The sequence below is a fragment of the Micromys minutus genome (genome assembly GCF_963924665.1).
Source record: "Micromys minutus genome assembly, chromosome: 10".
Classification (NCBI taxonomy): Eukaryota; Metazoa; Chordata; class Mammalia; order Rodentia; family Muridae; genus Micromys; species Micromys minutus.
In genome coordinates, this window is record NC_137979.1 from 12,677,022 (window position 1) to 12,924,333 (window position 247,312).

Sequence of the window (247,312 nt, forward strand, 5' to 3'; positions counted from 1 at the left end):
CCCAGGGAAGAGGTGCCGGCGTGAGGGTGGGAGCAGAGAACAGAAAACTCACTTCCTAGCCTTTTGCTCTTTAGAATCAGACAGACCTGGGTCCGAAATACAGCAGTTTACAGGCCTGGGGTGTGACCCCACCACTATGTGCCTCTGTTTTCCTCATCTGTAGAAAGGGTCCGACTATCTATGCGTCAGCTGAGAGGTTAGGGAAGGATGGCCTGTGAGATCCATCCACCCCTCAACATAGGAGTCTGGAAATGTGCCTCCGGAGAAGGAGAAGGGTTCCCAGGCAGAACCTGCAGGAAGAGGGGGTAGCTGGAACTTCTGACCCTTCAGTCCCACCATTGGTGCAGAGAGGACCTGAAGGGCCAGTGGACCCATACAACTCCTATAGAAAGACTGTGTCTCCAGAAAGACCTAGAAAAAGTGTGGATCCCAAGGCAAGTAGAAATTCTGTAACAGAGGATCTGAGCCCAGCTGCCTGGACCACGCATGACCCGGGGCCTGGCTAGATGCCTGAATGAGGACTGAAAAGGGACCCTGGAGTCTGTGACTTAGGGACAGGTAAAGCAGGGGACAGAGGATAGGTTCCTCTGGGGTAGATTAAAATAGACCATTCTGATCTATAAGTAATGCAGGAGTCAACCAGGGAGGGTCAGGACCCCAGGCCACTGGGAAGCTGCCTTGCTCAGACTGCAGGTGAACCGGCTGGGGACTGCTGTCTGCTCCCAACCAGTAGAATTAGTTATCTTTGGAGCAAGGAGGGGGTGTATGCCTGGGCGTCACCTGGACGAATTTTGTTCCTTTCTCAGAATAGCCGCTAGAAAATTACGTAGGCTAGGGTGCACACATGGAGCTCTTGCTTTGGGGCCACACTGCCATGTCCCACCACCAGAAGACACCCAGTTTCCTGAAAACTCAAACAGCCTGTCCCAGTCAGAGAAGGGTGAGGGTCTTCAGAGGTCAGCTGAACCAGCACCTCACCCACATGTGTAGCTGGGATCACTGGTTTCCCCAGGCAACTTACTAGAGCTGTCTCTGCGGAAAAGGGCAAGGTGTTTGGAGTCATCGTAACAGATCTGCCTCGTTCTGGAATGAAGTGAAGAATGCAGCTCCACAAAGACACATTTCATTGCTGCAGGCTACTGCCCTGCCTCGAAAAGCCAGAAATTAAAAAGGAAAAGCTCCCGTGGAGCAAAGCCCAAGGTGGGAGATCAGACCATCAATACGATTCTCCGCTCCACAGATTGGGTTTACTAGGGCAACAGACAAGGGGCAGCTTTTCCCCATGGGGAAAGCTTGGAAAACTTCAGAGGAAGTTGGTGATCTGTCTCAAAGACCCCAGACCTCCAACCAAAGCCTTGCTGGGATCTCTGGCGCTCAGCACACAAGCTGGTCTGGGGAGCCTGGGAAGGGCGGGGTCTCAGCCTGACCGACAGTTACCTGTGTCAGCAGGCTCAGCATTGTGCAGTCATGGAGCATTCTTGTGACCTGCGGAATACTTTTTAATTGTATTAACTCGTTCAATTCTCCCAGTAAGCCTTAGGAAGGTTTCTGTTCCCTTCCCATTCTACAGATGAGACAACTGAGGCCGGAGGCGAAGGGACCTGCCTAGGACTCCCGAGCGCTGCCTGAGGTCTTGCATTGGGGATATTGTGGCGACCCCGACTCCGGGTGCCAGAGGACAGGCCCTGTTCAGGACGCCTCAGCCAATGAGTGCGGGGCCCCGAGTGGGGTGACGCGGCGTCAGCGCGCGCTCTTGGGACGCGGGCTTTGGTCACGTGCCCAGCTTGCGTTCGACCCGGGGGCGGGGCGGCATGACCTGCGGAAACACAGTCTGCCTGGTGGGACTGTTGTACTGCAAGCGTGGCTTCTAAAGTGCAAATTTCTGTGTCAGCTCCGGCTTCGCTACCTGGGGGACCAGAATCAGTTGGTCCCCACCCTTTAATCACTGCAGACACTGTGAACCTTGAGCCGCAGGACCTCTCCGCTCAGCAGTGCCCTCAACGTTGGGAGTTGGGTGGTGCATGGAATGGCAGGCACTGGGCTGGAAGCTGCTGCCTGACTGCAGGAACTAAGTTTAGGCCTGCTTGGGCGAAGGGGGAGAGAGGAGCAGGACTACTAAGAGTCCAGAACCACCTGGGAGGGCTTAGTCTCCGGACCTCACTTTATACTGGGGGGTGGGGGTGCTGACTGGAGAATTCTGGCCCTAGATGAAGACTGGTCTCATTAGAGTCCACTTCTGGTGTGAGCCGTCCAGGAAGCATCTAGCCCCCTGAGGCTCTGTGTCCAATCCACTGTGATAGTTGCTCGGCATTATCGGTCTGTTGATGAGGGCTGGCTATGTCCAAAGCCTGCGCACAGTGAGGGGTTCAGCCCACAAATGGAGAGTGGAGAATGCTGGCTATTGGGGGATGGTGGGCAGTGACATACACTGAGTCCCAGAGGAGAGGAAAGTACATCAATTGATGGCATCCCCTGCCCCCGTCAAGTCCAGCCTAAGGAAGTTACTGTGGGAGTTCCAGGTCCAAACCCGGGAGCAGAGTCTGATAGGCAGGTGCAGGTTTATTCAAGACCCACCACGAAGAGGAAACAACAGATTCTCATTCTCCTAGGGTTTTTTGGAGGTGTAAAGAGCCCTTGTAGAAAAATAGTATAGGATGAACAGAGGAGGGAAGCCCATGTGCTTAGTGGGGTTTTTTCCAGGCCCCGTGTCTTCTGATACTCTGACCACTGCAACTCACTTTGACCTCAATGAATAGAGAAGGAACTAACCCTCCTACCACCAGATGTTCTGGCAGAGGGGCGGCACCACCCCTGTTGCTACACTGTCAGCAATAAGAAGAACCGAGCAGGAGGTCTGCTTGACACAGCCCGGCCAGCTCCCATATCTTAAGTTTCAACTGGGACTTCTCATCAGAATCTAGAGTGTTAGGTAAAAGGGAAGGGATTCCAGTATCTGCTGAGGGATTCAGAAAGGCCTCAAAAATGGTGGGGGGAGGGGAGGGCACACGAGACAAGCCAAACAATCTGTTGTAAGGACTGTGGCAGGCCAAAATACGGAATGTTTCACCTGAATGTTGGATTTCAGGCCATACCAGACCAACAACTAGCTGTCCTTTCAGACGGCGTGTGGGCTCCTTTTTCCATCCTCTCCTTCCCTGGGATCTTATCCCAACCCATTCCACTCGAAGACTGAGATGCAAAGTTCCCTTGTGTGTCGCCTGCAATCAATCCCATTTCAGCGATGAGGAAAAGGGGCAGAGGGCATGGTGAATTCTCTGGTGTCACTAGTGTGCTGGGACGGACGGGAGACAGCAACAGACAAGAGTCACTGGGCTTCCAGAATCATCTTTCCAGAGCTGCCAGCAGAGACCTGACCTATCAGGATGCTCAGGACATGGCCCTAGAGACCAGAGACCATGAAAGAACAAACTAGTAGCTTCCTTGGATATCACGGCACTTCTTGGGTTTCATGCCTAAGATCTCTGGTTCTGTTCCTGCCCAAGATCCAGAAGACATGTCTTTCTTGGAAAGTGAATAGATGGTAACGCTCCTTTCACACCAAGAGCTCCAGTGGAGACTGCTGTGCGGGGCCATCAATATGGGGTTCCAGAGATAGGAGGGGAGGCAGTGAGACCTAGCAGGAAAAAAGATGAGCCATATGTACCCAAGGTGTTCTCCTTCCTCTAACAGGGTTTTGAAGGTGAGTTCTTGGTATTTTGTGTAGACCATTAGAAAGAGTTATGGCCTGGAGCTGCTGGCAATCTCTAGTCTGTTATAACAGAGCCAACCCTGCGGAAGCAGAGCCAAGACACACAAAGAACAAACAAGCATCTGGCCTAATATATAGGTGTATAGCTGTTCCCGAAACCCGTTCCTCGTTCTGCCTCATTAACCAATTTCTGCCACAACCAACAAGGTAGTATGCACCCTTTAAGTGAGGCGTTTGGGCCACAAACTCCATCCTGATAAAGAGGCCCTGGTACCACTTTTCTCCAACATTTCTCGAATTTGTTTCCTCTCACAGAATCCCTACTCGACAGGAACATCTATTAGTCTATTGGGAAACCGAACGTTGGCAAGTGCCCACCAGGGGTTGCAAAGTCCCTCCTCGGAGAATTGTCAGCCAGATCATAGCCGCATGACCATCCTGCCCTCCCTCCTGGTCTGGCCGGCCTACCCTAACAGTGCCAGAGCCTCCCTCCCTGCAGGCCAGAGTTCTGGGAATTGAACAAGGCTTCAAGTTTCCCAAGGGCAGAGGTTGAGCACTAACCAGGCACAGGCATAAGGAACACTAAGAGGAAAAGGGCGCTTGGGCCTTGTGAGCCCAGAGTAGACTCGGCTGGCCTGCTCTTCAAAGGGTAGAGACCGGCTTCAGGATTCTTTAATGCCATAGTGCCGAGCAGAGAGCGAGGGCACACAACACAACACACTCGGTCTGTGTTGTGTGCTCAGCGGGATCTGAGTTGTGGGCCTCCTTTATTGTAAGGGTACACTCCTCTTTTTTTCCTGCTGAGGGCTTGCAACTCACTCCACCTGATCAGAGTCAGAGCCTCAGCCCCTGAATCCTGGGGTTACAGCGGGTCTTAGGGTGCTGAATGCAGATACCCTGGCCTGGGTTAGTGATTGTAGGGCCCCCATCAGCATGTGTCTCCCGGGCCTTTCATCTGCTGCACATCCAGGAGGCTGGACTCTGGGTCTAAGTGATAGTTACTTTAATCTCTGTGTCCAAAAGCAAGTCTGTGGCTTCTCCCAGTCCCAACTTTTCCAGGACAGTGACAAGCTGGCAGATGTTAGCCAGGGACATACAAGTATGATGCACTTACTACACTGAGTTCCATCTTCAGATCCAGGAGGTGAAGGGCCGGAAGGGCTTCAAGTCCTTAAGCTAAAGGAGACATAGGCACAGGCACCTGTATCCACCTACTCTTGTCTTCCCACTTGGTCCTTTTGCTCAGGGCTGACTAAGGCCAGTTCCTACAGGACAGTATATCAGAACAGTGCCTTAGGGCAGCCTCCTGGAACATCACAGGAGCCTCAAAGGAAGGTGAGGAGGTGGAGAGGGACAGAGAGCTAAGCTGCTTTGGGGGGAGAAGGAGGTTCTAAAATTGTGATGGTCACACAACCGACCCTCTAATTCTTGATTGAAACCATCCAAATGCACATTTAAAGTCTGTAAACTGTATCTGTGGTGTGGACCATAGATTTTAAAGAACAAAGCTGGAGAGAGAAAGGCCAACTCTCTGGGAGCAGAGACTTGCAGAATTGGTGCTTGGCATGGCTTTGTAGAAGATTCTGGTGCTTTTTTTGGCAGAAACCCAGGTGAAGGGGTTTGGGTGCCTCAGGCCTACTTGCTCTGAGCCAGAGTGAGTGGTCTTGCCATACCATGAGAGGAAAATCCATCGTGCCCAGTCCTATGGCTCTTAAGGTAACAAGAGTAGATGTACGCCTGCCCCTTTCCCCAAAGTCTGCTGCTCTGTAGGACTTTCCCTGGGGAAGTAAGGGGGGCAATCTGCAACTGCTCCCTCCATGAAGGTCTATTAAAGAATGCAATGTGATGTGCTGTTGGGCTTGTGGATCAGACCTGTAATCCCAGCACTTAGGAAGCAGAGGCTGGTGGATCTCTGGGTTAGAGGCCAGCCTGGGCTATCTGGTGTGTTACAGGATAGCCAGGACTACATAGTAGGACCCTATCTCAAAACATGAAATAAAATAAAAAAGCAGGTGGGAGCTAGAGAGATGTCTCGCTGGTTAAAGAACACACTGTTTTTGCAGAGAGCTGGAGTTAGGTTCTCAGGGCCCACACAGAGGCTTACAACCACCTTCCAACTTCGGGTCCAGGGAATCTAGTACCTTCTCTTAGTTTCTATAGGCACCTGAACTAGTAAGTGCACATATCCACCTCAGACAACACACATAAACACAGAATTTCAAAAATATAATTTAAAATAAAAAGAGTCAGGTGGGCCAACTTCCAGGCCCTTTGGATGGTCAGGCCAATCAGATATCACACAGAAGGGCTGGTTCAACTATTTATTGTGGAGTACTTTACATGCAAGAACACAACTTAGGGACAGTGTTTGGAAGCAGAGCCAGTGGGGTGGGGGGACACACTAGCTGTCACTCTGAGCCACCCTCCAGAAACAACTCTACCCACAGAAACATAGGACACGGACAAGAATCCGACTTGTGAGACAAAAGGATAACAAACTCAACACCATCTTTTCAGCAGCTCCAAAGATCCTCAGGTCCTCGAAAAGGAAGTGCAAACGTCAGGAAGAAATTCTACCCTAGCTCTCCCAGAGAGCCCGAGGGCGTGAGTGTGGCAGGAGCAGTCAGGACAGAGGATCCGACAGTTGTTCTTGGGAGCCAGGCGAAGCCTAGCTTAGACCCCAGGAACACGAAGGGGTGGGGATGGGCACTGACTGGCTTAAGCAGGTTCCAGAGGGCCACAAAGGGAGGATCTCCAAGTGGAGACATATTCCCCTTCTGGCCTCCTGTGTGGCTGAGCACACAGGGAGACCCCAGGCATCCCAACAGGAGAGCACAGGGAGGCTGCAAACTGGCGGGCAGGGCAAAGGCTTTTATTCTGCCCTCCTAGACACCTAGGGCTGACCTGGCCCCACAGGGCCCATGACCTGTTCTGCACCATCTGAGAAACCATCAGAGGACAGTGGACAGGGAAGCTTTGTGGAGAACAAAGAAGCTCACTGCTCCTGGGCCACGTGGGGCCGGGCCACTGCTTTCCTGGCTGAGCAGTGCAGTGGCAGACAGCATGGGCCAGGTGGGGAGGACAAGGGTAATGAGCCAAGTCACAGTCACTCAAACTGAGGGGCTGACAGAGTAAGTGGAAGCTAGCCCTGGCCACAGCTACCAAGAAGCCCTTTTGGCTCCAAACCCCCATGTCCCATGTCCAGATAAATGAGTTGGTGACTCTCGGCCCAACTCCAGCCTGCCTTCTTGGTACCTGGGCAGAGGTCACTCTAGGGCACCTGGTGACTTTCCTTCACTGCTGCCTGACAGCCAAGAAGGTAGGAAGAAGCAGTCTTCACACTTCAGCACACAATGAACAAGAAAAGGTTAAATACATCCTCAAGAAAATATTTTGACAAAATAAATATTTTAACCTATAATCAGGTGTAATTAGTGCTTATGAGGAGTCCCGGCGATAATTTAGTGTAATTAAGTACACACTCTATCTGTGATTTCTAACACTTGTAGAGGCTGCTGGCTTGAGAGGGCCCAGCTTCTAAGGACCTTGTCCACAGATGGTGGGGAACAGGTAGGAAAGAGTCCTCAGGACAGGGCAGTTCACAAGAGTTGAGCCCCCTTCAGGCCCCTCAGGCCCCCAGGCCCAATCTTGCTTCTGGCCTCAGGCACATGTCACTTCAGCCCACAGATAAGGCAGACTACTTCCAGACATAATGTGGAAAACACAAACCAAGCCACCAGCTGGGCTGTTGCTAGCCAGAAAGGTAGCCTCTTGACAGCTGGTGGAAGTCTTTGAGTACCTGCTGTCCCCACAGCAGCCCAGCCTCAGCAGCTGCAGTCAGGTCAGGGGACAGCTCTGGACACTGGTACTAGAAACAGCCTTGTTGGGGACCCTAAGGTGGGCCCCCACATCAGTCTTTCTCCATGATGGAAGCCTTTCTTTCTGTATCATCCATAAATGGGGCAGCCTCTTAATTCAGAGATTGCTACCGCCTACCCACACAACTCTTGTAGGCTGTGTACAGCTGACCCTCACAGACAACCCTTCTAGAACTGAGCCAAAGGCCAAGCTTCCAAGTATGCTGGGCTCCCCAGCCTCCTCTGGTGTGACAAGCCTTCAGAGGCCTTAGCAAACAGGTTAGCCTTTGAGGGCTCTGCCCTTGAGAAACACTGAGAGGAGCTCTGGTTGGCCAAGGGTCCTGAATGGAGGGTGGAGGTGAGACAGGTGCTCAGAGAGGGCTGGGCACTTAGCAGGTCAGCTGAGCTCCCTGCAGGAGGGGCTTCCTGGATACCTTTTGCAAACCAGAATGACATCCTCCACAGGTCCTGTCAGATGAGGTCTTACCAGACCTTCTGGAGACTGCTGAAGGAGAGGTGCTGGGTTGGGCCTGAGGAAGGCCATTTCTGTTTTCAGCCAGGGCTTCAGCCCCTTCCTCAGAGATGCACAGAACCTGCACACTGGTCTGATTGCCAAGTGCAGCCCCAAAGCACTGAACCCTCCTAACAGTGGGAAAGGCTGACCACACACAGGCGAGGAATGTGTGGTGACCTGCACAGTTTGTAGTAACATAGCTGCAGCAGCAATTTCCTTTTTCAACAGCAGCTAGACCAAGATCCAGGTAGCACTGAGTCATTTGCTCAGAACCAGGAAACAAACCAGCAAAGACAGGACGGGAGCAGGTATCACCAGCAGTCCTTTGCTCAGACCCACGCTGTTAGCAAGCTTCAGAATGAAATTGTTGGCTGGGGGATATGTGAGGTGGAGACAGCCATGAGGCCATATCAGGGAGAGAAATGGGCATGGCTCCCGGTCATCTGGAAACCCAGGCACAGTACACAGCTACCTTCTGCTGGGCCTAGAGATAGCTCGTGGAGGCTGCTGAAGGCAATATCTAGTCACGGGATGCTTAAGAGTAGTGTTGTTTTAGCAAATAATCCTCTGTGGACACCAGGGCCAGGTATGAATGTCATGCCTGGTTTAAGCTGTCTGCCATCTGCAGGACACATGCTACCCTCACAGCTACTGTCACACCAAGAGCTGCAGGTCCCTGTTTGGTCTCTGGCCTGGCAGCTGACTGATGGAGAAGGGGCCAGGGACATGAGGGACCTTCAAGGTCCTAACCCACAGAACCCACTCAAGTACAGACATACTAAGTGCACACAATCCAAGGAGGGAAACCAAGCCTGTAGTTACAAACGCTTGAGCCCTGCATTCCCAGAGTCCTCGATGAAAGAAGGGGGTCCAGTGGAGCACTGTCTCACCTGAAGGAAGCCATGGAGCTAGGCAGAAGCAGGAAGGGGAGATGAGAGGGTCAGTTGAGTAGTTCTGCCCAGAAAGTGTCAAGGGGCTACCCTGCCTGGTACGGTGCCACTGGTTCTTCCTGGGAGGACCGAAGGCCACAAGAGCCCTCGGGGAGAGGGAGGACAGGACCGCTGGTCAGTGCTGCAGTCACCACCCAGAGAGAAGGTGGCCAAGCTGTGACCAGGTGGCCTGGGCACAAACACAGTGGCGTTTCCATGGAGATACAGGTATGCAGGCTGGGGGAGTGGCCAGTGCCCAGTGTCCACTGGGAGAGTCAGCAGTGACCTGCCAGGGCGAGGCAGACCACAGGACATCTCACAGGGCAAAGAGCGCATCCTCGGACCGTTCTGGCTTCTTCCGGTTTGAAGTGTTTGAGGCTGGTGCAGGGGCCTCTGTTGGGGGTGAGGGAAGGTCTGGAACTGTTTCTGCAGCTTTGGCTCTTTCTTCCAGGAACTTATCAAACTCTGCAATACAAACCAAATTGAGGGCCAAGCTTGCTGGACGCCACTTAGCTGGAGCCCCACACCCTGGTCTCCAGTTCCAGCCAGTACAACACTGGCCTGGCTGCCCGCTGGCAGGAGGTATATGAGTACAGGGGAAGGGACGAGAGGGACGCTGGCAGGAGACTGGGCTCTCCCAGTCGGGGGACCAGCCTACGGGAACACACCTATTCCTGACTCTGCACATAGAAGAGGGAAAGCTGGACTAGGGTTAAGTGAGGGGAGGACCCTACATATTGTTGTAGGCCCCCAATGGTGAGGAGTGGGTCCACAGCCCTCAGTCCCTTCATAGAAAGGCCCTAAAAAATGTGTGTGTAGAGTATCCACCCTTCAAGAGCCCAGAGCTCTCTCTCTCAGATCGGCATAGGGTGGAGCTGAGAAAATGGAGCCGAACCCGCTTAGACATCAAAGGCCCACCCTCACTGACCCAGGCAGAGGCCGGAGCACAATGGCAGGTCAAGAACCCAGGGGAGGGGACGGATAGGATGAGGGTTAGAAGGCAAGATGGAAAAGAGGTAAGGTCAGATGGGAAGAGCCTTGGTAGAGAACTAGACCCATGTTCCCACTTAACCATCAACTGAGGCCCAGATGCCCAAGAGGCCCTGCACTGTGTGTCTGGGGGCAATTCAGTCCCCATGAAGGCCAGGGCTCCGGCCCATCGTCACGTGGCTCTAGCAGTTCAGGGTGTGGGGCCGGCCCCTGTGCAGTCCTGAGTCAGGAACCAGAGAGCAGAATGACTGTGAGACCACTGGCCGGGCTTACCTTCACTCGTCACACCCTCTTCTAGGTCGTCACCCTTCTGTGGAAGGAGCAGAGAATGGCATTAGGGCTCATCCCTGTCCTGCCCACCCCCCACCTCTACCCACCCATGGCTACCCAAGTGAAGGTTGACTTTTCCTGCTTCCAGATTTCTCTTCTTTCCTATTAGAGAGGTGGAAAGTAAGTAATCTTGAAAAAAAAAAAGGTTTTCTGTTTGGGTTTTTGTGTGTGTGTGTGTTTTTGGGTTTTGTTTTTGTTTTTAAGCAAAACAATAAAATGATTCTAGGTTTTGATCTCCTAGAAGGACAAGAAAGAAAATTCCAAAATTGGTGCAGGCTGGTCCCTACCTAGCCTGCATCCATCAACACCAGGTTCTGAGGAGAGATGTCATGGTTACTGAGGCTAAGGCACATCAGTGCTGCCAGCCTAGGGTTTCTGGAAAGATGTTATCCACACCAAAAACTAGAAGCTGCTCAGGGTCTGCATGACCTATGCCTGACTCCAGCAGTGAAAGCCAGAGAAGATGGCTATCTAGACACCTGCCCACAGCCTTCACGGAGCTGGGCCAGCCTTCCTCTGAACCCATGCTCCTATTCTTGCTGTCTGAAGAGGCCATGGAGGTACTGTGCACCTCTACACATTTAAGTGGATCACACTTGAACAGAGAGGGCTGAGCTACCTGGGCTTCTTCTGGTATATCACTGCCTCACTGACAGTCTTGATAGCAAATCCTTTCTGAATCTTGTCTCTTTAGGGTCTCCTGGTGACCAGGTTGGCCTTGAACTCACCGAGTAACAGTTCTGATCCTCCTGCCTTCACTGCCCAAATGCTGGTGTGTGACACTATGTCTCGTCTGGGAGAGGGCCCTGAGACTTTCTGTTCCTGCCTCAGTGAGAGACATATTTCTTTCTAGGCACTTCTGCATTTCACAGGAACTTTCAACCTTCTCTGACACCCAGGTGGCCACCTCCTGGGGCTGAATCTTTAGAAGGCCTGCTCTTAGAGAAGAGGCAGTGTTTGCCCCTGACTACAGCTTGCTGTTCTCTGCATGTGGGAGTTACCACAGGAAGCCTGCGGCCACCACTGAATCCCCTACACCCCAGCTGCTGTGAATGAAGAGTTCTGTAAGGAGCAGGGAACTGACTTGAGGCCATCTTCAGACACTTGGTCTTCTCTCCATCCCAGAAGATGGAGAAACATTCATGTGGGACAGAGATTGTAAACAGATATGAGAAGACGGTGGGAATGGGGATGGTGGTGAAATTAAAACCAAGCACATACCTCACTTGAGGGGGAAAAAGAAAGAAACAAAAAAACAAAAAACAAAACAAAACAAACAAACAAACAAACAAAAAAAAAGAGGGCTGGGATGCAGCACCCCTCACATGCACAACACCATGACTCCAATCCCAACTGAGGGGAAAAAAAAGAAAAGAAACAAAAACCAAAACACAAAAATATCCTCCTCCTTCAGAACAAAAAGCAGCACGAAACAAAAAAGAACCAAGCAGAGGAACCACTCAAACACACACCTCTGCCATTCAAGAGAAACTGGAGAGGATTCAGTGTGTGTTACAAGTGGTTAGAGCTGGGCTCTGCAGTGTCCACAAGTGTGAGACACTGAAGGGCCCTGCCCACATCCGTATGGAGCAGTGTGGCTGAGAGGCTGTGCCCAGAGCCAATCCCACCAGACTCCACGAGTTGGAAAGGAAGGTGAGCTTTGCTGAGCTGCCCTTGCCTCCCTCCTCCAACCTGCCATTGTGGAGGTGGTGCCCATGCCACAAGCCCCAAGGCCTGTCCTCAGAAGGACACCTGCCTTGTCACAACCCACACACCAAATGTAGAAGTCAAGTCTCACCAGGTCTGTCCTGAGCCACACCTCAATGTCGTCCATGACAGAGGGCTGCGCAACGGGAATCTATGAAGGCAGAGGTGACAAGCGGCGGGGTCAGGCAGCCCCCACACAGCCAGGCAAAAGAAGACAGAACACCAAAACAAAGTAAATCATCAAAAGTAACCCCCAAACAAAACCAAAATGTACACAGAGCAAATCAACTACACGCACAGGCAGCGCAGGCAGCTACGTGTGAAATGGCAGGTGAGGAGAGCAATGACGTGGTAAGTTGTAAGTGGGGCTGGCCAGCACGGCTGGTGACAACAAAGTACGTGTTCTTGATATGGATAACTTTTTGCTTATGCGAGTTTGCCTTTTCAGGCCAGGGCTGTGAACACCTTTTAATCTCAGAAAGGACTAGTTGTGTAGAAGCCATGAATCAGCTGCTCACAGGATTCACCCCAGGCCAAGGGGCTTTTGGACCTGAGGGGAACAGAGGGGAACCAGGGTAGCAACAAGCCTAGGCAGGGTACAGGGCTCCCTGGAGGGTGGGGCAGCGCATTCCTGGGGCCCTGTCTGCTCCTGAGGTGACTTTGTGAGGGGGAGAAGGAGCTGAGGCACACGTTCCCTTGGTCTGGGAGTGCCTGCTTCCATAAATCGGGCCCACTCTACCTTGAAGGGGGATGCAGCTAAAATGAGGGCTTTGATGACAAGAAAGGACAGAGCGCTTTAGTCTTCTTTCTCTCCTTTGAGGAAAAAATACCACTCAGTAGCCTCAAACGCCTCAGCTTGCTTTAGTCTCAGCCTTTTCTCCTATCTAAGCTTCAGTGGTTGAGAAAAATAGTCCACTGTGAGCTGTGAGCAGAACACCTAGGGTGCGGCAAAACTCCCCCTCAAGCCTGGTCTGGGAGAAGGGGTCATGCCTTGGCCTGAGCCACGGGCCCCAGAGCAGAGATTCTGGAATACGCGAGCAACTAAAGTCATTTAAGTTGCTGTCAGATTCGACAGGATAATAAGTGAAGGCCTTTAGACCTCTACAGCCACGCTAAAGAAGGTTGGCTTCCAGCCTAGACAATGAGGTGATGGCCTTTAGTCGGGGCAACCTGCCTCTTTACCTACCCCGGGACTGAGAGGTGCCTCACCTGGGAGCCGTGTTTATTATTAGCTCAGTATTTCTATAAGAAGAAAAAAGGAAAGGAAGACGGTGCTGTGTCCATAGCTGGCTTCATTCTAATGCCAAAAGCTAGGGTAGAAATAAACTTTAAATAGGCAATAAGAAGACTTAGTGTAAGTAATTCTTAAGGACAGTAAAAATAATACCAAACTCGAACCTGAAAAGGAAGAGAACAAAGAGCTCACATGGCCAGCTCCTGCTCTGCAGGTTGAAATCTGTGGCCAAAAGGCGTGGCCCCTGCACATGCTGAGCAGAGGCTTGCAGCCACCCCTCAGCAAGCTGGTGACCCCCCCTGCCCCCCCCCCCCCCCCCCCCCGCTCTGAGAACGTGCTCTGTGCCCAAGCTTCCCCCTGCTGTGGGCAAACACAAGCATTTTCAAAACAGCTCACTAATCACTAGACAGTGTCTCTCTGTGCTGCCATTTTAAGCCCACCCCCCCCACACACTTCAAACTGTTGAACTGGATATTTCAGGGAGTCCTGGTGACAAAGCAGATGATTACTTGGGGTGAGAACAAAAGGATGCTCAATAGCTGTACCTGCGGTGCCCAAGGCGAACGCTTGCCTTCCTCACCAGAGGACATCAGGACACAGTGGGTGTGGTCTGATATCTCATGATTGCAGGGGTAGGTGGGGTGACAGGGGGCTTTCTACCTTGACACACTCCTGGAACAGGATGTGCTGTTTTCATGATCTTGGTATCTGTAAACCACAATGTCTGACTTGCACAGGACATGCGCCAGGCCTAGTCTGCTGCTCAGTCAACAATTTCTCCAACAAGAAATGCCAGCCATGGCAGCTGCTAGAGTGCACATGGGCCCTTTTTGCCTTACCCATCTCAGTCCACCTAAAAAAACCCGAGACACCGCATCTGCGAGCTTTCTTTGGTGTGGGGCAGAACATAGGATCTCCTGCAGGAGGGCTGGACACTTTCACTGTGTTGCTAGTTCTAAAGGGTCACAGGCCTAAAACCTTCAGGCTTTTCTTATAATTTTTTTTTGTTGTTGTTGTTAAAAAGTAGAGAGGTGGGGCTGGAGAGATGGCTCAGTGGTTAAGAGCACTGACTGCTCTTCCAGAGGTCATGAGTTCAATTCCCAGCAACCACATGATGACTCACAACCATCTGTAATGGGATCCGACACCCTCTTCTGGTGTGTCTGGAGACAGCTACAGTGTACTCACATACATTAAATAAATTAACAAATCTTAAAAAAAAAAAGTAGAGGGGCAAGACTGGGCCTGGTGGCTGGTGCTTACCTTTGATCTCAGAGCTTGGGAGGCAGAGACAGGCAGATCTCTGTGAGTTCAAGGCCAGTCTGGTCTACATAGTGAGTTCCAGGACAGCCAGCACTATGTAGAGACCCTGCCTCAAAAATATAAAAAGTAGAGGGCTGGGGAGTAATTCAGCAGGGAACTTGCCTACCATGCATGGGTTTAATTCGCATCATAAAAGCCACAAGGAGCTGAACACAGCCATGCAATGGCTGCACACTAGAGCTGCGTTCCACCTGGGCTATAGTGCTGGTCTGTAGGCTGGGAGCAAGTCGTTGCTCTTTTAGCCATTTCTTCAACACTTCTGTTTTAGAGGCCTCAGTTGTATGGATAGAGGTGGAGGAGTTGGCCGGGCCCTTCCACAGGGCTAAGCCTCCACTTCCTCCTCGATGAACCAGGTGACTGCAATGTGGCATTCTGAGTCTAACACTCCTAAGTCAGGATCCCTCACCTTCCAGGTTTGTGTTTGTGTTCTAATGTAGAAACTCAAGGGAGTCTCTCGGGCCTCAGGGCGTGTTCTGAGGAGGTGGGTGCTGTTTATCAGCTAGGATAACAGGAAGCAGAGGGCTGATACAGAACAGGGATATGAATCTGCTCTGGGAAGCAGGCAGGTGATGAGAGAGACCGACAGGAGGAAATGAAGAGAAATGACTCTACCAGAATACCCTCCCATAAGGCCAAGGCCAAATACTGGCCCAAGTGAACATGGCAGTCACCCTGGAAACAACACCCAGCCCATCTTATGGAGTCCAAAGAGATTCAAGCATCTCTGATGCCAGGGTGGCAGTTAGGTTCTGGGGTGGGCAGAAGTCGGGAGCTTCAGGCAGGGCCGCTCCACGTCAGGAACAGAGGAGAGGAGCTGCCACTGGATCCAGCCAGTTTTTGGCTTTCTGGTTTTGGGTTTTTGTTTGTTTCTCTAGTTTTGGTCTTTCTTTTGGTTTGCCATGTCTGGGTGTCTGCCAGGTTATAGAGTGGAGATAGCCAGCGTTAGCCTCTCACAGCAGTGGGTTCTCATTATCATTTTTGTTTTCAATTGTGTGTGCATGTGCACATTTCTGACTGTCTGTGTGGGGGTGTGCTCATGTGTAAGTATGTGCACATGCTTATGGAGGCCAGAAGAGGACATCAGGTTCTCTGAAGCTGTGGTTATAGGCCATTGTGAGTGGCCCAATGTGGATGCTGGGAACTGAACTTGGGTTCTCTGCAGAAGCCTTTAGCTGCGGAGCCACCTCTCCAACTACTTTTAAAACCCACTGTTGCTGTTCTTCCTTGCCCTGCCCCTTTGGTGTTAGGGAGTGACACAGGAGCATGAATGAGCTTGGGGGAGTAGTCTACTACTTCTGTTCTTGCTTTGACATTATTATTGTTGTTGTCAGGGCTACTTCTACTTGTGTGAGTGTGTATATGACAAGGTCCCATTATTTAGCTTAGACTGGTCTCTGTGTAGCCCAAGCTGGCTCACACCATGAGCCTCCTGTCTCACTCTGCCCAGTGCTGGGACCAGAGGCATGCTTTACCATACTACCTTTCATGCTCTGAATTTCCCTGCTTGTACCCTGGAAGTGGGAGATGATCCTAAGTGATCACTAGCTAGAAGTAGCAAAAAAGATCCAAGGGTTAAGAAGGGAGGAGAGGGAAGGCCACCAACCCTGGGCTCAAGTCAGATCTTGCCTATCTTCACCTGCCAACACACCTGTGCAAGCTGCACTCACACTTGAAGTTCCAGGAGAGGACAGAACTCTTCCACAGTTGTTCCCAGCTCCCAGCATAAAAGAACCCCTACCTCCCCAATGGTGCCAGTCTGTATTTGGAGTTATCTCTAGAGGAGTCATGAACCTTTGTGACACTCCACCCCAACCCAAAGGAAGGGACGTTCTAAAGCTCCTGGTCTCACTAAGCAGTACACAAAGTTTCCATATGAAGAATTTGTACTCGAGAGGTTTGCAAAGGTAGGATTTTTATATTACAGGAAATAAGACAGAGCAATTAACACACACTGTTTTAACAGGGGAAAACTGTAGGCAGGAAGGTAAGACACTAAGTTAGCTGTTAGTTGGGTTTGTTTCTGGGCAGTTGAAGGCTGGGGCTCTATACAGGTAGGGAAGGGTAGAGATGGCTCGTGTGGACAAAGACAGGCACCATCACCAGCTGCCCAGGTCACACCGGGTAGTTTGCAGGGCAGTATCCTTTTTTGCAGGGCTAACAGGCACAAGGGCACATAGTTAGATCTTCTCAATTTGGACAATTGAGATACAGTTTAAGAAGCCCGCTCTAAGGCTAGGGCCCAGCCTGACCACACTTGTAGGGATAGCCCTTCAATTGAAGACACAACTGCTTTCTTACTCAGGGTGAGTTTGTGCGGCCATGGGAGCGGGAGAGATCAGGTACCACCAGACTAGTCTGCAGACCCTGTTTGTGACTGTGACCTAATCCTTTCTTAAGCAGGTGGCTCCTGTGATGCAAGCAGCCTATCACTTAAAAGTCCTACATGGACACCCACCCACCTGGGTCCCTCCTGGCCCCACACCAAGGCCTAGATCTATATCTGACTTACCACATTTGTCTGGAGGACAGAGGTCCACATGCCTATTTCTGTCACCAGCTTATTTCTTTGTATCTTCACCTGCTCCAGCCCTAGCACATGTACATAGAGATTTGATTCTGTACTTGGAGATAAAGTGCTCAACCTGAGGCAAACAGCCTGGGACCCAGTTCAGGGCCATTTGCACAGATAAGGTGGGAATGACCCTCCCAAGCCTCTGTCACAAAAGCTCTATAAGAGAGTATACTGTGTAATAAAAGCTCTCCCGGCTTTATCTTTTTTTCTCTTTCTATCATCTATACATTTATGCAAGAGATCTCCAGTCTATATGTGAGATTCTATCATACTATAGAAGCCCACCAAACCTAGGCTTGCCGAATTTCCAGGCACAGGGCAAGAGGGAGCTTCTCTGACCACATGCGGAGCCCTCTTATAACAGCCCCTCCCATTGGGCACAAGCCTTGATTATTTGTGCTCATCCTGGAAAAACGAATACTGCCAAGGATTCCAGCTCTGCTGGAGAGGGAAAGGCCTCCCTCACACCTGCAAACCTAGCCCACGAAGACCCAGGGGCATAGGCTCAGCAAAATGCCAGGGAAGGTGTTTCTGGAGCTGGAAGTCTGGGGCCTTATGGAGATTCCACATAGACACAGGGAGATTTGGCACCCAGAACAAGTGAGCGTTCTGTGTCCTGTCTGGTCACAAGGACTGGGCAGGTGGCAAGAGGAAGGTGCCGACTTGCATGGTGAGAGGCTGGGTTGGGCAGCGAGCTCACTCTGCTCTGGCTCCTCACCATTCCTTGGGTCATGAGCCAGCTGTCTATGGGCTGCAGGTCACAGTCCCCACCTCTCCCTCTCTGTTGGGCCAAGGACAGAAAAGCCCCCAAAAGAAAAGTCATACCACATATTGTAAAATAGAAAAGTCATTGTTCATATTTGATCATCTGTCACACACAGAAATGTGATCTGATGCTTTCCACCCCTGCCCTAGCACGCACCCTGCCTACACTCCTGGAAAAGAGAAAGAAAAGTCAATCACCGTACCCCCTAGGCTGGATAGCAAAATGTTAACGCTGACTATTCTCCAACTCCTGGAGGCTTCCAAACAGCCTGGGAGGTTGGCTTGCCAGGCCTGATTCTCTTGATAGAAATCCTCTTTATCTTTTCTTTTTTTCTTTTTTCTTTTTTCGTACCCTAGGCTGACCTGGCTTTCCCAAACCCTCTGTCTCAGTCCTCTGGAAGTATGGTTGTTGCTATTATGCTTGGCTGAAGGTGTTGACTTTCGGAGAACTAGCCTTTTCTAATTCACTCTTCTTTGTTCTTTTCTTTTCTCCATCTTAGTTGCCCAAATATTTTTTTTCTTAAATTCTTGACTTGAATGCTGAGTTCAGCCTTCCTTGCTTTCTTATGTTTATGTGTTTGTTTATTTGTGGTGCTGCTGCTGATCCCAGAGCATTGTACACACTAGATAAGTGAGCTATACCCACAGACCTCCTGATTCAAAAAACAAAACAAAAAACTATTCATGAGCTGGAGAGATGGTTCAGCAGTTAGGAGCACTGACTGCTGTTCCAGAGGTTCCTGAGTTCAATTCCCAGCAACCACATGGTGGCTCACAACCATCTGTAATGAGATCTGATGCTCTCTTCTGGTGTGTCTGAAGACTACTACAGTGTTCTTACATATATAAAGCAAATAAATAATGCTTAGAAAAACTATTCATTTTATATGTGCTCATGAACATGCATGTCTGTGCATGTATGCCACTCTGCGGGTGGAGGTCAGCGGGTACCTTGTAGGAGTCAGTTGCCTGTTCCCTTGTGGTTCTGAGGATGTAAGTCAAGGATAAGGCTGGCAATAACTGTCTTTACCTGCTGAGTCATCTCGCCAGCCCTCCCTGCTTCTTTATAAACGATGTAACCAGAGGTGGGATCTTACTTGCAGAGGTGTGGCTACACAACCTTCTCTTCTCTGCTTTGTTCTTGTTCATCCCTCCAGCATGGCCTAGGAAGGGTCAAGGCAGCCTGCAGATATGTTTACACACGGATACACACATGACTATCCCATGTCCTGCTAGTCTTTCTTGCTGAGGCCAGTTCTTGCCCCAGTAACAGCAATCTGCCTTCTATCATTGGTAAATCTGCTGAAATCAGCAAGACCTTTGCAAACAGGGAGCCAGGCCAAGCCACGCATTCAAAGGGTGATGGGTGAGAAAAACAGACACGTCTTCTGGACTTGGACCCAGGCCTGGGCACTGATAATGGCCTGGGTCGGAGCAGGACATGCGCTAACATGGTGGGGTGGAGAGCAAAGAGCCTGCTGGGGGACAGGCTGCTCCAGAGTGAGGTGAGCCAGGAGGAGGGTCATCCTCATCTTCACTAGGCAGGCCCCTGGCCTGGCTCTCTAATTCTCTTGCTAGGTTCAGTGCAGAGATGGTCTGAGTAATGGGAGGAAGAGCCAAGACTACTGTGTAACCTGGTCAGTGTTACAGTAGGCCACCACTGTGCCACGGCAGGATTCTGAGATCAAAGCAGTGGGTGGGCTCTTCTGCACCTCCTGGCAGCCACTATAGAGTTACACATGCCAGTTCAAAAGGGGGTCCTCACCCTCAAGACCAAGCCTCTCCATTATGCCAGGTCCCTTTACACAGGGACCACAGGAGCCTGAGGGCCCTGCCTTGCCCAGTGAATGGGTGGGCACATTCCCCTTTCACTCCAGCCCATGGGGTCCTGGGAACCCTCTTCTTTCTTGCCAGGCAGAAAGGCATGCATTTCTGTACATTTCATGGGTGGACTCAACAGAGAAATAACTACAAAATATCAACTGCACAAGGCCTTGTCCCCTGGGAGCCTTCTCTCCTGGGATCTGACTGCTCACACAAACTGGCTGTGGTTTGGGGCTAGCACAAATTTCATCCTTTATTTCAAAACCTTCTGACTCTTGGCTTGACTCTTTCCAGGCCCAGAGTGTGACAGGCCACTGTGTAAGCCACCTCACAGACAAGTGCTGACCCTCAACTGCCTTCTCCGGGAATCGGCTCTACTTTGATAGGCTATAGTGAGGTGGTAGCTCAGATCAGCATTCACTTTCCTTGTGAGGATTAATATTGTACCAGTGCACTTCCCCCACCCAGAGGTGCTCTGTGGTGTCTTCCCTAAGCTGTCTCTGCCATCTTCTGCTTGATTATCCAGCCAACTTTCCCAAACTGCCTGTCTATCGCCAGAAGACTGTGGGAAAACACACGCTTGAAGACCTACCATTTCTGAGCTCTGTTTCCGATTGTCTAGTGCAGAAGCGAGTCCTCCAACAGTCTGGGGATCCTCATAGGTGACCCTGAAGAAAAGCAGTGAAATGAATTCTCTCCCAGTGGGTGCAGAGGTGTGCTGTGACCTGTGATCTTTTCCTATTTCATGGTGCTTGTCTCAAGTGTGATCTTGGCATGGGGCAGAGGCTAAGGACCCCTGTTGTCTGCCTCTTAGCAGATGAGGTGTAGAGCTAAGTTTTGGCACCAGCTCATGCCTAGAGTCAGTCCTCTAAGACCTGGGACACCATACTTTTCAAACATCCCTGTCTTGAGTAACAAACAATACTGAAGCTCAAGAGAAAGATGTCAAAAGTGTTCTGAAGTCCTCAAAGGAAGAGGCTTCAGAAGGCAAAGTAATTCTGTCACAAGCACCAGCCCCCATTGGGCTGAGTGGATTGTGTGCTACTTCCGGATGCAGGGGGCTGTCCACCATGGAATCAGTGTCCTGTTTGTGTATGGTGCGCCTTGCCTAAACTGCCTGGAGAAGCCTCTGCCCTGAACTCTTGTTTTTTTGTTTTTCCTTCAAATGTTTGTCTTCTGGGAGTGGGCCTGGTTGCCTGCTTTGGGGAAAGGCACTGAATGAGGCAGCATAATAGGGAAGTAGGATTTCTCCTCAGCCCTGGGAGGGCGATAGAGGAGAAAACAACCTGACTACCCCATAGAAAAGGGGAGATGGGGCTGGCACTCACTCAGTCTGAGTAGTTAACCAAGTCATCACTGTGATATTTTTAAGTTTTAGCAGTCTTAAGTCTGCTTTAAGGAGAAAGGGCTGCTTCTCCTTTTAATGTGACGAGCCTGGGACAACACCCCTCACCCTAGTATCTGCAGAAAGTCACTAGAAAGAGCCCCACATACGTCTTTCGCTGTTCAGCCAAGGAGTTTCCTCTGGTCTGGGCAAACATGTCAAAACCATCTTGTGGCTTGCACTGCTGAAGTGAACTGAGGGTGCCACTGACACTTTCTGTCCCCAAGTCTGTGACAACAAAACAAGAAGCAGATGACAACAAATGCAAGTTGTATGAAAAGCTGGTTTAAAATGTCTTATTATTGTATCATTATCACTGTCTCTGTCCGTCTCTGAGTGTCTGTGTCTACATGCATGCAACCCAGGTATGAGACTTGCGTGCCAAGTATCTTTATCCACTGAGCCATCACCTTGTTGGCCCCAAAATACAAGTTTTTGATGGAGTGCCCCAAAAGTCAGGATGATAGTCTAGAAGTTATGACACTGTGGGTGAGAAGGTGTCCTCAGTGCTCCCAATACAACACACACAAGAACCAGGGTAGGCGAGGTGGGAAACAGGCTTTTTCCTGAATCTGAAACTGCTCAAGGAGGGAAAGATGCATCCTGGACAGAGAAGAGACTGCTGGTGGTGAGAAGATGGAGGCAGGGTGAGCACGCCTGCAGTTTCCTCAGGCACTCCCACCAGTCCACTCACACACAAAGTCTAAGAGTCTGGGCCACTCATTTAACTTGGAAGCTACACCCTAGGCACTCAGAGCACTAATACAGCAGGTGAAACCAACATGGTCCTTGGCCTCAGGAGCTCATGTATAACTGAGCAGTTAGGAGGATCAAACTGCAGTGTTTGGCTTCAGATGTTAGGAGAGGCTCAGGGGGGTCCTTCAAGATTCGTGGAGGCATGCTGCAGGACAAGGGGAAAAAGATGGACAGACAACAGGGCTTGGACAGCCAGGCATGGAAAGTGTTAGCCCTTGAGAGAGATGTATGAAAGGCATGACTAAAGAGAGCGATAAGAGCTGACCACTAAGGTAAAGCAGGTATTAAATGTGGTGGCTTACACTTGAGCCCCGGCCCTTGAGAGGCCGAGACAGGAGGCTTGCTGTGTACTCAATACCAGCCTGGGTAAATATTGAGTTCCAGGCAGGCTATTCAAAAGGCCAAGCCAAATAGGGCCAGTGAGATGGCTCAGCAAATAAAGGGGCTTGTCACCAAGGTAGATGTTCTGCATTTAATCCTTAAAACCTACATGGTAGAAAGGAAGAAAAAACCAATTCCCATAAGGTGTCCTTTCCCGCTCCCCCCACTAAATAAATAAATCATTATAATTTAAACTTAAAGCTACATATATGTATATGTGACACACATAAATATATGTCAGCTACATAGACTGATGGGACGGACATCCATTCTACCTTAGATAAATGGCTACCGAGAAAACTGAAACACCAGAATTGTAACAACTGACAAGCAATGAAATGAATATAGAATTATTAGAAAAAAGAAGACATAAAATCAAAGTAGAGGAAAGAATTTTGAAGGTCATGGCTGTTTCACCAATATTAGAATGTAATTTTATATAACTTGGTATAAATGAAACATACTGAGGCATTCACACACTTTCATTGTGGAAAATTGAGGAGTTTCTCCTAAATTTCATACAATAGAACACTTTAGGTTGATGGTATAGTTTGAGGTAGGCCAAACAAAACAAAACAAAACAAAACAAAAAAACAAAACAAAAAAACCCAAAACCTTTCTGTTTCCTAGCCCTGTGCAGACATTGCCAATCCATCTCAGATTCATCTTTTAGGAATTGGTGTATAATAGTTACCTTTAATGGTCAACTTCATAGAATCTAAAATCACCTGAGAACAGAATCTCACTGAGGGGCTCTCTAAATCAAGTTGGGATGTGGGCACATTTTGGGGGGGGGTTGCTTTGATTGCATTAACGGAAGTGGGAGGATCCATTCATTGTGAACAGTAAGATTCCCTGGGTTTGGCCTCTGGACTGTAAAATGTAGAGGTGGGGACTAAGCACAAACAAGCGTGTATGCTGTGACTAGCTGCTTTGAGTCCCTGCCTTGACCTTCCTACAATAGACTGCACCTTGGAATTGTAAACCATATAAATGTCCCCTAGGTTGCTTTTTTTTCTTTGGCCGGGGTAATCATTACAGTTACAGAAATGAAACTAGAACAATGTGACTGTAGTTGCCCTTCAAACCTATGTTCTGAGCAGCCAGTAAGATAAGATACTCGCCACCTTTAGCCTAGTTAACAGTAAAAAAGCAAATCATTTCAAGCACAAAGAATACTCCAGATAAAACACAGCAGGCTATATTTGAAAGAAGAGGTCTTTTGAAAAGAAAACAATTTCTACATCATCAGAATTTCCTCCACCTCTACTTTCCAACAAAGACTTAAACTTCAAGTTTCAGGAAGCAAGTTATAAAATGCAGCTGGTACTGTCTAGGACTCAGGAGCACCTCCACGTGGACCATTCCAAAGGCCCGGTATGACCTCCCAACAGTGAAAGATATCTAGGGAAGGAGGGAGGGAAGAATGAGGCACTCACCCAAGCCTGCGAGCTGGGAAGAGAGAGAAGATGGGGGTGCTGTGCTCCCCACCATGGGGCTCACCACAGCAGGAGAGCCCGGGCCCAGGTCTATTAAGTTGTCTTCAGTAACTTCACTTAGTACCTAAAAGGACATGAGATTGACAGTGAGGTCAGCCCTTGGGTTAAGCTCCAGCAACCCCATACAGATCTGCATGCACTCACGAGGAAGGGCACCAAAGCTGTCCAGCTAATGGAGGATAGGTCTCCTTACCTACCTGAAGGGTACACGGTGGACTCAGGTTAGCAGTGAGCCCCATGCCCTGCCTCTTTTCCCTTTTCACAGAAGGTATACTGAGTCACTAGAATGCTGCCTCACTAATGCTGTGGATTGTCTTCCTTCTGCCTTTCCCATCAGGAGTCCTGCTAGCTCTCTAGCTTCCTTTCAGACAGAGCTTGCTCTGTGGTTACCCAAGTATTTGTATTTGGTCTCAGTTAGAAAACCAGAAATGAGGCAGAGTAGGCCAAGCTTTACTAGCTCTATGTGTATGGGTAGGTGCCGACCTCAGAAGACAAGGAAGCTTCAGAGAACACTTACTCCATTGCTGGCATTCTGAGCGGATCGGCCGGACCTGTACCTCTCGAACCTAACAGGAAGGAGAGCAGACATAAGGAGGATGTGAGTGAGGCCCAAAGGGCTGTGCTCATAGTCCTAAGAACACTGGGACCCAGCAGAGGCAGGAGACTGGCCAATACTGTTAGTGGAGGAGACCTCACACGTTCAATGTGTCATGCTTTCCTTGACACAGGACTCCTGTCTTACAGGTTCAGCTCTTCTGTCTCCTGTAAGCACCCTGAGCTGGCATCAGGAACAGGGTATTTATTAGCTGATTCTAGAAGACCACCAGAAGCATCCCTAGCCATCTCCTCGCACATCTGGCCCCAATGCTCCTCCACTCTCTGAAGGTGTGACTGAGTCACCAGTTCTCCACCCAGTCATTTGTGAAGGTAAGTGCAGAGCTCCCTCTACTCCACAGAAGTCTGTTTGGGGGTCATCAGCTTGTGGCTAAAAATACCCCCAGCCCAACCTCAGGAAGAGAAGGGGGAACCTGGAGAATGGCCTTGCCAGAAACCATAAGATGTTTTGTGCCACCTACCTAAGGGCTGCCAGGAAGGCAAGATGGAGCAGGCCCTGCCAAGGACACTCCCTTCACAGCCTGGCACCAAATGGCTACAAAGGGAGTGTAGCTGAGAGCAACTGAAGGAAAACAGCCCCTCTGCCAGAAGCCATCCTTACACCTGGTAGAAGCTGTGAGGTGTCCATACAGGCCAACAGATGCTGCTCTGCGTATGCATTGTGTTTAAAAGCCACACACAAATGACACCGGCAAAGGGGAAGCCAACCACCTCACTCCAGCCATGCCCTGGAAACTAGAGACCAGAGAGGCACTGCTCTATGCTGACAGCCCTAGTAGGTGTGATTAGCATCTGGGAAGAGAGACCAGAAGAAACAGTGTGACTAGGTGTACACTGTGGAGCTCATTTGGTTTGAGTTTTAGAGGGTTGTGGTGGTTTGCATTTGCTTGGCCCAGGGAGTGGCACTATTAGAAGGTGTGGCCTTGTTGGAGGAAGTGTGTCACTCTGAAGGTGGGCTTGGAGACACTCCTTCTAGCTGCCTGAGGTTGCTTAGTCTGTTCCTGGGTTCCTTTGGATGAAGATGGAGAACTCTCAGCTCCTCCTGCACCATGCCTGCCTGGATGCTGCCATGTTCCCACCTTGATGATAATGGACTGAACCTCTGAACCTGTAAGCCAGCCCCAATTAAATGTTGTCTTTATAAGACTTGCCTTGGTCATGGTGTCTGTTCACAGCAATAAAACCCTAACTAAAGCAATGGTTTACTGTAGATGCACAGGTGGGGCTTAAGAGAGCAAAGAGTTGTGTGGCAAAGAGGGGTGCTTTAGATAAGAGTGGAAAACACCAGTATACCAGAGAAAGCATGCTTAGACTCTGGCCAGCATCTGAAAGAAAAAGACAGGAAAGAAGAAAGGCTTGACTCAGAAAGGTAGGCAGGCCTAAGTGAACCAGTACAGCTCAGACTCTGTGCCCTTATTTATTTGTTTATTTGTTTGTTTGTTTTTATAGGCCAGGAAAGGTAGCCCAAGCCTTTGATTCCAGCAGGCATAGGCAGCAGATCTCTGTGAGTTCAAGTCCAGCCTGTTTTACAAAGTTAGTGCCAGGACAGGCAGGACTACATAGAGAAACCCTGTCTCAAAAACAAAAATAAAAAAAACTAAACAAACAAACAAACAACAAAATTTGTAGCAGCCAGAGAAGTCAAGAATCAAATTCCATAGAATAAACTAGACAGGACTCATAGGGCACAGGGAGTGAAACGGCAATCATGGAGCCTGTAAAAGTCTGTGCTGGGTCCTCTGCGTGGGTCTGTGCTGGGTCCTCTGTGTGGGTCTGTGCTAGCTCCTCTGTGTGGGTCTGTGCTGGGTCCTCTGTGTGGGTCTGTGCTGGGTCCTCTGCGTGGGTCTGTGCTGGGTCCTCTGTGTGGGTCTGTGCTGGGTCCTCTGTGTGGGTCTGTGCTAGCTCCTCTACGTGGGTCTGTGCTGGGTCCTCTGTGTGGGTCTGTGCTAGCTCCTCTGTGTGGGTCTGTGCTGGGTCCTCTGCGTGGGTCTGTGCTGGGTCCTCTACGTGGTTCTGTGCTAGCTCCTCTACGTGGGTCTGTGCTGGGTCCTCTGTGTGGGTCTGTGCTGAGTCCTCTGCGTGGGTCTGTGCTGGGTCCTCTGTGTGGGTCTGTGCTAGCTCCTCTGTGTGGGTCTGTGCTGGGTCCTCTATGTGGTTCTGTGCTGGTTCCTCTGTGTGGGTCTGTGCTGGGTCCTCTGCGTGGGTCTGTGCTAGCTCCTCTGTGTGGGTCTGTGCTGGGTCCTCTGTGTGGGTCTGTGCTGGGTCCTCTGCGTGGGTCTGTGCTGGGTCCTCTGTGTGGGTCTGTGCTGGGTCCTCTGCGTGGGTCTGTGCTGGGTCCTCTGTGTGGGTCTGTGCTGGGTCCTCTGTGTGGGTCTGTGCTGGGTCCTCTGTGTGGGTCTGTGCTAGCTCCTCTACGTGGGTCTGTGCTGGATCTTCTACGTGGGTCTGTGCTAGCTCCTCTGTGTGGGTCTGTGCTGGGTCCTCTGTGTGGGTCTGTGCTGGGTCCTCTGTGTGGGTCTGTGCTGGGTCCTCTGCATGTATGTTACGGCTGTTAACTTGGTGTTTTAGCTGGACTCCTAACAGTGGGAGTGGGGGCGTCTCTAACTCTTTGGCCTGCTCTTGGAACACTTTTTCTCCTATTTGCCTTAGTATGAAGGTTTGTGTCTAGTCTTATTGTACCTTGTTATGCCAAACTCAGTTGATATCCCTGCTCTCCTCTAAAGGGAAACAGAGGAGGAAGGAATGGGACTGAGGGAGAAGAGGTAAGGACTGGGAGGAGTGAAAGGAGGGGTATATTGAAAACAAAAAATAAAATAAAAACAAAAAGTACGATAACTAGAAAGGCCACATGGGCATGGTGGTGGGTAACTGTAATCTGAGCATTTGGGGAGAGACTGGGGCAGAAAGGTCAAGAGTTCAAATATAAATATGTATGTGTGAGTGTGTGCACATGTGTGTATAGAGAGAGATAGAAAGACAGAGAGACACATAGAGAGATATCCTGTTCTCTATACCCCTCAAAAAACCAAAAATCTCATTAAAATAAATTAAATAATAAACCAAGAAAGCAGAAAGATGTGTGGTTCTTCAACAGCTGTCTCTAACACTGCAGAGGTGCTTCTGAGGTCTCTGTAAGTGCACACCAATCACATATCAGCTCCTGCTGTACAGGAAAGGGGTAAATAGACCTACCGGGCTGTGAGAGCTTCCAGAGCACAGAAACAGTGTCCGTGTTCTGTTCTTACTTATTTCAGACCATTGTTCCCTCACAGACATACAGAAAGCTGCCAGTCAGCAGAGTGAGTAGCCACAAGCCTCCAAGGGGCTCACGCGGTTGTCAGGCTCTTTTAATGGAGAAGGCTGGCCTAGCGTCAAGGCAAGCCACAACCCTGGGCCAATTGGGAAGGGCCCAAATCTGTACAGATGGAAGCTGTTCTCGACACTACCCACTTAAAGCTGGGTCCAGAAGAGACTTAAACCAACAACAAAAACTCTGTCCTGTGGGAGGCTCTGGAAAGAAAAAGGAGGGTTCAAGTTTGTCACTTTAAGTGGTTTGGCTGCAGGAAGAACTGAAGAAAAGTGTGTTTCCCCAGAGAAACAGTGCTCACACCCAGCCTACTTCACTCAATACCCCAGAAGTACTGACATTTACAAAGGGAATGGTCTTTTTTTCAAGACTAGAAATAGAGGAAATCCTGTTCTTTAGTGAAGGTTCCCCTCCTCCAATCCTTTTCAAATTCAAAGGATCATCAAAGGAGCAGGTGCAAACCCGCCTCAGCCCTCCCTGGGACTCACAGGGAGCAGAGGTTGGATCCTGCAGTCAGCTGCCTGCTGCTCTGTTCTCTGGAGAACAAGAAGCACTTTTTCTGTCATGCAAGAGCAAATGAGCATTTCTGCTGACTACTCCCCACCTCTAACACCTCCCAGGCTCTCCCAGCCTCCATCCCCCTGCTTTGTTTATGAATGAAATTTCTCTAATATACCAATCATCTTTTCAAGGAAAAAGACCCCCAGGACTCTGCCCCACCTCTCATAGCGCAGGAAGACGTTGTTGAGGTCATCGTTGACGTGCAGCAGCTCCTCGGTGACCTCCTCATTGGACACTCTGGAGATGAGCTCCACGATGCGGTGCTGCATGGCTCGGCAGGTCCTGTTCAACTCCTAGGAAACACAGGCACTTCTGGCAGAGCCTGCTGGGAATGCTTTTCTCACGTTCTACTGCCTTTGAAAGGATCTGCACTGTTTCTTGAAAGTCACGGAAGGAGTACATGCTTGTTCATAAAACCAGACGTGTGCAGAATGTGAAGTGACAGCTCCCTCCTCTCCTGCCTCAGAGGAAGGGAGTACTTCTGTAGGGTTGTGAGCATGTGCAAACACACACACACACACACACACAATGATGCACACACATACACATACAATGATATGCACACACATGTGCAAAGATACACAGACACACAGAAATCTACAAACAAGTGTGAGCACACACACACGCACACATATACACACCACTGTATGTTCACAAGTATATGCCAGTACAAGTCATTTTTAAAAAGAATATTTAATGCAAATAAATTTGAAAATCAATATGGACTTTCTATAAACATACAATTTAATAAAGTTATTTAAGCAGATATATGACTATAATTCCACTAAAACAAAACAAGTAATCAAACCATCACACACAGGAAAAGGCTTCGGTGCAGTTTTCTGAGGATGGTCACTACCTGAACCGTATCTGGAGTGCTGAGATAATGCCGTGACAATCATTCTGCTTTGTCTTTGTCACTGTTTGACCTTGTTCTAAAGTTAAACCAGCACTCTCCAGTGCTAAGGCTGTACCAAGGATGAATCCAGGCATCTCAAGTGTGCAGCCAGTCTGCTACTTTGTGGGTTCTTTATCCCTCCAGTTACACCCCCATCACTAGACAGGATGGGGTGACGAGAGAGAGAGAGAGAGAGAGAGAGAGAGAGATCCCTGAATCTAATTTCTTTCTTCTTGGTTTTCTTGAGGACAACTATTAGCAAACTGCAGCCAATCCTCCTGAATGACCAACACTCACCAACGACATCTCAGGGCCCTCTCATTTATAAACCCTCTGAAAAGTTACCACAGATCCAAACATCACACAGTCACAGAAACCATCTGCAGCTAGTAAAACTGCCTCTGCTAGCACACAAGGCAAATCATAGTCAGCTGCTATGGTCACTTTGGAACAGCCTCATATCCCACACCTGGGATTGAAACGAAAATACTCACTTATAATATTTCTGTTTTTAAAGAAACCAAAATTCCAGAACTGTCACTACAAAGGTGTTACATGACTTCAACAACCAGCTACAAATCATTTTAAAAGTGTTTGTTTTATGGGTGTGTGCCTGAGAGTACGCTTGTGCACCACCGGACTGCAGGTGCTGGTGGAAGCTAGAATGCTGTGTCAGATGCCTGGGAACTGGAGTCACAGGCGGTTGTAAACTGCACAGTGTGAATGCTGGCAATCAAACCTGAGTCGTCTGTAAGGGCAGCCGGTGCTCCTAACTGCTCAGCCATCTCTCAGGCCCAGGCACAAATTATTTTTAAGACAGAAAAACATGATTCTTTGTACTTGCTTCTCTTAGGCACAGCCTGTCTCACTTCTCCACATGTATGTCACACGTTACGGAGCTCACTATCCTGCTACTGTTGGGTATGTGGCTTGGGGTAATCTTTTTCTTTGGCCAATCCAAACAATGTAGCAGTTAATACGCATGCCAATTCTTACATATCTGGGCAAACACTTGCATAGCCTGAGTTCCTCAGAAATAGAATCTCTCCAGTGAAAGTATTACATTTAGAACACAGACTGGTGGTCAGAGTAAAAGGCCCTCCCTCCACGAATGGGGCCAGTTTACTTGCATTGCCAGCAAAGGCATGACTGTATGTTAAGACAGCATCATGTAATTTACAGTGGCATGTCTGTTAAGTTGCTGGGATCTCAGAAACACCAGTTCTCATAGAGTTCTGCTGGCCAAAGAAGCACCTGCAACCCTCAGCCATCACAGAAGCTCTTTCAGCCTTTCAGAGCAGCATCCCCTTAAGACAGACCCTGAACCTCACGGGCTGGTTTATAGGAGAGGAGCCCCCTTGCCCCAGAGCAAGCTCCTAGCTAGGCTCTTGTTTGTAGAGAGCCTTAAGCACCTGCTAGGGCCCTGCCCTCTTGTATGTCAAACTGAAGGCTAGTCAGGCATCAGCCTTCCTGTGGGCCATCAGGGTCAAGGCAGAAGTGAAATTCTGTTTCTGGACACTGGGGGGAGCTAAAAATTCAGTTAGATGTGGGAACAGACACTAAAGCCGGCCAAACCTTCTCATAGCTCCACCTCAGTCTAAAGATGAGTCTTACAGGCTACCAGATCTAGTCACAGCAAGAACAGGCAATTTAGCCTCTTTTTCTCTCATCATTCTCCTCCCACTTCCCCACCACGAAGGATGACACAGCAGTACTTTCCGGTGTCCCCAAGAGAGTGAATAGACAAGGCAGGTGGCCCTCTACCCACCTAGTGCTTCAGCTCTCAATGCTGAGGCCTGACTGTGCTCTCTCCTCCCACAGTGCTCAGCCTCAGGGTTCCATAGCGCCTACTAGGGACCAAAGCCTGGCCCCAGTGAATCATCCTGGAAGCACTCAAACACAGCTGTACTTATCAGAGGAGATCTGCACTTAGCTGAGAGTCTGCTGTTTACTCGAACCAAGAGATTCTTTGGGACTCCCTCCACCCTGGATCTGACCACCTTCCGAGGCCCATCATCCTCTCTGTCCAGCCAGAGCAGCACTATCTTCTCAAGGAAGAAACTGGACCTTCCAGATGTTTCTCTTAACAGACCAGACCCCTCCTCTTGGCTCTCCAAAGATTCCTACCCTAGGTTTGGAGAAGGACGTATGATCTTTGGAAGAGGATCTCCAACAAAGGCAGACTCCACCACAGAGGCCCAAGGCAGGAAAGCAAGATCCTGTCTAGTGCTTATGGCTAAGCAGCAATCCTTGGGGCCTTGGTTGGGGAAAGAGAAGGAAAAAGTCAGTCAGTTCTCATTCCAACTGTAGGCCAATGGCAAGGTGAAGGACCTGCAGGTCAGAGGGCACATGGCATGCTACTGCAAACAGTTCCAAGGCTCTCTGGAGCATTGGGCATCACCTTCTAGAGCCCACAGGTCATCTCCAAACATGTCTTAGACTTTCAAGATGAGAGGTGGCCTTATGAGCTCATCACACTGCCCAGGGAAAGTGCGGTGCTGGCCTTCTGCCAACAACGTCCTTTCCTAGGGATCCTTCCTGACCTCAGGATGTTTCTCCACCCAAGTATGTTATCATATAAATTGTCAAAAATAGAGCAAAGTGCCAGGCAGGGCACATACCTTTACGTCACTCTGGAGGCAAAGGTGGGCAGATCTCTCTGAGTTTGAGGCCAGCAAGCTTTCTATTTAGCATGCTCCAGGACAGCTAGGGATAGAGACCCTATCTCACAAACAACAAACAAACAATGCAGGTGCTGGAGAGGGGAATCAGCAGTTAAGAGCACTTGCTGTTCTTGTAGAGGACCCAAGTTCAGTTCTCAAGATCCTTAGTCATCCATATGGTATACATAAATACACACAGACAAAATACCCTTATACCTAAATTAAAATAGATATATTTAAAATATATATACATATGTGTGTGAATATATATAATAAAAGTACAACCACTTATATTTTTATAGTGTCAGCTTTGCCATGTAACTCCCACATATTCACCTCCCTGGCTACTCAGAATGTTTCTAGAGATTCTGGCAGGTCTTCCCTGAGCAGGGCTCACACAGCGATGCAGGACTCGACTGTGACTGCTGCCCCACATTGCCAGTACAGCTCTTAGAGCAGAGCCTCCAAGTAACAATTAGCTTGCTCCGCTGCAAAGAGTGGACATCAGATTCAGACCCGGGATTCACAGGAGAGTCATGCAGCACACTGCAGGAGTGTCTTAGACACTGCAAAGTTAGGCATGGTGGCACATACTTACAATCTCAGGAGGCTGAGGCAGGTGGGTTGCAAGTGAGAGGCCATACAGGACAACATAATTCAATACTGTCCCTCAGCAAAACCAAAATCAAGCAACTAACCAAAACTCATGGCTGCAGCTCTCAAAGCACCAGGGTCCTACAAAGGAGGAGAGCAAGGTGCCTTCACCACAGAGCCCTCCGCAGAATGGATGCTGGGGACTCAGCTGCAGGAGCAAGCAGGTATGGCTAGATTATTCCCCACACTCATGGCTCTGATCCCAGACTTCTGCAGAGTTCCATTGAGGCATCTCGGTGACATCTAAGGACTGGCTACACTGCCAGACTACAGAATTCAGTTTGGAGAATGATTTGCATTAATTTCAAAGCCCATTAGGAAAGTGCTAGAGGACTTCTGACCAATAGACAGACATAGACAAGTGAGCTCAGACTTGCTGAACCTCTCCACTCCTCCTGCCAGGGTGACAGGAAGAAAAACACTCTCTTTTCAGTCTCACAGGCCACATTGTGGAAGATGCCTCGAGGGCTGTCACAAGGACTCTGCCCAGAGACAGGCTCACACATCCCAGCCTTCTGACTCAAAGTCTCTGCACAACTCCTGACTTCAAACCAGTGTCTCAAAAAAGGGTGGGAGGAAAAAGGATGAAATCTCAAATATGCAAAATGAAATTATTACAAAGGATATATCAGCAATCTAAAATCCATGTGCCATGGATCAGTGGTGGATCTTCCTAATTCTAAAGTACAGCACACATTTACTTATGGCTCCCAATTGCCTGTAACCCCAGTTCCAGGGGATGTGACACCCTCTCCTGACCTCTGCTGGCATCAGGCACACACATGAGACACAAACAGACATGCAGGCAAAACACTTATCCACATAACGTAAAATAATACATCTTTAGAGATGGGAGGATTAGGAAGATGTCTCAGTGGTTAATATGTGCACTGCTAATACAGGGGTCCCGAGTTCCGTTCCTGAGACACAAAGGGTGGCTCACAACTACATGACTCCCAACTCCAGAAGATATGACATCCTCTCCTGGTCTTCACAGGTCCCTGTACTCACATGCACATATCTTCACATAGGCACATAATTAAAAGTTTTTAAAAATCATGCTTAAAAAGAAAAAAAAGAGATGGTGCAGAACCTTGGGATTTGTGCTGCCCTGTGCCAGCCAACTATCCTGTAGTCTCTCTGATGGCATCTATACCAACACAGTAGGCTCAGTTGAAGATACCTCACTCCCCCTCTATTCCTAATCATGAGGAGAATGACTGATTCTCGTCTGGGCCAGAGGCCAGCAGCTTGTGCAGGTCTCCCTTTCCACCACGCAGACTCTGGGCCAGGAATTCCTTCAGTGCCAAGGACTTCCGCTTTGGCATCCTCCTATCTCTGGTTCTCAGCAGCCAGTCACTTCTGCAAATGCCTGCCGTCAGTCAGAACACTGGATCAAATACCCTCTTTGCTGCCTAGTTAACCCTGATGCTGTTATCTTCCCTTCAGGAGACAGTTTCATCCCTACCTCACAAAATAATCTTTTTATCCTCTAAACCCTTTTCAAGGCAAAGGAATGGAGAATTCAGTCCTGAAGACTCATCCTGTTGCAGCGGCAAAGGGGATGGGGAGGAGGGAAGGGTCATTGACGAGAAGGGAGCGCACGAGGCGTGGGATACATTAGATTTTTCCTGAGAAGGGCATCTTGGCCACTCTGTTGAAACGAGATGCACAAAGCAGGCAGGGATGGCCACAAGCTACTTAAAAAAATAGCAAAAAGGGGGGGGGGTCTTTTTTCATCTAATAGAGACCTATACAATATCCACTACTGCATAGGTTATTATTAATTGAAGACAACTTCAAAGGGTCAGTTAGATCCCAGTAAAGCATAGTTAGTTTCGGCCGAGGCATATACTTTAGGGGAAAAAAAAAAGACAGTTTTGCACCTCAGGGCTCAACCATGTGTATGTGGGATGAAGGAGGCACAGCATGCCAGGCGTGGGGCCCACCTTAATACTAAGACTCGGGAGGCAGAGTCAGGCATGTCTCTGAATTTGAGGCCCGCCTATTCAACATAGAATACATACCTTCCAGGGCAGCCATGATTGTACGGTAAGGCTGACTCAAAAGTAAACTAAACTAAAGGTGCAAGGTGACAGACTGGGTTTGACAATACCTGCCTCCTGTGGTGGGCTGCCTGCTCCTGTACAAGAGAAATGTCAGCAGCATGGGCGCTGGCCAATAGGTAGGTCTTACAGCAGCCCTTGTATACCCAAGGCTCTACCCACGTGGGTAACGGATTTTCTTTTTGCTTCTGTCTAGCACAGACCACGTTAAAGCTACAGGGTACAGGCTTGAGTTCAGGCACAGAAAGGATTTTCAACAATGGTTAAGAAGCTAAGATTCACAGAGGACATGAGCTGTGACAGTCATGTTCACAGAGAAAACAATCATTCCAGGCACCAAGGAAGAAGATATAGGCTCAGGAAGGGCCATGTCTTACCCTTCCAGATATGCATCTGGCCTTTTGTAAGCTGTCTGCCCTGCTGTGCTCAGAGGCTAACCAAGAAGCCTGCTGGAAACAAATAGTGCTTTTATGACAGCCAGAACAGCCTGTCACTGGGATGTGAGAAAAAAAAAAAAAAAAAAAAAAACTGATCCAAGACTCTGGAGTGGAAATCTGGGGACAGGTGTTGAGTTGGAATAGCTGTCTGGAAGATATCACTCAACTCTGAGTAGAGAATCTGACACCCACCCTAGGAGGTGCTAAGAGTCCCCTCCCACCATCTTACCTCCTTAGGGCCTCCAGCAAAGCCAACAGCACTAGGTGTTACTGGTCCTGGACTTTCCTCAAAGACAAGTCACTTTTGAAATCCCCAAACAAGTAGCTCACAAGTTTCCCTGTTATTCTCAAGGCTGCGGGAACACACCTGGAAGAGCTTTGCCATAAGCAGGAAGCAACTGGGATGCCAACTGCCCATGAGTACAACTAGTCACAGGTACATCCTAAGGTTGGCACCTCCAATCACCTCTCCTCCAAGTCTCTGCACCTTCTAGTCATCAACTTACACTTGTGTCAAGAGCAGCTTGGGTCTGTTGGTGGGGACATTTGGGCTGGTGACAAATATGCTCGCTTCCAGGGCCCTGGCCAGCATTCTGAGCTCTGAACTGCTTCTGCCCTGAGTAGTCTGGCTGTCTTCCATATTGCCCAAGGAATGCTAGGGGCAGATTTTGACCCCACCATGCTCCAAGAGGACAGTGGCATTTTCCCATATGGAAGGCTCACTATTCTGTGAGAGCCACTGCCTGCTGGTTGCTGACTGCTGGGGCAGAAGAAGGGTGACATAAGGCAGTGGCCTCCAGCCAGGAAAAGTGAGTCTGTTCACACAGCTCTCCGTTTCTGCCTCTTCTACACTGAAATGACAGCCTCCTGCAGGCTTCCAGACACGGTCTTTTTCTGTTTGATTTATATGACAGCAGTGGGGGCCAGTAGGCTCCGAGTTGGAACAAAGCAGAGTGAGGGAAAATGTCACTGGAAGCAACCTGTTTTTGAAAACTGAGCTGATGCCAGGAGACTAGGTTCTGTTATTCTTGGCTGATGAGCTTGTTTAAACAAACAAACAAAATGCCCTACAACCACATGTGTGTACAACACGAAAGTGCACTCTAGCACACATGTAAGTATGCACATGCACACACACATGTGTGCATACACATGCATGCATGCACATAGGCAATGTGCACATACAAAGATCATCTCTGCTGTCTGGTCTGGAGGTCTGGAACCATCTTGTTGTTGTTCAACCCACCTTCTACTGTTCTGCCCAGAGCAACAGTCCCCACCCCATAAAAGGAATTCCAACACTGATACAACACAGCGTCACTATATCATACTGGACTGGCCTCAGATGCTTATGCAGCATGGGATGCCTAGCCAAGCCCTCCTGCAGGCTAGGTTAGGGGCCAGTGACGGTATATTAGAGGTAGGTAGGTCCACAGAGTATGGCACAGTCACCACCTGAGAACCAGGGTCCTGGTTTGATGCAGGTATCAGGAGTGAAGTCTGGGAACCAGAGAGGGGATGCTCAGTGCTCCACACTGACCTACGTCAAGGGTACTCATCTCAATTTCAAAAGTGGTCTGATGTCCAGGTCCTTTGAAGGTTAGCAGTTTCCTTGTCTGTCTCCTGTACTTAGATGGGAGCTCCCTAGAGCAGGAGGAGGCTCTACCAAGCCTTGCCCCATAGGAACTAAGGGCTTGGAGTGGGGAGAGGAAACTCCGAGTAGCAGAAGTACTGGGCATGTATATTACCAAAGTGCAGGACCATCATAGCCAAGTTTCCACAGTGACCAGTGTGTGTATACAGCAAAGTGGGAGATGCAGTACTCGGGTGTGTAAGACTGCCAGACAGAAATAGCAACAGCAGGAACAGAGATATTGTGAGGCACTCAGACCAGGTCATCAAGCCAGCATGATTCTTGATCTGCCCACTCACATACCTTACCTACTGGACAAGGGATCGGATACGTGAAGTTCACAGCATCCTCTTTCTACTTTCCCAGGTCACTGCCACTTTCTGTACAGGAGTGGCTGCATGCTAATACAATAGAGCTCTCTGCCTCTGCCTCTGGGCCTCACGGGCTCTCAACTAATTGAAGAGTGAAGCTGCAGCCTGGCTTCCTTCTGTCTCCATTTCCTATACCATGTTCAAGATCTGAAGGGCGGGCTCAGGGTATGGTTCAACTGTGGAGTAACTTGCCTAGTGAGCAGCGCCCTGTGTCCCAACTCCAGCATCACCATCTATACTGTTCAGAGGCAGAGGCGGGGCAGCAGCTTCTGAGGAACCACAGTGCTCAGCCCAAGCCTGAGTGTCCCGCAGTGAGGACGAGAAGAAGGGCTTTGAATTTACCTCAGAGTCTCCTGCCTAGGTGAGAGACTAGCAGGGCTTCTCCAGTCACCACGGCCCAAGAACTCTTATTCCAGAGCATTTATGACGCAGCAACAAGGGGGCAAAGCCACAGACAAGACTGTACACACAGCATGATTCCAACCCAATGTAAAGTGCACGGACATGACAGAGTCTAACTGAAAATACGTCAAAATATAAACTCTACTTACTGCAGGTTGCTGAAAACTAAGGAAAATACTTTTCATTTTGCTAGGTGCATATTCTACAACTGGTACTTAGAGTTGGGAAAAAGTTATTAAATAAAAAATGTAAAGCACGGAGAGTAACATTGGCTTCTGCCCATCTCCAAGTAGCAAGGCTGAATGTCCACCGACATGGACGTGGACCCTCGCCACCATGGTACCACCAGACTTGTCAACATGATTGTGTGTCCAGGTAGGATCCTGCCACAGTACGCAGCACTGCCCCTAAGGGCCCAGCCAGGCACTCAGCCCACACCTCCTAAGCTAAGGCTATTATCCTCACCTGTAGTAGTTCCAGATCAGAAGAATCCTCCTGCCCAGGGACCATTTCTGTTAACATCTCAGACATGACTTTTGTGTTTCCCCGAACAATATCCAGCTCACTGCGCAGCCTGGCGATCTGTGGGCCAAGGAGAAGGTAGGAAGAAGGTCAGTGAGCCACAGGACCAGAACCAGCCAGCCCTCGGCCTGAGACGATCCTGCCACTGTGAGATTACCCAATCGGAACCATGGGAGTGGCCTTTACCCATCTTGTTCTGCCTACCAAGAGCTGGGGTATGGCAAGAACCACATGGAGGAGGCAGGGACCCCTGGCACTAAGTCTTTTGTTTTTACCTTGCTGTAAGCAACACAGAGCAGAAGGGAGCTGAGCACTCGCAGCCCCCCCCCTCCCCCGCCCCAGGACTCTGCAGAGGCCTTTAGCTGACTAGGCTTCTGTTTCTTCTCTCTAAAATCAGTGGGTGATAGTGCAGTTGCTCTGAGATCCCTTTAGCGTGGAGTCCCTATTCTATGTGACCCTCATGCACATAGACTCTGTCCCTTCTAGTGTCATACTCTAACAGAGGCTGGCCAGAGCTCATAGTGTTCTTCTGATAAGAAAACAATAGGCGAGGAGTGGGAGTAGACTTAAAAGCAGCCCACCCTGCCCAGCCATCAGCATTCCCAAACCCTGAGCCTTCTCTCCTGAAGTCGGCATACTGTATATTGTCTCCCTTTGTCTTCCAGTCCTGAGCTTTGGGTTACCTCCTGGATCTCTAATCCTTTCAACACACCAGTGGAAGCCACAAGTACATTCTCTGTACACAGTGAGACTCACAAAAGTTATACAGGAAGGCCATCATCTTATAGGAGACCAATGCACACCAGACAGAGCTACATCTGCTTTGAGATATGCATAGAGCCCTAGAAGACTTGGTGAGTAGAGGATGCTACAGCACCAGTGTCCACAGACGGACCAGCCTCTTCCAATCCTGTCTGCTCACCTCTGGGAAAGGAGTGATAACCCCATACCTCACAGGTTGCTGTGGGCCTGCCTTGTGTGTGGTATACCTAGTACAATGCACACTGCCAATCATAGGCTTGCCTGTTCCTATAGTGTCCCAGAGCTGGATGGAGCGAGTACTTTTCCTGCAAGAGACCTGTTCCAGACCCACACCTGTCTCTCCGAGCAAGGCGTTTCCATTTCACCTGGCTAGCCTAAGTACAAGCATCTTCTACCAGCCTCCCTCAGCCTCTCTCACGCTATGGGAGTCTCTTGGCAAACTCTTAACTCTTCAGGGAAGAGACAGAAAAGAAACCTGCCTCAACAGTCACATGAAAGATGGACTGGGCTCTAAAAGGCCAGCGTCTTCCTTACTTCAGGGGTAGCCCCAGAGCTTCCTTCCCATCTTGGGCAAGGAGATCCTACCACTGATGGGTTCTGAAGCAGCCCAGGCCAGACAATGGCCTGTATGCTTCAGTTTCCACTTTCCCTTGGGGTAGGAGCCACAGTTGTTAGGTTCCTACACTTAGCACTCAGGTCCCCTCCTCTTGAATGCACCACTGCTGATGGCCCTTAGCACCCACTACACTGCAGTGAGCCAATGCAAGGGCTCCACTGCCGTCCACCTTGAAATCCATTCTGCTTCCTCTCAGGGCAAGCCTGGAGCTCTGCCCAAGGAATCGGGGCACAGCTCCCCTACAAAGGCTCTGGCTCTGCAAGTGAAGAGGAGGCATTCAGTGACCCAGGCCCGACTAAGAGCATTCACTTCACATTTCGGCAGTGGGATTAGACCAAGCATCAGTATTTAGTATCGACATGGGAACATCTTCCTTCTGTGGAGGATCAGGGCCTGGCTTCCTGCTCAGGCTGCAGTTAGCTAGTCTACTGAAGCCTTACATGGAGCAAAAGAATGTGGCTCACACCCAGGCTGTGCGCCTCCTTGCTTGCATTCTGGTTTCTCCACATGTTCTCCTTTGGCATTGGCAGAAGGACAGAGCTCTAACACAACAGTACTGTTACCTATAAACAATTTCCTTAAACCCCATTTTACCAACATTCCATAGTAACGGCCCTATAACAAATGGGAACTGCAAACACCAAGTAAGTTTTTCCCCAAGTCTCACCCATTCTAAAATCTCAACTAATAGAAATTCTATAGTTCAACTAAAAATAGTCTCCATAAAGTCTCTAAAAATACAATTTGGTAAAATCATCAGTATATCAGGAAGTAACCTTCAGACAGAGGTGGAAGAGGTTTCTGGAAGCCTCCACCATCTTAGCTGTTGCCTCCAGGGTACCTCATTGATTAAATATGAGCTGTGATGGCTGGCGCCTCTCGTGGGATCCATGCTCTCCCCAAAGGTAAGTGCCCACTCACAGCTCAGCTATGCGCCTTTGCTTTAGACCTTGCTTTCTGTCACTTAGCTTCCCACTCAGCCTATATGTTAACCCACTCTGCAGATAGACTGGATGTTCCCTGCTATGCTACTATTCTGTGCTGTGACTACTGTCTGCATAGGCCTCAGCTGACAAAGCCCCAGGCCCACTCCAGAGCCCTCAGTGCCATAGCTTCTAGCTGCCTTCCACGCCCTGCTCAGCCCTGGCTCATAGAATCTTCAGCTCTGCTTCCTACCACAGCAGACCACATATTACTGCAATGATCTGCAATCTGTCTCCTCCAGACACCAGGCTCTTCTATCTTTGTGTCCCTACACCTGCATAGCACCTGAATGTCCAGGGAGACTTCTGTCCCCTGGAGAGGAACAAGAGAGCAGTTAGCTTGTTTGCTTATGGACTAGAAGCACATGAATACCTGTTCTGAATTGGCTGTGATGGGACCCGTCACACTCAAAGCCGGGGCCTGCAGAGTAGAGTAGGAAGCTGGAGGAGGTGAGGAATAGGTGCCGGCAGTTGTCCTGGGCTGGACCTGGGACCTGGGAATGGTGGCAGCTGGATCCATTTCTGGGACACTCTGGCATGACAACAGTATTTTGATTCACTTGGGTGCCTAAATGCCTTAGCATGGCACTCCCCCAACATAGATGGCGCTTTCAGTTACAATCCAAAGAACCCAGGTAAGTGTCTTCATCAGGGCAGCAGAGCCACCATTGTTTCGTCCCTCCCTCTCTCCCTCCCTCCCTCCCTCACTCCCTCCCTCTCTCCCTCCCTCACTCCCTCACTCCCTCCCAAACAATGTGCTACAGACAAGCAATGCAACCCAAAAGTCATTTACTAATCATGAATCCTTACTTGGTACCACAAGATGACATTTGGCCTTTACAAGACTAATATAAATAGCAATCAGGCAATTTACTGATTGTTCTTTGTAATTATTAGAACAGCAACACTGTTCCTTCTGTGTGATTAACAGCAGAATAAAACAGGTTATGTTTATACAACAAAGCATAGGTAACTGGTTTAGAGGGATCATAATAAGAATAATGCTTTGGAAAGTGTGATTCTTTGTGCCCTCTGCCCACTTAGGTATCTTAGGTATCTTCGCCAACATCAGTACACATGTTCACACAAGTGTGTAAGGCATACTGCCGTTCTTGAGCTCCCCATGTGAGAGACAGGCAGATGGAGACCAGTAGGGCCATGTGAGCCATTGCTGGTGCCTCTTCAAACTGGGCTGTCCTGGCTCTGCCCCGGGACTGGGAGCTGCTTCACTGCCAGTACAGAGGAACTACCGGAGGAGCCATGATTGGTACTGCCAGCATCCATTTAATTCTGAAACCCATGGCAACTCTGGTCACTGTCAGCACTGAGAAAGGTTCTTCAAGATGCTTTAAAACATGCCTTTTCTGGGTTCCAAGTCCCACAGCTAACAGAACTCAAAAATGCCTGAACTGATGTTGAATGACCATACTCAAAATACATTTTAGATTCACTGATTGGGCTGGAATGTGGCTAAGTAATGGAATGTGTTCTTAGCATGCATGAGGCCCTGGGTCCTATCTCCAGCACCCATTAAAAGTAAAGAAGTTATTCATGTGATATACACCCTGTATTGTATGCTAAGAGCTGCTCCTTGTCTCTGATGAGCAATTGCGCCCCTTGGTACCACAGGAAATAAGGACAGATTCCCTCACATCCTCTGTAGTGTTCTGTAAAGGAGGTGCTAGTGACCCTCACAGGAAGGCTCAGACAAAGCAGCCATTCCCATGAAGAAGGCTGGACTGAACTGAACTTGCACTGTAGTCCTCCACTGTCTGTGAAACTGGGAGAGGCACTGCTGCTACTTAATCACCAGTCACTCAGCTGTCTCCCTCTCCATACCCCTTGTTAGTAAAAAGAAATGCCCTGGAGCTTTAAGAACACATGACAAGCTGAATAATGCAAAGGCATCAGCAAAAGGCTGGTACAACGCTTGGCTGTTCTACAGACAGTCTTTCTAGAAAATACTAGCTGGAAGCTTACCCGCTGGGGCGTGTGGATAGGAGACAGAGCGTCCAAGTCTGCCATGGGGAACTCAATCCCCTTCCTCTTCAGTTCTTCATATATGTGTACAACACCAGTGAGGTCAGGACTGCTCCTAAAGGCGTCCGCCCATGCCTGGGAGGGGAGAGGAAGGCCTGTCAGGAGGTACAAGTGGCAAGGGGCTGGAAAGTCAGCTCAGCTCTCCCTGAGGCCACGGCTTCCACACATGCCCTCACAAGGCACACTGGCAAATCCTGTTCTGCTCCTCTCCTGCAGTCAGTGCCGAGGCCCAGCTGCTGAAGCCCTGGATTTCAATGATGCTATTGAATGTGAACAAACTCATAAAACTTAATTCAGCATGTATTTCCTTAGGGAAGCGGCAGAGGAACAGCACTAAGTCCCTTGCACACACTATGATGCAGGCACTTGCCGCATCTCAAGGAACTCAGATACCAGAGCTGTTGAAGGAAGTGAAGACTTGTCACCCCCCCCCCCACACCCGTGGAGGCAAGAGAAGAAAAAATTGATGCATGTTGAAAAGCCAAGGCTGACTCTAGTTTTTCTCAGCAGATCAGTCAGTGCTAAAACTTGCCCAGCCTGGTCGGTCACTGACAGGTGACATGATTTCAGCCCAGGGGCACAAGAGTCCATTGGGAGCCAGACCACCCACAGCCAGTGGCTGGGGCCCACTCCACCTCCCTGGAGTCCTGTATGAACCTGGTGTTTTTCTATTACACTGTGCAGCTGACAGTTTCAGCATACATCTGCCCAAATACAGAAATGAAACGGAAAGTTCCAACAGCAGATTTTTCTCGTATGAAGAAAGAACAAAAAGGAGCAAGAAAATAGTGAGCAGATTACCATTTCTGGTGATGTGCAAACTTCTTAACAATTAAAAAACAATCCTGTTCTTTGGGAGTCGCAGAGGAATCAAATCCAGAAATGATTCAGCAGGCTCTTCAGAAACAGTCCTCTGTGCCACTCCTTTATTACAATATGCATCCAACGGAGGAGATGCGACGTTTTAGAGATGTCACCATCACAGCATTTAATGGCCTACACCCATGGGCTCTAGTCAATCCAGAGGCAGCTACAGAAATTCTATCTCTAACCACCAGAGCCACTAGAAGTTAAAAGGCCATTTCCCCAAAAGCTTCCTTAATTATATCCAATGTATCTAAAAAACTACAAACAACACTGTCAGCCTGGCTTCCTCTCCTTGATGCATTTATTTAATATGCATACTCGGGGATTTCGCGTCACCACGGCACCAGGACAGCCTATCTCTGCCAATCCTTTCTTCTGCATCTGAAGGTACCTACAGAAGCCGCTGGCAAAACCCCAGGTGGAGACCCATGCAGCCTCACAACCTTAGCCTTGCCTATTCTTCCAGCATCCTGAAGTCTGTTCCTACTCAAAATCCAGCCCAGTCTTGCAATTCTAGGCTTTCAGTTTAAGGAGCAAACTTGAGAGCCTGTGGGCTAGTGGCACAGCATTTGCCTGGCATGCATCAGCCCCAGGTTCTACGCCTAGTCCTATAAAAAGAAATAATAAAGATGAACTTATGGAGTCTAAATGCGTTCCCATCAGGAAAGGTTGGGGAAAGCATGGTAGTCTTTCCTGGTGCCACTTCCTGCCTCTGTTTTCTTGGAGAAACAAATGGCTCTGGGGACCTTCTTACTGTTTTCTTGCTTCATGCTCTCCTCTCTAGGTACACAGTGCCTAGGACTCCTCCTCATATTCAAATACTTAGGTGCTGTACCTGCCCTAGGGAACTGAGACATGCCCCAAGGTGGGATTAGCCTCCTGCCAAGAGCTCAGCCCTGGACATTACAGAGAACTGGACCCTTCTCTTCAAAGACAATCGTCCTCTGAACGCCTAAGCCTGACAAGTGGCTCAGCACCGGAGATGGCTTTATTCTAGAGAACAGTTGCTCTGCTGAGTGCTGTGCAGAGAGAAGACCTGAAGGTCTCCTGACCCCTTTTGTCACTTCCCAGGTCCAATCATACTCTGGCTAGGGTGACTAGGGGTTCTGGAAGGTCCTGTTTTGTCAAGACAAACTCTCCTCTTTAGCTAGGCAAGCAGAGTTGGCTTTAATTTCTAGACAAGAAGTCTTAGTTAATATACCCTAAACCCCACTTGCCATGGTGCCAGCTCCTGTCTAGGACCCCTGGGCAGCCTGGGCCAGACTGCTGAAAACAAAACATATGCTCACAACAGTAATCTCCCCTGAATAAGCATCTGATGCCAACAGAGGGACAAACAGTGGGAGGAGGGAGGAGGGGGAGGGAGGAGAGACTCATTTTAAAGGAACAGTATATGCGAGGACATGGAGGTGGGATAAATTATAGCTGTCACGTGTTCTAGCACCTTCTAGGGACATGCCTAGGTAGCTTCTCTTGTCTCCCCAACCAGGTCAGGCATCTTTGAAGGTGCACTCAGGTCTCTTGCTGTTGTACTGGGAAGGCAGTCAGTCAATAACTGTCAGACTAAATTTAATTACGTTCTCACAGTTACTAAGCATCTTTATTTTCCTACTTCAGAGAATAGAGGAGATGGCCATGGAGGCTGTCAGCAACTCATATGAGCATGATGAAGTAGGCACCTGCTGCAGGCCGTGCCAGAGAAGAATCCTCTTTAGGGTAGCTGAGTCTAGTTCTGGGAGGTCCTGGTCATCCTGAGCCCTGAGCTGAGGCCTAGCATCAGTAGAGAGGGAAGTGGCAGGATGCTTCCCAAGTAACCACCTTATCGGGATGCAGGCTCCAGGTAGTGCAGTGCCGACATGTTTGGCAAATGACATGGTGGCCATCTCACTAGACGCCAAGATCTTTATGTAATTCCTACTTTTCCTATTTGTGGTTTCAGTATTTGGAGACTGAAGGACCCAGGGGCAGGACTAATGGGAGGACAATGGTCAATTAGTGCTTTAGCTTTGTGTGCCAAACTGTAGACACAGCTTAACTATACTTTGTCCATTTCTATAGTCCTCAAGGCTTTGAGTAGCACCTTTCGGAACAAGAGCTAAGTGCTCATTTGAATTATGAGGGTCTTAGGATACCTCTGGGTGAAAGGAGGCTCTGACCTCTTCTGCTCATGCTCCAGTATAGGCTTTCTTCCTCTAGAGGGCAAAGCACCCAGAAATTGCCAGAGGCTTCCACCTGAAGCAGTGTAGTCAGCATGCTTCTCAGGGATGAGGCTCAGGTGCCACCAGACATCTGACACTATCAAAGAATACAATCTCTCAGGCCTTTCCAGCCTCCCTCTCTATCCCAACCCTCATCCAATGGGGACAAGCATACATCCTGACATATTTCCTATCTACATGCCATCAAGCACATCCTGTGCAGTTGGGACAACCAAACTTGTTTACAGAAGTGAAAACGCATGCTTGTTATCTTACATGAGCAACAGCCCCGGGTGTTCCAGAAAGTTATCTGTTCTTGGGCAAGTAGTGCTCACAGGTTAGAGGCATTTTGTTATATTAATTTTTTTCTCCCTCAGGCACTGGGACCAGCAATCACCAGCTGCTGAAGTACCAAAAAAATTATGCTTCCAAAGTCTCTTGATTGTTTTATAGATCTCTTAAGCCCAATAATGTAAACATAAAACATAACATTAGCTTTCACATTAGAAGGCACAGAAAGCCTCACTGAGGGTCAGAATGGAGAACAGGAGGAAGGCATCAGAGTGTGCTTGAGTATGTGTGTGTCTTGCTAGAGATGGAACCGAGGATCTTCCACATGCCTAGCAAGTGCTCTGCACTAAGCTATACCCAGTGGTAGATTCTGTTCACAGTTGGCTCAGGGGGCTGCTGATAGTAAACGTGTGCTACAGAAAATGCCACTCCTATGGCCAATTCTAAGCCAGCCATACCTGTGACTCCAACTGAATGAGGGTTGGGAAATGATGGGTTGGAGCAGGCAGACACAAGAGAACACGTTCTCTCACCTACTCCACCACAGGAACAAGAGACTTCAGAAAATCTGTCCCATCCCCCTGTACAGCAGTAACTGTGCTTCCATCTTTGAGGTCAAGTAAGAGGCAGTTGGCTCAGGCTGGCAGCTGGGACTGTTCCCTCTTCACCCCAATCCCACCCCAAAAGCCTGAAGCATGTTTCATGGGTAGGAATCTAGTGGGGCTTGTCTGTGTAGCTTCTTACTTCCAGCTTCTCAAGTACTTATACATTCCGCCGGCTTCTCTGAAATGGGAAACTTAGGGCAAGGCTCACCCCAGCACTCCCAATGGTCAAGGGCTAGCCCCAATCTTTCAATCTAGTTGACTGCAAACCCCAGTCTCTCTTCTTAACTTGCTGTCTTCCTGAGGGCAGGGCAGGACTAACCTGCAGGATTTTCCTTAAAGGCTACTACCTACTCACAGCTGTAAAGAAAAGCAATAATCGCTACCACGCTAATTTATTCTATTCTCTTTTTTTGAGGCAGGGTCTCATATAGCTCAGGCTAGCCTCAAACTTACAATGTAGCCAAGGTTAGCCTTGACCTTGAATGCCTCCTCCCAATTGCCTTCTCCCAATTGGGATTGACGGGGTATACCACCACACCTGGCTTGCTGGTTCAGTTTTAAAAGGACAGTTGTCCCTAGTATCCACAAGGGGACTGGTTCCAGAATCTGTTAGGATACCAAAGTCTGTGGTTAATCTGGCCCTTGTATTTGCTGGCTCAGTGTTGTCTCGATTTTTAGTTTAGGGATTTATTCAGACTACCAGTGAATGTCAGTGTTACATAAATAGCTAGAGGAGTGATAACAAGGGAGGACCCGTACATGCTCAGTACAGATGCTATCTTTTCTTCCATAGTTTCCAGCTAAGGCTGGTTGAGATCACAGCTGCGGAACCCATGAACACTGACAATCGCTTATATAGTCAATAAAGTGGTTAAATACAATGTGGTAAAGCGCCGCCCCCAAGTGCATCGCTCAGGCTGCAATGACAGAAAGTGGCATGTTGGTGAGGGTCCTGGTACCTCCTGGCACTGAAGTGAAGCTGCCCACTTCATATACTCAATACCTGCCTAGTAAAAAAGAAAAAGAAAAATGGATGTGCTCCCCACGAACATACACTGGAGGCTGTGCAGCAACTCCAAACAAAAAGCACCCATGTCCACTAGGAAGGCTAATAAACTATAGCTCACTCACACCATCAGACTAAGGCTAGTGTACACTGCTGCTACTCAGCCAGTGGGAGGAGAGCTGAGGAGACAGATGTAGGTAGATGCTACATGGTCAAGGGTGTAAGGGCAAAAACCCAGCCTTAATTTTAAAGAGAAGGGAGATGCCCAGAAGTTACAGCATCAGTCAAGGTTAGAAGTGTTGTGGGAGGACCTGGGAGGAGCTAGACTTAGAGAAGTAGAGACCAGATGAGAAAGTTGTAAGGTCAGAGCAGGCAAGAAACAGGCACCTCTGGGGCAGAGCACTGTGGGACCCAGCCAGTGAAGGGGCCTTGTCTTCTCTCGGCAGATCACACCATTAAGTTAGCTGTGTTTACCCAGGAGCCTGGGGAGGCCTCAGGCGAGAAGCCCTCAAGGAATGTCTCTTTCCAGTTCTGTCGATAGTGTGGACCTTGTAGAGACCTGGCCCCGAATAGAGTTTAAGCTCGATGTCCCACCTTTTGTGAGAGAAAGCTACTATTCATCTCCCTGGAAGTAATCTCAGGAGAGGCTATGGGAGTATGTGGAACTGGGAAAGTACACTCCAGGATTGAGGGAGGGGTTCAAAATGACAGCAGGGCATGAGAGAGGGCTCTGTCACCCCTGCCCTTCCTCTCAGCCTCAATGAGCTACATTCATCCACTAATCTAAAAAATACTATTTAATACTGACAACCAACTACTTGAGACCCTAGGGACATAGCACTCCAGGGCGCTCAGGGAACCAATTGAGTTGAACAGAAAAGACAGCAAAGCTGCACTTGAAGATCACGAAAAGGGGGGGGTGATTAAGAAAGCCAGACGTGTGCTTCAGGGTGGGAGTTCTCTGAAGCAAGCACATCTGAACAACCAGAAGTGCTCCAGGAGCTGGGATAACGCTAGACAGAGCTGCAGGCTCCTCCCCACTCTCACATACAATGACCCTCTCACATACAATAATTCTCTGTGCCTGTCACTCTTTTTAAGCCAGGCCACCAGACACTGTCCCTGCTGGCGTTACGCTCACATTCTGACTTGGTCTCCCTCTCATCTTGGCTCTTGCACGGGCATTACTCATCCATACTGGGTGTGCTTATGGATTCAGATGCCAGTCAGTCAGGAGCTCTGTCAAAATCTGTGTACAACCCAGATCAGAAATGTTTAATGGTTCCTCCATTACCTCTACAGGTCCAAGACCAAGGCCCTCAACACACACACCCATAAGCCTTACTCATCTTTGGCCTCCCCTCCTACCCACCGTGCTCCCCACCCCAAGCACAGTCCTGGCTTCTATACTCTGCTCTCCAAAGACAGTTTTCAAAGCATGCTCACATAGTCACCACATCTCTTAATTCCAAACTCTTGAAACTTAACCTGGCAACTCCTGTCTAACAAACAGAACGACAGAAAAGGTGTGACTTCCTCGATGTCTGTGTGCTGAGAAACACAGGTCTCTTGTCACATTATCAAGGAAATGAAGCTTCCCCACCAGTCATGTTGGGGCACCATCTTGGTAATGGAATATTGAGGTAGTGCCTAATTTCCCAATCATACTGCACCCCAGTGTCTGCTCTACAGAAACCAGGAAAAAGGTAACATTGTTGCTGTAAGGAACTAGACTTGGGGTTACTTGTTATTATTGAATAACAGGTATAGCTCAAGTATGGATAACTGTTCTCTGGTGCTTCTGGGCGTTTGCACAGGCACCTTCTTCCTGAGATACCTCTTATATTTGGCCCTTATGCTAAACTCGTCACCACTTTTCAGCGTCCAACAGAAATGTCACCTCTTTAATGAAACATCCCATATCATTTGCACTCTAGAGCTGGCCCTTGCTCTGTGACCGCACCCGCCTGGTACAGGATGCTCATATGGTGTTTTCTACTCACTGACCTCCACTATACTCTGCTGTCTCACTGGCCGGCTGGAGCCCCTTCTGTTGCCCACTTGTCTGGGCAGCAGAAGGCTAGACACTCAAAACCTTCCTGGAGGTTCTGCCAACCAGCAAGAGGCCACCACTTAGGAGTTCTAGTGAGGTAAGTATGAAAAAATAAGTATTTTGTAACAAATATTTAATCCCCCTCCTATATCTTTTTCTCCTAAATAATGGGAAAGCATGAGTTTGTATTACAGTGACCATCTTACATACCTGAAGGAAGCCAGCTCACCTGAATTAGAGCAAGCACTTTGTCCTGGACAATGGTGGGAGGGTTATTCTTGGGAGAGATAATTTTGACCAGAACGCTGTCGATGAAGTCTCGGTTGGCCACAAGCAGGTGAAAGCGATGGCCACAGTTCTTCACACAAGTCTCCAGCACCTGAAGTTGTGGGGGAGGGGAGGGTTGGGGGAAGGTCATCACACTGGAAACAGGAGAGGAGGGTAGCTGAGTTCCTCAGCTGTTCAGTCATGCTTCCAGATCATCCTCCTGTTACATCTCCCCCCTCCCAAAGCCAACCCTCACACATCCCACACTAATACAGTCATCCCTCTTCCTTGGGAATGTCAATCCTATGTTGACTGGAGGTCTTGGCCCTGCACAGTAACCAGGCAATTAGGTTGGTAATTGAGACATAGGTTTTTCATCATCTTGTAACAGTGTCAAAATGACTGAGAGGCTCCTGGAAATTAACATTTTAATTCTTTTCTCTAGGTCTGGATGTGAGATCTTAGCCAATGGGACCCAGGCTCTGTCACAAGAGGAGGCTACTGGGTGAATTACTGACCCTTGTGTGTGAGAAAGCAAATACAGAGCCCCAGCATACTCCTGCTCTGCAAATAAAATCAGCAACAACAATATACTGCAACCTTTGACCAATGGTGTATGGGCCCCAGCTGCCAGTTAGTCTTAGGTTCCACTCTCTTCTTTAGAAAGACCTTGCTCACTCCTGTCCTATCTGGGGAGGTCCTAGGCCTCAGTAGCTTTGAAAGGCTGGCTGACAGGTTCTGATCAGGTGGCAGTGGGAGACAGACTCAGCTTTGCTAATCCCTCCCTGATGGCTCAGGACAAGTTTCATTCATCCTCTGTGTCTTCATCTGGAAAGTGGGAACAAGAAGCTCTCCCTTGCAGGGAGAATTAGAGAGGACACAGGAACTATTTCTGCAGGCTGTACAGGGTAGACAACCATTAGGACTGCTTCAGAAGGCTGCTGCATCCATGGCTTCTCACATTTTCCCAGGTAAGGTACTGGGAGGACTGGGAGGGCCTCTCCAGCTTCAAACACAGTTTTCTGACTCTGTTCCTCCTTATAGCCCACAGGATCACCCAACCCTTCCCAAGCCACCTCTTTGAGAGCTTTCTAATGAATGCCCATAACAAGAATAGTGCCAGCAGCAGAGGACACTTAAAACCACCTCATTGTCCTGTGTGACCAAGAATTAGCTTATAGTTACTCCCTAAGTGGTTCCTGCCACAGGCTTTTGCCTTGACAATGTGTAGAGAAAAAAAGGTCCACAATTATGAATGTCAGCTACATACCAGGGACAGTGAGACCCCTCCATATTACATCTAATTTCATTCTACTTTCATAGCTACTATGGTCTCTTCAAGTATACCTTGGCACCTTATTTTTCAAAGCTAAGAGGCTTAGAAAGGAAAAACTGACCCAAAGAAGGATGGAGACCCTTTTTTCCTTCTCTCTGAAGAGCTAGGGATTGACCCCATACTTTGTACATGGTAGGCAAGCACTCTACCATTAAGTTCCTTCCCCAACCAGGGTCACGGACTCTGACTGACATTCTCAAGCGCCCTGACCTCCTGACCTACCTGAGGACCAAGTCATCCCTCTTTGAGCTTTCCTCCAAGCAGCCACATCAGCTGTGAGGCCTCAGAAACAGCAACTGTGTCATGGATTATTTGTCCTTCTCTTGTTCTTTGAGCTAGCTCTGAAGGCATTAAACTGTTTCAGATGTTAAAGCTGATGCTCAACAGTGTTATGGAACTTTCCCTAGGAGACCCAGCAGCCCTGCAGTTCCCCAAGCCACCCTTTTCTTCTTCCTCTTGCTGTACTTCTGGAGGCTCTGCACATTACTTGGTGTACCCAGGAAGCGCTGTAAACTCGTTATCTTTGGGGATTCTGCACAACTGCAATTTATTTTGAAAAAGATTTATTTATTTTTATTTCATGTGTATGAGTGTTTTGCTTGCACGTGTGTCTGTGCACCAAGTATGTACAGTGCTTGTGAAGGGCAGAAGAAGGCACTGGATTCTCTGCAATTGGTTGTGAGCCGTTATGTAGGTGCTGGGAACCAAATCCAGGTTCCCCCCAAGAGCAGCCAGTGCTCTTAACTGCTGAGCCATCTCTCCAGGCCCATAACCACAAATTTTATTCAGCTAAGGGGAATTTCCCTTTTTAAATCTTTGTATCTGATTCCGAGTGACCCTAAGTTCTCTGAATAAAAGTTCTCACTCTCAGGGAACCATGGGGCTGCCGAGAGGAAGCAGAGAGGTCCTTTCTGTTCTCAAGCTGCAGGCCCCTTATCTTCTAGGATTCCTTGTTCATTCTCTAGTCTCTGACAATTGCTGCTGAGCCCTTCTTTCCTGAGGGGCAGGAGAGGATCAGCAGAGTAGAAGGATCAGGAAGTTGGCCTGAGTGAAAATAACTAAAAACAGGAGTAGGGTGGGGTCAACCCCCCCCCCCCCCCCCGCTCTGCTTCTATTTCTAGGGCAACCACGGGCAGGATGCTATTCTTTCCTTCGGTTTTCCTATACAGCAGACTTTAAGGTCAGCATGGCCTGTCACATATGGGCCTGGAAAATACCCTGTGTACATGTGCTTGCAGCTGCTCAAAGCCTCTGTATGTAGGAGGCACAGGAAGTCTTCTCTATCAAAGCCACTTTAGTCCACCCTGGGCAAACCTGACTTTGTGGGTTTTAGGGAACACAATACAGTGGCAACTTTCTGAAATACAGCCAAAACCCATGGAATAAACAAAGGGGGCCTCTAGGCAATGAGAAGCAGATGTTAGAAACACACATGTGAAGGCTCAGGCAGAGAAGTCCTCAGGATCTCTAGCTCCACTGGATAAATACTAACTGCCTAGGCAGGGACAGATGTGCAGCAGGGAAGGGCCACCAGGAAGGACAGAGCTGACAGAGACTAACAAGTGAAGCCATCATGGCAGACATAGACCATGCCAACTGTGCCAGGCAGGGAGCTAGCTGCAATGACAACAGGTCTGCATGTCTACAAGCCTCCCAAGGTTTGCAGAAAAGCCTTGGCCATAAGGAAGATCAAATGAGGGCTGCCAAGGGAAGCTGTAGGGAGGCAAGGAAATGCAGTCAATTTAGAAAACTTCCCACATACAGTGGTTACCATGAAACTGGCGTGAAGAGGAATAAATGTCAGAGCCGGCTCCCCAGTGACGCATGTCACTAAACAAGACAATTTGCACTTCATCCTGGGCTCTACCAATGTTGAGGCTAAAAAAATTAAAGCCTTTACCTATTTCTCAACTGAATTTTCTCCTCTGCCGTGTAAATCCCAAGGCCCTGGCTGAGGTAGCTCTCCTATTAAGTTTTGGATTCCATTCTGGGGGTGGGGGGAAGGGAGCTCACAACAGCTCCTCTGCTTTACAAGAAAATATGTTGTGGCATTTAGAGATAAATAACCCACTTTTCCCCACCTACAGAAGTTGACATGGTGACTTGTTACAGTTTCTATTAAAAAGCCACTGTGGCCCAGATTTTACAACATCTGAAAAACTGTTAGCTTTTAAGTCAGAAATAGCACCTGAAAGACCCTTTTTAGTTCTCTATGTCTTAAGGAAGGGCACAATTCTTATCTATTTGCCCTAAAAGGAGTCATTTGGCCGACTTTTTCAAGAACCTTTGTATTATTTTCATTTTTATCTCAAACAAAAGAGCATTCTACGGTGGCATACCACAGCTTGGTACTTCCCTGGCTGTGACCATAAAGCTCCAAGGCTTCTCAGAGCCCAAAAGAAGAGCAATCAACCCACTTTAGGGTGGCTGTAAACATCTCATCAACATCTGAAATTCTCCATCCTGGGAAGACACCGGGACACATAAAAGCGAACACCTGTATAAACAGGAAACTGACTCCCAGCATCTCAAAGGGCTGGAAGCAGGAGGAGATCTGTCCTGGCCTCTGGATCTTCAATCCTGAGTGTCAGCCCACTGCTACAGGGTTCAACACTGGCATCCACGTTTTATGTTCTCCCGGTATACAGCAACTCAGTTAAGCTCACCTTCTGCATCAGAGGTGGGCAGGGGATCCTAAGTGTCCCCTAGAAGCTGCTGCTGAACCATGACAACATAGGCTACATGTCGGAGGCCCATTTGAGTGGGCAGAGGGTTCCTTGTGTGTAGCTGTCCTAGGCTTTCCCTCCCAGGAAACAGTACTCACTGTCAGGGCCAACATCACTTCTCTGTAGTTCCGGTTCCCGCTGAGCCGCTTCTTTAGAGCTCGAATGGCGTCCTTTGGCCTGGCAAAAGGACAGATAAACTATGATCCTCACAAGCCTCATGGGGCACTAGCCCAATGCTAACTAGTGTAGGATCAAGGCTGTTCACTTCAGCAAATGTAAATGTAAACCACTTGGGGGAGGGATGTCTACAAGAGGAAACAGGGATAATTACATCATGGCCTTTATGCAGCTGCAAAAAGAGAACAAAACTCTTTGTACATTTTTATAAACCAAACTCAAAAGACATATGCATAAGAATAAATAGAATCAAGTATAAAAATCACATGATTATCTCAATAGATGGAAAAAAGGGGGGCTGTGACAGAATTCAACATCTTTTCATGAAAACATCCTGAATAAACAAGAAATAGAGAGATCAAAGGTTGTATGTGTGATAAGTCTCTACACAATACCATACTGAACCAGAAAGCATTTCCTCTAAAATCAGTATTGAATCAGGATGCCTACCATCTGGAGTCATTCAGTATAGCACTTGGATTCTCAGACATCTACCTGCCTCTGCTTCCCAAGTGCTGAGACTAAAGGTGTGCCTGGCAAGGCTCAAGGGTTCTACAGATGAGCAATTTCTAACAGGAATGCAGATTTTGTAAATACAGCATTTTGGCAGCTATATGCTTGGATGGTATGGGCTAAAGAAAATAGGCAACTTAATGGCTAGAGAAGACTGATTTCCTGTCTGCAGGCTCGGCTTACCACAGTCACCCCAGACTGACAGGCTGCACCATCCCTCTATGACCTCTCTTTCATCTCCTCTTGAATTTCCGTGATGAGAAAAACAGGCACCACCCTGGACGACTGTGTCTTTCTGGCTGACACTATGTCAGCATGCCCAGATTGTGGGTGGAACCATCAGATAGCAGGCAGACTCTGGTTATGTTTAAGCTGAAAATCCTTTCCCAAGTGCTAGGCTTCAGGAAGTGCTACCTGAGAGTGAAAAGAAAAGCAATTCCTTCTGCTGATCTGAGGGGGAAGTGTCAGTCAGAGCAGAGCATCACAGTCGGGCTGGAAGAACCATAATATTTAAAACAATACCGAAGGCTGAAGGAACGTAATATTAAAGGCTGAAGGAACAACTGCTGAGTAAAGCCACCATTGGGCAGGCAGGCAGGATCAAAGGAGATATGGACTGTGTGAGAAGGCCAAGCCTAGGAGCTCTCAGTAGAGCTCTCTGGGTGGGGGCCCCACAGGGCAGCCCTTCAGGGCCTCAAGACCAGTCTCTGGCCACCCGCACCCTTCTCAGAATCCTGCAAGCCCTCCTGTCCGGCAGTGGGAAGCTCTTCACTGGCTCACAAACAATTGCAAGCAATGTCTCCAGTCACAGGTTTTCTCTTGAGCCCCCATCCCCACCCAGCAACCATCCTCTCTACTGCGTTTACTGGGTCTCCCATGTTACTGTAGGATAAAGGCTGTAAAATAAAGTCTCAGTTAGGAAGAGTCAAATAAAAATAGTCATAAAATTATCTAGATCATTGGCTCCTTGTCAGAGCCTCCTTAGTATCTGATTGTTCTACACTACACCCAGGGTGTGTGTGTGTGTGTGTGTGTGTGTGTGTGTGTGTGTGTGTGTGTATGTAGGTGTGTGTGTGTGTGTGTGTGTGTGTGTGTACACACGTGTGTTTATTCCTCTAATTTTTACTATAACTAACTCTGTGACATGGGCACTATTGGTAAGTCACTTATCTGTGATGAAACTGAGGCACAGGGAGATGGGTTGCAGAAGGTGAGTGGTGACACAGCTTCTAGCCCAGTTAGATGGCTCCAGGCTCCACATCCCTTAATCCACTCTACCATGCTTCTGTGCACCTGATGTACACACTGCTTTCCAGCCTGGAGGTTCCACCTCTCTCCCTGTCACCCACCTGTCTTGTCCTGCTAATATCCTGGTACCCTATAAGAGTCTACTGAAGTGTCATCTCCTTCAAAAGGGCTTTGCTGCTGACAGCGCCCAGGCTGAGAGTGACAGCACGTGCCTGTTTCTGTAGCTATATGCTGCTTTTCTTGCTGTTTCTTTGTCTCTGTCTCAACTCCTGTCATGCTGTGATAGGATTGTATTTACATGCTTGCATTTCTCATCAGACTGCCTTAGGGACTTCATTCATTCTTTACACACTTTAAAATATTTATTAAGAGCTGATTTTGGAGCTGAGATGCGGCTCCGTGGAGTGCCCTGGGTTTGATCCCTGGCACTGAATAAACCAGGTGTGATGGCGCACACCTGTAATCCCGGTGGTTAGCAGATAATGCAGGAGGCTCAGAAATTCAAGGTCATCCTTCTCTATATAGCAAGTTTGAGGTCAGCCTCTGATATATGAAACCTGCTCCCACAACACATACACAGAGAGACACAAGCTGATGATGTGTCAGCCGCACTGTGGCAGAGATAAAATGCTGAGTGTAACAGAGGGGATTCTTGCTCTCATGACAGAATGGTAGCTGTGGGACAGGACAGATACTAAGAGACATCACAAAGATGTGAAGCTCAAGTACAGCACCACATAGTACGGCAAGAGGGAAGGGGCCAGAGGAGTGAGATTTATGTTGAGATCTGGTAGCTGATGGGAACTACTTAGTGACAGGGAGACAGGCTCGGAGAAACACGAAGAAGAACATTCAGAAGACCTCAGCCAGGAGCAGGAGAGAAAGAGTTTTGTTTTCTTGTTCCCCGTGTGGGAGGGATTTCAGCAGACACATTACACAGAGGCAAACACAGCAACTCTTTAAGAATCACCACGCAGTCATCCCAACACACGTGAACAGGAGGTTAAGGCAGTAGAAAAACACAAGCAACCCTTTTTAGAGCAGTGACTGAGAAAGCAGGTCAGGTTACCCACGCTTTGAAAGGGACTTAAGTCGTTTAGATGGAAGAAGATCCCAGGGTTCTTGGATTTCTGCCCTCAATGCTTAAGATATCTGACTGGAGACAAAAAAATGTGGAGAATTCAAGGTGCTAAAAAAAAAAAAAAAAAAAAAAAAAGAGTGAGGCTAAAGAGCCTGAAGAAGGGCTGCAGAGGTGTGTGATCAAAGGTTTCATGGTAAGAACTTAATGCTCTGGAAGGCGTGCTAGTGACCAAGTCACTGGCTGGAACCAGCATCAGGAACTGATGGGAGCTGGGGGAAGAAGCAAGTGTGTTCTTCAGGGAAAGGGGCAGATGAGAGGCTGATCTCAGCCACACTTCCAGCCTGCTTCCTGATACTCCCTTGCCAAGTGACCCCAGACCACCTGTACCCACTTCTTATATTACCTTGAGGACAAGTCACACCATCCCAGAAGCCAAGCTCAAAGCCCTTCTAGAAGGCATCTCCGTGCTTCTCCTGTGGAGACAGCCATCATGGGCACAGGCTGAACCACGGGCCCCCAGCACCCCTAGGCAAGCCCCAGTGGGTGGGCCACACATTGACCTTAATCAGATCTAGATCTGTTCTCTGCCTGTTCCACCTCAGCACTAGCAGCTCCATCCTGTTGTTTGTAGGTCCAAACTTTGGTGTTATCCTTGGCATTTTCCTCGTATTCCACACCAGCAAATTCCATTAGCTTTAATTTCTGAATCTCACCAGAATCTAATGATACTTTTTGCATCCTTACTACCATTCTGGTCCAGATTACTGCCATCAGTTCACAACGGGGTGAGTGCAATAAACCCCTACTTGTTTACCTGCTCTGTCTTTGTCCTGCCCTGGCGAACCCATTCTGAACATGAGATGACCAAAATTAAAGCCAGACCATACCAGTTCATCTGCCCAGATCCCTCCAAGAGCTCCCTATAGGGCTCAGCCCACTTGACCAGCTTATGTGGTTTGTCTTGTTCACAGTTTACCTCCCTGCTCAAATCTGGCAGCTCTCCAAGAGGTAGAAAAGTGTCCTTCTCACTGCTGTGCCCTTCATGTTTACAACAACAGTGTCTGCAAACAGCAGGCGCTTTGTTAAGTCTCTGTCGAATGAACGCAGGACTGGCTTGAGGAGACTAGTAAGTAGATAAAGCCACCAGTCTACGAGCCAGGATGCCCGAGTCCCAACTGCTCCCCTTGACACTCTGGAGTTGAAAGGAACACAGGAAAAGTAAAGGGGGTGTTTATGGATAAACCTGCTAATCAGACTCGTCATATGTATAGACAGTGAAGATACAGAGGAGAGGACAGAGAGCTCAGTAACACCAAGAACTGACTAAAGCAATGCAGAAAGGCTAGAGGGCGCGGTGTACACTCAGTCTACCCACGCCAACCATGTTCAGATGCTCTGAGCCATGGTGCCCCTCCACCACTCCTTTATCTGACTGTGCTCTGGGCCTACTTCCAGGGTACCCTAGAAAGCAACCCACAGCACAGACAGCCCCTTTGTCTGCAACATGGAAGCAGGGTCTGAGGAGGGATGGGAAGAGGGAAACAATTAGTACAGGAAGTCAAGCAGCTCCATTTCTGCCCATGGTTCACAGCAGAGGATGGAGGGGCATCGCTTCTCTAACTGAGGCACTGCCATGGGGGTGTGAGGAGGATGGGGTGGTGAAAGACAGATTATTAATGCCAAAGCAAACAGACCGAGAACAGTAATAATTTGAAAAACAAACAAGCGCCAGAGTTGAACCCACGACACCGACAGGCTGTGCATGTACCCAAGCCGAGACGAGGCACTTCCCAGGAAACATACCCTTCTTCTGTCTCGTTGATGATGTCGCAGATCTCCATGTTCAGTGTCCAGTCCTCGCTCTGCAGGGAACCATCCGTTGCCTTCTCTGTGAAATCACAAAGAAACTGTTTTATATTTTTCCTGGAATATGGGGCTTTGGAAGGAAATAGAAAGAGGCCAGAACTACGGCTGGGGCTACTACCGTCACAAGAGAACATCAAGGAATGGTCAGCCTAAGGGACAAGGTTGACTCGTCTCCATATCTAAGAGGCCTGCAGATTTCAAAGCCAAGCGGCCAAGCTAGAGAGATGGAGAGATGGTGGTTAAGAGCACTGGCTGCTCTTCCAGAGAACCATCACCCACATGCTGGATCCCAATCATCTGTTACTCTAGTTCCAGAGAATCATGTCTGGGCATGAGGCATGAACATGGTACACAGACATATATGCAGGCAAAGCATAATGAAGTAATTGTTTTAAAAATAACTTTTCATATGCAAAAAAGATAATTGGTCCACCACTTACAAGTTAGTACTATAGCATACATCTCATCAGAAAAGCTAAATGGCTTAATCGGTGTAATTCCCTAGGAAGCAGGCTGGCACACAGATATCTGCTATCATAATCATGGCAAAGCATCTGCAGTGGTTAAAACCGCGCCCCAGAAGAGAAGAAGGGAAAACTCAGTGAACTGCAGGAGGTATGACATCATAGTTTAGATCTTATTCCCACCCTGCCTGACAAACATCTAAGGCTAAGAGCTTATTTGACCATCTCTGGTGTCACTGAGAGGTGGTGGAGCCTCCTAGAGAGGATTTGGGGAACTCTTTGCTTCCTAGATAATGGAGGGAGCTGTATGGCTCACCCACATATTTCCCACCAGCAGAGCCAACTGACCTTGAACTGACACCATTTCCTAATGACGTAAAGCTCACTAAATGAATCATATGGTGCTAAATCCCTGGCATATGACAACCTGCTGAGCATTTAATGGAGAAGAAAGGACAGTCCTGGCATAGGGGGGAAAAAAAGGTTCCTGGGGCTGGAGAAATGGTGGTTAAGAGCACTGGCTGCTCTTCCAGAGAACCATCACCCACATGCTGGATCCCAATCATCTGTTACTCCAGTTCCAGAGAATCATGTCTGGGCATGAGGCATGAACATGGTACACAGACATATATGCAGGCAAAGCATAATGAAGTAATTGTTTTAAAAATAACTTTTCATATGCAAAAAAGATAATTGTATGCTTTTCTTACACTATATTAACTCAATTTGTTAAAGATGTGAACACAGTGTTGAAAACTATAAAACTCTTAGAAGAAAGTAGGGAGAAAGTTCCATGACACATGATTTGACAATAATTTCACGAACCTAACACTAATGGCATAGGCAATCATTATGAGAAAATACAGACACTGGATAATCAAAATTAAAAGCCTTTGAGGCTCAGTGGCAGAGCTGAGTGGCAGGTAACTACCTTCCACAAGCCCTGGCTTTGCTCTCAGCACCACCAAACTCTGCCCACATCATACATTAAAGACACAAACAACAGAATAAAAAGGCAACCTATAGAATGGGAGAAAGCCTTTGAAAAATCATACATGTAACAAAATATAAATGTCCAGAATATAAAGGACCCTGAAACTCAACAACAAAACTATGTATCAAAATAAAATAATTGTTTTTAAAATGGCTTTCCCGGGCTGGAGGGGTAGCTCAGTGGTTAGAGCACTGGTTGCTCTTCCAGAGGTCCTGAGTTCAGTTCCCAGCAACCACATGGTGGCTCACAACCATCTGCAGTGGGATCCGATGCCCTCTTCTGGTGTGTCTGAAGAAAGCTACAGTGTACTAACATGCATATATATATAAATAAATCTTCAAAAAATGGCTTTTCATCGACAAAAAGTTTTCAACACTTGTGTTCACACCTTTAATAGATTTAGAGTTAATATAGTGTAAGAGCCCCATGATATACACATGAATGAGAGAGAAAGGGCACCAGACATGACGGTATTTGCCTATAACCCTAAGGAGGCTGAGGGGAGAGGATGACGAGTGTGAAGCCAGCTTGAGCTATAGAATCTCAAACAAAGAACAATAACAAAAGTGGAATAAAGACTCCTGGTTGGCACTTCTACCAAAAAGAAATATAAATTTATATTATTATATAGTATTACATAAATGATCATATAAGAGATATGTGATCAAAAGTATTTCCTTTAGGGAAATACAAATAAGAACTTCAATAAGCTAGCTATGATAAATACTGACAAAGACAAGACAAAAAGTATATGAATTAGAGGCTATCCTGGGCTGTATATATAGCTATCTTCGGATAGAGGTGTAGTTCAGTGGTAAAATGCTTGCTAACATCTGTGAAGCTCTGAGTGTAGTTCCTAGCATTATAATAATAACACCCCTCACAGTATGTATGCATCTGTACACATACACATTTAATTTTATTTTTTGTTTCTGAGTGCTTTGCCTGCATGTATGTATGTGTACCATATCTATGCAATGCCCGTGGAGGCCAGAAGAAGGCATCAGATCCCCTGAAACTACAGTTACAGATATTTGTTAGATGCTATGTGGGTGCTGGAAACTGAACTCTGATCCTTTGGAAGGGCATCCAGTGCTCTTAATAACCTCTGGGTCATCTCTCTATTAGCTATTATCCTAAAAACATAAGATAATAAGTGTTGGAAAAGACTGGAAAAACTGGAACCCTTCTCTATTGAGAATGTGAAACAGTACAGATGTTATAGAAACAGTATTGTGGATCCTCAAACAACTAAGCATAGAACCCACAACTTACGTTTGGGTATTTCCTGTCATAGAGGCATGTGTGTATTCATGCTCACAGCAGAACTGCCCGCAATGTTCTAAGGGTGAAAGGTGACTGCCCACCATAAGTTAATGGATACATACACAATGGACTCGTCAGCCTCACAAAGGAAGGGAATTCTGGTGCCTGCTGTATCAGTGAACCCTGAAGACAGTGTTCTGGGTGGACAAATGCTGTACAGCCCCACTTCTGTGAGGAATCTAGAGTAGTCACAGGAGTCACAAAGTAGGATTGCTAGGGACTGAGGAAGAATGGAAGCTGTGCTCAGGAAATACAGAGTTGTTTCGGGGATGGATGGTGGTGATAGTTGCACAACAATGGGAATATACTTAATGCTACAGTACTATATGCTCAAAAGTGGCTAGAGTAGGCTGAACAGTGATATCAGGAGCCTTTAATTCCAGCACTCAGGAGCCAGAAGCAGGCGGAGCTCTGTGAGTTCAAGACCAGCCTGATCTATATAGAGAGTTACAGGACAGCCAGGTCTACATGGAGAAACCCTGTCTTGAAAAACAAAACAAAGCAAAAAATCAAAATACAATAAAAATGGCTAGAATGATAATTTTTATTACGCACACAGAGAACAACTTTAAAAGAATCATCTACGTGGAGCAGTGGTGGCACACACCTTTAGCTCCAGCGCTCTGAAGGCAGAGGCAAGTGGATTTCTGAGTCTGAGGCCAGTCTGGTTTACAGAGCAAGTTCCAGGACAGCCAGTGTTATGCAGAGAAACCCTGTCTCAAAAACAGCAAAGCAAAGCAAAGCAAAACAAACAAACAAACAAACAAAAAGCATCAAGGGCTGGAGAAAGGGTTCAGAGCATATGGTACTTTGAACTAGGATGATCCCCATAGCGCATATATTTGAACGCTTAGTCACTGGGGTGGCACTATTTGAGAAGAATCAGGATTAGGATGTATGATCTTGTTGGAGAAGTGTGTCACTGGGAGTGGGCTTTTAGGTTTCAAAAGCCCATGCCAGCCAGGATCTCTCTCTTGGCCTGTGGATCAGAATGAAGATCTTTGCCATGGCCCCAGCAATATGTGAACCACCAAGCTGTACACCACTGGTAACAGACTAAACCTCCAGGGCTGTAAGCAAGCCCCTAGTTAAATGCTTTCTTTAGTAAGAGTTGACTTGGTCATGGCATTGCTACACAGCAACAGAACAGTAATGAAGACAGAACATTTGCTGTTCTTCCAGAGACCCAAGTTTGATCCCCAATACCCAGGTCAGGCAGCTCACAACTCCTACGTCGGATCCAACACCACCTTTTTCTGTCCTCCATGGGCATTTACACTCATACACACATTGATTCTCTCTCTCTCTCTCTCTCTCTCTCTCTCTCTCTCTCTCTCTCACACACACACACACACACACTTTAAATTGCCTAGAAAGGAAGAAAAAGTACAACTAGATCAATGAACTGGCTGGAAAGTGGGGGCTGACAAAAGGCTAAGCCATCCTTTTATTATTTACTGCAACAGGAAAGGACAGAGAAGTGAAGGCCACCGGGGTCTGTTGACAGGGAACATAACACTCAGAGAAGAAATGGGCTCAGAATCAGAACTAGACCCTGGGTCACTTGATGCCTCTTCTTTCTGGGCTGTGAGCCCCACAATGGCAAGGACTACATCTCTTACACCTTTTCCTAATGAAAGACCGGGAGTTAAACGGACTCCTTAGTAGGCAGACAGATGGGGAGGTGGGCCATGCCAAGGTAATAAAGATGGTGAATTTCCAAGATGGCCAGCTTCTCACCCTCCTGACTTGACATAAAAACCTGAGCTTTTATGTCTCACTAGCAGAACCCCTGTTGATAGACTGGCTCAACAAGTTCAAGGCCATATCAGGATATGTCACACAATTCGGGGCCCCATCAGGCCATGTCGCTCAACAATTGCAGACCAATCAACCATCCTATTTGTCTTCAAACTGACCAACCCTAAAGTAGGGGAGGAAAACTCTTCAGAAGCTTAAAAAAACAAAACAAAACCCAAAAAACCACACCAAGCCTCAAGAAGAGATTGGCCTTTGGCTCTCTGAGTCTCTCCTCTGTTGCAGAGGTCTTTTCTCTGCACTGCATGTCTGTTTCCTCACTGACAATAATTGCTGATTCTGCTTGCGGTGCTTGAGATTTCTCTGCTGCTATCTGTTGCATTTCAGGTCTTTCCTGCTTCTTAATTTTCTGGCAGAGAAAACAAACCCAAAGAAGATGCCTGGACTGTACCAATTCAAGACCCCCAGAGCCTGTAACATCACCGCATCACTTGGGAGTCATGCAACACATTTATGTCTGACGAAGGCCTAGGTTCAAGCTAGTAGTCCTCAGCATTGTTTACACACATGGCCTTTCTGAGGAATACTTACAATATGCATACCTAGAGATTCTGATCTGATTAAAGGAGGTACTAAGCCACCACTCTGGGAAGCCTCATGGTAATGCAGATGTGTGGCCAAAATTAAGGACTGCACCTTGTATGGTAGACTGCACCTTCTGCTCATGCTCTATAGACATGCAGTAAGAGGCAGACAGGGCGCTTTGAGTTTAGTCTTACTGCCCTGTATGTAGTCTGTCAATGTGGTAAGGAACATACACACCCTCCTGCAAAGCTCCTTAGGACTAGGGCACAGGTATCAACCCACCCAGTGTGTGGCATCTTCTGTTAGCACCCAGGCTGAACTATCAATGTGGGTGTCTTCATCATCTCTTTCTCCTTCCAAAATGGTGTGCAGCACATCTCAGGCTTTCGTCAAACTTGGCATTTGGACCACGTGGCTTAACTTTGCTTTCAAGTTGCGGACAGAACTGCACTGAAGTCTGCAGCCTGGTCAGAGGGTACTTTGTGAACCTTCTTCTGCCTCTGTTACCTTCCTTTTAAGGGAAGGGCATAGACGGGTTGTACAAGAGGATAGCCCATAAAGCAGGGCTAAGAAAGTAAAGTTTGTCTTCTTGGCTCTTCAATGGACATGGAACTTGTGCTGTGAACATTCACGAAGGATGTCAGGAAGATGAAGCATAGACAACAATGGTTGTGAGGAACACCTGCTGCATAGGGGCTACTGCTGCCTCACTGATAGTAACAATAATCCAAAAACTTCATCGCAGATTATTGACCCATTACCCAATGAGCTTTCTCCCCATCAAAACCCCATTTTCTTCTTTCTCCAGCTTGGCCTGTGGTACCCTGAATGTGATTTCTTTGTTCTGATAACTCTGGGCTACTGCCCACACTTGCTGACTGGGGAGATAATTTGGCTGTTTTCTTCTCTAGACTCACCAAAAGAATGTCACTGAACGCAAAATGCTAAACCAGTGCTCTTTTGCCTTTTAGTGCTGGCGCCTCTCAAGTCTGTATATTTAGCATCCAAGTGTAGACATGGCAGCCAAGAAACCAACCCACTGAAGCTCCTCTCGGCAGGCTGCCTGAGGACTGAGGCATTGGGAGGCTTGGGTAGGCAAGAAAACCATGCTCCAGAGAGTAGGGACACTTCTGTCAGGGTCAAGGCTTGAGGTGTTTCTGGCCCAACACCAGGCTGGAGGTAGTCTTTTCTGAGTGAAGCAAACGCTATGGCAGCAATGTTAGGATGATACGGTGGGATGTATATCTGATGGCTTTATTCTGCTTACTCTAGCTCCTGGCCATTAGCATAGCCTCAGGAAGTTCGACATTTCGCAACCAGGGTCACTGTTGTATAGTCTTTATCCATCCCAGCTCATGGCTGGCAGGAAGGATTTGCTACTGCTCCCTGGAGCACTGGCTTCTACCATTATACCAGGTTTTATTTTGGGATTTGACAATTTACGTGTCAAAAGAAATGAACTTTGCTCTCCTTTAGCCTGGAGACCAGGCTAAACAAGGGAGGCCTCAATCCAGAATCAATCAGATGCTCTGACAGCCCTGCTTCCCTCCTCTGGCTTCAGCAGGCGTGGCTCTCCAATGAGGCGAGAATAAGGTAGTACTCTTTTTGGGCTGGTTCCTTATAATCAAAGTGAGTATCATTTAGCTGGAAAACTCAAAACCCCAGTAATTGAAATAAACGTGCTGACCCCAAGAATAAGTTGCCATGCCTTTGAACCCCTTGCTGGCTCTATTAAAGGAAGGAAGGGCCGAGTATAAGGTTAATAGATTCTGTTGCTAAACCAAACTTAGAAATGACGTTTCATTGATTTAGTATCTATAAAGCCTCCCAAGTCTGTGTCCCTAGTGGCTTTACCAAAGGGCAGCCTTGGTGAGTATAGCCCAAGTTCTGTGAAGTACTGAAGTGCCCTGCCCAGGTGGCCTCTCTCCTGGCTGGGCTGCCTTGAAAGGTCAGAAGAACAGGCTCACAGTCAGGCCTCCTTGCTTCAAGATGAGCCTCCTGCTGAGACAGCTGCTGGAGCAAAGCCACAGAACCTCTTCTGTGTGTGACAGAGTGAGGTACTGAGATGCCTCTTCTGGGAAAGGACACCTTCAAGGAAGGGGTGTTCAGAGTCAGCCAGTGTGGCAGGAAGAGCAGGGACTAGTAGGTCAAATCATTTTGTGGTGAGGCTTTGTGAACTGATCTTATGTGCCTTTGCGGAGCCCTGGGCTGCAGACTACTCTGCTGTCCCAGAGCTACACCGGGGCAGAGACCTCTACCTCTTCAGAGCTTCGGGCCTCACTATCTTCTCTCCTAGCTCACATGATGGGGGCCTTGTACCATCCCTTCTGGTGCCATTTCTGTCTTTACCAGCTTGCTTCTTACCAGCTGCCCTCTTACAATGATCTGGTTTCCTTAATAGCCCCAAAGCTACTAGTTCCTGGACTTGAACTGTCTGTCTTTCTTACATACATGACATGGGAGGGGCAGGGTAGACAGGGCACCACAGGGGCCGATCTGGCTCTTAATCTTTCTGATGCTAAAGTTCTTCATCTACTCATCATCTTATATACAAGGATCCAACACTGCCTGCCTCTGTGCCAGCCACCCTGGTGCCCTCTGTGGACCCTGGTTAAGACCACCCCAAGCTCCTGTGTGGTTCTGCACTCATCAGAAGGGCAGAGTCCCACTATTGGTGAGTGACTCTGCTTTGTCTGGTGGGAAAGGGTCTATTGATACCACGTGTGATGTAAAAAAAAGATGAAAAGATGGAGATATTCTTTTGGGGGAAAAAAGTGATAACTAAAATAATTGCTCTTGGTAGCCCAGAGACTGTAGCTGTGCAAATGTATAGGAACTAGCTATATGTCCTTGAAGTATGCTTTCAATGCTTGTAAGCACAGGTTTCATTTGGATGTGTGAGTCCTAATGCTAGGTAAAACACAAGTGTCACTATGTAGGAAATAAGGATATGTCCCACTTATACAGAAGCCATTTGTCTATCATTTGTACGTGCCTTAGTTAGGTTTCTATTGCTGTGATAAAACAGTGTCCAAAGCACCTTGGGGAGGAAAGGGTTTATTTTAGCTTACACTTCCGGGCCACACGCCATCACTGAGGGAAGTCAGGACAGAAACTCAAGGCAGGAATTCGGAGGAAGGAACAGACACAGAAGCCATGAAAGAACACTGGTTATTAGCTTGCTCCCCTTGGCTTGCTCAGCCTGCTTTCTTATAGCCAGGGCCACCTGCCCGGGGGTGGAAGCATTCACAGTGACCTGGCAGGCCCTCATCAATCCTCAGTCAAGAAGATGCCTGATCCTATGGGTTCCCTCTCCTCAGATCACTCTAGTTTGTGTCAAGCACAGTATACGTATGGATTATTGAAACTTTTATGTAAAAGGTGGTCGATGGACCCTCTTTTATAAACGAAGGTAGAATGGTAGACTCTCAGATGAAGAACAGCACATTCAAACTTGGGTTTTGTTACCAGATGGGATAACATAGAGTAAATATCCAGGCCTTTGAAGCAGAACTGAGATCAATCATGTAATCCTGGCCTAGCAAATGTGAAGTAGAAGCTTGTGTTTAGATTTGCATTTCCCTGGTGACTGTGATCCTGAACATCTGTTCATGTAAACACACAGTTACCAGACATTTGTGCATCTTCTTTGGAGACCTGTCTATTAACATTCTTTGCCCATTTTTTAAATTGGGTAGTTTCGTTTTATTCTGTGGTTCAGTTTTGGAGTCTCTTTACATATTCTAAATATTAATTCATTATCTGACATAGTCCTTGAAAATATTTCCTCTAATTTTGTAGGTTAGCTCTTAATTCTCTTAAAAATATTCTCTAACACATAAAGGGGTTGTTTTCATCTTTTGAAAGAAGATCTCACTGTACAGCACAGGTTGGCGTAGAACTCAGGATCCCTACTCCTATTTGAACGCTAGGAGTATAAAACTGCACACACCACACTGTTACAGAACTGCACACACCACACTGTTATAGAACTGCACACACCACACTGTTATAGAACTTCACACACCACACTGTTACAGAACTGCACACACCACACTGTTATAGAACTGCACACACCACACTGTTATAGAACTGCACACACCACACTGTTATAGAACTGCACACACCACACTGTTACAGAACTGCACACACCACACTGTTATAGAACTGCACACACCACACTCAACTATAGAACTGCACACACCACACTGTTATAGAACTGCACACACCACACTCAGCTATAGAACTGCACACACCACACTCAGCTATAGAACTGCATACACCACACTGTTATAGAACTGCACACACCACACTCAACAGACACGTCATCTCCATAAGGTCACACTTATTTTTTTCTTTTGTTGTTTTTATTTTTTTGGTGTCACACCCAAGAAATTGTTAAATAAATATGATTTTTTTTCCTCCCCTTTTCTTCTAAGACTTACCGTTTAAGCATTTTTGCTTAGGAATTTGATCAATCTGGAGTTAATTTCCGTATATGGTATAAGATAAAGGCCCAACTTTATGATTATGGGTGTGTATTTATTTTTCCCAAAACCACTGGTAAAAATTATGATTCTTCCTCCACTAAAAGATTTTGGCACCTTGTTGAAAACATACTGAGCATATATGAGAGGCCTATTCCTGGGCTCCTTGCTTTACTCTGCTATTGGTCTATATCTCAGCCTTTAGGTCAGGACTATTCTGTTTTGATTATCTAGTTCACAGTAATTGTGAATCCAGGAAGTATGCATCTTCCAGCTTTGCTCTTCTCCGGGTTGTGTTGGCTATCTGCAGGTTCCCTCAGAGTTCATGGGATTTCTACATCAGATTTTTTTAAACTTTAAAATAAACTGTGAGTGGCATTTTGATAGACTTTCCCACATCTATAGATCATTTTAGGCAGCACTAATATATTTTTTAAATTTAATTTTTGTGGCATTGGTGTTTCATCTACATCATGTATGCTTGCGTCAGGGTGTCAGATACTCTGGAACTGGTTTTATAGACAGTTGTTAGCTGCCTGCCATGTGGTTGCTGGGAACTGAACCCAGGATCTCTGGTAGAGCAGCCAGTGCTCTTAAACACTGAGCCATCTCTCTAGACACCCCCCCAAGCATTAATATCTTAATACTGTCTTCTCTTCCATGTAATAAAAATTGTCTGTACACGTACTTGTCTTTAATTTCTTTCAGCAGTGGGTGTCTATGTTGATGTATATATTGCTGGTTGGTTTGTCTGGTATTCTAAGGCAGTCTTGATATCCAGGCAACTCCACAAAGAGCTCAGCAGGAAGAAGCCCCTAAACTTGGCTTGGTTCATCTTTAAGGTAAAGGAGCCCCAATGGCACATTTTTTTCTTATGAATCTAAATATTTAAACTCCTAAAGTGTTTAGAACCAGCTAAGGAAAGAGCTGCACCTCCTGCCCTTGGCAGGGGCAGGAGGAGGTGCAGTGTTGTTGCTGTTCCCACAGCAGCCCCTCGCTCTCAAAGCTACTGGTCTAAATCTTCAAGGATGTACATTCATCCTCTCAAACAGAAAAACAACTGAGGATGAAAATTACTGCTTACTAAGCACACAACTCCAGCTCCAGCAATCCTCCATAGCCTCTTGAGTATTTGTGCAAACAACCGTACCTGGCTTCTTGCAACAATATTCTGCAGTTCATAGTATACAACCCCCGAGGCCTCCACAAAGTATCATTGCAGGGCTAGCATTCCTGCAGCGGGACAAGGGTAGAGACAGAATTGCCTGAAGCTCAGAAACCTTAGACCAGCTAGTCTCCAGTATTCACCATGACAGAAATGAGAGAAACTAGGCCTCAGCAAGACGGCAGAAAAAAACCCAACTCCTGAGCTCTGTATGCACAGTGTGACATCTGCATGCCCATCTCTCCCTCTCCCTCTCCCTCCCTCTCTCTCTCTCTCTCTCTCTCTCTCTCTCTCTCTCTCTCTCTCTCTCTCACACACACACACACAAGCACACACACATGATTGTTTTATTCTTTATTGGTAAAAACACTAATGTTCAAATAAATCACACTTCAAAAACTCTATTTATAAGAAATAGCCCCTGAGAATACTGAAGCTGCTATTGGAGGGAGAAGAAATATTTAACACTGTACTTGTCTTAAGTATGTGTGACAGAGGGCTGGCAAGATGACTCACTGCTTGCTACCAAGCTTAAAGACCTAAATTTGATCCACAGGACCCAGATGCTAAGAAAAAACACACTCCTACAAGTTATCCTTTGCCCTGTCCCACAAATAAATAAATAAATGTGATAAAATACATTTTAAAAATATGTGACAGAATAAAAATCCAACTTATTAGCTATAACAATTCAAAACATTTTTCAGTATTTTCTTGAGATATAAACATTCTCTGCTGAGGTGTTTTCAATCAAGCAATACTTGGCTAAAAGTCCACGTGTAGAAAGAACCCCCACTGCTGGAAAAATTCCATTCTCTCCCAAGAAAAGAATTTGAAGGCGAGGCTGCAGCTCTTCACAATTCATATTCCTCCAATTGTCAACTTCCACAGTAATGTCCTGTCCCTGTCATCCTCGGGCTCTCTGATAGAGATGACAGCAACGGCCCCATCTCCCATGGATGCTCTGGGCCACTCTGAAGGACAGTCTCCTTGGAAACTCATTAATGCCTTGCTTACAAAAAGACCCTTTGAGAGGAGCAGATTTGGTCTTTTGTGCTTTGATGGCTGCCATGGCAGGGTTTCTTCAACATCTGTTAACCTAGCATTTACTGCTCCCTTTCCCACTGGACGTCTTCTGTTTCCTTCTCTTAACTGGCCTGGCTACCATTTCCAGTTCTCTGTTGAACAGAAGTAGCAAGAACGACCCTTTGCCTACACAGACCTGACAAGGCACAGCTACAGCATGAGCACAGGCACGTCAGAAGGCTCAGCTCAGCTCAGCTCTAGTCCACAGAATAGCAGAGTGTCTGCTGGAGGTGAAAGCAGAAACGAACTGAGGGCCCGGGGTCACCTGTGACCTTACTCCAGCCTAGCCACTATAGAGCCACCACCTCACCGGATGCCTTCTGATGGACCACAGGACCTCAAGGGACAGCCATGGAGCTTTCCAGGCAATTCTGTGTTCTGAGGAGTTCTATCTCTTTTAGTGGCTTCAGGGGGCTCATTTTGCCCCCTACCTAGACTTGAAGTTGAGTGTCTTTTAAGTGGCTGACCTTGCAGGACATGATGGCACATACCTATAATCCTTGCACTGGAGGGCTGAGGCAGGAGGATCACAAGTTCAAGATCAGCTTGGGCTACATAGAGAGCCTGTTTCAGATTCCCATCCCAGCCTCTGTCCTGCATAAAAAAGAAGCTGGCCTTGTACTGCCAGACAGGGCCTTGAAAGTGAAGTGTTGACTGAAATTTTTGCAGAGGCCCCAGGTGGCAGGCCCATGGGTACTAGACTTCAGCACATATGAAATGCACTTTATTTGTACATCCCAGTGGCAGCTTTGCATTGCAGTGAACTCAGACTTTCGCTGTCTTGGTCCTTCTGGTGATTGGGGTACCCCAGGGTACCAGACCTTTCCCACATTTGTAAGATACAGTAACGGCAGATTTCTTTTACACAGCTGCCTTACAGGATACTAAATACTATAGAGAAAACACCTGCTGGAGCCTCCCAAAGAACTACTCCTCCACAGCCATACTAGGAGCTGATACTTGTTACTATTGTTATGGGAGGGTTCTCCTTGCCGGCGCCATTCCCTCCAGACCAACTGGAGCACTCGCGTATCACCACTGCCACCTACAGGAAAACAGTTCACCAGATTCAAGCGCCCAGGCGCTCCCAGATGTCCTTTAACCCTCTCGTATTTCTGGGTTTCTGAGTCATGATGGAAGACATAAAGAGCTCCCTTAGCAGGAAGAAGCCTCAAAACTTGGCTTGGTTCATCTTTAGGGTGAAGGAGCAACAACAGCACATTTTAAACAAATGAGAATTAAACCTTAGGAGATTCAGAACCAGCTAGGAAAGAGGCCCTTGGCAGGGGCAGGAGGTGCAGTGCTGGTGCCCCCACAGCAGCCCCTCGCTCACAAAGCTGCTGGTCTAAATCTTCAAGGAACTCACTCATCCCTTCCATAGAAAAACAGCAGAGGATGAAAGCTGCTGCTTACCAAGCACAGTCTTCAGTCTGAGCCACGGGGGTGGAGCCTGGTACCTGGCGATGAGCAACCGTCTGACCACTGCGTGAACCCTCAGTCCTATCAGCTTCCCACCCTCCCTTTCCTTTCCAGTCAGGTTTGCAGTTTCTGACAAGTGAAGAAAGCCTAAGTCACCAGTCCCTTGATGCGGAGCAGGAGGTAGGAGCTTCCAGTAACCACGTGACCCTCGTCCTCCAGCTGGACCTGGTCTTGTAACCTAACCTGTTCCCAAACAAAGAGCAGCAGGGACAAAAGGAGCAGACTGCCTGGAGCAAAGAAGCCTAGGCAGCCTTCCAGCAGGTGAGGGCTCCCAGACAAGGGTTAGAGAGGCAGCAGGGCGGGTGGCTGACCTGGTCCTTTCTTCCTTCTTCATTAAGAACCTTTCTGTTTTGAGGTGATTTTACATTGACTAAGAAGTTGCACCAACAGTCCTGAATCCCCATCTCAGTTTCCTCCCACGTTAGCATGTTATATAACCAGTGTGCATCTGTCAAAACTTAAACATGGAACACAGTGTAGTACTATTAGCTAAACTCCAGACACTACTCACATTCCTTCAGCCTTTGCTCTGTATTTTTGTGCTGAGACCAGTTAGTTTTCACCCCCTTAACTCTGTTCTGTGTTCTTTAAAATCTGACAAACCCACAAACTCACCAACTTGCTTTCCTGCCTGGAGAGTTCCACCCTGCAGGCTTCTGTGTCTGAGCCAGGATTCCACAGGGCCTCATTAGGGCATCACATCCATCCCTACCCCAAACAAAGAAGCCCTTCAGGCCAGCCCAACAACAGAGAAAATAGGAGCTTGTTAGCCACACAGGCCCAAGGCTGCTGACCCAAGTTCTTTTTTAACTGGAATTCCCTTAAGGGGAATCCGCAGATTTAAAATGCATGTGGGATATGTTCTCCGGGTGCAGAGTCACTAGTCTGATGTGTTCCTTTCTTTGTACTCAATGGAATACAATATGTGTGGAGTAAATGAGTAAAGAAAGGAGCTAGGGAGGGCTGTGATGGAAACATACCGTGGTCACCATCACAGCCACCAGCTACCACCAGGAGAAGGGGCCCCTGAAGAAGCCAGCAGGCCGGAGAAGGTTGAAGGCTTGTCCTAGCCAAACAGGCTGCTCTCTCTTATTGACTGATAAAAATAAAAGTCTTCTGGGACTCAGTGCTCAGGTAGAGCTCTGGCTGAAGCCTAGCAGACACCGTAGTATGGGAGTGGGGAACATCCCACTGTGGGTCATATGTTAGGCTGTGATGGGAATAGCAAGACAGACCTACAAGCCGAGAGCTAGGATTCCAGGGACAAATGTTAGCATGGGGTATGCACTTAGGTTGACAGTCCAAAGATGATTAGCAATGATGACAGAAGGAAAGGAGGTATAAACAAGGTGGAACCGGGCGGGAGGAATAATGGAGAAGTAGGGGTGGGGTAGGAGGAACAGAGCTGTTATAGAGCAGAAGAGTGAAAGCCAACTTTTAAGAGTCCTCTTTCTGCAGTCTGGGGCTTTTCAGATAGGAGTGCCTATGAGCAATCACTCTGGGAACAAACAGCTTAGGGCTGTACTAAAATACCAGCTGTGAGCAGAAGTGTTGTTACTGGAGTTAAGGTCAGAGCTGGGCCTCAGTGGCTCTATCAAGCCCAGCTCCTCTAGGGACCCATTACAGAGATAAATACTAGGGGAAAACAGTGAAAGGAGATTTATTCTGTGTGGCCACACTGACAAGAGGAACCATAAGAAGTCCAGTGCTGCCCCTCCAGCCCATCCCACAGTCCTAACATGAGTTCAGGTACAATTAGAGAGCAGAAGGTATGCCTAGCTAAGCACTCCTTACCAAGGTGTGAGCTTGCCCATTGTGTCTTGGTTTATTTTCTGCAGAGTGGTCTGACAAGTTATCAGAGCTGTGTGAAATCTATTCCTGAGTGCCAAGTTCTTCTTCCAACTGACAAAGGAAGCCTTTTCTTTCTCCAGCTTGGCATTCCTGATTGTCAAAGGGGGAGGGATACAAATGCCTCTTGACAATACTTTTGTTCCTTTCAGGACAGGTATAGAAGCCAGGACAGGTCATCAGCACTGCTTAATGAAGTGAGGACCCAGGACAGCACACTGATCAAAGGCATGGTTTTTAATCTGATAGACATGGAAGCAGCTGAGCTCACTGTGATGCAGAGATCATTTCACACACTCACTACCTCAGTTTAATTGCTGAAAGGTGGGCATAACAGAAAAACCTCCTCAGACTACATTAACTCTAGTGATGCAAACATGACACAAGGAATATGGCAGAGTGTAATAATAATAATAAATAATAAATAGGGTAAGCCACATGTTCTCTCTCTCTCTCTCTCTCTCTCTCTCTGTGTGTGTGTGTGTGTGTGTGTGTGTGTGTGTGTGTGTGTGTGTCAGTGCTAAAGATTCACACAAGCCAGTCAAGCACACTACCATTGAGCCTTTACCCCAAATATTCCATCTTATGGAGATATATCAACTTTTGGGCTATTACAGATTTTTATGGATACAAGTTGATCTGGAGGGGGGAGGATTAAAGCCAAGGCACTGAGTGTTTTAGACAAGTGCCTGGCAACTAAGATCCTATGAACCACCACACGTTACGTGTATTTAGGGACTGGATTTGAGAAAAGATGAATTCAAGACAAAAAGGCCTTGATGTCTCTACAGCTCCCCGTATAGCCTCCAGTGGAAAAGCATGGTAGCTGCCCGGACTCCCACTGAGGGAGCAGGCAAAGAAGCCTTAACTGTGCTCTGTTGGTCAAGGACCAACCAACTCCATGAGGGAGCCAGGGACCACAGCATCACCATGAACGAAACTGAAAAGGAAGATTTACTTTCTGCCTCAAAGAACCACTATGAAATTCCAAGCCAGAAGAAGCCTTCCAGAAGTTACAGGTTCATGCCTGCTGTGCTCACTTGTGACAGACTGCTTCAACTAGCGCCCACAAAGGGCTGTTCTTCAGAACTGGGTGCAGAAAGCTCTCGCTACTACCACAGCATCTGCAGTACTAAAGGCTCCCATGACATCGTCAAAAGCCACCCACTGGGGTAGGACTCAGATAGTAGCTCAAACGTTATTCATTCACAGGCCTCATCTACAGGGTGAGATGTCAATAATAAAAGACATCCAAGTCAAAACACTGAAATTAAACATGTATCCTGAACAGAACACTGCCCAGTTTCAGAAAAGGCCGTAGTGAACCGTGTCATGTTTTGTAAAGGTAGCATGCATTTCATAACCCTGGAAAAACAGTCTGGGGAACAGGTATGAAAGGATATCCCAGAAAAGGAGGTGCGTTTTTTAAAAAAATTAATACATAAAAATATTTCTGAGGCCATAAAAGGCTCTTATTCTTTGACCTAATAATCTCTTTAAGACTCAAAACAGAAACAAATACACTAAAGGAAAAAGCAATGCACAATTCTGCAATCCTATTTGTAATAGTGTACCCAAGGGAAATGAAGGCATTTTCCATACATAAACTTGCTCATCGGTGATGAGGGTGGCTAATGTTATGTCATCTGAGAGAAGGAAACCCAACTGAGAGAATGCTTCCATCTGATCCTGCCTGAGAGCATTTTCTTAATTAGTGATTGATGGGGGAGGGCACAGCCCTTTGTGGGCGGGGGCCAGCCCCGGGCGGGTGGTCCTGGGTTCCATAAGAAAGCAGGCTGAGGAAGCCATGGGGAGCAAGCCAGTAAGCAGCACCCCTCCATGACTTACCTCAGCTGCTGCTTCTAGGTTTCTGCCCTGCTTGAATTCCTGCCCTGACATCCTTTGATAAACACTGATGTGGAACCATAAGTTCTAAATAAACTCTTTCTTTCCCCCATCTTGCTTTGGGTCATGGTATTTCATCACTGCAATAGTTAAGTCTAACAAAGACAGTTGCATTAGTCACAATTGCCAGAAAGTATAAACTCAGATGGTCATAACACGGGCAGAACAGAGACAAATATGGTATATCCATGCAGAAGAACCTCATTCAGCACTAAAAAGACATGGAAGCTAGGTGTGACGGTGCAGACCTGTAATCCTGGCACTCAGAGGCACGGGAAGACTAAGAGCTTCAGACCATCCTGCCCCCAAAAGGAATAGCATTCTGATTTGTGTTACAACATGTAGAACCTTGAGGATGACATAAAAAAACAAAGTTTTTAGGGGCTCTGAGACTTTTCAAAACACCCCATTCTTAGAATGTGAGACCATAAAGACACAGAGATTTTCCAGTCATCCCAAGGCTATCAGATCCTGCCTGTGCCTGACAAATAAAAACAATGGCCCAGAGTAATTCTCAGAAAGAAACACAGAATGCACTGACTGATAGCCACCTGGCCCTCTAAAAAGCCCTAGATAGGATCCTGACGCATGTCATAGTTAACTCATGCTCCAATCACCCAATTCTGAAAAACAAAACATAGACAAGGTCCTGAAAATATAAAAACAAAGTTTTAGTGGACAGGTCAAGCTATACTGACCAAGCTGAGTTAAGACAAAACAGAAATGACTGCTTTAGGAACAGCTCCCCTACCCCTCCCTGTACTGAATTTCAAGGAGAATGCAAATTGTCAACAACCTTACTGCCAGAGTTTCTCCCCCCTTTCCTCCCCCTTCCTCTCCTCTTTCTAAAAATTATACTACTGACCAATGGTAAAATAGTAGCTCACCCCACTCCCAAAAATGTGTAAAAGATGTGTGCTTTTTAAGTTCGGGGTTGACTCTCCCTGCGAGGCCGAGCAACCCCAAGTATGTGGAATAAAAACCTTGTTATTACAACAGTCTATCGTCTAATTGTGTTCTGTGGGTCGCACTCCTGAGCTAAGACTCCTCGGGGTCTTACAACAAGGACATTGTGCTAAGTGAAATAAACCAGTCACACAGAGACAAGTATTGTGTGAATGCATCTGTGAGGAGTAGGTAGGGTTGTCAGACACAGAGGAACAGGGAATGCTGGTCACTGGGACCCTGGAGAGGAAGGAGGAGACAGTAAATTAAGAAAGACGGAGGAGTTATAAAACTATGGTGGTAGTGGTTGCTCAAGAATATAAATTTCTTAATGCCACAAAAATGGCTAAAATGGGGCTCAGCGGTTCAGATCGTTTCTGTGCTGGCAGAGGACTTGGAGTCAGTTCCCAGTACCACGGCAGGAGGTTCACCACCACTTATAGCTCTAGTTCCAGGGTCTCTAGCTCCTCTTCTGGTCCCCACAAGCACTGTTATCCTCCTGAGTGCTAGGATTAAAGGCATGCGGCACCACACCCAGCTTCAGCTTAAATTCCATAATCACAGGAGGAGAGCAGTCACCTAGGACTGTGAGCTGGGCAGAGTGGGGAGCGGTGCTAACAGCTGTGGAATGATGAACCCGTTCTCACTGCCATAGTAATGACTGCACAACTCGGGTGACAGAGACTCACTGACTTGTATACTTTAAGTAAGCGAGTAAGAATTATATTTTAATATAAAGCTACTGAAAAGAAAACAAAAACTACCAGGGACATAATTAAAGGATTATTATTTAAAATTCTCAAAATTCCTTTGAGGACCTTGGTTTGATTCCCAGCACCCATATTGGGTGGCTTACAACCATGTGCAACTCCAGGTCCAGGGAATCCAATCCCCTCTTCTGGCCTCTGAGGGCACTGCACTCATGTAATTCACATAAATACACTCAAGTACACACACATACACATAAAATAATATCTATTATATATATTAATATATATGAAAACTGATGGTTACATAAATTATGTATGGGGGCTCAGTTGGATACTACACAGCCATTATAAGAGAGAAATATTATATAATAATGTAAAGAAACACAGTCTAAACTAACTTTTAAAGGATGTATATGAAAAATGTCTAGCTAGTACTATTGGGGGAATGAGGGGTGGACAATTTACATATTTGGTAGTGACCTAGGGCTTCATTTGAAAAACATTCATTTTTTTAAAAAAAAAGATTTATTTATTATATACACTGTAGCTGTCCTCAGACACACCAGAAGAGGGCATCAGATCTCATTACGGATGGTTGTGAGCCATCACGTGGTTGCTGAGATTTGAACTCATGACCTCTGGAAGAGCAGACTGTGCTCTTAGCCATTGCACCATCTCGCCAGCCCGAAAAACATTCATTTAATCTTTCTATCAGAAATAGCAAGGCAGATGAAGGAACGAAAACCTAATTTATACCGATGATTTAGAATGGTAGTAGCAGTACCTTCTTACATTCGTGATGTTCCTGGAAGTTGAACTGTTTTATTGATTCTTATGCATTGAAAGAATATAAAGTCCTTGAAGGAAGAAGAAGAAAGAAGAAAGAAACAGCAAGGTACAGGCTCTCCGCTGACCTGAGCACAAGCAGTTTTACTGGATGTATTGACTCTTCTTTAAGGAGAGCTGCCAACCTCAGTCTTTCAAAGGCACAGCATCCTGACCAGCCCTCCTGCTAACACTCCTAGTCCCAGAGGATGCCACCCAGGACCCTGGCTAATTACTGGTTAATCTAAGAGGCCCAAACTGAGAATCAGTCTGAGATGGCAAATACAACAGGGTTGTGAATTATTTAGAAAGCTGTTCCTATCCATCATCACAAACAAACAAACAAACAAACAAAACAAAAAAACCAAAACCAAAACCAAACCAAACCAGAAATATCAACATAGAATAAATAGGAGAGATTATAATGTGATCACCTTAAAATATTAAGACACCCCATGCACTTCCTTGTACAATATGCAGAGCTGGTAGACTTAACCCCACACAGGCTGTGTAACTTACAAGGCCAGCATGACTTTAAACAGTAGTTCTAACTGGGTCACCTTGAACAAGACAGAACAAAGCTTGCCAAGGGAAACATGCAAACAGAATGACCAAATACAGTAGGGAGTAGGCATTTTCCTAGCTTTCTGGAGTCTTTGCTGTAGAAAAAGAAATTTAATGCCATGTAGCTTTTCTAAGTGCCAGAAATGACAGCACGACACTGCTTGCTTTAACAGGGTGGGCTCAAGGGGAGAGCCTGGTACTGTGTCACCCCCACACACTGTCAGTTCAAGCTGGTATGTGAGAAGGGTGTTAGAGCCAAGTTTCCCACGAGAGTAAAGAACTGTACACATCTCCATCTCCCTACCCCCTCCCCCCTCTCCTCCTTCTCCTCCTCCATTCCTCCTCCTCTCTTCCACTCCTTTGGAGGCCAGGCCCCACAGGCAGACAGATCCTTTCTTGATAAAAACATTCCCAACTGCTAACTGACAGGTCAAGCAAAACTTCCCTGGGGAATACGCTGGAACAAGAAGCAATGTGGCCTCATGAGAGTGACCAAAGAAACACTGGGAAACTGTCAGCTTTCATTTGGATGACCAGGTATTCCCGCTTAGGAATCAGTTATAATAGACTGGAGATTCAGCTTAGTGGGGATGAGGACCCAGTTCCATTTTTAATACCATAAAAAAACGGAGAGTCACGACTAATTTATTTTTTGTGTGATAATAACCATGAACTGATTATTACTGAGGCTCAATGATTAATACATGGGAATCATTATAATCATCATTTCCCTTTTGTGTGTGTTTGGAATTTTCCATAATAAAAAAAATCAAGAACAAAGAAAGTATAAGGCCATTCATAACTGAAGCCCAGCCACAGATTTCTAAGAAAGGAAGGAAGGAAGTGGGGAAAGGAAGAGACAACTGCAAACATGCATCATTGAGGAAAAACTCTGCTTTTCCCAATAAATGAGAGGATGGCTACGCAACGAGGGTACATCAACAAGGCAAAATGCTATGTAGCTTCTAAAAATGATAAATACTTTGGCCTAGTTGCTAAGTGGAAATCAGCAGTGGAATGCTAAGCAGAAAGGCAGCAGCACGAAGTATTATGTGCATACTAATAACAAGGTAAAAATGCATGCTTCCATAATGGAAAGGCTCACAAGAGACTGCAGAAGCCACATCCTCCCTTTAACACTCAGCTCAGTGGCCTCCTATGAGTGAGGGAGGCCACCCCCGCATGTTCACTTGCTGAATTAATTGTGCCCCTCTGGGATCCCTATGATGGGCTTGCTTACTCTCTACAGCTTAAATAATGTCTTCCCATAGACCTGCCTTCCCTGACAGACAGTGAATTCTACCTACACACAGCAGGCAATCAGTGATGGCTGACCAAAAGAGTAGAACATAAATAGCTACTGTCTGAAATGTCTCTGACATGTCTCAGAGAATTCTTCCTTTGGAGCCACACACACCCACAGGAACCACTCAGGAAAAGCATTCCTTGGTGGTAATCAGAGAACAATGCTTCCAGTTCTGATTCACAAAGTCCTGCCGGCACTGTGGGCTTGGGAAGCCAGTAAGGCAACACAAAGCCAGGCAGACTTCCTGTCCAGACCCTCACTGGGCCAATGAAGAAAAAAAAAATCTCATTTGTTTTGCAAGCAAATGAGTCTCACTGCTATGGCCCCTAAAACTTGCTCCCCAAGTACAAGTGGAGAACAGGACTTTCCTCAGCTGACACCATGGTGAAAAGTTAGGGCAGGAGGGCAGCCAGAACTGTAGCCACTCTGAGCTCTGTGCAGGAGGGTGTCAGCACTGGAGCTTAAGGGGCTTCTGTGGGCAACAGCAGGGACAGTCCAGGGCCTTCCAGTGGTGTACCACCTAGTTCATAGCTATCCAAATGTCTCCCCATCCCTTCTGTTTACAGGTGCTTTGAGAGGACTGATAGATATTTTAGAATGCCAGAAGTAAATTCAGATAGTCACTGTTCAGAGCAGTAGTGTGTGGGGCAGTGGACCATGCCACCAGCAGAAAGCCTGGTAAGGTCGAGCGGATCCAGAAACCCCAGCAATTCTCATAATTGAGAACTTGTAGGCATTTAAATCTACTCCCGACAAGGTTCCTGTCCTGGAACATGTGACAATGACACTCCGTGGAGAAGACAGTGACAATCAGTCATGTAGGGACAACAACCTAAGTCCCTTCACATGCAGATGAGGCATCCTTAACATCTCAGACCAAGCCAATAGAAAGCATCTGCCTTTAGACTCCAACCCACCCCAGGCCTGTCTTATTGAGATGTAACTCCAGGGATGAGGATTCTCTCCCGAAACTTTCATCTGATATCTGCCTGACCCAACCACCTGAATTTTCAAGCCTACTGCAGCCACTTCCTGCTCTGTGGCCCCAGTCTTTGCCCCTAGCCACCCGCTGCATCCCGACGCCTGACTCCATCAACTCCAGGACAGGGGCAGCCATGGAAGAGGCTCAGCAGCCTGTCTTACTCTGGCTTCCCATTAGAGAGCTGCAACTCTTTGGCCACTCTGGCTGGGTCAGAGGTCCTTGGATCTCCAATGACAGTGTTCGGTATGCAGACCAGCAATTTGTTTAACTCTTCTTCTTAAATAAGATATTTGAGAATCTTACCAGATCTACCGAGTTTTCCAGAAAAGCTCTCTCGCACAATTCTACACATCTTCTCAAAAGGTTCTTCATCCAAACCAAACCACTGTAGCCACTAACATGAATGTTAAAAACAATATGGATGCTCACAAACAGCAAGATGGCAGCCAGGCATAAGGTAAAGGTTTTACCTTGATGTGAGCAGCTCTCTAGGGCAAGCTCAGTTCCATGCATTTGTGAAGGCCCTCAGCACAGACAGTTGCCCAGACTCCGTGCCTGTATGCTGGGAAGGCAGGAGGGTCTCACTTGGATGCTCTGATTTGAACCCATGCTCTGCTTGAGGTCCTAACAGACAAGGATGTCACACACTACCCATCAGGAAGTCATTCTGCTGAGCTACCTTCAGTGTACCAGACCTGTGAACACACAAGCTTTATTTAGCTCATTTTCCTAACAACTCCCACCCCAAATTGGTTGCTGTGGTGGTAGGGAACCACCAAATCAAAGACTTGCAAGAGTGATCAAAAGGGGAGTCCAAGCATACAGTATCACAACTTCAAACGTGGCAGAGGGAAGAAAACCACAGGAGCACCCCCTCCTGCCAACATATACCCACCATACCCTTCCGACAATACTCAAAGGCTTGTGGGGGGTCTGGGCCAACTGATTCTATCACTTGTCCAAGGAGCTCCTCAATGCGCCAGGGAAATGTTCTGAGGCAAGTGTTGCTCCCCCACTGCCCTGGTCCCACCCTTCCTGACTCTGCGATAGTACATAGATGTATCTTGCTGCCAAAAAAGGGACTTGTGGTGGTTTTTAATAATCATTTACTTCCAATGAAAATAAAGTAAAGATGACCATAAGCCTGGGATTACAGTTATTCTGCTTGGTTTGTGAGACAGAGTCTCACTATGTAGCCTTGGCTGACCTGGAACTCGCCACATAGACTAGGCTGGCCTCAAATGCATACAGATCTACCTAAACCTGATATGAACTGTGCTGTTCATTTATTAATCCGGGTGCTGTGGTTAAAGACACCTTTAACCCCAGCACTGGGGAGACAGAGGCAGGAGAAAGTTTGGTCTACAGAATGAGTTCCAGGATAGCTAGGACTACACAGAGAAACCAAATTTTAATTAATTAATTAGTTAATTAATTTAAAAATCTATTAATCCTCAGTGGCCAGTCTGGTGTAATGTGAGCACTGTGAGTACTAATTACTCACAGGAGGCAACTCCAGAACTCACCGGCTACATGCCTTCTACACTTGTAAGACTACAATTACCCTATCTACCTTACCTGGATGAGACTTATAGTCATTTCTAGGTCATTTCGAATCCAAGAAAGCCTATAGGGAAAATAAAATTTCAATACATTTTTGTCTCAAAAGTAGGAAAGGAAACCAAGAACTTCTGAGAACACGTAGCATCCATCCTCGGGTCAGCCACGGCAGTGACGTGGTCCTTGGACAGTGTGATCAGCCTACTGTACAGACACAGGACCTTCCGTTTTGAGAGGATCCCTTCAGAAACTGTTTGGCTATGCTGAGTACAAAGCCAGGCTTCCTTAGGTAAGAAAGTGAGGCAGTGTATATTTGGAACAGGATAGGTCCAGAGTCAAGCCTCACTTAAAATTACGGGGATAGCAGGCACGAGAAGTGTACCTCAGTAGTAGCAGGCATGCCTAGCATGCCCAAGACCCTAGGTTTTATCCTTAGCCTTCCCTCCAAACAGACATACGCATGTGCGTATTGACACGGATATAGACACGGAGCTTTTATTACCATGGTTCAATATCTCATCTATAAAATGGGATTCATACTATTAACAAGGAAGAAAGTTATTCTCCCATTTCCTTGTATACCAGAACTGCTTGTAGAGGTTGTTAAGAATGTAGATACGTGCATCCTGAGCCCAAAGATTCTATTTCAGTGCATCTGATGTGGGGCACAGAAATCTGTGGGGATTTAAATTATTTTTCATTTTTAATTACACAATATGTAAATATATTTCTCCCTTGTAAAATATTAAAACATTACCTTATCAGTTATGATTGCATTCAGCTGCAAGCAATTAAAAACCAACATTTGCTTAAGCAGATGGGGGTTTATTTTTCTCAGGGAACAAGAAGAACTCTTGAAGCAGGTAGCATGAAGGTACCATGACTTGAGAACTATGTGACTGCTGTCATCTACCTGAGGTTACAAGACTGTAGCTGCTACCTGAAGGCCCGTGAAACAGGCAGGGGGCGGGTACAAAGGATGGGGGATGTCTGTTTATGTCCATTTATATCCGTTTATGAAGGAGTGCTCCCCTAGGAGCCTTCAACTTACAGGCCAGAGCTTAAGGTGGCCACTCCTCACTACAAGGGAGCACACAGAAGGGAGCATCTTAGCTGGACAAAGCCGCTCCAAACAAAACAAAGGTTCTATCAGTGTACGGTTGGGCTCGGTTGGGCTGGGCACACACTACAGTCACCTGGGTCAAAGGAGCCTCAATTGAGGAGTTGTCTCCATAATGACTGACCTGTGGGCATTCTGTGGGACACATCTCTGGGACATTTTCTTGATTGCTAATCAATAGGAGAGGGCTCACCCACTGGGCAGTGCTATCTATCCCTGGGCAGATGGGCCTGGGCTACATATAAAAAGAATATCTGAGCAAGCCTTCCTCTGTGGTCTCTGCAGGGGAAAGGAAACTAGGGCGGCATGGAATAAATGAGGAACAGCAACTGGGTACCTGCTGAGAAAGGCTACATTCTCCATGGTGCACCCTCTCCATCAATACTGGCTTCATGCACGTTCCAAAGAAACTCCTCAGGAGATTCTGGTGCCCCCTTAAGTAGCTTTTTGAGAATTACTGCCGCACTCACACCAAGGTTTCTACATGACCTGAGCATTAAGCCTAGTGTAGCTGTGATTCGAAGTAACTCATGAATAGTTACACTCATCTTCTCTAGAAAACCTAACCCGTTGTTACACCTGCGCCTCACGTTGGACTGCAAATGGGAGACAACAACAGAATGTGGAAAATTATCGGATCGTTTTAGAAATCAAACCCCATCCTTCAAACGACGTTGACCCAGGACTTAAGAAATGTGACCTGGGCCCAAAGCGTGGCTATAGCATGAGGCTCGTGGAGACAACAGCATCACCCACAAGGTGACCCTGCCTAGAGTGCAGGGTCATCCTAGACAGGGGTGTGCTGAAGCCAGAGTAGGCAAGTGTGCATGAAGATGAAAAGACAGTTCCCAGAGTCTAACGTATGAAAGGCATACCTATGCAGAGGAAAAGCCCGGAAGGCAACCCACAACTGCTGAAATCTTAGTGGTATATGCAACTTATGCCTGGTTCTGCTTTATATTTTACTTAAAAAAAGAATTATTTTATTTTTATGTGCATGTTTATATACCTGCTGTGTGTATGTGTGCTATGAGTGTGCCTGGTGCCCATGGAGGCTAGAAAAGAGTATTGTCCCTGGAACTGGAGTTACAAATGGTTTGAGCTGCCATGTGAGTGCTGGGAACAGAACCCAGGTCCCCTAGAAGAGCAACGAGCACTCTGAATCCCGAACCATCTCTCTAGCCATCTGTTTTGGTTTTGGTTTGTGGGAAAGAGCAATTTCTAACAAAAAGACTATTTCTTCGATTGGCACACAGGCAATCTCACATCTGTAGGCTTAGCTATTTGGGGATATGAGGTAGGAAGATTATTTGAGCAAGGAACAGAAGACCACCTAGGAAATGTATTAAAATTTCATCTCAAAAGAGAAAAAAAAAACTTTCTTTTAAAGATATAGCCATATTTTTAACATTTATTATTTTATGTGTACAGATTTTTTCCCCCTATACAGATGTCTGTGTAGCATATGCAGGCCAGAAGAGGGTATTGAGTCCCCTGGAACTGGAGTTACAGATAGTTGTAAGCTGCTCTGTTGATTCTGGGAATCAGACACAGGACTTCTGGGACTCATCTTTCCAGCCCCCATATCTATTATATAGATATTTTAAAATTACCAATGCTATATAGTCATCAAGAATACTAGAATAGTTTTTAGAAGGCCTTTGGTTGGTCAATTCATCCAGCTCTATGCCATAGCTCACATCTGGCCTTTGTGTAAAGTTATATAGCAAAAAAGAGCTGCAGCCAAAGCAAGTGTGTGATTATGTATGTAGGACACCACGGCAAGGCTGCTGACTATGATGGCAATGTTTTGACATCTGAAACAACGGTGATTTAACAAGGAGAAACAATCCAGAATAAAACACAGACTCAAGGTCCCTGTGGTTTGCTGATGGACATGCTGTAAAGGCCAGTGGATTTATTACTCAGCCACTGTACTGCACTCAGCTGCCAAACTACCCTGCACACAGCAATTAGGGTGGAACTCAGGACACTATATGCACTACATATAAAGCCTCTGAGAGAAACCAAAATGCACACAACCCCACAGCATGGCAAGCAGCCAACTTAAGAAAAGTTTTCTAGGGGCCTGTTAGAGAGCATTGGCTGCTCTTGCAGAGGGCTGGGTTTCAATTCCCAGTGCCAACATGGCAGTTAAAACCATCTGTTATAGAGGATCCAGTGCCCTCTTCTGGCCTGTGTGGGCACTGCACATGCAGGCAAAACACCCATATTCATAAAATAAAAAGTAGATCTCAACACCAAGAAAAGGTTGCCAATTAGTGCAGTCTCAGCAAGCCCCTGACGGAAATTACCTCAGGAAGCCATGGAGGCTTTCTGCCTAGCAAACTCCTAATTATATTATTGATAAGCAAGAACCACAAGTGGATGCTGTTAACTTGTGGAGTGGCAGCTGGGCAGGGAGTCAGGCATGGGAAGGTAGTCAAACGCTTGTAATCTACACACAGCTACAGCCTAAAATGACCTTCATCTGTAACAAAACTGCCCCTTGTAAGGAAGGTTCCCCTCTTACAAGCTCTTTGCAGTTAGCAACAAGCTTGTTGAGCTGTGCTTCCCAAGACCTTAGCCATGGTCTTTAGGAGGGAGCTTATAGGGCCAGAGAGGACAGAGAATGATGTGCCCGGGAGCCTCAAACTGGTTCCAAGAGCTCAGGACCAGTCACCTGCTCTTCCTCTAAGTCTATGAGCTCTGACATGAAACTGAATTATACACAGGACACCGCCATTGCTGCAGCCTGGAGGGACAGAGTCCTTCCGTACGAAGAGTGTTTAGCTCATGGGAGGCAAGGCCCACACAAGCAAACAGAATGGCAAATGGACATGAGAACATCCAACCTTAGCAGAAATGCAAGAAATACAAATGTAAGTGTAACACACTTTTTCCTGAAGCACCGGATTCACTGTGCAACAGCTCCTCTTCCAATCCACCTTCTTTACTACAGTGACCTTTCCACAACACAAATCTGGTCATGTGACTGGCCTGCACAGAGTCTGATTCCCATTATTAGTGTGAGCCTACTCCATTGCAAGCCCTGTCTGCTCCCTCCTGCCCTTCTGTCTGCATATCTACAACAGCCCTCACCTGCTTCCAGTCTGGTTAACATTTAACATCTTTGGAATGTGTCCTCAAACTTTGTGGAAAGTCTCTCCCAGCCTTCTCTATATACCACTGTCCCACTCCAGCCTAGGGCAGACTAGGCTGGGTGCCAGTAAAGACTGAGCAAATATTAAAGCAACTTGATTCCCACACCCTCTCCCCAGAGCAGGACCTTACCAGTTTAGTATACTGCATAGAGTGGCCAGGCTGCCACTTGGGAAGCTGAGATCGGAAGGTTGCAAGTTCAAGGGCTGCCTAAATGACATGTCGACATCCTGTTTTCAAAAAGGCAGCATCCTGTTTCCAAATTTAAATAATCAAGTTTTAATAAAACTGGGTCTATTTAGCTAAGAGTGGTAGTGCACACTTGTAATCCCAATACTAAGGAGGCTGAGACCAGCCTGAGTTACACAGAGACCCTGTCTATAAGTAAATAGTAAGAAAATAAACAAATGCTATGTCTCTCAACCTGGTGATTCCATTTGAAGGAATTTATTATTATGAGTAAATAATCTAAAACTAAGAAAAGGTTTAGGACTTGACATGATTACTGCATCAGTTGTCATAGCAACATAGAAAAAAGACACAGAACAACCAGATGTCTAACACCAAGGCAACAGTAATGACCACACATTAGAAAGTCATGTTAAATGATCTTTAGGACAAGGGCTATATCTCAACAAGGTGCTTGCCTAGCACATGCAAAGTTCTGTGTTCTATCCCAAGAGAAAGCATGATAGTATTTATATGCTGCTTTCTCACTAGAAAATGCCTGCTACATGTTAGATGGGCAATAAATAGGGCACACACCCATCTACAGCATCATTTCCATAACTAAAAGTGCAGTAATGTTACAAGAAGGAAATACACAGGCCAAGGTGTTTACAGGAATGGCTACAGGTAGTAGAGGAATGATATTTTTTCTACTTCTCTATATTTTTTCATGCTTTCAAGTTTTGAGGTTCAAGAACCCAGAGTCAGGGGAGAAGACTGTGCCAGCTGCAAGCGGAGGAAGACAACAGTCTCTGCTGGTGCCGTGGCAGCTGCACTCACAAACTCACAGTAGTTACAGCTGCTTGCATAAGAGCCACCGCACAACATTTCACCATGGGGGTGGGTGGTCTTGACACCGCCCCCTGGCTGAAGAGCTAGCGACAGAGAATGGCAGTGAGAGGGAAAGTCACTATTTCTCAGAGTGTGGCCCCTCAGTGTTCCATTGGATGGCCCCACACCCATGACTATGTGGGCAGCACAAACTGGACTCGATAGATTATATATAAAAAAAAAATAGCATGAAGCTGGGAAGGAGGTTGCTAGGGCTACAGTGGATCTCAGAGGACTTAGGGGAGAAGAAGGGATTAATATGATCAAAATATAGGAATGTATGAAATTCCCAAAGAGAACACTTATATTCAAAATATATATATATTCTCTCTCTCCCCCCATGAAATTCCCAAAGAATAAAACATATATTCAAAACATATATATATATATATACTCTCTCTCTCTCTCTCTCTCTCTCTCTCTCTCACACACACACACACACACACACACACACACACACATACACACTGAGTACCGTACATCCTTAGTCCTAGTACTAAGTGTGATTTGAGGCAGACCAGCCTGTCTATATAGGCTGTCAGGGATACAAGGCTATACAGTAAAACCTTGTCTCAAAAAATAAATAAATAAAATAAAATAAAATAAAAGAGAGAGTCCACTCAGGTGGTGGCGGCACACACCTTTAATTCCAACAATGGGGAGGCAGGCAGATCTCTGAGTTTGAGCCAGCCTGCTACAGAGTTCCAGGACAGCCAAACCTACACAGGGAAACCCTATCTCAAAATAAATAAATAAATAAATAAATAAATGGGAGTCAGGTAGGGGTCTCAACTCCTCAATTTTTCTATCTTGCCTAAAGCTGCCCCCCACTGTGAGGAGTCAGAACTGCCCTGACCTCCCAAGACATCCTAGTCAGCTCCCTGTCCTACATCATTTGTAACAAAAGCCAAGGGGCAAAACGGAAGGTAGAGACAATTTGTCCCTGGAGCTCTAAAGAATAAAAAAGAGAGCTCTTCTAGAGTAATCAGGCTGCCCCAACGCAGGTCATTCAGCATGACCTCTCATCCCAAGCAAATGCACTTCTGCATACTGACCACTCTACTATAATCCCATGCAAAACTGTTTTGCTTTTACCTCTGGTGAGAGATGGAAAGGGGAACCCAGTGTGTCAATATCCACCCTGATGAATAAATACACTGCTGCATTCAGTGCTTCTCATCTGGTCACCCTGTGCTCAGATCAGGGGGATCCAGTAAGTCTGGATGGGTGCAAGTACACCCAGCTGGATGAAGCAAAGGTTCTTTCCTGCTTGTCTGTGTCATTATGGGGGAGAGTCTTTCCTGGTGATTAAGAACTCTATGTCTTAAGGCTCTGAACTACCCGCTGACATTAGCAGCCCTCGGCTCCCTAACAGCTTTCTAAGGCTGACAGACTGCCCAGCACTGACACACAGCCCATATGTTACAGTCTCTTCCTGCAGACTGTAGGAATGAGAGAGCGCCAGGATAAATGGCACTAAATAATGCAGTGTTCCCATGCAGGGACCTAACAAAGAACATTAGAGAGAGCTATACAGTGAGGGGCATGTAGAAAGGTTGCAGAGCTCCTGCAATAGCCACCTGGCCGTCACACCAGCCCACCTGAATTTGACACTGCTTAACAGATAACTGCACACCCCGTTCTGCCACGTTCAGCAATGTCTCTGCTGCTGACTTCACACAAAGGCAGTGAGCGCCACATGGTTGGCTAGGCTTCACTCCACTGCAGGTCGGCTCTGGGAGGCTTGCTCCGGCTACACTGTCAGGAGCACTCCCCTCTGCTGTCCTTCATGCTCACAGTACAAAGGGACGAGCACTAGAGCACTAACCGCTGGCAGAGTGAAAAGAGGAGACAGGCCCCTCTCTTGAGAAGAGAGCAGTAGGGGGTGTGCTGTGGGCAGTGAGCAGCTCTCATCCCTGGAATACACAAAGCTGGGCTGGAAGCCACCTGGCAGAATGCCCTAGAAGGGATGATGCTGCCCTTGGAAACACACGGCGCTTCTCCCTCTGAGACACTGCGGTCTTTGATTTCACTGGAACAGCCTGAAGCTGTATTCCTCATTGGACTGACAACAATCCTGTCCCTGACTAGCATGCTCTATGCAATAAATGACTAACAGGAGAGGCAACAAAGAAGGCTAGGACGGGCATTCAAAATGTGACAGTGTACTCCAGAAGAGACCATGAGACTCAAGACTCTGCTGACCTCTCCAGACTCCACCCACTTTCAAGCCCACACACAGACACACACAGGGACAAACTTCAGTAGTCATAAGTCAGCATCAACAGCTCCTGACTGGGTTCTTTTTAAACGATCCTTATTTTTATTTATGTATATTGAATGTGTGTGGGTGTACAGGTGACACATATGTCTGTAGAGCCAAAGGGAATGGCTAAGATATCTCTTTAGCCTTCTTGACTAAATTCCTAAAATATCCTACATGACTAACCTCTTACTTTATATAGCTTTTCCCAGAAGACTAAGGTAGAAACTTTTTACTGTCACTTTTCTCACATGGGAAGATGAGACCCAGATAATGTGACTATTCCCAACACACACACATGTATATGAACACATACACATATATGCACACACATATATATGTACACATATATACATACACACATTCTCTCTCTCACACACATACACACATACACATACATACACACATACACACACACATACACACACACACACACACATACATGAGCATATACCCTTATCTGCCTGGCTTCCTAGCCCTATGCTTATGAGCTTCAACACAGCTGCTCAGTAGCAGGATGAAAACAGTCACAGTAAGGCCTTGGTATGCAGACAGCCTCCTGGTATGCAGCTTCCACTGGAGCTAGCCCCTTCCCAGGACTTGCAGAGTGAGGCCACCTTCTCTGGTCTGAAGGGCTCTCTCTATAGTGCTTACTTTAGTGCTGAGACTAATTCCAGACAAAAAGCTGTCAGTTTGCTTGGACAGCTGGAGAGAATTCTCAAGCCCAAGGCCTCTCCTCCTCACCTCCCTGCACGCCTCTGTGCTACACGATGCACCCAGGAAGCCTGACGTTCTTCAGTGCTCCTCATGTCAGGGCACAAGTGCCAAATCTACAACTAAAGACTGGACTTCGGAAGAACAGAAAGGGCACAGAGCCTAAGGCATGACTCCATCCCTTTTCCAGAGAGAACCAATCACAGTAACCAACCAGTGAACAAGTCTAGTGAAGGACAAGCATTTTCTAATTACTGTTTGGAATTGGTTGTTCTTGTCATCACTGCTACTGCTACTTTTTCTTCTTCTCCTCCTCCTTCTCTTCCTCCTCTTCTTTCATCATCATCTTGTGCTGTGTGGGATGGAACCTGGGGCCTGGCCCACTAGACAAGCACTCTACTTGTCAGACGTACTGCTGGCTGAATAACATTCAATATTTACTGAATGACATTTATTATTACCAATACTTACAGAGACTTTCTGGTGCTTAGCCCAGAGAGAGGTACCATTAGAAACAGGCTTTCTAAAACTTAAGTTCAACATAGAAACTGTGGTGGTTTGACTGAGAATAGCCCCCATAGGCTCATATGCTTGAATATTTGGTCTCTAGTTGATGAAGTGTCTGGGAAAGATTAGGAGGTGTGGCCATGTTGGAAGAGGTGTGGCACTGTGGGTAGACTTTGAGGTTTCAAAAATCCACGCCCAGTATCTCTTTCTCTCTGCCTGCAGCCTGCAGATCTGAATGCAAAGGCTACTACTTCTTCAGCACCACTCCAGCATGCCACCATGTTTCCTGCCACAGTGATAACAGACTAACCCTCTGAAACCATAAATAAGGCCCCAATTAAATGCTTTCTCTCAGAAGTTGCCTTGGTCATAGTGTCTTTTCACAGCAGAAGAACAACACCTAAGACAGAAGCCATTTTACAATCCCTACCAAATGAGTGTATATAGGCACTGACCACCGATGGCTGGCTGCTGTCACTTCAAACTGAAAGACAACCAACATTAAGAGCCTCCTGAGAGGAAATGATTCAACCTCTGAAACAGTTGCCAGGCCTGGAAGCCTTGAACCTGTAATTCCAGTACTCAGAATGCTGAGGCAGGAGGATCCAGAGTTCAAGACCATCCTTGATTCAGGTCAGTCTAGACTATGGGAGACCCCATTTCAAACAAAACAAAACTCCTGAACCTAAGTCTGATCAACTTCTACATTCAGCTTCCAACTTGCACGAGATAAGGAGGACAGAGGAAAATGTGAGCATGCTAAATGACACCATGGAGGTACGGTCAGCAAAGTCTGGAGTTAATCTTTTAAAATGGTGAGTTGGTAAAGCACTTGCCACCCAGTCTGACTGATCCCTGAACCCAAGGAAAGAGGAAGGAGAGACGTACTCCACAAACTCATCCTGTAACCTTCACCTCTGTGCACTGCCAACCCCACCAGGGGAAAGAGAGAGTCAGGGAGAAGCAGAGAGAGAGAATAAAACGGACACTAGACTGTGGCAAACACTACAGGACAGATGTCCTAGTTTCTTCAGTAAGTCCGCTATGATGAAAACCATTGAGACAAAGGGTTATCAATCAAGAGCGAGGAGACACATCAATAAACTAATACTGAACCTTAGAACATCCTAGTCAAACAAACAGAATCTTAAGACATTATAAGGCAACTAGAACTCTGAACCTAACTAAATATACAACACTAGAAACTTCTGTTAAGCTTTTAAAATACTTTATTTTTATCAATCATGTGTAGTTGTACATACCTTTAATTCCAGCTTTGAAAGGCAGAGGCGGGCTGGAGAGATGGCTCAGCAGTTAAGAGCACTGACTGCTCTTCCAGAGGTCCTGAGTTCAATTCCCAGCAACCACATGGTGGCTCACAGCCATATGTAATGAGATCTGATGCCCTCTTCTGGTGTCTGAAGACAGCTGCAGTGTACTCATACATAATAAATAAATAAATCTTTTTTTTTTTTTTAAAAAGGCAGAGGCAGTAACAGTGGGATTACTGTAAATTCCAGGCAAGCCTGGTTTACATAGTGAGTTCTAGTTCAACCAGTGCTAGACAAAGAGACCCTGTCTCAAAAAACAAAGTCTGTCTGTGTGTGTGTGTGTGTGTGTGTGTGTGTGTGTGCACGCGCGTGCGCGCACATGAGTGTACACCTGCCACATGTATGCAGGCACTGTCAGAGGCCAGAAGAAGGTATTGAATATCCTGGAGCTGCCTGATGTTCATGGTGGGAACTGAACTTAAGTCCTCTGAAAGAGCCAAAAGTACTCTTAACCACCAAGCCATGGGAGAGAAACTCTTTAAGGTGAAATTATTATTATTATTATTATTATTATTATTATTATTATTATTATTATCATCATCATCATCATCATCATCATCATCTATTACTACTCCAGCCTGGGCTGAAGCTAAGTAGTACTATTTGCCTAGTATGTATGAGGCCCTAGAGTTGAGCCCACAATAGTCATTTTTAGAGCTACCTACTAAAATACTAAATAATTTGACTGGGAAACTTACTCTGAAATAATATGGGTGGGAGGGAGAAAAGGAAAGTGAGAAATGTTATAATTATGTTATAATTTTAAAAATCTAATATGGACAGAGAAAAGGGACAAATAAACAGATTATCAATGCCAGGCAGCAGTGGTGCCCACCTTTGATCCCAGCACTAAGGAAGCAGAGGCAGGCAAATCTCTTTGCTTGAGGCCAGCCTGGTCTACAGAGTGAGTTCTAGGACATCCAAGACTACACAAAGAGCCTGTCTCAAAATATAAAAACAAAATAATGAAACCACAAACTAAAAACAAAGACAGATTAGCAAAATCCAGCATGCCATAACAGAGAGGGTGCTGGGCTGCACCTATGCAGAGACTGTTACAGTAGACTCCTTATTTGAGCATATAGTTATTTTTAGGTAATATAAAGTTTTAAAAAATTAATCCAGATTTGAACTTAAGATTGATATAGCCAATATTCTCAAAGGAAAGTTAAAGTAAAATTTATAAGACACAGAGCTGGGGTCTGGAGAGATGGCTCATCAGTTAAGAGCACTGACTGCTCTTCCCAAGGTCCTGAGTTCAATCCCCGGCAACCACATCTGTAATGGGATTTGATGCCCTCTTCTGGTGTGTCTGAAGACAGCTACAGTGTACTCGATACATTAAATAAATAAATCTTTTTTTCAAAACTTTACATATTAAAAAAAGACACAGAACTGGGCACGAGCCAGCATTCAGAGGGTTAAGGAAGAAGGACAGTGGGTTTGAGACCAACTGAAGGGAAAGGGGAAATAATGCATAAAAAATGAAGAATTTCCTGTGGGAGAGAAGGCTCAGCAGTTAAGGCACACACCGCTCTCACAGACGGTTGGAGTTCAATTCCTAGCATCTACCTGGTGACTCATATTACAGTTCCAGAGGATCCAACAGCCATTTCTAATTCCCAAGGACACCAAGTACGCATGTGGCACATACATATACATTCAGGAAAAATACCCATCCACATAAATACAAACAATAACAAATTTCTAATCAAGGAACTTCATTTGAGGCAGCTATTACTTAGAAGAGGTAAGCTTACCTATGTTATTCAAAGTAACTAACACATAATAAAAGCTTTCAACAAAAACTTTATGACCCCCACTCAAATAAATATTAGACCCATTTTATAAACAAGGAAACAAAATCTGAGAAAAAGAGGTAAGATCTCTAAAAATCTTCTCCTAGTAAGAGACAGAGCTTGGATCTTGGACCAGTCCCCACACTCAGGGAAAGGAGAGCTCTGTGATTACCGAACAGGAAGAGGGATTCATGAAGAGAAATGAGCCATGACTTGGAACAAGGAACAAGAATAAGGTAAGGCTGAAAGACCTCCAGGAGAAAGGCACTCAAGACACTGAAAAATGCCATTCTTGTGGCGTTCAAGGCAGCTTCTCCTAATTACAGACTGGTCTCCACGGCTGTCATTGGAGTAACCTCACTAATTCAAATAAATAGCCAGAGGGTTTCAGAGGGAACAGTTTTAACGGTATTCCATAATGATTTTGGATTATAGCCCAAGGAATTAGCTAGTTAAGTGTGGGATCATCTCAAATTGTTTGCTTGGCTGGATCCCAAGAAAGTCAGGCTGTCATCTTGCAGTGAGGTACCAGTTTTGTGTTTCTACCCAAAAGGGAGGCTCTGCCATGGAACTTGTAAGTTGTACTTGTGAGAGCTGCACCTTTGGGATTCACAGTCTTTGACTTAAATCTGTTCCCCTGCCTTCTTTAGAGAAAGCTGTACCATTGTCAGTGGCAGTCCACATCCACAGAGGCCATCTCTGCAATAAACAGTCAGATAAAAGCCATTCCAGAAGCAAGCCTACTGTGCCTGGGTACCTTGGGAGAATCTCCCAGCCCAATCCACTTGGCTATTCTGCTCCTCACATGATGCTAAGGATGGTCAGGATGCCACTGAAGAGCAAGTTCCAGAAGCTCCTGTAAGGCACAGGAAGAGAACTGGCTACAACTCTCTTAACTGCTCAGCAGCATCCCTGTTTATATAACTAGGAGCCTCACAGCTCTGAGAGAACGACGCACACAGGGAAAGCCAGCAGAACAGTCCACAGTAAACCAGGCCTTCCCGAACTGGGCATCTACGGCAGCAGGTTACAGCCATAGCTAGTCTTGCACCTCCCATGGGTCCCTAAGCTGCCCACTACAAGAGGCCGTGCAGCAGAGCGAGAAGTCCGGCCCAGCAGGTGGAACCTGTGCTTCTGCAGAATCACCTTCACATTTTCCGTCCCTGGCAGTTTTACAATGTGAATGGAAAATCACTGGCAATCCCTCACAACCTAGACTGAACAGAAAGCAGAATTCCATTAGTTCTGCCCTCTTTCCTGAAAAACTGCAAAGAAAAACGACGAAAAGTTTTTGCATTTGGCTTTTCTTCTGCGTCTGCTCTCTTTGCTTCTCTCCATTTCAGGTGCTAATGAGCCTGGCAAGCTCCTAAAATGAAAGATGAGGATGAAGGAAGGAGATGAGGAAGGAGGAGTCATAAGGGAAATTTGTCCCTGGAATCCCAAGCTTGTACCTAATCAGCATAAACTTAAAACAGCAGATCTAGGCAAGGGCCAGGCCACCCTGTTTTCCTGACCCAAGATCAGCATGTTCTTTCTCACAAGACCAAGCAACAACATTCAAAAAATAACAGCAGCAATAAAGGCCTGGGACCTTCAGGTCAGTCAGACCGAGGCTCAAATGCCTGGCTTTGCAATTTATCAGCCCCAAGACCTCGGGTGTGTCTGTTCACCTTGGTTTTATGCTTCAGTCATTTCATATATAAATTATGGGTAGCAATGACCCTGCAGGGCTGCTGAGAGACTCAGAAGTGACATGCAGGCACTCAGAGCTTATCATGTGTCAATGTATACACTGCTCATTGAAATCCTACCATAACACTGTCATGGAGTGCTTATGTGCCCAGGTTTACAGACTAAGGTAATGTTCTAGAAGACTGAGAACTGGTAGTATTGCTAAATGTTAGGGTTGCAAACAGGATCTGCTCTCATCTGCTCTGAAGGTTTGGTTTGGTTTGGAGACTGGATATGAGCCCAGAGCCTTACCTATGCTTGGCACACTCTCTACCACGAGGCACATCAACTGTTCCACGGGCTGTGCTTTTTGTGCCACAACAGAGCCTGCTGCAAACTGGGGCAACAAGCTGGTCGTCGGAATCCCAAAGGCAGGGCCAGCTCTGGGATGGGCTGTGCTAGTCACTAGCCTTGTTGATGTAGCAAGATGCCTGACCACAGCAACTTAGGAAAAGAAAGGTCTCCTTTAGACTCACAATTTAAATGCATTCCACCATTTGGTTAGGTGGGAAACAACAACTCCCCTGTGGCAGCAGAAGTGTGAGGTGACCTTTGGTCACTCACGCTCCAAGTCTTTTCTCCTGACTCAGTCTGAGAACCCAGCCCACAGGAAGCCCACATTCAGGGAGTGCCCTCCCCCTCAATTAAACCTCTGGGAATGCTCTCAAAGCCAAGCCCAGAGGTGTCTCCTGGGCAACTCCAAATCTAGTCAAGTTGACAGTTAAAATAACCATCACAGGTGAGAACCTGGGGCTCTGAAAGACCTCAGATGAAAAGCCCATACTTTTAAACATATAGGTAAGCATTTGTGGGTAAAATTACATGATGCCTGAAATTTGCCTGAAAATAATGTAGGTCGGAGGGAGGATAAGGGATACAGGCTGGGCTACATGAGACCAGCTAGATCAGATGCAGTCATGCCATATCCTGTCTTCCATGCTCATGCTGATGCCTGAAACTTTCCATAACAAGAATGTAAAAAGCAGAAACAGAAGAATTCATCCTAAGAATAAGAAAAGCAAAAACTATTCTTATTCTTAGGAGTCTCAAACTGGGTAAGTTCTGACCCAAACCCCAAGTCCCTTCTGAGCCACTTTAAAAGTCTCTTTAAGGTGCTCTTTCTTCTTTCTTGCCTTACTGAGTGGTCAGTCCAGTGTGGCTAAGCTGAGCCAGGGAGTTGAGAGCACCACAGTCTCCACTGAGAGCCACACAGTGGTGGAACAGATTGATAACTGGTGCTTAGGGAGACTGAGCCCTGTGGCCTAGAGAGCCAGGGGAGGCCTCGGGAAGGTAAGAGGACTTGGGAGTCAGGAGGTTATGGGGACGTAGGGAGACTGCAGGGCTGAGAAGAAATGGGGAGGCACAAATGTGAATGTGTAGACAGGCATGCTGAGCTGCCTCCAGGCCTCCCACTATCCACTGCCAAAAGGAGGGATGACGTCAGTTTAGCTCATCTCTCTCCTCTTAGACTACCTTCCCTGTCGTCCCTGAATGATCACTCTTAAATAGAAAGTCTGGGCTGGGGGAGTGGAGAGCACTTACTTGCTTGAGGTCCTAAGGACATTAACAAAAGAGAGGATGTGTGTGCTACAAGGAGTCCATCTGCAAAAGGGGCGTAAACTGAAGAAATAAATCAGTTCATGGAGGGGGGAGAAGAAAAAAAAAGGAAGAAGAAATGGGTTTAAAAAAAAAAAAACAAAATCCTTCCCAGGGAGGCCAGACACATAGCTCAGCAGTTAAGAGCACTGGCTACCATTGAAAGAACCCAGGTTCGGTTTCCAGCTCCTATATCCATCTACATGGCTCCGGAGGATCTGACGCCCTCTATTGGCCTCTGTGGACACGAGGCCCACATGTGGTGCACAGACATACATGCAAGCAAAACATCCATACACATATATTTAAAAAATGTTAAACCTTCCAGAGCAGCTGGGCATGGTAGCTCCTTAAGCCTAGCACTTGAGAGACAGAGACAGGCCTCTCTCGGTTCTAGGCCAGCCAGGCTTACATAGTGAGTTCCAGGACAACCAGAGCTAATGATGACACCCTGTCTCAAAACACAACAACAAACAAATAACAAAAGACTTCCAGAGGTTCCCACTTAATTCCAAATACATTTTACTTTCCTGGTCTTCAGAATGACTTTCTAACCAGCCTCACTTCTACACAGACAGTCCCACACATGGCCTTACAAACATGTGAGTGAGTATACACACACACACACACACACACACACACACTCACTCACTCACTCACTCCTTCAGGAATTAGCTCAGATCACCTCTTTGTGTAGGCATCCTGCCTCTGTCCGGCTCAGTGCATGCCTGTTCGCAGAGCACTCCACACTGCACTTGTGGGTCTGTCTCCCGATGAGAAAGCAGGTGCTCGGGAGTGGAGAGGCAGCAGACAAGGTGACTAACACCAGGTGGCTTTATCATTATTGAAGACATTAATAATGAGACACCCTGGGCAGGCAAAAAAAAAAAAAAATGGTCTGTGCCCATCATCCTGGTGTCCAGAAGCAGCTGCTTGGAAAGCTGCCAAGTGACTGGACAGGTGAGTCTGCAGAGCTGAGCAGAGGGTTCCTTCTTGACCTTGGCCAAGGCAGCCTTGCTATGGTGTCCTTCAGATATCCATAAAGTCAACTGTTACACGAGCCTGATTTAGTGCTGGAAAGAGTTCTAACAAGTGGAGAATGACACCCATGGCTTGCTGCTCTCCCCATCTCTATGGCTGCAAACTTAAAGATTATTTATGATCCCTGGGATCTGAAATTTGGTGTCTGAGAAGCAAAGAAAGGTCAGAAGATAAATGAATGTGGACCATCTGCTCTTGGGTGGGAAGCAAGTCCCCTGTTATTCAGAGATAGTCTCCCCAGTGCACAAAACACCTGTTCTCTCTGAAATCTCCATGCCAACACAGCAATTTTTATTTAAGTTGAAAAAGACCTATGTCTACATGGAGGGCAAGAAGCTAAATACAAGCATGCTGACTGACAGGGAACCATGGAAGACTCAGGGAATCAGGAAGCTGACAAACAGCACACAGTCCTCTTAGGAAAGGGGCAAATGGTACTTTCCACATTAAAATCCTAGCGACATGGCTTAATGGAGGAGAACAAATACTCCCGGAGCCGTCCGCATGGCTGTGGACGAGGAAAACTCATGGGCTAGCATCAGAGGAGCACCACCTCCTTATGCTTCATGGGCTGCTCATCCAATTCCCAACACTGTGCTCTGACATTCCAGCAGATGCTGCCTGCCACCACCACACCAATCCTTCATCCTTGGGGACCAATGAGAACGCAAGATTTCCCATTAATCAGGGCCATGGACACCGAAATAGCTCATCTGACCTTTGCAAATACCAAAGGGTGGACTGAAAGCACAAACTGGCAAAGGTAACATGAAAGTCTTCAGCGTTCCTTTCTGAGATGACTTTATGTGGTCATTAGCCGGGAAACAGATTGCTATAAGGCTCCATGAGGTTACACATTAGCCAGGAAACAGATTGCTATAAGGCCCTGCGAGGTTAAAAATGAGGTAGAAACAGGCACGTTGGAAATGAGGTAAGCATGAACAACCTTAATGAATTATTTAGTGCACATTAAAAATATATAGAGCTCGGAAATCTCCAGGCATTGGACTGAAAACAATTCTCTAAATGAACACTCACATGGATTTCAAGGCATCTGTGGACCCCATCAGTAACAGAGGCATATCACTGTGAGCACAGATCAGCCACTGACAAGGAGACAGACTCTCTTAGGAGGAACATGGTACATGGGGCCAACCTGGTTATGAGCAACACATACATACTCATTTCCTACTGATGCCCTGTGCATTTTAGTCATTTCTTCTAGTCAAGCAATTTTAAGAGCAAAAGTGACCTCTTAGTATTTCAAGGATACTTCTTTGCATACAAAACTGAATCCTAAGTAATCTTAGTGAAATGCGGAGCTCTGGTTTTTTCCCATTACAATAATTACTGGAAATTTGAGGAACACAAAAATATCTTGAGCTTGAGGACATCCTGGGCTACATGGAGTGCTAGACCAGCCTGGATTATGTAGCGAGATACTATCTCTACATTCTAAAAAATAAAGACAAGTTAGGAAAGGAAACCTGAGGAACAAAGTTCAAAAGAAGTTACACAGTTAATCTTTATAGCTGCTTTGTTGAGATATAATTCATATACTATAAAGTGTGCCCTCCTGGAGGGCACAAGTCCAAAAGATTTAGTGTATTTATATACCTGCACAATAGCTCTCCTATTAACTCCAGGATATTTGTTTTGTTCCACAGTGCTAGGGAATTTCAAGCACATGCTACCAGAACTGTCAGGGCAATACCAACTGAGAGAGACCCCGATCTCAAACTCCAGAATGTTTTCTCATCCCAGGAGGAAGCCTGGATCCCAGCAGCAGTCACAGTGCACTTCCTGTCCTTCTCAGGCTCATAAGGATCCTCTATCTCTGTATACAGAGTTCTCTATTCTGCATATTTTATATGATGCAATCAGACAATGTGTGGCCTTTTGTGTCTGCCTTCTTTTACAGAACATATTTTACTTGTGTAATTTTGTTTTGTTTTGAGACAGGGTCCCACTATACAGCTCTGACTGTCCTGGAACTTGTCTAACTGCCTCTGCCTCTTGAGTGTTGGGATTAAAAGTGTGCATGTATGACCATGCATGGCTCATCTATGTGATTGTTTTTGCTCAATTTTTTAAATTTTATTTATCTTTTTAATTGAACAACTTTATTTTAAAAACAAAGATAAATGTACAGATTTTAAGAGCATTTTTTGCATAAAAGTATATGAATGCATTTTTGTCAGTACTTGATTTTTTTAAAGGATTGATAGTATTCATTAAAATCTTACTAGTTACAATGAGCACAAAGTACATGTAAAACAAGATGTAACCTGGAAATAGTCAAAGTTTTCTTGGTGTGTAAAGATTAAGCATGGTGGTTTTTCATCATTTTTTTTTTTTTTTTTTTTTGGCCTTTATTTTTCTTGAACTTTATATAGTCTGTGAGTTGTTTCTGGGGTGTTCAGAGCTTTCTGGGGTTAGTATCCAATTATCAGTGACTGCATATTGTGTCTGTTCTTTTGTGACTGGGTTATCTCACTCAGGATGATATTCTCTAGATGCTCATCTGTGTAATTTTTAACCAATCTCTTTGTCTGGTTTCATTCCTATCTTGAGCCTTACAAATTTTAAATATAATTTTGGGACTAAGAGTGTAGTTCAGTGGTAAAGTATGGGCTTAGCATGTACAAAGCCCTGGGTTCAACCCTTAGTACCATAGTGAAAAACAGAAAAGAAGCATAATCCTTTGCTAAAGTCAAGTCAAGCCTGGCCTTTGCTGCTGCTGAATTATTGACCCCAAGCTAGAATTGTAGGCAGCAGCAGGCTGGTTTTGCTCTCTAAATGTCACCCTCCTTGCTGGTCTAATGTGAACAGAAGTGCTTAGAAATTAGTAGTGTATTTAACAACGAATATTACTTCACCTCCATATAATCCCAAACATTAAATACAATCTTCAACAAGGAACAGAAAGAACTCAACACAGATCTATATAAGAAGAGTTGCCTCCCATCCATAGAGAGATTTCTACCTAGCTAATGTGAAGAGTCAGGGGTATCCAGACCCATTTGTAAGCATAACTCCTAGAACCTCACAATATGGTTATACTTGAAAATAAGCTGTTAAGTTTAAAAGAGCTGTTAGAAGTTGGGCAGTGGTGGAACACACCCTTATTCCCAGCACTCAGGAGGCAGAGGCAGGTGGATCTCTATGAGCTCCAGGCCAGCCTGGTCTACAGAACAAGTTCCAGGGCAGCCAGGGATACACCACAAAACCCTGTCTAGCAAAAACAAGAACAAAATAAAAGAGCTGTTAGAGCAGTCCTATTCAAATCTCAGAGGCCTGGAGGAATGGCTGTGTGAGGACAGAGCAAGAAGGTAGGTATCCTTCTGTAAAAGCCGGGGAGAGAGGACCTTAGACTCCAGGCCTCCAGAACTGAGAGAGTAAGCCAGCCAGTGTGAGGTACTCTGTTATGGTGCTGTTAGTAGACATCTCATTTCTGTGTGTCTGTGAGTATGGGTTCCTAGAGAAGCCTGAAGAGGACATCAGATCTCCTATAGCTGAGTTATATGTGGTTTTGAATAACCTGACAGGAACTAGGAACTGAATTCCAGTCGTCTGCAAGAACAGTAAGTACTCTTAACCACTGACCTATTTTTCCAGCCTCCCAACACTATTCTTCTATTTATTTATTTTTTAACTTTACTTATATAAGTACACTGTCACTGTCTGCATCCACACCAGAAGAGGGCATCAGATCCCATTACAGATGGCTGTGAGCTACCATGTGCTTGCTGGGAATTGAACTCAGGGTCTCTGGAAGAGCTGTCAGTGCTCTTAACTGCTGAGCCATCTCTCCAGCCTTCAACACTATTCTTAAAAATAGAGTTTTATTTTATTTTGTGAAAATAAAAGAAATCCTGATCTTATGGAGCTCAGGCTAGCTTCAAACTTGTAAAGTAGCACAAGTTTGGAGAGAGAACCAATGGGTTTGTGCAAGGGCAAACCTCTACCAACTGAACTGCATCCACAGTCCCAAAGTAGAACTTTTCATCCCCATCTTACAGATAAAGAACCTTAGGCTCAAAAAGATTATCAGATCTAGGATTCAAAGAACATTTTTCTGAGCTGGGATAGAGCTCAATGACAAAGTGTGGCCCCAGGATTTGCAAGGCCATACACTGAAGAAAAGAATATTGTTTAAATTCAAAGCTTTTCTTCTTTCTAGAAAGTACCATTTATTGTAATTTACCTTTCTTTTTAAATTAAAAAAAATTATTCTATATGTATCTGTATCCAGCCTGCTGTGCAGTACATGCATGCCTGGTACCCACACAGACCAAAAGAGGGTGTCAGCTGCCCTGAAACTGGAGTTTCAGATGGCTGTGAGTCACCATGTGGGTGCTTGAAACTGAACCCAGGTCCTCTGGAGGGGTAGCCAGTGCTCTTAATTGCTGAGCTGTCTCTTTAATCCTGCAATTTATCTTTCACTGTCTTGTAGCATGTGGGTCATACCGTTAGGGGAAATGAAGATAACAATAAAGAAAAAACTTTAAGCTGGGGACAGCACTGTATGCCTATAATCCCAAGTCTTGTGAGACAGAGGCAGGAAGAGCAGGAGTTCAAGGGCTATCCTACACTGTGAGTTCGAGGGCAGCCTGAGCTATATGAGACTGCCTCAAAAAAAAAATTAAATAATTAAATAAAACTGGTGTTGAAGGGATGGTTCAATTGGTAAAGTGCCTGCCAGGCAAGCATGGGGACCTGAGCTCAGACCCCCAGTATGCACGTAAGAGGCCAGACATATTAGTGCAGCCCTATAATTCTAGCACTGAATACGCAGACTCAGAATCCTTGGGGCTTGCTGGTCAGCCAGTCTAGCTACAGGTTCCGTAAGACCCTGTTTCAACAAATCAGGTATAAAGCAACCGAGGAAGACAATTGTCTTGGTTAGTTTTGACTCATTTGTTTAGTTTTGTTTAAGAGTTTTTGTCAACTGGACATAAGCTAGAGTCATTTGTGAAGAGAGAACCCTGAATGAGAAAATGCCCCTACCAGACTGGCCTATGGGCAAGCTTGTGGGACAGACATCTTCTTAATGATGAATGTAGGAGGGGCCAGTGCACTGTGGGCAGTACAACCCCTGGTAGGGGGTCCTGAGTGTATAAGAAAGCAAGCTAAACAAGACTGGGGAGCAAGTGCACAGTGCTCCTCCATGGCCTCTGCTTCGGTTCCTCCATGTTCCTGCCCTGAGTTCCTGCCGGCTTCCCTGGATGATGGACTACAGTCTAAAATCAGTCCTTCCTCCCCATGTTGTTTTCGGTCACAGTGTTTTATTACAGCAACAGAAACCCTAATACAGCTTTTCATGTTAACCTTTGGCCTTCTCGTGCAATTTGAATCCATACACTGTGGGCCTGCACAAACACACATCTCAAGTTTGTTTTATTGTTTTAATAGTATATACTAAAATATATCTGATACTGTCTAAATTTAGAATTAGTTCATTTCAGAAACACTTTTGATGTAAGGAAAAAAAGCCATGCAATAAGTCAGATATTTTATACATATTATCCGATCTGAGCTTTAAATAATCCAGTTATTAGTCATAACTGAGAAACATGAAAAGCAAAGACATTAAGTAACTACACCATGACACCTTATTCCTTTTTCATTATGAACCCTAGTCTGAGCACTTCATTTTCAAAGACAAGTAAACTAAATTCCACTTATTGGTCTTTTACTGAGACCTGGACTTTTTGATGCTCTTTATGCCTAGGTAAATGTGACTTGGCTCCTACTTGGAATGAGTACAGAGCTCAGCTGATGTTCTCCAATGCCACTGTGAGCCTAGGTGGAGCTTCTAATGCAAACCAGAGAAAGTGCCCCATCTTAGAGTAGAAGTAATGCAGGGCACTGCCTGCTACACGGTTCTCTGCTCTGCCTTTAGCTCAAACCTCTGGCACTAGAGGCGATACCCAGAGAAAAGGCAGGGAGTGTTCACTTTCCCTGATCCCCTTTACCCCTGTGGACCAAGCAAACCATGCTGTGTAGTCACACCGGTTCTGCAGAGAGAAGGAACAGGGCAGGGCCACTCCTCTTCACAGTGGATGGTCAGTGGGGGAGGGGCATGTAAAAGGAGTACAGAGCAGGGAGACCATGGGAGGAATAGACCATGTGAATGGGGAGCAGGAGCCTAGCAGCCAAAGCAAGGCAAAAATCCAAGAAACAGCAGAGGCCCTGAAGGACGCTCTGCTTCGTGTTCTCAGAGGGCACTATTATTTACACACACATGTCCTCTTCTGCCCCAGACAGCTGCTTCTAGAAGCTCAGGGTCTCCTAGAAACACCCCACCCCTCCTACTTTAATCTGATAGACAGAAAAAAATAGTGCACAGAGAGTAACTGTTGCTGGAAGAGGCAGGAGGACAGGAAGGAGGGGGCATAAAACAACAACACTGGACAAGTGGCCCTATTATAAGATGGCACTCTCCATAAGTGTAGCAGTGAACCTTGCCTCCTGTGAGATCATGTGAGATCTCCTCACATGATCATCAGACAGAAAGAGAGCCACTCTGGACAGGAAAGAAGCAAAGGCCCAAAGCCTGGTGATCTGCCTCTAAATGACGCACACTCTACGGTTGTCAGAAGCTAGAAGAGGGTTCCCACGCAGTGGCTGCAGATTCTCAGCAGGTAAAGTTGGATGGGTCAGGGTGGCTGTAAGGAAGAACCGGACCTGTCTTTTTGCTTCTGCCCCAACATAGTGTTGGGACGCCAAGAAAACCACTTCTCTGTCATTCAGCAAGCTTTCTCCTAGTTGGGAATGAGCCTCAACTGGAGCCTCAGGAAGCCATGGGACCCAGCAAAAATCACCCTTATATGGTTTTACTGAATTTATTTATTATTATTTTGTGTAAGTAGTGGTGAACCAAACCTAGGGCCTTGAACTTGACAAATGAACTCGAACACTTATCAGTACCTTCCTCTCCCTTTTTACATTTTCATAAATTAATTTATTACTACAACTATGTGCGTATGCATGCACAGGCACACACATACACAGGCATGGGCATGTGCGTGTTTGTTAGCATACATGTGCCATAGCATGCATGCAAAGGTCAGAAAACAACCCTAGAGAATCAGTTCTCCTATCATGGGATCCAGAGATTGAATTCAGGTTGTCAAGTTGTGTGGTGAGCACCTCTGAGCCTGCCTTTTTGCCTTTTTATTATTTTAATGTTATTTTCCATCAATGTCAAGTGAAGAGGGAAAATTTTTTATAAATAAATTTTCCCAAATTAAAATAAACAAATAAATAAAACCAGGCATAGTGGTGCATGCTTTTAATCCAAGCACTTGGGAGGCAAAAGCAGATCTCTACAAGTTCAGGACCAATGTGATCTACATAGGGATTCCCAGGCCAGCCAGAGATACATAGTGAGAACCTGTTTCAAAACAAAACAAAGAATCAATGTAGGAAAACATATGCAGAAGTAGTTTAGAAACAAGGGAAGCTCTGAAGACGGTCCTAAGGATGAAGAAAAACTCACAGCTAGTGCCTTGGCTTACAGGGAAGGGAAAGAGAAAAAAACTGATGCCTATCTAGAGCATGTTATGTGAGTCCAGTTTCTGATGCCAATATCATATTATAGGCTGATTGCAGTATAAGTAAGTTATAGCTCATAATTCTAGAGGTCAAATGGCAGCAGGCTATTTCTAGTTACAGCCTCCTGCAGGCAGAGGTCCCAGAGAAACACAAGATAATCCCATAGCAAAGAACAGGAAGGCAAGTCTATCTGGTCTTTTCTTATTAAATACCCCATTTCTTATAAATACCCAGGGTTCAGTCATGGGAGCTCCACCTTACCTAACCCTAAAAACCTCCAGAAGGCACTCCTTCTAAACAACAATTAGAATACGTTTCCATCAGTTTAATATCTCATAGTAGGGACTGAATATTAGCCCTCGAAGCCTTGGGGGATGTGAAATAGCTGCATGCAAACCACAGCAGAGAGGTCTACAGATCCTGGAGCCTTTGAGCTGTGTACTGTCTGCAGCATGGGCCAGATATGGGTTCATGTCTGTTCTCTGGCTCTCACCTACTTTCTGGGAGGCACATAACTCAGATAGAGCCATGTGAAAGTCTGCCTCGGGGCCCTGAAAGTAAACAACCAGCACCCCTCAACAGTCAGCGTCACCTTACACACCCAGCTTTTATTTTTAACTGTCATGAAGCCAAGTCTGAAGTTTTAGTCTCTGAGGTATTCCTCAGGGTTAGAGAAGTAGCATCCTGCCTCTTTGTCCGGACCCTAATTAAAGGATGCAGGAGGCATTTGATTTCTCTTTGTTACTACTTAGCAATGAAGAGGAGCAACATTTACTTGGAAAGACTCTGTGGTTCTAAAAAGCAGAACAGATGTGTCACAGTAAAGTGAAGGAAACTAAAGTTGGTATATAAAAAGTTGTAACCATGGGGCAGCAACAGAAATTCAGTTTCCTCCTGACCAGCAGGGGGATAGCCCTAAGAATCGATACCCATTTGATACACTTCCTATGAAAACCAGTGGGAAATGGCGAATGACGGATTCTTTCTTATTACATGGGTATGAACGTTTTGCCTGCATGTATCTTTGTGCACTATGGGTATGCCCTGTACTTGAAGAGGTCAGAAAGGGGCAATGGATTTCTTGGAACTATCACAGAGATAGTTGTGAGCTACCATGTGAGAGCTGGGAATTAAATGTAGGTCCTTTATAAGAACAGCCAGTGGTCTCTACTCCTGAGCCATCTCTCCGGCCCCAATTAAAGTGTTCTTAGGAGAAAGCTTGCAAGAAAAAATGAAGTCTTACTTAGAGGGGAGGCCAGGGCTGCAGGAGGGCACAGTCTCAACAGCCTCCCTTGTTGCATGTCCCACCTCTACATTTCCAGGAAGAACCTGGAACTCAGAGAGAGAGATGTCCAAGCTTTAACAGAGGTGTCAGAGATAATCTTCCATTAAACAGTATGACTCCAGAACATGCCATAGCCCCTCCTCAGACCAGTGGATAATTACATGGTCCTCACCCTTTAGAGGGTATACAGTGAGTAAGCATTCTGGGGTTCAGTGGCTCACAGGCTAATTCACAATAGCTCTTTCAGGGGGCAATGTAGCCATATCTATATGAAACACTCCTAGCGTCTCGCACAGAATCTAAATAAGAGAAACATTAAAAGATACAAAGGCATGTTACTTCAGGACCTAAAGCCACCGGCCAGTATAAGGAGAATGTCTGTCTGGCCAAATATCTAGTCTATGGATTGCCATGCACATGGTGAATCAAAACATACTGCTATGAAAAGCACAGGCTATAAAATGAAGCTTACATTGGTCCCCATTTATATAAAAGAAACTTCAAGGAAACAACCAGTTGATTAAGAAGCTGCCAGGCATTACCTCCTGGAGTACAGTGAAGGTGGTAATGGGCTTACTCGTGCAGAACACAGGCTCCTGTATTGCCTAGTATTTTAAAAACAAGGATGTGTTTATATCATATGACGTTTGTGTGCCTCACAAATTGAACGAAGGACAACATGCTTTGGGGTATCCAGCTGGCATAAAAGGCCAGAGTCAGAGCGCCTGCATAGAAAAATACCATGGGGAGACCTCCCCAAGCTACCTAAGGCATACCACATTCCTTCTTGCCAACCCAACGGGAAGGATGATATGCACACCTTCACCCAAAGCAGCCTTACCACCCCTATAGCAGAGCTGATGGTTATACCCAACAGACTAATCCCTGCCCACTGCAGCCTCTGTCCTTTGCCTTGAAAGATCTCTGAGCCTGGGATCAGATCATAGCCAGTACCCCAAGGCTATCAAGATTTAAAGCAGAAGACTCCTAGGAATATTCTCTCACACAAGAAATCAGTGATTTCAGTAAAAAAACTGAAAGGCATCTTTTTTTGTCTCCAAACTCATCCCTCTCTGGTCAACCCCTGCTTCAAAACCAGGTTCAGGCACCTCAGGAATGTTCTTCTCTCCGCAATGCATTCAGTAAATTAACCATCTCTCCTGAGCCTCCCATTGGCATTGTTTCTCTTCCATCACACAGACTACCCTGGATACTTGCAATAATGTGCTTCTCCACACCTCAGTGCCAACTCTTCAACTCAGCCCCAAGCAAGGTACTCAGGGGCCTGAGGCAAAGGCTTATCCCTCATCCTGTTTCCCAGGGTAGTACTTGCTTGACTGGTATTCAGGTCAGGGAGCTGCCCCACTAGGAGGCATGAAATCACTGAAAGTCAATACAATGCCAGCACTCTAAATTCTGCAATCTGCTCTGTCACATAACCAGGAGTGAGCTCACTGACTCCTACTTCTGCTTTCACTCTAAACCACAGCACCAACTGGCCAGCATCTACTTCAAGACTTTTTTATCACAACCACCATACAGTACCATCCCAGAAAATACGGAATGCTGCAAAACGAAATATTTTACCCATGGTTCTTAGGCTCTGCCCTCTTCTAGAAACAGCCTCAATTTTGGTTCTCTATAGGTGCTTCATAGAATACCCCTAAAGATATATAAACAGTCTTCACACTCATTAACATGGTTATTATTAACAAAATTAGAAAAACTATGTCAGGAAAGGTATAGAGAAATATGGCACCTGGTGCACTTTTGGTACAAATAGAAAATGGAATGGCTGCTTTGGAAAACAGTATAGGTTCCCCAAGGAATTAGAAGTTGGCTGGTAAGCTGGGTTTGGTAATGCACCCCTTTGATCCCAGCACTTGGGAAGCAGAGGCAGCCTGGTCTAAAGAGCTAGTTCAAGGCCAGCCAGGGTTATATAGAGAGGTCCTGTCTCAAAAACAAAACAAAACAAACAAACAGAAAAAAATGGCAAAAAAGTTGGCTGGTTAGGATTTGCTGTATAAAATATCTTGTGATATTCAATATCTGGAAAGTTAATTCTACTTTTAAATGCAGGGATCTTAAATGCAAGTACCCGGTAGAACCTGCAAGAGAGCACAGTTAAGATGGAAGGGATACGAGTCTGCAGAACTCCTCAGAGGGAAATACTTCAAAGGTTCCTGACGATGTGAAATTTTTAGTTCTTCACTACTTAAGAACAAAGCTATTCACCAGAAACACAAAGCCTGTGCTGAGAAGTAGGAAAGAAGCCATTCTTCACGCCAAGACTAAGAAGGCCCATGTTCTTACATGCTGACTTGAAACCCAAGTGCTTCAATGCTAAGACATTCAGTTGCTTTTTGTAATTAGAAATAACATTAATATTTCTCATGGTCCTTGGTCTTAACTTCATGCACCTTTTTTTAAAAAGATTTATTTGATATATATAACTACACTGTTGCTGTCTTCAGACACCCCACAAGAGGGCATCAGATCCCACTACAGATGGTTGTGAGCCACCATGTGGTTGCTGGGAATTGAACTCAGGAAGGACAGTGAGTGCTCTTAACCTCTGAGCCATCTCTCCAGCCCCCAACCTCATGCACTTAAAAATAAGTTCTATTGATCTCTTTACTGCTCTTTTTAGAGGTGGTTGTCTATTGTGTATATGCTATCATAAGATATGGAAATATTTATCATCTCATGATAATATGTGGTACCTTGTCCTGTTCCCAAAATGTAGTCTGTGTCTAAGATATTGATAATTACTGGGAGGAAAAAAATAAAATGCTAATTTCTTTGTTAAAAAATTACACATGCCTGTGGTGCTCATTCAGACTAGCAGCATGCACGCACATATACATAAATTTTTAAAAATTAGTAAGAAATTTAAAGTTGGAGAAAGAAATTAAAAGTTAGTTTACCATAGTACCCAGCAATTCTATTTCTGGCTATGTGCCCAAATGCAGAAAAAGCAAGACTTCCAACAGATGTGTGCTAAATGGATTTTTGTCAACTTGACACAAACCAAAGTCATGTGAGAGGAGGGAACCTCAACTAAGAAATGCCTCCCTCAGATCGGGTTGTAGGTAAGCATGTAGAGAATTTTTTTTTAATTAGTAATTAATAGGAGAGGACCCAGCCCATTGTGGATGGTGTAATCCCTAGACTGGTAGTTCTAGGTTCTATAAGAAAACAGGCCAAGTAAACTAGAGGAGGCAATCAGTACCCCTCTGTGGCCTCTGCATCAAATCTTGCCTCCAGGTTCTTGACTTGTTTGAGTTCTTGTCCTGACTTCCTTCAGTGATGAACTGCAATGTGGAAGTGTAACCAAGATAAACCCTTTTCTCCACAGCTTGCTTTTGGTCATGGTGTCTCGTCACAGCAATAGTAATCCTAACTAGGAAAAGACATTTATGCAACTCTATTCATAACAGTATTATTCAAAATAGTCAAAAGGCAGAATTAGCCTAAGTTTCCATCAGTAAACATGTATTACAGGACATAGTCTGGCCATAAAATGAAATATTATTCAGCATTTTAAAAGAGGAAAAGGTGGGTGTGGTAGCACACGATTTTAATTCCCACACTCAGAGGCAGAGGCAAGAGGATCTCTGTGAGTCTAAAAAGTTTACCAGAGTTTACCAGTCTGGTCTACAAAGAGTTCCAGGCAAGCTAAGGATACATAGTGAGGCCCTGTCTCAAAGAAAAAAACTGACATGTACTCTAACATGGATGAGCCCTGAAGATAAGGCAAGTGAGTCAAGCTGGCTTTTAAAAGGTACATGCTATATAGTTTTATCTATATGAGGCTCTTGAGCAGTCAGATTCATAGGTAGAATATACAATGGTAGTTGCTTGGGAACATGAGGGAGTGAAAAGTTAGTGTTTAATGGACATACAATTTCTGGTTGGGAAAAGATTTTTTAAAGCTTCTGAAATGATGGTGTGGCTGCTGCAGGAGGACATTAAATGTGAATGTACTTACTACCACTGAATTCTGCATCTAAATGGTTGTGGTGACAAATATTGTATTATTTGCATGTATACTTTGACAAAATAAGACCTCAAGTCTGGAGAGTTGCTCTGTGCCCTGGAGTGTGACTCAATTGGGAAGACAGTTGATTTTTTACGATCTTTCCAGAAGGTAGTGGAGACAATCTCCTTGTCACTTTTTCAGCCCCGAGGGAACAGAAGACCACAGTTCCCATAAAGCAGCCGACTTCTTTTTTGGAAGAGAGTGTTTGTTTTACCTGCGTCCTGACCCAAGAGAAACCTGGGCTAGGTAACATGCATATAGATGGGTCAGAACAGTCCACACTGACCTTCGGCATACACAACTCCACAGGAAGCCAGGCGGGGGACATGGCAGCAGCAGGCTGTGCTGTGGGCCACACTGGGCTTCCATCCTGCTGGGGTTTTTAATTCTAAGAAAGCCATGAGGGAGGTAAAATTACACAGTCCACTTATAGGACCATCTCCTTAAAACTTCCAGAGGGGAAGCTGCCAAACAAGAAATAGACTTGGTTCCAAACACATAAGCTGTGTGCTGAGCACTGCAATGAGAGCCCGCTTCCTCCAACACCCAGAGGGGTCAACATAAGTCCTCTCTTCCTACCACCAATGCACTGTCAGGGTGAATCCCTATCCCTCCTCTCTGACATATTTTTCACATAGCAGATTGGTCGTCTCTAAGTATACTGACAGCTAGAGAGGCCACTCAACCCAGTCCCAGAACCAAGGGCTAATAACCATATTAAAAATAGATAAATAGTCAAATATTTATCAAATACATAGGAAATGCCATACCACTACAGATTAGGAATTTTTGTCAGCATAAGGCCCTAAACTGAACCCAAAAGGAGTTATGGGTCGAAACCACAAGCAAGCGAGAGCACTACATATGAGCCATAACACGCTACACACAACTGGGGAGAGCACAAGAACGGCAGCGTGCTTGCAAGAGCCCACAAGGGAAAAGACAGGAAGGAGCCCAGCGAGTGAGGGCCTCCTACACCAGGGTTGTTGATAAGTGGAGATGGGGAGTCCCAGGAAGTTTCCAACAGGTTTGTCCCACATATGGGGCATACAGTATAGAAAGGGAAGGAGTCCAGGGAATGAGGTCAGCTAAGAGCAAGTGGTCGGACAGACTGCAGGTAGACCAAGTCAGAGAAGGCAAAAACCAAGATGGAACAAATGCTGTGAACTCTATGAGGGCAAACAAGCAAATGCCCACAGTGAAGCCTGCAGACTAGAGGCACTGGCCTGAGTTCCCAGACACTCTCCGCCTCTCACCCCTGGAGCAATCTGTCCTACGTACATATGAAGCTGAAAGGAACACGTGCCATGGACACCTTTTTAGAGACGCTCCGTTGCGAGTGACATTTTCGGGTGTCAGAGTTAGTCTTGTCTACTGGCGGATCGAATGTGCCCAGCTGACAGTGACACCAACAATTATAGAAACAAACTCAGCCTAGAATCTGGAAATCAAACTGTTCTTTCCATCTCGTCCAGTACACTCAGCAGACAATATGGTGGGCGCCTGGCAGATGGCCCTGACTTCTCTACCATAGCAGCTCAGGGAGACTGGAAGGAAGCCAAACTTCATGACCTTTCAGAGTAGCAAGTGGTGAAAATACCATACAGGTATAGGATTTCTCAGGGCAAGAAGACATCACACAACAGCACATGTTATGTGACTCCACTTAGCAACACCTCAAAACAGGCCACACTCACCTACGGAAACAGATCAGTAACTGCCTCTGAGAGTGTGCCTGCCGACAGGAAGCCTGCCTGGGAAGGGGCATCAAAAACAAAACAAAACAAAAAACAACCTGCCTTGAGTGAGGTTGACTGTCCATGTCTTGGCAGGACGCAGACTACAAACATTTGTCAGGAATGCATCAACTAAGATTTGTACATAGTATTTCCTATAGGAAAACCATAAGACCCATCCCAAAAAACAAAAAAGGAAAACCACATCTCAATGAAAACATCAGAAAGCAAATATACAATATTTATTATATATATAACATACACAAATAAATATTATATTCACAACTATAAATAAATGTATGAAGTATATGAATATGTGCATACATACATATAAATTGGATTCTTAAGACTATTCTTATGGAGGGGTAAAAGTTTTGAGACAAACTAGAAGCCACCTTTTGTCTTATAAAATGTGTCCTTACGTTGCAGGACTGGGAATGAACCTGAAGAACCTGTTGTTCAAATACATAAACAAGTAGGACACGACCTACCCAAAGTCAAACAGCAAAGCAGTTTCCGAGTGCTGACCAATTCCAGATGTCCCAGGTCCTCGATGAGACATATTTCTCTGTTTGAAATGAGTGCCAGAAAAAAACCAAGAAAACAGAAACTAAAGGTGGTTTTAGGGACCAGCTTCATTTAAGCCATCAAACCCTGAGCTAAGCCAAACTGTTCTTCCTACCACGCAATCTGATCAGGAGATTTATTTTCAAACAATAAAGTATTTACCTCCATGAGTGAGTCAAGTGCCCCTCTACCATATGGCATCTGGATACTAGCTCATTGAGCCTCTCTACTATACATAACAAATAGCCAAACAGAATGACTGTCAAGAAACTATGGGTAAATAGAAAGCCCTATGGGTTTTATGAAACTGACTCAGTGTGAGACCTTGGGAAAACTCCTATGGGGGCAGGAGAAGCACACGCTCCCTTTGGTCAGATTCCTGGCACAAACTGGAGTGCTGTCTTTTGTTTTGCATGTTCTTTATGTGAGGGTGTTTTGTTTTGTTTTCTGAGACAGGGTCTTTCTACTGAGACAGTAGTCCCAGTTGTCTGGAACTCACTAGGTAGCCTGGACTGGCCCCTGAACTCATAGAAATCTGCCTGCCTCTGCCTTCCAAGTGCTGGAATTAAAGGCATGTGCCACCATGCCCAGCCTGGATGAAATACTGGCAGTGGGGGGGACCCTGAGATAGCTTCAGCTGGAGAGCTAATTGCCACAAAGACCAAGGCAGGTTCAAAAGGTTGGAACTTTGAGTCCATAACAACCCTACCCCCACTGAAAGGTGTGGCTCTGAAGTCACGCAAGCCACAGACAATGATGGGTAATCAAACATGACTACCCTGCCGATGCCTCCATAAAGCCCCAACAGATAGGTCGTAAGAGCCCAGACTAGAGTAAGCAGAGGTGCTGGGAGATGGTGGACACAGTAAGGCACAGAAACATCGTGCTTATCCATGTTCTTTTCTGCATGCACTTGGCTATCCATGGGCTGAACCCTTTACATCAGCGTGAGTAGAGCAAGCTGAATTCTGTAAGCTACTGTGGCAAACTGTCAAGCAGAAGGAAAGGTGTCATAAGAGTTCCTAACTCAGAGCTGGCTACTCAGAAGCACAGGGGTAGTAACCAAGGCTCACTGATGCAGGAAGTGGGAGTTGTGTAGGAGTCAACCCCTACCCAGTGGGGTCTGCACCCACTCCAAGCAGTGTTAGAACTGAACAGAATTATAGGATTCCCAGTTGGTATCAGGAGGGAGTGTTCACATTTTGATGTCAGAAATGTTTGTGAGGGTAAAAACAGCATAGGCATACCCTCCCTGGGCCTGTTTCCCCTGTACAAATGAGAGAGGCCAAAGGAAGCTGGGGCTCTTTTATCTGGAACCCTGTGATTCTTTGAGTTGCTGGTTTAGGAATTTCCGGAGTTGGGGCTGGAGGGGTGGTTCAGTGGTTAAGATCACTTGCTCTAGCAGGACACACTTGGTGGCTCAACCACCTGTAACTCCAGGTCCAGGGGATTGAAGCCCTCGTCTGACCTTAGCAGGATCCAGGTATGACTGTGGTGCATACACACACATTCAGGCAAAACACTCATATTCATGAAGGAGGAGGAGGAGGAAGAAGAGAGGGAAGAGGAAGAGGAGGAGGAAGAAGAGGAAGAAGATGTGAAGGAGGAGGAGAAGAAGGAGAAAGAGTAGAAGCAGGAGGAGAAACTATTTCAGAAGTTAACCTAAGAATCTGATTCTTTCTCTGCAAGGCACTAGTGAGTTCGGCTTTCAAATTCCCCAGCAACACAATTTCCCAGGCCACATTTCCTTACTTTGACTAATGATCTGCCAGAACTATCTGATTTATCCCTGGAGTAGCAGCAAAAGAAGGGGGGCACTTAATAGTATTTCTATTATGGGCCCCTGTCCTCGTCACCAGCTCGCAAAGATTCTGGGCCCAATTTTCAGAGATGAAATCTCCCTAAAGCTAGATGTGGTAACTCACATTTATAATCTCAGCACTCAGGCATTTTAGGCAAAGAGATTATTGTGTTAGCTGAAGGCCAGTATGGGCTACAGTGAATTCCAGACTAGTTTGGGATAGAGTGAGTTGTACTTAATTTAAAAAAATAAAATCCCAAAGTGAACTTTTGACATGTCTCCCAGACTACCAAGGCAGCACTTCACTACTGGTTAAAACAGCAGCTGGTAGCCGGGCGTGGTGGCTCATGCCTTTAATCCCAGCACTTTGGAGGCAGAGGCAATAAGATCTGAGTCATGCCAGGCACAGTGATACACTGTAGTCCCTGCTGGGAAGGTGGCTGGGTTGACAGGATCACTTGAGCCCAGGGGTTGGAGATCACTCTGAGTAACATATCAAGTCCATGTCTCTTTAAAAACAAACAAGATCTATGCATATGAATGACATGACCTACGTGGAATTCTGTGAAAATTAAACAAAATTAAGTTTGCAAGATATTTAGCCAAGGAGAGCAGGGGACATAGCTCTGTAGTTCAGTGCTTAGCGTGTGCCAGGCCCTGGATTTGAACTCCAGAACCATATAAACAAACAGAAAAACAAAGAAACAACACGGTGCTTCTCTGGGAACAGGAGGGCTCTAGGGGTGGGAAAGTTAAGCAGAGAAGCAGAGAGGGGAGATGAGGGAAGGGGGGGCAGAGCAAAGAGTCAGCCTACTAAATACAAATCAAAGGGCACAAGAAAACCTGCTAATTAACAAATAAACTTTGAAGCCTGGTGTGGCAGTGCACATTTGTAACCCCATCACTGTGAGACAGAGACAGAAAAATCTTGGGGAATCGCCCAGCCAGTGTAGCCAAAATGGAGAGTTCTAAGTTCAGTGTGATTCTGTTTCAAAAAAAAAAAAAAAAAAAAAAAAAAAAAAAAAAAAAAAAGATGGGCTAGCAAGATGGCTCAGCAGGTAAAGGTGTTTGCTGCTACCAAGCCTTATGATCTGAGTTCAATCCCCAGGACCCACCTGGTAGAAAACAGAACCAACTCCCACAGTCTATCTCTTATTTTCCCATGGGTACAATGGCATAAGCACTCACACACTTCCACACATAACAAATAAATGTAGTAATAAAATAAGGTGGGATGTGGTAGATGAAAATACCAGATGTCAACCCCTGGCTACCACATGTACAAGTGTGGGCAAACATCCCCCCTACACACACACACACACACACACACACACACACACACACTCAGTCCTCAGTGGGCTATCTATATCTCCCTCTCTAAGTCTCAGAGAACGGGGTAGAGTAAGTACTGCCTAATAGTATCTTCTAGGTGTGACATACTATTGTACTTTTACATTTTTTGATATTCCGTGTGCTGTGTGTGTTGTTGTTTTTGCTGTTCCTGAACATGCATACAAGTGCCATGGCACGTATGTGGAGATTAAAGGACAATTTGTGGTAGGTAGTTCTGTATTTCCATCCTGTGAATCCTGAGGATTGAACTCAGGTTCTCAGATTTGACAGCAATTGCCTTCACCTTCTCTTAAATTCACAGAAGCTGTGATTACAGACAACTCGGACTGGGCCGAGCACTGTTGTGCCACGAAGGTGGAGGGCCTCAGGAGGCCTTGCCCATCCCTGAAGGTTCATTAACAGTTAACAGTTGTTATGGGAGAGGAATTCACCAGGTTCCATTCCTCTTTGAGTATCTATAGAGAGGAAGTGGTTGCTGAAGGAGGAAGAGACTGTTTCAGTGGCACCCACCAATTAAGTTACCTGTGCTGTTGTAAGTAACCCTAATTAAACTCACTGGTTCACAGAAACAAAAAACCCAGGAAAGTAAGAGGGGAGGCCTAACTGAGGGGAGCAAGGCAAGGAGTGGGAGCTGATACACTTAAAATCCAGCACATGTGTAAGAAGCATCATAGAGGAGCCTGTTGATGACCAATACAAGCTAGTAGGAAACCTCTAAAAAGCTGGGCATGGTGGCCCACATCTGTAATCCCAGCACTTGGGAGGCAGAGGCAGATGGGTCTCTGTGAGTTCCAGGCTAGCCTGGTCTACACAGTTCTAGACTAGCCAGAGCTACGCAATAAGACCTTGTCCAGCTCCACAAAGGGGAAAAAAGGGTACTTTTTTTTTTAAAAAAAGTACTTAACTTAGGATCTGGAGAGAAGTCAGACTAATTAGTCCTCGTAACTCTAAATGTTTCATTCTTAGGCTACACTAAAAAAAAGAAATAAAGCATGGGGCTGGTCAAATGGCTCAGCGGTTAAAAGCACTGGCTGTTCTTCCAGAGGTCCTGAGTTCAATTTCCAGCAACCACATGGTGGCTCATAACCATTTATAATGGAATCTGATGCCCTCTTCTGGTGTGTTTGAAGACAGCTACAGTGTACTCATAAATAAAACAAATAAACCTTTTAAAAAAAGAAATAAAAGCATGAAAGCAAAGGCAAAAGCAGCAAAAAGACAGACTGGAATGAAAACTGCTCACTGAAGGACACCAGCAACAAAGTAAAGAGGGTCTTACAGTGAGTGGGGTAGACATTTGCTGTGGGATGGATACCCAGACTACACAGGAAACTCCTAAAACTGAACAAAATTAATATCTCAAAAACTAGGTAAAGAACTTGAGCATATCTTTCTCCAAGAAGATAGTCAATAACAACATGAAAAGATATTCAACATCATCCATCATTAGGGAAATACAAATCAAAACCACAATTAGGGGCAAAGGGTGTAGCTCAGTGTCAGAGTAACTGGCTTGCATTTATGAAGTCTTATGTTCAACAAAGCACTGTAAAAAAGAAAGATTAGGAGAGAGCATGCCTTGCCCAGTACTCAGGCATCACAAAGGAAAGCAGCAGAACTGAGAATCAGTTGTTAATAAAGATGAGGAATGGAGTTTGTATGCTGCTGGTGGGAGGTACACTGCTGCACCTGGGAGACCAACATGGGGAAGCCTCAAAAAACTACGATTGGGGCTGGGATTAGAGCTCAGTAGTAAAGCACTCACGTGTGCCATGTGAAGTCCTGCGGCCAATGCCCCCAGGGCTACCAAAAGTTAAAAATGAATTACCGTATTACCTACCAACTTCACTTTTGAGTATATATCCAAACAAACTTAACACAAAGACATAAACAGGTATTTGTACACTTATGTTCATAGAAGCATTATTAACAACAGCAAAGAAGCAGAAGGAACTTAAATGTCCATCAATGGGTGCACACAATGCTACATAACAAAGCCTTTAAAAGGAAAGATAAATTGATGTGCTCTGATACATGAACCTTTAAGAAACCAGGCCATTTGAGTCACACACGAAAGGACAAATCCTGAGTGGTTCTTCATCTGAAAGTCCTAGAGAGTTACGTTCACAGTATCTGAAGCAGAATGACGGTGGAGTGGAGATGAGGTGGAGGCCCAGGTGATGGTCCTTCCAAATTGTGAAATAAAGTTGTCCGTGATGGATGGTGCTGAGGCTCTGCACAAAAATGAGCACCAGTGCCACTGTGTCATGTGTTTAAAATAGTTCAGTCATGACCTGAGCCTGATCCCCAAAACCCACATAAAATTTCACTAGGAACAGCCTTTAACCCCAGCACTTATCTGCATAGTTAGAGACAGCCACATATCTAGTGCAGCGTCAGCCTCATCGATCAGACATGATGATGTTGATGATGAAGGTCAGAGTGAACATATTTAGCATATTGGGTGCCTGGTTACCAGGGCTGCCTTCTGCTCTGCAGTTGACAAAGTGGAGATTGTTGCCATCAATGACCCCTTCACTGACCTCAACTACGTAGTCTACATGTTCCAGTATGATTCTAACCAAGGCAAGTTCTACCACACAGCCAAGGCTGAGATGGGAAGCTCGTCATCAACAGGAAGCCCATCACCATCTTCCAGGAGTGAGATCCTGCTAACATCAAATGGGGTGATGCTGGTGCTGAGTATGCCGTAGAGTCTACTGGTGTCTTCACTACAATGGAGAAGGCCAGGCCCACTTGAAGGGTGAGACCAAAAGGGTCATCACCTCCATCTCTCCTGCTGATACCCCCATATTTGTGATAGGTAAAAACCATGAGAGAAGTATGACAACTTGCTCAAGTCTATCATTATGGAAGGACTCATATCCACAGTCCATACCATTACTGCCACTCAGAAGACTGTAGATGGACCCTTTGGAAAGCTGTGGTATAATGGTTGTGGGGCAGCCCAGAACATCATCCCTGCATCCACTGGTGCTGCCAAGGCTATGGGAAAGGTCATCCTAGAGATGAATAGGAAACTCATGGGAATGGCCTTCTGTGTTCCTACTCCCAACATATCCATCATGGATCGGACATGCTGCCTTGGAGAAACCTGCCAAGAAAGTGGTGAGGCAGGGATATAAGAGACCACAAAGGTATCCTGGGATATACTGAAAACCAGACTTTCTCCTGCAACTTTAACAGTGATGTCTATTCTTCCACCTTTGATGCTGGGGCTGGCAATGCTCTCAATGACAATTCTGTAAAGCTCATTTCCTGGTAAGACAACAAATACAGTTACAGCTAAAGGGTGGTGGACCTTATGGTCTACATGGCTTCCAAAGAGTAAGAACCCCTGGACCACCCACCCCAGGAAGGACATGAGAGCAATAGAGAAGCCCCCAGTGCTGAGGAGTCCCTGGCCCTGGCCCAACTCAGCCTCTGACACTAAGCATCTCCCTCATAGGTCCCATCCCATATCACCACAATAACAGGAGGGACCTAAGAAGTCCTATCTCTTGAATACCATCAATAAAGTTTGCTATATGCCACACACACACACACACACACACACACACACACACACACACACACATACTACAAAAAGGAATACTGGGGAAGCAAAGATGGGAGGATCCTTGGGGCTTACTAGCCAGTCTAACCTAATTTAGGGGTCTCAAACCAATGAGATACCTTGCCAGTACCTGAGGAGGAGGACACGTGAGGTTGTCCTTTGGTCTCCATATACAAACACAGGCACAAAAATGGTTCTTCATGCATATAAATTATGTTATATGCATCTTACTGAGATGTTTTAAAGAGAAAATGACCAGACACAGGTGGTTTCATGAAACAATCTATGAATAAACGAGGTTACTGTAGCATGTTTTGCTTTTCTGTTGGCAATAACCACTCTGAGTTGCAAAGTAGACTATACCACAAACAGAAAGAGGCTCTCAGAGGGCAGTTTAAAGAAAGGCAGTAGCAGGCTTGGTGTTCAGATGGAGAAAATCAAGGAGAGTCTTTTATCAGGAGAAAGCAACACTACACAGGGGCAAAGTCTGAAACCAGGTTGTATAAACCCTCTTTTCTAAACACAGTAGTAAGGGCCAGAGAGCTGGCGCAGTAGTGGGTAAGGGCGCTCACACACGGGCCTGATGACCTGAGCTCAAGTCCTGGCTCTCACAAGATGACAGGAGAGCACTGACTCCCAAGCAGTGTCCTCTGACCCCTACTGAGCACTGTGGTACTGAGCACAGCCACACTTGTACACACACACTAACTGAGCACAGCCACATTTGTACACACACACTAACTGAGCACAACCACACTCATACATACATAAGTGAAAGGAGTTAATCCCAGCTGTGGGGCTAGAGAGAAGGCTCAGCAGTTAAGATCACTTACTAGAATTCTAGACAACCTGTGTTTGGTTCCCACCACCCTCACAGCAGCTCACAACCATCCAGAACTCCAGGTCCAGGGGATCTGATGACCCCTTCTGGCCTTCCTGGACACTATATGTGCATGATGCACAGATAGATATGCAAGCAAAACACACACACACACACACACACACACACACACACACACGAGCAAATAATAAAAATTTTAAAAGGAAAAACAAGCTGGCCCAGCCCCTAAAACTTGAATGTTATATCCTTCCAAACTACTGGGTCAATCCAAACATTCTTGCCAGGCCAAGAACAACATCCCTATTGTGATTCTACTCAAAGCACAGCGTTTATAACCCTTCCCTTTGAGAATCTCAAATCTAAGTCAGAACATACATAACTAAGAATAGAGAGGTTATATAGGAACATGTTGAGAAGGTAGAGGATATTGCTTTCCAAGAAATAAAGACGAAAACAAGAAAAATCTCAAGGAACTTGTAAGGAAGTTTATGATGAAAATTTTATTCTCCTTTGAATTTTTCTGGTTTTCCTATTTTCTTTGTGGTTGTCACATTTTGTTTGTTTGTTTGTTTTTTGCATTTTCTTTATAAACTATTTGTCTCGGGTTTCTTTATCTTATTTTTTTCAGAGCCTCACACTTGCTAGGCAAGTACTCTACCACTGAGCTAAATCCCCAACCCCAGTCACAGATTTTTTTTTTTTTAAATCTGAGAATATAACCTCATGGGAAGAACATTATCAACCAACCAAACCCTCCAAAACTCCCATGGAGTAAAACACCAACCACTGAGCACACATTGAGAGACCCATGGCTCCAGTTGCATATGTAGCTGAAGACAGCAGTGTCTGGCATCAATGTGAGAAGAGGCCTTTGGTCCAGGGAGGGCACGTTTTCCCAATGTAGGGGAATGCCAAGGCAATGGGGTAGAGAGGATGATTAGGAGGGAGTGCACCTTTGTGAAGGCAAATGGGGGGGGTGGGAGCAGGGCAGGGGAAATACAGAATATCTAATTTAAAAAATGAGAAAAAGAATATGAACTCTTTCAAATAGTGTCCCAGGCCATGGCACTCCCAGAGACCCTGCACTTGCAGAAGTTAAGCAGTGGAGGAGAAAAAGCAGCTGAGCCCTCCTGTGTCCTTCTAGTCTGGTGTTTTATAACCTGTCCAGGCAATGAAGGATGAACTCCAGACTTTGTCCAGTACTTCAGTGGTCTGCCCCTTTCATCTCTGATGGAGGTTCTTTGGAAGTGTCCCCATCCTTGACCTTGGAGCAAGTGCCACTGTCTGTAGCTAATTTCCTAGTAGGGCCTACCTTTTTCATTCTGCACAGGTGTGGCTTTGATGCTAAGAGAGAATGATCTTTCTGTAACTGCCATGGGCAGCCCAGTGCATCTCCTGGAGCAGGGTGCTCCCTCAACACTAGCCATGTGACCCAAGAAGTTAATACATCTTTGTGCTGCCTTGGTGGTTCCCATCTGCAAATCAGAGACGATGACAGTATCTCTTCACACCAGTGCTGTGAAAACTGAATGATTTTAAGATCCAAGGAGCATCTTACTCTTTTTAATACTTTCTTAGAATACTCCCTCCTCTCATTTATTATCTTATTTCATTAACCTGTCCAATCTTACCCAATCACTTTCTGTCTTATATGATCTAGAGACCTGTCCAAGTTCTTTGTTTAACTGAACAACCTGGTAAATGCTTACTTAGCTAGACATGTACAGGTAGGCAATATAAAGCCATTGAATATCTGAGGAAATGAATTTTAAATAATCACCCTTTAGAGATAGTCCCTAAAAGTCCATATGTGGTGTTTCAAGAAAGATTTTTTTAAAAGATGCAAAGAAGTGAAATATTCTGTCTATAGCAATGGTTCTCAGAGTGTGCCATTGAGTGAGCAGCGTGGTTAGGGAGCTAGAAATGCAAAGTTCAAGAGCCTGCCTCGAAACTCTGAGTGAGACCTTAGCAGGCCTTCCAGGTTCTGATGCTGATGAATTATGCATTCTGGGTCCAAGAAGTGACATAGGAGCCAATGACAAGTGGGCACTGACCAGGAGCAAATTCCAAGCTTCACTCTGTCATTGGCCTGCACACGTCTCTTAGTTTCCCAGGGCCGGGATTTCTTTAAGTCAGCAGAAATGATAAGTCTCAGATAATTCCGTGTTTTGACAATTCACTGATGTTCTGTGCACAGAGTCTGCATGTTACTGTTGCTTAGTAATTTTAAGTTCCAAAGTGAGACACTGTAAGTTCCTTTTAGTCTCTTGGTATGTATCTTACACAGTTATACTGAAAGAGAAAATGACAAGGCCAAAGGGCTTTGTACAACTGCCAACAGTTACTGCATTCAGAAGGACAATTAATTATTCTTGATATAAATAGCCAGTTCTTCCTTCCCATTCACAGGACATTAGGAAGTACTTCATGTCCAACACCACAAACACTGTGCCTGATTATCTGCCTCCATTCTGTAGCTAAAATACTTTGAAGAAAAGAGATAATCTTTGAATTGAAACAAATATCTGAAAACATGTCTAGCCAATGCAAGGGAAACGCAGACATGCTTCTGCACAACAGCAGGGACCTGACCCGGGGAACTCCTGATACATGGCATTCAACTTCATCCAACCCATAGAAGGTTGACATTAAACAGTCATACCTTGAATTTGTTTAATTTTTTTCTTCCACACTTCTTAGTCTCAAACTATACAGACTAGTCATGAGCAACTTCCAGAACTAAGAAATGGATCCATATGTGAAATGTCCAAATAGCTATATCAGACTGTGTTCTAGGCTGCTAGTACTACATGAACAGACTAAACACTGAACAAACAACACCACATTAGAAGTCTACAATGACTTCTCCACCAACCACTCAAACCCAGGACATGTTTAGTAAGGATGTTTTCTCTCCTAAAGGCTCCTTGACATTAGCCTTTAAATATCTAAATACCCACACTTGCCTAGCACTCATAAGGTCCTGGGTCCAAGCATAACTCCACAAGTGTCTACAGAATACATTCTCCAGGCCTGGGACTTTACAGTACTCAGAAATGACCAAGATACATAGGTACAAGGCATGTGCAGCTAATAAGTACTTTATGGGTGGGAAAATAAAGTCTTGAAACTAAAAGTTGAAGCCAATTAGTGAAAACCACATTTAGCACTGGCTTCAAATCCTGGCACAGGAAAAAAAGTCATCTTTGATATTGCCCACCCAGAGTATGGCTTCATCTTATCATCCAACCTTACCTACCCCATCCCCCACAGCCACCTTTCCTCATACCCTCATCTTGCCCTGCAGAGTACAGCAGAGGACATACCTGCCACTTCCTTTACACTCTTCTGAGATCTAAACTTCTACATCTCGTCCAGTCCAGGCAGCTCTGTGTTTTCTCCCAAGACCCTAAATCCCAGGTCCAGAGACCCTGACTCTCTCACCTATGGGGGAAAGTTGTTCCTCTCCCCAGAGTCTCAGGCTCCTCATCTCTAAAGTGTGAAGGACAACCGATCACATTTGCTAGAATGGAGCAAATGATCCTTGGAGAACTACTTTTAACTACGGTCTTAAATATCTATTTTTACTTTATGTGTTGTATGTGTGTGTGCATGTATGTGTATAAGCATGGAGGAGCTCATGGGGATCAGAAAAGGATGTTGGGTCCCTGGGATTAGAGTTATAGGTAATTGTGAGCCACCATGTTGCCGCTGGCAGCAGATCTGGGTCATTTACAAGAGCAACTGGTGCTGTTGACCTGAGCCATCTCTCTAGCCCTGTAGCTGCTATTACATCTTTTTAGAGATTTATATACTTATTATTTTTATGTGTATGTGTGTTTTGCCTACACATATGTCTATGTATCATATGCATACTCGCTGACAGCTCACAGAGCCAGAAGAGTCCCAAGAGTTCTTGAGACTAGAGTTAACAAATGGTCGTGAGCTCTCATGTGGGTGCTGGAAATCAAACTTGGGTCTTCCAGTGTTTTTAATTGATGGACCATCTCTTCAGTCCCTCAACCACGGTTTTAAGCACTGGTCTTGTGGTTGCTATTTCTGTATACCCTTTCCTCATCCCCAGAGCATACTATTTGTTGCTGCTGATGGTTTCTTGGAATAGGGTCTCATATAACCCATAAAAGCCTCAAACTCTCAATGTAGCTGAGGCTGATTTGAACTCATAATCCTACTGTCTCCACCTCCTCCTGGGATTACTAGTATTCACCACCATCCCTAGCATAAGTGCATACTTTTAAAAAATTACAACACCAAAAATCACCTTTACTCTTTGCCACAATCCTACAGAACATTCATTAAAATTTCAATCTATCAATTTATTTATTATTTTTATAAACTAAAATGACTAAGGCCCAGCTACTAACTAGTAGCTGCCTATCAACATGGTCCCTTCATCATCTTCATGATCAAATTTCTTTTCCTTATTTATTTATGTTATGTATTTGCCTGTATGTATGCACATGTACTATGCACATACCACAAAATTGAAAAAAGGGTGTCAAATCCGGTGTGATGGTTTGTATATGCCTGGCCCAGGGAATGGCACTATTAGGAGGTATGGCCTTGTTGGAGTAGGTGTGTCACTGTGGGTGTGAGCTTAGGACCCTCACACTAGCTGCCTGGAAGTATTCTGCTAGCAGCCTTCATATGAAGATGTGGAACTTTCAGCTTCTCCTGCACCATGCCTGCCTGGATGCTGCTATGCTCTTGTCTTGAGGATAATGGACTGAACCTCTGAACCTGCAAGCCAGCCCCAATTAAATGTTGCCCTCTATAAGATTTGCCTTGATTATGGTGTCTGTTCATAGCAGTAAAACCCTACCTAAGATAGAAGTTGGTAACAGGCAGGGACTGGGTATTGCTGTGATAGGCCTGACCATGCGTTTGTTTGGAAGAATGTGGATTTGGGGACTTTGAATTTGGAAAGCAGTAGAATGCTTTAGATGGGGCTTAATGGGCCATCCTAGTGGGAATATGGAAGACTTTGTTGCTGACAGTAATTTGAACTGTGCTGGCCTGACCCAAGGGGTTTCAGAGGAGAAAAATTTCAGAATGTGGCATAAAGACTGTTTCTATGGTATTTTGGTGAAGAATGTGGCTACTTTTTGCCCTTGTCTAAAGAGTCAACCTGAGGCTAAGGTAAAGAGATTTATATTAATTGCATTAAAAAAGGAAGTCTCAAAAAAAAAAAAAAAAAAGCCCAACAGAGACTTCATTCTCTAGTTCAGTCTCATAAAAAGCATTTTGAACAAGCACAGCAAGCTTAAAAAGAAAAAATATAAAATATATGGTTCGAGTATTAAAGGGACACCAAAAAGTGAAATGGAGCTGAATTCTGTGTTTTTGGAGATAACAGATTATGGGAGTAATGACCTTGTGGCAAGATTCCACCCAGCTAAATTTAGATTCAGGCATAGTAGTACAAGCCTTTAGTCCCAAGAGGCAAAGACAAGATCTCTGAGTTTAAATCTAGCCTAGAACAGAGCAAGTTCTAGGTAAAGAAAATCCAGGTTTGGCGGCCTATACCTTTAATCCCAGTGCTTAGGAGACAGGCAAGCAGCTCTCTGAGCTCAAAATCAAGTTCCAGGACAGCCAAGCTTAGACAATGAAGGAGTTGGAAAACAGAAAACTGGTGATAATGTCATAGAACAAGGGGCCATATTCCAGCTCCTGCAAGCAGCAAAACTTGGCAGCTTCAGCCATGTTGCTCTGGCTTTAGAGTGAAAAATAGAAAGGACCACTTGGACAATTGATGCTGGTTAGCTGGAGTTAAGAAATTAGTGGTGATTAAGTAGAGACCAGCATTACTGAAATCTTCTGGAAAGTGTTTTCTGAGAGAACAAAGAAGCTGTGTTCCAGAAAGAGCCAAGGTTATACCCTGTGCTGCAGGTGTACTTGGTAATGTGTAACCAAGTGGTACTGGTTTTGAAGGCATGAAGGGGTCATGAAAAGCAGCTCAGGCTTGGCACTGTGAGAAGCATAGAAGGCCATTGGTGAAGGTGCAGCCTCAGTTACAGTTGGTGGCCCAGGACTGAGGGGGTGATGCAAAGGAGTTGAGGCTTGGCACCGTGAAGAGAGTTTAGGAAAGGTTATTGGTGAAGCCTAGTTTTGGCAGAAGACCCCAGCGTATTGGAGATGCCAGTACCATAGGATGATCACCAAGAACAGCAGTAGCAGTGGAACGAATCAACCTGAGCTTACAGTGCTACAGAAGGCAGAGCTGGAGAAGTGATGCCAGCCCATTGGAGGAGCCCAGAAGATCATGTGTGGACCCAAGACACTGAAACAAAAAGCTATAACATTGAGGTTGCCTTGGAGACCTCAAGATGTTTGAGATGCCAGAGCTGTGGACTATCTGCTGAGGAAAGCTGCTAACAAGGAGTGGAACCAGTCCAAGAGAAAGTAGTTTGTTGTAGTCAACACAGATGAAAAGGAGCTGGAGATCTGAAGACCACTTTGACATCAGACATGGAGATGCGGAGTTTGGAGTTGCCCAGCTGCTTTCCTGTCTTGCTTTGGGGATTACAGTTAAGTGATGGGATAAGTGCACTTGAACTTTGAACGTTTAACATTGTTGAGACTGCTATAGACTATGGGGAACTTGGAAGTTGGACTAAATGTATTTTGCATTATGCTATGTTTAGGTATGGCCCCCTTAGACTCATATATTTGAACAAGCCTATGGGGGCAGGGAGTGGAATGTGATGGTTTGTATATGCTCGGTCCAGGAAGTGGCTCTATCAGGACCCTCACACTAGCTGCCTGGAAGCCAGTATTCTGCTAGCAGCCTTCAGATAGAGATGTATAACTCTCAGCTCCTCATGCACCATGCCTGCCTGGATGCTGCCATGCTCCCACCTTGATGATATGGAACCTGTAAGCCAGCCCCAATTAAATGTTGTCCTTTATAAAACTTGCCTTGGTCACGGTATCTGTTCACAGCAGTAAAACCCTAAGACACCCTGTAACTCCAATTAATAGATGGTTGTGAGCTGCCATGTGAATACTGGGAACTGATCTTATGACCTCTACAAGTGCTTATAATAAGAATCACCTAGGTCTGGAGAGATGGCTCAGCAGTTAAGAGCACTGACTGCTCTTCCAGATGTTCTGAGTTTAATTCCCAGCAACCACATGGTGGCTCACAACCATCTGTAATGGGATCAGATGCCCTCTTCTAACATGCAGGTATGCATGCAGATAAAGCACTCATATAAATTAAATAAATAAATCTTTTTAAAGAACCTATCCAGACTTCAAATGTCTTTTATTAGCAATAGTGGATCTAAAGCCTGGAAGGGTACTTTCCTTCATAGATCATAAACCAGTCAGACCACATACCCTCTTCTGATAGAAAACCCAACCCAACAGACTTAACTGTTCTGCTGTGAACAGAAAGAGAACCCAATTCACTGAGTCTCTACAATGTTCTAGATAAGAGACCACATGCTAGTAGACATGAACCTTCAAAGCAAGCACTCTAAACAGGTTTTCCCCACCCTTCCCTCCTTTCTTTCAGCAGTCACTCTAAGGCTTGGAAGGCCTACACAACTTCCTGAGGTTCCATAGCCAAGGTCATTCCACTCAGGTCACATCTAACATATTTACTTATTTACATCCATTCAAATGCCCTACATCCCCTCTTCACACACCCCAGCTTCCCTCCCCTATCTCCCCACACCCCCGCCAAACCTTTAGTTCCCTGGATTGAACTCAACACTGGACTGAGAAGTGAATTTGGACTGCAGTGAAAGGACACTTGAAGATAAGGGCAAAACAGAAAAGGAAGTGGGTGAAAAGAGAGGAGAGCGAGAGACACGGTCAGGGCTGCAGAGACAACTTGGTGCTGACGAGCACTTGCTGCCCAATCATGATAACTGGGGATTGGATCCCAGCACCCATCTCAGCCAGATCACAAATGCCTGTAGCTCTGCTCCATGGGATCCGATGCCCTCTTCTTCCTATACACAGACACATGCACACACATATGCAAATGACATAAAATCTTTTCAAAAACAGAATGGAGGCTGGAGAGATGACTCGGTGGTTAAGAGCACTGGTGCTCTCCCAGAGGACCCAAGAGAAGTACTTGAGCGAACATCAGAGGTGGAAGTGTCAAAAAAGTGGGAAAAGACTTTCCGGTCTCAGCATCCATGATCACTTATAAAAGACACTTTATCAAAAAGGAACAGAATGTTCTTAAATGCCAATTAACAACGGAAAAAGCCTCTGTGAGTTTGTGGGCCTCTCTAAGGACAGAAAAGTAGGCTATAAATTCATATACAAAGCAGAAAATAAGCAAGTCTCTCTACTGCCTGAACTAGTCAGACCTATAAAGAGAGTATAGATCCTAGTTCATGAAAGATGATTTCAACCAACATGCAGACCCAGCTTTAATTTTTAAAAACTTTACATACATGGGTGCTTTTTTTTTTTTTTTTTTTTTCTTTTTTTGCCTGTCTGTGCCATGTATATAAAAGACACCAGAAGAGGGCAACCAATCCCCTGGAAGTGAACTTATAGCCAGTTGTGAAACACTATGCAGGTGCCTGGGACTTGAATCTGGATCAACAGCCAATGTCTTTAACTGGTGAGCCAGTTTTCTCCAGCCCAAAGACACAGTTTTAAAAGGAGCTAGTCAGCATTTTTGGCTGATATGTTGGCATAACTCCCTCCCGCCTTGGGTGAAAGACCAAATGGCTTATTTATTATTTCTTACTGGCAGTTCTGGAAATCAAATCTAGGATTTTGTGTGTGCTAAGCTAATGCTCTACCACTGAACTATCCCCCAGTCTGCAAGTGGCTTTTTCAGTAAGGAAACTTCACAGTGACCAAACGATTGTACCCTTGCCTGTGCTGTTCCTTATGCGGCATGCCGCCCATCTCTAACTCCTTATACTATTGGCAGAGGCTCTGATTACTCACTACCATTTAACTTAATATAGTGGGAGAACAACTTAACATCAACAAGGAAGATTTAAAACTTTAGAACTTGAAGAGTCCCACATCTTATCTCCAAATACCTCCTGTGGCAGACAAGGAAACTTCAAAACATAAAGAGCACAAGGTCAAGAGTAGAGTCTCTGGCAAAGTCACTACTGGAGTCCAAGTTTCCGGGTTCCAGTGGACTGCTTATAAAAAGCAGCACAGCCTCCGATCTTTCCTAGGAGGCCTACGAGGCCCTGCAGCCTTGCCATCCCCCTACCAAGCCAGTCACTTTCCCGGAGCGCCTCCCCCATCCCAGTCCCTCCTACAGCCTGGCTGAGTTGCAGCTCAAATTAGAAGTCGTGCGGCATGGGGCATTTTCTGGGAAAGTGCCCAGCCTCAGAGGCATTGGTACCAGTGAGCAGGGACAAGGATGGAAGAAGGAGTTACATTCCACAAAGGCTCTGAGAGACAGGGGCCCTGGGAGCAGATGCAGTGAGATGCCTGGAGAAGATTACTCGCAGTGACATCTCCCAAATACGCAAGGGACCAGCATGGACACTACTTCTGGGGAGAGACTTGAAAGACTGGGCCCTGGTGGGTAAGGATGCAGGGAGCCTCTCTAAATCCAATTTGCACCTCAAGGGAGCCTCCTTGTAGGGTGAGGTGGCACCAGCGTCAGGCAGAGGGCCTCGTGACAAGGATGCCCAGTCCCCTTTGAGATGACACCACTTATTGGCAGAGGCCCAACCCGCACGTGAGGTGATATCAGTGCCGGGAGGAGGCCCCCGGACCTCACCAGCCCGGTCAGCAGCTCTGTGGCACACTCGACGCCTGCCCGACGCGCGGCCTTACCAAGACACTGCCCTACAGGGGTGCTGAACGGATTCCCCAGCAGGAACTCCATCTCGACGGGCCTCGTTCCAGCCCGGACGCCTGTGTGCCACGGGTCTCCGATGCCCGCGCCGCGCTCTGCCCTGACTGACACTTGCCCCCGCCCCACCCTCGGGAACGCTGAGCGCCGGCCTGACCTCGCCCTCTGGGTGCATCTCTATTGGACAGCGTCTACCCAACCCACCTCCGATTGGACGACACTCCACTCTCAGTGAAGTCCCACCCACCCCGCGGCGCCGGATTGGGCACAAAGCAAGCTAAGTCACTGGGATCTCCGTCAGCCGTAGCGGCACAACCCCCGGACCCGCCTCCAATCGAGTGGCTGTTCTTTTTGATTCATTAGTACGTTGGTCAGTCTAGAGGATCTTTACTGTTATTGGATAAAAGGTATGTCAATCATTTAAATAGGCGGGCAGAAAATAAGCGTAACTAGAAGTTGAAGCTCTTTGACTGTGCTGATTGGAGAAACGTTTGTTTTCTTCAAGTCTGGTTGGTGTTAGAAACGTTTCTCCCGCCCAGAAATATGGCCACGTGACAAATCAACTTTCACCCAGGATATTTATTTCCCTACTTCCCCTTAGCAACCAAGTGGCGGTGCTTGGTTCCCCAGCAACTAAGCGAAGCGTCTACTGCAAAGAGAATCCTTAGGAAGGTAAGAAGCAAGAGTTTAGGCTCCAGAACGACTCCAAGAACAGAGGGTGTATGACTGAAGTCTCTCTTGTAACTCTTCTGTGAGGACTCCGACGTGGTCCTTCTTATCTGTAAAATAATCACACATGTCATTTTACACGTGTCTGACACTTAATCAGACATTTGAAAAAGAAAATTGCTACAGGAAACGCAAATAGGAAGAGGGCCCATCTGCCACTTCTTGGCCTCTAATGATTCGTTTCATTGAAAGAGAGGTACCCAATCCACTGATTACTCCTTCTAGAATCAGCTATTATATCCATGATCTTGATCTGCAATAAGTTATTTCATTTGGTGCTGTATTAAGTGTTTGGGATGACATTACAGATATTAAGGTTCCATTTCCGTCTCTGTCAGTGATTCACTCTATAGCTTTGGACACACACACACCCCACCTCAAGCCTCCGTTTCCCTATCTGGGAAGTAGGGACACTAAAATGTCCCTTTAAATAGCTCCCAGAGCTGACACGTAATTAACTGTGTACACTGAGAGTAAGAACTTAGGCTCATTGGTTGCTTTTATTCACATCATTTTGTGACCCTAGGGTCTGTATAGTGTTTCGGGTCGAGTTGATCTAGGCTGTTGTTTCCCAGGAAAACCAGTGAAGAGGATACCTGGTTGATTTGTTTGTAACGCTTTCTGCCGCTTCTCCACATCCTACCTCTGGTCTTCTATCATCAGGACACTATCATCAGGCAAGTCAACCGGTCCCCCATAGGGGAGGATTCTTTGGGGAGAGGAACATGTGACAATGTCTGTTCCTAGTATGCTGGTTACAATAAAGTTGTGATTAAGAAAGTGGGTTCTGCATTAGACAAGAGGTTGTGCCTCTTGGTGAATCTAGAAAAGACCTTCAGTTATAAAGATCCCTTCTATGTGCTTTCATAGTTCCATATACCCACTAAGTTGTCACTGTTTGTAAGTAAATATTGGGATCATTTATTTAATTGGAGTCTGGTTCAGAAGTCAGGTCACGCCCCTTCAGCATCCTTTCTCAAGGTTGGTTATAGAGAGCTGCTCTGACCTTATAGACCTCACCAAGTTCTCTCCTTACCCCCTTACAGATGTAAGCCAACCCTATTCCCCCTGATACCTGGGCCAAGACATACTTGAATTGCAACTTTACCCTCTTATCTAAGCCTGCCATCATGCCAGGGGTCATACAGGTCACCAGTGCTCCCCAATGCCCCCAAAACTGTATGAGTCAGAAACTTCCTTTGTTCTTTGGATCTGAGGGAGGTGATGGAACTAGAAGGTTTGTCTTTCCCTGCTGGGTGCCTCATGGCTGCCCAGATCATGAAACCATCTCCTCTGGTGCTCTCCCGCCTCAGGGCTCCTCATGTCTGTCTATGGCCTTGAACCTCTGACTCTCCTAGCTAAGTTCTTCTGGAGGGCAATTGATTTCAGCTCCTCCCACTACCTTCTTTTGAGCACTGTTAACCTTCCAAACTGGATTCCATCTCAGACTGGAGATGATCCCTCTTACATATAAACTAAGTTTCTAGTGATGTCCCAGACCCCTGTATTACAGCAACACTAATTCGGTCACTTCCTCTCCATCCATCCATCCTTCTTTCCTTTCTTTTTTCATTTTCTTTCTTAACACAGGGTCTCTATGTAGCTCTAGCTCGCCTGGAAAGTACCATGTAGACTAGGCTAGCCTCAACCTCAAAGATCTGCTTGCATCTGCCTCCCAGGTGCTAGGACTACAGGACTGAAGGCATATACCATGACTGCTGGCTAGCCTCGCTCCTTTTGTAATTCTTGCAGCTATAATGAGCTTCTAAAAACTCAAGTCTGATCCATCTCTGCCTTACAAGCCCTAGGAGCTTGCCAGCCATCATGAAATACAAATGCAATGCAGACCTTATATTATGTCTGCTTTCCAGCTTGGGGTCCTCTCGGTGTGTTATCACCTCTTCCTGCTTTCTTCCGTTTTCATCCTTCTTATTGTATCTGCCCTGACCAGGTCAACTGTCCCTACTAGGCGCTTTCACCATTCCCCACACCCACTAAGTTGTTTTGTAAGTAAATATTGGTGTGACAATTTAATTCAGCTCCAAAACAGAAGACCAGTCCGAGGTTCCCAGCATGTGGTAGCTATGCGGTATGGATGTTTAGACTAAATACAAGTTTGTAGACAGATGTAGGAGTGAGGAGTTATCTGCCTAACAGGAAAAGGACAAAGATTTAAGCTGGTGATGTTACTTTTCAAACGATGCACAAATCAAAGTCAAAGTACTCCCTGGGTGTGAACATTTAGCATAGTTCTTGCACTGATCCTACACTGCATAGAACTCGCTGAGCTTGACTGGAAGCCAGCTTGACCCGTCATAGTTAATGGGCTTTGCTGAAACAGAGGTCAAAGTTTTAACACCAAGGTTGAGTCATTTTCCAAAGCACAGCACCTTAAAGGAAAAAGTTCCATGTACTTTTTCAGATAATATCTGACAAATAAAACACATTAAAAAGTTTTTCCCCAGAGGTAAATTTTGAGGTTGGTGGTAAATTATGAGAAACTTTAAGGGAAATTGTTTAGGAAGAATAGGAAGCTAATGAGCACAAGAACCACCCTGGGAGGATGAGTCAGTCAGTCAGTCACCCTGAGAAGGAAGAGTCAGCAGTCATTAGTCGGTCACCCCGAAGAGAAAGTCAGTCAGTCAGTCACCCTGAGGAGAAACAGTCAGTCAGTCACCCTGAGGAGGAAGAGTCAGTCAGTCACCCTGAGGAGAAAGAGTCAGTCAGTCAGTCACCCTGAGGAGGAAGAGTCAGAAGTCAGTCAGTCACCCTGTGGAGGAAGAGTCAGTCAGTCAGTCAGTCACCCTGAGGAAGAAAAGTCAGATGGGAGAGAGTAGGAAGAGAAGGCTCCTTGAAGGATCAGGGTACAGAAGGAAAAAGAGCAGTGACCATGTGGGATACTGACATCTATTTGCCCCAGATAAAACATCAATGACAGGCCAAAGAAAGTAGTCCATCCAAGTGTAGCTTGTGAGCCAGCAAGCTCATTGCAGTGACTTACAGGAGAATGTGTGGCTCAAAGGCACCCTCGTCACTGAAAAGCCAACCCCAGCATGGGCGACAAATCACGACAGTTTCATATTAGAGCTCTAAGCCTAACTTACAGGCTGCTCTTATCAAAGGTAATATTTTCTATTCCTTCACTATCCCAATCAAAGTAGATGCTGACTGTATGTGTTTGTCCTTATCTTTATCCTGCTCTCTACCTAACCATGTGCCTGGCGAGCACTAGCTACATAGGTCCTCCCCAGTTAAGCAACCAGCTCAGATGGTCACTCTCATTCATTTCCTCAAGGGAGAACATGAATGGCCATGTTGGGTCAGTGTCTCCAATATGCATTTCTGTCTGCCTGGGGATGAGGTACTCTCAGAAGGGCCACTGGGGCTAGCACTTCCAAGGATCACTGTCAGTGACTTGTACCAAGAGACCTAGGTAAAGACAGAAACAGAAGGTCAGAGGCTAGCCTTGAGGGGACTGTAAGGAAACTAAGGAAACCACTGTGGGCACCAGCCCTGTGGACTCATGTAGAGACTAGCTGGGGCTGTGAAGTCAAACATGAGGGCTCAGGTGGCTGCTACAAAGGCCCAGGACAGCAGTGTATTTGTCCCACGGTGCAACAGGCAAGGGATGGGAGTGCAGGGCCATAACACCTCGTCAAACACAGGCAAATTCTGTTCTCAAACCAAAGGAACTGTGTGTGACAGAGGAACCCAATTTCTCAGCGAAGATGAGCCGGACATATGACTCAATGGAGCCAAAAGTCATGGACGATGACATGCTCAAGGCAGCCGTTGGGGAGCAAGGGCCCCAGGAAGAGGCTGGGCAGCTAGCCAAGCAGGAAGGCATCCTCTTCAAAGATGTCCTGTCCCTGCAGCTGGACTTCCAGAGTACGTATCCTGGGTGTCAGCAATGGGATCTGGGTGGAGCTGGGCCGCCCTGACTTTCTCGGCCCTATTTCAAATCCCCAAATTCCACACAGTCAGGGTCAGTGCACACGGGTGTGAGAGTCCACCAGGCACAGGAACAGGGGCATGCCGTATCAACTCCATCCAGTAGCTCTATCATTTGTCCACAACATTCCTGATTCTGAATAACAGCAACAACAGAAGATAGAACTTCCCTAGACCATGCTTTCCCCATTATACGACTCCACACTGACTTGGAATGGAGTCCTTCATACAGAATGAAGTCCTTGGAACGGAAGGGTCGCTGGTGAACAGCATCAAGAAGACCCTACATTACTGGAGCCAGGGTAGGAGTGCAGGGAGACAGAGAAGGGAGTGGCTTTGAGATCCCAGAAGCAGGAATGCATCTTGGGCGGGACTGGGCAGCCCATGGAAGATTTGACTCTGGACAGGCAGAGATTGATGGTCTCAATGTCCCCATCTGTGAAATGGGAAGTAGCTCCTATCACAAGTTCCGGCTGGGGAGAAGAATGAGACAACTTGTATGCAGTGCTTGAATCGCGCTGAGAAACCACTGAGTGTGACCTAGTGAGCCAGGACACAGAGGACATGAGTGGGAGGGGGAGCTGAGCTTAGTTCATATCTCAGTTCTTGGGAGGCAGAGGCAGTAAGACCTCCAGTTCAAGACCAGCCTGGGCTGCTATATAACGAGATCCTATCTCCAAAACACAAGGAATGAGTAGGGGGTGATTGGAGAGATATCATTGGTTAAGAGTAGTGGCTAGTCTTCCAGAGGACCCGGGTTCAACTCCCAGCACCCACATGGCAGCTCACAATCATCTATAATTTCAGTTCCAGGAATCTGATGCTCTCTCCTGGCCACCACAGGCACTGTATATTCGTAATACACAGACATATGCAGAGGCAAAACACCCATGCATATCAAATAGGAACAAAAGAAAAAATATATGAACTAGAAAAGAGATCAGCGGTAGAGGGCTTATTATGCAGAGTATGCCTAAGTTAATCCCAGAACTGCCCAAAAATGGAGTAAGAGAAAGAAGGAAGGAGGTGGGTGAGGAACCTGAGCCTCTGCTCTCTGAGTAGGTGAGGTCACAGAAAGTGACACAGCTGTCTAGGCATTTAGTCAACCACAAAGATGCAGGGCCCCATATCAAACACTGGAGGCAGCCATAAGCAGGCAGACCGGCCTTGTGTAAATTCACAGCTCCCACACCCTGGGTGTGGTCTCCAGGAATGACCCAGATCTGTAGCTTCCCTGAGAGGAGGAATGGATGAGGATTAGCCACTTCCTCCCCACCTCCCCCACCTAATGGGCATTCTGCCAGTACTGAGAAGTACCCAAGAGACGCCAGACACTCTTCCAAGCATTCAGACTCAGCACAGTCCAAAAGACAAAGAACCTCACCTTTCCAGAGTTGATGCAAGGGAGACCAACAAGACAGAAAATTAGACTGTTTCAGGCAGTGTGTGCTGTGGGGGGGGGGGGGGAGATAAAGCAAAGGAAGGAGAAAGGGGAGATTAGAATTGGGTGAAGTGTTTCTACAGTGACCAGAGTCTTGTCAAGAAGGTGAGATGTGAAGAAGCAGTTAAAGGAGATGAGGGAGAGAAAGTGTGGAATCCGGGGAGGGCTGGGATGGGGGGGAATATGTGAGATACTGAGAACAACCAGCAAAAGGCCTTGAGTAGGCCAGAGCTAGGCTGAGGGAGGCCTGCTGAGGAAGACAATGTGGGGACAGGCCAGGGAGGTCATAGTGTCAGCAGGTGCTGGCCTTGGACAATGAAATATATTTGGCTTTTATACTGAGTTGGGATCCCCTGAGTATTCTGAGTAGACACAGAATAGGGTAGGACTTGAGTTCTCACAGAGCCCTGCTGGCTATGTGGGGGTGGGGGGACAGGGATCTGGTGAGATGGCCGCTACTGTGTCCCAGGCAATAATGATGATGCCTTGGCCATGGTGGTGGTCACAGAAGTGGGCTCAGTAGCTGCGAGAAAGATTAAGCCAGCTTTTTTGGCAGAAAAATCATTTGGAGCTAACTCTCAGTTACATCCTTGTCTGTTGGCATATTTTGGCATCTTCATTTTGCCTGTTATTGCCTGAAGAAAAGCCTGGCACAGGTGTGCCAGAGCCACCCACTTAAAGTGGATCAGCTGGAAGCCACCACAGCAAGGCCACAGCAGGAGCCAGGAAAATCTAGACCAGAAGTAGGGGGTGGCTAGGAGCCTTGGGCAGAACTGAGCACCACCCCAGAATCATGTAGAGACAAACAAAATCAGGTTGGGAAATCTGGCAGCAGAGACCTAAACAACAGGTTTTTGTGCTGTCTGTCTCTGACTATAGAGAGAAATAGGTACCACTCCCACCCCAGGGGGAAGCAATGGGTAGGTCAGAGGATCCTGCTTCCCTAAGAACGTGAGGGGGTCAGAGCCCTTCCACACACTGTATTTCAGAACCTCATCTACAGGCCCCATCTCATGGATAAATGTGAGCTGTCAGTAGAACTGTGTTTTGTACTGGGGATTGAAGTCATGGTTTTGACACAGGTATTCTACCCCTGAGCTGCATTCTACCCCTGAGCTAAGTGCTTGTAGCACTTTTGTGCCTGGTACCTGCAAAGGTCAGAAGGTGGTGTTGATCTCCTGCAACTGGAGTTACAGTGGTTGTAAACCGCCATGAGGGTGCTGGGAACCAAGCCTGGGTCCTCTGAGAGAACAAGTGCTCTTCACCAGAGCCTCCCCACCACCACACCTGCCCCACTTTTTCCTGTTCATCTTGAAACAACCCACCAAGCCAGCTGTTACTGACTCATTGTCCTCCTGGCTTAGCCTCTTGAGCAGTTAGGGTTATAACCAGGAACCCTAGTCTCAGCTTGAGCTCACTACATGTCCCAGGCTAGACTTACAGTCTTGGAGCTTCAGCCTCCTGACCCGATGTGCACCCCATGCCAGACTCAGACTCTTCATAGTGATGTAGAAAAAACTCCCACTTCTATATTATTTCATTTCTTTAAGTGAATATAGTCTAAGATTAAAGTTCTGGAACTGGTTGTGTAGATCAAGCTGGCTTCAAACTCACAGAGATCCACCAGCCTCTACTGAGTGTGACAGCCATTGTTGGACTAGCTGGGCCACAACCTGTAAGCCATTCTAATAACCCATGTACACACACACACACACACACACACACACACACACACACACAAAAGAACCAGTGTTCTTTTTCTAGGCCATATACACAAAGTATCCCAAGTGAACGATTCGATATACATAGACTTTGTGTGGGTATATTGCATGTATGCAGGTGCACATGTATGCACAGTGTTTAGAGCCAAAACTATGTATGTATGTATGTATATTTGTTTGTATGTGTATATGTATGTATATACGTGTGTATGTATGTATATATGCTCTGATGTTCTGTTTCTATGAATAACTAATACAGAGAGCTAGAGCAGTAGCTCAGCAGTCAAGAGCACTGTCTGTTCTAGAGGACCTGGGTTTAATTCCTAGGTGGCTCTTGACTGCCTGTAACTCTAGTTCCAGGGGATCTGATACCCTCTTCTGGCTGCAGAAGCTCACACACGGTATATACACATACAGACAGACAAAACATTTATACCTATAAAATAAAAATAAAGGAAGTTTTTTTCTTCAGTTTTGGAATAAGTATAAATGCAAATATATTTTAAAGGAGCACACAACAGCCGAGCTTTGAGGGGCTTGTGGGGAAAGCTGGAAGGCACTGAACTGGTTCCACTGACCGTGAAGTTTTACATACTTAATGTGGGTTTATTTATACGTAAGTACTACTCAGAGGGTTTCTTGCTTCCCCTGACAGAAACCAAACTCTAGCCACACAGCACATCAGGGAAGGATCAGGCACACGGCCAGGACGGGCCCTCAGCACCGCAGGGTCTCTGCCACCAGGCCGTCCAGGCCCCACCTTCTGTTCGTGAGTGATTGTACTGGTGGCTGCTCTTTCTGCTCTCATACACTTATAGATATTTCTAGGATGTGTCTAGAGACAGATTTTTTAAAATTGCAGGTCGAGCTGGTGTGGTGATGTATGCTGTTAATCTCAGCACTTGAAAGGCAGAGGCAGGTGGATCTTTGTGAAGTCTGAAGCCAGACTAGACTACATAGTAAGACCCTAACTCAAGGGAGAGAGAGAGAGAGAGAGAGAGAGAGAGAGAGAGAGAGAGAGAGAGAGAGAGAGAGAGAGAGAGAGAGAGAAGAAAAGAAAGAAAGGAAGGAAGAAAGAGAGAGAGAAAGAAAGAAAGAAGAAAGAAAGAAAGGAAGGAAGGAAGAAAGAAAGAAAGAAAGAAAGAAAGAAAAGAAAAGAAAAACTGTAGGCACAGATGGCAAATTTTTTAATAAATTTTATGTTACCCAATGACCCTCCCAAAGTAAAACCAGTTGAGTGGCCCTCCCCCCCATGCTGGCCTCTGTTTGTAGTCTGTGTGCAAGGTAGACCTTAAGAACTCCAGCCCTGCCCCTAGGGCAGTGGGAGTGAGTCTCCTGCCCCAGGAAGGCCCAGTTCAGCTCCTAAGACACCTGCTTAGCAACTCCCTGCCACATCAGACCTCTTTGGTTCTTCCCAGTGGCCCTGAGTAACAGTGCTGGTGGTCTTACGCTCAGGTGCTCCTCCCCCAGGTACTCTGGGGAAGGCAGAGAGTTGAATAGCCCTGTATGAGTGCACTTCAGTCGTGCAGGGCAATGCCACAAAGCTCCAGCCTTGGTCACATCTGGGTGCTCTGGTTGTTTCAGACATCCTCCGCATAGATAACCTCTGGCAGTTTGAGAACCTGCAGAAGCTGCAGCTGAACAACAACATCATTGAGCGGATCGAGGGCCTGGAAAACCTCACACACCTGGTCTGGCTGGGTAAGGCCTGGCTCTGTGTCTGCCTTTGTTAACGGTGGCCTACGGCCAAGGACATCCATCGCCTCCCTGCAGAATAATCGCAGTGACACTGTTACCCGCCTGTCGTTAGCCCAGGCACAGCAGAAATGCTCTGTCGGTTAGGAGCAAGAAAGCGACAGTCTATTAAAAGCCTGGGGCTTATGCTGGGCTAAGCATGACAAGGATGTGCTTCTGAATACCAGACAGACTATTCCATCCCACCTGCCAGCCTCTCAGGCTGGTGGGCACAGGGACAACCCTAGACTGTCCCATAGGCACAGGTGGACAGGTGGCATTACACTGAGCACAGACCACAGCCATGTGCTGATTGTGGCCTGCCCACACTTTGTACGAGTTTTCTGGTTTCATGCACCATCCCCATCACAGCAGGGAATAAGTCAAGGTAACAACAAGTTAAGTGAGGGCCACAGGCTCCCTTGCCAATCTCTCTCTGATTCCAGAACTTTGACCTCACTGCCAAGGTCACTGGGAACTTGACCTCTTAGGTGCCTCCTTGCCTAGTGAGGGGCAAGGGAACATCTAAAGGACAAAAGGAGACAAGCTGAGAGCTCCTCTGAGATGCCTTATTTAGCCTCTGAAGAGATGTTCAATGGCTGTTGTTATCCAAGTCGATGGGAAGGGAGGTAAGGCTCAGAGAAACACAGCCAGGCAGCAGCAGGGCTAGGCTAGCCCTGTCCCTGTCTCATCCCAAAGTACATGTTTCTCCATTTGCCAGGCTTCTGGGAACCTTTATCAATTCTCAGTCTCCCAAGAGAACTCAGATGTGTTTGCACTGTTACCAGGGGCCTCAGTAACCCCACTAAGGGTCAAGGAGCCACTTCCCAGAGGCAGCCCCCGAGGCCCCAGGAGGCTGACTGGCCTGCCAGTGACAGAAGCAGAGTCTGACTGTGGGGACCAGGGCTCAGGCACCCTGTGTTGTACCCTAGTATTCATTAACACTAGTCCCTGGTCCATCTTCATGGCTAGGAATCACCTGTCACTACAGGAAGTGAAATCAGTCACTCAACATCTGGACGGTTGCCCACACCAGCCCAGGTTCTAAGTAATACCCAATACCCAGAAGCCAGCAGGCCAACTTGTCTCTTGGAGTAAAGCCATAGGTCCTACAAGGGCACCCGTTTGCCTGTTCACCCAGAGGGAGATTTGAATAGTAGCCACACTACCCTCTTCCGGACCTAAAGCTTCTATGTCCTGACTGATTGAAAAGAAAGATTCCAAACTACCACCTGGAGGCATTGCCAGAGAACGTGCAGGGAACACTTACTTGGAAACTGGAAATGCTACAGATGGGAAGCAGTCTTGCTAGGATGTCACAAACAGAAAGGAAAGGCCATCTCACAACTCTACCCCTGAGCCCACAAGAACACCACTTTAGACTGGCTCCTCAGTGCTTTCATCCCAGAACCAACATGGCTGAGACTTCCCAGAGGGGAGCTGGCAGAACTGGGTAGATGGCAGATAGGGGACCTTAGGAAAGAGCCCATCTAATGCTCCTAGAATCCCCACAGTGAGCCAGCTCCTCAGCTAAGTGTCACCCACAAGAGCTCTAAGCAGCCCAATGGCTTTGTCTCAGGACAATCCTCCTCTTTTTCAGATTTGTCCTTCAACAACATCGAGGCCATTGAGGGCCTGGAGACCCTGGTCAACCTGGAGGATCTGAGCTTGTCCAATAACCGGATCACCAAGATGGACTCTCTAGATGCCCTGGTGAAGCTGCAGGTGCTGTCACTGGGCAACAACCAGATTAGCAACATGATGAATGTGAGTACCAGGCCTGGAGACCCATGCCACAAATATCACAGGGCCGCGGGCTGGGCCAAAACCAAGGTCTGTAGTGGTAGATACACAGTATGCCCTTTTCCTAGAAAGACCAAGCATCCAAATTATTCTACAAGGGCTTTGAACATATTCGAAGACCATGCTTAATCCAACAAACCCATCTCTGGGTACGAGGCTTCATGGTCTCAGCTGTGGTCCTCTACCTGCTCTGAGTCTCATGCGCATATGACAAACCTACTGGATGAAGGGCATTTGTCCTATGCTCAGTGAGACAGAGATGGTAACACATGATTCTTTTGGGGGTAACCAGCCATACCCACATCATCCAGACAGCAAGTTAGGATCTCAAAAACAGTGAAGCAATCCCTGTGGATGGTAGGAGGGGAGTCTAGGTACCAAATGTGTCTGTATGACAGAAGACGTTGTTGGGAGACAGGCTGCCCTAGCACACATCATAGTAGGGAGATAGAGCTGAGGCTCTACTAATAATTACTGAGTGCTATGGTAGGGAAGGGTGACCCTGTAGCTTCTCCAGTTTAGCCACCATCCCAGGGCTGTCTAATACCTTTCAAGACTCAATTTCCACATATGTTAATCAGTTGGCCTGGCTTCGGTCCTAACTATGCACCCAAGTGGCTTACATGAACAGGAGTGAGTCAAGGCACCAAGTTATTGCGCACATTTAAGTCTGTTCAAAGCCAAACTCTAGATGCAACACAGTCTTCACTTTGCACGTCAGACATGAATATCTCAGTCCAAGTAAGGTGCAAGCTTTTTGTGTCTCAATTTTCTCACCTGTCAAATAGAAAGGGGGCAGTAACCTACTGGCCCAGGCTCTAGAGGAGGTGATAACTGAAAGCGCTCCTCCCCTCCCCCCCTCTTCTGCTCCCCCTCCTTCTCCCTTATCTGGTATTCCATTCTAAACCTTGAAGTCTTGACCATTCAGCTCCCCCTGCCCGCGAATGCTGGATTACAGGTGTGAGCTCAGCCTTGGAGCAGGTTCTTAACATGCAGAGGCTGCTGTGGCTGAGAAGGTCGGGAATGATAAGTCAACCTGATTCCAGAGCCTTGAAAGATATGAGAGTGAGCTGGGTACAGGTGGTGCATGGTGCATGCCTTTGATCACAGCACTCAGGAGGCAGAGGGGAGAGAGAGAGAGAGACAGACAAAAACAAAGACAGAGGGATAGAGACTGACTTCCATCCAGCCAAAAGAGATGCTTCTTAGTATCAGGTATGTGATCAGAAGCTAGAGAGGCACCTGGGAAACCTGCATGGAAGCCAAGGGTGTGCAGGCAGCCTGGGAGCTGAGATCACGTTGCAGACAGCAGCAGCCAGAGAAGCATCAACATGCAGACTTTGTGCTCTGGCATGTCCAGGGCAGAGCTATGTACAGGAAGGAAATGCACCACATTTCCTCAGGGTAGACTTGAGGGTTCGAGTGAATGGCTAATCAGGTGGTACCACCTAAAAGGCGCTGCCTGAAAGAAACAGAAAACTGGTCTCTGGCTGGCTGGAAGCAAAGCTCAGCCAGGGCCTTAGGTGCAAGTGATTCACCTGGGAGGTGACTTCTGGAAACCTGAGTGATCCAGCGGGGAGAGGGAAAGCCAGCGCTGGGTGCTGCTGAAATTGCTGCTCTGGGTAGTGGGGACTTGATTCTACTTCAAGAATATCCAGCACGCCTTCCAGATGTGACTCCCCCATTGCTGGAGCCCTCTTAAAGCCCTGGCCTTCAATTCTATGCCTGAGCAGTTAGGGTCACTCCATGCAGATTAGCTCCTTCCCAGCCTGTGGGTGGACCTCGGGGGACACAAAGACCTTGCTGACACAGAAGATGACAAGGCGGGGTACTGCCAGGGAAAGTCTGTCCCAGATGAAGCATCTGCTGCCGACAAGGGCACTTGTGGTGTGATTTTATGGCAAAGCAGAGAAGAGAGCTTATCAATAGGACTTCAGGGATATAAATTCTTTACACCTCTTGGGCTCCCCCATCCTTAGCATTTCCTCAGGGCTGCTTGTCCCTATAGCATCCTTGTTTGTATATGACAGGGAAGAGAAAAGAAGTCTCCTCTCCACTATCAGTGTCCCTTTAGTCTGCTAGGCCATTGTAAGCTTTATTCCTACCCCGAGACCATGTCAAGTGTGAACTTGGCCAGCTGGGCAGCTTATGTGACCAGCAAAGTAAATCAATCATGGACTTGTTATTTGTATGACGTCCACCTGGTAGAGCCAAACCCCAGAAGTCGTATGGTCTCAGAGGTTTGCTATCTGCAACAGTTCAGAGCATTTAAACTCACCAGAACCCTTTCCAAATCCAAGCCCCAATTATCCAGTCCACCCTCTGCTCTGTGAGATAAGGAATCCTCGTGCTGGCCAGCAGGGGGGGCAAGTAAAGCCTGAAGGTGTGACTAGCAGAGTCAGACCGTGTTAGCTGCTGCCTACCAGCGACATTGAACTAGACATTGACCTAGAATTTTGTGTGTTTGCACATTTATAAGGTATGATTAATAGTAGGACCTCAGGATTGTTGTGAAGACCGGATCACTTATAGTACTGTACGTCTAATGCAGGAGCTGGAAGATATAGTAGGTACACAGGAAAGGATAGTCTTTCAGAAATTTTCAGGTTCTGAGTTAACCTCAAATAGCCCTTTTGGTTTTTGTTTTTCTTCTCCTCTCTCTGTCTCTGTCTCTGTCTCTGTCTCTCTCTCTCTCTCTCTCTCTCTCTCCCTCCCTCCCTCCCTCCCTCCCTCCCTCCCTCTCTTTCTTTCTCTCTCTCTCTCTCCTCCTTTCTTTTCATTCCAGACAACCTTTCTCTATGTAGCCCAGGCTATCCTGGAACTCACACTATATAGTCCAGGCTGGCCTCACACTCAGAGATCCATTTGTTGTCTTTCTCCTGGGTACTGGAATTAAAGGTGTGCACCACTATCACCGGCTCCCTTTTGTTCTTGTTATCTTTATTTTTTTATCCTTTTTCTTTATTGTTTTTTCTCTTTTTAAACATTCATTTGTGTTTTAGCTCTGTTAGGGATGTGATCCAGGAACTTGTACAGGCAAGGTCCATGCTACAGCACTGACCTAACACTTCTTGCCTCAAACCCTGTTGTTGAACATCTAGCATCAGTTTCTACCTTAGCATGTCCTGTACCCCAGATCTCATCCTTTGGACACTGGAAATTTTAACTGAGATGAGGCCTTCCCCGGGCCTGGACAGAAGAGGCCGGAGAGGCTCCGGAGGCTCTGTCAAGATGCCCAACTCCCACCAAAGCCTTTAGTATTCTGCCATGCTGTACTGTAGCGTGTGGGCAGGATGAAGCCTTCTTGTTTTCTCCAATGGGGTGCTCATTGCCAATACTCTAGATGCACCTCTAGCCCATCTCCAAAGAAAGAGACAGAAAGCCCATGGAAAAGAACTTGCAGGAGATCTGAGCTATCTAGGCCAGGTATCCCCAGGCTTGGTTGTATTCTGAAGACCTTAGGGACCGGGAGCCTCTTCACCTAACCAAGCAGTATCCTTAGGGACTGTATATGTTCTTCATCTAACCAGGCAGTATCCTTAGGGACCATGGATGCTCTTCACCTAACTAGGCAGTATTCTTCTTTGTAACTTGACCCAGAGAAACCTGACTGACACTCCTAAGGCACTGGCTTCAAAGCTAAGTATCTTTGCTCTGAGTCTTTCCTATTTATTTGACATCTAACTGCCTGCTATTTTATGATTTATTTATTTGCTAGGTTTATTTTAGTACCTGCTGATTTCACTAAACACACAGACAAGTAATCCTAACTCAGAACACAGAAGCCTCAGTTTTACTCTTTCTTCCCAAACCATAAGCCTTTTTCTAAGTTCCATGAGCATCCCTCCAGACATCCAGTTTTTAAACATGTGTGGCTGACACGTTGGTCCAGCTGTCTTCCTTGCACCCACCTTCGACTGAGCCCTCTCTTCTCCAGGCAGCACGTAGCGTGATTATTGACATAGAAGAGGGGGGATCCACTCCTGTGCTGGAGCCCTCCATCATATGAGCTGAGTTCTTTAAGGTGGCAGTCAAGGCTGCATCCAGGACATGTGTCCTTGAGCAGGGTGCAGTAGCACGGGGCTCTCTACATCTGCACCAGCCCATCTGTAAACTCCCGGGGTGCGGCTGCGAGACCACCGGGCGTTGTGCATCTTTGTCAACCTTCTCTAGTGAGCAGAGACTGCTCACAGTCCCGACCCACCCCCATGCAGTGAAGGGGAAGCCTGCTCACTCTCACCTGCTACAACACATTTCCTCAGCAACATTTTCTCTCAGTGGCTAAAAAACATAAAGGGGGCTCTTGGGAAAAAGTCTTTTAAAAAATAAACCAAATGCTGATCTCCTCCATAAACAAGAGTCCACTGGCTTATGCTGTTCTTAGAGCACATTAAAATTCTTGCTGAAAGCCTATGTGGTCTTCCAGGAAACAGCCTCTGGTTCTGTCTCCCAGGCATAGCTCCTGTCCTTCCTCCTGACCCCTCCCTACTACTCTGCAGCAACCTTGGCTGAGTGCTGTAGGTGGCTGTGCCAAGCCCTCTGCTGCCTCAGGGACTTTGGCTTCGTGGAATGTGGGCCCTCCCTGCTTTCCCATGGATGTTGTCTTAATGAGGGTTTCTTTTTCTTTCTTTCTTTCTTTCTTTCTTTCTTTCTTTCTTTCTTTCTTTCTTTCTTTCTGTTTTAGAATTATTACTTATTTTATGTGTATGGGTGCACTGTAGCTGTCCTTAAACACACCAGGAGAGGGCATCGGATCCCATTACAGATGGTTGTGAGCCACCATGTGGTTGCTGGGAATTGAACTCAGGATCCCTGGAAGAGCAGTCAGTGCTCTTAACCGCCGAGCCATCTCTCCAGCCCATTAGTCAGGGTTTCTATTGCTGTAATAAAACACCATGACCGAAAGCAACTTAGGGAGAAAGTTGCTTACACTTCCACATCATAGTCCATCATCAAAGGAAGTCAGGGCAGGAACTCAAGGCAGGAATCTGGAGGCAGGAGCTGATACGAAGGCCATGGGAAATGTTTCCTGTCTCGTGCACAATGCAGTGTCTGTGTTCTGATGATGCTGTCATGCAGCCAAGTGGTTGATTTCTCCATTTTACTAAACCTGAAGCATAGAAAGAATCAATAGCACCCAGTGAGATGCTCTGCTTGCTGTTGTCCAGTGAATGAAAGATGAGCCAGCAGTCCAGCTCCATTTAACAGGAGACTTGGGACCTTCATGCGGTTTTACTGTCCAAATGTCACCTTATTCTAAATGGCCACTCGTCCAGGGGCTGCCGTGCATGCGGCTGCTTTTTATAGCTTATTTTATTTAGCCTTTATGACACTGATGACACTCCATGTCATTCTGCCCATTTTATAGAGGAGGAAGTCAAGGCTCATACACTAGACTGACCATCTGTCCTAAATCCCACAGCTGGGATTTAAGCACTCGGGATTCTTCTGAAAGCTTGCGGCCACTCTCAGGACTGAAGTCTGGCCCAGAAGCCACAAACTCTCACCTATCTGTACAGAAGGTGCCCTGGCCAGGTTGTGGACTCAGGAAGGGTATAAAGAGGGAACGCTGTTGTATGTGGTTCCAGTTCTGTGGCAGCAAGAAAAGCAAGCACCTCTGCTTCCTGCTCCCCAGATCATCTACCTGCGCCGGTTCCCGTGCCTGCGAACACTCAGTCTCTCTGGGAATCCCGTTTCTGAGGCAGAGGAGTACAAGATGTTCGTCTATGCCTATCTTCCCGACCTTGTGTACCTGGACTTCCGGCGCGTTGATGAGCAGGTTGTAAGTGTCCCAGCCCTGTTCCCAGTGGGAATCATGAGACAGAAGTTCTTCCTATCCGTGGCTAAGAGAACATTTTCCTGGCTGAGCCATTTCCCCTCCTATGCACAGCCACTCCAGCAATGGCTTCCCGAGACTTATTTCCTATAGGTTTCCAGACCTGGGCCCCTTCTACACAACACCCCAGGGCCAACAACAGCTAGTGTCTGTTTTCCAGGTGAAGATTCTAGGAGAGAGTAAAAGAAGGTGAACAGTAAATTGTCATGATCTATTAGCTGGTGGCAGGGCCTGACTCAACCAAAGCTTGTATGAGCCTAGAAGGAATTCCATAGCAATTCCCTGAGGGTTGTCACTCCAAGCTGGGAGGGTCCCTGCTGTCATCCCCACCCTTCTGGAAGTATACATAAGCTGGCAACCAAGGGAAGCAACTCACCAAGAGTCTCCAGGTCAGTTACAGTTAATCTTGGAGTTGGCTCCTGGAAATTGGTCTTTCAGCCCCATGCTGGGCCAGCTAGTGTGTGTGTGTGTGTGTGTGTGTGTGTGTGTGTGTGTGTGTGTGTGTGTGTTTCTTCTCTACTTCCTGCCTCTGTCCTTCTCTCTTGCCATAAGTGAGTCCCTGTCTCCTGCTGCTCCCTCTGTGCATGCAATGTGTGAGGCCTTTAGTAGCAAGACTAGGAAGTCTTTCTGTGTCAGGTGCCTGGAAACCCAGAGGCTTCAAAGCTGCCTGGCTCTTCTCACAGGAAGTTGGTGCTTTTGCTAATAAATAGGAACCTATATTTGACACATTGATGGATTCTGGGGGTACCCAGGAAAGGCTATCTGGACAGTGGATGACTAGTCCTAATGTCTCTGCAGCCTATACAGAGAGCCATGCTCTGAGGGACAAACTGGTTTCCAAAGTCCAGTCTCGTGCTGTTCACAGAAATAAGAGGACTCATACCACGCATAACCCACTCCTCAACACACACACACAGAGACACACACACACACACACACACACACATAAACAAAAGCACATTTGCATACTAATAAGATAAAGGTAGTTGTTTATTTTACATAAGAATTTAATCTTGGTAAATCTAGAGTCACTGTATGTATATGGTTTCACAGACATACATGCAGGATCCAGACACATAAAATAAAAATAAACACATCTCAGTTGTTTAAATTAAATATTATTGGGGACAGGGCTAGAGAAGTGATTCAGTGGTTAAGAGCACTTGCTCTTGAAGAAGACCTGGATTCAGGTCCCAGCACACACATGGCAGCTCATAACCATCTATACCTGAATTCCTTTCCAGTTTCAGGGGCTCTGACACTCTCTTCTGACCTCCACAGGCACCAGACACACATATGGTACACATGCATACATACAGGCAAGACATTCATACACACAATAAATGGAATGTTAAAAAAGTGAAGATCGGGTGACTTTAATCCCAGCACTCAGGAGGCAGAAGCAGGCAGATTTCTGTGAGTTTGAGAGCAGCCTGGGTTGTATCATGAGTCTGTATCATGAGGCCAGCCAAAGCTATGCAGAGAGATCCTGTCTTAAACAAACATTAAATCTTGGTTAGATATATAAACTGCAAGATGCAGAGACTCTTCAATGGTTTTAAGAGTTGATTAATATTTTGATTCTCAATGATAAGAACTATGTGAAATAAATACATAGTATAAAATGGCAGAATTATGTTTAGAGCCATTTGAGAAATTGTTGAGGGCTCAGCAAAATAGTTCAGTGAATCCAATGCTATATAAACCTGGAGACTTGAGTTCAAGCCCCAGAATCTACATAAGACTGGAAGGAGAGAAATCATTGGTGCATGCTCCTACACACACATATACATCATATATATATATATATATATATATATATATATATATATATATATACATACATATATAAAATAATAATAAAATCTTAAGTTCTGTCCTAATCCCAAGTCAAAATTAATTTCATGAAACTCTTTAGCAACTCAAAAAGCATTTTTTAAAACCAAACACCTTAACTATGCAATAAAAAATTATGCCAATGGTACTTATATGGCAAAGAATGATGGTTGGAAAATAAAGTCTTTGTTTTGTTTCTATAAAAGCAGGAAACTTTGTATGTACAGAAAACAGCACCATTTCCAGTCTAAGCAGTAGGAGTATCTGGCAGCATGGTGGATGGCAGTCGTGTGCACACAGGGTGTGGTGGATGGCAGTTGTGTGTACACAGAGCATGGGATGGTGGATGGCAGCTGTGTGCACACAGGGTGTGGTAGATGGCAGCTGTGTGCACACAGGGTGTGGTGGATGGCAGTTGTGTGTATATAGAGCATGGGATAGTGGATGGCAGTTGTGTGCACACAGGGTGTGGTGGATGGCAGTTGTGTGCATACAGGGTGTGGTGGATGGCAGTTGTGTGCACACAGGGTGTGGTGGATGGCAGTTGTGTGCACACAGAGCATGGGATGGTGGATGGCAGTTGTGTGCATGTTTCCTACTCGGAACCAAGGCTAAAGTGACGTCATACAGTGCAGCATGGATAAGCAAAGCCAGAAACACCTGGGGTTCATCTTACACTTGATTTTAAATGAGATTTTGGTCATTGTATGTTCAGAAAGCTTTAATTGTCATTCATGTGTATGGTGTGTGTGTGTGTGTGTGTGTGTGTGTGTGTGTGTGTGTGTGTGTGTGTGTGTGTATGGTCGCCACATTCAGTTACTTCATCCAATATGAATATGAGACTGCAACTTAAGAAGTTGAGATTTAGGTGTTAATTTGAAAAAAAAAATGGGCTCAAAAGCTTAGGTGTATTATGGTTTTTTAAAAAGAACAGGACAGAAGCTAGGGTGTGGCTCAGAGCTTAGAACTCACCCTAGCATATGTGAAGTCTTTTGTTATATTCCCAGCACTGGGGAGGGGGGAATCACAGGTCAGCCTAGCATCTGCAGTACCAAGACCTGTGTTCAGACATGGTCTCCTGAATACTCAGAAATTCCCATCAAGGGCAGTAACACACATGACCTACATGTCCTTCTGTGATTCACAATAAAGAATGAGTAAAAGTCCAGGAAAGCTGAACTCTGCCAAGCAGGCACTGGACCTCCCCACAACTGCACTGCCTGAGTTTTTTTTTTTTTTTTTTTAAATATTTTATGTATTTACACTTCAAAAGTTATCCCCTTCTCCCAGGCTCCCTCTTCCTCCCCTCGTTTCCATGAGGATGCTCCCACTCCCACCTCATTACCCTGACATTCCTCTACACTGGGGAAACAAGCCTTCACAGGACCAAGGGCTTCTCCTCCTAAGAGCTGCCTGATCTTATACTGGTGCTATAGAACTCAGGAAGGGGTAGCCCCCACTGCTTCCTACAGCATGCAAGGGACACTTTCAGGCTCTCGGGATACCTCCAATTCCGTGATTCCCCTAGGCTTAGGTTGCCTGGGAATAATTAGGTTTTCTCATCTCCAGGGCCTCTGCCTTTCCAAGCTTTTGCAAAACCTACCCTCCAACACATTGACCATGCTTAGGGGATGTGGCTAGAGGGACCAGTTATCCTCTGGTAACCATACCATTCCTGTTCCTGGGTAAGAGAGAGATGGCGAAGATGAAACATCAGTACAGCATTGATGAGCTGAAGCACCGGGAGGCACAGATGCAGGCCCGGCTGGAGGAGCAGAAGGCCAAGCAGGAGAAGCTGGCGGAACACAAGGTACCACACAGACAGCTGCTAGTCTGGCCCGGCCTGGACACACAAGTACCATGGAGTGCTCTGGTCATATAAAACAATGATCCACAGGATTCCCAGGATCCTAAAATGTGCAAAGCAGCCACAGGAGCTGTCAGTACTCCCCGCCGTGCTCAGTGCCATTCAAAGTCTCCAGAAGCCACTCCATTTCAGCCCAGTCTCTGTTCCCTAGAGATTATCCTCAAACCACTTGGTTCCAGTGGCTCCTTTACTTAAGACCCTCAGGCTGTTTCCCATCCCGTGCAGTAACCGTTTGGCCTTCAGTTCTCCCGGGTCCTCAGTGTGGCCATGCCTTGCTGGCCTCCCTACTATCAACCCAGGCCCCTATGGAGCGACACAGAGCTGCCGGTCACTTCTTGAAAACAACCTGTATTTTCTGTACCTTTATGAATGTCCCCTCTGTGCCTGGAACACCCTCACACTTGCCTTCCTGGGAGGGAGGGCTGTAGCTCATGTGCACTGTCCCCCTGAAGAATTCTTGGTTACCTCAGTCCTCACAGAAGCCTGGCTCTGGGTCACCATGTCTGGCTATTTGAATCCACAGATGGCGTTTGTCGAGTACCTGAATGGCCCATTCCTGTTCAACAGCATGTATTCCGAGGACGTGGAGGGCAAAAAGCTGTCCTACCTGCCTGGTGTTGGTGAGCTCCTTGAAGCATATCCTTTCTGAGACCAGCTTACCTCGGGCAAGTTCTTTCTACTCTGTACCTCAGTTTTCCCATCATTCATGTGAGACCTCGTGGTTAAGTCTCCTGGCTACATGTATGTAAAAGGCCCTTTCAGTCAGGGTGGTTGGGCTTTGTGGAACCGTGCCCTCTAGATTTCCAAAGGCACATTAGTGACAGATGCTGGCTGGGTCTGCCGTACCTGGCAAGCTGGGTTTTCTGAGGCAGTAGAGAATGTGTTTCTGTGTCAAAGATCTTCACTGGCTACATTACTGCTCTTGGGCCACATCCCCTTAAGCAGTCCCACCAGATGGCTGCCATTAGTGACCCCAGAGGTTAAGCAGTTTGTACAGGATCATTCATCTGTGGGGCCTAAGGGTCAGAGCCCAAGGAGGAAACAGTCAGCACTTGTGCATAGTGGCAGTGGTCCTGACAACCAAACTATGTTTGTCAGTGATAAGCAGGAGATGGGGGAGGACTGGGGGGGTAACTGAGGGCTGAGAATTGAGACAGCCCAGTCCCAGATTGGTCTGTGGGGCTGCCAACACTGGTGTTAGCCTCTAGAAAAAATACAAAGACCAATCTCCAATAAAAGAAGTGCTGTTTGGGAATAAGACGTGAAAATAGAATTGCAACGTGAGAAAGATGAAGAAGATTCCCCAGGACTGAAAGGTTACTTTCATTGTGTAATGCCATGGTGCCAGCAGCAGTCATGGTACGGCTGGTCCATTTCCTGTCTCATAGGTCCTCTTCCTGCCTGCCTGACCCTGTGATGGCTCCTGCCACACACAGCTCCCAGGTTAGAACCTCCATCCATGGCCCTCCCAGCTCCTTGGCCAGCTTTGGTGAGCTCCTAAAGGCAGAGTCCAGACCTCAGGGGCTGCATTGAAACTTTCTCAGTGGGTATCTACCCAGAACCCAGACACTGTGAGGAGAGTGAGACAGGGCTTCTCCTTGCTGGCCACCTCTCTTCCTCACGAACCTATGCTCTTGACATAAGCTCTGTGATGCTGAGGGATTTGTGGAAAGGCATCCGATATCCTGAACACGTTCCCACAAGATCCCCAAGATCCTATAGTTTTTGCCTGCCTGAACCCTAGGACTCTTTCCAAGGACTTTTTTTTTTTTTGCTTGTTTTTGTTTGTTTGTTTGTTTGTTTGTTTGAGATAAGGTCTCACTGTTATGGCACTAGCTAACTTGAAACTTACTCACAGAGGTCCCCTGTTTCTACCCCCATGAGTTCTGGAATTAAAAGTGTATGTCACCCCACCCACCCTCCAGAGGACTCGTTGTGGTGGCTTCTTCCATGTCCTTTGTTTGAGGTAAGGGTACTGAGGCCCAGAGAGGTCATTTGCTAAGGTGGGTCCCAGAAGCAGCATCAGAGCCATAACTTGAACCTAAACTACCTCGTTACTCTCTTGGTTCCAATGAGCCACAGACCAGACTCCTCCTAGAAGGCCCTTCTGGGTGCCACATCAGAGACAGAAAAGAAAAAAGTACTCTAACTCACTGCCCTTAGCAGACTGCTTCTGGGTCTTCCCTGTTCCCCAAGTCCTCTGGAAGTCTCTTCTAAGACCTTTACCCTGTTCCTGAGTTCCTTAGGCTACAGGTAGAGATGCCATGACCACCAATGCTCCAAACTGCGAACCCTGGTTCCCTGGCTCCTCAGTTTCTTCTTCTGTCAAAAGGACCACTTGTAGCCTCCACAGTGTTTCCATGACATGTTCTGCAAGCAACTGTCAACATATTTGCCACCATCCTGGTAGCCTGACCTTGAGCCCCAAGCTTCCTTGACAGCCACTTACCTACAAGGACAAATTTGTCATCATCTGCCTGAACATTTTTGAGTATGGCCTAAATCAGCAAGAAAAGAGAAAGGTAGAATTAAACACCTTCAATGAGTGCATACAGGAGGCCATCCAGGAAAACCAGGACCAGGGCAAGCTCAAGATTGCCAAGTTTGAGGAACAGCATCTGCTGGTAAGTTCCCTTGTCTTATGCCAGGGTACCAGGAAGGGCTGCAATGTCCATGTCCTCTGGTGGCCCCTGAGGCCTAGAGTCTATGTCCATGTGCCAAGGATCACAACTTCACCAAAAGGCACCACACACAGCTCCACCGAGCTAGCACAGAGACTCTCCATCACATCAGATACCCCTAAGATTCAAGGTCCCCCATCTCATCATTTCGGCGCTAGCAGAAGTAATATCCATACCAGTACTACAACAATGATAGTGATAACACCCTAGGCTTTCTTTGGTTCATTCATTCATTCATTCATTCATCCATTCATTCAGCAGACATTTATAAGACCCACTCTGCCTGGCCCTGGCATGCTAGGATTGTGATACACGCTCCCAGTCCTTAGCTTCCGCCTTGTAAGGTGCTCAGCCCTAGGCTGAAACCTTCCTTACCTGAGTGGGCAAAGTGGCCAGGGATGTCCTAGAGCTCTGGAAAGACACCCTCCCAGAGAAGGGCGGGGAAACTGTAGAGATTCCCGGGACCCTTGTCCTAGCAGAGCAAGCAGCAAGCTTGAAGACCCAATGTTCAGGGTCCAGCCAAGTAGAACGGGCCAGTTTTGATTAAAGGCAAACGTGCCTCCACTGCTATTTTAAAATTAACTTTAAAATTTTAAGTAATAATAGTAATGCTCTTTGAGAGATAGTCCCACAGTATTGCCCAGGATCATATCAGATTCCTGGAGTTGAGCGATCTCACTTCCTCAGCCTCTCCAATAACTGGACCATAGATTCAACTCTGCCTGGCCTAGGTGGAATTATTTACAAAACAGGTGGTGTTCTTAGTGTTCGTGGTGTTTGGTACTAGAGATGGAGCCCGGACCTCCCATTTACTAGTCAAGTACTTCACCACTCAACAACACCCTCATCCCTTTTTATTCTTTTTTCATATTCTTTATTTAATGTTCAGAGCTATCTGATCACACTGAGAAATATGATGGGTAAGGTTAGATATTGGCTAACATGCCAGGCAATGGTTAAACTCACTTTGATAGCTGCTATAGAACAGCATTTAGGAAGAACTCCGTGTCCTCCTGGGTAATTTAAGATGGGAACTTCCACTCACCATGTATTTACTCAGTGCCGCTAGATACTAAAGGAGGCACAGAAGCTACAATGATACGCAAAATATGGTGTCAAGATGAGAGTCATCCCTCAAAGAAATGACTATGTAATGTCAAGAAACAGACAGTTCTAGCTGAGCCTGGTGGAGTAAGCATATAATCCCAGCTACGCTGGGAATCTGAGGAAGGAAGACTGTAAATTCAAGGCCAACCTGGGCAACTTAGTGAGACCCTGTCTCCAAATAAAAAGAAGAGCCAAGAGTGATGGAAGTCTTGCATCTTTAATCTCAGCACTTGAGAGGCCGAAGCAAGTGGATCGCTGTTAGCTTCAGATTAGCCTGGTCTACATAGTAAATTCTGGGGCATCTAGGACTGCATAATGAGACCCTATCTCAAAAATTAATTTATTAATGAAAGAAGACCAGGGATGTTGTAGAATGCTTGCCTACCACGGAGAGACAAACACACCCCGTGTCGCAGTTAGGTGTGATACGCCATTTGGATGGTTGCTTGTCATTTCTGATCTCACTAGTATCTTCTCTGGCCCAAACCACTCTCCTGATCTCTCAGTTTCTATTCTTTCCTGTGTTATCACTGGTGCTCAAGCTGGGAGAGTTACCTGAACACTGGAACTCGGAAGAACCATGGGAAAGGATGTTGAAGGAGGACGTCCACGTATCATGTTCTTGAGTGTATGACCCTTAAGCATTACCCTCCCTACCACATCGCAGAGTCCTTTCCTGGGGTAACTGAAGACAATGAGTACTAAGTCCTTCGTGACTGTGCAGATAGTAGTGTGCGTGTGCAGGCAAAGGCCTAGACTTTACCATACTCATGTAGCTCTGGTAAAGCTCAGCCCAGACTCTTAGAGTGAGAATGGACATACCCATCCCAAAGACATACAGTCTAGAACATTCCCGATCCATTTAAAAGATTAGGAGGAGGTGGGTGTGATGGTGCATGGTGTAGCAAGAGGCCTGATGTGAGCCGAGGCCAGCATGGCCTACATAGTAATTCCAGATCAGCCTAAGACACAGGAAGTTTCTGTCTCAAAACAAAGAACACCAAAAAGAGATCGGGAATGAGAAGAGCTGGAACAGTAGGGAAACGGGGGCAGTGTATAATGAGAATCATCCTCAAGAACCTTTACAGTCTTGGAACGGGAGGCAATGGTCAAAATGTAAAGTTGGGATCTGAACCTTTATAAAGACTTACAGGCAGTGGACTTATCTCGGGGAAGGAAGATGGCCAGTTGTAGTGAATTTGATGCATCGAGCGTCACTTCTGATGCTCTGGGTAAGTGGAGGGAAACACACATTCTCTTCCCCCAAAGCTGACCTAGGCATTTCTCCTGGAAGTGATGGTGAGGAAGAACTCATTGTCATTCACTTTGGGGATAAATTTAGCCCAACTCTGCCTCTCTACGTTATTTCCTGGTGCCACTTTTGGGGCAGGGCAAGGGAAGTGGTACCAGGCTCCACTTGCTCATTAGACAAACCAGAGCAGAAGTGGGGTGAGGTGGGTGGCTTGAAGACATTTGCTATGAGAAGAGGTATATCTTTTATAGAGGACAGTGTAGACGAGAAACCGCTGGAGGGGAGCCTATGTGGTAGGAGAATCAGGGGAGGGGGGTGGCTATAGATCACTAAGGCCTAACAAAGCCATTGTCCTAAAAATGAGACAGTTTTAGGCATCAGAGACTGTTTTGCTTAATCTTGAAACAAGTCTTACTAATTGTAAGGATAGCCTTGAGCTTGGGATCCTCTGGCCTTCATCTCCAAGAAGCTGAGATTGTAAGCCATTGCTACCATGAGAATTAGACACAAAAATGAGAATTACTTTTAAAATGTTTATCTATCAGTGTTTGTGTGTGTGTGTGTTTCCATGTGTTTCCATGTGTTACTAGTGCATGCATGCATGCTACAGCATCAAAGAACAACTTTCAGAAGTCAGTTGGCTCCTTACACCATGGACTCCAGGGCTCAAATTTAAGTTGTCAGGTTTGTGCAGCAAATGCTTTTACCCTTTGAGCTGTCTTCCCAGCCCAGAACTCTTGATTCATTCTAAGTTGCAGGTCTTTCTGAAGCACTAAGGAACATTACGGGCCTGCTTTTTCCACAGAAACCTAGTCAAAGGGTGGGGATGGCTCAGCAGGTAAAAGGCACTGGCCTTGATTGAAAGCCCGACAACCTAAGTTCAGTCCTCCAAACCCACATAACACATCAGATGTGCTGGTGTGCTGGTGTGCTGCTGTGATTTCTGCACTCCTGTTGACAATGGGAAGCAGAAGCTTGAGGGCCAGCCGGCCTTGAGTGCTGCAGCAGAAACAAGAGAGACCCTGCTTCAGCAAGGTACAAGGTGAACCAGCTCATTTCCTGACCACAGCAAGTGGCCACATGTGCTCTCTCCAGCTCTTCTCTCTCTCCAGCTCTTCTCTCTCTCTCTCTCTCTCTCTCTCTCTCTCTCTCTCTCTCTCTCTCTCTATCTATCTATCTATCTATCTATCTCACACACATACACACCCTTTGCTAACAGTGTAAATGGACAATTGCACAGAAAGACACTGTGTGATTCCCGGCTTATCTGGAGGCACCTGTCACCAGGGTTGACCTCTCTGGACTGGACAAGTCCCCAGTTCTCATCCAGTCACTTCTTCTCTGGCCCCTAGATACATTGGGTTTGGGAGGCCTATATGCCATCCATTTGCACCGACTGAGGACCAGGTTGGGGCCTGACTCACCCTAGAAACAAAGTCCCTCTGGAGAGGCAGGACATGGATCCCCTAAGCCTGACTCAGCACCCCACCCGTTTCTCAGTCCACAAGAAGCTGTCCTAGAAATAGCTCATCTTAGGCCCAGGTGCACCCACTCAGGCTGCTGGGGTATGGTCTAACTTAGGGAGTTTCCTGAGTTTCCCAGATACCTCCAATGCTCAGCCTAAGTTGAGACAGCATTGTAGAAGTTCCCAGGACACATGGCTCTGTCTGAGGGCTCCAAGTTTGTCCCCTCACAGCCGTCCTCCTATGCCTTTGTCCTGTGTTCTTCCTATCCATTTACCCCATTAGGCCCTGTATACATCTGGTCTTCAAGCCCAGTGACGTGTGCACAACTTTTATTTCACAAGTTAACCTGTCCTTATATGAGTACACTACATAAAGCAGGTGTAGTAGTCCATGCCATGATCCTAGCGCTTGGAAGACAGAGGCAGGAAGATCAAAGTTTAAGGTCATAATCGATTACACAACAAGTAATTGAACACATGAGACCCTATCTCAAAAGAAATAAGAAACAGCAAAAAGCAGGGCTGGAAGCTTCCTACATGATAATACATCACTTTATGCTGGTGATCTGTTCTGAGAAGTATGTCACTAGGTGACTGTCACTGTGGGAACATCACGGTATTGCTAGGTAGTTTTAGCATCACTGTCTGGTGGAGCCACTGTCATCCATGAGGTATGTCACTGACTGAGACATTATTGTATGGCACTCGTAGTACCAGACTGGACAAGTGTATAAAGCTCTGAGAACAAGGTTGTAGAGACCCTTGTAGAGAAGTGATTTGCTGGCAAGGTTTGATTTGTTTTGTTTTTTTTTTTTTTCTCTAAGTTTTATTCTTCATTTGTATGGTTTTTGAGTTTTGGTTTGTGGGGTTTTGACACAGGGTCTCATTCCAGCCTCAAACTACAAATCTTAGCCAGGTCTCAAACTCCTGGTCCTCCTGCATTTGCTATCTCCACCTCACAAGTGCTGGGATTAAACACATGTGCCATCATGTCTGTTGTAAGTTGTCATTATTATTATTATTATTATTATTATTATTATTATTATTAATTTCAATTTTATGTGCAATTTTATGTGTTTCGCCTGCATGTGTGTCTGTGCACTACTTGCATGCCTGGTGCCCAGAGAGGCCAGAAGAGGGCATCAGAGCCTCAGAAACAGGATTTACAGTTTTGAGCTATCACATGGGTGCTGGGAATTGAATCTAGGTCCTTTGGAAGACTAGCAAGTGTTTTTAACTGCTGAGCCATCTATTCAGCCTTACGAAACAGCCTTATGAAAAGCTTGGTTTGCACAGACTGCCCCCAACATAGCTCCCATCTCTCCTGATAAAAAAGTCTTCCCTGCTCCTGGCACTGGGAAAGAGCCTTGCCCACAGGAATTGATGTCAGGAGAGGTCTGAGTGCTCTTTTCCTGCTTGCCACTTTCAGGCACCTTTATATCCAGTGTTTTAGAGCAGCAGGCAGCATCCCCAAAGCTTTCGGAGCTAGCACATGGCAGGCTGATACTTGAACTTGGTTCTTCCCCTCTAGACTCCAAGTTTTTACCCATAAAACCAAATCATCACTTACTACTACATGGTTTTAACTACTAAGACCCCAAGTGTGGATTTCTATTTGTAGAACTTAAATGTCATCCGGGAAGAGAATGATCTGTTCAACATCGAAAACAAGCTGACGGAGTGCAATGAGAACATCACTGAACTGTTCAACGCACTCATGATACTGGAGATGCAGCTGGTGGAGCAGCTGGAGGTAGAGCCAGACCGGCACATATATGTGTGTGTTTGTATGTGTATGTGTATCTGATGTATATGTATACGGGGCCTCAGCGTGCAGCTGCAGAAGCCTGCAGGCACGCCCTCCACAGGCTCCTCTCCTGTGTGTCCAGTGTGACCCAGTGGACACACAGGACAGGACTGGACAAGTGGAGACTGGTAGGTCACTAGCACTCACTGGCCAAACGGCTTAGCAAACATGGAGAGTTCCAGGCCAGTGAGAGAGAAAAAGGGGAATGGTGCCTGAGGTTGTCCTTTGCCTTCATCCAGTGTGCACAGAGGACCATAGAGACATGTGCACCTGACCATATAATGAAATATGCAAGCACATGTACGTGCACACATGCAAGCAAGCAAGCAATCATACACACACACACACACACACACACACACACACACACAATCACCTTTTACCAAAACTATTAAAATACATTAAAGTGTAGCTCAGTGCTTGCTTAGCACAGACAAGGCCCTGGGTTCAATCCTCTGCAGTGCAAAGGGGGTTGGGGGTAGGGGTGGGGAGAGAAGACAGAAACAGAGACAAAAGGAGAGGAAGAGGAAACACACTATTCTCTTTGCTTCCTAGAAAAGGATTCCTGTGGAGAGTGAGAGATGAACTTAGTTCTCTGAAAATCTCCCCTCCTCCATCCTAGAACAGTCTCGGCAGAATGCAGATTTCTTATTAGACCCGAGGGGAAGTTCAGGAGCTTATAAGACAGGTGGACCTGCACTTAGGAGCCAAACAAAGATTCCTCAGTGTTGCAGCCCGTGCCTGCTGTCTCAGGGTAGGCAATGTGAGGAGCCTGTCACTTGGCCCTGACTTTGGAGAATAAAAAGCACAGGTGTCTCAAGAGCATCTGTGGCCAGGGTGACTTGTGTGTTTGCAGACAGCCAGGCTGGGAGCTGGATGCGGTGTGATGAATTGGACCTCCTCAGACGTTGCCACAGCCAGGCCAAGAGACAGTGCCTAATCAATTCCTTACACATCAAATGGCACTTCCTACAAGGATAGATCCGCTGTCGTCGACACAGCAGCCGCTCACTTCCCACTGGGAATTGCTCTGCTCAAGCACAGCAGAAGCAGTGCATGCAGGGGAGGGCTGCTGCGGGCTCCCAGTCCTCTGAAGCAGGAAAATTATATTCAGCAACCAAACACTTCCCAGGCCCATGTTCTTGCATGCATGTACAAACACACACACACACACACACACACACACACACACACACACACACACACACACACGAGAGTGGGGTCATTTGTATGGCCTACAGACAGGTTTTTGGGCTCCTGTGAGAAGGACTGCATCTGTGAGCTCAACCTGGAGTACTGAGAGGTCTGTTGAAGGGTCAGGAAATCGTCTTCCAGAGGAGGAGGGTTCCTAATTTTTACTACTCTCTAATAACACTGAGATCTGTTTGGGCCCCAAGTGTTCTGCTAAGTACTAGGGACAGCAGCTAGCTGTTGGAAGTCTAGTGTGACAGTCAGCACTAACCCAAGCTCCTGTGTCTACCAGATATTTGGCAAATCATTACATGATGTAGCTAATTTACCCCACTAGCCACTATGGCACTACATAGAAAAACTGCCTCACATGTGAGGACCTAGAGGATGGGAAAGAGAATAAAAGAATTCCCTAGAGTAGAGGTGACTCTTGAAATCACCTTCCATTGCTTTTGTGGAGAGGATGGACAGATGCTGCTGAGAGGCCAAGAAGGAAGGAGTTCATTTAGGGAGGAGGGAGTGGAGTCAGGATATGTGGTCCTGGTGGAGGCAGCTACATGGGCAAAAGGCCTAGGACAGGTCTGGCAGGATGTTCTTACTCAGTGGGTAAGGACTCTTACCACCAAGCCTGATGACTTGAGTTTGATTCCAGGGACCAATGTGGTGGAAGGAAAGAACTGACTCCTGCAAACTGTCCCCTGACACACACACACACACACACACACACACACACACACACATACACACACTCACACACACACACACATACACATACATGCTCTCTCTCTCACACACACACACATACACACACACATACATGCTCACATACATACACACACTCATATATACACATATACACACAAGCACATACATGCTCACATACACACTCACTCATATGCACACACATGCATACACATACATGCACACACACATACACACACACACACACACACACACACACACACACACCACACAAGTTTAAAAAAAAAAAACCCTAAAGCCCAGTGGCAGTAGCTGGAAAGATGGCTCATTGGTTAAAAGTACTTGTTGCTCTTGCACAGGGCCTGAATTTGGTTCCTAGGACCCTCATGGCAGCCCTCAACAGTTTGTAACTCCAGTTCTAGAGGATCCAACACCTCTTTCTGACTTCTGTAGGCACCAGGCAGACACATGGTACCATGGTACACATACATACATGTAGACAAAGTATTCATATACATACAGGAAGTAAATCTTTCAAAATAACCAGTGACAGCATGAACATTTAAGGGGTGGTAAGCTGACGCTGACACTGGAAAGCAGCAGAGCCCTGGAAGTGGGGGGAGGAGGGTGTCAGTCCTTAGCCACCTGAGCTACAAAGTCAGGAGGGTGGCATTTGCCTCTAAGAGTCTGTGTTTTGAGGTGAGGTAAAGGATGCTGATTCACACATTAACTATCTTTTATATCATTCCCAGGAGACCATAAACATATTTGAAAGAAACATCACTGACATGGTGGGACTATTTATTGAAAATGTCCAAAGTCTATATCCTTTCTGTGACCACCCTTACCTTACCCCACGGGAAGGCTCCACAGGCCTTCGTCTTGGCCTTTAGAGCAGCTAAGGCCTAAGCTTTTAGCAAAAAGCAAAGGAGAATGAAGCCTCTTCAGGAATTAAGAGGAGATCAAGAGGTAGCTCAGCGGAGAACTTGCCTAGCCTAAGTGAGGCCTGAGTTCATTCCCCAGGACTGAGAGAAAGAGCGAGTAGAGACGAACAAGTGGTGGCAGCAGGCCACACCCCCTTTTCCTACTACAGAGCAAACTGAGTACTCTAGATATTACTTCAGTTTTTACCCAAAATACTCATCCCCCACTAATTTGCAGAAAAACCTACACCCTCACCCCAAAATGGTATATTTGAACTTTCCATTGGGCTTTTCAAAGGAGTTCATAGGCATCTCCTTTTTGAAAGTAGAGGGATGTAAAATCTACCATGTCCACCAAGGAAAGAGGCCTCCCTATCACAGGATGTAGATTCGGTGAGCTTAGAGGATACCCCACAGCAACTGAAGTGCTTTTCAACACTCACCAATAGTAACCTTGCTAGCATGACAGTTTGGATGCCCAGAGGGACTATTGTCCAATGCATGTATTCCAAAGCAGGTGATGTTCATGGGGGCACTGACACCTCAGAATCACTTCCTGACCTTTTGTGACAGGAAAACACCCTGGGAGGAGGCAACACCCACACTGGTGACAGGACAGTTAAAAGGAGCAAGGCTAATAGTTAATTAAGGTTAGAAACCAGCATTTGAAACATGAACAGCCCTTTACTGGGGGCAAAGTGCTAAGCTCCACCCAGAAGGAACTCAGGTTCTAACATCCTGGGCCTCAGGGTCCAGCACACAGTCATTGAAGTAGCAAGTGGTGTGCAAGGTACAGGGTCAGTGCCCCCTTATACACACACACACACACACACACACAAAGACCTGCAGGTAGCCATAGGAACCAGGTGAAAGAAGAGACAGTCCAGACAGCTGAAGCAGTGTGTGCAAAGGCCCCAAGAATGGGCCTAAGAGAACAAGTTTCCAGATGAGACCGTAAGGCCTTGTCAGAGACTGGATGCTCCCAGGAGCTCTAAGCTTGGAACTGGCTACTCGAATCTTCAAGCTTATTCCAGCTGCTATAGGAGAAGGAGAAAGACATTATGGTAGACCAGTTTTCAACAGGGTTGTGAAGCCATGGGAGTGAAGAAACAGACTGAGGTGAGCTGGCACTAGGGGACAGTAATGACCCAGTATAAGGACAGAGATGAAATGGTACATGTGGGTACAGCTTTATGGCTATGATACCTCTTAGCACTTCAGGACCGGTCTTGAACCCTTAGACTCTAAGACTTAGGGACTGGAATCTCTAGTAGGGATGACATGGCCTTATTTGTCAGAGGCCCAGCCACCTGGCTTGCTCTGCCCCTGGCTTTAACTCATAACTGCAGGATCGCTCAGTGCCGGGACTTGGAGAACCATCACCACGAGAAGCTCCTGGAGATTGCCATCAACACCCTGGAGAAGATCCTCAAGGGCGAGATGGATGAGGACTTACCCGATGATGTGCGGGCGGTGAGCGAGGGTAGAGGGGGTAGGGCATGGTGAACCGTTCTGGAGTTCAGCAAATAGATAAGTCAAATCCAGCCCTACCCATGGCTCGTTTAAGCAGGACAAGCTCCTGGAGCCTTCTTTCTTCATGGAAAGGAGACGGTAGCCTGCTTTGCAGGACTATTGACTGCTGAACAAGGTGCTTACAGTTGGTGTCGGGATGGTCAGGTCATTATCCCAAGTTCCTTTCTATGGAGTCTTCTGGCACAGTTACAAACAGAGGTAACAGCCAAAAATCTCCCTCAGGTATCTTAATGGTGGAGAGCTGCAACATTGGTACACACACGCCTCATGTCTGCTCCAACACCAGGCAGAAGCAGTTTCCACCAGGGCAGATAGTAATAAATACTTGGGATCCATGTCTACACCTAAGGAGGTATCTTTGAGTCTACCCTGAGGCAGGCATGAGTGGGCACAGGTTCAAATTACTTGCCCTCAGGGGCCTGCTTTTGTTTATACCCTACTTAATTTCTCAGCTGCTCTACAACACTGTGTGACCACCAGGCCATGTTCCAGTGGCCCTTTGCCTGCCTGCTGACTCCTTAATGCCTTCGTATAGACTGTTCTCCATATGCAGACAGGAAGGTCCATTAGAAGCCCAGACTACACAATTCTCATCCCTCTTACCCTGCCATGATTTTAGAGTTCATTCACATAGGTCACAGATACTCTGGACAAGGCCTGCCTCCCTTGGCGCCCCACCCCAGGTTCTGATGCTCATCCATCAGGCTTGCTCCTTTCAACCGACATTCTTTTGTACGATTTCTATTGCTGTGATGAAACACCATGACCAAGGCAACTTGGGAGGGAAAGGATTTATTTGGCTCACACTTTCAGGTGACAAGTCTATCAAGGCAAGATGTTTTACAGGGCAGGAACCTGGAGGCAGGAGCTGATACAGAGGCTGTGGAGGTATGCTGCTTACTGGCTTGCTCCTCCTAGTTTGCTCAGCCTAGATTATTATAGAACCCAGGACCACCAGCCCAGGGATGGCACCACTCCCAATGGGCTGAGCCCTCCCCCATTGATCACTAATTGAGAAAATGCCCTATAGCTGGATCTCATGGAAACATTTTTCTCAGACGACACTCTCTCCTCTCAGAAGACTCTAGCTTGTATCAAGTTGACATAAAACCAGCCAGTGCACAGTCTGTCTGGCAGACATGCTCATTCCTCAGTCTCTGTGTACTTTTCTCATCCTTGCCATTTAGATTTTTGCTCAAGTGTAAGCTCTCCTGAGAGGCCCTCCGTCAGCACCTCTTAAACTACCGTCCCTCTGTCAGACCCTATCAGTCAGGCCAGAAGCCCACCACAGTTGTAAGCTCTGCTTCATGTTGATTTGTTTCTACAGCTGTTCATACTGTACATAAACAAACTTGCGAGGAGGCAGCAGTAGCCTTTTCATCACCATGGACATCTTTTCTGTGCCAGAGCCTCCAGCACAGCAGCCAGGGATGATCTTGGAACTGGGCAGATGACAACATGTATTCACTAAATATTTACTTTCCCGGGAGCTGGGCTGAACTGTGCAGATACAAGGCCAGCAGCTTTGACTCAATAGCCTCTGTTCTGAGACTAGGACCGACATCCAACACAGCAGCAAGATACAGGGCCACAGTCACACCAACCTGCTCTCCCTACTCAGCTCACTGTTGAGCACACAGGAAACACTAGCCTTCCCTAACCGAGAAGCAAGTCTCCTCTGAGAGGTTCTGAAGTCTCCGACAGTCCTCTTGGGATGGTAGAATCCCTAGGTCTGTGACACTATGTAAAAAACATCACTGAAGCATCCTTGTTCCCTAGGGACTATAGCACACAGTAAAATCTGGGCCCCAGAGGTCATTAGCAGAGGGGGTAGGCCAGCTTTCCCTCTAACTCAAGTGGCCCTGTCTGGTACTGCAGTATCTAGCAACAAAGTTTCATCATTAGAGGATCACCACTCTTCAGCCTGTTGACCACATGTGACCTTATTTTCTCACCAAAGGAAGCACTGTCATCACTTGAGGTTATGGATGAGAATGCCGGGCGAGGCAGGCTCAGAGATACGAGTTGGGAATGGCACAGTCAGGACAAGAGTCTGAATTCTGAGTCTAAGTCTGATCAACAATGCCAGACCTGTGACTGTAGTGAGCACCGTAGCCTTCCCTGTTCATCACCGTTGGCAGGCACTTTGGGGGTACCCATGGCACTGGGCCATGGGGCTGGAATAGATTACTGCCTTCAGAACTTCATGGAGAGCCAGGCAGTGGTGACACATGCCTTTAATTCCAACACTCAAGAGGCAGAGACTTTCCTGTCAGCCCAGGACAGGAAAGCCGAGACATTTGAAGACTCTTTTTCTGGGGCTGTGGCAGGACAGTCAGCAACTGAAGATGGGGCTTGCTGTTTGGAGAATCTAGTGAACTAACAACCTCCAAGCTGAGTATGAAGTGTCCAAGAGACATTTCAGAACCTGAAAGTGGCCTTTTTATCTTCCTTGCTCTGTAAATTCCTATTACAACCTGGGCACAGGTTGGGACATGAGTGATGTCAGACTTAGTGCTGGTTGACACTCAAGTCTTCCATAATGACTGGGAGCATGTGTGGGTGTGTATGCATGTGCAGTGTCTGTGGGTTAGCATCTCAAGCATAACCTATGACCTGGAATAATCATGCCATCTTTACAAAGTGTGTTCTGTAACTGTTTTCAAGAAAACCTTTCAAAGTTGCAGGAAATGTTTATTTCATTGAGGTGCTCCCTCTGGTTTATACAATGTGTCCAAACTGAAGAGTGAATCTGCTTTTTGAAGTGACCTGACCTTGATTGTGGCCATTTAGTAACAGTGTTTTATTCATTAGCCTAAGTGGATGTGTTCTCATCCCTGCATTTGGCATTCTTCCTTGAACAAAGAAAGGTTTCAGTGAAACACTCTAGCAGAGACTTAAGGTCAGACTTTTTAAAAGTGATAGTCTTAATGATAAAGTTTCTTATTTGAAGCTTAACTATCATATAGTTTCAAGCCTGTGTACCATATTACAAAATAGTGTTCAGTTATGCACTCTTAATTTGTGTATAATGGAATGTTATTCACTATATAACACTGTAATAAGGTTTATCAGAGAATTCATCTTATCTTTGTTTCTTGTTTAAACATGCTTAAAAGATAAAGGTACAAAAATAAAAGAAACCTGTTACTAGGTCTCAGGACACTTACTCCTGAGCACCCAGTGCGGTCAGGTTTTCATCTTTTGATCCTTTCCAGAGCCTGGGCCTGCTGCCTGGAGTTGGAAGGAACTGGATGGCTTCCTGTTGTTTCTGTGGTGTGACTGTGCTGATCTGTTGCCCCATATCAGAATACCTGGCTTTTCTCAGATGACGTTCTGTGGCAAACTAACATCCCACAGACATTGTTCTGCAACAGAGTCTGGCAAATGAGAGAGAGAGAGAGAGAGAGAGAAAGAGAGAGAGAGAGAGAGAGAGAGAGAGAGAGAGAAAGAGAGAGAGAGAGAGAGAGAGAGAGAGAGAGAGAGAGAGAGAGACCCAATGAATCTCACTGTGAGAGCCTGGAGGTATTTGATCAAAGAATATTTCCTTATGTAGGAACATGAACATCTCAGGATCAGACAGAACATATTTTTAGAGAGTATTATTAGGTTGATACTATAAAAAATGAAGCAAAACAAAGAAAGTACTGTTATGTATCTCTTTCTGACCCAAAAATCTAAATAGATTTTAGCGCATTGGGATTTCATATCTTCTATTTCGTGGTCGTTTTATAAAAAGACAATGCAGATATTCCCAAGCCAAACACTGCAAAACCTGAAACCCTGTGCATCTCAGATAAGTGGTGTTCCTCTGCGTGCTTTACCTGCAGCTTCTCAACAGAGGACACCCAGGTCCTTTGCCATTCTTGTGCTTCCAAGTACCTTGGGTTTGGAGCGGAGCAGTGCTTCCTCAGACTCTCAGGCAAGCTTTCCCTGCCCACGGGAATGACTGCTGCATTTCCCCCATTCCAGCCAGAGTCTGCACCTAGAGCCTGCCAGGCTCACTAGAAGGCGAATAGTTGCACTAACTCTCTATAAGGACCTAACAGTGCCAGGAACAAGCCAAGGCAAAGCAACACCAGTGGAACCAAGGCTTGATTCCATTTATGTGAGAAGTAGCAAAGACATATAGGAGATGGACGTCTATCAGCTTACAGGGCCCAGGACTGGAACAGCCTGGAGACCCTCAGCTAGACCTGACTGGCAGAGGTTTAAGACTACCTAGAAAGAGGCTTTGTGAGAACTGATATCCCTAGTAAGGCTGCCTTGGCTAGCCACCTGCCATCTCCCCAGAGAAAACATGCTTTTAATGGGGATTGCAGCATGACACCTGTCCCAGCTCAGGTTGGGGAGCAGGCTGTTGGCTGAGGATGAGCTGGCATAAAGTGACAGATACAGCATGGGCTCTCCACTGGCTGTGTCCTGTAGCCTGGGAACTCCCAGGGGCCTCTTTGTGCTCGGAACATAATGATACACAGGATCTCTTTTGGACCCTCTCACTTTCCAGCTTTTTGTTGACAAAGACACAATTGTTAATGCTGTTGGGGCCTCACATGACATCCACCTCCTGAAGATTGACAACCGAGAAGATGAGCTGGTGACTGGAATCAACTCTTGGTGTACACACCTAGTAGACAAGGTGAGTAACGAATGCCAAGCCACTCAGCTGGTTGGCTTGAGTTTTTGCCAAGCAGAGTGCGCTATTTTCCATGAGAAACAAAGTAGGGAAAAGAAAAAGAGGTAAGAGTTATAGAATTCTGCAATGAAGGTAGTGTGGCCCAGTCATACCTCCGTGTATCTGTAACTCCTGCTGCAGTTACAGCAGTGGGTGTTGTGGGTGGGGCTCTGAGGTTAAGCATCTTCCCTCCCTCTCTTGGGCCTCGGTAAATGTTTGCTATCATAGACACTGTGCCCTGGCTTTTCTCCCACTCCCCAGATTCACAAAGATGAGATCACAAGGAACCGTAAGCGAGTGAAGGAGATCAATCAATTCATCGACCACATGCAGAATGAACTGGACAACCTGGAATGTGGTGACATTATAGACTAGGTGTCAGCCAGAGATCCCCAGGACCTGAGAGTTACGGGATTTCTTTCATTCACCCCTATCTCAACACTGCTGGTAATAATTGTCAATATAGAGAAAAATAAAGGTCTGGTGTCGGTGTTCTCTTAGGGGGCGGTCATGTATGAGCAGCCGATTGGAGGTGTGGCCGTGGCCGCTGCTAGTGCTCTTCTGTTGGCCACAGCCTTTATGCGCTGCAGGCATTATCTTTCCCAACTCTAGATGCTGAGGACCAGGGAAGCAAGAAGCTGAAGCTCCCCCCACAGCAGAAGCCTGGGTTGCTCTTGAAGGCAGAAGCCACGGCGTCTTTTAGCTCAGAACTTGATCCAGATCAATCTAGGTATATTGCCCTCAGACTAGGCACAGCAACAGGAATCAGAGGCTGCTGCTCAGACTGTGGAGGTGGCTGTGTGGAGAGTGCTCCCAGGACCCCCATGCTCCCATGTGGAAGATGAGTGGAAACAGGCATGTACATTAGCTTCCCGTCTCTGTAACGGGCGCCACTCACAATCACCTTTTGGAGAGTATTTCTTCTGGATCTTGGATACATAGGGTCTAGTCCATGATCAGTTGATACCATCATGGCAGACATATACAGTTAGTGCAAAATGACCCACTCCACAGCCAAAAAGTGAGATAAAGAGGGAGGATAGGAGGTCTCAGAATCCCCTTTGATAGCACATTCTCAGGGACCTAAAGATCTTCTATGAGGCCCTGCCACCCAATAGCAAAACCAAGGGGCATTTGCCTTTGACACATGGGCTTTTAGGGACATAGGGTGACTTCTCCCGGGAAGTTTATTTCTTCTTACCCCTCGGGTAGGGCAGCAACAAACCAAAGAAATACTTCCATCCAAGTCTAGCATAATGGGCTTAATTAGGAGTACTTACAAGAATGTGGGCTATCTGCAGGCGGAGTCTTGCCTTCCCTCTAGCAATTAGTTACTGCAATTATACATACATATACACACACACACACACACACACACACACATATCCATCCCTGGGGAGGACACCAGCCTTATGGGCTCTTTTCTGACCCATGAGGAAATCACCATTGGACCACTGTTGTAAGGGACTCATGCAGATAATCACGGCTGCCGATTTCCAGATGGCAGTGGCCGTGCATAGAGGACAAGCGTTCCACATGCTCTGCTCTGTCTGTCCTCTGGCTCGTCTACAGTGCTCCCTATACCCTAGTGAAGGTGACTGCTAGAGATACCCAATTATTCTAGAGATGCATTGTTAGGTTAATGCATTTAGGGCTGAGCACTGGCTGCTACACCTTCATACTCACTTGTTCCCAGGAGTTTGGTCAGTTGTGTTTCTTCAGTAGCCACCAGTCTTTAATATAAAAAACAAACAAACAAAACAACAACAAAAACATTGCTGACTAAGGCTAGCCACAGGAAAAAACCTCTGGGTATAAGCATAAATATTAAAAACCAATTTGGAAGCCAGACTGGCACTAGTGGTTTGAATATGTTTGGCCCAAGGAATGGCACTCCTTGGAGGTGTGGCCTGGGAGTAGGTGTGCCACTGTGGGCATGGGCTTTGAGACCCTCTTCCTAGCTGCCTAGAAGCCAGTCTTCTGTTTGCTTTCGGAATAAGACATAGAACTCTCAGTCCTTCCTACATAATGCCTGCCTGGACGCTGCCATGCTTCTCCCTTGATAATGGACTGGACCTCTGAACCTGTAAGCCAGCCCCAATTAAATGTTGTCTTTAACAGTGGCTCATGGTGTCTGCTCATAGCAATGAAACCCTAACTAAGAGAGGCATATACTTGTAATCCCAGGATAATCAGAAGTTCAAGGTTATATAGTGAGTCTTTAGCCATATAGTAAATTTAAGACAAGCCTGGGTTAGAAATACTGTCATAAAAAAAATAAAATAAACAAAAAAAAGACTGGAGACAGGGGTAGGGCAGGGGTAGGGTAAGGAGAAAGAACAAGAATGAAAGACCCAGGGGGAGTAAACATATTTTGATAGTCAAATAATATTCATTTAAAAGCGAACAATAGCTTCTTCACTAAAACCTATGGCCTCCTTTGACATAGATTTTGCCCTGGCATGGGTCTCCACTGTGGGGTGGGTCTTAAATCCAAATGAGAAGTAGTAGTGTTTTTGTGCCCATCTGTCATTCGACTATTGCACTCCTGCAGATCCTGCATGGATGTGTGCATGCTGACAGCCTAAGACCTGCAGTCCACAGCTGAGCAGGATCTTTGGTGAGAGTTCTCCCCTTGCACGCCACCTGCACCAGCCAGCAGGAAGGAGCTTCTAGTTCTGGCTTTGGCCTGCAGCCAACAGTAGTGGGACCTGTGTACACTGAGTATGTATCTAAGGAACCTCCCCGACAAGCAACTCAGGGAGGTAGCCCACCCTTGACACTGAAATTCTCATTCAACAACATTGTGTCTTCTGGGAATTCTGCTCATGCAGGTGTCTTCTGAGTTGACACTCCTGTATTTGGGGGGAGGGTGTTTGTTTGAGACAAGCTTTCACTATGTATTAGCCCTGGCTGACCAGGAATTCACTATGTAGACCATGCAGAGATCTTCTTCCCTCTGACTCCCAAGTGGTGGAATTAAAGGTGTGTGTTATCATCAAGCCTGGTTTGTGTACACACATACAGACACACACACACACACACACACACACACAGAGAGAGAGAGAGAGAGAGAGAGAGAGAGAGAGAGGCTGTTGTAGGAAGTTCTCAGGCACTTGCGCCTTAACTAAGTACAAAAGTCTCCAAACTGTTCAGAGCTGTCACCTGGCCCCCGGCCCCCGCATGGGCTGATTTCCCATCCTTGCTTCTCTGCATACATTTGTGTGTCCTTCAGATATTTCTAAATCTGTAAACATCTCAGAAATTAACATTATGTGGTAGATCCTTTTTATAGAGTGGGCAGGCTGTCGGAAGGCCCACCACCATCTGTTCCAAACCAGTGCCAACTGGACTAGGGACTCAGCAGCTTAGGATACTAAAAAACTTAGTTGGTCCAAATACCATCAAAGGGTCCTACTGTTTGTATAATTTCCTCAAAGGATCAAGGTTATACAGTGGTGCTGTGGGAGGCACTGCGGTACTTTGCTCTCTGTCATCCATAAGCCTTCATGTCTCTTCATCCTGGGCGCAACACACTTCTCTCCAGAACAGTGAGCTCAAAGGACCGAGGGGAGCAGGGCCGTGCTCATCTGTTATACCAGCTACTCCATCTGGCTCCCCAAGTCTATCATCACACTTTCAGCCAGCACCCCTGTGGCTTCTACCTCTCCTTAGCCATACCTGGCTACTCAAGGGCAGAGCAAATACCTCCATACCCAATATATGTTCTTGTAGGAAAGAAATGAGCATAGCTTACTCTTGGGATAGGAGAGGGGAGCCAGACTTAATCTTTCTTTTCTGCGCTGCCCAGCTTTATCTCCTGAGAGCTGTTGCTCAGTGTCTCCTAGTGCCTTGTGAGCGCTGACTTGGCAGTTTTTACTTAAAAGTCTACCTCCACAGGAGTCTCACTGTATTAGTCAGGGTTCTCTAGAGGAACACATGAGTAGGGGAGGGACAGGTATTAGAATGGTTTACAGGCTGTGGTCTAGCTAATCTAACAATGGCTGTCTGTTATCAAAAGGTTCAAGAATCCAGTAGTCCAGTCCACAAGGCTGGATGTCCCTGCTGGTCTTCAATAGATGCTGGGATCCTGAAGTAGGCTGATGCCAGTGAAGGCATGGACTTGCGAGGAGCGCAAACAGGCAAAGAGAACAAGCTTCTTCCTTTCATGCCCTTTATATAGGCTACCGGCAGAAGGCTACCCAGATTAGAGGTGGATCTTCTGACATATTTCAAAAGATTTAATTAAGAAAAAAAATACCCCTCACCAGGATCTCGGCACTCAGATCCCAAAGTTTGAGGCCAGCCTGGTCAACAGAGTGAATTCCAAGACAGCCAGGGCTACATAGAGGAACCCTGTCTTGAAAAAACAAAGCAAAAAACACAAACAACCCCCCCCAAACCAGTTTTTCTTTTTGGAGACTGATGTCTCAGTAGTTAAAAGCACCTTTTGCTTTCACGTACCACGGTTCAATTCTCAACACTACTATTATGGCAGCTAACAACTATTCCTAATTACATTTCCAGGGAATCCAATGACTTTCTGACCACTATATGTACATGGCGCACATATATATACATGCAGCTAAAACAGACATACACGTAAAATAGAATTAAAAATTTCCCCTAATTCAAGGAACTCAAAGACAGGTATGGTGGCATACACCCGTAATCCTAACACTTAGGAAGTTGAGGCAGGACAATTTCAAGTTTGAGGCCAGACTGAGCTATAGTTCCAGCTACATAGTTCTATACCTGGGCTACAGTGAGACACTATCTAAAAGAAAAAGAAAATCAAGAGGAAGAAGGGAGGAGGAAGAGGATGGAGGAGAATTCATAAAGCACAAAACCTAACCTTTTTTTTTGAGAAAAATTAAAATTCTTATGTTGTTAGGAATCACTGTTAACATTTACTTCCAGAAATATCTTTTCCTGATTAGCAGTGCTCCTGAAAATGTCATGGTGTTCTGTTTTTGACATTTCTACACATTTAAGTATTTCTATTAAGTTTCACTTTTGATATTGATGCCTTTCATCTTTCATTAGTTCGTTATTTCAATTTAAATCTAATTAATCTCTCTTCTAGGTATACCATTTTTCTGGTTTAAAAAAAAAGGTCAAGAGTATTCCCCGGTTATAATAGTTCCCTGCACCGGACCACTAAGGCGCCATCAACATGGCTATGAAATCATGGTTTCCATTCCTTGGTGTCGATTTGACTGAAGGTATTATCTATCACTTCTGCTCCATTCCCTTCTCTACCTTTCCTGAGGCTGACACACTTGCCCACTGTGACTTCTTCCTTAGGCAGGCACAGTTCTTTTTGGACAGTCAGTTCAGGCTCAGTTGCATGTCTCACAGTAAAAACCATGTAACTGCTATCACAGCCTGCTTAGGACTGATCCACATAGGTACTACACTCATCAGCTGCAACAGTCCATCAGCCATTTGGGGGTATCTCCTGTACTTCCAGACCCCATTCACAGAGGAAGCATGCCACATTTTATTACATACAAGGCAGTAGCCATCTGTAATCCCCTGGCTATCACCCCCCCACACACACACACTCAAGGAGCCTTTGGGTGTCTCAGCTTCAGCTGTAGGCCTTATTACCCTTAGCAGGGGCCTACAAGTGCCACTATAGCAAGAACTATATACCAATAGGGGATGTCTGCCACGAAGGGAATGATCTCCACCTTCAGATAGCTCAGTCTCAGCTGCAGATGCTCCTCTTGAGCTCATATTTGGTTCTGTCATATCTACATATATTTGGGGTACCAACTATGTGTGACTTTCCAAGGAGTCTAATACTCGCTCCAGATAATGACAAACCAAAGAACCAATTCCACCCAGTCTAGCCTGGAGAACTAATGAGAATATTAGGCTTACGTGCAGTTGCCCACTTACTCCAGCAATCATTAACTACTTATGTAGTCGTGGGGAGGGGACAGCCCAATGAAGCCTCCCATCATCCATGAGGGATAGTAATGGGCCCAATCCTGTGTGGGCATTATAGCTGTCCTGATTTTACAAAACCAATGGACATGGCATACCCAGAGGAAATAATTCTACAATAGGAGAACACCCCATTGCAATATCCCATGAAGAACACAGCACTGCATGTCAATAACCAGGCCAGGACAACTTTTGTGTCTAATCCAGAAACAACATAGTTTTAAGAATAAATCTTACTTTTTTTTTTAAGAGACTAGGAAGAAAAAAAAAAAACAGTAAGCAACCAGCTTAGACCAAAGATTCACTTTTAAAAGATCATTTGATAAAAAGCCAGGGGGAAAAAGCCTTCAGGCTGGAGATGGAAGAGGGCTTTATATGGTGATGTGCTGGTTTCCTGCCCGCCCCCCATGAGGTTCCCAGTGACAGAGCTCAGATAAAACAAGAAGAATGAAGAAATGCCAAGTCTCAAATGAAAATGAAGCTTGATATATGTCCAGAATGAAAAAACATTTATTAACATCAGGGTCAAGAGACAGTCTCTACACCACTCATCCCTGCCAAGAGTGCCTGCATCCGAAGCTGTGTGACCTCAAGTCAGACACACTATGTTCCCAGAGCTTCTCATCGTGCTTCTGTTTAAGGCCAAGCCACACAGGTCAGGGAAGACCCAGGTACAGGCTGGGTAGCCCCACAGGTATAGGCGAAGGAGCCCAATAGGTACTGGCCAACAGAGCATCACTGGATCCAGAGGTCCAACAGCCAAGGAGGCCCACATCAGGGAGCCTGTGTCTGTGCAGTTCCTCCCAGTCAGCGTGTCCACCCAGGCCTCACTCTTGCAGGAGCTTGTGCTTGACTGTAGAGCTTTCCGAGCATAGGTGGACAAAAAGGGTGCCAGCAGCAGTGCGAGCCCGCAGTTCCTGGAGCTCATAGTCATGGGCCCACTCAATGTTGCCCCATTTCTGGATCTAAGGAGAGGTAAAAACATGCTTCTGGGTGAGTAGTCTTGCTGGTGACCTGAATCATACTCCATTCCCATCCCTGGGCTAAGGGTGGTGAGCCATGATCTCGACAAACACGTAAGACCCATGTAGACCATCTGGTAGTAACTCCAGGAAACTGAGGCTGGCCTTTTTGCTGTCTGGGTGGAACATATCCCAGCTTAGAGGCTGCCCACTGCTAAATGGGCAGGTACTGGAATCCCACTGTGTCCCCTCTAATGAAACCTTATCCATGTGATCCTTTATCTTACACTTAAGACCAGGAAGCCAGCAGAAGCAGCCTGAAAGTTGTCATCCTCTATGTTGTATATCTCATTGTCCTCCAAGGCTGTTGGCACTACCATGGGGTGCAGTAAATAAATGCACAGGCAACTTGTTGTGACCCCTATGGACTAGCAGAACAGCAGCTCTTCTGTGCAGCACACAGGAAGCCAGCTGCAGACCTCCCAGACTTGTAACAAGAGGGAGGACTGTGAACCCACTGTGCCTCTGCAGAAATAAGTGTCTCCAAACCCACCTGCAGGAATCCAGCAGCCCAGGATCGCTGAAGAATACAAAATATTTCAGGCCATACAAGCTACCTGCATTTCTGGTTGCTTGGGCTAGGTTTGCACAACTGAAACACATTATCTGAGATAGTTTTCACCTTCATTTCAGGTCATTGCTCATATTTTACAGGATCAAATCCAAAGTTCAGAGGGTCCCATGGCCGAGGTCAGATTTTCTGGTTTTGTCCAACCCTATAGTCCTAACAGCTGACATCAGCCCTTCTCATGAAATGGCCTGACATCAGTGAATGGCTTTCTTCTGCTGTACAGAAGTAGGTTGCCCCTGGCACTTTTCCAAGCAGAACATTAAATATTTCAAGAAGGTTTTTAATCCCAAAGAAACCAACTCCTAATAACATTAACCTTCTGAGGTTGAAGTAATAGCAACACCCTCAGCATCACACGGAACAAACACTAAGTTCTCAGTGTTAATGAATCAAACAGTGGGCAGGGGATATGGCTTAACAGTTGCTGCACAAGGATGAAGACCTGAGTTCAGACTCCAACAACCACATAAAAGCCAAGTAGGTACAGCAGCCAACCTATAATCTAGCTCTCCAGAGGCAGACAGGGATTCTCCAGAGTAACTGGCTAACTAACTTAACTAGCCAAATTGGTAAACTCCGGGTTCAAGCAAGAGACTCTGCCTCAATACTAAGGTAAAGAATAACTAAGAAGAACACTTCATGTCAACCTCACCCAGAATGCACATACCTGCATATGCACCACATTAATGTGAACACATACAGGAAGAGGAGAGGAAGGGGGTGGGAGAATAAAAAAATAAATAAGGTGAAAATACAAACAAAAGCCAGGCACAGTGGCACATATCTGTGATCTCAGGAGGCAAAGGCAAGAGCATCTTCACATGTTCCAGGACAGGCTAGTCTACATAGTGAATTTCAGACCAGTCAGGACTATATAGCAAGGCTTGTCTCAGAAAAGCCAAAATAAAATAAAAATGTAAATAAGCCAGCCATTGTAACATATATCCATAACTCCAGCATTAGAGAGGCTGAGGCAGGAAGATCAGAAGTTCAAGGTTAGGCTCAGATACACAATGAGCTCAAGGCTGGTCTAGACTACATGGGACTCGCTCTCAACAGCACAAAACAAACACAAGCCAAAACCAAAAATGTGAACAGCAGCATGGCAAAACCGTAGTTTTCCTGCTTCCTAAATCAAACGTGAGTGCAAGCAGCAGCTACTCCTTGGCTCCTCTGCCAGCCAGAAGAAATATCAGAAGCACAAAGCAGGACAGATGAGCCTCCAAGTGCACAGTGGCAGCCTTAGTAACACAGACATGGCAGCAAACCCCAGTGTAACACTCGCCAGAAGTGCAATCTAGCACCCCAGCTTATTCTTTCATAAAATGTGGGTAAATACAAGTCCTACCCAGTCAAGCTGTTGAAGAGGAATTGGTAGGCAAGGAGAGTACTGAACAATTCCAAAACCTGTCACATGCATGGGTGTGTGTGGTGCTGATGATGGAACAAGGGCCCAGAGCATAGGAGACTAGTCTCTACTACTGAGCCACACCCCCAGCCCCAGCAACACTTAAACCTTTATTGTTCCTTAGTTAGTTTGTTTTTTTTTTTTTTAACATGTAAAAAAACTCAGTGAGTCTGAATCAGAAAGGGAACTGAGATCAGAACTTACCTGGTACTCTTCCTCCAGACGTGACAGAAGCACAGCTTGTTCCACAGTCAGGCGCAAGTCAATCAGGCCCAAGGTCAGCAACATGGACTTGAGCTGGGCCACTACAAACTCAATCCCTGGGGGTGAGGGAACAAGCCCAGTCAGTACGTATAGCCTACTGCCTGTCAGTTTCTAGTCCCTCATAGAATGGGGGAGGGGCACCATCCTAAGACCCAACTGATCTTGACACACACTCCTGCCAGAATACTATTCCTTTTCTTGGGGTAACCCACCTCTGACTTTTCCTGGATAGGTATATGGCCTGAACCTAGTTAATTAATAAGAGTATCCCCCAGGTCTCACTAAATGATTGGTTTAAAGATCGTATATGGGTCAAACTAATAATACATGAAATTGAGACTTTTCCTGAAGGCTGTGTGAATCTGGAGAGCTAAGTACAAAGGCTGGACATCAGAGCCACCCAGCCTCCATGCTCAGAGTACTCAACAGGGATGTATCAATATGTATCCAACCTTCCCAGGCACACAGAGCCCAACTCATACCTTGCAGGGCCCACATGTTGTAAGAGGACAAGTGGCTGGTAAGCACCTCTCGGGTCTGGGTAGGGATGCTGGGTCCCATTATGCTGGTGGAGGAGCTGATCTCTATACCATACCTGAAGAGAAAGGCACGAGCATATCTTTGGCACACTGTCTCTCAAGAGCAGTCTAAGTTTTAACTAGAAGCAACAAAGCAAACCAAATCAAACAATATGGCATATGTGCTTTCCTCAGGACAGCAGTGCATGGAGGTGCACACCTCTGGTCACAGCACTTAGAAGGCTGAGGCAAGATGATCATGGGCAGAAGGCCAGTGGTGCCTCAGTAGTGGTTTTGAGGCTAGCATGGATTACATGAGGCCCTATTTCAATGAACCTAATAAACAAATAAATAAAAATAGCCCCCTGGATGGTTTACATATGCTTGGCCCAGGGAGTGGCACTATTAGAAAGTGTGGCGTCGTTGGAGGAAGTGTGTTACTCTGAAGGTGGGCTTGGAGACCCTCCTCCTAGCTGCCTGAGGATGTTCAATCTGTTCCTGGCTTCCTTTGGATGAAGATGTAGAACTCTCAGCTCCTCCTGCACCATGCCTGCCTGGATGCTGCCATGCTCTCACCTTGATGGTAATGGACTGAACCTCTGAACTTGTAAGTCAGCCCTAATTAAATGTTGTCCCTATAAGACTTGTGTTGGGGGGCTGGAGAGATGGCTCAGCAGTTAAGAGCACTGACTGCTCTTCCAGAGGTCCTGAGTTCAATTCCCAGCAACCACATGGTGGCTCTCAACCATCTGTAATGGGATTGGATGCCCTCTTCTATATCTGAAGACAGCTACAGTGTATTCATATAAATAAAATAAATCTTAAAAAATAAAAAGACTTGCCTCAGTCATGGTGTCTGTTCACAGCAATAAAACCCTAACTAAGACATCCCCTCAGGATGCCCGGGTCATTGTGAGGACTCAGGAAATGTGTAACGAGTGAGAATTTCTGTGAAAATTGTTAGGACAGAAGAAAAATCATCTAGGCATTTATTCCAAAACCCTGCAGATAAGGCAGGACCATGGAGGCCACCCCTTCCATATTTTACTTGGAAAGAGTTGATGCTGAATTTGTTTTGCTACCTTATCTGTTCAACTCTGTACTTACTAGTCTTGTGTTCAGGAACTGTTGGGTACCATCAATCCCTAGCAGCCACACATCCACATAGTCACAATGCTGCAGGAAGCTATCCTGACTCCATCCATGTGCACATGTATCTTACACAGTCGCTTTTACTTAGCAGTGCAGCAATGATAATAAAGATAATAATATTGAAAAAGATAGGCCAAAATTTGAGTTGTTACCTTGGCTGAGTTAAGTGCTAAGTGTTTTGCTGGTTTACTGTTCCCATTAATCAGCCTGGCAGGCAGGTGGGATTAGTCCATTTCAAGTCAAGGAAACCAAAACTCAGAGACCTGCTGGGGCCAGAGGCCTGGAGCCTTTGGTGCATCTTGGGGACACAGAGCTGCCCCTACATTTGTCATGCTATAACCCAGTAGCAGTTATTCAGGGCACAATAAACAAAATAATTTTGAGAAACATGTTTACCAAGGTAACCCCTACCTCTCAATACCTGAGGGAACTCAAGCTCAGGAAGCCAGCCTGAGAGTTCAGGTGTACTCTGTGGTCCTGAACCCAGCACTCAACCCAATACCAGGTCTATTCAATGTGCCACGTGGACACATGGCATATCTTACCTTTTCTCAGCCCACTCTATGATGGGATCCCATTCGTTCTTTTGAAGTTCCACTAATGTCTCTGGCTCTTCCACCCTGTAGCTAATTCATTGTAAAAACCACCTTCATTAATAAAAAAGTACAATTCCTTCATTGAGGGACAGAAAAGGAAAATGCAAAGGGCAAAAGCAAAAACATTTCACCATCAACCCAGCATCCTAAGTCTTGTCACATAAAGCCATGGTGCTCAAAGTGCAGCCAAGGGGTAAAGGAACCACTTGGGCCAGCAGCATCAGCTCTAGCCTCACTTCAGAAGCTCATCACCAGGACACTTTCTCAGACAAACCCCACACTGATGACAAGCAAAACCTCTGAGGTTCTGGCCATGTGTTTTACACACCGTCCAGGGAATTTTAGTGTAGCCTGAGTTAAGATTGGTTATCTTTCAGTTCCCAAATACTTGACAGGTCTAAATTAGCCATGTTAGTGCTACTCAAAAGCTATCTGCAATAAAAATGGGATCCATACCCACTGGATACAGCACTGTGCTAGAAGTTCAGTCACAGCTCCTCTAAGACCTCTGCTCCTGGCCAAGGACTAAATGTCTGCTGACCCTTTAGGAGCCTAGCCACCTCCTGGAGTGGCTCCTTTACCCAAGGGAATCACCACAGAACCAGATGGTACAATTCATTTTGATAAAACACAGAAGGGTCAGTTGATAGGAGCTAATCTCATGGATGAGATAGCTAGTTGGAGGGGTATACAGAAAAGCTGGGCTGCTGGGAGCAGAGTAGGAAGCCTTTCCTCCTTACCCAATCCTGGACTTGAAGGGTGGAGGCAGGTAGAACTTAGTCCTGACTGCCTTTGTTTACTTGTTGAGATCATGTATAGTTTTCAAGAAGCCCTCTTTACCAAAGGGAAGCTGAATGAACTCTGTTCCCTACAAGCCACACTGTTCCCTAACAAAAACAGAATAGGCTTTCCTACTCCCTTCTTTTCAGAGTATCTATGCTAGCATCCCAAGCAATCCTGGGATGACTCAAAGCCTCTGAGTAATAGGGCCAGCAGGCCCAGTACTGTGCAATCATCCAGATGTTCCTTTAATATCACTCTCCAACAAACAAATATAGACACGGGAGAGTTCAGAATTGGGAGAGACTACTGACTACTGCCACCTGTAATGACAGGGATGCTAATACATGAACACATTAAGGGCCAGATGTCCTGCTAGGAGCTAGACAATGGGTCCTATAGTTCTGGAGTCTGTAAGAATGGCATAAATCTCTATGGCAAATCAACTCAGTCCAAAGGGTACCTTGTGCTAGAAGTCTTCCTCCTAGAGTTCAGTCATATCAAGTGGGCTACCTTCTTGCCCTCTTGCAAAATAATGACAAAGGCCTTGCTTTTCCCCCACTGATATGCTTTGGACAAATGAAACAAAACAGACTAAGAGGTTCACCCAAGAGGACTGTTCATCTAATGCCACTTACCAGATGGTGTCAGTGTCTAGAAACTTCACAGCTGCCCGGATCAGCTGGTCTTTGTTTCGCTGGGTTGGGTTGTCCAAGGATGTGTTGCACAATGTGGTCTTAATGAAAGGGTAGAAAATGCTGTCACCCACCTGTGGGGTTCAGGCATGCATACATTGCAAATGACAGCACATCAGAGCCATGCATTAGAGAGATTGTCACAGTCACAGCAGCAGCCTATCTGCTGTGGGATCTGAAAACCAGGCTCCATCTTCAAACTCCATGGTGCTCATGAGATTCATTGGACTCTCACAGTGGTCTTTCTTAGAGTAGTAAATTTCCTCAAAGTTTCAGGGGCTTTATGTATTTTCATGTTCATGACTATCCGGTTAATCTGCATAACAATGCTTTGGGGCAGATGCTACTATTCTACCTTTTTCAGAAATGTGAAAATTGAGGCCCATAGAGGTAAAATACATACTCAAATACAACAAAGGTATGAAACTCAAAATAGCCGAGAAGCTTTATCAGTTTGACACTTAGGAAAACTTGAACTGGGATCAAGATATTTTCCTAGTGTTACCTCATCAATAAAAGGCTTCTAAGACTACTCTGGGCCTCCGTTTGTGGCCTTGTCACCCTGATTTCCCCAGATAGTGAAGTAGTAGACTATGCTGTTGAGGCCCATCTGGGTCTGCGGTGAGTAGGATGAGAACACCTAGCCCCAGTACTAGCTGGTGCCTTCCTTAGAACCATGTGAGGGCTGCGTGTACTGTACCATCTGATCACCCATGGCACAATAAGGTGGGCAGTACAGTAGAGACCATGGGCCTGAGGAAGGGTGACTACTCTGCAAGGCCAAGGAGGCTGCAGAGGCAGGGCTTCGGGGGCCTTGGTGGCACCTGACTGCTGAGGGGCTGACTGTGGAACATCCTCCTTTCCTCACCATCTGACGCCTGGGTCCCGTACCCACCAATGTTCACTGAGCTCCATGTATACTTCCAACTGGAACTACTGAGTAAGAAGACATGGCCACTGCTCCTCTGTGACTATCAGAGGCAGGCAGATTTCTGTGTGTTATAGGTCAGACTGGTCTGCAGAGCAAATTCTAAGACAGCCAGAAACTCTTTCAAAAAATAATACTAATAAAATAAAGATGAGAGATGCGGCTGAGACATAGCACGCACAGACCCTGGGCTCAGCCCCAGCACTGCATAAACATGACATGGGGCAAGCATCCTCTCAGCACTCAGGCAGTAAAGGCACAAGCTCAAGGTCATTTACAGCTACAAATCAAGTTTGAGGCCTGCTTGAGACATGAAACTCTGTCTCAAAAAACCAACCAAACAACAAAGATAAAACAGGATGGGGGTGCAGTGGGGGAGTGGGGAGCACTGGGAGTCATTAATGATGACTTCTGTCTAGAGACCAGGGGGAAAACCAGTCACACACCACTCAGCCCAGTGCTCCAAGTAGAGCGAACTATAAGTGGCCAGGCAGGCAGGGAAGAGCTTGGCCTGTTCAGTGACGGATGGTTTAAGTGTGGCTGCAGATCGGCAGACAGGAGCCTTATCTACCCCAGAGCCTTGTCATAATATGGAAAGAACTATACATGTTTGCCCGGAAGGGTTGGTGAGCATCAGGTGGAAGTTTTTATAAGTCTGCTTGCTACAAGCTTGTTACCAGGTGCATGGTGTAGAACTTGATGGTATCCTGCTGGGAGTCCCATTCAGTGGCCACCGCAATGGCCAGGGCCTCGCTGGGGACGGTAAAAAGCTTGGCTTGGGGAGTTTTCAGCTTTCTGTGGTCCAGGTTTATCTCAAAGCCACCTTAAAAGATCAAATGAAAGTTCTCAGGGAATGTGGATTTGAGTGACCATTTCTGTATTTCACCAACCAATATGGTGAACACAAAGACAATGATGACAAAAGTGCCACCATCATCTGGCTGAAGACAAAAAAGTGTGCCCCAACCATTCACAGTAAGGCCATCAGATTTTCAGACACTTACCTTCACCCTGTGAGATGCTGACATTCTGATAAAACCTCTTCCTTTCTGTAAGACAGATTTTTCAGAAGCAATTTAAAATAGAATCAAGAGAGTCCCAGAGGCAACACCAACTCGTATCATTATTGCTAATGCTGATTGATTGGCTTCATTTTCATATCACCATTCAAGGCCTGCCCTAGTTTGCAGTATAATCAACAGCTTCTGATTAAAGCTTGGAAAAGAGAACAACCACTCTCCGGGGACAAGGGGAGAACGGGACTCACTGGGTATGCCTTTCCTGGTATCCAAGCTGGGAGACAACTCTGAACTAGAAGCCAGTGCAGCCTCAGACTGTGACCTGAGGACTTCCAACCCCTGCTTTAGCAGCCAGTGTGCAGTGTGCCCACCCACACTGCCCCCAGGTCAGCACAATACACCTGAATGTAAAGTTGCTTTGTGAATGGAATAGACCCAGAGACTCCTTTCAGGCAGATGCCTCTGAGGAAGGAAACCAATTTGTGTGCTTTTATGTACTCATGAATGTAAATGTGTGATGTACAGGCAGAAAATAAAGCTACCAAAAGCATTCCCCATCTTCTCTAACTCACTTATTAACCAGCTTGTGTATTCAAAAGGAACTCCAAATAATTCCTTCAAGAAAGGGACATATGTTTTGTATATCTTTGTTAGAATTACAAGAACTTAGAGAAACTTAAGTGTGCAAAGCAGGGGAAGGATACTGGGGAGGGTTTGATAATGAATAAGACACAAAAATCTTTGTCTTCATGCACTTTAAATTTTTCATAAAGTTATCAGACCTCCAAAAGAGGCATGAAAGAGAGGGACTTGTTGGAAAAAGGGGGTACAAGGGGAAGGGAATAAAAGGGTAATGGAGAAGAATATTATCATATTATCAAAGATTGGCCACTAAAGGCTCATATATTTGCATGCTTGATGGGTCTAGTTGGTGCATTGTTGGAATAATTAGGAAGTGAGGTCTTGGTGAAGGAGGTGTGACCCTGAGGTTTCAAAAGCTTCTGGTAGGGCCTGTCTCTGCCTCTGTCTGCTGTCTGTGGATCAAGATGTAGGTCTCAGCTACTTCTCTAGTACCATGCCTGCTACCATGCTTTCTACTATGACGATAATGGTCTAACCATTATCATTATCTGAAACTATAAGCAAGCTTCTCATTAAATACCTTCTTTTATAAGGGCTGCTTTGGTCATGATGTCTCTTCACAGAAACAGAACACTGACTAAGACAATATACATGTATAAAATTGTAAAAGAATAATTCTAAAAATTATCAGCTCTGGCTACTGATATAAAATGACACAATTGACCATGTCATCTGAAACTATAAACCATTCTACTATAGCACACATTCTACAACAAAATAGTTAAGTTTCTGTCACCGTTAAATTTCCCTACTTTCCCTGCCACCCTGGTGGGTTGGCCACAGGCCTCTTTGCCTATCTGTGATACAAGTTGTAACTACATCCACTGTGCTTTCTGGTGCCTAGACTGGATAACATACAAAAGCCTGGCCAGGCAGAGGTCAGTGAGAGCAGTTCTTGACATCGGTTTGAGAAATGGGTGAAAGAGACTGTGTAAGGAAAAGATGACGGGGCACCAATGAAAGGAAAAGTCACTGAAAGGAAACATCACAGGGCACCAATGCTGTGAAAAGATGAAGATCTGAGTCACGGCACCAATGTTAGTGGAAGGATGAAGAGAGTAGGGGGCATATGGCCCATAGAAGTGTGGCAAGGCCTGGGGGTAAGGGGAATGCCTCTGGGGGGTCCATGTTGGGAATCCCTTCCCCCTGAGGGACCAGCCACACAACGGTATAGTACAGAAAAGAGTTTATTCAGGTCATGGGAGAGTTAAGAAGGTGGTAGAGGCAGAAAGAGAGAGAGAGAGAGTAGAGGAGTAGAAGCCGGCCATGAGCACGTGGAGGGAGAGGGGAGAAGGATGGGGTGGGAGAGCAAGGCTGTAAGAGCACAAGAGCAAGAGAGAGAGGAGGGGTCAAGCAGCTCCTTTTATAGTGTCAGGTCACTGGGGTGGAGCATACCTGGCCACTGCTGGGTAATTGAGGGGTGGGGTTTACAGAATCCCAACAGACTGGGGCAGAGAAAGGGCAGAAACTGACTGTGAAGGACTGACTCTCCCAAAGCTGCCAGGACAGCTAAGTTTCCTATAACCCTCATCATCTGGCATGCTCTGCTAGCCAGGGCTACCTCTATATCTGAGTAAGAATTTAAAAGTCTGGATAGTAAGATGATTAGAGAGGAAATAAAGACATGCAGAAAACAAGACAGTAGAAAGGCAAAAGAACCCAAGATTCAATGGCTTCATATTCAAAGGGTTTAAGCAGGGCTCTTCTGCCTGAAGTTTTGACCCAGGGCAAAAACACCAGTCTTCCCATCCCAGGACCAGCCTTGGGAATAAGATGTGCAAAGGTTCTGTCTAGTGAGAGCAAAATGACCAAGTGACTTTAGTGACAGTAAGAGCATGTGGTCAGTGGGAATCCAGACTGAGGAATCCTTATCTCATCCTGAGTTGCAAAAAGACCTCTGAGCAAGCAGGTAAGAGTTTATATGTGAGCCACCAAAGCAGCAGTTACTTGCTTGGGAAGGGATGGTAGAAAATAAATTTCAGGATTAGAATGGTTTACATGAAGCTCAGTTGATGAAGTACTTGCTGCACAAGTATGATGATCTAACTGAATCTCCAGTACCCATGTAGGAAGCCAGAGAATAGTCAGGCATGCTTGTAATACCAGTGCTGGAGAAGTGAAAACAGGAGGATCCCTGCAGCTTGCTGGCCATTTAGCCTAGCCTATTCAGCAACCCTGTCTCAAAATACAAGGAGAGGGTTAGCAAGATGGCTCAGCAGGTAAATGTGCTTGTCATGTAAGCCCAATGACCTAAATTCAATCCCTAGATCCCACACGAACTTGAAAGGAGAAAACTGACTCCATAAAAATATTCTCTGTCCTCTATATGCATATAGGGCACATATATCGACACATTTACAAACAATGAAAACAAAGAGGTAGCCATAAAAAAACAAGAAGAAGAAAAAAACAGCAGAGAACAACTTTCAAAAGCTCTTCATAGGAAGAGTGCTAAATGAGAAATTAATACCATCTAGTCTCTCTTTCCTGAGACATTGCTTAAGTCCATACAAGTGGTTTCCAGTGTCACTTCCTTCTTCAACCCCTCTTGTCTAACGTGTGGTTATTCTACCACACAGTTTAGGAGCTCCCCTCCACCCCTTTCTTAAAAGAATCTAAAGGCACAGGACTACAATGCCCAGAATACACCAAGAATCTGTGCTAATTATACAATCACAATACCTTTATCTTTTAAAACAGTGCCATCTGGTGGGCCTTGGACCTTAAAGCTAAATTCAAAATAGTTAACCTTTTATAATCCTATGGTAACTCTAACTGATGGTTTTCAGACATCAAAATTCTTCTAATATAAACATATAAAGAAAGCCTCCAACTCAGGCTTGAGTATGGTGGTGCATGCCCTTAATCCCAGCACTCAGGAAGCTGAGGCAGGCAGTTTGAGGCCAACTTGGTCTACAAAGAGATCAAAGCCATTCAGAGCTACACAGGAAGACCATCTCAATAATTAATAATAATTATTAATAATAATAATCCACACTGAGATACTATCTCACACCCTCAGTGGTTAAAGGTACTTATGTGTAAGTCTGACTTCAAGTTTCATCTCCCAATAATTAAAAAGTCAGACAATACAAGTTTTAGTGAGGATATAAAGAAATTTGAGACTTCATGTACTACTACTACTAGAAATTTAAAACAATGCATCCACCTTAAAAAAATAGCAAACAAACAAACAAACAACCTTATGGGCTAGGAGGTGGGGACAGAGGTATTTAATCTTAACAGTTGAGAGGTAGAGGCAGAAGGATCTCTGTAGTGTGAGGCCAGCCTGGTCTACAAAGCTAGTTCCAGGACAGCCATGGCTATACACAAAAACTCAATCTTGACACCCCTCCCCGACCAAAAAAAAAAAAAAAAAAAAAGATCAATCTTACTATTGCTTAATGAGTTAATTTCCATTTGATCCAGCAATTTTAAGCTTAGAAACATAGCCAGGAAGAGTAAAACCAAACCCATGCAAAAACTTGTACACAATATCTGTATCAGCATTATTCAATAATAACCATGAATGACCACGTAAAATGTGTATTTCTACATGTTATTCAGCAATAAAAAGGCTGGAATATTGATATATGTATGATATGACATAGACAGACCTTAAGAACATCAAACTCCATCACTAAGTAGAAAAGGCCAGCCCTAAGTTCCACACTCTATTTGTATTCAATGTCCAAAACAGGGAAATCTTTAAAGTGAGTAGTGGTTGCCTAGAGCTCAGGAGATGGCTAGGCAGACAGATGGTTTTAAAGGGTACACTGCCTTCTCTTTAATTTAGGTATTTTAACTGCATGTATGTCTGTCTACAATGTGTACAACTTATGCCCAAGGCCAGAAGGCACTTGATCCCTTGGGACTGAAGTTATGGATGATTGTGAGCTGCATGTAGGTGTTGGGAACCGAACCCAGGTCCTTGGGAAGAGCAACCAGTACTCTTAAGCACTGAGCCAGCACTCTACCCTACTGACTGCTTTTTACCATGATAAAAATGTTCTTAAACTGATTGTGATGGTCATTCAAATTACTGAAAATACACTAAGGAATGTACTGTATGCTAAGTGAATTATATATATTAGATTTTAAATTTTTATCTCATCTGAGTGCTTTGCCTGACAGTACATATATATACTACATATGTACTTAGTACCCACAGAGGTCAGAAGAGGGTATCTGAGCTCCTGGAACTGGAGTTACAAATGGCTGTGAGTCACCATGTGGGTACTGGGAACCGAACCCATTCCTCTACAAGAGCAACAAGTGTTCTTAATCTCTGGGCCATCTTTCTAGCCCCTTAAGAAAACTATATCTTAATACAGGTGTTTAAAATTCTGCCAGGGTCAGAGAGATGGTTCAGTGGTTAAAGGTACTTATGTGTAAGTCTGACTTCAAGTTTCATCTCCCAAACCCATGTAAAGGTAGAAAGAGAGCACCAACTCTCAGAAGTTGTCCTCTGATCTCCACGTGTACACAGTGGCACATGTATGGCAATACATACTTATGCAAATAAATAAATGTAACAAAAATCTTGCAGCCAGGGCTGGAGAGTTGGCTCAATGGTTAAGAGCGCTGACTGCTCTTCCAGAGGTCCTGAGTTCAATACCCAGCAACCACATGATGGCTCACAACTATAATGGGATCCGATGCCCTCGTCTGGTGGGTCTGAAGACAGCTACAGTGTACTGACATACATTAAATAAATAACTCTTTTTTAAAAATCTTGCAGCCAAATACATAAGTGCACTATTTTTCTAATTGCTTTTCATCTGGAGCAGAGGTCAATACTCTAGGCTGTTCTGGCCAATATAATGAAAGAAGACAATATGTATGTGGCTGTGTTCCAAGAAAACTTTATTTCAAAAGCAGGTTGCAGTCTGATGCCCCTATGAGGATGGCAAAGCAGGTAAAGCCTCTGAAATGGCAGAAACTTGGAGAAGCTGCTTTGGACAGAAGGCAATTTGTAAATGGTAGAAACAGGACTTCAAGTTTTTATTTCTTTGGGAATTTGCCTCATCTGCTGCTTCTCCAAACTACATCTCCCTCTGGGCAGAAAACAGCAGGAGGGTGACAATGGCCTGACAAAGATCACTGCACTGCACTGCCTCCTCCTCCAACCCTGCAGTGAGCCCTTCAAATGCCCCTCCTCTCCAGACATAGTGAGGCTGTCCCTAAGAGACCTTGACAACTGGAGTCTTCACCCATAAGGACTTAATAATTTACATACTTCAGAGATACACAAAAACATCTCTCTCCTGGTGAGTAGATCATAACCTAGGGAGACACAGCATAAACAAAGGAAGACTTTTAGTTCACTAAATAGGCAAAGGGTTCATTTAATCGAGTAGACTCTTTTTGCTTTCCATTATGGAGATGCTTGATCTGCCATCTTTTCTTTAGTATTACAGACTTACCAGTTGGCTCTTAGCATTATCTAGTACACATTAGGTAGTCACACGTGAAAGAAAATAGGATGAATGAGTAAGGCACAGAGAGAGAGAGAGAGAGAGAGAGAGAGAGAGAGAGAGAGATGTAAATCAAGGCCTCTTCTCCCCCTCCCCCAGAACCTCAAGTGATCCATTTCAGGCTCCCAAGCAGCTGTTACATGTGTGTGACAACACACTTAGCTTCTTCCTTCATCTTTACTAGCTCTTCCTGGCCCACTTTTAGGCCTTCGTTTGTGTCCTGATAAGTAAAATCAGTGCCCTGTTACATCCAATCTCCTTCCCCGTTTATATAAAATTATGGGCTATAGACATATAGACATTTAGGGCTCACCATGTAAAGACACTGACCCCTAAACCCAACATCCTCAGTTCAATCCCTGAAAGCCACAACCAAGTCCTACTGGTTGTCCTCTGACCTTCATGTGCATGCATGCCAAGTGCACACACAGACGTATACGCACTAAATAAAATGAAAAATTATGGAATTTACAGCCTAAAGAATCCTTCCTTAAAGGCAACCTCATGCTTCCGATCACTAAAGAAAGCAACTTCACACATGCCCAAGACCACAGCACCTCAGAAATTTAGCCAACAGCAGACCCCAGGTCTGTATTCTTATGCCAATGCCAAACGCCTATGGAATTGTTGCCTAATGAGGGCAGTGTTGCAGCAAGACCTCTAACACCCAGTCATCACCTCTGAACATGTTACACCCTTTTTTACCCTCACCAAACTCCTACTTATCTATCAAGCCCCAGTTTGAATGTCCTTTCAATCACCCAGTACACGCTCACCCTTGTGATCTCTCAAGTCCTTCGTACTTCCCATACTAGAGTGTATTGCAAACTATTGCTTAGCAAGTATCATGAGTCCTGCATTTGAAGTTGAGTATCATTCAGGTGAGTCCACATGACCTCAACACCAAACATCTAACCCAATGAAGGGAGGTCATCACCGCTTTTCATTCACTAAAGTGAACCTCACTCGGGGAATCTCTCTCCAGAAGCAATGAAATTACCTTCTTTCGGGCTTATTACAGTCCTTAGTAGGTCAAAGAAGCCTGGCATAAACTCCTACTATAGAGAAAGCTGCAGAGAATGCAGCTCTAGGACACTAGACTGCACTAGGACAGAGGGCCTGCACACCCTTAAGGAAGTGTGTGGGGGTGGAAGACTTAAGGCCTGCCTGCCCTGTGCCAAGTCTTGTGCTGGGTCCTGGGGACACAAGGCAATCAGGCCAGTCTTTGCCTTCCAGACTCAAGCAATCTGCTCTGTGACCTTGGAAATTCTGATGGAAAGCCTAGATTTTCCTTTCTGAGATCAATGAAGATACCTGCTTCCCTTTAAAAGGAAAAAGTTGAAGCCAAGTGATGGTGGTGCACACCTTTAAATGCAGCGCTCAGGACCTAGTGGTAAGAGGATCAGTGAGTTCGAGGCCAGCCTGGTCTATAGAGTGAGTTCCAGGGCAGCCAGGGCTAAACTGAGAAACCCTGTCTCGAAAAATAAAACAATCAAAAAAAGGAAAAAGAAAGAAAACTGAGAGAAGCCTCAAGGACCAAATCTCTCCTACCCTGTAAACGCTGTGTCCCCTGAAGTCATTCCCGCACTGGTTTGGATGTCATTTTTCAAATTGAAACAGAACTCTACTGCTCTAAATATTTTCATGGGCCTGAACCCTGTCACGTCACCCATAGCACGTCAGAAACCTTCCACCAGGTGAGCCCGACTTAGCTCCTGTCCAAAAAGTAACATATGTCCGGGCCTCACCTGTCGGCGGGACGTAGGCCCGGGCCGGAGGCCGCAGAGCTGGCCTCGGCCACACTGAGACGGTGGGGTCACTGAGAGGCCGATCCAAGAGACCGCGCCACCGGTCCCTCAGCCGGGGGTAGAGTCGCCACATCATGCCCAAGGGCATGGGTGTACCCATACGTGAAAAGAGAGTACAGGAATAGAACGAAGAGATCCCCAAGCCGCTCGCTAGTTCCGTACGGAAACCTCTCACCAAGGGATCAAAGCCCTCAGCCTCCTCAGCACGCCGCCATCTTCCTGATGACACCTTCGGCACGCCGTCGCAGGCGCGCGCCCCCTGCGCACCGCTCCCGCCCCGTCAATCAGCATCACAAGCGTGCTCGCCCCGCCCCCTCCACGCCGCGCTACGGGAAGAAAACTACAAGTCCCAGAGGGCCGTTCACGCACCGCGCCACGTGCTTTCTCCGTCCGCCAATGGGCGGAAGCGCCGCGTGAGCTTGCTCCCGCCTCTCCGGCGCGTCCGCGCCAATTGGAAGCTGCAGAGTGTGTGTGTGTTTGTGTGTGTGTGTGAGTGTGTGCGCGCGTGTGTGTATGTGTGTGTGTGTATGTGTGAGTGTGTGAGCGCGTGTGTGTGCGTGCGTGCGTGTGTGTGTGTGTGTGTGTGTGTGTGTGTGCCCGCGAGGGCAAGTGGGAAGTGGGGCCCAGCTCAGGACAGGGAGTCCCTGCTTGCAGGTCTCGGGGTCCAGGTGGCGACACGAGCTCTTGGTCAGTCGGCAGCGGGCGGGTGGTTCCCCAGCCCCTCCCCCGCGCGTGCGCGCCCGGGTCCGCCCTCCCCGCAGCTTCGACTCCCGCGCGGCGGCGGCGGTTCCTTCCCCCTCCCCCAGCCCTGGCTCCGGGGGACCCCGCGATGCCGGTCCGCACCGAGTGTCCCCCGCCGGCGGGTGCCTCAGCCACATCCGCGGCCTCACTCATCCCGCCGCCGCCCATCAACACCCAGCAGCCCGGCGTGGCCACCAGCTTGCTCTACAGCGGCTCCAAGTTCCGTGGCCACCAGAAGAGCAAGGGGAACTCGTACGACGTAGAGGTGGTGCTGCAGGTGAGCGCCAGGCGGCAAGGCCGAGCCCGAGGGCCTCCTCGCGGCGCTCACGGGCCGGGCCTGCCCTGGGCTCCTCGAGCCCTCAGTCGCGGACCAGGCCCTCACTGCCGGGGCCTCCAGCACCCGGCGCCTCCCACCGGGACCTGCCCAGCTGATGTCACACTCTCGAATCCTACCCCTAACCCACCCCTAGACTCCGACAGACCCCGAAGACTGTCCCACACTTGGAGCCTTTGACTCACCCGCTTGGGATCCGGAAGCACCCCTACGACTAGCCGTCCTTTAGTCTGGGTCGGTTCTTCCCAAGTCCTGTCCTCCCTACACCAGCCAGCCCTCCCACCAATCCCTGTCGGCTCCTGAAAAACTCTCCATTGGCTGCCCCAAACTCAATACCTCTCGGTAGCGGCCAGTGTCACATTCTCTCAGAATGAAGCTTTTCCTCTGACCTCAACTTCATCCTGAGTGTCAGAGACCTTGCCCTTTGGAGAACTCAATTAGCCCACTGTTCTCGGGGCGACGGGGGCGAGGTGGGCAACCTCCCTCCATTCGCTGAAACAATCCACAAAGGTTGAGGCTCCCCAAAGACCAGGTACTCACACCCAAATTTCTCCAGTTGCACACACTTAGTGTTAAGACGTTGTCTCCTGAGGCCTTCCAGTACCAAAACCTGGCGTCAGTTAGTTCATAGTCATCTGCTGCTACACTATACTTCCTGCCCCAGGCTTCTTACCCTAACCTGCACTGTGGCTACTTCCCATCCCTGACAGTCCCCCTGGCCACTCCCCAGACCTCACACCTTGGTCTAGCTGGTTGCTATTGCTGGCTGTAGTGTTGCTGATTTTTATCTACATAGCTCCAGAGTTTCCTCCCAGCCTCGGTTGCCCAAGTACTGGGAAATCTAACCCAGTTTTGTTTTGTGTCCACTTACCTCCCCCTATTTGACCTGGATATCTGAGTCCTGGCTGGTGGCTGCCAGTCCCCAAACAACTTTGAAACATCAGCTTCATCTGCTCTGGGCCTTTCTTTTCCAGAACTCCACCTCTTTCTCTTTCCCTTGACACTTTTCCCAACTAAAAGATTGATGGAGACATTTCTCCTTCATCTCCTTTCTACACAGTACTGTTCTTTCTAGGTATTAAACTGCCTGCCTGAATACCTATTCCCCTGCCCACCTCGTGTGCATTTTCCTAATGCCAGCTCCTAGGTTCTTCCCCAAATCTTGTTCCTTTAAAGCCCTGCCAGAGATTTAGAGGTGCATGCTGCCCCAGGGCCCCAGGAAAATGTACTTATACACCCTCCACAACCCTTTGTTCTAATTTCCCATCTTGGATTCTTTGAGGAACTAGATCTCCCACTGAAAGACACGAAAGTGTCTCTCCTTTCTAAGTGCAGCACACTCATTAGCCCTTTTCTTACCATTTGTGGGAATAGTTCTCTCAGTTTCTTGATTGGGAAAACCATACTCTTATTAAAAATGTAATTTTTTTCCATAAAGTTCTGTCATGAACTATGGTATTTATTGTGATTGGAAAGCTGTGGCTGAGCTATTTTAAGTCTTGTTACCTACTGTGATAATCTTTTTTTTTTCTTCCTTAAGATGTGATACTATAGCATGAGAAAGTTAGGTATTTTGTTTTTCATTCATTCAACTAATCATAAAATCCTGGAAGTGAGATCCCTGCGTGGATCATGTTTGGAATGGCCCTGAATTTATACCCATTTGCTGATTTATGATATAATAAGTTAATAGCTGCCAGAGCAACTAGGTATCAAAGTCTGTTTCTGCCATTTGTCTGTTGTTCCTGCCTTGTCAGGGGCCTAGTGAATCAATGGAAACAGTGATTGAGTTAGAAGCCTGGTTAAAAGGTGTCAAGTAGCCACATCCTTATGTAGAATGCCTAGGGGTGGGAATGGTTGGTGGTCCTGCCACAGAATGCTCCCCCATATCTAGGCCAGTGAGCTTGTTATTGTGACCAGGTGGGGGCATAGCCGGTCTGTTTACTGGCCTTTTCTAGACTCAGCCCTCTGAACATAGTTTTGCCTTTTATAATTCAACTTCTTTCCCGTTTTTCTTGTTTGTTTGGCTTAAACTATTTTTAGGAAGCAGAATAATGCAGCAGTTAAAGGCATGGACTCTGAAATCAAATCAATGAAAATACACCTGCTTTTTCTTAAGTACTTTTGTTAAGATGTACTCCACATACCGTACTGTTTACAGATTCAAGGTGTACCCTTAATGGTTTGTAGGATATTCACAAAGTTGTGCAACTGTCACATGATTTTAGAACATTTTTATTGCCCCCCCAAAAGAAACCTTAGTACACTTACCAATGCTAGGCTAATCTTTTTCTGCGGGTTTACCTATTCTAAGACCAGGTTTTGTAGTATTCACTTATTATTCCAAAATTTAGAACCCGAGGCCAGAATCTGGACTATAGAATGAGACCTGTCTCAAAAACAAACAAAAAACCTAGATTCACCTTTTACCTATTCTGCACATATATAATTTGGGTCAAGTAGTTTTCCTTTCTTGACCGGCTTTTCTACATAGCATATATTCAGGGCTCACCCAATGTCCCAGGACAAATGTCAGTACTTCATTACTTTCTCTTGTTGCTCATTTAAACTTTGCCTACATTTTGTTTAGCCATTGATCAGTTGATAGACTTTTAGGTTATTCCTACTTTGGGGCTATTATCTCTAATGTTGTTATGAACATTCATATACAAATTTTGAGTTTTGAGGTATGCATCTCTATATATTGCCTAGGTTAGCTTTGAACTCCTAACTCCAAGTGACCTTATCACTTTCACTGTCCTAAGTACTAGGACTATAGGTACATACCACCAGCCCAACTGTGTGCAAGTTTTTGTGTGCACATGTTTTCTCTTGAGTAAATATAGATAACATAGAGATAGGATTGCTGGGGTTTATAGTATCTCTAAGTTTAATACTTCTGCAAATTACCAGTGGTTTTTAAAGTGGTCACACCATTTTACATTTCCTCTGACAGCATATGAGGGCTCCAACTTCTTCACATCTTTACAAACTTTTTTTATTATACTCATCTTAGTGGGTATGAAATGGTATCTTATGGTCTTAATAGAAATGTCTCAAAAGATGCTGTATAACTTTTCCTGTACTTTTTTTGTCACAACCCACAGAACATCTTTTATTTTGAAATCCTAGTATAGCAATTACTGAAAATATATGCAAGGTTCCAACAAGATCTTTTACCCTGCTCTATGACTATTTCCCTCTTTGCCATCCCATAAGTCACTAGTAGTGTGAAGCTCGGGACCCTGTCAGAGGAACATTTTAAAAGAGTGGTTGTTAGATACAGCTGTGCTGAGAGACCTCCTTGCTAAACATTTGCCTTGTTACCTTTCACAGTGAGATGTTGGCCCCTTCATTGGTGAGAACTGTGGGCATGTAGGGTGATTTTAGTTCACCCATCCTCAGCAAGATCAATTTGGGCAGAACTGGAAAGATGTGGTTGAATGGAGGCCAGACATAAATTCTGGCTGTTGAAAATGTGAAGCAATGTACACTTCAGTTTTTAATCTTATTACCAAGTAGTTCTTCCATCTTATAGCCTTTAGCTCTGAAAACCACTAACTGTATTGAGTTCTATAAGAACCACAAAAGTGAATTTAAGGCTTCAGGCTCAGAGTGGCCTTCAATAAAAACTTTTTTTCCCCTGGACCACGTGAATGTGAACCAGCTGTGTTACCTAGTTCCAGTGCTAAGGCCAGCAAGCGAAGATGCTGAAATACTTTGGCAGTTTTTGCGTGGATTACCTCTGATGCCAGCACCAACATGTGACAGACAACCTTTTGACTTCATTGGAACCTCATTGCTTCGGTGCTGACATCACCTGGCTAAAGGTTCATTACAGTTCTTAAGGACTACCTTAATATTTGATTTGTGTTAGACATGGAAACCTGATGTTTGGGGTTAGAGAGATGGTTCAGCAGTGAAGAGTAGAGGACCCAAGTTCCCCTCATGTTAAGCAGCTCACAACTTGTAACTACAGCTTCAGGAGGCTGTGACACCCTGGCCTCTTTCATGTGCACATACTCACATATAGATATAATTAAAAAGAATAAAATATTTTTTAATTTGATAAGTACCGTAAAACTCTTTTAGTTTCTTGAAGACCTCACTTAACACATGTGCTCCAAGTACCTATACATTGTTATGTTTTAATTCAGAAGTTAATAGGCAATTTCAGAGTTTATCATAATTAGAGTCACTTTGAGTCATGAATGCTGGAACCCTGCCCTGCCTGCGCTGTTAGGCCCTGTCTTGGGGGAAAGTGAAAAAGAAAGAAATGAACGAATGGATGACAGAAAGAAGCATACAGGATCAATAAATGATCTACTGTTTGACTTTAGCACATGGCTCCAGGTCCTGTGATGTGTCGGTTCTGTTTATCTTTCTGGGCTGCCATCTTCAGCATTTCCTGTTCTATTTCTCCTGCTGGTCTCTTGGTATTCAGTCTCCTGAGATTGAATGCTGCTTGTTTGTTATTCCCACCATAAGAGGAAGGAAGAGACTCTTGTTTCACTATGCCCATTCCAATGTTAGTGCTCCTTCAGAAGCACTTGTATTCTTATTGGCCAGATTGGAGCCGCTCATCCCTACAGCTGTGGCTCAGAGGTGATGGGGTGATTACCACTAAACATGGCCAGGTCTTATAAACAGGGTAGGTGCCAGAGCAAAGTCCAGGTTCTGCTAGCATGGGTTGTTTCATTTTGTTTTTTTAAAAAATTGGTTGTTGAGTAGGTAGATATCTGACAGTGTCTAAATGATTAATGACCTGTGGCTGCCAAGCCTCAAGATCTCCTGTGCCACTTCCACCTGTCTTGGGCTCAAAGTCTAGGGACTACAGAAATGGCTCAGCAGCTAAGAGCCCTGCTGCTCTTCCAGACAACACAGGTTTGATTCCCAACATACACATTGCAACACAATCATATCCAATTGCAGTTCTAGGGGGTCTAATGTCTTTTGGGCCTCCATAGGCATCAAGCATACATGTACAGAAAAATACATGTAGGCATAACACTCATAAACATTAAAACACAAAAAGGCCTAAAATCTAATGCTTTTAATCCCAGCACTAGAGAGGCAGAAGCAGGTGGGTTTCTGTGAGTTTAAGGCCGGTCAACCAGGACAGGTGATATCCTGTCTTTGGGAGAGAAAAAAAAGACTGCTTATGAAATAGGCCAAACCAACATTCACAAAATCTTGGGTGGCATTCAGGTTCAGAATTAAAATTAATTCCTTTTAACTCTTCATAAAATGTTATTCTCAAATTTTTTGCTAATTTTATAAGGAAATTCAAGATGATGTTTAGGGTCAATAAGAGGGCAGGAGAAGCTCTCCTAAGCCAGTGGCTGATTAGCAGAGAAAAGGAAATGATCTAGCCAGACACTTAGGGTTAGAGATGGGTCTGGGAATACAGGTAGAAAAGGCTCTGTGTGTAACAATGCACAATCTGCAAATAAAAGAGAAATGTACAGAAAATGAAGGAATAGGCAATTCCAGAAGGCACATCTCGAAATATTTGGCCAAAGGGAGTGAGGGAGACCAGGGATAATTTTTTAAGATTTATGTTTTATTAATTTTAATTATGTGTATGTGTGTCTGAATATGGGAATATACACATGAATTTGCATGCTTGTGAAGAACAAAAGGGGATGGATTACCTAGGACTAGAGGTTCAAATGGTTGTGAGCTACCTGATGTGGGTCCTGGCAACTAAACTTGGCTCTTCTGGAAGAGCAGCAAATGCTCTTAACAACTGAGTTATTTTTCTAGCCCCTGATATAATTTTCATTGTCAGTCAGTACTGAAGGTACCAAAGACTGCTGAGACCAAAGCTTGGATCAGGCTTGGATCGTGCTGGGTGCATGTGGACCACTGGCCTTCCAGGATTTCCAAAGCACCCCAGGGGTTCATTTGTAAACATTTGTCTTTTTTTTTCTTTTTTTACAGCATGTGGACACTGGGAACTCTTACCTTTGTGGGTACTTGAAGATTAAAGGCCTTACAGAGGTAAGTGCTTCTTGCCAGATCTGGGATAGGAAAGTGAGTGGCTTGCTCAGCAGCTCAGAGAGTTCAGTATGCAATGCGGTGGTGTAATTCTTTTGATTTTTGTGGACCATAATACTGCAGTTTTCATTATCCATTTGTAAATGTACACAGTCACAATTTTTCCTTCTTGCTCCTTAATGTGGAGGAAATGAAGACTCAGCATGCACTCAACTACTGAGCAACACCCACAGCCCTCACAAATCACAGCGTGATTGATTAGTCATTTTATAATTGATCTTTGAGTCAGAAAAGCCTAGGTTGGCCTCAAACTTGAGTTGTCTGTATCAACCTCTGGAATGCACAGATTATAGCTGTGTGCTACCATGTCTGGCAGTGCTAATCCTTTAAGAACTGTTATATGGACAGAGAGATGGCTCAGCAATTAAAAGTGCTTGCTAGGCAGATGTCGAATCATAACAAGCTGGCATCCATTGCACTTTTTTTTAAGACTTATTTTTATATATATTGGTGTTTTGTTTGCATGTACATTTGCACACCAGAAGAGGGCATCAGTCCCTTGGTACTACAGATACAGACACAGTTATACATGGTTGTGAACTGTCATGTAGGTGGTAGGACTTAAGTGCAGGACCTCTGGAAGAGCAGTCAGTGTTACATAATCACTGACCATCTCCCCAGTTCTCCTGGGCACCTTAATAAACGCACCTCCAACCTAAGCAGAGACTAAAAGATCACTGGAGCTTTCTGACTTCCTATCTAGAAGCCAAGAACACCAACTCCAGGTTCAGGAGATGACCCTGTCTCAGAGAAATATGTAGAAAGTGATAGAAAAGAATGTCTGATATTCTCTTTTTTCCTACAGGCACACAAACCCACACAAAATGGTGTACATATACTCACAGACACAAACAAAAGTCTTGGTAAAAAAAAAAAAAAAAAAAAGACTGGAGAGAGATTGCAGTTAAAAGCATTTGTAGATGACCCAAACTTTCTTCCCAGGACCTACAATGGACAGCTCACAACCAGTTAACTTCACCTCCATGGAATTCAAAATCTTCTGGAATCTGTAGATACCCTGTAGATACGATTCTGGCATATGCACATGCCCATAAATAAATAAAAAATAATATAACCTCCACCTTTATCATGAATTTAACAGTCTTTGAGATAGAGAGTGAAGGCTTTTGGAGTTAATTAAGTCCTGTGGTTTATCTGGTTGTGGCAGCACACTCCTTCAATCCTAAGAAGGAGGCAAGCGGATCTCTTTTTGAGACCTACCTGCTTTACAGAGTGAGTTCCAGGACAGCCAGGGCTACATGGAGAAAGCCTGTCTTAAAACTAAGTAAGTAAATACTTTTTGTGGTTCATTGGAACAGTAAAAAGGAAGAGTCTGGTTTTCAGCCTGATGACTAAAAATAAAGTACTCTGTCCTACCATCCAGCTTTCTAATCCTCAAGACTTCTGAGATTTAGAAGGCAGAGAAGTGCCTCCCTTCTTCCCCATTAGTAACTAAACAGAAAGAAAAAGAACACCTAACTGCCGCTGAATTCCCTTCCAGGAGTGGCTGGGCACAGCCCAGTTGCAGCTTCTCATGGCCTTTATTGCCTCATGTAGTCTTGCATGCCCAGCAGGACTGGGCTGGGTTGAACAGAGCCTGTTAACCTCACTCAGCCCTTTTCTGGATTTGTGATCTTTAGTTTCTCAAGTCTCTCTCTTTCAGCTTCTGCTTAAAGGAGAGTGAAAACCCCTCTCTACTTCAACAGATAACTCTTCCAAATGGGGAGCATTGTTAGAAGTAAGTTGTAAGTAAGAATGTGACTCAAATGTGGAGTGCTGTTCTGATGCCCCACAGTCTTCTGCTTACCTGTTAGAGGCTGGGATAAGGATTCCCTAGGAAGCTTATTATTGACACAGAAGGTATCTTCCCCATCTTTGGAAACTTAACCCATCAGAAAGTGATAGTGAGCATAAAAAGGGGTGGGGAGGGAGCTCTGCTTTGATTTGCTCTAAGAAAGCAAGTAGTAAAACAGGAAATGCTTATGCTGGGCAGTGGTGGCATGCCTTTAATCTTAGCACTTGGGGTACAGAGGCAAGTGGATCTCTTTGAGTTTGAAGCCAGCCTGGTATAGTGAGTTCCAGGACAGCCAGGGCTACACAGAGAAACTCTTGTCTTAAGGAAAAAAAAATTGTTTAAAGCAAAAAAACAAAGGACTTATAAAGCAGCCAGAAACTAACAAAATGTGTAATATTTTAGAACATTATAACAGTGACTCCAAAGCCACTCACTTGAGTTGTAGGAAACTGCTAAGAAATGGCAAGAAGCACTGGAAATCTGGGAACAGTATTCACAAGTGCTGACAGCTGAGAGCTCTTCCTAGAGCAAGTGTCCCTGATGAAGCTCTTCCCTCAGGCAGGGCCGGCATGGCTTTGCACTGGGACCAGCCCACAGGAGTGCATCTTGCCTGGCACATCTCAGATCTGTAGGCAAAGAGGCCTTACTAGGCTCATGTCCTCCCAAAGTAATCTGCCAAAGTACAGCACTGTGCCACGCTTATGTGGGGAACTTAGAAAAGGGTAGTCTGTGGCCTGAGATGCTTAAGGCCAGAACAGGCCACAGAATGCTTGAGATTCTCCCCTAGTAACATATTACAGTGTTACTGAAGATAAAGACACTTAACACATCATGTATTTCATCCCTTTAAAGTACAGGTCTCTCTTGTGTTTGGAATAGACATTATTCTGTAGTCTATCTTACTTAGAACTGACTATAGACGCCCAGACTAGCATAGAGCTTACGAACCTTCTGCCTTAGATGCCTGAGCACTGGGATGACAGGTGTGCAGTGCAGCTCCACATCTGGATAGTGTTTAATTCATTATGAGCTTTTGGTATAGTCATAAGATATGCAACTGATAACTTATCAAATTGTGAGCCTAGTATGCTGTAGAGAGTCTAGCCTGTGCAGGAAGCTATAATGAGTTGGTTGAATTTTATACCTGTATTAATTGTTTGTTTATGCTTTCTCATAACTATTAAAGTATCAGTTGTATCTGGAAAGCAAATGGATCTCTTGAGATCCAGGCCAGCCCGGTCTTCATTCTTCTTTGCTACCCCAAGACTACATAGAGACCGTCTCTCCAAAATAAGATAATAGCCAGGGGATAGTGGTACACACCTTTGATCCCATCACTTGGGAAGCAGAGGCAGGTGGATCTCTGAGTTTGCAGCTAGCCTAATCTATAGAGCTGCCAGAACTACATAGAGAAACCCTGTCTTGAAAAAACAAAGTAACAACAACAACAATAATAATAAAATATCAGATATTTAGTTTATTTGAATTAAACTACATAAGTGGTTTATTTATAATACTTGCAGTCTTGTGTATGTAGTGTAGAGTGTTAAAAGTTAAATTTGAGGTTATTTGCCACACATTCACTAGCAAACACAGCTTTACTGTTTAGGTGCTGTTTTGAACTGAAGCAATCAGACTTGTAAAGAATAAGAATTAAATTGTGCTATCTTTGCATTTCCAAGCTAACCACCAGGAGGGACCAACAGCATGGAGGGTATCTGGGAGCCCAGCTTTAAAGGGGAGATTGTAGGGAGGCCCTTCACTCACCCATCAGTCGGGCTGAGGTTGGAAGCAGGGATAACAGGCCATACCAGTCAATTCATGAGACTGACGAGTGAGCAAAGTGGATGTCACTCTTAACTCAGTGCTTGTCGACCTATTGGCCTAATAATATAAACGCTGAGAAGACATTTCTGCCTGAGGTACCCATCCTGGGATTGCTTAGGGTTAGCCTGGAATCAGGAGGAGGACTGATGGAGTTTAGTGGCCACAGCCTACACCTGCCTGGTCTCCTTCCCCATCTCCTCTCTCTAACACCCTACCTTCTGGTGCTGTTTCTGGCTTGTGAGTGAGTGAGTGAGTGGGTGGGTGGGTGGGTGGGTGGGTGAGTGAGTGAGTGGGTGGGTGAGTGAGTGAGTGAGTGAGTATATGTGTGTATTTGTTTTGTTTGTTTTTCTTATTTTGTTTCTCTAAGTTATCCTAAATTTGACTTTGTAGACAAATGCTCAGGGTTCCTATACCTTCCCCAAGAAATAATCTTTTTTGGTGACTTCTGACCAAGATGGATCCAATCATTGTCATTTACAGTTTTTTGGAGGATGTGTTGTAGTTACCTTCACATGCTTCCTAAAGTGTTTTAAGAAGTCAGCACAGAATTGTAGTGTGCTTTATCTTGTGTGCCTGGCCCTTTATAGAATCCCCAGTTGCTAGTCAACTGGCCTTTTAAGATATCTAAGCTGTTCAAACCACTTTACTCCATGACCTTCAACACTGTTGCTATAGAACAGTAATCAAGACAGGCGGGGATTCCAAAATGATATTAAAGCTCAAAATTCAGAAACAATATAATCTTAACTTATTTTTTAAAATATATGGAGGCCAGTTATAATGGTACACACTTTAAATCTCAACTCCTGAGAGGCAGAGGCAAGCAGATCTCTTTGAGTTCAATTCCAGCCTGGTGAGTTCCAGGCCAGCTACAGCTATATAATAAGACCCTGTCTCAAAAATGAATAAAATTTTAAAAAATCATATGGAAGATACTAGAGAGATGGCCCAGTGGTTAAGAGCACTAGCTGATGCTCAAAGGACTGGGGTTTGGTTCCTAGTACTCACGTGAGCTCACAACCATCCTTAACTCAAGTTCCAGTGTATCAAGCACCTTATTTTGGCCTCTGCAGGTACCAGGCATACATGTGACACGCAGACATCTGTATAGGTGAAACACCCATACATATAAAATATAAATAAGTCTTAAGAGGTATATAACCTTTAAAATAAAATTTTCTATGGACTTTTTGGCTTGCATAGTCCTTGCCAAAGATGGATTAGTGTAGTTTTTAAACTTAGATTAGATTTCCATTTAGGAAAATCTCCCCATTTCATTTCTTCAGTCTGTTATATACATATTGTATAAGAAACCCAACCCAGCACTGTTAGTGTAGGAGGTTGAGGTTTTGGAGAATGTTAGATTTGTATATTTTAAAGTTCACTCTTAAGAAATTAATTGGGGGTTGGGGGAGGCTGGAGAAATGGTTCAGCAGTTAAGAGCACTGACTGCTCTTCCAAAGGTCCTAAGTTCAATTCCCACAACCACATGGTGGCTCATAACCATCTGTAATGGGATCCAATGCCCTCTTCTGGTGTGTCTGAGGACAGCCACAGTGTACTCATAATATACAAGAATAAACAAATCATTAGAAGAGGAGGAGGAGGAAGTGGGATGGGTGCAGAGCTGGGCAGATGGTTCTGTGAGTAAACTGCCTGCTAAGGACCTGAATTCAGATCCCCAGCACCTGTGTCATAATCATGAATGTCTGTAACCCTACTACAGCCAGGATGGAAAACTCACTGCCGGCCAGTCTACTAGCTGGTGAGCTCCATGTCAAAAGAAACGGTCAAGAGCAGTAAAGGAGGACCCCCAATAATAGCTTCCAAGCTCCACACCCGTGCATGTGCACATACACGCACAAACAGAAAGAACAGACCTGGGATAGCTCAGTGGCAGAACACTTGTCTGCTGTGCACATCAGACCTGGAGTCCGTGCGGGACTGCAAATTAATAGTACAAGTCCACATTGGTAGTAGTGTCACAGCAGGTCTCCTCAGTGTGGCCCCTGAGTCACAGGTCTGTGTAGTGCTGTTTAAGAGGGTCTTTGCACTTCGAAAAGTGAAAAACTATCAGGATGGGTCTACTATTTTAATTTTTATTTATTCAAAGTATATGGGTGTTTTTTTCTACATATATGCCTGTGTACCACATGTGTACCTAATGCTACAAGGTTAGAAGAAGGCATCAGATCGCTGGGACTGGAGTTCCATACAGTTGTGAGCCACCATGTGGGTGCTGACAGTGCCGCCTGGACCTGATGGAGCAGCACATGCTCTACTGCTGAGCCACCTCTCTACTCTCACCCTTGTTTTCCTTAACTGTAACAGCTTAACTTTTGAGGTGACATCTTTATGAATGGTTGTGATTTTGAATTGCCTTGTTTGTGTATTTTTCCTTATTTAAATTGTTCTTAATCCATGTGACATAATTAAATGTCTTTCTAGCATATCTGAGGCATTTCTCCTAAAGATGTTTCTAGTCCTGGAATAGACACAAAGCCAGTTATGGTGGCACATGCCTTTAATTTTAACACTTGGGAGGTAGAGATATGCTGACCTCTGTGAGTCCAAGGCAGCCAGGGATATATGGTGAGACCATGTATCAAAAAAGAAAAGAAAAAAAAGGTATAAAGAGGTGTAAGGGAGGATACCTGAAGGATTGGCCCAAAGTCAAGGGAGATCAGAGTTTACTTGTTGTAGACTCTTATAAAATTCTTTTATAAGAGACCAGAACATAGCAAGTGAGGTCAAAGAGAAGTTCTTTGCTCTGGCAAAGTCTCAAAAGCCCCAGAGCCCCTTCATTATCTAAGCAGCTGAATTCCGGGTTATGTCCATAGCCTGTTGGCAGATCAGTGGGTCTAACAATGCTTTGGGTGTGTTAATCTTGTCCAAGTATTAGAAAAAAGTGTAGCAAGATTGGTCACCTCAGAGAGGTGAAAACAGTCAGGAAGCAAGAGAGCAAGCACATTTTTGGGAAACCTGAGGTCCTAGTATTCCGTTAGCAGGACCAAGGTAAAATGCTCATTCAGTATCTGTGTGTAGCTTAGTGGGAGGGAAATCACTCAGCATGTTTGGAGCCCTGAGTTTAGATCCAGGCATATTTAAAACAAACAAACAAACCCAGAAATGTACATTTAATGTCTTGATGGATGTTTGCTTTTGTTGTAGGAATATCCGACCCTTACAACCTTCTTTGAAGGAGAAATAATAAGTAAGAAACACCCCTTCTTAACTCGGAAGTGGGACGCAGATGAAGATGTGGATCGGAAGCACTGGGTGAGTAAAGCTGTGCTCTGCCCCAGGCAGCAGAAGACATCTAGCAAGGGCAGAGTGCATTGTGTATTTCTATTCATCCAGTAGACTCAGGGCAGGCCTAACGACTTGATCCATTGAATCTTGAGCAATTCAGATTCCCAGTCCTTAGTACTCACGTGCGCAGTGTTCTTATTCTCCACTGGTGAGTATGTCAAAATAATTCAGAGTTACTGTCAGGGGGTCTTTTCACTGGTTTATGTTTTGGCCTTTACTCAAATCTTGTATCTTCAGATTTTGTTTTTTGTCCTATCATACCAGCCTTTGACTTAGTCAGACATTGTGGGTTGGAAAGGAGTGTGTGTGTTCTTGTTTGTTTGTTTTGAGATGGGATCTTCTTTTGTAAACCAGATTGGTTTGAAAATCTCAGTGATTCTCTTTCCTCGGTCTTCCAAGTGCTGCAAAACAGGCATATGCTGCCATGCCCAGCTGGTTTTAGGTTTTGAGATAAGGTCTTGCCTTAAGTTTATGGTGTGGGATAACTGCCCATGCTACCAGTCTCCTATTGTAGTCCAGAGTCAGACATGCTCTTGTACCCTCGTGACACTTACAGCTGGGGTCATGGTAATCAAGTCACAATCCGAATGCTTTTTATTCTTATGATAACATTTATGACGTAACATATCAAACTATATCTTAGTGCTTTGATTCCTGTGAATATTAAGCTTTTACTGTTTGCTGTTTTTTTGGGTTTTTTTGTTTTTGTTTTTTTAAAGTATATACTAATTTAAAAATATTAGACAGAAAAAATGTGTAATGACAGTGCGTAGCACTAAGGCAGATACGAACTTCATTTGACCCTCTTTTGGGTCCTTTTGTATCTGAATTTGCACTTTGTATATTCAACTGATTGTAGATTGAAAATGTTTGGGGAAAGTAACTCACTGGTTCTCCTTTGCAGTACAAGAAAATGCTAGTAAAAATATTCTGTGTCAGACTGAGGAGATGGCTCAGCAGTCAAGGGCACTTACTGCCCTCCCAAAGGACTCAGGCTCGGTTCCCAGCACCATGTGGCAGCTCACAACTGTCTAACTCCAGTTACAGGGGCTATGACACCTCTTCTGCCTCCTTGGCATACATATGGTGCACATACATACATGCAGGTAAAATACCTATACACATAATAAAAGACTTAAAAACAATATTGCCAGGAGTGCTGACATATGCTTTTACTCTCAACACCCAGCTGCAGAAGCCGGCAGACAATGTGAGTTTGAGGCTAGCCTGGGCTACATAGTGAGTTCCAGACCAGACCGGGCTATACTATAAGACCCTGCCTTTAAAAAAGAAAATGTCTTTACTCGGCTACACATGCTATTTTTATTTTCACTTTTTTCTACACAACATCTCCACTGCATTCCAGTTTCCTAGAGACAGTCGAGAGTATGTAGAAGTGTAATGTGACAGGTCACATACATATCAACTGTATTAGCTGAGGGATACAGTATCTGCAGATTTTGGTGTCTGTACAGGGTCCTGGAATTCATTCACTGCCTGGACCAAGAATTAACTACAGACTTTTAGGGGACTTTTGGCTTGGCTTAAGTATTTTGGTTTTCTTAGGTTTGGTCTTTTTATAAAAATAAAACCCCTTTGTTGTTGTTTGTTTTTTTGGTTGGTTATGTGGTTGGTTGGTTCTTTCTGTGTGGCCCTGACTGTCCTAGAACTCGTACTGTAGACTGGGCTGGCCTCAAACTCACAGAGATCCTCTTGCCTCTGCCCCCTAAGTGCTGGGACCAAAGGCATGTGCCACCATTCCTGGTTCTTTCTTTCTTTTTCTTTTTCCCTAGGTTAGTCCTTTCCAGTTGCTACCCGAATATCTTACACAAGCCTGATGTCTAATCCTAGGAATCAGCTTTTTATATATATCCGCTTTTCTCGGTTGGACAGGCACTCACTCTTTCAATTTGTTGTCTAGGCAGTCCTTGAACTTGGAATACTCCTGTCTCAGCCTCCCATGTGCTGCAATTATGTCTGTCTACTACCACACCTAGCTCTGGATATGCTATTATAAAGTGTCCCAGAATGGCTCTTCTTTGTTTTTGTTTGACTGGTTCTTTGTTTTTTGTTTTGTTTTAGATTTATTTTATGTGTATGAGTGTTTTGCCTGCATTTGTGTGTGGGGTGCTGGGAACCAAACATGGATCCTCTGCAAGAGCAACAAGTTTCCTTAACCACGGAGCCATCTCTTTAGCCCTATTCATTTTATGTCTGCACATTAAAAAAAAAAAAAAAAAGAATGGGTTCTTGTGTGGAGGGTGTGAACATGCTTGTACATAGAGCCAGAGGTCGGCACCAGATCTCTTCCTCTATAGTTCTGCACATTTTTTGAGGCAGTCTCTCTAATCTGAGAGCAACTCTAGCATTGTAGTTGTACATACTATTCCTGGCTTTTATGTGGTGATAGCGATCTAAACTCAAGGTCCATGTGCTTACACAGATGGTACTTTACCAACTGAGCCCTCTTCTCAGTCCTTTTGTTTGTGTTTGCTTTTTGTTCGGGTAAGAAAAGACTGCTCTGTTTATCCCTGACTGGTCTACAACTTGCTATGTAGACCAAGCTAATCTTGAACTCAGGGATCCTCCTGACTCTGCCTCCCAAGTACTAGAATTAAAAGTATATACTACCAGCCAGACATAGTGACACATGCTTTTAATCCAGCACTTGGGAGGCAGAGGCAGGCAGTTCTCTGAGTTTCAGACCAGTCAGGGATAAACAGAGAAACCCTGTCTTGAAAAACCAAAAAAAAAAAAAAAAAAAAAAAAAAGAAAGAAAGAAAAAGAAAAAAGTATATATTACCTTGTTGAGTACCATTTTGTTTTTTAATATATATGGTCTAGGCTGACTTTGAGTCCCCTCTGTAGCTGAACATAATGTTGTACTCCTGATTCTCCTGTCCCTAGCCCAGTGCTGGGACTCACCTTGACTGTCCTTGCCCCTCTGTATTTTTGTTTTGTTGTGTTTGAAACAGCATCTCATTATGTAGTTCTGACTGCCCCGGAACTATGTGGACAAGGTAGGCCTTGAACTCACAGAGATCACTGCTTCCTGAGTTTTGAGATTAAAGGTGTGTGCCACCATGCCCAGTGCCACTCTGTATTTCTTTGCTGAAACCCCACTGATGTGTTTTACTTTATGTGCTCTGATAGGGTATTCTAAAACTGGGCCCATCTTCACCCTTTACACCTTACCCGTTGGCTGTATTTACTGGGCACACAATCAAGTAGCACTTGTCCACTAACTGTCCTAGATGTCATGAGCTCAGACACCCAACTTTCCTCGTGTGGATCACTGAGACTCTTCTTTCTGTTGTTTTTAGGGCAAGTTTCTGGCTTTTTATCAGTATGCAAAATCATTTAATTCAGATGACTTTGATTATGAAGAACTGAAAAATGGGGATTATGTCTTCATGAGGTGGAAGGTAAGGTTCTGCCCCAGCCATCTCCCCAAACTCCCATGTGCCAGATTCTAGAGTACCCCCATACACTTCCTCTTGCAGGTTGTGCCCTCCCCACAGGGACCCTCCATGCTGGTTGCTTATCACAATGTGTCTTCATGACAGGTCCCTACACACTTGTAAGCGCAGTGATGAGGGGGCTGCAGAGCACACCTCAGTGAACTGGTTATGCTGTTTAGTGGGCAGCAGGCATATTTATGTCAGCAGGCACCGCTGACCAGTATCCTCTTTCTTCGTTCTCCTACCCAAGAATCCTGTGAACCTCCAGGTTGAAAGTGAGGGACCGGGAATGGAGCATGAGCCTTTGGCTCCCTCTAGTTTTTCAGTGGATCGGCCTGTGCTGAGAGTTCCATGCCTCTCACTGTGGTGATATGCTATTACAGCCACATAAATCAACTCTATGGAGCAAGTTTGTGAAAAAGAACTTTGGGAACACCATCACACCCCAGTCCCCATTATCTGGTCTGTAAGGAGAGAGAAAGCTACTTGAACATGACATTACAATATTCATAAAGATCAGGCAGCTAAAGTGGCCATTTGCTTGCTGTCTGCTTTGTGATCATTTGGGATGTGGGGTATCATTTTTGTTCACTAGACAGTCACTGGGTAGCACACAGTGAGCTTCCGTCTCCCCTCCTCTGCCATCCAGCGTATATTAGCCCATTCTGCTATCCAGCACCTACTGAGCCTCCCTCCCAGCATGCTCGACAGTGGGAAACATGCCAACTAACTCTTAAAAGCACCTGCTCTGATATTTAGGTTATTATTTTTTCCTGTGTGGAAGAAGTGACTCAGGGTTTGCACATGCTAGGCAAATGTTCTACTACTAAGCTAGACCTCGGCCCTAAATTAAACTTTAAAATATTTGAAGGTTGAAAAAGGCAGAAAAGAGTGTCCATTAAAAAAAAAAAAAAAAAAAAAAAAAAAAAAAAAAAAACCAGTAGATTTGTCTCCAGACAGTTTCTCTCAGAGTAACTAACACAAATAGGATTTTGATTGACCTGAAGCTCTGAGGCTTCTGACTCTGTCTCCCTGAGAACAGGAGCACGACGTAGCCTTTCACTGCTTGTTGCCAGTTTAAATGGCACGTTGCCTGTCTCTGTGGCACAAATGGTGCTGTTTCTGTGACTTTGGTGTGATGTCATGGGGACTCTTTAACTCAGAATGACCAGAGACTCCAATAGATGTGATTACTTCATTATTAGAGGTAATCAAAACCCAGCAACAGTTCCTGGAAGCCAGATGAAATTTATTCTTTCTAGGCTCCTCTGTCAATGGTCTCTGAGAGGCAGGTGGGCAGACAAGTAGGCAGGAAAGAAAGTAGTATTGTTTGTCTGTTAGACCCCGAGCTGTGTTTCTGTGGGTACATTTCACCACAGTAGGTAGGACACTGTATGAACACCACCCCTAAGCCAGGCAGAAACCCAGAAGTTGAATAGAACCATGTCATGGTTTTTTTTGTTTTGTTTGGGGACTTTCATTTTGTTTCTAGCAGTCTGGTGTCTTACTGAAAGGGAAGGTCCTGACTGGTCCCATGTCTGTGTGCAGGAGCAGTTCCTTGTCCCAGACCACACAATCAAAGACATCAGCGGTGCTTCCTTTGCTGGCTTCTATTACATCTGCTTTCAGAAGTCAGCAGCCTCCATAGAGGGCTACTACTACCATCGGAGTTCAGAATGGTAAGGGGTAAGGGCCTTGTGGACAACTGCAGACAGCTGAGGCCATTCAGATGACTTCACATTGGACAGGGACTCTTTCCTGTCTATTGAGTGAACTGTATTGCTTCTAAATACTGTAAAACTTTTTAGACTTTTATTTAATGTGTATGCACGCTTTTTCCTGCACGTATATATGCATACCATATGTGTACCTGGTGCCTAAAGAGATCAAAGAGGGCATTGGATCCCCAAGAATTAGTGTTATGAATGGTTGTGAGTGGGTGCTGAGAACCAGATCTGGATCTTCTGCAAGCCCAACAACTATTCTTAATCACTGAGCCATCAATCTCTCCAGGCCCATTTCTCTCTCTTTCTCTCTGTCTCTGTCTCTCTTTCTCTTTCTCTCTCTCTCTCTCTCTCTCTCTCTCTCTCTCTCTCTCTCTCTCTCTCTCTCTCTCTCTCACACACACACACACACACACACACACACACTAGAGGTAGAACCTCATGCTTGTTTTATGGGACGGAACCCAAGACCGTGTACATGCTAGCTAAGCAAGTGTTCTATCACTAAGCAGCACCCAGTATATACTTTTAGGCAATGTTGCATTTTCAGAATTGGTTACCTCAGTCCTGATCATTTCATATATATTCCTGACAACTTTACCAGTAAGTCTAATGTGATCTTTACAGACAGTGTGGCTTTTCAGTTACTGCTGGCACTGCCTCTCAGGCACTTGATCTTAGTGTAATGAGTGAACAGCCATGAGACTTCACATTCCTACTTTTAAGATTTATTTATTTTATTTATATGAGTATACTGTAGCTGTCTTCAGACACAGCAGAGGAGGGCATCAGATCCCATTACAGATGGTTGTGAGCCACCATGTGGTTGCAAAGCAGTCAATGCTCTTAACCGCTCAGCCATCATCTCTCGAGAGTTCACATTCCTACCTTATGTTCCTCCAAGGCTAGGGACAGAAGGCCACCTCAAGTGCTGGCCTTTGCCAAGGGGACTTTCTTGTTTCCTTCCTATACCTCGAGGGTTAGCTATACCAGTTTGTTTCTTCTCTGAAATGGAACACTGTGGGCTGGAAAGATGGCTCATCAGTGGGCACTTCGTGTTCTTCTAGAGGACCCAGACTTAGATCTCAGCACTCATGTGGCAGCTCACAACTGCATGTAACTCCAGTTCCAGGGAATTTAATGCTCTTTTCTTCCAAGTACCCACACATATGCAGTACACATAAATTCACACAGACTCGCACACATAAATAAAAGTTTTTAAAAATAAAATGGAACACTATTTTCTTTCAGTTTTTGTTGTTGTTTTGGTTTCTATCCTCTGCTTACTTGTAAATGACCCTAACCTACATCAATTCAAATTCTTTGTTCTTTAACTGTGCTTCTTTTGTGAACCTACAGACTGAGTTATGTTTGTTTGTTTTAGACATAGTTTACTATGGTGACCATGAACAGAGTGGCCAGGAACTTGTGGTTCTCCTACCTCCAGTCCCTAGTAGCTCAGATTACAGACTTGTACTCCAGGACTGACTCGGGGTTTTGTTGTTGTTTCAGACTGGCTCTGACTATGTACCATGGCTGTCCTGGAACTTTGTGTAGACTAAGCTGGCCTCAAATGCATAGAGATCTACCTGCTTCTGCCTCTAATGTGGTGGGATCAAAGGCTTGTGTCTTTAGGGCAGTCAAGGCTACATAGAGAAACTCTGTTTTAAAAGAAAAATGGCTTTGTATCACCATGCCCAGACTTAGGATCCTATTTTTGTGACCTGTATTATAATTGTTTTGTAAAAGCAATTCTTAGACATTGTGCAAGTGGAACAGCAAAAGAGGAACAGAGGGAACTAGTTAGGAAGAATGAGTTAGCAAAGCCAAACACAGTGGTGTGTGCCTATATTTCCACCAGTGGGAGGTTGGGGCAGAAGGGTTGCTTGGTTCTGGGAGTTTAGAGCCAGCCTGGGATGTCCCATTAAAAATATAACAAAATGGGGGCTGGAGAGACGGCTCAGCGGTTAAGATCACTGACTGTTCTTCCACAGGTCCTGAGTTCAGATCCCAGCAACCACATGGTGGCTCACAACCGTCTGTAATGAGATCTGATGCCCTTCTCTGGTGTGTCTGAAGACAGCTACAGTGTATATAATAAATAAATAAATCTTTTAAAAGAGAGCACTTACAGTGCTCTTCGGATCACTCAGGTGTTCTTCCTAAGGACTAAAGTTTGATTCCAAGTATCACATCTTTAATTCCAGTTCCAGAGGATCTTATGCCTTCTTTTATCCTCCACAGGCACCAAGCACACACATGTTACACACACACACAATAAAAAGATAACAAAAATTTAGCGAAATTGAGGCTTAATGGCACATATGTTTAATCCCAGCACTCGGGAGGCAGAAGCAGATGGACCACAGTGAGTCTGAGGCTAGCCTGGTCTACATGGGGAATTCCAGGCCAGCCATAGCCACATAGTAAGACTTTACCTTTATATACATAACCAGAAATGGTTTATTTAGCACCTCAATCTGAACATCATTGGCAGGAACTCTGGGTAGAGTTCTCCAGCCTCCTTTGTTCAGGATACCTAAGAAAACTCATCTAGTCTGTCTCTCCTCTCTTACAGGTATCAGTCCCTCAACCTGACCCATGTTCCTGAACACAGTGCACCCATCTATGAGTTCCGGTGACAGTGGTTCCGAACAGTGGTCAAATAAAACTGAACTTGGCAACAAAGAGCTTTGCCAAGGAAATTATGTACCTGCCAGAACCAGGAGAGGTGTGTTCCTGTTTCTTCACAAGCAGACTTCATCAGAAAGCATGAATGTTAATCTACAGGATCCAAGGAGCATGGCCAACCTGCAGGCAGGCAGAGGGAGCTGTCCACCTCCCACCCTCCTTCCTCTCAGTGGCATTGTGGTCACCATCTGTTTCTGAACAACCTTAAATGCACTTTCCTTCCCGCACAGCTAACTTCTGCATCACTGAAATGCCATCTTTCTTCGGCCTGCCTCTAGCCAAGTGGAAGGTCAGCTCCTGGGTCACCTTAGCCTTGGTGCTCAGTGGTCTCCACCCAGGCCCTACTCCTTCCCCAGTTGCTTGTTTGGTAGCCCAAGGAAAGGCAGAGCCCAGCATCTTGTGCCCCAGAACTCTATGTGAGGAGTTGTCTGGGCCCAACATCTTCCACCAATGAAATGAGATGGGGACCCTGGTGGGCCTTGTCAATGTTTGTTTCCAGTTTGGATGTCTTGTGGGGCCCTGTGTGTTAACAATGCAAGACTAGCACATAGCTGTCAGGTTTTCTGGGCCTGCTGTTGGGGATCACTAAATTTAAGGCTTCCAGATTCCTGGTGGGAGCAGATCCCAAACTGCTTTCTTAGTATGTTTGCTCCAAACTTCTGAACTTGAGGGCAATACTAAAATAAAAGAGTTTTTTATTACAAAATTATTATTTTTATGGTACCTTTAACAAGGACCCTATGGCAAATGCACAATTATTCTGAATTACATTTTATCGTTTTCACATTGAAAACAGCAAATGTTGACTTAATGACTTTTATATCTATGTCTATATGTATATTTAATCAACCAGCAGTTTTAAAACAAGTCATCCTGGTACAAAAGTTTTGCGGCATTGCTTAAATTACAGTGCTAGACACAAGAACTGTTTCCGGGGCCAGCTGAGCGTCTGCACCTCCTCCCTTTGCTATTCAGAACATCAGTGTGTCCTGACAACCTTTTCTAAAGGCAGAGGGGCCTCCATTCTCCGGAAAGGATGACTGAAATGTTGGCATGGCGTGGGCAGGAAGAAATGCGCTCAAATAACTTGAGGCTCATGTGCCAAAGTGTGAGGGAGGGGAAGGGAGGGGAGTGGTTTGGTTTGGTTTGGTTTTCTAATGTTAAAAAAGCAAAATAGGTTGGCATCAGTTGTAGTCCACAATCTGGCCAGGACTTTGGGGAATTCTGGTGGTTTACAGGTCCAAACACAAGGAAAAAAGCTTTAAAATAAATACAGCATCAGGGCTAGGGATGCAGCTGACAGAGCACTAGCTTGTCACATATGAGGACCTTGCTTTCATTCCCAGTGCTGGAAACAAGGACACCAAGGGTAGCAGGTTGTCTGTCCTTGTGGTGTGCTGTATGTCACTGACACTATCTGGGGAGCCTTAAAAGAGCAGAAGTGGGGAAGGAATCAGCAGGTACTTTCGATACCCACTGTCTCAAGATTTACCCATCCAGTAAAGTTGGGGCCCAGAAACCAAAAAAATAAATCATCCCAAGGCTAAGGTAGAAAAAAATAATTCACATCCATTGCCAAGACTGAATCAATGGTTCCTTACCCTTGAAAAGCAGCCTGTGTATGGCAGTGCACCTACAGTCCCAGCTGCCTAGAAGCCAAAGCCCAGGAATGAGGGTCAGTCTGAGGTGAACCTAAACTTCATCTGACACCAAAATTCAAGTGAACATCAGACGGCAGGCTCTGATGAGACACCCTGGACACGACTTTACACCACAGACACCATTGCTTCAGTTAAGCTGAGGAACAGCACTGAAGAGGAAAGGAGGCTGAGAGACTGACTATGCTGGCTTTTTCCCTGCAGCACCCTCAGCTCTTCTGGCTGTCCTTTCCACCATGCCGTTCAATCCCTGTGTGCCATGCAGGTATCATTCAACAGTAGATGGAGTCTCCTGAAGCCAGGGCATGTGTAGCTTCTTAAGTAGCTTCTCTTGTAAACTGGGCAGGCCAGGTTGTAGCATAGGGATTTCCTCCCTACACCCCACTTTGTAACTCTGACTGGACTGGAGCTCACTGCGTAGATCAGGCAGACCTTGAACTCACTGAGATCCACCTCACCACTCAGAGTACTAGGATTAAAGGTGTGAGCCACCATACCTTGCTTTTTTTTTTTTTTTTTTTTTCCTTTATTTTTTTCTTTCTTAGCTAGGGAAGTGTTCCAGCTCTACTTAGAAAGATGAGGGGAGGATGCCTTTAGAAGCCTTCAGAACCACCTGAAGACTTGCTGCTCAGAAGTCTGCTCCTGAGCACTGGGCAGGAATAAATATGTTCCACTTCTTAGTAAACTGCTACCTGGTGGACAGTGACTTCTTTTCCTTTTCTGTCTCTGGAGGATCTCTGGGGATTTGTCTCCATTGGTAGCTCTTTCTCCAGCTGTCTCAGTGGTTTACATGCCTCTGGTACTGTGTGCAATATCTTTGACTGACACTTGTATCTAACATTGATAAATAAGTGCAGACTGCAAATTCCCTACTGTTCTTTACTCCAGCAAGCCAGGCCACAGGCAGGGACCAGGTCTGGCTGGCCTTACCCTGCACTCAGAAGGCTCCACTGCTGTGGCCAGTTGTGGCCCTCTCATCCCCTGCTTTACCCATCTACCCACCTAGCTCCTTTAAGATTGTTTAGCATTTCAGCTGCAGTCCAAAAGTAAGTAGACAATGCCTAATGTTAAATAGATAGTCAGTCGGTATACTGGCCCTGTTAGCAGTGTTGGAGTCAAACTCCAGTTGAACAAAGGGGTTTTGAAATGTCTTTTGCTTTCAGAAGCAGGGAAATTATATTCCCTTTAAGGCCTTGAATGGATTTTTTTCCTCATAAAATAGTCACTGATAAGCTAATTTTTAAGAAGAAATGCCATTAAGTATGTTACATTGAGGTTTAAAATTACTAACAAGTTCTGGGAAAGAAAAATACTTGATTTTGGATCTTAAATGTTTTTTAAAAATTAGATTTGAATGGGCGCAAAGTATGAATATTTTGTTTCTTTATGGAAGACCTGTGGAAAGGTTTTGAAGATTTGGAATGGGAGAAGTATTTTACAGAGCTATCAATGTCTAAATAATTTTTAAAAAAAAAAAATAAAGGTATTTAAGCAGTGTGTGTCCAATTTCTAAATCAAAACATTCCATTAGGAAAAATCAGTCTCATGTAGCCCTGTAGCTACAGAGCAGGCCAGAATCTTGTGTGGGCCATGTCTTAAGTGTGTTATGCCACACATAGATGAACACATATCTTCCACAGTATTGGGATTCATAGAATTGAATAAATTCACAGGTTTAGTGATTTCAGTGACGGCAATTTGTCATAAATCCACCTACTTGGGTTTGGACCCATGGGAATTCAGGTTTTTTATTCCATTCTTAGTACACTGAGCTTAGCATACAGTATGTTTGTATTCATGGACTACAAAATGTAGAGAACCTAAAGCTGCTACAGAAGAGGCCAGGAGAACATACTGATGATACACCAGTCCCCAGAGTAACTGCTGAGAATGGAAGCTACAGAGCCCTGCTGTGAGAGGAGAGGCTGAACCAAGTCTGGAGCAGGAATCAGCAGGTGCGGTCTAATCAGGTGGATGGCAGGCAGGTGTGAGCCAAGTTGAGTCTTAGCCCTTGATGTACATCAGCTTTCAGATCAGTATGGGTGTAGCTCAAGTGAGGGATGACACCCTTTCTCCATCTGGGGTAGCCTATACATTCTTGCCTTGGTTTCTCTCATAGATTTAGTGTGTGCGAGGGTTTTGCCTGCATTGTGTCTGTATACCATATAGTCTCTAGTGTCCACAGACACTAGAAAAGGGTTTTAGACTCCCCTCAAATGAGTTATGGGTGGTTGTGAAAGGCCATGTAGGTGATGACAGTCAAACTTGGGTCCTCTACAAGAACAAGTGCTTTTAACTGCTGAGCAGTCTTTCCAAATCCCTCATAGGATTCTCATATGCCGGTGTACCACTACCATTTGAATTCTCCCCAGTGAACTTACAGGCTGGCTCCTGTTTTATTCCCAGGAATACCTACCTCCTTAACCTGTGCTGGAGAGGTGGTGCTGTTTTGGGGTCCACTTAAAGGTTTCAGTCGTCCTCCCTCACAAAAGAGTCAAAAGCCTCTTGTAAAATTGTTTTCTAGGGCTATGCCCAGCCTCAAAATTGCTCTTTTATACAGTGAAATAAGTTGGAGTAATGTCAACAATCTTTACAGACTGAGGAGCCCCAACAATGTTCAGCCAACCACTCTCTTCATTTTGTTAGAAATGAAGTTTTTTAGAAATCTGGAAGGATTTTCTTGGCATACTAGTATTAAGATGGGAAGAGATGAGCCATTGTGTGTTGGTTTTAGGACGGCTGATAAACTGAGTATTGCCTTCGGGCTGCTCACGGCAAGTTAAGGGAATCTCGTAGCCCTAAAGCGTGAGTGCTTGGGCTGCTGGGAGGCGCACCATGGTGTGCTGAAGCTGGGTGTAGGCAGCAGGCTCTGGGCCTCAATTTTCACACTTCATCTCAGTCTATAACTCACAGGACACTCCATTAGGCTGTCTCAAATGTTGAAGAGATTTAAATTTTAAACTGGAATGCCAAGGAACTACATCAATGGTTAGTCTGAGCCACCAAACAAGATACCCTCCTATAAAGTTACAGAAAATACCTCCTGGGTTTCTGGGTGCCAGGGTCTGCACAGAGAAGGACAACCAAAGCTGGGTCCAAGTCGGTGCTGTTCATGTGTCTTAGTAACATTTGCCAGTCACCCATTGCAGAAGCAGTTTTTAGAAAATCAGTAACTGGTGAAAAGGTTTCAGATAATTGGGTCATTGACAGGAGCACCGTTTCTGACTAGAATGTGGGTCGGCCCCCAGACCCAAGAGCCGTCAGCTGCCTGAGAGAGCATGGCATTAGCACAGCCTCTAAGGCAAGACAGATTAGAGAAGACTTTGTCACATTCTGTTATATACTGTGTATGGATGAAAGCAATCTGAGGGATTTGAATAGAAAAAGTAAGTTAAAAACTGCAAAGCTAAAGTTGAGCTACTTGGAGGCTGTAATCCACAGAAACAACTCACTACTGAAGTTCCCTGTTAAGGCAATGACTCTGACTTTGAGGTGCTGTACCAGCAATGCCTTAGGTGCTGCAAGGCCTTCCTGGAGAAGACTCACTAGCTGGTCCTACCCACCAGCCACCATTGAGCAACTCACCACTGCTATGCCCAAGGGTGGCGGCAGTCCTTAGCCCATGCCCCACCTCTCTTTTCAGCGGTACTTGCTGTATATCTTTAAAATAATTGCAGGTAGAAATTTGGTATCTGTTCAGAAGGGTAAAAACACTTAAGACAATTTGAAATGTGGCTAAGCATTCTCAGACTAAACATCTGAGCTTACTGTAATTACAAAACTGTGGAAGCAAATTTGGAACAAGTGCAATAAAGTAAGGATAACCTACAAGGTCCAGGTCAGCCTCAGAGCCCAGCAAGCTGCGGCAGTCTGGTCTAACTGGAGTGTGCCCATGGCCAGCAGCTAGTGGTGCTGTCTGCTTACCTGACACCTCTCTATTCTAGGTTCTTACTGTGACAATATCTCCATCCATAGCAGTCTTCCATTTAACATTGGAAGAGTGTAAACTCAGACACACTGAGGGTGTTCAGATATTTGAAAGAGGAAAAGCTGAGTATGATGATGGGCCCGTGACTCCAGCAAGCTGTTCTGGGCTATACAGCAATAGATTGATGAATTAACATTTTTAGTTTTACTTGGTTTCTGTCTAGTTTTTTGTTGTTGTTGTCTTGGGTTTTTTTTTTTTTTTTTTTTAATCATTGTTTCTATTTGAGCCACTTTGCTTCTTTTTTTTTTAAAAAAAAAAGGTAAGTGTGCTTATATAGTAGTGTGTTTGTGAGCGTTCTCTCATTAACATTTAAAAGTGTTACAGGCAAGCACGGGTAATTTTAGAGCATTTTCAGAAAAGTGACTCAAATGCAAATGGGTATTTGTTAGAAAAGAATGGGAACTAAACTGGGAAGTTACCGAATAGAAAAGAAGAATATTTCCCTAAGCTTGCTGTGTGCAGTGCGCTGTGCTAGATGCAGAGGTGGTACAGAATGCAGCAGCCCTCTGTGCCTGAAGGGGAAGGCCAACAGCAGCCCGGCAGCTAGCAAAATCCTCTGACGGTGCAAGTTGCTTTGCTTTTGCAGGTTCTCTCTAGTGTCTCAGGCTGGTCTCAAAACTCCCAGGCTCAAGTGGTCATTGGTCATCTCTCTTTAACCTCCCGAGCCGATAGGACTATAGATGTGTGCCCCACTGTGCCAGCAGAGTGGAAATCTCAGTGTGGGGGGTGGAAGGGACAGGGGTCAGGGCTTCACTGTGGTGTAAACAAACTGGCCTCAACCTACAATTCTGCTGCCTCAGCCTTAAGCTAGGATGTGCTCCACAGCATCTTTCTTTCTTTCTTTAAATGTTATTATTTATGAGTACACTGTAGCTGCTGTCAGACACACCAGAAGAGGGCATCAGATCCCATCATGTGGTTGCTGGGATTTGAACTCAGGACCTCTGGAAGAGCAGTCAGTGCTCTTAACCGCTGTGCCATCTCTCCTGCCCCCACAGCATCTTTCTAATATCTCTGTTTTTTTAAAGCTCCATCGTGCCGTTTAATCTCGCATGTTGCCTAGAAAGGCTTGTAGCACCAAGAGCACAAATACTTTTCCAGCGTGTCTCCTAGAGACCATTTCACCTACTGCTCTGTTTGGACACTAGCCTCTTTCCCGCTTCAGCAGTTGTGAGGTAGATTCCCCTTCATCCAGGAAGAGAGACCTGTGGTTTGTTGCCTTTGCCAATAACAAAAATGTTGGAAAGCCAAGTGGCAAAGCGGTTCATTCACACAAGCCACATCAAAAGAGCCAATGTCTCTCTCTATTGGTGACCACACCAATTCTTCCAAGTTAGCACCTCCAGTCGCCACACACAGGTTCCTGGTATCACACTTGATGAAGTCAGTTATTTTGCCAGCCTCCAAAGCCGTCCAAATGACGTCATTCACCTTAATGAGGGGATCAAGCTGGCAAATAGTACAAGCACCAGATGTGGGGTTCCTTTTGCACCCACAAATATCTCACTTTGCACAGCTTGAACTTGCCTCCTCAGGTGTAACACAATGGACAGCAAAGTGACCCTTGGTGACACAGATCAGACGGAGGTTCTCTGCAGACATCCAGGAACGCAGCAGGGTAGGTTGTGTTGGTCCTGACTTTCCCGCAGTCCCACAGCTTGTGAGCATCACTGGATGGACGAGGAGCAAACACAGTTTATCCAGCATTCATGTTCTGGAGTTCCTACACATGTCAGATGTCCCTTGGGATGATTTATGAACCATCACACCATTTTTTCCTTTCTGGGGTCTCAACTTGTTTTATTTCTCCACAACTCCTCTAGCTGATGATGAAGCAACGCTGCTCAATCCTGGCTGCATTCCACCCTCGAGTTCATTTTAAATCCTGTCGAACTATGCATAGCAGTGGGCACCTGTAGTTCTAGCTATTGGAGGAGGACGAGGAGTCCACAAGTTCAAAGCCAGCTTGGTCATCATAATGAGACCATGTCTTCTCAAGATTAAATTCTCAGGTCCACCAGCCTGATACAGGATTGAAAGCCTGTTGGTGTTTTGAAAGCTCCCACCATGGCTGACATGGAACTTAGTTTTGAATGATGATGTGAGTTCCACTGAAAATGAGAAAGGCTCTAGGGCTTGGGGTATTACAGCATTAAATGCAGGTAACGGCTTTCAATAAAACCTCAGACTAGCATTAGGGCACAGACCTCAGACTAGCATTGGGGAACAGGAGATTAGGGAGTTAGATGGCTCTGTCACTAAGACACTTGCCACAGCAGTATGATGGCCTGACTTCAGATCCCTAGCACCTACATTAAACCAGCATGCACCTGTAAACCCAGCACTGGGTAGGAAGAGATATGAGGATCCCTGGGGCTCGATGATCAGCCTGACATTGCTGCTGTTGTCGTCATCGTCTTCTTTCTCTTCCTCTTCTTCCTCCTCCATCTCCTTCCTTCCTCCTCCTCCATTTCCACCTCCTTCTTCCTTCCACTTCCTTCTTTCTTCCTTTGGACAAGGTTTCTCTATGTAGCCTTGGCTCTCCTGGAACTTGCCGTATAGATGAGGCTGGCCTTGAATTCAGATTAAAGTCATGCTCCACCACTGCCTGGCACAGCAATCTGTAAAAGGAATTATTTATTCTAGCTAGACCATATAAAATCCTGGTATATTATTTACAAGCCGTAAGCCTATATTGGGCAGGTTTTGAACTATTCTAACTCACCTTCTAGTTACATGTTCCTTGTAACTTGCTGGTTGATTCTCAGGGTCCATTCCTCATGGTCCATCTCCTCTCCTGACAGCTTCCTCCTCTCTCTGTCTCCTTTCTCACTTTTCCTTCGTGGTCCCTACCTGTGACCTCCCAGCCTGGTAACTCAAACTCCACCTCTCTCTATTCTCCCCAGTAATTGGCTGTAGCCATTTTAATTTAACCAATAGTTTTAAATTGGGAAGCAAGATTTGCACCACAAAGGCTGTTGTACATAGGAATTTGCTCATCTTGGGGCAACTATATCTTGGGGTACAAGTTTTAGCATTTAAATACATAACAGCACCAGACTAACTCCCAACAGCAAGCTCCAGTTTCAATGAGACTTTTCCTTTGTTTTTCTTTAAGATTCATTTATTTACTATCTATAAGTACATTGTTGCTGTCTTCAGACACACCAGAAGAGGGCATCAGATCCCATTACAGATGGTTGTGAACCACGTGGTTGCTGGGATTTGAACTCAGGACCTCTGGAAGAGCAGTCAGTGCTCTTAACCACTGAGACATCTTTCCAGTCCTGACTTTAAAAAAGAAAAAAAGATGGAGAGCCAAGATGTCCAAGTAAAGATACTTGCCACCAAGTCTGACCTACTTTGGAGCTCCAGAACCTACATGGCAGAAGGAGAGAGCAGACTCCCAAAAAGTTGGTCTTTGACCACACTTCAAGACAAAATAAATAAAATGTAATAAAAAAATTAAAGGTAGAAAGTGAGAAAGGCACCAGATGTTAGCCTCTGGCTTCTATACACATGTATGCACACTCACATACATGCATCCATCCCTAGCACACAAAATGAGCACTGAGCAACACCAGTCTGGGGTCCTTGTCCTTTGTGTGACTAAGAATCCATCCCATCCAGAACTGCAAGCTCTAGAAGAAAGGATCGAGTTCTTTCTATACCACGTTCTGTCCTAAGGCTCCTGCTTTTGGCAGGTTCTTCTAAGCACTACTAAACACATGTCAATCACCTTATTATGTTTTGAGTATACCAGTGACTCAGCAGAATGGAGTTGTTGTGTGGAGTCATGGCCCTTACCGTATTCTGAACATTAACTCTGTGTCCTCTGTAGTTTTCTCCAGTGTCTTTAACCTTGCTGAAGTATCTTTTGATAGACAAGTCAAATATCTACACAGGGCAGTAGTGACCTCTCTCTATGCAAACCAGCCCTATCTCCACAGATCTGCATGGACAGCAGGACTCACAGCTGGCTTCTGAGACTTGGGTTTGGAGGACTCAGATCTTCCTTGAAGGAAAGGCTAGCTGCCTCTTCTTTGATCTTGGGGTAGGCCCAGTTTTCAGGCAAGTAGCAAAAACAAAACAAAACAAAAAACAAAAACAAAAACAAAAACAAAAAAAAAAACAAAAAAACAAAAAACTAAGGACCATGGGATCAGGTAACAGAAAGCAGAGAAGATGTCAGCGTTCTTGGAAACTGAGCCATTTTCCCCACCCATGAAGTCAAACTGAGCTTACATCTGTGGGCACAAGGTGGTGGTAAAAGATTCCAACTGCCAAATTAGGAAGTAGTTGGAAAGAAGGGGTTGGGGTTGGGTTTGGTGTTGGCATTATTACAGCTCCTACCCCCAGTGATGGCACCACCCACAGGTGACTGGGACCTGGCACATCCATCGCCATGGAAACAGCCAAGCATTCCCAGGATACACCGGTTCAGAAGCCCACCTCCACCTGGGAGCAAATGATGTCACTATTTCCATAAAAGACCGAAACTCCCTCCCTTCTCCCTTCCCCCCACCTCCTCCCCTCCTCCTCTTCTCTTGACCTCGACCAGTGTCCCCCATCTTTCTATTAAACCTCTCCATGTGGGACCATGTTGGCTTGGTGTGGTTTGTCCAGGCATGATTTGAGAGATCTAATTAACAACGGTAAGGAATAAAGGAAGTGCAAGATATGAATGGTATATGAATGAAATGTTATGAGGCTGGAGATGACCCAGTGGTTAAGAGCTCTTGTACTCACAGAGGACACATGTTTGACTCCAGACCCATACGGTGGATCACAGCCATCTCCCCAGATCCAGGCAACAAGGCCCGCAGCTGCTACACCCATGCATGCAGGCAAAACACTTATACACAGAAAATAAAACAAATCTTTTAAAATGTCCTAATGTATGCTGGAGATATCTCAGCTTGTGATTAAGAGCACTGGCTGCTCTTCCAGTACTGAGTTCAATTCCCAGCAACCACATGGTGGCTCACAACCATCTGTAAAGGGATCTGATGCCCTCTTCCCGTGTGTCTGAAGACAGCTACAGTGTACTCTTATAAATAAAATAAATCTTTTTAAAAAATGCCTTCTAAAAATGTTATAATGTGACCCACTATTTTGTATGCTAACTTTTAAAAGGAACTTTGATGCAGAAGGGACCTAAGGACTTGGGCCTGGGCTCCTCAAGCCTCTTCATCTGCACAGACCACCCCAGCTTCCAAAATTCTCCAACCCCCTCTGTTACCCACCCAAAACATCATATAAATCTACCACACTTAAACTGTACTCCCTTGCAGAAGCATCATGCACATTTCCTGAGTTGCTTTGAGGGTAACTTGGAGTTCACGGCCAGAGTTTCATTCTGTCTTGGCACCATCATTTAACAGCCATAATTTGCGATTTCGATTTGGATAATGCAGTGCAAGTGAGACTGGTGTGCCTATGCCATTTGTTCTTGAAGCAGACAGGTTCAATTCCCAGAACCCACATGGTTGTTCACCACCATCTGAAACTATAGTTCCAGAAGATTTGCTGCCCTGTTCTGACCTCCACTGGCACATGCACTTGGCATACATACATACATGCAGGCAAAACACACATAACACGAATAAATCTAATGTGAAAATTAAAACAAAAAACAAAAATCAATACCCCACGTTAAGGCTAGCAATAGGGCTGGAGAGACGGCTCAGCAGTTAAGAGCACTGACTGCTCTTCCAGAGGTCCTAAGTTCAATTTCCTAGCAACCACAGGGTGGCTCAAGACCATCTGTAATGGGATCTGATGCTGTCTTCTGGTGTGTCTGAAGACAGCAACGGTGAATTCATATACATTAAATAAGTAAATCTTGGGGGGAGGGGCTGGCCATAAGTGCTCTTAACTGATGAGCCCAGTTTTTGATTTTTTGTTTGCTTTACTCTCTGAGACTGATACTAGCTGTGCAACCCAGCTGGCTTCAAATTTGAAGCAATCCTTCTGTCCTGCCTCCTGAGTGCAGGGATTACATGCTACCCCAGCAGGCTAGATCCCAATCCTCCTTTAACGCCTGTACAAAATGAGAGCCATAAGACTTTCTGCCTAGGGGCTGGAGAGATGGTTCAGCGGTTAAGAGCACTGTCTGCTCTTTTTGAGGTCCTGAGTTCAATTCTCAGCAACCACGTGGTGGCTCACAACCATCTGTAATGAGATCTGATGCCCTCTTCTGGTGTGCCTGAATACAACTACAGTGTACTCATATACATGAAATAAATATTTAAAATAAACAAAGACTTTCTGCCTATCTCCTTTTCTGCCACTATCAAAGAATAAAGAGATTTTCCCTCTGTCTTGCAAACTTGTTGTTGTGGGTCTACCCAAATAGGACAAAGTCAATACTGGGCTGCTTCCTGGTACGTCGCAAATGCGGGAGGTAGGAACGGACGGTATCTGCTCTCCAAGTAGTGTGCCCGGACTCCGAATCTCGTAGCACGGGGCGCTCAGGAGGACTCCATTCTTGGTGCTCTTCCTGTTTCTGGCTGCGCTTCCTGTTTCTGGCTGCTTTGCCTCCGGCATCAGAGCTGAGTTCCCAGCGCTGTAAGCTATAGGCAGTGTGAATCTCCCCCGAAACTGCAATTATGGGGATCTTGGAGAAAATCTCGGAGATCGAGAAAGAGATCGCTCGGACGCAGAAGAACAAGGGTGAGGGCAGGATTGGAGGGGTCTCCCTTTCTACTCTCCTTGTTTTTCTTGTCTGTAAAATGAGGGAACTGGAGCCGCCTCCGAGGCCGTTGAAACACCGGGGAAGTGCCGAGGCGTGCGGGAGGCGGGAGCGGGCACATTCGGCGATGTGGTTTCAGGGTTCTTGAGATATCTGATCATTGCGGGACTCAGTGATCGAGTAGAGAGAAACCTCAGCGCGCACTATAAGCCTGTGACCCAGAAAGGCAATGCCGGAGATTTATCCCTAGGCTCCTGGCTGCTGGGCCTTCATGCTGAGAAGGGCAAGAGAAGACGTCGCATAAAACAGCTTGTCCCGGCAGACAGGCTTGCGCCAGCGAGGTAGTGCCGAAGAAGTAGGGACTGGAGAATTAGTGCACTACATTCTTACTATGTAACCTTGTAAAGTTATGTCATCTTCTGGCGACACAATATCCTCATCTGTACATAGGGATAATACCGGCTCTGTTGTAGTTCACATGTGCAAAACCTTTGCCAGAGTGAGCACCTAATATTTAAAGTAAACCATCCAAATATACAACACTGAGGAAGCATCAGATTTGAACATCAAATTGTAAGGGATGGGGATCAGTGGAAAAGGGGATTGCCAAGCAGTGTTCTTGGTGCTTTTCTCTGTCTTAAAGAAACGTGGCGACAAAGTGCTGCTGTCCTTCCTAATTTGCAGAAAATAAACGGATGCACAAGGCTAAGTGACTTTTCCAAGGTGGGATTGATCTGATTTAAATTCAGGCAACGGCAGATTCTGAGGTCCTGAGGTCAATGCTATAAAGGAGGAAGAAAAGGAAAGCATGTATATTGAAAACATTGTTTTCCCTCCATGAATTCGGGGTGCTGTCAGGATATGTAAAGTCAGAACAGAGCATGAGGTACCCATACCTCTGTCTGGGGTTCCAGTAATGGGACACATGAAGGGAAGCTGTGTAGACCCCTGGATTCCCTCAGGGGTATATCTGAGCATGGTGAATTTGCGTGTGCCACAGTGTTCCCTCCCTGCACTCAGTGATGCATCCGTGGAATTCTAGCACCACAGAAAATACCCTGTGTCCATAGAGAAGCAGGACAGACCTGAAGCCTTCAAGCCTGACCCAGGTTTTCTCTGGACATCTTTGGGATGTGACAAGTCATGAGTTCAGGGACTTCTTGGCTGTTCAGAATTTGCTTGCAATCTTTAGAGCAGCTGCCAGTAAAAACTGAAGCCTCAGAGTGAGCAGAGAGCAGCCTTGTAATCTCCCGTTTGCCCCGGGTACCATTAGTGCTGCCTGCCCATATGATGCTGAGGTACCAGTGGGATACCAAGGTCCCTTTTGAGGTTTCCTTGAGGTGATTGTTGTCTGGTCTTGATGCTTGCAGTTAGCACTTGGCCCCACCAGGTAGAGACCCTGACACTTATCTCTACCTCGTTTTACCTCCTCCAGCCACTGAGTACCACCTGGGCCTGCTGAAAGCAAAACTGGCCAAGTACCGGGCCCAGCTCCTGGAACCATCCAAATCAGCATCATCTAAAGGAGAGGGCTTTGATGTCATGAAGTCAGGTGATGCCCGAGTGGCACTGATTGGCTTTCCCTCTGTGGGTAAGGTCAGTGATGGTCCGTGTGGACCTTGGGGAGTACAATAGAGGGTCACCTACCTGCATGCCCATCCCCACTTCCCCTCAAAGCCTTACCTCCCTATCACCCTAATGTAGAGGTTACTCTTTCTGTTCCTTAGCAGGAATAGTTGACCTTCCAACTCAGCCAGTGGCACACATTTTTTCAGCGTGTACCTTGTGCCAGGCATTGTGCCCAATCCAGCTTATACATATTTCTTCTCAGAAAAGACAATTCGAACAAATTCAAGTGTCATCTCAATTGGTTTTTAACCTCCAAAGAAGTCTAAGGGTTTTTAAGGCATGTCTGGGTAGGTAAAGACTTCTCTAGTGAATGGTTGGTTCATCAGATGCCCTTATGACATGAGGGAGCTTACAGCGAGAGGCCCTTCAGGGGAAGCCTGCCTTTAGATGTAGGGAGAGCTGGGCTATCTGCCTGCGTGAGTGAGCATCAGAATAGAGGTGATAAGTCAAGGGAAATTGGGCCTCAGAGCTAGCAGACTAGCTTGAAGTGAAGGGATGTCATTTTGGAGTTTTCTAGAAAGTTGGTTCTGGAAAGTGGTTCATGTCCTAACTTGACTTAACATTTTATGGGTAAAATTAAATAAGCATTTTTGCCAGGACAAATAAGGTTTAATACATTTCAAAAATGTGCCACACTGGAGTTCAGAGGAGAACTTAAAAGAGTCAATTCTTCCCTTCGACCATATGGGTCCTTAGGATAGAACTCAAGTTGTCAAGCTTGGTGGCAAATACTTTTTATCTGCTAAGCCAGCTTGACAGACAATAGGTTTTTAATACTAGAATGATCTTGGATTTTTTGTTACAAAGAGTTGCTAGAGTCCTTATAACCAGCTTCTTCATTGGTAACATTGTTACTAGAGACTAGCACCTTTGTTACAACCCATGCATTGTCTTTCTGTCCACACTTAGATTCATAGCTCCCTGCCAACCTGGATTCCCCCATCACATTCACCTGTCCTGTCCCCCTAATTCTAGGCAGCCCCAGCATACTTTGATTTTTACTTTTTGTTTTGTTTCAAGACCTGTGTCTTGCTATGTAGCTCTGCAGGGGCTGGAGCTGGCTCTGTAAACCAGGCTGGCCTCAAATTCAAACTCACAGAGGAGATCTGCATGTCTCTTATCTCCTGAGTGCTAGGATTAAAGGCATGCCCCACCTTATCTGGCCCTGATTTTTAGTTCTATCTTTCTTATATTCGTGTGTATGAGGGTATTTGTGTACATGTATGTATATAGATTTGGAGGTTAGAACAGTGTCTGATGTAACCTCTCAGGCTTTCCACCTCGGTTTTTGGTTTTTAAGATTTATTTATTTATTTATTTGTATGTCTGAGTACTGTGTCTGCATGTACACCTATATGCCAGAAGAGGGCATCTGATCACATAGATGGTTGTGAGCAACCATGTGGTTGCTGGGATTTGAACTCAGGACCTCTGGAAGAGCAGCCAGTGCCCTTAACTGCTGAGCCATCTCTCCAGCCCCTCCACCTTGGTTTTTAAGAAAGACCTCTTACTGGCCTGGACCTTGTCAAGTAGGCCAGGCTTCCTGACCCAACCCTAGGGATTTCCCGTCTCTCCCTTCCCAGTGCAGAGAAGCGAATACTTTACTGACTCAGCTCCCCAGTTCCAGCTCCCCACCCCCTCAGTACTGGAGATAGCAGCCATGTGCCACTGAACCATTGTCTCATCCTGATTTGATGACCTTGACATTTTGACAAAGTGCTGCTTAGGTGTTGCATGGAGTCCTAGCTTTGGAACTGTCTGTTTCAGCATGCTCCTACCATGTGTCCCTCCAGCCAAACTTCCCTCCAGAGGCCTGTCTGATCTGATCTACTTCCTGCCCTAGTCTGGGTTCTGCCATTTCTCCAAGGAGGCCTGGTTTCCTTTTTGGGAAAATGGTTGTGGAAACCTAGACTGAGGCGCTGACTTCCTTTTTAGCAGGTCCACTGGTGTACAGATAATAGAGCAGAACAAAGACGGACTCGGGAGACTGCTCAGATATAGGCCTGCAAACACACTGTCTGGGTCTGCCCCAGGGCTAGGGCAGCTAACTCCTGAGTCCATCCCAAAGCAGTACACCAGCGAGGGGAGTAAGCAGCAGCAACTGTTCCTTGGGTGCTTGCTATAAGCTGGGAACATTTCATTTGTTTTGTTCCCCCCTCTGTAATTAATATGTCTACAGAAGAAAGTGTGTCCCCAGTGAGTCCTGTCATATCGGTGGCCCATCTAATCTAGGATCAGGAATGTACCCAGAAGTTAGTCTCCAGCACTATTGCTGGGTGTGATGGCAGCCATTACTCTCAGAACCTTTACATTACGTACAACTCCCTTTACACCGCCGGAGCATCAGCAAGCTCAGAATTCTCTGCTCACTAGGACAGCAGGGCCAGAGAAAGGCTGCTGGGACAGACAGGGAGAGCTTAGGAGCCACGTTCCTCACCTGAGACAGTTCTGAGGCCTCCAGAGAACATGGGCTCTGGTGCAAGTCCATGTTTGTAGGCTAGAGACCATGCTTTCTCTGAACACTTATTCTGCACACTCGGCCGAGTCCCCAATCTAAGGTCAAGAAAGGCTCTTGCTCTGTCTACCCAGGCAGTCCCTTGCCCGGGAGACTGAGTTAAGACTCCTTAGGGCAGTGGTCCTTTATTTTTCTCTCCTAGTCCACTTTCTTGAGTCTGATGACCTCTACAGCCAGCGAAGCTGCATCCTATGAGTTTACCACCCTGACGTGCATCCCCGGGGTCATTGAAGTAAGTGCTGGGCCCTATATAAAAGGTTTGCATTTGTGAAGTGCTCACTGTATTAGCATCTGAGGTAGCCGCCTGTATCTGGGGATACCCTACAGTACTGGCCCTTCTGGAGACCTGAGAAGGACCTGGCTGGCCTTGAACTGTAACTTGTCCTAGTAGATCAGGCCCACATATGGCAGCTCTGCCTGGTGACCCTCTGTTCTTTGCTCCCTGCACATCCAACTCCAGCCCCTCATTGCTGGCTGATTGCTTCTTTACCCCTCTGTAAAGCCTCAGATTTCAGCCATGCCTACATGGGTAGCAGGCATTGGAGCCTCGTGTTTCCTATGAGCTGATTTATTGATTGCACAGCAATGTGTTCTGTGGGCCTTCCTGGACATTTCTAGTTCTTAGATGGTATAGACTATGCCAGGTTGAGGTGATGGGGCCCTGACTTGGCCATAGTTGGTATCAGCTGTGAGCCCAGGTTCCTGGCCACAGTAGCTCAAGCCTTGCCTCACCCTTCTCTTCTGCTTCCTAGTACAAAGGTGCCAACATCCAGCTCTTGGACCTTCCTGGAATCATTGAAGGAGCAGCACAAGGTGGGAGCAGGGCAGGGTGTGGGAGGCAGATTGGAGTTCTGTTGCTGAGTGTTGAAAATGGATGGGGTTGTCATGGAGACCACCTGTGGACCCCTAGTTCTGGTACCCTTGCTTTCCAGACAAGACGGGCGACAGTTCAGACACTGGGGTCATATTCACTTTGTGATCTTGGTCCGGTGGTTGAATGCTGATCTTCACAATGGGCATAGTCATACCAAATTCGTGGCAATGTTAAGGAGTAGATGAACAAGTGTTTATGAGGCTTGGCTGAACTTACTGTGTGAAGGGCAAGAAGATCATTGTTACCCTTTCATTCCACTGAAGGTGGTGACTTCTAGAATCCATCTTAGCTGGGCTAAGGTGGTATGCACCTATATTCCCAGCTCAGGAGGCAGGGGCAGGAAGATTTTGAGTTCAACACCAGCCTAGGCTATATAAGTGAACCTTGTTTCGAACACAAACAAAACCAGATGCCTTGAATAAACATCTCATGGATTTCCCCCCTCCCAAATGCCAAGAAAAATCATAGTACAGAGCAGAATACATCTGGAATAGTGAAGATCTGGAAGGGACTGGAGTCTAAGGTGTTCCAGGATGTATTAATCACAGTGTCCTACCTCTTGCCTGTGCCTTATTGAGGTGTAGCCTTCCCTCTACCTGTGCAGGACGAGGCCGTGGCCGGCAGGTGATTGCTGTAGCACGCACAGCTGATGTTGTCGTCATGATGCTGGATGCCACCAAGGGAGATGTACAGAGGTCTGTGAGCAGGGCAAGGGAATCCTCGGGGCTGGTCCTATGTGTCTCTAGCTCAGGGGATCTGCCACTAACCTAAGCACACCCAGCCTGGATGTACTCCCCGATATTTGGTGTCCAGCTAGGATTGGGACTCTTAGTCTCAGGTACAAGGGACACAGCCTAGCCTTGGTTATTGCCCATCCCTGCTGTCAGCCTGGCTCTAGCAGCAAGCCTCTGGGAACACCTCACCCTCCTCTAGGCACCCATGAGGGCACTGTCTAGCCTCTGCTTTAGAAGATCTACCACAATTTTGGGCTGTTGGGTTGCTAGGGAAGGGGCTAGAAGAGGGAACTGGCTTCTGTCCGCGCAGTCAGGGCTGCATAGGCCATGAGGATGCTCTGCAGCTTGCTTAGAAACAGCTTGTGAAGCTCACTCAGCCTTTGCCTAGGTCCCTGCTGGAGAAGGAGCTGGAGTCTGTGGGCATTCGCCTGAACAAGCACAAGCCCAACATCTATTTCAAGGTGTGCACACACTCTACCCAGGGGCAGCCTGGGAACTGCTTGGTACTCCACAAGGGACGGACAGCTGATGTTGCCGCCCCTTCACCAGCAGCTTTCTCTGCCTCTCTGTTGTTCCAGCCCAAGAAAGGTGGTGGCATCTCCTTCAACTCAACGGTTACACTGACACAGTGCTCGGAGAAGCTGGTGCAGCTCATCCTACATGAATACAGTATCCTCAAGAAGGGCTTCCTAACCTGGGGGCAGCTGGCAGGACCCAGCCCCGGCCACACACTTGGCAGTTGGCTTCCTGGCTCCTCATTGGATGTTCAGGTGTCCAGGTGACATCTGGAAGAAAGGCAGAATGTCCTGGGCAACTGTCCTGAGACCTGGGGTCTCTGGCTTGGAGAAGAACAGATGCTGTGTTTGCATCTGTTAGTGGGTGCTAGAGAATGATTGGGCCAGGGCTCCAGAGGCAAGAGATAGCAATGAGTGAGGCCAGGCAGGGGCAGGGTGGGACTTCTAGCTTTCACCTGGTGCTGCTGGAGTAGCCTAGGGTTCCAGGTGCTATACTCCTGGCAGCGAAAACTGGAGTCGCCTGTTGGTTTGTTTTTCATATTTTGTGGTTTAGGGAATAGAGGTGAGAGAGTTCCTCAAGCCTTCAGAGCTTGTAGAACTTCACAAACAGACTATGGCCAGTGCATTTTACTGCCTGCCCCCACCACCACCCACAGCTAAAAGACACACGCAGACACCATACCAGTACCCAGGTTGCCCTTAATCTCAGCTACTCAGAGATCTTCAACGCCGAGGTACTCTTCCGAGAAGACTGCTCTCCAGATGACTTCATCGATGTGATTGTGGGCAACCGGGTGTATATGCCCTGCCTCTATGTAAGTGGTGCGGTGGCCCAGGCCACATGGCTTTTCCTCTGAGTGTATCTCTTGCGGTGACCCAGATGGCTCCCACCAACTTCAGCAGTCTGCCCCTGCCTCAGTGGCTGCTGGAGTCTTAGAGGAATGGAGAGTTTGAAACCTAAGTTCAAGGCCACCTAGCCCTTCTCGTTAGGGAGGTTTCCTTCAGCTGGAGTCAAGGGGAGAGGCCCATAGGCAGGTATTACCGTCTGAGGCTGTCCCTGGCGTAACTGCTCCCCCACTATCCATTCTCAGGTGTACAACAAAATCGACCAGATCTCCATGGAAGAAGTAGACCGTTTGGCTCGAAAGCCCAACAGTGTAGTTATCAGGTAAGAAGGTGGCTTCTTGCCACCTAGCAGTCCTTTTAGAGTGTTTGCTTGTTTTGAGACAAGGTCTCTGCATAGTTCTGGCTGTCCTGGAACTCACTGTGTAGAGGACACTGGCCTTGAACTCACAGATATCCACCTGCCTCCCCTCCCCCAGAACTGGGATTAAAGATACCAGAGTTCTAGTCCCAGGGGATGGGCTCCTGACAGGCCACCTCAGTTTGGAAGAGAGCTGGACACCCAGCTCCTACGAGTCTTATAGCCTAGCATCTCCTCCCAAGGGAGAGTTCAAAGCCCAGGAACTGCAGGAAGGGCTCTCATGGCTGCTGAGTGAGTGAAGCCCACCTTAGCCCCACTTCCTGCCCTTCTTTATTGAGTGAGTCTGGCTCCTAGTCAGTGGCTCACTTCCTCACAGCATCCTGCACCCTGCAGAGCTCCTCTTCAGGGGGATTGTACTCAGTCCTCTGCTTCTCTGTTTCCCTGCATCAAACCAAGTGTCCTGATGGCTTCCTTAAGGTCCTGGCTTGTGAGAGCATGTGATGCTGAGGGTTGTCTCCTAGACATTGAAGCTGCGGCAAAGGGCAACATCTGTCCTGCTGTTCCCAGATACTTTGTGTTGCCTAAGACATACTGGTATTGGGTGATGGTCACCTTTCCCTAATTGTACTTACCACAGCATCCAAAACCACCTGAGTCTGGCTGTCCCAAAGCCTAGGTTCCTCTGTCATACTTAGGGTTTTTATTACTACAATGAAACAGTATGATCAGAAAGCAAGTTGGAGAGGAGAGGGTTTATTTTGGTTTACACTTCCAGATGATAATCTACCATTGGAGGAAGTCAGGCTGGAACCTGGAGGCAGAAGCTGGTGCAGAGGCCATGGAGGGGTGCTGCTTACTTGCTTGCTTCCCCTGGCTTGTTCAGCTCGCTTTCTTATAGAACTCAGCAACACTAGCCTAAGATGGCACCACCCACAGTGGGCTGAGCCTTTCACCATTAATTACTAATTGAGAAAATGCCCCACAGCTAGATCTCATGGAGGCATTTCCTCAACTGAGGCTCCTTCCTCTCTGATGATTCTAGCTCGTGTCAAGTTGACACACAAAACCAGCCAGTACATGTTCCCTCTGTATTCTGAGATACCTGTGGGTGACCCTGGTCCTTTAGCAATCCATCTGTCCTCTTTGGGAAAGTGTAAGCATGTCCATGGTCCCAACACAGCAACAGATATCCCTGAAACAGATACCATGAATTCCCTGTAACATGCAGCCAAACTGGTCCATAGGAGGGTGCTGAGCTCTGTGGGTTATGATGCCGGGTAACCAGAGGCACAACTGGCACCATAACCTGCTTGTTAATAGTGACATGGCAGGGCCACAGTGGCCTTGGTACCACTCTCCAGCAGGAGAGTCTATAACCTCTGAGCCGCAGGGCCATGCCTGCCTGGCACTACCTTCCCTGCAGCTGCGGTATGAAGCTGAACCTGGACTACCTGCTGGAGATGCTTTGGGAGTACCTGGCCCTCACCTGCATTTACACCAAGAAGAGAGGACGTGAGTTGAGGATGACAGCTCAAAAATGAGCCTCCCCTAACCTTCCCAGGGCTGCCAGCCTGTTTGTGCCATGCAGAGGTCTCCATGCCAGTTTGTCTGTTAGAACAGGCCCTGTTCTTCTTTCCAGGCAGAAGACCTCGGCCTAAGGTCATGTGGCAGGAATGCTGGCTGTGGGGCAGCTGGTCTGGAGGCTGTGCTAGGTCCCCCCGGCCACAGCAGCAGTGCCCTCTTGCTCTCCCTCCACAGTACCAGGGCCCTTGTTAGGTTCCTTACTCATTCCATCCCTGGTACACACTGCTTACCTGAATGTGGGGCAGTTTGTGGTAACCCTGCCCTTGTAAGCTAGGAAGGGCTATGGCTTCCCACCTAGGCTGCAGCATCCATTTGCCACTGCCCATTCGGCCCACACATTCCTCTCTGGGTTCCGTAATGGGTGACAGGGTGGCATAGCACAAGATCGATGCTGAAGATATGCCCATCTGGGGGCCTGGGAGGTAGAGCTGGTCTCTGAAACCAGGGCCCCATTATAAAGGAAGCCAATGCAGGACAGAGACTGGATACATGCCTTCATCTCCCCACAGAGAGACCGGACTTCACAGATGCCATCATTCTCCGGAAAGGGGCCTCTGTTGAACACGTGGTAAGTTGAAGACCTACCTGAATGGCCAGAATGAGGTCTGAGCTATTTGTTCCAACCAGGCTAGGGAGAGGTGAGGTAAGCAGGCTTGCCTTGGCTTACCTGGTTAGTGGACGCTGAGATAGGTTCTCCCTATGAGATGTGGGAGGGTTGGGTAACAACTGAAGGATAGCTAAGATCACATTGAATAAGGTTCAGCTGGCCACCTGGCACTGAAAAGATGCCAGTGTGCAGTAGTCTTTGTCTCTGTGCTCTGTATGTCGTGGGTTGTCAGTGAAGGAGAATGCCACCCTTTCACCCTTGCTGCTTTATTCCAGTTTCTCCAGTGTGTACGGAGCTAAGCCTGGAAAAGACCAGTTTCCTTCCTCCCCGCTGGTGGCAGAGCTGTTGCCAATTCTAGCTCCTGTGGTCACAGTTCAGTCCCCTAGGGCTCCTGGGGCCCGACTATTCCACATTCCCCAACTGCCTAAGTCCAGAATGTCCACAGCTGCTTCCTGCCCCAGTGTGAGTGTGCACTCACTGAACATCGGCTCCAAATGTGGTAGCCCTGGTCTTACCAGAACTTAGTAGATTTCAGGCTCCTGTTCGCAGAACTTAGCTGTTGCATGTGGGTCTGTGGTCTGCTCACATGGAGTTCAGGAAAAAGTTTGGAGGGCATGGACTGAGGTGCCCTGGAGTCCAAACTAAGACTGAGTACAGACTTGCAGGAAAATCACACTCAGGAGTTTGTGGTTTAGGGTGTAAGAGTCCCTTTTCCTGTTAGAATTGCTGCCTGACACCCCCCTGAGCAGTGTCACCCAGCCACGGTCCTGAGTTCTTCTCATAGGTTTTATTTTCCTTCATCCCTGTTATTTCTCATGATCGGTTTTCTGGAACCGCCATTCCTGCAGGCCCTCAGACAGACAGTGGCAGGCAGGCTGGTATTCCACTCTCATACAGCCTTTCATTTGGCAAGTCTAGCTTGAGCTAACAGAGTCCCAGCCTGGTGGTACTTGGACACACAGCTAAGCCAGGTTTCATAGCCATGGGCTAAGGAGGGTTGAAAGTACCCTAGCCTCTTCAGGAACCATGGCTGTAGTGCCCCCTGCTGGGAGCATGGTGAGCTGTAGACATGGATGTGGCTCTTCTGGGAGAGCATGTTCCACCTTGGACCAAGCTGCTTGTCTACAGTAAATTGGTACTGGCTATATATGGTAGAAAGAGCAGGACACCAGGAGAAGGGCATGACCTGTTGTGAGTCAGGAAAGGGCTCAGGGGCAGAAGCAAAGGTCAGGGAATGGACACGGGCTTCAGGCCTACAAAGAAGAGGCCAGAGGGGTGCGAGAGGACCTTTGGCCTCTGCTCAGCCTGGACTTTGTCCTACAGAAGCCTTCCCTGTGAGGAAATGGCCTGTCCCTGCCCTGAGGCATGCATTGCAGCCAAAGATTCTGGCTGAGACCAGACAAGCCAGCCAAACTTGCAAGCACACCCAACTCTTCCTCCTCTGTCTCAGTCCCTCTTCAGGGGTTGACAGACCCCCCCAGGGCCTTTGTGATACAGCTGCCTTGGCCCTGTGGGTGAGCATTGGTGGCTTGTCTGTGATAAGCTAGGCACCCTGAGCAGAAGACTCTGAGGAGCGCCCTTCCATCCCTGATACACTTGCATTTTCCTTAAAGGATTACAGGGAAGTACCCCTGACATAAAAACAAGGCTTCTGGTAAACCTGTGGTAAATGGGCCCTTCTGTCAGACACTGCATAGTAGGGCTTGTGGCAAACTGCAGGGGAGGAGCGTTCCCTGTCAAGGTTTTGAGTGGATATTAGGGGTGCCCTACTATGTTTTTGGGCTACTGGTGGCTTTTTTTTTTTTTTTTTTTTTTTTTTTTTTTTTTTTTTCATGATGAGCAGACTAAACTAGCTTAAAAACTCATTTGTAAGTTGTTCTTGACCACTTCCACTGTGCTACCCTAAAAGGCTCTGTGGCCTTGGGATAGGGGTGTCAGGAATTGATTGTTATGTTTGCTACTCGCTGTCACCCACCCAGTGAAGCTGACTTGCCATATCTACTGAGGACGTGCTCTTCCAGGCCTGGGCACAGAGGAGGAGTGACAGTACCACTTCCGCTGTGCTATCCTCACTGTGGCAACCACTGGTCCATATTCTGGGGTACTTGCCAGCTGCCTCTCAGGGTCATCATGTGGCCATCGTCCCAGTCAGGAAGACTGAGGGCTATAGGCTGGGTCCTGACCTTTTCTAAGGGGAATGTGCAGTTGTCCAGAAGAGACAGGTAGAGGGCTAATACCTGCAGAAATGTTCCTGGGTGCGATTTCAAACCTGCTTAGAACTGGGTGTGGGTTGTAGCGTGAAGCAAGGGCTCATGCTTATGGTACCTATGGCTGCCTTACTCATGGCCTGGGCCGCCAAAGTACCTCATGTGGGATTGTAACTCAGCACAAGTCCCATTTACAGAGCCTCATCTCCCTGACTTTCCTGTCCCGTAGTGCCACCGCATCCATCGGTCACTGGCCAGCCAGTTCAAGTATGCCTTGGTGTGGGTAAGTCTGGGCGGAAGCCGGGTGGGAGGCTAGACCCAACAGCCTCAGGGTTAGGCTCAGCACAGCATTCCTGGCAGTATGCCTGCCCTTCTGCATGGGGATCCTTGTATCTATCTGTCCTACCTCTTAAATAACCAAAGTTGGAAGTAGGTCTCTCCATCTCCAAGATGAAGTGAAATCTTCCCCGTGTAGGCAGGCCCACAGAGTTTGTGCTGTAGGAGCCGCTACTTTCGCTGGCATTCACCCCCTCCCCCTGCATCCCGCTATCTGCCTGCAGCCTTGGCCATCCAGAGTCTGACATGTTCCCTCTACCCTTTTCCTTCAGGGTACCAGCACCAAGTACAGCCCTCAGCGGGTGGGCCTGACTCACACTATGGAGCACGAGGATGTCATCCAAATTGTGAAGAAGTAGTCACACCACCTTCCTGCAGCTTGGCTCCTGGGGGGCTTGGACCCCCTGAGACACATACACAAATGGGAAAAGTACAAACATATACCCCAGGAAGGAACTCTTGAGTTGGCTGGTTCATGAACTCCTACAGTAAGCAGTGTTGGGTTAGGCAAGGCTGGGGACCAGGGCTTTTCTGAGGACATTCCCTATAAAGCCTGTACCTGTGGTAGGCTTACTCAGCAGCCTACAGTCTGCGTCCATGTCCTGTGCCCCATCCGGGCACTCAAGGAGCTAGTTACCCACATCCCCCCAGCCAAACCTAAGCCGACCCCAGCACAGGTAGAGTCCCTGAGGCTGAGGCTCCTGACAGCAACTCTAGCACATAGCAGCCTCAGGATGAAGCCTCTCCCAGGTCCTCCCAACATAGGAAGGGCTGTCCCTGGTGGAAGCCAGGGCCCAGCCAAAGTGTCCTAAAGTGCCTCCCCCTTGGAGCCCCTCCCAGAGCAGCCCCCACCTGACTGGGTGGGACCTCTGAGTCTGGCTCCATTTCCTTCTAAGCCCCTATGTCTTGCCCTCCTTTCTAAAATAAAATATTTTAAAAAGGGGAAGTAGTTCCTTCCCAGCCCAAGGGAACGTGTGTTTCTGTCGCTTAGTCCAGCGGGAATGGGGCAGCGGTGAGCCCGGCAATGAATAGAAAGCATAGCCGGGGCCTGTGAGAGTCTGGCCTAGGACAGGGTAACCACGAGAAGGCAGAATCCACCCAGCCCAGGAGGGCTGGACTGCCCAAAGGCTGCAGGTCCTCCCCCAGAGGCCAGGCTCAGTTGCCAAAGGCTGTTGGAATAGCAGAAAACCTCTCAGTGCAGTGCAACTGACGCTAAAGCCAGGCTGGAGGCTCCACTGGTACTGGCCAGGTCCTGTGCTTCCCCAGACAGTACACAAGTGCTCTTGGCTGCCTGAGAAGTGGGGCTCTGGGGTGCATTACCGACCTCTCTACAATCACTGGGAAGGGCGAGAACTCTGAGGCTGGAGCCAGACAGCAGTTCAGCCTGCTGCTCTCCAGGCTGTTCCTTGCTCCCATGTCAGCTGCTCGTGCTTTCCAGAGACAAAACAGGAATAATAGATGTCATTAAATATACATTGGGCCCCAGGCGGTCAATGTGGCAGCCTGTGCCTCTTTCCATCTCTGAGGAGGCAGACAGGACCCCCAATAAACAGCATGCAGGTTGGGAGCCAGCCACAGGACCCAGGTAAGGGACCCTGGGTCCTTGGGGTTCTACCACTAGCCCGACTGCAGAGAAGAGAAAGGGCGGCAGTAGAACTGAACCTTAGCTTTGCCTTGCTGGGTACCTTTCTGAGCTTCACTGTCTTCTGTGAGATGGGCATAGTGCTGGTGTGACTCCTTGGCAACCGTGCTACACCAGGACAGGTAAAGATGTGGCTGTTTGTTTCAGCTCCTTTCCCTAAGGATTCAAGGGAAGGAATCCAACACAGCAAGGGCTTTTCCTACTCAACTTCAGGGAAAACCTCGGTCCTGAGAAATGCTGTTTAGTCTATGAGCTCCCTGGGCAGCAACCTAGCCCAGGCCTGTTCTGCTCTTCCAGTGTGGCTGAGGATGGAAGCTGGGTTGGTGACATTTCTGACTGAGTTCTGGCTTGACTCCTGGACTAGCGGTATGTTTTTCAGGTGTCCCCATCTGTCCTTTCCTGGGCTATATGACTCTAGCCATTCACCACCTCGATCCCTTTCTGTAACTCATTCAGCATCCTACAGCAGAAGCCCCCCAAGTTCTCAAAATCCTAGAGACCCAAAGCCCAGGTCAGTGAGCAGGGCTGCTTTTCTCTGACCTTTCCTTGCTTCCAAAGATTCCTTTTGCTGTGTTCCTCAAGGCTCCTTCCTGTGCACCTTCACCCAGGTTCAGTGCCCCAAGCCACCTTCCCTTTTGTCCATTTCCCTTTCAGAAGTGACTCAGTTTCCCAGGCGCAGTCACCCCTCAGTCAGTGTCTCCCACCCAGTGGTTCCTGGTGCCTCGCGTGTGGAAACAGCTGAGTGTAGCCATGCTTTTCTGGCTGGCTGCAGTCCTGTCTCCTCTCCTGTCTCCCTTCTGTCACCGTTCTCGGGAGTTAGTGTTTCCTTCTGCAGGTATGCAACCTCACAAAAAGAATTTATAACAGACTCCGGAGAAAGCTGGGGGACAATTTGATTGGAGTTTGAGAGAAAAGCACCAGAATAAGCAATCGGGACCCTGCAACTTCTGGGAGGGTGATTTGAGTAGAAAGGAAAGCGGGCGTGCTCTACAGTGGAAGTCTCCAGGCAGTGGGTGGATGGTCTTTAGGTAGAGAATGACTGAATGTGGCACCCCATGCCTTTAATCCCAGTACTTGGGAGGCAGAAGCAGGTAGGATCTCTAGGTTCACAGCCAGCCTGGTCTACTGAGAGAGCTCTGGGACAGCCTGGGCTGTACTGAGAGACCCTGCCTTAAAAAAAAACAGAGAGACACAGACAGACAGACAGAGAATAGATGGTCAATCCAGCTTAGGAGTTTGGTACCCAGATGAAAGGAAAAGCTACACTTGTGTGTCTGTGTGTGAATTTGCCTATCTTTGCATCCCTTCATGTGGGTTGCAGGTTTATGTAGTTGTCTCACACTCCATTTATTTTTTGAGATAGGGCCTTTAACTGAACCTGGACCTCATAGTTTTGTTTAGAATGGCTGGCTAGCAAGCTGCAGGGATAATCCACCTGTTCCTGCCCTCCCTGCCTCACAACACAACACGGGTTCCAGACATGGGCCACTGTGCCCTGCTTCTGTGGTGTTGAGGATTCCCAATTTAGTCTTTATGCTTGTGCAGCAACCATTTTTTCCACTGAGCCATCTCTCCAGCTCCAAAAGCTATGCTTTTAAAAAAAAGTTTATTTTTAATTATGTGTATCTGTACATGAGTGAAGGTCCCCCAAAAAGGCCAAAGGTGTCACACTGCCCCTAGAGTTGGAGTTACAGGCATCTATGAACTGTCATGTGGAGGTTGGGAGCCTGGGCCCTGTGTCAGAGCAGTGTGCCACTTCACTAGCCCTAAATTGACTCTTAAGCAGGCAGGCTCAGAAGTAAGGACCTGGAACCAGCAAGCTGCCTCGGTGGGTAAGAAGCCTGTTGCCAAACCTGATAGTTTTTCTAGCCTCAGGTTCTACATGGTGGAATGAAAGAACCAACTTCAGATGAAGTTGTCTTCTGACCTCCACATGTACATATAATAAAAGAATAAAATAAAGGTTTAAAATAATTCTGTAAATAATTCTATCACAGAAAGGGCTTTGGGGGTATAAATGCATTAAGAGATAATCATTTTCCTACTTCTTTAACACGTCTGTCAGGAAGATGACCTTTCCTGAAGGGTAGTCTCTTGACTAGTGATTGACAGGCTTGTGGGCTAACTCTTAAAGGAGCGATCAGTAGTCTGTTTCGTGAGCAGTCAGTTTAGGCTGTTCTTGGATTTTAGTAAAGATAGAAGGTCTCACATAGCTCAAGATAACCTCATGTTTACTGTGTAGCCAAGAATAACCATAAATGTCTGGTCTTCCTGCCAGCCTTTCCCTGTAATAGGTGAATCCTGAGGTCCTGCTGGCATTTCTAGGTTCTTGGGTCCTAGAACAAGGGACTGAACAGGGCCATGAGGGTGGTAGCAGTGTAAGTAGCTTGTTCTTAAGATCTCCTGGAAGCTGTGGAAACTCAGACAGGTCCTACTTTAGGAAATAACACAAGAGGTTTTTTTTTTTAGTCTGTGTGGAATTGGCCTCTGGTTACTTTAAGCTGTCAGCAAACATCAGAAAATATTAATATCTTCGAAAATGAAACATTTGGGAACAGAGAGATGGCTCAGCAGTTAAGAGCACTCACTGACTGCTCTTCCAGAGGTCCTGAGTTCAATTCCACAGGGTGGCTCCCAACCATCTGTAATGGGATCTGATGTCCTCTTCTGGTATGTCTGAAGACAGCAACCATGTATTCATACATAAAATAAGTAAATCTTTTTAAAAAAGAAAAGGAAACATTTGAGTAAAATCCAACTACCTATTATCACTGCCACAGCCACTGCAGCTTATAAGCATCTGAGATACCCATGCACTACAGGATCTGTCTGGAAAAGGAAGCTATGGGTGTAAGAATGTCTTCTAATGTTTAGGTGAGGACTCCCAATGTTATACCTTGTTGATGGGCCCTTAGCGATTGTTAATGCAGAGGTAAACTCCTTTGGCTAACTAGCAGCCCCACTAACACCGATTACTACACAAGTTCATTCTAGGTCATAAATTAGGCAGAGAGTGGAGCCCCAATATTAGAAACAAGGTAACATTTTAAGGGCCCTGTTTGGTTTTAAGAAAGGCAGTCTGTATAGTCTGGCTGTTCTGGAGCTTGCTAAGGAGACCAGGCTGACCAGGAACTCACTGAGATTCTTCTGCCTCCGGATGCTGAACATAAAAGTGCAACATTATAACCAGCTTATCAAAATTAACATTTGTGGCCATCACTTCACAAGTTGCCCTACAGGGCCTGAGGGCCTCACTCCTTGAGTGGGCTTTTAGTAGGGAACCTTGGCCGGTGTCTATCTGTAGGGGTTCCTCTGAGTTCCAGGACAGCTACACAGAGAAACCCTGTCTCAAAAACAAAACATAACGAAACTAAACAGAAGAAGAAAGGAAGGGAGGAAGAAAACAGGCAAAACCACGTCATCAAAAAAAAAAAAAAGATTAAAAAAAGAAAAGCATAAGAAACACAGACACATAATCAGAAACCAAAATGAGACAAAACCTATCTTAAAAATACTATTGAGTTCATTTTCTTTCCCTGTTTACTCTTAGGCATGGGACCTACTCTTAGAGGTAGTTTATATCTCCAGCTAGACCCCCACTGGGGAAAATCAGTATTTCTTCTGCAAATGGTTGTCAATTGCAAAGAGCTTGGCTAGGGATGGAAGCTCATGTCCACTTCCTTTCCAAATGCTTGGGACCACAGTGGTATGTGATAAGACAGAGGAGGGGCTAGAAAGATGACTGAGCAGTTAGAACACTTGATGCTCCCCCCACTCCACCCCACCCCAAGACAGGTTTTTTTGTATAAACCTGGCTGTCCTGGAACTCACTCTGTAGACCAGGTCTGCCTCAATCTCAAGAGATCCGCCTGCCTCTGCCTCCAGAGTACTGGGATTAAAGGTGTGCACCACAACCACCCGGCTACTTGTTGCTTTCACAGAGGGCCTTGTTTTGATTCCCATCACCACCACCTGTAACTCTTTTTAAAAAAAAAAAAAAAGATTTATTTATTATATATGAGTACACTGTCTTCACACACACACCAGAAGAGGGCATCAAATTCCATTACAGATGGTTGTGAGCCACTATGTGGTTTCTGGGACTTGAACTCAGGACCTCTGGAAGAGCAATCAGTGATCTTAACCACTGAGCCATCTCTCCAGCACCCCCCATCCCAGTCTGTAACTTCAGTCTGTAACTCTTTAATTCCAGGGGATTTAATGCCTTCTTCTGGCTGCCCAGACATGCACCTGTTATGCTGACATACCTACAGGCAAGACATTCGTACCTATGAAATAAATCTTAAAAAAAAAAAAAAAAACTAAAAAAGATACTGAGGAATAGAGAGAAACAGATTGGATCCAGGTGTAGCTCCTGCCACACACAGGTATTATGCACATGCCAAGTGACACATGCTGGTGGCTCACCAACTGCCATGGGTGAATATCAGAGTCCAGTGGGTGCTGGTATCTCCAGGCCCTTATGTCCTGGAATAAGAAATTGAACAGAGAGGGCCAGCAAAATGGCTCAACAATTAGAGGTTCTTCCCACCCCAAGTCCAGTGACATGGAATCCACATGAAGGTGTAAGGAGAGACTCAGCTCCACAGGTACCCATCAGCTTCCACACACATGCTATGACACGTGTGCACACACATGCACACAATCTTTTTTTATTTTCTTTTTGAGACAGAATCTATTTGACCTGGCTGTCATGAAACTTGCTTTGTAGACCATCCCAGCCTAAAACTCACAGAGATCTGCCTGCCTCTACCCCTCACATGCTGAGATTGAAGGCATTCACTACTACATCTCACAACTTTAATTTTTTTACTTTATTTAGTTGGGGGGAGTTCATGAAAGCCAGAAGGGGAGCATTGGATCCCTTACAGCTGGAGTTCCTGTGTTTGTGAGATGCCTGATGTGTATGATAGGATCCAAGTTCCAGTTTTAGGGCAACAGTAAGTCCTTAACTACCGTCTCTTCAGCATCCCTTTCCCTACCCCACTGCATCACAAACACATATAAAATGAATAAACTGGACAGGGTAGTTGTGGAGGAAGAGGCAGGAAAGAAAGTACTCCCAAGAGAGGAAGCACGCTAGGACCAGGAAGGTCGGAAACTCAAGGGCCCCGTGGCCCATGGCCTTTATATAATGCATGCTTTTTTTCTGGGCATGCTCAGCCTTGAAAATTAGGTATTTCCAGCTTGAGTTTTTGAGGCAGAGGCAGGTGGATTTCTGTAGTTTGAGGTCTGCATGGTCTACATAGCAAGTTTGAGCTAGCCAGGCCTACATAGGGAAACTCTGTCTTAAAATTTTATTTTTATATGTCTGGGTGTAAGCATGCATCGTAGGGTGTTCATGAGGACATAAGGTTCCTTAGAGCTGAGTTACAAGTAGCTGTGAGCTGTCCAACTTCTGTGCAGAGAACTTGGGTACTCTAAAGAGTTGAGCTACCTCTTCAGCTTGATTTCTTTAATAATGCTGGTTTCTCTCTTTGCTACTCGGCTGCCACATCTCACTAAGACTAAGCTTGTGCCATCCCTGATGCCGTGGTGAGGTCACAGTTCAGGACTTTATGCACACTGGCTGTTGCTCTAGGAACGAGGCTGCCTTCAGGTCACAGATCTTACTCTTCCAACCACAAACAATATAACAACAGAGTTAAAAAATACATTTTATGTATAGAAACATATATTTTATGTATATGGGTGTTTTGTTTGCATGTACATCTGCACACCAGAGAGGTATTGAATCCTATGGGACTAGAGTTATAGATTCCGTGAGCTGCCATGTAGGTTCTGGGATTTTAACTCAGGATTTCTGGAAGAGCAGCCAGTGCTCTTAACTGCTGAGCCATCCCTCCACCCCAACAGGAAATTTAATTTGTATTTTATTTTATCTGTGTGGGTGTTTTGCCTGCATTCATATATGTGTATCACATGAGTGCTTGGTGCCCACTGTGGTCAGATGAGGGGTTGAATCCCCAGAAATTGCAGTTAAGGATGGTTGTGAGCAGCCTTGTGGGTGCTTCTGCAGAGCAACAGGTACTCTTAATTTTTGAACCATCTCTCCAGCCACTTAATTAACTGTAGAACTTTTAGAAAGAATTAAAATTTTGGGCCAGGCATGCTGGCACACCCCTTTAGCCCCAGCATTTATGAGGCAGAGGCAGAAAAATATCAGTGAGTTCAAGGCCAGCCTGGTTGACAAGGAGAGTTTCAGAATAGTCAGAGCCACATAGAGAGACCCTGTCTCAAAAAAATAAAACAGAAAGTAAATAAATCAATACATCTGGGAACTATCAATTCTTATCAGGAGGAAGTAGTTTTCCCATAATGCACCTCCATAGAGGCTGGCTATCTGTGCCCTCCTCTCTTTCATGTGGTACTTTCAGTCTTAAGGGGAATTGTCTCCTCTAAGTAGGACTTTCACTTCTAATAAGGTCAACTGTGGTATTGTATCTTTCTAAAAATTAGTTATCAGGGAAATAGGGTTCAAAACTGGTGGTGGTTGGTGGGTCCATTCTTACTCCCCCCCCCCCCCACAAGCCTGATAATCCTAGCTAGCTACTGATTATTCCCCTTCCTCCTCCCCCTCCTCCTCCTCTCCTCCTCCTCCCCTCCTCTTCTTCCTCCTCCTCCTCTCTCTTCTCCTC

At 46.2% G+C, this 247,312-nt stretch overlaps 5 protein-coding genes and 1 pseudogene across 12 annotated transcripts; 4 read left to right on the top strand and 2 right to left on the bottom strand.

The window, feature by feature from the left end:
* Positions 1-6,027: 6,027 nt before the first annotated feature.
* Positions 6,028-131,546, bottom strand: TOM1L2 (target of myb1 like 2 membrane trafficking protein; the record flags this gene model as incomplete). Of its 6 annotated transcripts, none has more annotated exons than XM_080923584.1 (16): positions 131,414-131,546; positions 58,476-58,560; positions 53,752-53,830; positions 49,554-49,703; positions 42,245-42,379; positions 40,638-40,796; positions 37,847-37,963; positions 28,417-28,550; positions 24,292-24,340; positions 23,715-23,838; positions 21,249-21,366; positions 20,347-20,422; positions 17,884-17,946; positions 12,128-12,187; positions 10,273-10,309; positions 6,028-9,474 (listed from the first exon to the last, which is right to left on the bottom strand). In XM_080923584.1, exons 1-16 carry the CDS (start codon positions 131,463-131,465, stop codon positions 9,326-9,328), a joined length of 1,587 nt encoding a protein of 528 aa, XP_080779710.1. In that variant the 5' UTR covers positions 131,466-131,546. The 6 variants fall into 6 exon arrangements, 5 of the variants coding, with proteins under 5 accessions (XP_080779710.1, XP_080779709.1, XP_080779711.1 ...); XM_080923583.1 differs by having other exon boundaries at positions 17,866-17,946; XM_080923585.1 differs by lacking the exon at positions 17,884-17,946.
* Positions 131,547-135,889: 4,343 nt separating this feature from the next.
* DRC3 (dynein regulatory complex subunit 3) lies at positions 135,890-170,073 on the top strand (the record flags this gene model as incomplete). Its single annotated transcript, XM_080924646.1, has 12 exons — positions 135,890-136,049; positions 140,859-140,975; positions 142,609-142,775; positions 148,447-148,593; positions 152,174-152,293; positions 152,874-152,984; positions 154,798-154,974; positions 160,477-160,608; positions 163,308-163,378; positions 164,828-164,951; positions 169,519-169,650; positions 169,948-170,073. The coding sequence occupies 12 exons, from the start codon at positions 135,890-135,892 to the stop codon at positions 170,059-170,061; spliced, it is 1,572 nt and encodes a 523-aa protein (XP_080780772.1). The 3' UTR covers positions 170,062-170,073.
* Positions 170,074-176,133: 6,060 nt separating this feature from the next.
* ATPAF2 (ATP synthase mitochondrial F1 complex assembly factor 2) lies at positions 176,134-192,778 on the bottom strand. The gene is made up of 8 exons (XM_080923608.1): positions 192,462-192,778; positions 184,580-184,624; positions 184,253-184,398; positions 182,591-182,688; positions 181,122-181,202; positions 179,389-179,501; positions 178,847-178,962; positions 176,134-176,606 (listed from the first exon to the last, which is right to left on the bottom strand). The coding sequence occupies exons 1-8, from the start codon at positions 192,619-192,621 to the stop codon at positions 176,469-176,471; spliced, it is 897 nt and encodes a 298-aa protein (XP_080779734.1). The 5' UTR covers positions 192,622-192,778; the 3' UTR covers positions 176,134-176,468.
* Positions 192,779-193,218: 440 nt separating this feature from the next.
* Positions 193,219-217,592, top strand: GID4 (GID complex subunit 4 homolog). 2 transcript variants are annotated; one of them, XM_080923610.1, is made up of 6 exons: positions 193,219-193,539; positions 199,540-199,599; positions 206,450-206,557; positions 209,914-210,015; positions 211,600-211,730; positions 214,354-217,592. In XM_080923610.1, the coding sequence occupies exons 1-6, from the start codon at positions 193,351-193,353 to the stop codon at positions 214,415-214,417; spliced, it is 654 nt and encodes a 217-aa protein (XP_080779736.1). In that variant the 5' UTR covers positions 193,219-193,350; the 3' UTR covers positions 214,418-217,592. The 2 variants fall into 2 exon arrangements, with proteins under 2 accessions (XP_080779736.1, XP_080779737.1); XM_080923611.1 differs by having other exon boundaries at positions 211,606-211,730.
* A 1,498-nt stretch (positions 217,593-219,090) lies between these two features.
* On the top strand, positions 219,091-219,673 carry LOC308426345 (low molecular weight phosphotyrosine protein phosphatase-like; annotated as a pseudogene). Its single transcript has 2 exons — positions 219,091-219,112; positions 219,187-219,673. The product of its transcript is annotated as a low molecular weight phosphotyrosine protein phosphatase-like (transcript).
* A 6,974-nt stretch (positions 219,674-226,647) lies between these two features.
* On the top strand, positions 226,648-239,973 carry DRG2 (developmentally regulated GTP binding protein 2). The gene is made up of 13 exons (XM_080924391.1): positions 226,648-226,787; positions 228,242-228,402; positions 231,093-231,182; positions 231,703-231,763; positions 232,429-232,519; positions 232,947-233,019; positions 233,137-233,227; positions 233,791-233,888; positions 234,165-234,241; positions 235,701-235,789; positions 236,371-236,429; positions 238,905-238,958; positions 239,284-239,973. Exons 1-13 carry the CDS (start codon positions 226,724-226,726, stop codon positions 239,368-239,370), a joined length of 1,095 nt encoding a protein of 364 aa, XP_080780517.1. The 5' UTR covers positions 226,648-226,723; the 3' UTR covers positions 239,371-239,973.
* Positions 239,974-247,312: the final 7,339 nt, after the last annotated feature.

Excerpts from the sequence above, each read along its gene's own strand:
- GID4 (XM_080923610.1), top strand. The coding sequence starts at position 193,351 with ATGCCGGTCCGCACCGAGTGTCCCCCGCCGGCGGGTGCCTCAGCCACA. Across the intron at positions 210,016-211,599 it reads ATGTCTTCATGAGGTGGAAG|GAGCAGTTCCTTGTCCCAGA; the intron begins GTAAGGTTCTGC and ends GTCTGTGTGCAG. Across the intron at positions 211,731-214,353 it reads TACCATCGGAGTTCAGAATG|GTATCAGTCCCTCAACCTGA; the intron begins GTAAGGGGTAAG and ends CCTCTCTTACAG.
- ATPAF2 (XM_080923608.1), bottom strand. The coding sequence starts at position 192,621 with ATGGGTACACCCATGCCCTTGGGCATGATGTGGCGACTCTACCCCCGG. Across the intron at positions 184,399-184,579 it reads CAGCATCTCACAGGGTGAAG|GTGGCTTTGAGATAAACCTG; the intron begins GTAAGTGTCTGA and ends TGATCTTTTAAG. Across the intron at positions 181,203-182,590 it reads CTAGACACTGACACCATCTG|CTACAGGGTGGAAGAGCCAG; the intron begins GTAAGTGGCATT and ends ACAATGAATTAG.
- DRG2 (XM_080924391.1), top strand. The coding sequence starts at position 226,724 with ATGGGGATCTTGGAGAAAATCTCGGAGATCGAGAAAGAGATCGCTCGG. Across the intron at positions 228,403-231,092 it reads GCTTTCCCTCTGTGGGTAAG|TCCACTTTCTTGAGTCTGAT; the intron begins GTCAGTGATGGT and ends TTTCTCTCCTAG. Across the intron at positions 231,764-232,428 it reads CATTGAAGGAGCAGCACAAG|GACGAGGCCGTGGCCGGCAG; the intron begins GTGGGAGCAGGG and ends CTACCTGTGCAG.